The sequence below is a fragment of the Crotalus tigris genome, unplaced genomic scaffold, assembly GCF_016545835.1.
Source record: "Crotalus tigris isolate CLP2741 ecotype Arizona unplaced genomic scaffold, ASM1654583v1 scf7180000020342.816771, whole genome shotgun sequence".
NCBI lineage: Eukaryota > Metazoa > Chordata > Lepidosauria > Squamata > Viperidae > Crotalus > Crotalus tigris.
In genome coordinates, this window is record NW_024097975.1 from 356,019 (window position 1) to 644,376 (window position 288,358).

Below are 288,358 nucleotides of genomic sequence, written 5' to 3' on the forward strand. Positions count from 1 at the left end.
CTCATATTCATAAGAACTGGTTATATGGAGAATAGGCCTAGTTTTAAATTCTTTTTGTAACAGAAAGGGAGATGAGAAATTAAAATTTGTATGGCCTGAAAAGATCTAAATCTCAATTCCAATTCTATGCAAGTTTTTTTTTTATTTACAATGTAATTATAAAATATACAATCTAAATCTAAATTAAGTCAATATTTTATCTTTTTGGAACAGTTATAACCAAAAATCAATTTAACAGAAACTTGAGTCATGACTGCCACCCATGTATAACCTTGTCACTATTAAGAGCTTTATACTTTCTCCGTGTGTATTTCATCACAGCAGAGTTGTGCTAAAAGGACTTCGTATTCTCCCTTGTCCCCATTATACCAGCCGCCTCCTGATCCCACTTCATAAGTGAAATAACTTTAAATAATTGTTAGTTGTAGAATATACAAGTGATATTTTACCCTTATTCCAACATCATCCAATGACAACTTCAAAGTATTTCAAATCTGTGGGACGTTGTCACTCCTTTTTCTTAAGGGGGGAGATTGACAATAGGGAAAGGATACAGATAGTCCTTGACTTATGGCCATAATTGGGACTAGAATTTCAGTTGTTAAATAAGTTGCATCCAATTTTAGGACTTCTTTTTGCCGCAGTTGTTAATTGAATCATGCAGATGTTAAGCAAATACGACTTCCCCCCTTGGTTTTGCTTGGCAGAAGCCAACTGGGAAGGTCACAAATGCAGTGACATGACACTCGATGCAGCAACTCTCTTAAATACATGCCAGTTTCCAAGTGCCCAAATTTTGATCACATGACTGTGGAGAGTCTACAACACTTGTAAGTGCAAGGATTGGTCAGAAGTCATTTTTTTCAGTACCATTATAACTTTGAATGGTAGTTAAATGAATAGTTGTAAATCAAGGAATACCTATTCAAACTGACAATGAGGACAAGTTTCTTTTGTATCAGGTTAGGTGGGTACCCCTTTAACTCTCTAGTAAGGAGATGTCCTGTAAAAAAAATTTTTTTTGTGGAGAATTACAAGGATCCCTGGGCTATATGAAAGAGGAAAACATTGTTAAAAGAATTGGGGAGTGAACAGTTCTTTACAGTACAGCATCTTTTTAAGTGTTCAAATACCACTGTGCAGTCTCAGATTTTTCCACAGTACTAATACTCTGTAATTTTCAGTATTGCCGACTTGTTTAAAATTTGAATTCCAGAAAGCTGAAGCTCAAACCACTAGACCAGACCAGACCCAGAGTAGCTTTGGTCTTTGTAAAATCCATGTGTCAACTGGAAAAATGCTGACCAGTAGATCCTGCCAGGTTATTTAAATTCACAAGACCACTGCTTTTATTTACAGATCCTTATAATCCAGACCAGAAGGCAAAGAGGAAGACCTTCTAGTTATAGGTAAAACATACATGGAAGTATCAGCAGAACACTTCAAATCTAGCATGTTACTACTTACATCCATTGTAGTTCAAGGTGCAGACATCATAACTGTCTTCCCCTGCCTGGTGCCGTCCAGATGTTAGAGCTATATTTCCAGAAAAGCATGGAATAATCTATATGGACATAATAGATTTCTTTTTCTTTATCTTTAGTCTTATGAAATATACATTAGAAATGAGTAAGGCATAAGCCATTCCTTCTGCATTTGACTCCAACATGGGTTTTATCCTTATCCTGAAAATTGAAGGAAGCTTTTATATCATAGATTTGTATTACTCCATTAAAGAGAAATACTGTCAATGCTGCTAACATTAGATGTTCTTGCTTTGACAACAGATGGAGATGCAGCCTTTTTTTTTCTGTTACTTTACTCTTAGAATTCAATGATAATGGGGGAGGGGGAGGAATGTGATGGGAGTTAGTTAGACATACAATATTGTAATAAGAGCTGATAAAGCATGGCAGGATAACGAACTGGGCAGAAAGCCAGCATTTCAAACTAATTGGAGAATGTAATTTATGACTGTTAGTTGTAGGAGGGAATTGTGCTTTGATATATGTCCTTAAGGGAGGGGAAGTCAGATTTTGGCTTCGCCTATGTACCTGCCGAAGCTATGCTACTCTATTAAAGATTCTTTAAGGTAAACAATGCCTCAAAGTTCTTTGAAGAGTTTCATCTTTCGGAACCATGACAAATACACTCCTTTGATATCAGTTGCTTCCTGATGAACTTTCTTGCAACTATTTTTTTAAAAAATAAAGTTATAGAAATGATATTAAACACTAAAGCCAGTATTCAAGAACAAAACTGTCGATATAAATTTTAAATAAATACTGTAAAATATAAACAGTTTAATTACATGCTAATGTAAAAAGGACTTAAATATGGTAGTTAGTGGTACTTAATGAACCGAGTTTTGTAATACTATCTTTAAAAAATGTAAAAGACCATTCAAGCAATATTAAAAGACTTGAGAAATAGAAAATAATTTTCTATTTTGCATGGAATAATAATGAAAAACTCATTCTCTTTAGATATCAATATTAGATACTAATGAAAAAGGCATTTTCTAAATTTCAGCATAAGAAAGATTTGATCAAGGCACAATGGACTTGAATTGGTACTGGAAATCAGAAATTAATCTGAAATTAGGCAAGACAAAAAAAGAATAATGTAACACAGTTATTGTATCTGATTCTCACAACTCATTCTGCATTAGCAGAAGTTTTAGAATTGTCTTCAGAAATAATAAATGGATTCTCTTAATCCAGCGTATTAATGTAGCATAGATTGCAGTTGGTTTATTCCCAGGGTATATGAAATGTGTAGTATTCTGTTTTACTAAAAAAAACCCAGCTCCTTGATATTGACCTTTATTTGAAAGGCCATTTGTATAATTTAATTAAGAGGGAAGTTGCCCATTAATAGTCCATGGAAAGCAGAATGAGCATATCTGGTTACTCTCATATCCATTATGATAAGTTACATTGTGTTGTATTTCTCCTAAATTATAACTATTACACTTAAATTTATTTGCATATATGAGCAGATTAAAATGGTGATCAGGGTACTGACTTATTTTACCTTCCTATTGTATTGTATTTTATTTTTTATTGGACTCCTCTTCTATTTTACTTTCAGCAAAGTCCTTAACTGGGATTGTCATTACTCAGTTATTAGCTCAAAGTGGTAAAAGGCATAGTGCCAATAGTGCCTTTTGGGAAATAGCTCTTCTGGAATAAAACATGTGGAAAATGTTAGATCAGAATTGGTTATTGCTTTGAGTTTAAAAAATATCCAACAGGGGTTTCTGCAGTTGCCAGCAGAACCACTAAACATTTCTTACATAAATTGAATGAGAAAAAAATTCAAAACTCGTCTACAGAAATGTACGCAATATTGGAAGCACTCCTAAGTACAGATTATACAAAGAAGAAATGTTTTTAGAGCATGATTAGAAGTTATTATAATATGCATGTTTCAGAACTCCTGTAACCCTTCATTGTTAAACTCAGACCTGAATGTGGGTAAAAACGGTTTCGATGGAATTCAGAATGTTTCAGTAATGCAGTATACTTTATGGTTCTTCTGCTGAAAGTTGCAATTTTAACTTTTTAATTCTTTGCAGACATAACTGAGATGGGCACAAGATTGGTGATCAGACTTGAGCAGAAAATGTACATGATGTTAATGTTAACCTGCTTTTCCCAGTGAAATCCTGTTAGCATCAGTAAGCTACTGTTATTAGATAGAAACCTGTGCTATGACTCATTATCTCATTAAGAATGTTAGGTTTATACTCTAGGTTCTATAATTTCATAATAACATATCCAAAGCTAAAAAAAAGTGCCATGTGAATTGTTTTGCAAAAATCGTGGTTGAACAATGTTCCTGTGTTAATCATCCCATCACATGGAACATTTTTTTTAGTTATCTACACTAAATAGCACTAGTAAATAAACAATAAATTAATTTGTGCCACCTGTTAATAGAAATACATAAAAAGTTAATCTGTGAAGCTTTTTCCTGGCACCAAATAATAGCTTGTTTATTCTTATTTCTTTGGGGAGACGGTGAAAGGGTAATAGCAATCATCTTGAAGTTAGAACAAGATGAAGCTGTATCTTCATGTTTCCAAGTATCTAACATGAACTCCTGTGATCCCTTGAAATAAATGAAAATGTTCTCAGATTGGATTATTTTGATATCTTTATACTATTTTAACTGTTTGTAAGTCTCCCAGAGTCATATATTTGAGATATGTAGCTACTGCGTTTTCCCGAAAATAAGACCTGATCTTATATTTTTTTTCCTTCAAAAGAGGCACTAGGTCTTATTTTCAGGGGATGTCTTATTTTTTCCCCTACACCTGTCTTGCCCTGAGGTGGGCAGCCAACATGGCTGCTGCCCCACTTCTTTTGTGGCTGCTTTTGCCTGCTTGCGGCAAGATGGTACTGCTACTATGAAGCTTGGCAGGTGAGGGGGAATCTGCCCCATGCACCCCGCTTACTATGCTGCAGGGTCCCATAGTCAGGCCTCCCACTCTCCCCAACTTGTCACGCAGCTGCTTTCAGCCACTAGTGGCAGGATGCCATGTCTCACACACACCAATGCTGCTGCCATGAGGCTTGGGGGATCCCCCTCGATCTGCTCCATACGCCACCTGCTTTCCAGCTTTGTCACATTTCCCCGCTGCCATGGAGCTGGAGAGCTTGCCGTACCACTGCCCAGATGCCCTTGCTCTCCCCAAGCATTTGCAGCTGTGTCACATTTCTCCGTCGCATTTTTTCATCGTGTTTCTCTGCCACCGCGTGCAGGGAAACAAAAGTTTAAGGGGCTAAAAAAAAAGTTCAGTCAGACCTTCCAACTTCACAAGATCTTTTTTTTTCATGAGAAGTTGGAAGGTCTGATTGAACTTTTTTCTTTTTTAGTCCCTCAAACTTCTTTTGTTTCCCTGCACGCAGTGGCAGAGAAACGCAATGGAGAAACACGACAGAAACACGATGGAGAAACGCGACAGAGCTGGAAATCAAGTTAACGAAGAAATGCTTGGGGGAAGTGAGGGCATCTGGGCAGTGATGCGACAAGCTCTCCAACTCTGCGGCAGTGGAGAAATGCGACAGAGCTGGAAAGCAGGTGGCAAGGCAAACCCCCCCAAGGGTACCAGGCACTGAAACTGGCCCTCTCTCTCAAGCAGCTGCCCAGGCCCACCGAAGGGAAGGCTGGCATCTACTGAAACACAGCGGCATTCCAGCTCTGGTGCGGAAGGAGTAGCCGGCATGGGCACTGCAGGCAGGACGCCCACTTGCTTCAGCACCCTCCCCGACCCTCCAGGGCTCCGCCTGCTGCTTCGGTGGCTGTGTGGGCAGAGCTGCGAAGGGGGCCAGGGGGTCGAAAGTGCCAACAGTTTGGCTCGGAAGGGGAATGAAAAGGAAAAGGTAGACTGGTGGGCAGGGTCTTAATTAGGATTTATTTTGTGGGTAGGGCTTATATTAGGCTCACCCCCAAAAAATCAAGCTAGGGCTTATTTTGGGGTATGTCTTATTTCCAGAGAAACATGGTATATAAATTGGAAAAAGATAGACCAATTTATGTATTGAATGATTATAAAATATTTACAATATTAGTCAAACAAGTGAACACAAGGAAGTGCATTTATGAAATTACGCATACGAATCAAACAGGTTGATGAACCTGTTGATCAACAGAACAAGAGCAGCTTTATAATAAGTGCATGTGAATAAATTGATAACAAGAAAAAGAAGGCAATACAAATATTCTTAGACATGAAAAAAGGCTTTGACATTTTGGAATGGGCTTTCCTGCTAGAACTTTCCTGAACCCAGGAGAAGAATTCAAAACTTGGAGGGAAGCAAATTCAGAAAATGTTAAATATAAATTTTTATCTAAAACCACACATACTTTTATTAGGGAAAATTCTAGACAGCATAAATGAAAGGTATCACCATCCATTAAGTTAGATGCTGTAAGAACTTGTTTGGCACAATGTTGGAAAAGTGAAACCTTGCTGACAATTAAAAAATGGGAGCCAAAATCAGGGAGCACTAAGTAATGGCAACACCGATTGTGTATATTTGTAACAAAAATTTAACTACATTCAAGCAGGAATGGCTTCCTTATGTACAATACATCACACAGCAAGGTGGGTTTAGATATTTGGAATACAATTTTTTTTAAAAAAGGAATTAAGAGATCAGTTTTAAAATATCAGATGAAAGCAATATTCTCCAATATCTCAAGAAATAAAGCTTTGTATTTTAAAAAAAGAAAAGGACACTTGGCTGGTTTAATTAAAACAGAAGAGCTAAACCAAAAGCAGCTCTATCAGAGTGCATTTCAATAGTCAAACCTGAAGACAGCAGCATATTTCTCCATATCTAAGTCAATAAAAATGGAATTCACGCAGCTCTCCCCAGCTGTGCAGATTGAGATGGGGAGAGTTGCAGACTACAGGCTACTATGATTAGGGAGAGTAGATTAAAGGAATTCAATTGCCCCTGAGTTTCAATAGTTTGGGAATAACAATTACCAGATTTAAAATTATATCACTGGGGTTGCGATTTCTCGCCCTCTTTTGTCCTACATAAGAACTTACAAAATGTCTTTTGGTTCTTGCATTGTAGGGATTGAATGGGATCCTTTCCTCCCTAGGTAAAATAGTCTTGCTCTTTCTCAACTCTGCTGTGGAAAAGGCAACCCTCACTGAATCCAGATCTTGTTTCATTGCAGTTATTAGTGACGCCATGCTCCAAATATTAAATTAAAGCTTTGTTTAGTACAGTAGTTCCCAACTTTTTCTATCTCCCACACCCCTAGAGCGCTTCTTATATATTCTCACACCCCTTACAAAAGTTTTAAATAACGGCAACGAATTATGCATATACACTATAATTTTGAAAACCCAAGTTTTTGCATCCCCTGGAATATTGTCTTGCACCTCTGGTTGGGAACCCCGGGTTTAGTAGAACAAGTTGCCTTAGTCATTATAGTTGTTCCCTTTCCTTCAGAAAACATGTTTTAAAATGTTTTATTTTATTTTATGGAAGCATTATAGAGTATCAAACGACTGAAGGACAATAGCAAAAATAATCCTTTGTATTGATGAATCTCTGATGAGTCACAGGCTTAACCCTACAGCATAATTTTTGGATTCTAAACCAAGCTGCACATGTTTCCTAGCTGCAGAAAATACTTAGGCTTCCATATTAATTTATCGTTGGTGATACTTTGAGCACTCTGGCTCAGCAGTAGCATACCGGCAATGAGATCAAACACTGGTTTCATTGTTTGTCAGGAAAAGGAATGATAGTGGATAAAGTGTCTGTTTAATGGACGTTCTGCTAACTTCTCTATGACATTGTCGTAGTTTATCTTTTGCTAGAGAGTGATGGATTCAAGAATATAAAACGTTGTTTTGCATACTCCTGCATGCCTTTGTATGGGTTCATAAGCTTATCTATGCATAGTATTCAAGGTGGAATGTCACCAAGGCTGATGCAATAATTAATTATTATATTACATTATAGTTAATATAATATAATTAAATGATTAATTACACATGATTTCCTCTTCCAGATTCATGCTGATCTACTTGTTGCCTAAATGCATAGGACTTTTCCACATTAAGTCTCCTAGTGCAGTGGTTCTCAACCTGTGGGTCGGGACCCCATTTGGGGTCGAATGACCATTTCACGGGGGTCGCCAAACAACGCAGTCCGCCATTTTTTTCCCCTTTTCCCTAGCTGTCCTACTCCCTCTTATTGGTGCCACACCCACTTGGGGGTCACCACAACATGGGGAACTGTATTATGGGGTCACGGCATTAGAAGGGTTGAGAACCACTGTCCTAGTGTGTTAGAATATACATGTTTGGCAAGATAAAACTAAAGTAATTCCATCCACCCTACTTACTTAAATATAGCTAAAATATTCCTTTTAAAAGTAAGAGTTATGTCTCATGTTGATAGCATGTTTAACTAGAAATATGGTGCAATTTATGGGCATCCATCTGAATACCCTTAAGGAACCTTCTCTTTAAATTAGAGAGGTATTCATCATAGGTACTGCAGTTAAATGAGACAAGTAGTGCATTTCACAGAGACTATTAGATGGAATATTTCATCCGTGAGTTTTTGAAGTTAAGTGTCTTGATATACTTAGAAAAGATAATGGTCCAAAGACAATGCTTTGCTTCAGCTCCTTGTCATGCCTTCCTAATATATATTATTCATAGAAAAAATAGCTATCGGAACTCACTGGTGCTCAGTATCGCCCTGCCAACCAGAAATTAGAGATGGTTCTCTTGAATATGATTGCTCTACACTTCATTTATTACAATAAATTGGCATATTTATAATCACTTTATTGCCACTTTCATCTTTTGGGGTCTGTTGTTAAAACAGGAGGGGGAAAAAGCATATTTTAAAAGAAAGATGTGCATTAAAACCATTGGCAATAAACAAGAAGATCTGATAAAAATATGCCTTTCTCACTGCCAAGTTGAAGTGCTGTTTCCAGTCCTCAAGCCAGCAAAAAAGTACATGTATAAAATTGTCTCCCCCACTGGCAATCTCTTTGTAGCTGTTCTTGGTTGCTCCAAACAATGGCATCTTTACTTAGATAATTATGGTAAGTTAAGGGAAGGGATTGGTCTATTTCCCCAGATTTTTTTTTTACCCCTCAGCTCCCCTAAAATATCAGCTGATGAGTCTTATGTAACATGGGATGTGAACGGGCTACAATTTGACATTAAGTTTAGCCATCTGTAAAACTTGTTCTGCCCATCTTTGCATGGGGACATTCCAATGAGCTTAACAAATAGTTGTCTAATGAGCTATGAGAATACTTTGGGAAGAGGAGGAAGAGTTGCAGCCAGGGCAATGGTCAAATAATAGATCTCAGCCCAAAGGAGGAGAAGAATGGAATTTGAGGAAGCACCTCAGACTTGACCCTTCCTAGTTCCCTTTAGGATAAAGGCAATGGAGTGGGTGAGGCACATTCAGAGCTGCAAGTTTCTGTTATCATAATCCTCTAATAAAAGTGGTTTTAGCATTCATGACTTTGGTGTCCAGATCCAGTCTACCTCAAAGGGCTGACAGTTGAGTGGTAGTCTGAGGAAGTGTGCAGTGAAATAGAAGAGAGCACCACAGAGCTCTCTTCCATACCACATACTCCACCTATCAGCTGTTGCTTGTTATTTAACAGTAGCAGGGTGTGTATGCAGGACAACAAGAGGGAGAGCTGACTCCATCTGCTGCATCATACAACTCAAAACTCAACTTAGGCATTATAATCATGTCCGCTTGAACAAAACTCTTGGCACCTCTTAAAAGTAAAGGTTTCCCTGACCAGTCATGTCCAACTCTAGAGGATGTTGGTCATCTCTGTTTCTTAGCCAAGGGAGCCAGTATTGTTCAAAGATATTTCCATGGTCATGTGGCCAATATGACTATATGATGTGCATGGAATGCTGGTACCATCCCACCAAAGTGATACCTATTTATCTACTCACATTTGTATGCTTTTGAACTGCTAGGTGGGCAGGAGCTGGGTCAAGGATAGGAGCTCATGCAGCGTTTGGAACTTGAACCTGGGTTGTCAGCTTTCCAGTTCCAATCTTTAACCGGTGAGCCATCACACACCCATGATGATGATGGCACCTCTTACTTGCATCTAATTGTGGGATATTCATGCAATGGCATCCTTTTTCTTCAGCCAGATTCCCAGGATATTGCCTTAATCTTTTCCTTGCTTCATGTCTGAAACAGGTTTAAACTATTCTCAGCTGTTCCTATTTGTTTATCATGAATTTTCAGATGACCCCAGGAGTGGTTTAAACCATCAGCTATTGGCCATATGGGTCAGTTGTTAGTTGGGATCATTTTTACATATAGGTTTAGTAATGTTCTGATAGAAGCTCAATTAATAGACCAACGAAATCCTGTGGACACAGTACAGTTGGATTTTAGTAAGGCATTTGAGAAAGTAAATCACAACCTACTTGGTAAAATGGAAAAATGTGGGATAGGCAGCATCACCATCAGATGGATTCATAATTGGCTGATCAATTGCATTCAACGGGTAGTCCTCAATGGAACTACATCTACATAGAGGAAGCATGCAGTGGGTACCCCAAGGTTTTGTCTTAGGCCCAGGATTCTTCAACATTTTCTTAAACAATTTAGATGAGGAGATAGGAGAGCTCATCAAATTTCAGATGACACCAAGCTAGAAGGAATAGTCAACACTGTAGAAGATAGGTTCAAAATTCAGAATGATCTTAACAGACTTTGGGCCCTATCCAACAAAATGCAATTCAGTTGTGAGGAAAGTAAGGTTTTACACTTACAATATATCAGCCCCAAACAAAATAGTTTTGGAAAACAGAGATGAGACTGAAGAAATGCGCCTTCAACAGTCTAAGATGGTCAATAGCTGGTGGTTTATCTCCTTCCTAATGTGATGTGAAAGATCAGATTTTGGAATAGTTATGATCTCTTGTTATTAAAAATCAATTCTTGCATCCTGAGTGCATGACTATACTTGAACTTTTCTGATAATGTCTAAAATTATTTTTATAGAGATTATTAAACGTTTTCATTCAAAAGGTCATTTAAATTTTTCATTCGTTCAAAAGAAAATCATTCAAAAATCATGTTTCCCCTTGCAATGGTACAGTCCATTCTACTATATCAGGATTTTACTAAGGAGAGATAATGTGTTGCCACCCGGGAACCATCAAGGAAATAAGCTCTTTAAGATTCTCAGCTCATTTCAGTGTGAAATGCCAAAAAGGATTTTATTGAATAAATGTTAAGAGAATTATAGAGAAAGATATATCAGTCTATATTTCTGCAACTTACCAAGAATTCTTATAGTAGTAGCAGTGTATGAGCCAGCAGCTGTATTTCATCTCTTTCTGGTACTTCATGCTGAGGTTCAAACTATTTGGGGGCTTTGCTATTTTTACTTTACTTAAAAAATACAAATAGTAGCATATGGAGATGACTGATAGCAAGTCTTAGCAGTGATTTGGTCATAATTTCAGATAGTGGACCCCTAAAAAAATATTTTATTTAAGACAGCATCTCTACAAATTGCTTCTGGGGTGTAATGATACAGTATATCTTGTGAATAACTCAGGAAACTGATTAATTGACTCTCTGCCAAATATATGTTGAATAAAGCATTGTTTGTAGTAGATCACACCTGGTGAGTGGTCATATGATATCTCTGACCAATAACTTGGGAACAATGATAACTGATCCTTTGCTAAGAAAAAAAAATATGGGAACATATGTAAAGCTACCATCCTTTCTCTCTTAGAAGGTGTTAGATCAGGAACCTATGTTGTTCTCTTTATCTTAATTGTTACAAGTGGAAATACAGCTAAAGACTTATAGATAAGAGTGATTTACAATACATCGATGCAATCAGCAAAGCTTGCTTAGGAATATTTTCTAAATACACATATGGAGAAAGTAATAATGCAAGTTTGTTAACTAACAGATACATGCCTCAGCTGGCTAAATCTTTTATGATAAAAAGGAAATCCTCACCACTATCCCCTCACCAATTGTCTATAGTTCCATTTCAGAAACATCAGAATTCCTTCCAGTAACAGATGACAGCTGATTGTGTTGACCAGAATGTTCCTTGAAAATGCTGTCTGATGTGAGGGAAATACTAGGGAGGTATCATTTCAGGATTTTGTACATGTTTTCAAACAGTTGCTTGTAAGCTAGTTCAGCCTGCCACAAAAAGACCCACATTGGAGGCACTTGGCTCATCAGTTCCAAAGAAATCAGAGCTGCTTCCAGGAATAGAACTTACTGAATCACTTTTGACAAATTGAGTTCTATGAGTTCTCCAAGATGAGTGGGTAAAATCTTAGGACTATTTAGAAGCTTTTCCAGAAAAATGAAAAGGAGGCAAAGGGATAGGTGGCAGGCTGGGTTTAAATAGAAGGTTGGATGGGAAAGTCTGTCTGGCTGTGTTTGATCTGCATTTGATTCTTCATCTCAAAAACAAGGTGATATGAGATGCTTTCAAGTTTAAAACCTCTCTTGTAATACAGCCAACATCCACGGGATTTCTAAGAGGACTTGCATTGAAAGAGTAACCAGGTCTGACCCAATATCACCAAAATGAGTTTGAAGCTTTCAAAAATTATTATTCTTTAAATTATAAAGGTATCAAATTTGTTGTTGAGTGAATTACTCTAAACTGGCTGGCTAGCCTTCCATTTTTGAATCGGGCTCAAAAACAGTACAGTAGCTGTGAGACAGACTTTGGAGTCTTAGTGGATGATCACTTAAACATGAGTCAGCAATGTGCGGCAGCAGCCAAAAAAGCTAATACAATCCTTGGTTGTATACACAGGGGCATCGAATCAAAATCATGTGAAGTATTAGTATACCTAATATTAACCTTAGTAAGATCACACCTGGAATACTGCATCCAGTTTTGGTCACCACATTACAAAAAAAAATGTTGACACTTTGGGGAAAGTGCAGAGAAGAGCAATTAAGATGATTGAAGGCCTGGAGACTAAAACATATGAAGAACGGTTGCAGGATTTGGGTTTGGCTAGTCTAGAGCAAAGAAGGATGGGGGGGGGACATGATAGCAGTATTCTAGTATTTGAGGGACTGCCACAAAGAAGAGGGAGTCAAATTATTCTCCAAAGGACCAGAGGGCAGGACAAGAAACAATGCGTGGAAACTAATCAAGGAGAGAAGCAACCTGGAATTAAGGAGAAACTTCCTAACAGGGAGAACAATTAACTAATGGAACAGCTTGCCTTAAGAAATTGTGGGTGGTTCATCACTGGAGGTTTTTAAGAAGAGATTGGACAGCCACTTGTCTGGAATGATATAGGATCTCCTGCTTGAGCAGGGGGCTGGACTAGAAGACCTCCAAGGTTTTGTTCCATTCATTTCCCGTCCCTTTTATTTGCCCAATTTTTGTAGCTGCTTTATAGCTCTATTATGGGTTACTTGCTTTTTCTAATATGAAGCTCTATTTCACAATATTAATGCAGCACAGCTAGTTTAATAACTTCTTTTAAACTATAGCCCCCATCATTACTAGTTAGTATACCTATTGGCCAGGCTACAGCACAGAGTAAGAGGACTCTGCATTAAAGTCTCACATCAAGTGATCTTCTGAAGAGGTTGCTCTTTATATCAAGAAACTGAATTGCTGGGGTATCTGCTAACAGAATGGTTTCTTTTACAACAGATGGCAATTTAATTTTGCATTTAAATTCTGCATATTTTAGTTTGAGCTTTTGCAATTGCTGTAATTGCCACATTTCATAAAAAGCTACACAACTATCTTAATCAAGAACTTGTTTTTTTTTTAAAAAAAATTCATAACAGCTAATGCAATATTTAAGTGGGAGGGGTTTAGTCCAGTTCAGATTAGTCAGAACTTGGCTTTAGTTTCACTTGACGTTCCTAGATTTACCTTAAACCATTCATTGCATTCTTCTTGTTGTTGTTGTTGTGCCATATCCGTTATCGGACGTTGGAGATCATGTTGGCGATCCTGTTTTTATCAGCAGCCCAGGAAAAAGTGCTGCTGGGTACTCATTGCATACCAGTTGTAAACCAAAATTTACAAATCTGCGTTTTACAGTATGCACAGGGTCTGAGGTATAACTCCAGATTCAGGAGTTGGATGTTGAAGTAATGGCTCCCTCTAGTGATGCATTTAATAAGGTGTCAGTTTGGAAGCAAAATATCCAAAATAGTAAAAGACAAAAGGAGTTACATTGCTATTGAAGCTCTTCCAATGCTCCTAAATTTCTGTTAAAAGGTTATTATAAACTGAAACATGAAAAAGTGATATCATGATGATTAGTTGTTTGATAACCAAAATATGCTCAGTTCTATCTCCTGTGGCATTTTATTGCATTTCAATTATTAATTCATTGCCAACATGTTTTCCAACAATATCTATTTGGTCTCTGTAATTATTTCATATGGATCTACACTTTAATGTGATTGTAAAGTCTGAACTTCTTGTATTTCATTTCGACCAACATTTTTCTTCTACTTTTCTCTATACCCATCCGTACATACTATATATAATCTGCCCCTGAGAATGACATCCATGCCTGTAATGACATGGTTTCTGGCCCTGTTAATTTGTAAAAAGCCACAGGTCTCTTGATTGTATTTGCATTAAGAACTGTTTACACAAACCCTCCTCAACATGGTACTCTCCAGATGTGCTAGGATTAACAAATTCCAGAATTTCCAGTCAGTCAGCCAGAGACTGAGATCCAAGAACTTCCAGATCAAATTTTTAACTCTGTAATTCTCCTGACTCACTCACGGAATTTTACCCGGTACGGATGATGATGTCTTCCACTTCCCTTATATGTTTTCACAGCTCTTTATGCAGTATCTTTTCTCTCAGGAAAGGAGACAAAAAGATGCTAAGTGAATAGAAATCAGTATCTTCTGTCTCCATCTAGCTGCATTTTATTCTTGTGACTTTCACAACCTCACTGGGTGAGAATAGAATGCAAAGGAATAGAGAATCACGAATGAAGGCAAATATATATGTCCCAGGATAGTGATGTGAAATTGAATTTGGGTCGGTCACTGGGACCATTTACACTTCCAAGGTTTTGGACTCATGCTGGAGCCCATCAGGGAATTTCTCTACTGGAATACGTGCTTTGGGCTGTTCTGTGAGTCATGTTTATGTGGTGCCTTCCTTTTAGCTGATTGATGTGTTGATTGGCTGTTGTTTCCTACGGCTGCACTCCTGTTAACTGACAAGGGTCCCGTTTCCTGGCTTCAATCATTTTCCTGGCTATATTTGTACCTGGCTATATTTGGCCTGCATGGCCAACGATCTTAATAGCTGCAAAATTAAATGTATGTTCTTGTTCATTGCAATGTGAGGCTACCAATGAGTTCAGATAAAATAGAGAATCAATCACCCTTCTTTTTCTTCTGGAAAGAAAATGGAATGTAAGCAAAGACATTGAGCTGTGTACTTCTATATTTTGTACAGTGGAGGACACTTTGCAAGGAGAATGAAATCTAAGCTCTAAGGAGCTGCTTGGTGTTGTTATTAATGACCTCATAGGTATGTACAAGTAGTCTTTGATTTACAATCATTTCATTCTGCTTGAAGTTATGAAAGTGCTGAAAAAATGGATTAAGCAATAATACTTAGACTTATATACTGCTTCGTAGTGCTTTATAGCACTAAGTTGTTTACAGAATTGGCATATTGCCCCCAACAATCTGGGTCCTCATTTTACCAACCTAAGAAGGTTGGAAGGCTGAGTCACATTTACAATTATGCTTGAAGGTTTGGCTGTTGCAGCATCTCCATGCTCACATGATCAAAATTCATGCACTTGCCATCCCAGCCATACCGTATTTATGATTACAGGAGTAGTTAAGCTCTTCTCACCTGCCTATCTTCTTCCCATCTATGGCCTTCTGGCCCCCTGCTGCCCTATCTTGCCGGGTGACAAGCAGCTCCAGAAGTGTGCAGCTCTGGAGCTGCTTGTTACACCCCAACAGCCTGCCCCAGCAAGCATTCATTTGCTCAGTTGCCTTCTCTTCACAGCTCCATGTGGCTCCCCATCCCAACTCAGCAAGTGCCAGCAAGTATTCGTTTCCTCCCCAGCCCAGCCCAGCCCAGCAAACAAGCCATCAAGCATTCATTCATTCCCCAGACTGCTGCAGATAACAAATAAAGATTTAGAATTCTTGACGAACCAGTGGAGCTCATTCTCGGAAGTGGATCTAGCATATATCAGAGGCTTCAGAAGAAACGGAAACAGAAAAAAAGAGAAAACACTGCTTATCAAAGAGAGTGATTGTTGAGTCCGTGGCGGGAAAGCAGACACGAGAAGCAGCTGGAGTTCTCAGTTTCCTTTATTCAGCATTCAGCTTACAGGTAGATGGCTTCTGGCACGCCCAAACGCCTCGTAGCCTCTTATATAGGCAATTCCCGGGTAATTGTGTTACTTTTCCCGCGCCAGCACCCGCGCATGCGCACGGCGCTGGCGACAGCCTGTCTGGTCCCGGGCAGCTTTGCACCTGCCCGGGACTGCCTGCAAACGCCCGAGCCGTTTGCAAGGCTCGGGACATAACACCCCTTTCCCCCGGGCTAAAACTACTACCAACATACAACATTTATTCTATACAACGTTCTGCTCCCCAGTGCTCCCACTGTTCACTGGCCTTTGCCTGGCCAGCAATGTTATGTAATCCTCTAGGTACTTAGGAGATTTCTTTGCCCTCTGTGACCTTCTCAGCTCTGGGTTACTAGCAGAAGTTCCCTGACTGAAGGGAGATGTGAGCCTGTTCTCCTTATTTTGCCTTGGTGCCTTCCAAGGACTGTGCCCCGATGCCTGGCCTGCTTGCTTGCCCACCGGGCTCGGCAGGCCAGGGCTTCTGTTACTATGCGACCTGGTTGACCTACCTAGCTGTAGACCCTCGGGTCCCTTGAAGTGATAGCCACTGCTGGGCGTCTCTGTAGAACCTCCTAGGTCAGTCCAAGACCTGTCAGGAGGCTGTCCATTCCCTGAACCCCGTTCTGTGTCCGGGCGTGTGTGGGTTTCTATACTTTCCCAAAACTCAGTTACTCCCTGATTTGGGCTAGAGGTGTTGTAGTCGGGACTTGGTTCCTCGACTCCCTCCCTGTATGTTTGACCTTCTGTAGGATTTGGGGTAAGGTCAGGCCAACCTTGGGGATTGTGTGCCAGCTCTCTTGCAGGGAATGATTTGTTGGGATGCTCCCGGGTTTCCTCCGTGACTGGAGTGCTGTGTGATGTGTATGGAAAGTGAGTATGCCCCCGGGGTGACTCCCTGGCTGGAGTAGGCGTGGATGCCTGGTAATTAGGTAGGCTCGTAGAATTCTTGTTCGGAGCTCTCGCGGAACCCTGGGATGGGCCGTTTGTAGCTCCATCAGTGGAGATGGGCAGCAACTCGTGCCCTTCCCTTTGCTCCAAAGAGTCCCCCTCCCCCCCTGGAAAAGACCCAGGAGTCTCATCTGAAAAGTCCCGCCGAGGGCGGAGTTGGTCGATGTGCCGACGCAGGACACGACCGTTGTCCAGGGCTACCTCGTAGGAGAGAGGACCTGTGACCCTGGAAATAGAAGCGGGGACCCATGTATGACCAGGCCCGTAATTGCGAGCCCAAACCGGGGCACCCACAAGTAGTTGTCTAGGTGCCCTAGGATGTGAGGTAGATAAGGCAGTCTGTCCGGATGCAACCGGTCAAGTTTAGTAGTAAGTTGACGCCCCCAACGAAGTTCAGCTGGGCTTCTCCCTGTAGAAGTGGACGGTGTGGTGCGATAAGAAAGGAGAAAGTCAGCCAACCTGTGATGCCAGTCCCCGTAGGTGAGTCTCTTCAAGGCGTCCTTTGGGATGCGCACCATACGTTCAGCCATACCGTTGGTGGACGGGTGAAAAGGCGCAGATGTGGCATGACGAATCAGGTTTGCCTGTAAGAAAGCTTGGAATTCTGAGGAAGTGAATTGAGGGCCGTTGTCGGACACAATGACATCTGGCAGCCCGTGTGCAGCAAAAATCCCCCTCAGTACCTGAATACTCTTTGCAGTGGTGGTGGATGAGACAGGCACAACCTCAAGCCATTTTGAATGGCTGTCAACAAGGACCAAGAAGAACTGGCCCTGAAAGGGCCCAGCGTAGTCAATGTGCACCCTAGACCATGGGGACTGTGTTTCCTCCCATCTATGCACAGGAGCTTGGGGCATCTCTGGGCGAGACGTTGGCACAGGTGGCATGCATGCACCTTAGCCTCAATATCTTATCTAAACAGGCCACCACAAGTGGCTGCGTGCAAGAGCCTTCATACGAACAATGCCAGGATGACCCTCGTGGAGGGATTCTAAGACCCTAGTCCTCATTGAGGTGGGAATGACAACTCTGTTCCCCCAAAGCAGACAACCCTGAGAAAGGGACAGCTCGTTCCTTTTGGACCAGAAACTCTGAAACTCAGGACTAGGGCAGTGCTCAGGCCAACCAGACAAAACCCAGGAACGGACACGTGAAAGTGTGTGATCTGTACCTGTTTCAGCGGCAACATCCCTGGCACTAAGAGGGAGCTCGGGCAAGGCTTGGATTGATAGAATGTTGACAGCTGGCGCGGGGTCAGCTTCTACTACTGGCAGAGGCAGCCTACTGAGGCCATCAGCATGGCCCATGTCTTTCCCAGGCTTGTGGAGTAATGAAAAATCATATGCAGACAAAAAAATAGACCACCTAAGCATTCTAGGGGAAATGATGTGGGGAGTCTGCTTACGTGTGGTAAACAGTCCCAGCAGAGGCTTATGGTCAGTGAAGACCGTGAAATGCCTGCCATATAGAAAGTCGTGGAATTTTTTAATTCCAGCAACAACGGCCAGAGCCTCCCTGTCTATCTGAGCGTAGTTGCGCTCAGCAGAAGACAATGTTCTGGAGTAGTATGCAACAGGAACCTGAGTTCCATCAGACCTGAGGTGGCTCAGGACAGCTCCAACCCCGTAGGGGACGCATCACAAGCGATGCACACAGGAAGAGACTCGTTGAAATGTGCAAGAACACTGTTAGAAGTGAGCAATGCCTTGACTTCTTTAAAGCAAGCCTCATGTGCTTGTGACCACTGCCACACAGCTTGTTTGTCTAGTAGCCTGTGAAGAGGCTCAGCTACACTAGCTTTATGTGGAAGAAAAGAATTGTAGAAATTCAGGAGGCCTAGGAAGGCCTGAAGTTCTGCCTTGGACTTAGGCCTGGGGGCTTCTAAAATAGCAGTTAGTTTGGATTCAGCAGGGTGAATCCCAGCAGCATCAATTTTGAACCCCAGAAATTCAGTAGAAGGCACCCCAATCTTGCATTTGTCTTTTTTGAGCTTGAGGCCTGATTTCCTGAATCTTAACAGGACAGCCCTAAGCTTTTCTGCTAGAATGTGTGTGGAGTCTCCTGCAATCAAGACATCATCAAAGTAGGGGCAAACCCCTGGTATACCTCGTAGTGTGTTTTCCATTACGCTTTGAAAAATCCCAGGAGCGACATTCACTCCAAACTGTAGCCTTTTTACCTTGAAGGCTCCTCTGTGGGTCACAATGGTCTGAGCTATGGCAGCATCATCATCAACAGGCAGCTGTTGATATGCTTGAGCAAGGTCAAGCTTTGCAAAAACTCGCCCCCCCTTGAGAGAGGCCAGGATGTGACTGACCACAGGAACAGGATAGGCATGTTGCTGCAATGCCTTATTGAGTGTGCATTTGTAATCAGCACAAATGCGAATTTCCCCATTTGCCTTTAGAGGCGTGACAATGGGGGTCTCCCACGGGCTGGAATCAACAGGTTCTAGGATTCCCTGTTGGATTAGTTTGTCTAGTTCAGTGTCAATCTTACTTTTTAAAGCAAAAGGGACCCTTCTTGCTTTAATCCTAATGGGAGTGACAGTGGGGTCTAGCTTTAAGGACACAGGTGTTCCTTTGAATGTGCCCAGCTGGGGGCTGAAAACATCTGCAAATTCTTTGCAGACTTCCTGTAGGTCGAGTGTTTGTAAACTGTTGAGTCCTGTGACGTGTATCCCCCGGGCCTCAAACCAATCGAGTCCTATGAGACTCGTTCGTTCACCCCCTACTACTAATAAGTCTAGTGGACCTTCAAAACTCTTGTATTGCACGTTAAGGGTGGCCTTCCCCTTAACACACACTCTTGAGTTCTGAAAATCTGTTAATACAATATCAGAAGGCCTTAACTTGGCCTTAGTCCCACTACTGGAACAAATCTTCCTAAATGTATGCAATGAAATGATGGAAATGGCAGACCCTGTGTCTAGTTCCATAGATAATGGAACCCCTTGTAGCTTCACCTTGAGTGACAACTTTTTCTTAATGGGCTTGTGTGTGCCTGTCCTAAAGATGCTTCTTTGCGAAGCACAAAACCCTACCCTATTCTGGCTGGGGAATCTGGTACCTTTCAGGCGCAGTTCTTCCTGAGGTTGTACCTTTCGTCGGCCCAGACACACAGCTGCAATGTGTCCTTGTTTGCCGCATGCCCGGCAGGTAGCGGAGTGGAACTTGCAGTCGGTTCTCCTGTGGCGACCTCCACAGCCGATGCACTTGAGCGGAGCTGGAGAGCTTCCCTTCTGATTTTCTTCCTTCGTGGGGTGTAGACAGTCGACTTCCTCGTCCGGATCCTCCTCGGAGTTCCGTCTTCCTGGTGCACGCATGCACCCTCTGGACTGTTTCTGATCGGCTGCATGTTCTTGACAGCGCCGCCTGCTGCTTCTTCTGCGGTGACTTCCCTTAAGGCATCTTGGAAGGATAATTCTTCCTTAGCGAAAAGTCTCTGTTGTAGCTCTCGATGCCTTAACCCGCACACGAATCAGTCCCTCAGTCGTTCTTCGAGGTCCTTGAACTCGCAGTGCTTGGCGGCCTTCCGTAATGCGGCGATGTATTCTTTGGCTGACTCACCGGGCCGTTGATCCCTCTGCTCGAAGGTGTGGCGCCATGCGATGACGGACACCTTGGGGTGGACGTGCTCCTTCAGCAGCTTCTTCAGATCTGCGTAGCTTACAGACTCTACTGGAGCAGGTGCTGCAAGGTTTTCTGCGATTTCGAAGGCGTCTTGACCGCAAACGCAAAGCAGGGTGACAGCCTTCAAGCTCTCTTCCCTCACTTGGTTTGCCTTGAAGTAATTCTCCATCCTGGATACGTAGGACTCCCACTGCTCTGGATGTGAGACGTCGAATTCCGAAAGCCTTCCGATTTTCGCCATCTTCAGATCTTCAGGAGACGGGTCTATCAGCCAACCTACCCCCGAATGCGCACCGGATTGGCGGGCAGCTGCCGAGTCGACGCCGTTCCTTTCCGCCGCTCAGGACTCCTTGGGTAAGCTTACACTTCTTCCTTTCTAGGTAGTGCAAGGCATCCCACCTTCGTCGCCAGTGTTGAGTCCGTGGCGGGAAAGCAGACACGAGAAGCAGCTGGAATTCTCAGTTTCCTTTATTCAGCGTTCAGCTTACAGGTAGATGGCTTCTGGCATGCCCAAACGCCTTGTAGCCTCTTATATAGGCAACTCCCAGGTAATTGTGTTACTTTTCCCGCGCCAGCACCCGCGCATGCGCACGGCGCTGGCGACAGCCTGTCTGGTCCCGGGCAGCTTTGCACCTGCCCGGGACTGCCTGCAAACGCCCGAGCCGTTTGCAAGGCTCGGGACATAACACCGATCTTAGTCTACTGTTCTCTAGCAAAGCCAGAACAAAATCAGGCAGCCTATTTCTCAGCTCATAAAATAAAAAAGAATATGTACCACAATTGGCTTGCTATCTGAATTCTCTAAATTTCCCTCTAGTTGCTCTTGGCTGGGGTTTTGCCATCACCTCACAACCAGACTTGAAGAAAAAACACTAATAAATACAAGATACGCTGTCCTGTGGAAATCCACTTGAGAGAAGAAAATAGTTCTCCTGACTGGCTCATCAGTGTTTGGTTTCCCCGTGTGTTATTTATTTTTTTTTAATTATATTTATTGGGTTTATATGCTACTCTAAATGCCATCAATATAAGGGACCCTGCATCTCTATAAATCAGCGTAAAAAAATAACTTAACCAGAAAAATACATGTGGGTGCGCACACGCACGCACTCACACTCACACACACACAGAATATCAGTTATGATATAATTGCTTCGAAGCCATAAGGGATCAACTTTTTAAAAAATCCCAACTCGCAAGGTCCTATTGAAGTAGCCTAGTTTTAATAGCCTCCCAAAAACCCAATAGGACAGGATCATTTTGATTTCCAGAGGAATACTGATAGAAGGGTAATTGATAGGGCTTGATGCCATCTCTGTGGATGACCCCTGAGAATGGGAGCTTATACTACCAGATTGGATAGGCAGATTAACAGGAAATAGGTTCCCCCACAGATACCCAGGTCCTGAGCCATATAAGGGTTTGAAAGCCAACAGCTTGAATTTCCCCTAAAAGCAAGTCAACAATCAGCTCTCAAAGAAGCAATATTATATAGGCTCATTGAGATGCATCCATAACTATTCAAGTTGTGGTTTTCTGGACCAGCTGTAGCTTCTAAATCTTTTCAAGGACGGCTTCATGTTGTAGAAGGTATTAGAGTATTCCAGGTGATAAATAATTGAGACACAAATGCCCATGTTTTCTCTGTTTGTTAACTGGAAGGTCAGCTACTTTAACTCTGTATCTGAATCTCTTGAAGTGCTCCCAAATTCGCTACATGACCTATTTTCTATTCCTGTTTATAAACATGTTGCTTCCAGCAATGATAGCTTCTGGTCCTAGTGAAGAGGTGTTATTCTGCTTTAAATCATAAGAAGAATTGCAATTTATCTTCCATGCTATCAGGAAATAGTATACATTTTTGTCCATTCTGAAGTCTTAAAAGTTTTTAAGGAATGTAATTTAAACATGCAAAGTGACGTATGAGACAGCTGAGCTTAATACCAATGAGCACCTGTCACCATGTCCCTTGCACTGGGCACCACTTTATCAACTTTGAACATATTCTCTTGTTAAAGATGTATTAAAATGTATACACAAAATACCTTTAAATGATAGAGATGGGTAGAGTATTAGAATTTCACAGGGATATAATGAAGTATGTATTTTTAACAATACTCCAGACTTAATTTTTGATAAGAAAGTAAAGTCTGTGGAATGGAATGGAATGGAACGGAATGGAACGGAACAGAATAGAATAGAATTCTTTATGGGCCAAATGTGATTGGATATACACTGAATTTGTCTTTGATGCATAAGTACATACAAGTAACAAGTGATAAATCATGATCAGAATCACTGAAGTAGAAATAGAATGACTATGACAAAAGATAGCAATAGCTCTTTGGGTGCAAACTCAAGATATCTGTAGCATCACTTGAAGACTGTTGGTATTGACAAAATCACCACCAGTCAGTTGCAAAAAGCAGCTTTACTTTTTGAGAACATGTTGGAGATATGGCAAATTATCTGCTGAGAGGAGACCTTTCCTTTATTTAAACTGGTTACAAAACATCAATATATCTGAGTGCTATCTGCTGTTATCTTTAATTCTACTGTGCACTTTATTCTTCTAAAAATAAGTTGAACTCTCTCCAGTAAGAAGATAGAAGCAGGACTTGGAAACCACAGGAAGACTGCAGTTGGATATTAACATTATTTGGATCCCATGCTGAACTGTTCCAGACAAGGCATGTGTAACACAATCATTCTTTTTACTTCATATAATTTTAGTATTGATAGTTATTGTAATTGTCTACTTTTAATTCTCCTGTGTTTTTCTTGGCAGATGTTCTTGAATAAAATTCGAATATTACAGTTTAATATCCAAGCCTGGATGTATATAGCTTGGATGCAAAATATTCTATCTGTCTATCACTGTTATGCATTATTTATTTTTAAACACGTTGAGTATTTTCAGTATACATTTGCTCTCTGTGTAATATATTGATGGCTCTGCTACATCAGATAGGATGGGAAATGCTTCAAAGGTGAAGCTTTACATTTATTTTCAATGCCATTGTCTTTACTGAAAAATCATCTAACAATGAAGAAAAATCTTGCCAGAAAACTTTGAGATTATTACAAAACACTGTGGAAGATGAAGACCCACCTTCATCTATGGAACATTATCAAAAAGAAGAAAAAATGCTACAACCTACTGAAATAAATGTTCATCCTTTGTATAACCTTTGGACACCAACATAACCTTTGGAGATGAAGAGTGATCCAGTTTTTTCCTTCTGTCTGGAAGCAGGCTAACTCCTGTGTTTAGAAAAAAAGCACTGGTTTTTCTAGGAGGAAAATGAGCTAATCTGGCAAAAAATATCCTCAGATAAATGGTTAGGCCTCCTCTTGTAGTCATCTAGGCACATCTGTTATCCAGACTTCAGTGGAAGAAAATGGGAAGCATGATATGCAAGAGAAAGAGATGGAAAAGGCTTAGTGAATCATTTTTTGCCACTTTTCACCTCTCAAATCACAAATCATTAATATAATCCCATATTGGTGGTACAAATTTTCTTGATTAGACAGAAGTTAACTGATAGCTAGAATAGAAGCAAAGGAAGGAATAGAAGACAGGTCGTTTATCATGAGTGATATTTTGAGGTGTGTTGTTAAAACCCAAAGATGTTTATATGTAACAAATGAAGGTAAATATACCGTATATGCCGGTGTATTAGGCGAGCCGGCGTATAAGACGACCCCCATATTTATCGCCGAGCCGCATTCCTAGAATGTTGCCTTATACGCTGGAAACTACCAGTATTTCCGGCGTATAAGATGACTCGGCGTATAAGACAACCCCTGTCTTTGACGCCGAGTTTAGCACTTCCGGAAGTTGTCTTATACGCCAGCATATACGGGTAAGTGTTCCAGGATAATGTTGCAGGATCCCATCTGAGTCGGTCACCAGGATCTGAGATTTAGTTGTTCAAGCTTTTGGACTTGTGCTGGAGCCCATCCTCAGGGAACTTCTCTCTATGTGTTCATTGCACTGTTCTTTGAATAGTATTTATGTGGTGCTTGGTTGTATGTGGCGTTTTAGTTGTCAGTTGGAGTTTTGATGGCCGGCTATTAAGTTATTGGTTGTTGTTTCCTTGTGTTGCTGCACTCTTGGCTCCCATGTACCTGGTAAGCTGCTGGTAAATTAGCACTCCTGTCAACAATATTTATATGTTATTTTGAGCAATACACACTTACACCATGTGTATGTTGGAGTTAACCTGTAGATGACTAAACTGAGCCCAAGGGAGAGGCATCATCAGTCTGAGTCCCTTCATGCCCACAAGAGATCTAAGTACAGCCCCCTAGAATTCCTTATCTACTGCCTAATTGCTTTGACCCTTAGTAGTTCAGATTCTTGTAGAGAGCTTAAACTTGCAGTAAATCTTTATATCTATTTGAACTGCCTGGATCTCCTGATTTCTCTGGCTCTTGACATTACCTTAAATGAAGAAATGTTAACATGTGATTTATGAACCCAGAGGTCTCAAACTATAGGCAACAACCACCCACCCACCACCATAGCTTTTGTTCATAAGCAATTTGGAAGTCTCTAACAACCTTTATTTAGAGATAATCAGACTCACAAAAAGTGAGACTATTGTCAAAACTTGCCTACAGTGGAGTTAAAAGTGCAGGACAGATTTTAAGAGATGGATAAACTTGCGGTCTTTATAGAGCCTCCATCTCATGAGGAAACTCTGTTGTCACATCAGGTTTTATCTGATGTATCTGTTATTAGGCCACAGAGATAGAACAGAGATTCGGTAAATTGAATGGGAAGAAGAATCCAGGTTTGTGGTCCTGGAAAAACTTCAATATTCATGTTGGTGTCTACCTAATAAGGTCAGTTCAAGACTTATAGCTGTCCTATTACATATTTCAAACACACACACACACAAACACACACACACATAGAGTTGCTAGATAATAGTAAGCAATTTACTCCAGTCTGAGCAGGCAAGCAAAGGAACATAAATCATAGTAGTCATTATTCAATCTGGGGTTCAGAAAGCCAAGCAAAGTTCACTAGTTGGTGCAAGAGTCAGAGTTTTAGATGTCTTACATAAGCAGAAATCAATGACACAGAAAATCAAACAGTTATTTCCAACAAGGAAACGGGGCTCTCTGTGGATCTTCAACATATCTTTCTATAATGATAGCAATAATATTTATTTGTTATACACTTTAACTAAGATGTGATATAAAATGAAGCAAAACCACCAACAGTATAATAATTTCAAATCAATCCAGTTATATTTGCTCAGAAACCAGTAAAGAACCAATAACGCTAAAACAACCAACAAAATAATACATTTAAAATGGTGCCCGTGTGTATCTACACTGATGACAGTTTAAATCGACTTAACCTGAAAATGACAGCTAAATAATAAGATGAACAACCAGATCTTATACTTACTCGTAAATAAAATATTTAAATTCTTTTAAAAGGCCATCAAAGTTCTATAGAGCTGACAGGAAGAAGCCAGCTGACTCTTAGAGTCATGCGGCCAGTTCCAAAAAAGCCTGCAGAATGAGATTCTGAAATGAGGAACCAAAAGAAGGCTTTTGTCAGAGGAGTGGAACGAACAGGATTGTGGGGAAATAAGGGCTGACAACTACTACAGCGTTTGTGCCAAGTCCCAAGCATCGATAGTTTAAATTGTGTGTCCTCTTGAACAGAGGAATAAGCAGTGAGATTAGAATGACATTATTCATACCTAAAGACAAGTACAATTCAGCAAAAAGTTGTTGTTGTTGTTAATTGCGAAGTCGTGTCCGACCCATCGCGACCCCATGGACAACATTCCTCCAGGTCTTCCTGTCCTCTACCATCTTCTGGAGTCCATTTAAATTCACACCTACTGCTTCAGTGACTCCATCCAGCCATCTCATTCTCTGTCGTCCCTTTCTTCTATTGCCCTCAATCTTTCCCAGCATTAGGCTCTTCTCCAGTGAATCCTTCCTTCTCATTAGGTGGCCAAAGTACTTGAGTTTCAACTTCAGGATCTGGCCTTCTAAAGAGCAGTCGGGGTTGATCTCTTCTAGGACCGACCGGTTTGAACGCCTTGCAGTCCAAGTGGGAATGCCTATTATGTGGCAGTGAAGACGGAAAAATGGCTTATTTTATATATTTAAGTGCCATCTAGTGGAATTCCTTTGAATGGTGAAGGCAATGGCCCAGTAGTGATAATAGTTAGGACTGGTAATTTAAAAAGAATTTGAAAGGTGTTTTGAGTAAAATTGCTTTCCCTTTGTAGGAATGTGGAGCCATAAGAGATCCCGCCTTGAACAGATTCATCTCCCTATTTGCCTTCATTCATGATAACTATCTCTGTCATTTGAGGCCCAGAGTGCATTTGATCAGCAATGTGTAGCCTGGCAACTGTCTTCTTAGACAGGCTGATATGTCAATTTCAGTGCAGCAAGAAAAACATTGCCAATCACTCTCTAATGTGTTGGTATGGTGTTGCCTGGAATAGAGGGTTTAACCACCTTTTGAGCTGTGTGGCTGACAAATTGTTATTATGAAGGTGTTCCCTCCTACTTTTCCCTATGCCTCTCCTCTGTCCCCCTAAGCTGCCAGTTAAGATAGCAAGTATTGAGGAGAGATGAGCAAACTAGTGTTACAAGAGCATGGCAATGGTCTTTGTGGGTGGCCATGGTCAGCAGTATACCCAATGTAGTATACCAAGTAGCCCAATGATTAGGCAAATTTTTGTGCAAATAAGCAAAAATGTATCCCCGCTCCCAAATAAAATAATAAAAACAGCAGGGCCATGCACAGTTCCTTATCAGTAGTGTAGGTTCTATAATTTGTGGTGGAATCAGTGCACAACCTGGCTCTTTCTTGGTCTAAATTAGTCTTTGTGCATTGCAGAACTAGCACTTGTTCAACAACAACAAAAATTCAGTCCATAGATCTAGAATTTTTCAGGTTTAATACCTTTAAAGTAAGCCCTGTCGTATACTTGTGAAAGCACTGCTTAGGCATTATATATATAGGCAGCTGTTTCAGTAGAAGCTAGGTGGTCTTGTCTCTCTTGCAGCTTCATCTGAAATCCTTGTGGTGGGCAGTGCCTAATGGCTGCAGTAGCCTAAAAGGCTAATAGAAGGTGGGCAAATCGTAGTGCTTGAAATCCTCATCCACTGATGAAATATCCCGAATCATGTCCATAGCAAAAATTGTGCAGTAAGATGAGGAAAAACACTACTTTAAAACTGGAATAGCCTAATTATAGGTTTAAGCTGCTCAGCTATATATAGGCAGTTCTCAATTTACAGCCATTTGTTTAGTGACCGTTTGAAGTTACAGCAGACTGAAAAAAATGACTTAAGACCATTTTTCACACTTACAACCATTGTGGCATCCCCATGGTCATCAACTGACTTATATTTATTATGGTTGAGGAGTCCCGGGGTCATCTGCTCACCTTTTGCAAGCTTCTGATAAATGAAGTCAAAGAGGAAGCCAGATTCACTTAACAACTATGTTACTAACAACTGCAGTGATTCACTTAACAGCTATGGCAAGGAAGGTCTTAAAATGGGACAAAACTCACTTAACAATTGTCTTACCAATGGAAATTTTTGGTTCAGTTGTGGTCATAAGTTGAGGACTGCGTGTGCTAGCTTTTTGACTTGCAGCATTTCCTGCCAGCAAAATATTTTGTAAATCTCCTCATGAAAAAAGTACGAAAAAATCCAGTCCTATTCCTGTAGTGATAACACAGCATCATTAAACAGATAAGACTATGTCTTAGAATTTTAGTCATGTTGCTTATTTTGAGCAACCTTTTAATGATAGCCAATTTTAACATCCTTAAGTGCTGAACTGCCTCCATAATGTAAAAGAAGGAAGGTCCATCTATCTTAATCAACTGGAACAAAGGCAGCAGAGTATTTTGATTACTTTTGTGTACACTTAATTTTATTCAGCATCATGAAGTTCTAATTCATTAATTTTAACTCTAGTTTTTTTCAATTGATTTATCATACAGAAGTTTAAGAAAGATTCATAGAAGATGAGATTTGTTTGACTAAGAATCTAATCAATAGCATTCTATGAGCTGTTTTGGAATATAACTCCCTTTGTAGCTAAGTACTTTTATCAGATCTGCAAAGTGTAGCTAAGTACTTTTATCAGACCTGCCACCCCTACTTAGATCCTATTTAAATGGATCTGCAAAGATACAGTGCTCCCTCTATTTCTGTGCCAGGTGAGAGACACAGCTTTACCCAGGTTTCCTTTGCTTTAGAATAAAGCTCAGTAAAGTCTTATCCATGTTTTGTGTTATTTCTGTTGATTCACAGACATCTGTGATTCAGAATAGATGGAAAGACCACCGAAAACATCCATCTAATCTTTTATTTTCTACATGGATACTAAGTTAACTTAAACCCCAAAAGAAAGGATGCCATGTTGCTCTAATTCTCATTTTTTTTTCTCCCCAAAAGATTTGGGTGAAAAAGAGGCTATATAAATACAAATCTAGAAATACTGACTGAAGGAGCTATGGCTACATTGTTCCAATGCAATTGTGAGAAATTATGAGTTCTTTATTCGTCATGTAGGGAAAAATAATAGAATATGCACAAGAGAATCTATGCCTGAAAGTTGCTTCCTTTAGGTGGATAGTTTTCAGCCATGCTCAAGCTAGATTCAACATTTGCAAATCTGCCTTCTACAGGTAATCCTTGACTTACAACAGTTCATTTAATAACCATTTGAAGTTACAACGGCACTGAAAAAAAGTGAGTTATGACCATTTTTCACCCTTACAACCATTGTGGCATCCCCATGGTCACACAATCAAAATTCAGATGCTTGGCAACTGACTCATGTATGATGGTTGCAGTGTCCCAGGGTTATGTGATCACTTTTTGTGACCTTCTGACAGGCATAATCAATGGGGAAGCCAGATTTACTGAACAACCATGTTACTAATTTAACAACTCCAGTGATTCACTGTAGCAAGAAAGGTTGAAAATGGGGCAAAATTCACTTAACAAATGTCTTGCTTAGCAACAGAAATGTTGGGCTCAATTGTGGTCATACATCAAGGACTACCTGTAGTAAATTTTGGCAGAAGCTCACAGAGCTCTAGATTTGTCAAAGCTGTTTGGTTTATGTCGTGTGCATCAAAAACAAAGGGTATATTTTACTATTAAACGTTTGTTGCTATCAGTTTCCATTAGTTCACTGAGCATTTTATGCTTTGTGTAACATGTTAAAAGCTGCGCCCCAAATATGTTTAGAATGCAAGTACCATATATTCCGGCATATAAGGCGACCCGGCATATAAGATGACCCCCGTTTTCGGCGCCGAGTCACATGCCTAGAAAGTCGTCTTATATGCCAGAAACTACTGTAATTTCCAGCGTATAAGACGACTCAGCGTATAAGATGACCCCCAACTTTGGCGCCGATTTTACCGCTTGCGAAAGTCGTCTTATATGCCAGAAAGTACGGTATTTCAGGCTAACTCTGCTCAATGCCATGAGTTCGACCTTGACCGACTCATGGTTTATTCAGGACCCAGATTGTTGGGGACAGTATGCTGACTCTGTAAGCTGCTCCAAAATGCTATAAAGCATGATGGAGTGGTACAAAAGTCTAGGTGCTAGTGCTATCGTGCTATTATTATTCATGGCCAGAACCTAAAGTGGGGGATAGTTTAGGGGACACTAAGGAATTTAAATGGGTGGAGCCTAAAAATTTGGCAATGAATAAGACCCTTATGCTATCCTTTATGTACAGAAAATACAAACCAGCTGGCCATTAATTTTTGCTTCTATCATTTGGTGGGCTGTATGCATTTCCTTGTCCCAAATTAATTCTTGAATGCAGAACTTCAAACTAAATCATGCTAATGCAGTGCAGGGACTGAACATTTTACTTGCTTATGCTTATTGCTAAATTAGAAAGCTATAGTACCCTATTCATGATTGATCTTACTTTGCTTAATCATCTGTTGTTTTGCAGTTGTGTATTAGGGACATGTTGATATATTTTGTGCTCTTTTCTTTCTGCATTTTTGATGTGGGCTTGTAAGTAAACTCAAGCAAGGGAAAAGAGGGATAGTTTTTTTAAATGTGCATAGTGCAATATAAATTGTACATGTGAAACCAATGCTTGTAATTATCTTCTTCATGATATACCACACTATATCAAACAAGAAATTATCCTAATTAAAGTCTACCCCAAAAATCAACAATTTTGTATATAATTAAGCTGAAATTTTTAATGTTAGGTTTTCTCAGAGTACACAGTATTCAATGTCTCCTTCATTTTCGGGCTGCTAACCTAAAAGGGGAAATAACATTTCCTTAACTAACTATAAATTGGCTGTGGTGGTTGGGTACCAAGAACTGTTCTTTGCTAGAAGAAAAGGATGTACCTTGGCATAAAGGTATACTTGAAGAAAGACAATTTAGAGACAATCAGTCTGGGCTGAAATTGGTGATGAGAACTTCCACAAACAGGCTGGGACAAGATTGTAAGGAAGAACTACTTTTGAGTTGGGTCTTTTGGCTGCATGCAAGGAAATAAGTTTGCACTCATTAATATTTAGTTTCAGAATCCTTTGATACTTCAGGTTATTATTCCCCACACTATTAATTAAAGTGTTCTTTCAACTGGTAAAAAAATCAAAGTCATGCTGTGCATATGCTAGTTTCTAACATACTATAATAAATGATTCATAATTCATTCTTCATATTCACAGCCTTTAAAGTAAAGATACACAATTGCTTTTTTTTTTACTGATTGCTTCCATGTAGGAAAAGGATTTGTAGATTCATAGATTTGTGGCATTCTGATGCATTTACAGTATAAGTTTATAAGTATGAATGCAATTTTTATTAATTAAAGCAAGGGGTAAAAGTGTTATCATAAATGCTAAATTACAATGAGGAAAAACTAAGATAGATATATCTTACATCATGCCAAACTACAAAATTATCAAAATATATTGCAACATTGTAATTTTATTTAATCAGTAGTGAAGAACATGAAATAAGAAATAATTTAATTAAAGTATAGGCCAGTTGAAGTACAGATAATGTTTGGATATAACATGAACAAATTGCAGACTTCTGGCATTCCTCATTCCCCTTTTATCTTTCATTGTTTAAACAGGTAATCAATCAGCATCTTATTCAATTATCAATTAAGAATACATTGGCTGGGTTTATGCAAAGCTATAATGTAGTTTGCTTTCAGCTTAGTATGAATATAAGGCTTATTGTTGTACAGTATGTGTATCAGACCTTTATTATTATAGCCAGCCAAAACAAAAACTGGCTTATTTTGAATGAGAATATTCAGGCTGTAACATGGTTTCTACTACTGATTTGTTGGAAAGTTCATAGATAAAATGATTCATATTGCTGATCCAGTCAAACAAAAAAACTACAATTAGTAAAAAAAAGTGTAAAAGATGAATTTTCATAATGTAAAGGACAATTTAACATCTATAATATGATCCTGTAATATTTTGGTGTAAGAATATTTTGATTAAATCAATCAAATTAATTAAATTATGTTCCAGAATTTAACAAAGATAAAATAAATTAGGCAGTTTTAGAATATAGTGATATAATGGCATAGCTGAGCCATGGGGTAAAAGTAGGTTTTAAATTTCCTTTCCCATACCTGCTATGGCCTCCTGCATTGGTACATGCAGACATGAACAACATACAGTCCATGGGACAAATGCAGCCCATCAAATACCTTTGTATGCCCCCCCTGTGCATTTTAAACAGCAACAAATTCACCATTGCCGGCACTGTTGCCAGCTTTAAAAATATGCTCCAAGTGTCTCTAATGCCATGGCCAGCACTACTGCCACTCTGCATAAACCATTAAACTGCTAATGGGTATGCTAGGTCTGCCTGTCAGCTAATGGGACATGCCTTGTGGTCTGTTATGATTTTTAATTTCCTAATGTGGCCCTTTCACCTCTATAAGTTGTGCAAGCCTTGTAGAAGTGCCTTGGCATTTATTGCTACTATAATCTATTTTTCCAAAGGGCTACTTCATCTGGTGTACTTCCTCTAATCCTAGGATGTGACAGAGATAAGAATTATACAACTTGTCTTGCTTTTTTGGCAAATTAAAGAGAAAAAAGTGAGAAAAAAAATAAATGAAATTCTGCAGCATGACCATCAAGGTGCAGCTATGATTCCTTCCTGTCTCCTTTGAAAATAGACTAATTTCACAGGAGATAAACAAAACAAATCTTTATTAAAAGAAAGTAAGTAGAAAGAAAGATCAAGTGTAAAAGCTACATTTGTTTTTAAAAATCAAAATGCAGGTACTTCTTAAAAAAGAAAACTGCCTAATTCATGGAAAAACAGCAACTGATAACCTTGTTAAAAAGAATAAAGGAAAATGTAAAGAGTAATGTAATAAACCACTTAGATCAGTAGATAGTGCTATTCCACTGTAATTTGCTTGTTTTACTGATTACATACTTTAGGTTTTATAGAGCTTCAACTTATCAAGGAAAAATGATGTCTTAATACTTGTATAGCCAAATTCATAAACATAATCCAAAATATGTAACTGTGGAAATTATGTGCTATTCAACAGTTTTATCCAGAGTTATGATATAACTAGCAAACAAACACATCAAAATATATCAGAAAGTCTTAATAGTCCTAGCTAAATGGTTCACCATTAGATATAAACACAGTTCTTGAAGTGATATTTCCCTGCTTCCCCTTTCCTGGAAAATTCTAATCCATCAATGGTGAAGAGATGTTAAATCTCACTTTTTGCCATCTTCAACCCTTTGAGAATGCTGACCAAGTTTACTGGAGCCGAACCAGAAGAATACCAAGTTAAAGACATTATGTTTGTGTGACTTGCTGTTTATTGTATTGATAGTTCTAGATTTGTTTGTAAAATGCAGTACAAACATATTTGATAAGCTAAATAGTTAGGAAACCTATTGATGGTCAGTCTTGGAAACAGGTTATTGGACTAAATAATGGATCTCTGATCTAAGTAGCAAGTTTATATATATATTCATAAACTTGCAATATCCATAACTTATGAATTATGAAGCCAACCTACATTCACTGCACTCCAAACTGCCAAATTCATGCTAGACAGAATGCAAATTTTCTGACTATTGATTTACTCACCTCAACGTACCTTTTCATGCTCTGAATCACTTTTAGTTCATCTGAGCTGCTTCCTTGTTTGATAAACATACTATTGGAACTTCTTTCAAACAAGAAGTAAAGTATAACCACTGTTAATTCAATACAAGGTATTCTTAGTTTCTCAAATTTAGGAGTTTAGTAGATTTCACTTTGTTGATGAACTATGCCAGAATAGTGCAGTTTCAAAGAAAGCCTTGCCCTGTTGTAGCTTCTGTTGAAAGAAAAATCTTCAGGTCCAGTCCAAGCCGGGAATAAATAAAATGGAGGCTGTTTGGAAAGAAGGTTCTTATTTATTTAGTTGCCAGAAACTTCAGTGACACAGCATGTTTCTGGAGTGGCTGACAAAATGGAGCTCGGAGTGGGTGGGGTTTTTTTATACCTTTTTGGGATTTTGTGTTTGGAGTTGTTCCTGTTCCTGTGTCATGTACTTTGACCTGAGCTTGAGTGTGCCCTTTTGGTATTCTAATGGTGGTGGGTTAATCCTATTATGTCCTAAAGGTCATGTTCCTGTCCTAGAGTCTTTGTTTTTCTAATTCCACCAGCTCAAACCTTCTCTGGGGCTGTGGCTGAAGGCATTTTGTTTATGAATAGGTGATCGCAAATCACCTGGGACTGGGTTCTGCCTAAGATTTTTCTCCGTTAATCCTTTGAGGAAATATAATATTCTGCCTTTTTTAATATCTCCAAAATATTTCCTTTCCTAGGAGGGTGGGTGGGTGCTGACTTCCAACAATTTCATTCTAGGATAGTAATGTGCCAGTGACCCATAAATCACTCAGCTAGGGTTACTATATCTTTGCTGCAAAAATAAGGTTAACCACAAGATAATATGAATCAATTTGGCAAGTATTCTCACCAAATGTAATTATATAATGCTTGTTATTATCATTTACAAATCTACATCAAATACAGTACTGTTACTTTTGAGCTAGAAATTCCACTGAGATTTAATCTCTATTTAAAACATGGATGTGTAAGTCTAGGCTTTTGATCTATTTATACATTGAAGAGAAGGTGAATATCTATGACCCAAATGAGTAGTTTCACAAGATAACTCACTAGTTATTTGTAGTGAAATATTTTGTTATCTGATCTACACTATCCTTTATCTACAAGTGTTGGTCAGAAACTTAACAGATAATTTGTGACTAGCCAAACTTTATAGCAGTGCTATCACAGGTTTACATTTGGAAGCCAGAAGAAGTATGCAGAGGTCAGAAAGTCGAAAGGACTTATGGAAACATTACTGAATTGTTTCAGATCTTCTGTCCTCAGATCACAGGAAGCATTTAGCTTTTAGAAGTTTATTATGGCTTTGACTGTAAACAAATCTAGGATCCTGGAGGCTGAAAACAATTTCATTTGAAATTGGTAGCATCCTGATGTTTTGGTGTCTCATCTTGTTTTCTCCCGGTCCCTCTTTGGCATTTATAAGATTCTTTCTTTTAGAATTATGTTTTATTCTCTTTTTAAATGAGTACTAAACACATTCACTAGGCACCCAAGACGTTCATGATAGATGTGATACTGCAGGAGCTATAACTTGTGGAAGACTTACATGATCTGTCATCCAACAAAGTTAAGTCAAGACACCATAATAATAAAAAAGGGTGGGAGAGCTGAAGGGAAACATTTTTTTAAAAAAAACACTAATGTTTATTTTATTCCATATTTATTAATTCTGCCTTTAAGCAGAGAGCCCAGGCCATATACAAGGGAACCCCCTCATACTAAACATTATTAAAATTCAGATATTTTCAATATTTTCTAAACATGGGCTTGATGGGCTTCCTAACAAAAACAATAGTTTAGCATCCTAGTTTTTTGCAATGCCAAGAAATAGCTATGGTTTAGTTTAGGCTTAGTTTATCATGCCAGATGGAGGTATTCGATTCCTCACTGCCCGCTACAGAAATTTTAACATCTCAGAGCTTGGATATGAAATAGTGCTGGATATCACTGTCTCACTACAGCATAACCAAAATTTGCAATACTCTATTACATTATATGTAACATTCTGCACAGGTCTTGATTTCAGTAGCTTTATTTTGTATTTTAAGATTTGGTATTTTGATTTTGTTACAGTGCTAGTTAGAGAGGGTTCCCTCTGATCTGATTCAGATACAAAGCTTCAGGCAGCACAAAACAATCAGAGTTTTAAATGAATAAGGAGTCACTCGGATTCCATTTCCTGTGCCAAATTCCATACTAGCTTCTGCTCCTCAGGCTAACTTGCCTCTTAAATCATCTGCCAGAATTGTATATGTCTTGCAGGTTAAAAGATAAGGGAGAGGGGAAGGAAGAAGTGTACTGTATATATGTGTATATGTGAAGGTGTGAAGCGTTATAAACATCTCTTCCACTGATCCCAAGGACCTGATTTTCTAGAAAGATTCCTGCCTTCCTCAAGTATTCCTAGTTTATTATATAATCAATATCACTATACATCAGGGGTGTCAAACTGCTGGCCCGCGGGCCAGATTCGTTACCCACCCATTGCTGGCAATGGGAAAAAAAGTTGCGATACATCGCGATACATCACGTGACATTGTGAGTTTGACACCCCTGCTATACATATAAATAAGGCTTTATTTTGTATTTATTTTGTAAGTTAACAAAAGGAGGCAAATCTAGTTTCCTTCATTTGTTTCCTATTCTAATAATGAAAATACTTTTCTACTCTTCTGCCATATATATCTGGTTATATTATATTATTTATTTATCCACTGATGGATTTTAAAGCTATTCAAATTATAAAAATAGCAAGAATAAAATATAACAATAAGAAGCAGAACAGAAAAGCCACTGTTAAGATATACATATAAAGCTGAGCCCTCAAGAAAATCAAAATAACAAGCTGGCTTGCTATATAATTGTGAAGTAAAAATTCAGTAGTTCATTTATTATTTGATTAAAACCACCACCACCAAATCTGATGCTTTCTCATATTATTTGACTTCAGCTTCCAGAATTTTTCAAAATATTTATGGATTAATTTGGGAATGCTGACTAAGTTTACTGGAGCCCAACCAGAAGAATACCAAGTTAAAAACATTATGTTTGTATGACTTGCTGTTTGTTGTATTGATGGTTCTAGATTTGTTTGTACAATGCAGTACAAACATATTTGAAATTCATGGGAGTTTTTTTATTACTAGCATAAATAAGGTTATTGGAACAAATTAGAAGTTATTTTATTCTTTAAAATATTCTGAGGCAACATATTTGCTGCCTCAGAAAAAAAAAATGTACTGTTTTACTTCAGTAGTCATTAATTGGTTCCAGGAGATGGAATGAGTACCAAAAATGATGTTTTTCAAAAATTTTCCCATAAGAAATAATATAGTGAGTAACAGGATAGCTGACATTGGCAAGTTCTAGCTTGTGCACTGAGTACCAAACAAACAATGAATTTTGGGACAAATTTTCATATCAAAATGCGTTGAGTACCAAATTCAATGAGTTTCAAAGCAGTTGAGTACATTGCGTCTAATAAAAAGGTATGGAATGGCTGTTTTCTTTTTATGGTAAAATATGATACAAATCAAAAGACAACCCAAACGAACTAATATTCCCAGAAATTGGTTCACCTCATATTTTATCATTTCTAGAAGAAATGAAGCTTCTTCACATGCATGCGCGCACACACACTGCCCCAATCATCCTTATCTTTTTCTGCTGTTGTTATTAAATAGTAGTAGAATTTATTCTAAATTTGTTGAAAATTACTCAACTTCTTGTTTAATCTCCAAAGAGATGTATGGGAACAAATAATTAATAAAAATCATATGCATTCAAAAGTCAAGGTAATATGTCATTGTATTTGCATGTAATAAGACAGGATTTATTTTAATCATGGTTTGATGACAATGCCACTCTTGTAAAAAAGAATGATCCTAGCTTATTCAGCCAATTCCTGGTTAATTTTACTTTCATTTCTTCTACCAGTACTCCAGTGTAGAATATGCAAAATATTCTGTGATGGAACGTTCCAGTATTGGAACAGACTGTTCTGGAACTTGTAGACTACCAGCTGTGCTGGAGCTCTTAGAACAGGCCATTTAGAAGTTTAAATACTTTCAAAACACCCAAACCAATTTAGATGGTGTTAACCTTTTTGTGGATTAAGGAATGGGATAAGTGCCTGATACATTTTGAATTTCTTACCACATTTCTTATAAAAAGAATACCCCCCAAGCTGTGGAATATTTCCAGAAAACCCTGGCAAACAATCTTGGGAGACTTTAGCAAAAAGCAACCTTTGCATAAGTTCATCAATCTATATGCTTGAGACAAACAAAGCAAGAAACTAAATAGTAATTAGGGCAAAGACTGTATAATTAGCATTCTTTTGAATGCTATAATTGTATGAAGCATGGTAAAAAGTGAAATAAAAAGGTAGGATGATTGAATGAAAATCTTCCTCTGGTTGAATATAAGGTGAAATGGCTTGCTCTCTCTGATCCTCCTAAAAGTGAAAAATAAAATACTTTACTAGCAAAGTTTATCTGTTCAGGTCATCCCTCAGGAACATGAGCATCCACAGGATCTTGTTGCTTTTGCCAAATGCCAAAAGCCATATCAACTGCAAGCTCTGCTTCTTTATTGTATGCGATGTCACAACACACATATAAAAATTGATGCTTGTGTTGCAATACTGCTTTTGTAATTCTGTCCCTTTCCACCACCACCCCTGCCTCCGCTGCAGATGTTACTGGGATTGCCTTATGTGACTTTTCTTTAGTAGGCAATTGTGCACAATGGAACAGGCTGAACAATGGCAAAGGCATAATTGATAAAATCTTGCTACAAAAATAACCAAATGGCTACTGGAAATAATGGCTATGCTTAGCAGTGAACTTTATGGTAGTGCAAGTGGATATCTAATGAAACATTTTCTGTGATTTGGGTTTACTGATATCTGACTGGATAATTGAGGTCCAGAATCCTCAATAATCCACTGTGGATGTGCGTTGACCAGTTCAACAATAAGTTGGTTATTATAATGCAGATTCAGATAGAGTTCAATACACCATCTGGCCTTTTAAACAGGATCTGAATACAGATAATATCTGAAGCACTAAGAGGTAAGGCTAACTAGATGTTCTTTTGAACCTCTCTCCAATTAGAAATAGCCCAAAGGGCTGACCCTATTGTGTGGATATATCAGTGTGTGAAGATCTTAGTATCTTAAAAGGAAACTAGGCAAATTATCTGGAAGTAACATTTGGGAAGATATAAGAAGGATCACAGCAGAGACTCTTAGAGAAAAGGTATTTATTAATTAATTAAGTCTATTTTAGAATAAACATGAGTTTGGAGCTGACTCAGCCTTGACTGAACTGAGGGATGACATCATAGGCTGCTGCCTTTCTGGAGAGTTACCGGAGTCTGATTAGTGATGCTGTGTTATCACTACAGGAATAGGACTGAATTTTTTTGTACTTTTTTCATGAGATTTACAGAATATTATGCTGGCAGGAAATGCTGCAAGTGAAAAAGCTAGCACGTGTAGTCCTCAACTTATGATCATAATTGAGCCCAAAATTTCCATTGGTAAGATAGTTGTTAAGTGAGTTTTGTCCCATTTTAAGGCCTTTCTTGCCACAGTTGTTAAGTGAATCACTGCAATTGTTAAGTTAGTAACACAGTAAGTGAATGTGGCTTCCTCAGTAACTTTGCTTATCAGAAAACGTGATCATGTGACCCCAGGACACTGCAACTGTCATAAATACATGCTGGTTGCCAAACATCCAAATTTAGATCACCTGACCACAGGAATGTTGCAATAGTCATTAAGTGTGAAAAATGGTCACTTGTTTCAGTGCTATTGTAATTTCAGTCGCTAAACAAATGGTTTTAAGCTGAGGACTACCAGTGAAGACCCTTGGATGTACAGAAAATACTTACAAATAGTATTCTTCTATTATTCAGCCTGGGAAACAAATCACCAAAGCATAGAACACACCTAGTGCAATATAATGATCATATTCAGTAACAGCTTTTGTGAGAAAGCTTCCCCAGGTATGGGCTGCAACATGCATTAAGTCTACTGGATGTCATCTTTCTGTTGTGTAGAGATTTACCAATACTAACTGCCATCAGGAATTTTTTAAGGTTAGTTCAACTTGAGTACGGATTGGAAAAAGCTACTATAGATCAAGTTGAAGTTGGCTCTACTATTTGTAATGTGAAAATGAATAATAATTTGTCAAATAGTTTTAGTATGCAAAAGATTAAGAGTGGAAATCACTCACTATGCCTAAACAAGTAGGCTTCTATAAGACTAAGCATATAAATTCATAGTTACATTGTAATCCTACTGTCTTAATAAAGAAATGAGATGTGGTAAAATATAGGAATTAAAGGATAGTTGTTTCATGTAACATTTCTTGACCTTTTATTGAGAACTACAGTTTCCAAATCAGAACCAACTATATTAAGTTATAATGTATTTTATTAAAGGGCTGAATTCTGAAATGCATTTGTTCAGGCACAAATTCAGTAGAACTATAAATTCAATACATTGAATTTAGCAAAACAGTAGTAAGAGTGAAGGACTGTTTTACCATAAATGCTTAAAACAAATGGCTTTTTAACAACTTTGATCTGGTTGAATGAAATAATGAAAAACAAACTTGAGTCCTAATTTGGGGGGGGGGAGTATATTTTTACTGTTAGGTTTTACTTCTCCCACATTCTTTATGGCTAAGCTCATTTGCATTAAAAGGGATCCGGTATTTTAAGTTCATTAGTTCCCACTACTTATTCTGTATAATCCCTTGCGGATAGTATGCTGATGCCATTCAACTTGAAAGGATTAGAGTAACCTCAGGTGGAAAATACATTGGCATTGAACTTTTGAGAAAAATCTCCCCCTCTCTTGCTTTTCAAGCTCAAAGCCTTCACAGGGGATTAAAGTAAAAAAAAAAAAAAAGGGGGGGGGTTGTTAGAAACAGATAACACAGCATGTCAGCAGAAATTAGTGTGGGTTTTTTTTCTAAAAAAGAAATTTTCTCATTAATACAAGAAAAAGACAGCTGTGAAATTCAGATTAACATTAAAGAATCAATGTTTTAATAAAGCCTGTGCTTTTTAAATTATTGTGGCTCCTGTCAATCCTAGTAAAATATACAGGTTTCCTATATTTTCTTCTTCATCACACCAGTCTATAACATTTATGGTTCTGCTGGGAGCACTGCCTCTCCCAAGACTTCAGCACTATTATTAGCTCAGAATTAAAAATTTCAAGAGCTCCTCACAGCCTAACCTGTCAGTCTTTATGAACAAATTCCGGTATATACACTTTTGTTAAGAATATTGATGAGTAACTCATGTTGGAATGCTAATTTCTAACTTGTGTCATTGCTAATTCTGCTGATATTTATCATCTCTGCATGAAAATCTAGCTGGTGGGACTTTGGACCAGTCTTTGTCAACCCAACTCACCTCACAGAATTGTGATGGAGAAATTAGGAGGAAGGTTTATTCGTATATTTGCTGCCTTGAGTGGTATATGAAAAAAAATCAGCGCAGTAATGTTTTTTTTAAAAAAGGACTCCCTACTTAATAAGTTCACAACAAGCTTAGATAGTTGATCTGTGATTTTTTTTTTTTTTAAAACCGCTGAGAGCATCTCAATTCAATTCAGTTCCTTAAGTGCCCTATATGGGGTATTCTTGCCCCGGGCCGGGTGTGGAACGGCACCCCTATCCTTAAACAAGGCTTACCGAACACGTGCCTATTTCTCTTAATTAATTGGCTGATTGATTCTTTAATTATCACTGCATATTCAAAAGACTTAAAGCTTGGTTATTTCCCAGAGACACCTGATTGTAGCTTCTGAAAGCCTCGTCTGGGAATTAAAAAAAAAAAAAAGGTGATCTGGCTGGGATTGCTCTTTCATTCATTTCCAAAGAGGCGAGAGCAGCCTTGCACTCCTTCAACAATTCCGCCCTTCCCCCGCCGCCTTTCCTCTTTTTCTGTCTGCGCGCCTTCCCGCCATTCTTTGGCTCTCCCCCCGGCTCCTTTCTGTCGCTAACCGTTTCCTTTCCTCTATCCCTTGCTTTTCCCTGCTTTTCTCCTGGCTTCTCCTCTGCTGCCGATTCCCTTCCTCCGCAGCTCGGTTCTTTGCAGCTGCCCGTTGCTCTCCCTGAACGCCAGCCTTTGTTCCCCGCCGGTCCCTCGGCGCGGGATCGACCACACACCCTCAACTCATTCTACTATACAATTCTCCCTGGGGTGGATGGAAGGAAAGAGAATAAATGATGCGGGTGGGGGGTCAATATTAGCTCTCATAGAAAAGGTGGGATGTAAATACAACAATAAATAATTATTAGCCGCCACTTATACAGCTTATATAGGAAGATGGAGAACACTGGCTTAGATCCTGCAGGACCAAAGCATGTCCTCAAATTCTAAGAGGTTGTAAATATGTTCCAAAAGAACTACCCAAGGCATCTCTGGGCTGCACAAGTAAAGTTATTTGTCTGATGGTACTTTACAGGAGATGTCACAAGTAGGTCAAAATTCATGAAAAGTAGGCCAGAAATATGCATGTGTTTGCTGTGAACTCAAGCAGAGAGGCTCCCACTGTTACACTGGAATGAAACAGCACAATTTTGTTTTGCACTAAACAGTTGTTATCAGCACATATAAATGCTCCTTATCAGCACATCTTAAAAAGAGACTGCCAGATATATGGTACTAACATTTCTGTGTTTTGTTTTGATAATGTATCCTTTGGAACATCTGCTCTAATTATAAGTACTGATTAATATATGTTATTTCTAATCAACACATTTTTACCTTGCAGCATAATTTTCATTTATATATCATAGAAGCCACTGTAATATTATGCATGTATCTTAGTTTGTATAATACCTTTCCCCCATTCTAAGGTTGGAGCTCTTATTCACTGACCTTGAATACTTCCTATTAAATATACTAGAGTATCTTAAATTCTGAGTACAGGTATATAATATGTACACTGTACAAAACAGATAGTAAAACTAAACTTGATCAGTTACTCTCTGGTCTAATGTTAGTACACTGTTCAAGCTTTATTAGCTCTTTTGAGGCATACTTAAACTCAGCCACTTCAAGATACCAACACAGTGAGAAGTCCCATGCAAGCATCAGTCTAGCAGGCTGGCTTTTGTTTCCAAGGTCCCTGATCTTGGGGAAACTTTTGTATGTCTAGACCAGTGTTTCCCAAACTTGACAATTTTAAGGCATGTGGACTTCAACTCCCAGAATTCCACAGCCAGCTGCTGGCTGTGGAATTCTGGGAGTTGAAGTCCACATGCCTTAAAATTGTCAAGTTTGGGAAACACTGGTCTAGACCAAATGTATAGAGGCTTCCTTATTACAACTGTTTTTCTGAACATGTTACCTTTTGTGAAGTAAATTACAAGCATCACATCTAGGGGCTGGATTTTTGGCTGAAACTTCCATTCTCTCTCTCTCTCTCTCTCTCTCTCTCTCTCTCTCTCTCTCTCTCTCCACACACACACACACACACACACACACACACACACACACACAGCATAGTCATGTTTTAAGCATGATTGATGAATAAGCCATAGATGCTAAACCATAAGCAATCGTTTATAAGCCATCGTATCTGAATTCACATCCAAACTAATAAGTACATTGTGATTTATAGTGAGTTGTACATCTCATTGCTGAGCTTAGTGAGATCTGAATATAGTTGTTATTTTTTGAGCATCCAGTTTGTGACTTTTAATAGCATGTGGAAGACTGATGAGTAAAAATAGCAGATTTTAGAGGCTGTCTTCATTGTTCCATTAATCTTTGGAAGCAATAGTTTTTATTCCCAGGACTGGTGATAATGATAACAAATTCTTTATTTTAGAGAATCACAAATTGTGAAAATTTTCCAAAAAATTAATCACTGCTTCTGAAAAAAAATTAACCTAACAATTGGAGGAAAAAGTTTCACCAAGATATGGTCAGGCTAAGAATCAGTTTTCTTTGAAAATATACTGTATAAAGTTGAGCTAGCTAAAGAACACTCTTGAGCATGGGTGTTAAACTTGCCGTGTCAGGTGCCGTGTCACAACGTATCATGACTCTTTTCCCCTTGCTGGAGCTGGGGTGGGCACAGCTTCTGTGTAATGCATCCGGCCCATGGGCCAGCAGTTTGACACCCCTGCTCTTGAGTTTCAAATTATTTTAGGGCTAGACTAGCAACAGAAAAATGAAAGTTGCTCTCTTAGGTGGATAATTCCCCAAAGAAAAGGATGCTAGATTGTAGACTGTGAGACTGCTGAAATAAGACAAATAGGCCTCTGCAAATTGGCATTAATGCAAACATTCCCAAAAGTCTGTTTATTTTACATCTTAAGATGTTTATCTCAAGATGTGTACATGATTCTAACAAACATCATCCTAGTCAGTTTATAGATATGCTTGAAAACAAGATATTCGATTGAACTGAAATCCTCCTGTGCTGACATTGACAGCTGTCAGTTATTTTAATGCTAGTAAAGCAGCCTTATCAGCTCTTTGTGAATTAACAACACTTTCCAAAAAGAAATTAGGAAAACCCCTTGAATAGAAGGATTTTGCTGAAAGCAGGAGGATGTTATCTCTCTACCTCCTTCTTGCTTGCCTAAACTGTTTATCTCCCTATTTTTAAAAAATAAACTTCTCTATTTTTATTGGTATAGTTACTGTTTTTATTATTTTACTGTTTTGTTTTTATCATTTTAACCTGTTTATTGCAATTATTACAATGACATTTAAATTATAATGTGCTTCATTTTTTGAATGAAAAGTGATATAAAAATATTATAAAGCACTAAGTAAAATGATTGAAACAAGAACAGGAGATTTATCTATTTTTAGAAATACCTGTTTTGCAGTAAGAGCTCTGTTCCCACATGTGATTTATATTTCTTACAGAATACAGTAATTATTACCTAGACTTGTTATCAATACATATACTTGTTGGCCACATTAGCAACAAAATACTTCTTGAACAGCTTTGATAACTGGAGACAGATAATATACTGTATGTAAGGTTAATCAAATCAACAGGATATTTATTATTATTCATTTGCACCGAAGGGAATTGTTTTTAATTTTTTCTTCCTCTTCCTTTTTTCCATTATCATTTGCTTTAGTGAACTGTAATTAAAAACCAACATTTGCTACATTAAAATATGTTATAGATTTTGTTAGAAACTATCATGAGATTTGAGGAATTGAAATTTTTCTAAATAATACACAACAGTAATAATATTTATGGATTTTCTGAAGACAAGCTATTCAAATAATTTAATGTATTTAATATATTGAATACTATACAGTTCATTCATATCGCAGCTATGCAACAAGTCTACATTTCATTTTAAAGCAAGCCTTTGCACATTGGAGAAAAGGCAGAAGAAGCTGAATATAATGTAGAAGTTTGCATAGTGTGTTTATTATTTTTTCACAAACAAATTTCTGGAAATCCATGGGAGTCATTTTCAAGTAAAGACTGAAGTAAAAAATTGTGTCTTTGAAATGTATGGTGCTTCAACTTGATTTTATTTGGAAACAAAAATCCTACAGATATTAACTGTAAGACCACTTCCAGTGATAGGGAAATTCTAATATTTCCTGTATAGTCTGAAAAAGGCTTGGGGCGTTCAAGGAGGCCTGGTCTTCAAACGTCTCTTACTTAATGAGCTAATTTTAACATATGTTAATTTTCTGTTGCATTTAGGCCAAAGTCTTTGATATTTTTATAGCAAGAAGTAGCATATAAATATTTACTGGATTTGATATAGAAAAAGCAGGATGAGAATTTATGTTCAAGAAACTAACTGCTGTTTATTGAACTTCCTAACCAGGATCCCTTAAAAAATGTGTGCCATGTGCCATGTCCGTGTATGTGAAAAGAGAACACCTACTTCCCAATATAGTTCTCTCACCTTTACCATACCATCAGCTGAGAAAAATCTGAAACAATGATATTGTTTTTCAGATCTCTTTATCCAAGCAAATAGGTACTGATTATGGTAAAGAAATAGGAAAACCAGTAACTGAAAGAAAACATTTATTGAATCAAAGGTCAATATTTTCCTTTTAATATCTACAAGACAACATTGAACTTACATTATTTAAGAATGAACATAATGTACAAAAATGTATGTTTGTTATAAAAATATGTCTCTCTTTTCTGGCGGCTGAGCTGAAGATGATGACTTTTTTTTTTGATCAAAAATTCTTCCCAGAATTCTTTTCTATCAGTTCAAAATAAAGTGAAATTTAATCTGAAACCCCAGGACAGTCTTCCCCAACCTGATGCTCTCTTTTGAACTACAGTTCCCTTGACTTGTAGCTAATGTTCATGATTTCAGGGACAATGTGCAGTCCAATATATTTAGACAGCTATCATATGGAAAGATATCATGGAGTACTTTGAAGAGCACTTTTGAAAACGTATGCATTTGACATCCTGATCTTGGCAACTACTAAGCTGCCTGTGTATTTGGCCCCAACAGTAAAAGGCATCTCCCTGGACTCCCTGAAATGAAAACTTTCCCCAACAAAATTATATTTTCACCTGTATTATTTGGCTGCCTGTACCAGGAATGTATTCTGGACTCAGCCCATAAATAGGGATTTTTGTGCAGCAACAGTCTTCACATATTTGTTCAACTACCACTTTGACTCAGATATATTTACATAGTTTACTTCCTCAGTGGGTTTGGGCCCAAAAGTGGTTGTAGATAAGGATATTCTTCGATTTCCATTGAACAATCGTTAATGATTTCACAACTGTTAGGGATTTTTTTTTTAAAAAAATAAAAGCTGTATGGTATTCCCTCATTCTCTAGTCTCCCCTTACAAATTATAAATGGCAGTGGAGAAAGTAGCAATAAGTGTTAATTACAAAGCAATGCTACTATATAATCTTCCATTTCAGTGACACCTGCGCAAAGTTCTTGCATGGTCTTGTTTCCCCAGATATGCAGCAAATACTTGTAACATTAAGAATTTCTCCAGTTAGGCTCAGTTATTCTTATTTGCCAGTTAAGATATTAAAAAATGATGCATGAGGAAGATTCTAGATGTGTCTTAAAATTATGTTGTTAATATTCAATCAACTGTTTTAATTTAATATGTCAAAGGAGGCATGAGTATGGGAAGACAAAAATAGACCACTTAACAAAATATAAAATAACAACATAAAAAAAACCCCACAGTGCAATATTAAAACACAGTTTTCACACTCTGTGAAAGAAACATGCTTTGGAACCTGAGCAAAAGGCTTCTTCACCGATACAGCAAAAAGCCACCCTGTATGTTGTTTTCAGTGATATCCATTCCTGCTAGGTTACTATGTTGCTCTTAGCAACTTACATGGGCCCCTAAATATTTAGTATGTGGAAACTGCCAACTATTTAGAGAGTTCAACTAAATTCCAGCTATAATATTGCAGGCAGTTCATCATGCTGCTACTGGTAATGCTGGAACAGCCTAAAATTAAGCATTGAAAAAGAAGAAAGAAAAAAGCAGCCAACATAACAATGCCTCTTAACTAGACAAAAGCGCCACCACAATATTTACTTTGTACGTTACCACACTGGTTTACAATCTTGAGGTCAGCTCTTCCAAAATAAATATATTGAACATTTACAACAAAATGTCTTCTGAATGCAGACTCTCTCTTTATTATTTCAAGATGAAATAGATTAAAAATCTAAGATGTATTTCCAAAGCAGCTAAAAGTTACAAGTCCATTTTTCTCTAGAGAGATTGGCATATTCTGGTACCACTGCATTTTTTCCCCACCAACTTTAGCATCATCCATCTCCAAGAACAAGCATTAAAAATAAAAATAATGTTTTTGGCATCCAACAGGCCACCATACCAAGCAAATTCACATAGCATGCGGTCATACACTCATATACTCCTGATTTCTGACTGTGTGAAATGTTTGTTGTGCTTGCAGGTCCCAGACCTTTAAAAAAAAAAATAGATCTCTATCAACAATGACAAAATCAAGATATTAACAGAAACTTGCTTGCTTCTAATTTCAAAGAAAGAAGTCATAACAACAATGAAAGGATGAGAATGCTATAATCAAGGTTTTGCAGAGAAAGTACAAAAATGAGGGTCAACCCAACACCAAACCTGTCTGTTCAGAATTTAGATTGCTCAAAATATTGTTTCAAAATACTGAGAGTAAAAGTTTTAGAAGCTCAAAATAACAAGTTAACCAGTACAATGTCCACAGATGTTTTGGTAGTGAAATGTAAGCTTGCCACTTTAAAGGCACAACCAGTCTGATAAATGTCAGCCACACAGCAGAACAGGAACGACTGAATGGCATAATAATCACGAAGGGTGGATGATGGGCCATAACTTGTTTTATCATGAGCACAGGAAGCAGTCACCAAGGCATAAAGGAGAGGGACACAGGAACAAAGTATAGAAATTTGCAGGGACCTGTGAAAAACAGAACAAAGAATGAATAAAACATTTTTAAGTAGGGCAGAAGTATAGTTGTTGTTCTGTCGCTAGGTCATGCCCGACTCTTCATGACCCCATGGTTCACAACACACTAGGCCCGCCTGTTCTCCACTGTCTCCTGGAGCCTGCCCAAACTCATGTTCATTGCGCCAATGACACTGTCTAACAGTCCTCAAGTTCATCAAGGATAACTTAAGTTTCCCCTCGTTGTACCATTTGTGACCTATCCCACATTGCAATGATTTTACAATTTCTATTTCTCCGCTCTCAGTAGGTAACTCATCAATATGTTGAGAATGGGTTGGGCAAATGGTTTGCTAAAATGGTTTTGATGGCATCCAGAAAGATCATCAGTGGCCAAGGATTAGCAGCAGACGGAGCTAGAGTCCAATATCATTGGTTTTCTATGATACACATACAATATTGATGGATATTGTATTTATATGTGCATAACATGGTAGTCCTTTTCTCCAAACAGGGATGTACGTAGAGAAGCAAATTAAAGAGAGAGAAAGACAAGGTGAGGACCTGTGTCTTTTTCTTTGTATCCATGAAGAAACAGTCCTTTTCTCTATACACAGAGAAGAAACGCAACAGATTTTTCTGAGAAGGGGAGAAGGAGACCTGCATCTTGGCTTAATTGAACTAGACAGGAATAATCTATAGGCCAGACATCTTCCATCCCCAATATAAAGGAGAAAGAAAGTGTATAGCATTTTGTCATGGTACCATGTGACTGTATTATCTGAAAGTATAAATATCCTTGCGTTCTCTTTATGCTACCATGGAAAGTAGCAATGGACAGTATTGAGTAGTTAGGGACTACAACTTCATCTCCTGACTTGCTAGAGCAGGCATGTCAAACTCGCGATATCATGTGACGTTGCGCAATGTATCGGGACTTTTCCCCATTGCCGGCAATGGGGTGGGTGCAGTTTCAGTGTGACGCATCTGGCCCACGGGCCGGCAGTTTGATGTGCCTGTGCTAGAGGCTACAGAAACTCATCTGGTGATAATATGTCATTACTGGAAATAGCAGCAGTGAATTTTTGGGTCTTCTTTGCTGCATTGGGGGGGGGGAGGGGGAATAAGATAGAATGGGAAGAGAAGCAAGAAGCTTCTAGGAAGCAACTATTCCTATGCACAGTCTTAAGCACTTCCTGAAAGCCATCATCAAAACAAGTAACTGAAAGTTTGCTACTATGATGTAGAAGCGATGGGGGTCTGCAACATGATTCTGTTTTACTACAATGCCTCCTCCAACCTCCTCCATTGTTAATTCTGATCAGGTGATTTTGGTATGAGAGAAATATTGAAGAGAAAATAAAATGATCAAATAGCTAATGCTGGTTTTTGATAAAAGTATGTGTGAAATCAGTATTAAATACATCAGAATGTATATTACATATAATTTTGAGATGACAATTATGAATGACTTTGCTGTCCCATATTTTGTATCTCTGGAAGTCAGAAAAGAAAGATGTTAAATTGTGGAAAGTTTGTAATACTTACTGGAAAGATGTCCCAGTTATCCTGCCTTTGTATCTACAAGCTGCATTTGAACATTTGCATTCATGCCTCCTCCATAGCCTCCTTTGGACTGCATTTGGTTTTGAATTGAACTCACCTAAAGAAAGAAAACCATGATGGTTTTGTTTGTTATAGAAAGTATGGTCAACTATAATATGATACTTCTTGAATCTTTAGATCAATGCAAAACTTGTACAAAGTCAAACCATATTACTCATTAATATATACAGCCAAACATGTAAGAAAAGGATACTTTAGAATTCTATGCCTATTTTCTTAATATTTTTGCTGCCCTAAAATTTAATTAGCTCCAAAGTATCTCTTACTATTGCAATTTCTCTTCTACAACTTGATCCAAGAGATGCATGGACATTATTTTATGACTAAAGCTCATCTGCATGCTATTTGTTTGATTGTTTTGTTCAGAGGTCAAGGGACAGACTGGTGGCTCAACATTCAAGATCATGTGCGTTTTCCTTGTTCCTTTCTTAAATGTCTATCTGTTGGGCACATGCAATGGCGAGGAAAAGCTCAAGAACTCAAAAACAACTTTACTGTACATACATTTTCTTATAGCTTCTGTGGGCTAGGATACTGCACAAAAACCTATTGATAGCCACACTGGACATATTTATTTATTTTGTTAATTTTTTATATGCCACCAATCTCACTCAGAGGCGACATAGGGAGTTCTAAGTCAGGAAGCTGCATAACTTTAGAAGGTGACACCAGAAGAATGGCTAGATGTGCTTTTTCATGACATTTGAATTCATGTATATAAGTACTGTAATCAAGGAGGGATGATTTAGTATATATGCTTATTGGATATGACCTATCACCAACACAAGCAACTTATTCCCTGATATTGAAACCGGAGACTATATAAATAACAGCTATAGGGCTGTAAAACACTTTTTCTGTTACATCAGACAGATAACATGCTACAGATTTTAAGTATTTCTTGAATCCCTAGCATGTTTAGTGCATTGTCCAAAATGTAAACTATGATTAATGTAATGATATTTTGCTTAAATATGCTAGGTTCACAACAACATTCCTTTTACTTTATTTTACAAATCCCAATTGACATTAATCATACTTTTTAAAAAAAATAATAAAAAAATTAAACATTTTTAGGCAAGGAAGCAGTTAACTTTTCAAATTCTTCCTTGTGGAAATATTAGACGAAAGAAGGTGAGGAAAAGAACTCACTTGCTCTGGCTTGTTTTCAACATACTTATAATGCCATTAAAAATGATGATTGAAATTTACTTTTTTAAGAGTTTGATGTATGTAACGGCTGGTCTATATAGTACCATACCCTAATTTTGGCATATATATTTATTATCAAATGTTTTTACAACCATTTTAATACATTACACATAGATGCAGAGTTCCTTAGGATAAACTCCACTGAACTCAATGATGTCTATAGAGGAACAAAAGGAACAAACTGAAATTCAATTACATCATGGATTTATTATTTAGTTGCCCATGGAGAAGCATTTCTTGATTAGAAACATCCCTTAATAAATGGATTCCTATGAGGTGCTGAAAATTCCTCTCTTTTTTCTTACTAATAATTCCTGTCCCATTTGCAAATGATTTCATTTTTTTCCCTTTTATATAGTTATAAATCTAAAAGGTATAATATTCTAAAACATCCTTTTCCATCATGAAACCATCTGGATGTAGGAATTTAATACTGATGATTTCCAGAAAGTATGACCAAAGCTATCTGGGAATTATGGAGATTGAAATCTAACATATCTGCATGGCAGCAGGACAGAAATATTATTTCCAAATATAACGCTCAAGAATAAGGTCTCCAACCCTGTTGGATTCCTGGCAAATGCACTTACCGAATTCATTCCACTAAAGAGATCTCCTGAACCAACATGAGCAGTATGAACGAAGTTTGTTGGCTCACCGATCATACTCCGATCGATCCGCCGCCGCCTTTTCTGAAAAGGGAGGAAAACACAACTCATTGATGCCACTCAGAAGGAAACAATATTTAAACTTAAGAGGCCTTGGGTTTATTGTATGCAATTTTTATTAAAAGAATATTTTATCTAAGATTGAAAAAACTACAGAAACATAAAAAGTAAAAAAAAATTAGAAAAATAAAAGAAAAAGTGAAAGACAACAACAGGAAAGGAAAAAGACATCTATAGAAGCAAACTCTGATCTTTTTTGCAGCAGTTATAAATATTTTCACCCTCCCCAATTACATTTTATGGTTCTTTTCTTCCCATAAATGCTTTTAAATTAATGAATTTCAAAAGCATAAATTCATTTTAATCCATTTTCAGCAAAAACTCCACAAATGGTTTCCAGTCTTTTATATTTTAATTGTTTCTTCTTTAATCAAACATGCCATTGTGCCATTTCTGCAAGCTCTAATATTTTTATGATGCATTCTTCCATTATGGGTATTCTGTGTACTAACTTTCTGAATATCATAGCTTTACTGCAGTTGCCATATATAAAATCAATCATCCATGAGTCTTTTCTAATTAACTATCCATAAGTTCTAGTAAAAAAAGAATCAGGTTTCAAGGCTTTGGGTTTGTTTGCAGCACCACTATATTCTTTGTTACCATACTGATGTAATTGTCAATGCTGCTAATATCGGGTGTTATTGCTTTGACAACAGATGGAAATGCATTCATTTTTCTCTTTGCTTTTAGAGCTGATTGATGCTGGGAGGGGGCATGTGGATTAGAGTCCAGTTAGTCATAACAACAATAACTAAGCCCAGAGTTGATAATGATTTGGTGGACTCCCATTTCAAGCTAATTGTGGAATGTGATTTATGACTGTTAATTGGAGGAAGGACTTGTGCTTTGCTACTTTGTGCCAAGGGGAGGGGAATTCAATTTTTGGCTTCAACTATGTAGTGCCGATATTATGCTTCTCGAATAAAAGATTCTTTAAGGTAAACAATGCCTCGAAGTTCTTTTGAAGAGTTTCATCTGTCGGAACCATGACAGTAATTCTTAAGCAGCCAAGCTATTTTTTCCCCAGTTTGGTTGTTACATTTAGGAAGGGAATTCAATAGTAAGATTTCAAAAGGATGTGTTATTTCATTTGTCTAAGATAAAGCTGATAGCAACCCTAAAGATCAACTTCCTTGTACAGAAAGCAGCTTTCTGATTTAAAAGACAGAAGAGAACTAGACATTTTTTTTTTAAATTAAGTTTCTCTCCTTTATAGTTTTGGTCCCCCAAGAAGTAATTGGTCCCCCAACATTTCTTCCTAATATATAATAAAGATTGTTCCCTTATCTACCAATGAAGCAGAAACTACAGTCTTAAATAACAAGACTGACTTTTTTTTTAAAAAAGTGATTATTAAAAGAAGTTTAAATGTTATTCCATTACCCTGAAAAGGTTTCTTGACCCTCTATCCCTATAAGCATTTTTCTCCATCACATATTTTAAGGAATCAGCATCCTCCTACATATGGTATGCAAGGAGATGGTAAGACCACCTAGAGTTTTGGGTGGAGGTTTACTCATCTCATCAGCAGGATTTCTGCTGTCCAAACACTGATCTAGTTGAGTCATTGCAAATCAAAGCCACAGCTGAGAATACATCATGGTCTGTAGCCCATAAAAGCAAGATCTGTTTAGAATGATTTCAAGCCCACAACAGACATGCCCGTGCTATAGACTCCCCACTTTTTCTGAATAACAAACACACCAGGATAGTTGAATCTTTTTCACAAATAGTAAGCATCTTAAAAATTATGCCAAATCTGCAGAAGAAAGCGCTAGGACAAAATCCTGAACAAATAAATGTGAATTCCTTTGATTCCAACAGAATGCAATTCTCACATGCTGAAAGGTTCCTAGCCAATACTGTTAACTATTTTGGACTTTGTAATAAAATGTTATCAAGAAATTGCTGTTGTCTATGAATGATCAACTATGATTATCTACCAACCAACCGCGTATTGTATATGTTAGACCATTAAACCCAGTGTACTGAGTTCAATTGACAAAGACAAACATAATAAGCTGACTGGTGAGATTTTTCAGACATCTTTGTTTGCTTCAAATATGTGTCTATCAACATCATAATATTAGATGGTTGAAAATAAATACAAAGGCTATATTGTGCTAAATGATCATGTACTTTATACATGATTGGGGTTTATAAATGATAAGATTATGGCTTGTACTATGTGTGATCCAGACTTAGCTGCAACCACAACTGAGCTCCAAATTTCTGATGCTAAATAAGATAATTGTTGAGTTTTGCCACATTTTACAACCTTTCTTGCCAGTTGTTGAGTGGATCACTGCAGCTGTTAAGTTAATAACATGGTTGTTAAGCAGATACAGTATAGCTTCCCCATTGACTTTCCTTGTCAGAAGATTACAAAATATTGGGTTACTGCAACTGTCATAAATATATACCAGTTGCCAAGTGTCTGAAGTTTGATCACATGACCACCGAGATGCTGCGATGGTCGTTAAGTGTGAAAAATTATATCATAAGTCACTTTTTTCAGTGCCATTGTTATTTAACACAACCAATAATCAAGAAGTTTACCATAATCAAGGAACTACCAACTCAGACAAACAACCCAACAACTGTCCTAGTGGACAATCACTTAGATATGAGCCAGCAGTGTACTTCAGCTGCCAAAAAAGCCAACATAGTGCTTAGGCTGCATTAACAGAGGGATAGAATCAAGATCACGTGAAGTATTAATACCACTTTACAATGCCTTGGTAAGGCCACACTTACTGCATCCAGTTTTGGTCACCACAATGTAAAAAAGATGTTGAGACTCTAAAAAGAGTACAGAGAAGAGCAACAAAGATGATTAGAGGTCTGGAGGCTAAAACATAAGGAACGGTTGCTGGAATTGGGTATGTCTAGTCTAATGAAGAGAAGGATGAGGGATGATATAATAGCAGTGTTTCAATATCTCAGGGGCTGCCACAAAGAAGAGGGAGTCAAGCAGTTCTCCAAAGCGCTGGAAGGCAGGACAAGAAGCAACGGATGGAAACTAATCAAGGCGAGAAACAACCTAGAACTAAGGAGAAACTTCTTGACAATTGGAACAATTAACCAGTGGAACAACCTGCCTCCAGAGGCGGTGAATGCTCCAACACTGGAAGTTTTTAAGAAGAGACTGGACAGCCATTTGTCTGAAATGGTATAGAGTTTCCTGCCTGAGCAGGGGGTTGGACTAGATGACCTCCAAGGTCACTTCCAACTTTATTATTTTATTTATTTATTTATTTATTTAAACAACAGCCAGATCAAGGAACTACCAAGACCATACCCATCAACACTGACAGGGCAACCCATTAGTATATAAAATGAGAGCAAACTCCATACCCTTCCAGTACTACTACTACTACTAATAATAATAATAATAATAATAAAGTTGGAAGGGACATTGGAGGTCATCTAGTCCAACTCCCTGCTCAGGCAGAAACCCTGGGGTGTAATCCATCTGGTCCTGGTGATTTGAACTCGTCTAAGCTGGACAGATGCTCAGTTACCGTTTTCTTGCCTATCTTAACTTGCATTTCTATTCTGTTTTTTATAGCACTATTTTTGGTAGGTGGGTCTGTTTTTTCCCTTTGTGTAAAGACAGATGCAAAAAACAAGTTACATAGTTCTGCTTTATCCCTGTTGCTTGTCACCTTCTTGCCACTGTCACCCACTAATGGGCCAATAATTCCCTTCACTTTTTTCTTGTTTTTTACATGTTGAAAGAAGCTTTTTTTGTTATTTTTGACTTTGGTCGCAAGCCTTAGTTCATTTTGAGTCTTAGCTTTCCTCACTTCATCTTTGCAGGCTCGGGCTATTTGTTGATATTCTGACTTAGTTATGTGCCCCTCTTTCCACTTTGATGTTACTTTGTTTGATAGTGAAACATTTGCAAGAAAACACTAAGCTCAGAAAGCACCAAGGACTCCACAGTTCAACCCCGAGCTACAAATATTCTCTTCCATCTGTATATGAAATGCCTATCAGGGGAAGCCAGGTGTACAGAGCACTTGCTCTTTGTCACTCAGACTCAACTTTCTGCATATTCTGAATATTAAGGCTTTGAAAGTATTTTCAACTTTTCTTTGCTTGAAAATAAATAGACATGTCTATTCAATGAGGGTGTAGTGTTATTTTCCGAGTGTGAAGTCATCTTGGTTGATTCTGAGATGTCTTCCTTCCTTTCTTCCTCAGGCTTACTAGTGGCAACCAATGCCAGCAGTCTTCCAATCCACAGAGAAGACAGGAGAAGGCTGGAAGAATAGAGAGCTAGACTCTCCCGGCAGTCTTATCTATTGTACTTCGTTGGATCTGGCAATTATGAGTAATATCATCTTCCAGTAAAAAAAATTAAAATGTGCTATTTTCATTGTATTTCTGGTGTAAAATGTGAATGTGTTTAAAACATTAATAGCCTGAACATGTTTACTACAAACAAACTAGGCTAAATTTCCAGTTTCTTGCTTTGGCAATGTTGGTTCGGAGTTTCAGTCACAGCACATCTGATAGGGAACAGCTGAGAAAGGCTACCATGTTCAATAACCATTTTGGTTTCATTCTTTGTGAACAAACTGGAAACTTATTTAGGAAGCTTCTGGTGACAATTTTGGAAATTTGCCTTTGGTCTACCTGGAGCAATTTTGTAGAGAGATACCAGTCAGGTTTGGTCTCCTTTTAACTCTTGTCCTCTGAGAGCAGTTGGAAGATTAATTCAGTCAGTTATAAGGGACAAAAATGGAAAATAACTTAAGTCTTCCATTTTGATTTTTTATAATTCTCCCTGTTTACAATTCCCCTAAACGGTAAAATAAAGTGAACCTTTGAAACTGGATGCTCTAGTTTCTATGACAACAGAAAAAATAGCAGAAGTTTCAACACTGCTAAATACAAAACTTTACACCTACACAGAGCATTGCCAGAATATGTACAGGTCCTCATTTGGTTTGATCTTTTCCTAGTAAATATTTGTATCCTCTTCTGCTTCCACACATTTTCCCTATCTTTTCCATGGTTGCCTTCACATAAAGATTTTTTTTTCAATCCTTTAAAAATTATTTGCGTCCTTATTTTATCATTTCTTTAAAAACTATGTGCATATTCCTAAAAGACAAGGTTAGACTATTTTTTTCCATTAATACAGATAGTCCTCAACTTACAACAGTTCATTTAGTGACGTTAAAAATTCAGGAGCTTGGCAACTGACTCATACTTATGACCACTGTTGTGTCCTAAGGTGATGTGATCACTTTTTGCAACCTCCTTTCTGACAAGTAAAGTCAATGGGGAAGCCAGATTCACTTAGAAACAGGGTTACTAACTTATCAACTGCAGTGATTCGCTTAACAATTGTGGCAAGAAAAGTTATAAAATGGAGCAAAACTCACTTCACAAATGTCTCACCTAACAACAGAAATTTTGGATTCAGTTGTGTTCGTAAATCAAGGACTACCTGTACAGATCCTATCACCACTTTTCCCTGCTTAGATCTGTGAATCCATTCTCTATTTTCCAGTTAAACCTTCAGCTTTGATCAGTGACCATTCATAGTACGCTATCATTACTTATATTTATTTATTTATTTATTTATGAGACTTATATACCGCTTTAAGTGCAAGCACTCTCTAAGCGGTGTACACCAGTAAGCAATGTATATATATATTTACAGCATTAACTCCATCCACAAGAACTGCTGCCAATGCGACACCCTCACTGGAATATTCAAGTAGGAATCAAAATTGGTGGAAATGTGTTGTACAGCAATCCTCTTTTCTGCACTAGGTTTACAATGGATCTAACTCTATAGATTTCTAATTTTCTATTTAGGCATGTAATACTGACGACTTAGGGACTGACAAAGTCCTCTCACAACTCTTTCTAGGATATTTTGGTGGAAGCCATAATAGTTAATGATTGAACTCAAGAAACTGAGCATGATCAAGATCACTAGGAGATCCCAAGAGATGTAGATTAGAATAGATTTTTTTAAAAAAAACTTAGAAGGATGCAATGGTAAACCACTTCTATACTATAATAATAATTAGTAATAGTAATAATAATAATAATGATGATGATGATGATGTTGGAAGAGACCTTGGAGGTCATCTAGGCTAACCCCTTGCTCGGATAGGAAACCCTATACCATTTCAGACAAATGGCTGTCCAGTCACTTCTTAAAAACTTCCAGTGTTGGAGCATTCACCGCTTCTGGAGGCAGGTTGTTCCACTGATTAATTGTTCCAACTGTCAGGAAGTTTCTCCTTAGTTCTAGGTTGCTTCTCTCATAGATTAGTTTCCATCCGTTGCTTCTTGTTCTGACTTCCAGTGCTTTGGAGAATAGCTTGACTCCCTCTTCTTTGTGGCAGCCTGAGATATTGGAATACTGCTATCATGTCCCACCTCATCCTTCTCTTCATTAAACTACACATACCCAATTCCAGCAACCGTTCCTTATAGGTTTTAGCCTCCAATTCCCTAATCATCTCTGTTGCTCTTCTCTGTACTCTTTCTAGAGTCTCAACATCTTGTATTACTATACAATATAGAACTATTGTAGAACTATACATTGCTGCTGAATTTTCAGTTTCTCTTTCTTACCCAATTGTCATATTTTTCTGAATGGACTGCTTTCTATTTACTGACAAGTATTTTGAAGGTCATCTCTTGTTAGGCTTCTTTTGTAAATTTTTAAAAAATGTACCTCAAGGAGACTTTCCCTTTTTGTATTGAAACACTCAGTGATGGTAAATATAGAAAGAATATTCATTACAAATCTATTTCAAGTTATATCCTGCTGACCTTGGTAAATGATGCTGAACAACTGGACTTCAGAAATGGATATTGTTTAAGCCACAACTCCTTTCTTTTCAGCTAGCTCAGCAGACCATCATCTTAGCTATTTTTTAAAGTAAACAATGCAGTCTGTAAACTATGTTCCTCATGTGCCATTACATTATATGATATTTTACTCATCACATAATATTGCTAATAATTTCAAGCCAAAACACTGCAGTTTTTGATAACTGTAAAATCTATGCTATGAGGCACCAGTAGGTAGCCTGGTGGTTGATAGATATTTTGGACTGTAATTCATGTAAACTGTGACAACTATCCATGTTGGTTGGTGTTCCTCGAATTGTAATTTAAATCTGAAGGTCATTACCCTTGCTATAGCAAACCTTCCCATCCAAATTGATGTTTGTAAAATGGGTCCCCAACTCCTGGGCTGCAGCCCACTACTGGACCTTGAGCTGTTTGGAACCAGGCTGCAGAAGAGGTGGGTGAGCATGCACTTGCATCCATACCTGCGTGAGTAGCATGTGCTACATTTGCACTAGCAGCTGGCGCGGATGCCCGCTGCTCGCGCAAATGGAGCTGCACACAGGCGGAGCCATCCCCCCTCCCCCCTGCCGGTCCACAAAGCCAGAAAGGTGGGGGAACTCTGTTGTAAAAGATACAGATTGGGAAACTGCTTAGCATGGAGTTATAGTCACGTCTCACCACATCTAGGCTGCTTGTTACAAAATCCTTAAGTGCTTGCATGATATTATTCTTCAAAATGATGTAAAAATAATAGAATTGAGGGAAACCAATGTTGAAGGATATAATTTTAAAGACTGCAACTCAGGTTGTTGGAAAACAATCTCAGGGACCAAGCGACAAATGCTCCAATGTTGCTCTTAGAAAAACGGCCTTAAGTGTCTAAATAATTAGAAATGTTGCTTTTAAGTAAAATATGGTAATTTATAAAAAAATTGGCTGTTGTTCAATGGTAGCTGTCTCTGAACATGAAATAAGTAGAGGACAGATAGCAGGCCCTGTTTTTCTCTTGCTGTGCTTCTTGAAAGTAACACAGGAAATATTTGGAGAGAGGTCAACTAACATGATGAAATGTTACAACTCCATGACAGGATATGTGTCAGTACTTACAATGTGAAGCCCTTCCTATTCAGCTAAATAAATGTCACTTCCAATTGTGAAGGGAAAAAAGAAGCAGAGAGCTGGTCTTGCTTTCACAGGAAACGTATGGCTAAAATTTAATCTAACCCAGAAACTGCATCTCCATGCTTCTTCTCCATGTATGCAATAAGCTTATAAAGTGAATCCCTTCGCTGGTTATAAAAAAGTAGTTTCTAGATGCACAAATAGAGAGCTGTGGAATGTTATTTCTTGCTCATTTTTAGGTTGACAATATGCCACAAATTTAGATGAAGGTAAATTATAGTGTTGTACAAATCCTTGAAGGACCACTTTGCATCCTTGGTTACCTTCTGAAATGCCTCCACAAAGAAATAATCTTGCTGAAACACATTATGTATGATCTACACAATTCAAGCAGATATACCATATCAGGGATTCTTAACTCCTTCGATCAGTGTTCACAGTTAGGATTTGAAAGCATAATGTGGCTATGCTCACAAAATGGATACTATACCGGATATTCCAAGGTATCTGGGATAGCGTTAGTCAATATTTAACCAGTTTGTCTTCAAATGCCTAGAGATGCATTGAGTATCAGATTCAGAAAGCCTCACCTAAAGCCCTTTGCTTTGAACCTCTTTAAATAACTGATCATTTAATCTTCTCATTTGATAACATAATAGTAGCATTGCACAGTAGTCACGTTTAACAGGTAAAGCACCAAGTAATATTAATTAGCAAATACACATAGTGTAGATGCCTAATGGTCTCAGATAATACCTATGAAACTCAGATGCCTACGGAGATTTTCAGTCATGCAGGTCATAGTTATCCCAAAGATGCTTTTTCCTTAGCGGTGGAGTTCCCAGTTCCAATTACCATCGATATTGGACTACCTGCATCTGACACTACCTGTATACGTATGCTTCATGAAGGAATTGTTTCCATAAAAATTATGCATAGAAAGTAGTCCTTTTGAGCCTTAATATATTTTAAGATCCCTTCTGAACATTTCTTTCAGTTGCCTACTTTTAAAATGGTTTTAAATGAAATGTGAATAGAAATGCATTTACTTTTCAACAGTTCTCTAAAAGACTTTTGAAATTAAAAGTCTTTCTGCATAAAGAAAAGTCTTTCTACATAAATAAAAAAAGAGAAGGTTATGCGATTTCTGAGGCAAAGATCATAAATGTGTGCCAAGAGGCCATCTAATTATTATTGTAATTAAGTATATCTATGACTATCAAATAACACAGACATTTACTTGCCATTTATGAGTAAATACTGTTTTGCTTTGTAAATGTCCTCCTTGAACTAATAAAGTTCTGGGCACTGATCCACAGCCTAGCACACTAATTCTCCATTTGACTGCAGCTCATCTCCACATATATGTTCTTCATGTGTACAAGAAATCCATTGATTTCATAGTTCAGCCTTCTCCCCATTTTTGAGCAGATATACAGTACAAAAAAATAAGCAAGTTGGCTACTACATTGGCAGATGGTTTAGATTTAGATTTTGGATAGTACAAACATTATATTTAGTTGCAAACCAAAATTTTCAATGTTAGAGCAGCCAGACGGGGCTCGTTAGGAGCTATAAAACACAAAGCTTTATGTAATTATTTAAAATAAGTTTGTGTATGTGATTTAAATTATGTATTATAATTTTCCTAATCTCAATCTAAGTCAGATTGTAGATGTAAAACTGTTGAAAGTTATAGACAGGATAAAGGGAAGTTAGAGCACCAGATCTGGACTGCAACAGTCCATATTACCATGAGATAGCAGCAAAGACATACAGGGTATTCACTCCCTTTGCAATGATCTTGTGGTCACCCAGATTTTTGCTGCCCTAAGGCAAATCATGACAGAGATGGCATTGTCTCTTTTACTTTTATCAGCCTGGCTTTTCCATGGATAGTTCTCTGTTATTTCAGATCTGTTTGCCAGATTTTCCTTGTATAACGGACCGAACGTCTTCTCTCTTTATGTTCTATTTCTCCATTTGTCCAGGCAAGAAATCTTAACAAAGTCCTCACTGTTTTCTATAAATGGTTAAACATCTGGCTTCTTTAAACTCCTGTTCTAATAGAAGTTAACTAATATCTAACTTGTCATGAATCTGAAATGCTTCTCCTCTAAGGGCCAGCAAATTATAGGAACTGGAAACTGTAGTTAATCTATTTTTTAGCCCTTGAATCTTCAGATGCAATTGCTTTTAGGATTTTCAGCCTGGTGGAAAAAAATTAAGTCTGGGACAAAAATGGTCCCAAAGTTGTCTAATGCTTCAAACTTAAGCAATAACACTTACTGAAACACTTTTCCCTCTCAGCTGATAGAAAGTTTACCATACAAACTGTTGTGGTTTACCATCCTTACTTAGCATGTTTCTCACACAACTTTCAATTCCTAAGATTCCTAGCATAATATTGCAAGAAGTGTGAAAAGAATAAATAAAATCTTACATGTATAATTCTCTTGAATGTGGCCTTCTAACATCAAAGCACTACCTTAACCAACATCACTTAATACTCTGATATGCTAGTCTGCTAAACTGATATATAATTCAATTATAAACAGAGTTCTTGCTGTATTCAGATGAAGTCCCCCAACAATTCAATTCAAGCACAGCACAAAAAGATAAACTAATACAATATATTAATAACTACTGATATATAGTGAATATCTAATATTTATTGTGTCCCATAATTGGTGTCAACAGATGAATACAACTCAACAACCGCAGCATATCTAGGCCATTTTCAAACATTTCTTTGCTCTAGAGGGAATTTGATGTTTCAATTATCAGCTTGACAGACAAGGAATTCAATTGGTTTAATTCATCAGCTAGAAAAAGAGTGCAACAGAATAAGATTTGCTCAAAGTGACTAGATAGATGGTATAGACATATAATTTTAATTGGACATCAGGGAGATAAAAAAGGAGCTGTTATCTGTCTAAAAATCCACCTCATCCTCCTACACTGGCTATGGAATATCTGTATTGTGGGATAAAAAGGACAATTCAACTGTTTAACACCTACATAATAATTGCATCTGCTGACATATTACTTTTGGTCCCTGTGCCAATGATGTTAGTTTGTTTGGATTTTCCTTTTGAACATGGAAGGAGAAAATCAGCTAGATGTTGTACTGCATAGACTGGAGCAGAATTGGAGGACTTTGACTTCTATAGTCATTTGAAGAAAGGTGAGATATGTCAGGGATTAGTAAGAAAATATGTCAAGTACCAAACAATGGGAAATGCCCACACATTTTTGTAATGATTTCTCTGGAGAGAGAGTTGAGCCAAGAGTTAATTGGCTCAACTTCTCCAAATCAACAAAAGCCCCATGACAACATGAAGATATAAGGAGGCAATACCAATAGGTTGCCTTAGTTTCTAGCCTGCAACACGCTGTTTGCTGTTGTATTTTCCATTTTTTTGCAACTCCTTCATGATGCCATGAACTGGATGCAATACTCAGTGGATTCTAATCAACACGAAGAAAAATAATAATGATAATAAAATAATAAAAGGGAATATAAATATTCTTATCAAAAATGCTTATCTAGAATAATTGTAAACTTACTACATCGGAAGAAATGGCATTTTCCACAAACTCTTCCAGAAGCTTTTTCAATAAAACACCAAGGGAAAGTTGTTGTTTTTTTCTAACACACTACAATCAAGCTTTTTATAGAATACAAAAGAATAAAAAGATCACATTTCTAGGCTTTTCTATGCTGAGTAGCACTTGCCCCCCCTCCTGTTATCTAGGTTTCTCCTCTTTCCCAGGATTTCTCAAAGATAAGGACCAGGTGTTTGCCAAGTCTATCATCATGTTCTCGCAATACCCTAAAATGCAACTGGCAACCCTGGCAGTTATACAGTAGTTGTAAATTGTAACATTCATAAAATGAATCACAATTGAAAAGAGATGTGGCTATATATACAAATTCTAATTCCCTGATTATAATATTCCCTGATCTGAAAAAAATTGTTTAAATAATCAACCCACATCCTTCTTTTTCAGTGTAATTTGAGTATGCATATTTACAAGGGACTTCGTGAAATGAGCCAGGTTCAAAGGCTTAAATATAATGAGAGTAAAACAAACAAACAAACAAAAATCAAGATGTTTGCAAATTATATTTAAAAAGATATTTGCAAGTTTGCATGCATTGCTTTAAGTTTTTTTTTAACTAGGTGTTAGGAGTAAATTGAGGCTAAACAAGAGGCATTACCAATGGAAGCTTTTCTCCAATGCTCTCACTGAGACTAAAGAGAAAAAAGACTTTTCAACGTTGTCTAATTTAAAAAAAAATATGCCTCAAACAAACTTTTTTTTTTTACTACTGGAAATATTGGGATATTATGTTAAAAACTTGTAAACTTTAGGGGAAAACACTTGGATAATAAAATTGTCCTTTCTATTTGTGTGAATTGGAAAAATATTTCATTTGAGAATATATGTATGTATGTGTATATATATATATATTTGTTTTCTGAGGTTTTCATGGGTGTTTGTATGTAGATCTTTGGTTATTCAGGTTTTCGCCCGCGTAAAATTGGAAGTATCTTGGCGATGTTTCAATGAAGTCCCATTTGTCATCTTCAGGCTGGTGTTTTCGGCTTCGTGCTTCTAGGAGCAATGTGTGATCGTAGCTGTTTCTTCCTTTTAACCCCCACTGGGCAGTTAAACGTCGCCAAGACACTTCAAATTTTACACAGGAGAAAACCCGAATAACCAAAGACACACACACACACACACGCACACACACACACACACACACACACACACACACACATATATATCCTTGATAGCTGCATTATATATATCTCAAACTAAAAGCTGTTTAATATAAATGTTGAGCTTTCGTCGGCCAGCACTTCCAACACCATCAGAGCATAAAAGCAAGTTAATTCTGATGATGTCGGCAGTGCTGGCCGGCGAAAGTTCAGCATTTATATTAAACAGCTTTTAGTTTGATATTATCCTGGTGTTCAAATTTATTTATTTTTATTGCATGGCTTTACCCAGGATTCACATTTTTAACATAATTAGATAGATAGATAGATAGATAGATAGATAGATAGATAGATAGATAGATAGATAGATAAAACTAGCATCCAATGTAAAGTATATTTAACTAAAGATTATTTAGAATACTGGAGAAAGATGCTTTTTACTATATATATATGTATATATATATTACTATATATATACATATGTATATGTGTGTATGTATGTATGTGTATATATATATATATATATATATATATATATATATATATATATATATATATATATATATTTGTTTTCTGAGGTTTGTTTTCACCTGTCATTGCCAACCTCTACATGGAACACTTTGAAACCCAAGCTCTAGAAAAATCGGATCACAAACCCAAACTCTGGCTCAGATACGTAGACGACACCTTCATAATCTGGCCACATGGGAAAGAAAAACTGGACAACTTCCTCACACACCTCAACAGCCTACACCCCAAAATACAGTTCACCATGGAAACAGAAGCTAACAACCAACTTCCCTTCCTGGATGTCTTAGTCTACAAGAAATCCAATGGCTCCCTAGGACACACCATCTACCAGAAGAAAACACACACAAACCGCTATCTGCACGCTCTCTCACACCACCACCCAGCACAGATCAACTCTGTAGCCAAGACACTCATCTCCAGAACAAAACGCTTAGCTGACGAACAACACCTAAAACCCGAACTACACACTCTCACCAATGTACTAACATCCAATGGATTCCATAGAAATAAGATTACAAACCTAATCCAAAAAGAAACCCCCACTAAAATCCAAGACAAAGAACAAGAAAACGGCAAAGCCCTCCTCCCATACATAAAAGGCACCACAGACAGAATCAGTAAGATCCTCCATAAACACAACATCAAAACAGCATTCTGCACAAACAGAAAAATATCCACCATCCTTAGAAACCCCAAAGATAAAATTGAATTAGAAAATCAAGGAGTATACGAAATCCCATGCACCACTTGTCCCACCATATACATCGGACAAACCAACAGAAGAATAAGTGCACGCATTGAAGAACATAAGAACTCAGTCAAAAAAGAGGAACCAACATCTTCCCTGGTCCAACACCTTAAAGCCACAGGACATGAAATTGACTTTAAAAATACCAGAACCATTGCCAAAAGTGAACATTTTAATAACAGAATAATCAGAGAAGCCATCGAGATAGAAAAACGCCCACACAGCATGAACAAGCGAGATGATACCTCCCGCCTACCAGCCATTTGGAAACCTGCCCTTATTGACAAACGACTCCCTAACCCCAAAATCTTAAACCCCTCTGCAACTCAGACTAACCTGAGCACAACCAAACAGAACACTCCCCCAGCCAATCAGAGCACAGCCAAGCCCCTAACCATTCAGAACACACCTCCACCCAATCAGAACACAGCCAAGCTCCCACCCAATCAGTTCATACCCTCACTGGCAGTTAAAAGGAAGAAACAGCTAAAACCACACATTGCTGCTCAAAGCAAGAAGCTAAAAACACCAGCCTGAAGATGACGAATGTGACTTCGTCGAAACGTTGCCAAGACACTTCCAATTTTACGCGGGAGAAAACCCGAACAACCAAAGACATATATATATATATATATGTTTTCTGAGGTTTTCGCGGGTATTTGTATGTAGGTCTTTGGTTATTCGGATTTTCTCCCGCGTAAAATTGGAAGTGTCTTGGCGACGTTTCGACGAAGTCCCATTCGTCATCTTCAGGCTGGTGTTTTCAGCTTCGTGCTTTGAGCAGCAATGTGTGGTCTTAGCTGTTTCTTCCTTTTAACTGCCAGTGGGGGTATGAACTGATTGGGTGGGAGCTTGGCTGTGTTCTGATTGGGTGGAGGTGTGTTTCTGAATGGTTAGGGGCTTGGCTGTGCTCTGATTGGCTGGGGGAGTGTTCTGTTTGGTTGTGCTCAGGTTAGTCTGAGTTGCAGAGGGGTTTAAGATTTTGGGCTGCCTTGCTATTTTCTGGCTTCGTGTTCGTGGTCGTGTCTCCTCTTCATGGAGAGTGTCAGTTTGCTTCATGTATGGATTGGAGGGGTTTAAAGTAGCTAATGATGCAGCTGTGGTCTGGCTTCTGGTTTGTGGTCGTGTCTCGTCATCGGTGTGGCTTTGGGTTTGTTTTTTGCGTGGATGTGTGGTGGTGACATCCTGTGTGGTTTTTGTGAGTGTGGGTCTGGTATCATTTTTTGTGTTAGGGAGTCGTTTGTCAATAAGGGCGGGTTTCCAAATGGCTGGTAGGCGGGAGGTATCATCTCGCTTGTTCATGCTGTGTGGGCGTTTTTCTATCTCGATGGCTTCTCTGATTATTCTGTTATTAAAATGTTCACTTTTGGCAATGGTTCTGGTATTTTTAAAGTCAATTTCATGTCCTGTGGCTTTAAGGTGTTGGACCAGGGAAGATGTTGGTTCCTCTTTTTTGACTGAGTTCTTATGTTCTTCAATGCGTGCACTTATTCTTCTGTTGGTTTGTCCATGTATGTGGTGGGACAAGTGGTGCATGGGATTTCGTATACTCCTTGATTTTCTAATTCAATTTTATCTTTGGGGTTTCTAAGGATGGTGGATATTTTTCTGTTTGTGCAGAATGCTGTTTTGATGTTGTGTTTATGGAGGATCTTACTGATTCTGTCTGTGGTGCCTTTTATGTATGGGAGGAGGGCTTTGCCGTTTTCTTGTTCTTTGTCTTGGATTTTAGTGGGGGTTTCTTTTTGGATTAGGTTTGTAATCTTATTTCTATGGAATCCATTGGATGTTAGTACATTGGTGAGAGTGTGTAGTTCGGGTTTTAGGTGTTGTTCGTCAGCTAAGCGTTTTGTTCTGGAGATGAGTGTCTTGGCTACAGAGTTGATCTGTGCTGGGTGGTGGTGTGAGAGAGCGTGCAGATAGCGGTTTGTGTGTGTTTTCTTCTGGTAGATGGTGTGTCCTAGGGAGCCATTGGATTTCTTGTAGACTAAGACATCCAGGAAGGGAAGTTGGTTGTTAGCTTCTGTTTCCATGGTGAACTGTATTTTGGGGTGTAGGCTGTTGAGGTGTGTGAGGAAGTTGTCCAGTTTTTCTTTCCCATGTGGCCAGATTATGAAGGTGTCGTCTACGTATCTGAGCCAGAGTTTGGGTTTGTGATCCGATTTTTCTAGAGCTTGGGTTTCAAAGTGTTCCATGTAGAGGTTGGCAATGACAGGTGAGAGGGGTGATCCCATGGGTGCTCCTTCTGTTTGTTTGTATTTTTGTCCATTATAGATGAAGTATGTGTTGGATAGGCAGTGGTTGGTCAGATCTAAGATGTGTTTGGGGGGGTTATATTTGTTTTGAATAGCTGTCAAGGCTTCTTTGATAGGCACTTGGGTGAAGAGGGATATGACATCGAAGCTCACTACACATCCACGCAAAAAACAAACCCAAAGCCACACCGATGACGAGACATGACCACAAACCAGAAGCCAGACCACAGCTGCATCATTAGCCACTTTAAACCCCTCCAATCCATACATGAAGCAAACTGACACCCTCCATGAAGAGGAGACACGACCACGAACACGAAGCCAGAAAATAGCAAGGCAGCCCAAAATCTTAAACCCCTCTGCAACTCAGACTAACCTGAGCACAACCGAACAGAACACTCCCCCAGCCAATCAGAGCACAGCCAAGCCCCTAACCATTCAGAACACACTTCCACCCAATCAGAACACAGCCAAGCTCCCACCCAATCAGTTCATACCCCCACTGGCAGTTAAAAGGAATAAACAGCTAAGACCACACATTGCTGCTCAAAGCACGAAGCTGAAAGCACCAGCCTGAAGATGACGAATGGGACTTCGTCGAAACGTCGCCAAGACACTTCCAATTTTACGTGGGAGAAAACCCGAACAACCAAAGACCTATATATATATTTATATAAATACTCAAAAATTTATTTTTTAAATATTAAAATCTCAATCTTAAAATCTCATGGAGAGAGATAGTCTAAAATATAGTTCTATGAGTTTCTTGTTATTCTAAAATTACTGCTGGTTACTTATTATCATTCTGTATTATTACATCTTGTGTTGCTAAGCTTTGCCTCATTGCTCAGACTTTACGTTCTAATTTGGTTTTGGTAGATCTCAATAAGTCTGCATGAATTACATATAACTTTTTATTATTTTAAAAACATTCCTAATATTTTGCTTGAAGAATGTGCAAACACCTGTCTTCATGAGAAAATGCTTTGTAATAACAAATTGTAAATTTGTTACAAATTCTTTACAAATGCTTTAAATAATTGAATATCTAAATTAAAAAAATGAAACTTAGAAGATTAACACAATCAAAGACACTAAACACTTGTTTTATACTTTCAATAATAAGTGAATGTGGAATTTGGCCAGTCCCAGGGGATTATTTAATGTTGCAAAAGTTTATGTTGTGCATGTCTCTATGAAATTCTCACCTGAAATATGAAACAGCACAGTTCTAAGAAGACTGCAGAATTTTTTTTGGTATATAGATCAGCCCTAACATTTCGAAACCTTCACTTGACTTTTAAGAGGGCATTTACTCCCTAGTCAGGCATCCAAAATATGAAATCCTCCCAAAGTTTGCTTATTAAAGTGAGCATCTGGTCACATTTTCAGTTTAAAGAGTGGAGGAGCAGCCTGCCCAGTAATTAATAAAAATTATTCACATTTTTAGAAAATATGTTGGCATTCCTGAAATTACTTTCTTTGCCAATCACAGCAGTGCATCTAAACTTTAATTTCCACAAATATTTGATAAATTATTAAATTAATGCAAAGCTATTTTTCCTAGATATTTACTGTGTGATTACTTCTAGAACAATTATCTTACCAGATCTCATTTCACCTTTGCCAGATCCATTCCACCTTCAGGAGCAGAAAGGACCCAATATGCAGTTCAAAGTTTCAGTCAACCTATTTAATATATCCCCTGACAATCTGTCTTCCTTTGTTATAGGCCAAATATTCCAACCCAGTTCAGGCTTTCTTTAGATCAGACAGGTTATATAGATTGGGAAATGCTTTTGCAGAGGTTGACATTAACTATTTCCTGCTTCTTTCTGACACAATGCGAGTGCCTTTTTAGGGAAATAGATGAATGTTTACTGCTTCATATATTTTTGTTTTCATTCTATCGTATTTCAAGAAAATAAATATATTGCTAACTTTTACTACCCATGGAATCGCCAAGAGTTGGATTTGACTGACCGAATAACATCATGATTAACTTTTTGAAAAAATTAAAATTACGATTACTTCTTGAGAATGTTGGTTTAATCTTATATATCTTGAAGCTTATAATTAAGTATATATTTTTATTTTGGTTATGAATTCAAGCAGTCTCAGAATTTAGTTCCCTTTTCTATTCAGCTTGAAAGTTAGTCATTTATTTTGTGGAAATTTTCAGAGAATATTGGAGCCTCTGTTTTACTATACTGGTGAATCTTACAAAATGTGTTTGTAACTGAGTGACAGGCATTATTTTGACCTTTTCACTCATGAACATGAGAAGAACTTAATTTTAAAATAGCTTCAAAATGTTTCCGAGGGTTCCTCGTAGTATTCTGACTTTAAAAGTAGTTTTACAGCTTGGGTGTAACTTGAGTCTGATTACCTCAGACTTTTTTGCCTGTTTATTTAACTTAAGTGCTTCTCATCTTTGCTCCTGACAGAGTTCAATCATTTCAACCACACTAAAAAGATTATTTCAAGGATTATTATCAGGAGACAATAATCTCTTGATTATTTAATCTGACTTTTCCAGAATGAATAATAGAATAACAGAATTGGAAGGGACCTTGGAGATCTTCTAATCCAACCTCCCTGGCTCCAGCAGGAAATCCAACCTCCCTGGCTCCAGCAGGAAACCTATATCATTCAGACAAATGGTTGTCCCATCTCTTCTTAAAACCTCCAATGTCGGAACACCTACAACTTCTGGAGGCAAGTACTTCCACTGACTAAGTATTCTAACTGTCAGGAAATGTCTTCTTAGTTCTAGGTTGGTTCTCTCCTTGATTAGTTTCAATCGCTGCTTTTTGTCCTGCTTTCAGGTGCTTTGGAGAATAGATCAACCCCCTCTTCTTTGTGACAGCCCCTTAGATATTGGAACACTGCTAATCCTTCTTTTCATTAAACTAGACATATCGAAATCCTGCAACCGTTCATATGTTTTGGCCTCCAGTCCCCTAATCAAGTGAATGATACCATTCACCAGTGTTTTCACCAGATTTGAGGTCTGTTCCTCCAGTGTGCTGAGAGATTTCCTTCCAAACACATCATTCTCGTAATTTTTCTCCCCAATGGGATAGGGAGAGGGCCTGGGCCTTCCAGGTATGGTGGGACCCCATACGTTCTGTCTGACCATGCCTGGGAAGCCTGAACCCTCTCCCCAGTGTTTGCTTAGGGACTTGTGCAGTCATTTAATGACTGTAACTGAGAGAGCCAGGATTGAATGAGGTGGTCACATAGCATCTTGTTTAATGACTGCTTCACTCAACTGTGGTTCTAAGAGAACACCTCTAACCACATTTACTATTTTTTCAAATTTAAACAATACCCCAGATAGAAAATGATCTTATGAGGTGAAGTGTCAGACACCCCAAATTTAGAAATGATTAATTAAAGGCATATACCACAAAATGGCTCCAAACTAATTCTTCTTATAACTAGTAATATTTTTATCATTAAAATGATTAAAAACAAAGAAATAAAATAAAATAAAATGTAAAGGACATTATTCAACCATGGAAAAGTAATCTAAAATCCATACTTACAGGCTGAGGCTGTTCTGCAATACAGCAGTTGAAACACAACCAGAACTCACTCATTTTTTTTAACAGTTCAAAGTGCAAATCTTAAAAGTTAGAAGCGAGACACAATACTTCAAATCTGAAAGGTATCTTCCCCTAATAATCACTGTGCACGAGGTCCCACAGTAACTAAATAAAATTCGTCCTTTAAGCTTCTTTGTCTACAAAATGAATCAAGTTGGCATCCACGTAGCTCTCTTCTTTATCTTTCAAGGTATTGATTGCAGCATCACCAAACCAATAGTTTCTTCATTTATTAACGTTTTAGTAAAATCCTGGAAGAAAAGCAAAAAAAAGAAAATTAAAGAAATGTGATATAATGCTTGTTACACAATGAGAATCTGTTATTTCATAGTTTGTGGGTTTTAATTGCCAAACATTCCATATTCTACAAGTTATATGCTATATGGAAATGAATATAAAATTGCTTTTTCTACAGTAAGATCTGTAAGGAATAAATCTCAAATATGCAGAGACTCAGAGAATGTACTTTATCTTGCCTTCCCTCCTCTTCCATACTTCTCAGAGAATGCCAAAAAAGGCCACATTAAATATTCCATGTGAACATTTTCTGCATGATATCATAAGATGACACAGTAATAGTCCTTCTGATTCTTTACCAGCAACCTTATTTATTATTGCAATTAAGTTTCGGTTACAATACCCCTTATCTCTGTAGTATCTGTTTATGTCAGCAGCCTGTTCAACAATCTAAGTTCATTTAAGTCTGTTTATGCAGTCTAGTTGTGTTCAAGCTGACATGCTGTCAGACGAACATAAATTGACTACTGTACCTTATTGTTGAAAGAAAGGGAGTTTTCAAAATATAGACTATTTTTGAACTGCTACCTTAAAAGGTTTTAAGCTCCTATAGTGGAAAAATTGAAACACACAAGTTTGCTTCCATACTTTTGTGAGACTGAAGGGGTAGTTAATTTCTAACCTAGATTTTTTTTGAAGAGTTAATGAGGCATTCCACTGCTTTTATTTAATTGTTTGGCATATTCTCCCATATTATTTTATGCTATGGTCAAAATATATTATAGAACAGTGGTTCTCAACCTTTTTAATGCCGCGACCCCCAACCGGTCGTAAGTCAAGGACTACTCAACCGGTCGGTAAGTCGAGGACTACTCAACGGGTGCAGCCCCGTTTGCAGACTGGGACTTTTGGCGGGCTCAGCAGGGCAGAGACAGCCTGGACAATTCCTATTGGCTTTGGAAAGCCAATAGAATTAGACTCTATTCAAGAGAGCCTATTCTATTGGCTTTCAAAAGCCAATAGAATAAAAGGGAATAGCACAGCTAAGGAAAAGGGGGGGAAAATGGCGGACTGCGTTGTTTGGCGACCCCCGTGAAATGGTCGTTTGACCCCAAATGGGGTCCCGACCCACAGGTTGAGAACCACTGTTATAGAAAGATACACGGTATCAGGATGCATGATTAAAAGTCCTTTAAACTGTTGTGTGTGGCCAATTTACAATCTTTTGAGGTTTAAATTAGGAAAGTTTATACCCACCCTGAGGATGTGCAGGAAACTAATAAAGACTTGGTTATTCTCCTAGGTTTTGGGGTAAAGTGAATAATGAGTCCCTTTTGGATGAAGGCTTTGGGTTGGATTGTGTGTATGTGGGTTGCTTACACTGTATGTTGTTTTGGGGCATTCATTATTTCTTTTTGTCATTTCCATTTTTTTTAAATTTAAGTATAAGCTGCCCGAAGTTGTTGTGAGTTAGCAGCCTAAAATTATAGAAATGAAAATTATCATTAAACCCTCAGTACTGTTGTGTAGAAAAGATATGGATTATGCAATCAAAACAAATCCATCTATATACACTGTGAATGTTACAGTGTGATTTTTTTTAAAAAAAGAGAAATCCTGTGTTTACTGATAACATTCACTTTTTTTCATGTTGAAAAAATATCCTCATAAAATTCTCGATATATATATTTGTGTGTGTGTATTCTCTCTCTGTGTGTGTATGTGTGTGTATATATTCATTCTGTATATATATATATATATATATATATATATATATATATATATATATATATATATATATATATATATACATACACACGCACATATAAATAAACACACACACAGAATTTTCAAACCTAAGGGATACCTATGTCAAAGTTATCTTCTTCCTTTTCTTTCCTCCAAGCTATGGTGATACAAAGGCTGTACGTCAAAACGTAATATATTGCAGTGATAACATAATCAAGGTAGGTGGTGGTTTGCAGCATCTACTTCTGAAATGAGAAATGATATCTAACATTCCATTTGACAGGTATCCAGATAAACCTATTCACACTGATGGGCACTATTCCACTCTCCCATCCCAATATTTTTCTGATATGTGAAAAACGAAATATATGATGCAGACACGATTTGGTTCACAAATAAAAGTCTTCTTTGATAAAGGAAAACCAAAGACAAATGTCTGATAATATTATTTAGTTTAGTTTCCCATAAAAATGAAGGCAATAGAGCAACATAATTTCATAATAAATTTTTTTTTAGAAGTATCGTACTTCAGTTATAACATTAAACCAAGATGTTTGTACTTGTACTGGCCAGATTCACACATGCTAATCTATAGTAGGTTAGATTACACATCATGCTAAAACAAAAACAAAGCCATATTACAACTTTTATCTTTTATTTGTGTGTTGTTGTCATTACACATACATATACTTTGGACATACTATGGAAGGGTGAATGCAGAAAATTCCTGTGAATGATGGGAAGAATATTGAACCTTGTTCTGCCAAGTTTTCTGACAAGAATTTCTTGATAGTGAGAATGATCAGTCAATAGAACAGCTTGCCTTCCGGAATTGTGGGTGCTCCATCGCTGGAGGTTTTCAAGAAAAGACTGGATAACAATTGGTCCGGAATGGTATAAAGACTCCTGCCTTGGACAAATGGTTGGATTAGAAGACCTCCAAGGTTCCTTCCAGCCCTGTGATTCTGTGACTTGCACCTATGATTGCAGCATCCCACTTTCTGTGACCTTCCCTGACAGTTTCCTACGAGCAAAGTCAATGGGGAAACCAGCAGGGAAGGTTGCAAGTCACTCTGCTAAGTTGCTTGCACTCTCCCCCATTTGGAAGCAGCCACCCCCCGGCCCCACTGCACTTGCTCCTCACGGGCTACGAACACATCTTTCCCCAACCAGGAGCAGCTACTCTTAGGCCTATTGTGCCTGCTGGCCATCTTCCCTTCCTGGTCTCTTACCTGTCTGCCAGTCTACTTGCAAGCCACCTAGGTCTCGCTTAACAAACTGCAATCCTCACTAATCATAGCAGAAGGGAGTGCTGGGATTGCATTGCTAAGCAACACAGTCATGTGATATTGCTCTTTACAATCACATTGCTTAGAGACAGAAATTCCAGTCCCAATTACTGAGGAGTACCTATAACAAGAGCAGCCATTTAGCAACCACAACTGAGACAAAAAACAAGCTTAAGTGAAGCAGTGCCTAAGTGAAACCGTGACTAGGCTTATGATTTTACCTCAGCTTTCCTTTGCTTCACAGACCTGAGAAGGTCATAAATGTGAGAATTGCAAAGGTACTTTTTCATCACTGTCGTAACTGTAAATGATTGTTAAATGAAGCAGTCACTAAATGAGGGCTAGGAGATAATTGGAAACATCTACTATTTAAAAAAAATAAAAGTGGCAGTCTCTCTACAACTTAATTGTCTTGAAATATGGTATTTTTAGCATTATCAGAAACTGTAGCCTAGAGAAGTAGAGACTGTAGCTCAAAGAAGCTACAGAATTCCTGAGTTAAGGAAGCCTTAATCATTTGAAATCTTTAATTCAAATGGTTCATTTGGTACACACATTTCTCTTTCAGTAATTCCTCATAGAAAAATATGGTGTGCAGGTTCTTGTATTTGGAGGGGTATTCTTATATCAGGATTTAATGGTCTCTTGAGATGACATCAGTATCTACACTTGTTTTCTTTTCTTTGCAGTGTTATCAACACATGTTGCAATGCTAAAAAAATCTGAAGCAAACAACTCTTCCCTAAAAAGTTTTGATTCAGCTTGAAAAAGCTCTTTGTAAACTCATAAAACATACTAACAGGTATCCTTACTACAATTCTGCCATTTCCTCTCCCATTTAGGTAGTTGCTTTAACAAGTATCATAATAAAATTGATTACATGTAAATGCACACATTGTCTTTTGTTATCACACGAGAGCTTGAAAACATCCTGCAGTCCATATATAAAAAAGATAAGAGTGGGAAACTGAGTATGTGAATATGAACATGTGTTTTAAATTCTTGTATTTCTTAGAGAAAGTTTATAGAGCATCTGAAAATGATGAATACTTTAAGAAATGCTAATACCATCTTAATGTCTTGATAATTTTTTAAGCCATCTGCTCTACATATAGGAAATCTACTTTCCGATTGATATATAACAGCTGCATTGAAGTGATGTAAAACCAGCATTATATGAGGACTGGCAAGATGCTAGTAAGAACAGATAATAGATAACTTAGTTTATTTGTTTTGTTGAAGTTCTGGCATATAATAAAATTACGTTTTTCCATTGTAATATCAAGCAGTATCTTTTCCCCTGGAGTCAGATGGAATTAGTGTTAATGGGTCATGCAATTTATTTTAACTATCATAGATGAATTGCCCTTATGTAAACATACCCTTATTTCCACTCCTGCTCCCTGTTAGGATGACATAATTTGTAAAATTTGATATCCATTAAATACTTGGCATAACTGATGCATCATAAAGCATCAGACAGCAAGTTTTTTGTTCTGTGGCAGAAACATGCTGCTTAATAAACCACTACAAAATACAGCATTCTTGAGCTGCTATATCACATAAAGCTCGCTATAAATAGATCTTTGTACCACTAGAGTATAAAGCAAGGTTGAATCACTGTTTTTTCATTATTACTAGATAAGTGCAGCTCCTCCTTATGCATAATAAATGCAATATTTCCCATTAAAGTCATTTAGCAGTTAATATATTTTAAAGTTACAAATTAAAGCTATCTCTCCTTCAGAAAACACATCATGCTCAGTTACTCCCACGCAATTTCTTTTACAGTTAACAAGCCTATGACATTTAAGGCCTTGTAAGGCATGTGGTTATTTTTGGATTTCTGTTGCTTTGTGAACATTTTCAACTTTCAGCCTGACTATAAAGAGATTTTGTGATATGCACAAAATTAAAAAAAGGGTTTCCCCTCTCTTCTTTATCTTCGTTTTAGAGTGAGGCAAAGTATTTGGGCCAGAATACAGTTTATGATACCGATCCAGTAATTAAATTAAAATGTTTAACACACAAACATTTCCAATTAAATGAATGCTTTGAAGATCAAAGCATTTCTGAGTTGGATTTTTAACCCCCAACTATTATACCATATTATCTTCTTAAAATATTTCCCTTTACTTCTTTATTTGGATTGGAAAAAATGTGAAACATAGAGGTGTTACCAATAAAGCATGAAAAAGCATGGGTCGGAAATCTATGATCCTCAGATGTTACTATCAAACTAAAACACCCAAACTAAAACACCTAGTCACATCTAAGCTGGGACTTGCAGTTCAGTACATCCAGGGTTGAGATCTTAGAACATAGTGTAATTAGAACACTCACTACTGAAAGGAAGATTATAGCAAATATTCCCACAAAATATTCTGATTTAGCAAATATTCCTACAAAATATCTGCGTAAATGAAATTAACATTGGGGTAAGAAGAAAGTATATTCAATTAAAGGGACAAAGTTATAAAAGAATATCTTTATTGTCATTGTGTTATCTCACAACGAAATTAAGTGCTGTCCACAGTGCACACTACACACAAGTTAGAACCACAAATAAAAACATACATTATACACACATCCTTCACATTCTATTCACCATTGCACTGCCCCTAATATTGCACTTCAATGTTGCACTATAGCAGTGTTTCCCAAACTTGACAATTTTAAGGCATGAGGAGTTGAAGTCCACATGCCTTAAAATTGTCAAGTTTGGGAAACACTGCACTATACAATAATATTTAATATGGTTACATCTGTGGGATAAAAACTATTTTTAGCCTATTTGCAATAATAGAACTAAAATGAACAACAGAAGAAAATATTACTTCCAATTTAATATATTGAGATACACATAACTTCAAGTACAGATATTGGCCTTTTAGTGCTAATTTAGCACAAGAGAGTAGAAGTTCATTTTCTATTGCATATTAAGTATTACTTTATTCAAAATAATACAGTCTATATACAGGGAAAGCTCAATTTTTGCTGCTGGAGGTATCTGTTGCTCTCTTACAGCACTACAGGAATCAAAAAAATGATTCCTGATTATCTTGGAAAACAAGGAGGTTGGGTTTTTTTTTGTTTTTTGTTTGGTCTTTCTATCAGTGCAAATGTGGTGCATTTTATCCTGTTTGCCTGCCATGCTCCTTCCTATTTCTGGGCTACATAAAGGAAAATGCAAATAGCCTGACCATGCAAGAACAACCTTTCCCTCCCTTCCCATAGGTACACAGGTACAGTAGTTTCTTACCTAGAGCTCACTAATGGGCGCAACCTCATCAGCAAGAGATTATGCTGTTATGCTGAGCAAGTATGTTTTTAGTCATTTCTGTGATTAAATACTGTATGGTTTCAAATAATGATAGGCACAGTGTTATAGTTCAGACTTTCTGTATGCTGAAGACTAATTGTAGGTAGATTTACAGTATTATAGGAGAAACTGCACAATAATTAAAAGTAGCCTTATTATAAGAGAAAGAAGCAGCCGACAAAAGTATCTTATTGACTTACAGGAATCTGTCATTTAAACTCTGTAATTACAAGCAGGTTCTGACTTCATTACTTATTTTGAGAATGTAAAAGAGATCACACCAAATGACTATCGCATATACAACAGGCAACATTTAGAGACTATCCTTTATATTCTTTAATATTAATTTTTCAACAAATAATTATTTTACACTATCCATTTGAAACAAACTAGTATAGTCGAAAATTACAGCCCTCATCTCCACCCTTTGGAGTAATTGCCTCAGTTTTTTTCCCCTTGTAACCACACTGATTCTGAACTTCTGAACTTCTGTCAAGAACTAAATATATCATTGAACATCCATCATGCTACTCACGAATTCCTGAAAATGATACAATTTTTTTCTACAGTATTATTTAGAATACCTTAACTATGAATCTACAGTCCATTTTCTTAATGGAAGTTATTCCAGTTTTGGGCTGCAGTACAGAAATGTACAGTAAAAGTCATCTGTCAGAAATACTGGTAATGATTTCACTAAAAAGGCAGCTAAATACAGTACATCTAATCCAAAATTGCTTTGAATTCCCAAATCTTAGAACCTGACCTAAAGTAATAGCTTAAGACTAATGTTCTAATTATATTCGGGAGGGGGAGGGTGCCAGCCTCATTAAAATGAAATGTTTTAATAATAGTCAAATAAGACGTGTAAGTAAGGGAAAGTGTACAATTTACAGTAATGATTTGTACAAGCTGCTCTGTGTCTGAAGATTAAACATGAGTGAATGTTTAATAAAGTTCACATGTTGCTCCAATACCCCCAAAGTTATAGAAATGCCTCCCAATTTTTTTAGTCCCAAAGGTCTTGGAAAGAACTCTTATTGCTGCCTCCTCTACCAATATTCACAGCATTAAGCTATTCTGCATAAGAAATTTTTACCATCAAGACAAAGAATGTGAATATTATGGTAATGGCAGTTGTTATTTTGAGCAGATGCTTTGAAAAATGACCCAAAGAATAATGATAATTTATCTAAGTTCCAAAGAACTATTTTACAAAGTCTAAGTATATATTTAGATAATAGCATATAGCCTATGAACCCAGGCTTGTACACACCTTTTCAGCCTAATTTCAAAGTCACCCGACAAAAGTAATTGGTCCTGGGAAGAGGACCAATCCACCATTAGGATATGACTAGAACTCTCCACAATTACTTTATGTGGTCTATGATGGAGTTTGGTTATCTGTGCTATTATATTCACAACTTCCTGCTCGTTAGAAGAAAGGACAGCATAAGGAATTATTTTGGGGGGCATATCACATACTACTTCATATACATTACTCCCTTCCCACCGACCACCCAGAAATCTCCCTGTGTGTCAATCGATCACAAAAATTTTGACACACATTACTAAATATGTAACCCTAGCTAGGAAAAAACCTGTATTCTTATTCACTTTCTTCTCCCCCCCCCCTTCCCCAGCAACACTGTGGTAGAGCTAGTTGAATCACTCTACACAGCTGGATGATTAATGAAGTCTATTGTATTCACATCAGCACCATTATTCTGATTAAATCAGAGCTTATGCAAACAGAAAATCACATGGGTGAAGACACACATCTTGTTACCACTGAAATATTTTTAGTAAATTTCTTCAAATGACTATGGCCCTAAATGCTGCTGAAAACTTAAAGCAAAAAGCAAAATAAAATGCCTGAAATCAACCAAGGATTTTCCAACTTTTATACGAATATAAATCCAATTCCTGCTGTTGCAAACTCCCCAGCTCCATGTCAGCCTTACAAATTGATAAACGTTTTTAAAGGCGCTACCGGTAATAGTTGTCACCAGAAATGGTTTCATTTGTCTAAAACAGATTTTAAAAATGATCCTCTTCAGAAAACGGTGGTCTTGTTTATCTATAAAGCTCAACATCTCAAATTGTGACCACGTTGTCTGCCTAGCACTTTGGAAGACTGCTCTGATTCTTTTCTGTTAGGTCTTGTTGCTAAGGTGCCAGCTGCTCAGCCAATTCCAGCTGAAATGCAGATCTTTCAAGGGGGTACAAAGGGCTTCATTATCTTTTCTCAGAGCACTCACATGGAGAGAATGAAGCTCTTGCTGGCCCCCTCTCCCTTGAATAATTCCAGCCACTCAATCATGCCTATTTACATATGAAGAGCCATGGAAGGGAAAGAATCCAACCTGTGCAAGTTTCAAAGTTATACTATCTTCTAGGAGTTGTTCTCAGAAATCAAAGCACTCTTCAGGTCCATTCATTCAGAACCCAATAACTTAACATTCCCAACTTTGAAGCATAGTTAAATAATTTCTAAAAGGTTACAATAAGAACATGTAGTTATCAATAATGCTACCCTTAAAGCCAGACACATAATGATGGCATGAAGTTTTTCACCCATAATATGGCACTTGAAATAGTTTGCAGAAATACTTGAAAACAATTTGCCAGGCAAACTCACACATTATGTTTTAAAAAAAAAAACCTGAAGCAGAACAATAGAGAAATTATGCTATAGTGTCAAAAATGGACTTTTACAGAATGTTTAATTGGTTTCAAAGAGTACCACTGAAAAACTGTGTTAAAAATAAAAAAACCCCATAAATTAATAGAAGAGATAACTGCATCAGAGATACTAACCACTTACAGTACCAGTTAATTTTAAGTGTACAATACAAAGGGAAAGGATAATTTTTCAAAAGAAATAAAGAGTAGAAAGTATACAATTTGGAGGAAAAATAACAAAATTAGGATCAATGAAATAGAAATATATACATTTTTCTTCATTGACACAGCTGATTGGAAAATACAATCTTAACAACTTAAAATTATCATTAATACTGTAACTTGTTTCACTAGTTGGTTCAAAGCAAGAATATTAGTATGTGGCAGGCTTAAAATGTATTTTTAAAACACTATTTGAGTTTTCTTAATCATAACTTGGGAAGACTACTTAAAATGTGAGTAAATTATCCTTAAAGACCAGCCTGAACTCCCTTTTAACTATTAAAATATTTATGGGTGTTTTTTCTATGGATTTTCTCAGTCATCCAAGGTCATGTTGTCTCAAAGATGCTTTTTTTTTTTTTTTTTTTAAAAAAAAGGCAATTTTCCTTGAAGAAGTTTTTTGGATGAGAAGCTAAATGTCTTCAAGGAAAAAAACAAAGTCCACTGCCTTTTGAGAAAAAAAAAGGCTTCTATGGGACATTATGGGTATTTTCTTCTAACTTAATACTAAAATTCTGAAATCATCATAACTTAAAAACACACAAATTAGTATCTATTACAATGTATGTATCTTTATCTTCGGAAGCATTTTCCATTTCTTTTTTGTCACTATTTTAAAAACACTAAAATAATAAATTAAAACACACAAGTGAATGCCTACCAGATTAAAGAATGTCCAAATTAATGTTAAGTTAAATGCCATGTAAGTTCTAATTTGGACAGCACAAGAATAAGTTTGGAGAATCTTCTTAGATATTTGTCTTTAGGAAGTCTTATTTTAGCCTTTCCCTAACCCTTATGGATTGTAAAATTCTTGAAGCTTGGTTTATCCTTATCTCTATTCAATAATATCAAAATTGACAAATATTATTAGGTTCCAGGTTTGTTTAACTGTTAACAAAACTAAACTTTAGTTGAAATAAATGCTTAAGAGGCTATTGAAAAATATAAGGCAGTCCATTAAGCTCAGAATATATCCGAGAAATTGTTTATTATGCAAATCACAAATGTACAAGCCTGATTGAATGCCACTTCACCACAGGAGTTACGCTTTTTGTTACAGGAAGGTATAACTTAAGTGTTGTTTCTAAGATTTCCATTAATGGTAGCAAAAAATGTTTACAATTTGAATTTGGGAGTCTCTCTTCCTACACTAAGGTTCCTAGGGAAAGAAAGATAAAGGAATTTACTTCTACTAAAAGCAATTAACATGTGTCTAAATCTCTATCTGATCCAATTTGTTATCATAGTTCTGCTTTGTTTTTTAATAATTCACCAAATTATAGATGGGTTAAAATCTAAATATTTTTACAATAATTTATCATTCATATTTTTTAATTTTAACGTATACTGATATACACATCTACAGGTAATCTATTGGATTTATAAATAACTAATGATTGATTGGTAGATCCAACAGTCCTGTTAAAGCACAAGTACAGATGGCTGTGAACATCCCTGCAGATTATGTTGTTACAGATGTGTGTATCTTATTAGCACTCTAATGGGCCTCTAATAGCAAAAAAAAATCAATTAATCTATAAAGCAGACTTTAAATAAATGACCATTCCATTCTCCACAAATATATTTGCACTTATTGTATCTCTAATTCATTATTTTCCTTAAATATTTTCTCTTAAGAGATTTTGTGCTTTAATTTTGTTATCTCCTTGGGAATGATATTGCATGAGTTGTCTTGTGATAAAATCTAACAGATGTTTGAATTAGGGTTCTTTAAATTCATCCTATATCCAATGCACATTATATCCAAGCTGTAACCGATAAGGAATTTAAATAGTTATAGTTCTGTGCTACACATTCTGATTAGTGCATATTTACCTCATGTTAAACAAATGTACAGATATCTAGGAATTTGGACCAAGCCCCTTTTCTGGACAAAGAAAATCTTAAAGATGTGTACACAACGAATTTTATTTCATTATTTTAGGGATATGCAGGCCTATCTGCATTCTGTGTATGATGGTTTCTTAGCATTTGTAAAATTAGTCTAAAATAGAATTTAAGCTTTTCTTCACAGTCGAATGGCCCCTGTCATTGGTAAGTGGAAACGCTCTGCCCATGCGATTTCCTCCTCAGAGCAGCAAATCTGATTAAATTCCAGCTCTGCTAATGTACAAAAAATTGCTACAAATATAACTTTGCAATTGAACATTGGAAGCAAGTTCCTATTGAAAAGAAATTCTGCTTCATTTCACCTTCCAGCTACATCCTGATTTCTTTTCTTTTTTTATTAGATACTAAGACACTATTTTCTCTTTGTGCCTTCTTTTAACACTGAGCAGCCAAAGTGTTTGTACCTCAGCCTTAGGAACTAGTGTTTTTTTATCTTAATTTGGCCAAAATTAAATTAAACTTTAAATTGGCCAAGAAGAAAAATAACACAAACTAAGGATGAGGATCCGATACTGTTGGGATGCTCAGATTTTTTTTTGGGGGGGGAGCATATACCACCTCCCCTTTAATTGGGTAACCAGTGGGAGTGCTGACCTCTCACCCGGTATTTTTGGTATTATGAGACTAGGGAAAGTAAAAGAAAAATGGAAATTCATCAGTGTGCCACAGTTTTTCAAATGAACAAATGCTTTTGATGTAAAATGAGAATAATGATAAATGATTTAATTTCTGCAACAAAAAATGAATATTTTAGAACATTAGTTTTGCTCACAGGACACTCACAGATTATTTTTTTTAGTACCAAGATTTTATGAAGAAACAGCACTGAATAAACAATCACAGCTTTAAAAAAGGAGTTATTCTTTACAGTTAGCATTAAGGCTACAGTTATACATGAGGCAAAATATGCATTGTTAACCGATCTGCCTATTCATAGCTGGAAGGCAAGATTGTCCATGAAGCATGTTCAAACAGGAGGATCTGGACAGATTTGAACACTGGGCGCTATCTAACAAAATGAAATTCAATGGTGAAAAAAGTAAGGTTCTACATTTAGGCAAGAAAAACCAAATGTATAGGTATAGTATAGGGGGTACCTTGCTCAATAGTAGTAACTGTGAGAGGGATCTCAGAGTCCTAGTGGACAATCATTTAAATATGAGCCAGCAGTGTGCTATAGCTGCCAAAAAAACCAACACAGTGCTAGGCTGCATTAACAGAGGGATAGAATCAAGATCACGTGAAGTATTAATATCACTTTACAATGCTTTGCTAAGACCATACTTGGAATACTGCATCCAGTTTTGGTCACCACGATGTAAAAAAGATGTTGAGACTCTAGAAAGAGTTCAGAGAAGAGCAACAAAGATGATTAGGGGACTGGAGGCTAAAACATATAAGGAACGGTTGCTGGAATTGGGTATGGTCTAGTTTAACAAAAAGAAGGATGAGGGGGGACATGATAGCAGTGTTCCAATATCTCAGGGGCTGCCACAAAGAAGAGGGAGTCAAGCTATTTTCCAAAGCGCTGAAGGCAGGACAAGAAGCAACGGGTGGAAACTAGCCAAAGAGAGAAGCAACCTAAAACTAAGGAGAAACTTCCTGACATTTAGAGCAATTAACCAGTGGAACAACCTGCCTCCAGAAGCGGTGAATGCGCCAACACTGGAAGTTTTTAAAAGAAACTGGATAGCCATTTGTCCGAAATGGTATAGGGTTTTCTGCCTGAGCAGGGGATTGGACTAGATGATCTCCAAGGTCCCTTCCAATTTTATCATTATTATTATTATTATTATTATTATTATTATTATTATTATTATTATTAATAACTGATTCTAAAGTCAAACACATCAGAGCAAGATGCCAGAGTGAATAATTTTGACGACTGTTTGGAAGCCTCATTTTGGTTATGATTACCAGTTCAGATCTCATGATCTAGTTTTTCTACAACTCTGTCAAACTAACAAAGCTATTATTTGTTTCGTCCTAGACAGTCATTTTTAGGCACTGATTGGGACAATGACTTTCATTTAGTAGCTGGATGTTAAGGCAGGAGTAGACCTGTTTTTTATTCAATATTTTGACAAAACAGTCCTTTTCTCTTTTTGTATTTTCTAAAAAATACAAATTGATAATTAAAAAGTAAAAAAATGGCACTTTTATATTAAATGTCATAATTCTTTAGTCCCTTATTCCTGATATTCAGCTAAATTACACTTGTTGTGACACAACATAAGTTTTCTACATTTTAGGTCAGTATACTATAAATAATTCTAGTGGGGAAACAGAAGATTTAATTACTGTCAAAAGTAATTCATTCAATTAACTGAAGGTCATGAAGCACCTGGACCTTTTGTCAATTTTGGTTTGTATTATATATGAATATTAATAAGGATGTTCTTATTGTAGAAACAGAAGATATTTTGCATATCATAATTCTAACATACTGCTTTTGAGAGGTTCATTACCTGAGGGATACTTGAAGCACTATTTAGAAATTCATGAAAGAATGCCATGGAACCAGATCCAATTTATTTAAGGTTAAATTCCTTGCCATGCCTTAATGAGCACAGTACCATGATAAATGTACTTTCCCATCTGTTCTTGCTATTTAATTGAATAATTTGCAGAATTAAAAGTAAATAGTTCTTCTTTAACCAACAAATACATATTGTAGAGTTTAGTAATAATCAGGCCCTCTTCTCTTTTACTGAAAAGCCTACACTGAGGAAGCACTGCAGAAAAAGAATTGCATTAAATACATCAATACACAAAGTACTGCTTTGAAAGGCTACAAAAATACAAAAGTGTGAAATTGTTTTGTGTGAAAAAGATGGCTAAAGAATAAATCTATCAAGTGCAGGTACTAAGCTAGAAATAACATCACATAGACAGAAAATGATGAAGTTTATTCTTTGTCTGGGAACATGAATTCAAGATTTAAATGATTTCAATCCTGCATATTTGTATTTCCCACCAGTAAATCAAGAGGAAACAAAGGTCCAAGAGAACTTAACTAGACCCAAGTAGCTTTCTAGGACATGCTTCAGGTTTAGATGAGGAAATTTATGATACTCTGATCCTTTCCCACAGAAGACCCAATGACTTCAATATTTTGTGAAGAAAAATATTTCAATATTTAAATAAACAATTTTACAGACAAAAGAAAGACCAAAAATAAAGGACTTTCGTGCTTTTAAGTGGAGTATTACCATAAATGCTATTAACATTTACATTCAAAGGGACATACAATGATTATTTTTATTTTATTTATTTAAGATATATTATACAAAAGTAGTTATCAAGGTCTCTTAAGATATGGGTTATGAGATGGGCTGCCCACACAAGTCTTTTAAATAAATAAATGAATAATAAAAAAATTCCCCAACAATGTAATAATCTGCTTTATCTTCAGGTGCTTTTAAAGCTCAGTTGATTCCTGCTTAGATATATGTCACACTGTCTTCTAGACAGGTCTTTAGTCTTCTATAGACTAAAAAGTACATAGCCTAGATTCTTCCATTTTTTTATTCATTTATCAAACACTAAATTGTTCATGTAATTTAAAATATAGTAAAAATATTTATATTTTTTTAAATATTTCATTTAAAATGATTTAAAAGTACATTTTAAAATATACAAATATATTTATGTACAAATATTTATATTTAAATATAATGAAAATGAGAGAGTGAAAAAGAATGGATTAGCCAAATATACATAAAAAGAATAAAGCACTCAAAGTAGCTGTAAAGTACATTCACTGTGGGAAAGAAGCAAGTTGCATTTAAGTAACATGGTGTTATAAGCTCTCAGTTAACTTTTCCAGCTGTTGGCATAATCGCATTGCTCTTTATGTGTAGAAGAGCAAACAGTTTGTTCTCTTTAAATCTCTTTCTCCTCAATCTCTCTGCTCTGTTGGTGGGGAAAAGGTTTGGCAAAGGAGAGATGTCTACAGAAATTGCTTGCTTCCCTTTCCCCTCCCCCCACACACAAGAGGGGAGAGATTGAAGAGGATGAGATTTCAAGAGAATACTGTCAGCAAGTTGCCCCAAGTTGCCAGCATGATCTCACTTCTCTCAAGAATAGCAAATAGCTTACTTTTTTGCAATCCCTCTCTTCAATATCTTTGCCCTGCAAGAAGGAAAATAAAGAAAAATACTACAGATCAGGCACAGGAGGTGTACTGAGGACAATGACGAGCATGTGACTAAGGGATGCTGCAAACATTGCAATTGGTTGTAAAGGGGCCATAATGTTATTTTAAAGCACTGTAATAACTCTGAAGACTTGCTAAATGAATGGTCAGTAAGTGAGGACTACCTGTAATAACTTCAGAACAAACGACATTGATCATGCCTGCTTAGAAAGGACAGGAATATAAAACCCTTAGCAGCATCCAAAGAAGCACTTAGAACAGTGGTGGCGAACCTATGGCACGGGTACCAGAGGCGGCACTCGGAGCCCTCTCTGTGGGCACCCCAGCCTTGCCTCCGCCTGCGACCCCCTCCTCACCAGCAGCCTCCCTGGAGGAGAATCGCCCCTGAGCATGGCCTACACGGAACAGTGCAGCCGAAAACATGGCAGCCAGGCAGTGTAGACAAGACTCTGCCCTCACGCCCCAATGCGCACAGTTGATGCTGCGGGGCGTGGACAGAGGGTGTGGCCGCCATGGTGCTGCTGGGCTGCCTGGGCGATCGGCAGGCCCTGGAGGCGGTGAGTGGCCCTGCGGGCAGGCAGGCTGGGCGGGGCAGGGGCGGGACCAGTTTCTGGGCACTCGGTCTCTAAAAGGTTTGCCATCACTGACTTAGAAAGTTACTAAAGGGTGCTGAGAATGACAGACTTGCTTAATAAGTTGAATTCAGGGATCAAACAGGAAAATATTAAACACAGATTGTTAACAGATTGTTAACCTCCTTAAATCTGCTGAAAAAGCAATAAGGTGCTAATGGTTGTATATCAACAAAGATGCAGCAAGACTGTGGTTGGAAAAGATGGGTGAATATATCTATATTAAAAAGAGTGTGTGCAAATACTCAACCTAATTCCTCACATAAAGTTATGTTTAATATGCTACATAGAAGAATAGAACCATATTTAAAAAGAGAAATGCCAAATGTAGAGACAGATGTCAAAATAATCAAGAAACTTGAGATAATGTCAACCAGCATGTTTATGGAAAACAAAAAACTGAAGGCAGGGTGTAATTTTATCTTCTTAGGTTCAAAAACAGATAATGAGAATAATAAGATGTTTTGTTAAAAGACTAACATCACAACAAGCCACTGAATAAATACCTAATTTACATCGCTCACGATTCATTTTCCGTGAAGGAATGTAATATGGCAAGTTTTTATATACAGGGGACAACTGACTTCAGTAAGATCCTTGCACTCCAGTATTCATAGAAAATCCAGAGTGGGATTTTTAGCATCTTGGAAAGAAAAAAAATGAGTGAATAATCCACAGTGATTTTTACAAAACAAACTGCATTCATGTTTTCTTTCTAGCAGTCCTGTTTAAAGGCTTCAATATCTTATTCCATTCCAGGGTGCCCTTGTACCCATATTGAGTTCCCTTACAGGTAGTCTTCAACTTATGACTGGTTGCTTAGTGACTCTTTGAAGATATGACAAACTTTTTAAAAGCTACTTATGGCCCCTCCTCCAAGTTATGACTGCTGTCCCACCTCCCCAGTCACTGGATTTTGGGAGATCACATTTATGACCATTTGCAGTATTCTGCAGTCATGTGACCACAATTTGCAATTTTTTATTTTTATTTTGCTGTTTTCCAGCAGAATGGCAAAAAAAATTCCCATTGGATATGCTGGACCATATGGTTCATTTAATGGCCACAATGACCGGCTTTGCAATCATAAAATCAAGTCCAATCACACTGGTACCATGACTGCAACAATTTATAACCAAGATTCCAGGATCCATTGTGGTCATAAATTGAGGACTACCTATATTAGGATTAATACTCTCTCAGACTAGCATCTTGCAAGAGTAACTGAAACTGTTTGTTAGTTGCTGAATCAGACTCGGATGTCTGCAGTGGACTTTTCCTATTTCTTACTCATACATTTCATTTTACCTTCATTACACAAAGACATTCAAAAGCACAAAATATTCTCAACAGAGCAAATTACAGAACAGAGTAAAAACTTAATAATTACTATAAACAGTAAGACTGAATCTGAAAAAAAAACTAAAAATTTAAAACGTGATACAAAACTAATTAACTCTGGGGCATACTTCTGTGAACCTGTGTATCTAAACAAAAATATTTGCCAGCTCTAAGAATTACGTTTTTCTTAACATTGACTATGAAAGTCAGATCCCAATCTAAATATTTCATGGAGAATTGATTAAAACCAATAATCTAATTACATTATAGAAATTGCAAAAGAATCCTACACGATTTAGTAATTTTGGTGTTTCATAAATTACTTCAGATTAAGCATCTTTCAATTCAATAACAGAGATCGAAGTGGTGAAAAGATGGGCTTTTACACGTTCTCTCTATGTTTACTTACTGATAATGATTCACTTTATGAAATAAAATTAATAAAGCTATGATATAAGAGTGATAGTTTACTAAGTTACTTGGAAAGAAAGTTCAGCAGACTGCACCAGAGTCTGTAGTTATGTTAGGTGTGTGTCATGTATGTGTTTACTTTGAGAGTGGACAACTAAATTTCATTTTTGATGTGTGCTGTTGTGCCCACAGTAAAAAAAAAAAATGACAATAAAGGTTATCTTATCTTATCTGAAGCTATATGTTTAGCCTTTCCAGATAAAACACAGGATAGAAATACTGGAAACAAATGGATAAAATGAAATCATTAATAAAAAGGGCACCTTCTGTTAATTACATCTGAAGTATTAGCCAGTAATATTTGCCGTATTTTCCGGCATATAAGACGACTTTCTAAAGCGCGGAAATTGGCGCCGAAGTCAGGGGTCGTCTTATACGCTGAGTCGTCTTATACGCCGGAAATTACGGTAGTTTCTGGTGGATAAGATGACTTTCTAGGCATGGAAATCGGCGCCAAAGTCAAGGGTCGTCTTATATGCCAGAAAATACGGTAAGTAAATTTTATTTAAATAAACCATATAATTTACTTAAATTATCTAGTTTATTTTTAGCGTTAATAGAACCATAGCAGTTAATTACTGGCCTTATACCTAAAGAAACATCATGCTCAGTCATTAATGTGATTATATAATTAATATCAATCATGTTATATTTAATGCTAACTGTTATTAACTACTGTGATTAACTATTAATAATTTATGTTCTGTCACTTTACCATAATTTGAATCATTTGATATTAATATTTAAATATGAAGGAAAGGAGATTACAGTATGTATTGCGAGCAGCTTCCCTCTCAGGGTTTTGTCTTTAGCAGACAGAGAATATTAGAAATTGTATTTGTGAGAAAAAAGGCTGTATCAGTCTTTATATGTCATATATGACTGAGGCCTCCTATGGAAACTACTTAAATACACATATTCTTATAAACAGACACACACATATAATGCAAGCTGTATTATCTTTAGGTATTTTTTTTTTCTGTCCAGCTATCAAACCTGTTTGTAGCCACTCTCCTAATCTTTAATACCTTCTGACCACACAGCCTATGCTATCATGTCCGAATGAGATCTACCTTCTAGAACAGAGGGTATGTGAACCAGCACCAGTCCACAGCATGCCAGCAACCAGGCCACACAAACAAACAAAGCCCCATCTGAAGAATGCAGGCAGCACACAAAACCACGCCCCCTCCGGTCTGTGGAAAAACCTTTCTCTACGGAATAAGTCCATGGTGCCCAAAAGGTTGGGGACTTGCTGTTCTAGAACACTGGTCAAACTGTAACACTGACTTATTCTTTCAAAAGCTAAAGTACAATAAACTACCAAGAAGAAGACACATTCTGGGCCTCATAGCACTTCTGCATTATGCAAAAGTTAGCTACGTTCACATTATTTCACTCAAAGTAATGTGAATGAAAAAGATAACTATAATATATGGACAATTCAATGTGTTATTAAGGATGTTATGCTCCAGGATTAGCAAAAAGACACAAACTTCCTAACTTTCAGTGTTTGAATTGTTAGATAAACTGTAAGAATCTGAATGTTATTTTAAGATTATTTAAACCGCATAAATAAAGAATACAGTGCCTATGCAGAATGTCAAACAATTCCTCAAAAAGTTGTGGTAATATGCTAGTATCATAATTTGTTACACAGAAAGATTTTAAAGAACTGGAAAAAGGAACTTACAATGAGACATAGTAGTCTAAACTAATTATTACAAATCTGATTTAGCCTCATAATAAATATTATAAACAAATGATAATGTAAATAAAGGGAGCAATTTAAGAAAAATCAAGAAAAAATATCAAATACTTATAACACATTTCCATTCTGGTTTCCAAAACCTGCAAAAACCAAGGTTAGGTCAGCATTGTTGTGCAATAGTGTGAATAACCAATGGTTCACATATCAAGTTTACATATCCATGATTTACAACTACCATGGTTGCTTCCCTCTACACCAGTGGTGGTGAACCTATGGCACGTGTGCCAGAGGCGGCACTCAGAGCCCTCTCTGTGGGCACGCACGCCATTGCCCCAGCTCCGCCACTTCCTGTGGCCCCCTTCTCACCAGTAGCCCCCCTGGAGGAGAGTCATCCCTGAGCGCAGCCTGCGTAGAGCAGCACAGCCAAGGATATGGCAGCCGGGTAGCAGGGACAAGACTCCGCCCTTATGCCCTGTCACGCGCAGTTGATCTGCGGGGCACAGGCAGAGGGTGTGGCCACCATGGTGCTGCTGGGCCGCCTGGTCAATCTGTGGTGGGCCGGGAGGCGGTGAGTGGCCCTGCGGGTGGGCAGGATGGGGCGAAGCAGGCAGGATGCGGCGGTTTTTGGACACTCGGTCTCTAAAAGGTTCGCCATCACTGCTCTATACATTGCCAAATAAAATCAACCTCATAGTGATTTAGTACAATAGATGAACAAAGCACACAGATATTAGAATCCAGGGTTAGAATATATTAGAGCAACCAATGAGATCCAAACTAAGTTCTGGAATATTGTCTCAATGATCATGTCTTTCTAGTAATAAAAATATAATCTGCATCTCACCCAGTGCCCACAGAATATTGTATAGCATGCCTTGCTACACAATTGGTGGGTCCAACTGTGCAAAAATAATAATAATTGTTTGCATGACAATTAATTTAGGACTCTAAGGTACACCTGAGAAGACTTGCTATAATACTAAATAGAACTGGAATCTCAAAATGTGTGCTCATACATGACATGGGATTTCTATTCAAGCATCTCCTGTAACACTACGAGGGACTAGGATGCAGTTCAGGCAGAACATATAGCAAAAAATATTTGACTGGCCTTGGACATAAGCACCAAATTATTGTACAGGGATTATCAAGAAAGACCATAACCAGTAAAAGAATAGTCTGATACTATTCATGTGAAACACCATATCTGAATAAATTAAATACTGCTGGCCAAAATAATCTTTCGTGCAGTCTGTATCGCAGATTCTGTACATGTTCAGACTGGAAGACTAGCTGGGGCAAACATTTTATGGATATTCAGTAAAAACTGGGAGTTCTCCTAGAGAAGCTGACACCATAAAAGCTTCTAACTTTTAAATGTCAGCTTGAAAAAGTTTTGGCAAACACTGCAAATGTTAGCTGAGCAGTCTCATCACTCAGCAAGAGGATTGTGTGGTATTTAATAAATCAAGCACTTACACATGCTTTCATTGCCCAAACAGAGCACTTACCCCTAGAACCTATAATCTGCAAAGCCTGAGATAAGGCTGCCCACAGTGACTTGTATACATTAATTCTTGGGGGGGGGAGGGGGAAGAACAGGAGCTCAGATAATGGGTTATATGCTTTTGGAATGGGGATTTACTAAAGGAGACATGCTGCAGACAAGAACCAACATATGTTTTTGACACAGGTACCTAATTAAGAAAGCTTTTCAGATAGAGATCCAAATGATTCTGAAAATAACAGTGTTAAGAAAATGATTACAAAATATTTTGAATTTCATCTGCCTATTGCAGAAAATGAAACTAGGGAAATTCAGAATCTTGGATTATGATCAGAAAGGCGTAGGGCCAATTTCATGCTAAATCACAGAAACTCAACAAATGGTAATTTGACGGATCCTCTTTCTCAATCTCAACTAACACATAGGACTGTTGAGTAGAGAATATGTTATCTTAAATGTCTGGGTGTAGAGTAGGTATGAATTTAACAAGTACAAATAAAAAGGGCCTGGAAATAAGTAAGATCTTCTTTGAGATTCTACAATAACAATAAAAATAAGTTTATATATTCCAATTAAGCTACTGGGGACTTATTTTAAAGACTAAACATAGTTCCCAGTTAACATGTGACGTTATAAATCTGCAAAAATAGGACTCAGTTTTGTTTGTTTCTCTCCCCAAGAAAGATCAGAAAACACAAGCATGAGTTTTTGTGGAAGTTACACACTTTCACATTTAGTAATTCAAACTCAGCCATGAAAGCATGATAGAATCTACTATTTTAAAAATGACAAAACACTACAAAATCAGATTATTTTAGTTATCCATTAAATATACTTAAGTTACTTCAGTCTTATTTAGCTCAGCCTCCTCAAACAGAAAGGTATGGGTTCAATCAAGCCATTATGAAATTTCTTTTGTTGTTTATGTATGGTTTTTTTTTTAGAAAAAGTGATAAATTTAGATTATAAAACTGATTTTTTAAAATTAAGATTAAAATACATATGTTAATATTTGGAGGTAGTTCTTAGTGAACTTTAGATGACTAAGTCTGAATGATGTGTTGGATTATTGCTAAGGGATGAAATATGGGAAGAAGCAATTTTTAAATTGAAGTTTTAGTGAAAGTGTTATCTAAATTGTTCATACTTCTCTGGGGGAAGGAAAAAGTCATCTCTTATATATCTTTTCTTTTTTTCTTTTTTTCTACCTTTCACTTTTCTTTTTCTTTTCTATTTATATTTTAATTTGTACTCATTTTTATCTTTGTATTTGTAAGCTTTAATAAAATTACTGTTAAAAAAAGCCATTATGAAGACCAGAATAAAAAGGAAGTCTTGAAATTTAAGATTGACAAAAATATGATAAATAAATATCTATTTCCTTTGGACAAGTTTAAATATCTGGTTCTAGATGAAGTGCACCCTAATGAATTTGATGGTGGCCTGGCTGGATTTACATTCATTATTTTTTAAAAATCTGAGAGCTGGTGAACAGGAAACAAAGGTCCCTAATTTCCAATCATAGGGAGAAAAGGATCTTGGGAAATTCAGACAAGTCATTTTGATACTGATCTCTAGGAAGTATACTGTAGAGAGATTAAATAAATTGGGAACAGTTATCAGAAATCAGCAGGCATTTTTCAATCTTGTCAGACTTATCTCATACTTCTTTAGATTATGTAAATGCAATAAATATGTCTTGATTTAAGCAAAGCATCTGGCAAAGTAGTCCATGACGTTCTGGCTATTAAGAAATTTAATTATGGGTTGAATGAAATGACAAATTGGTAGGTACTTAGTAGAGGTATACACATTTCAGATTCAAAAACAAAAACAAAACAAGTGTTTCAGAGTACACATGGATGTGAAACTAGCACCTGCCTGCACTTCTAACTAAATGCATTTTTCCCAAACTGTGTGGTGGCTGAGGATAATCTGCTTACAGCTAGCTTGCAAATAATATTCAACAAATGTTTATCAATGATTTCTCATCAAACACAAGTGGGGTAACAGTGAGAATACCATAAGGTTCAGGTTTGATCCTGGAGTTCTATTCATCAACATTTTTATCAATTATATATGAGTTGGAGACAATGCTTAGGAAATCTGAGGATGATAATAATTGGATGAGACATCTAACACTCTGCCTGAAATAAAAAAAATAAAAATAATCTTGACAGATTAGAGAAACATGTTGAAAACAATAGCATAGAATTTAACAGGTACAAATGCACTCAGGATATAAAAATCAAATTAGGGGACAAGACTAATATTCTGCTAAATAGGACTGTCTTCTTATCAGTAGAAAATGAAGGCTTATGGGTCAAATGCTTTCTTCTTTGTCACAAATACAGATAGTCCTCGACTTACAACAGTTTGTTTAGTGAACATACAAACTTACAACAGCACTGAAAAAGGTGATGTATGACCGTTTTTCACACTCACGACTGTTGTAGCATCCCCATGGTCACAGGATCAAAATTCAGACGCTTGGCAATTGGCTTATATTTATGATGGTTGTAGTGTCCCAGGGTTAGTGATTCCCTTTTGTGACCTTCTGACAAGCAAAGCCAATGGGGAAGCCAGATTCACTTAACAACCTTGTTACTAACTTGATTGCAGTGATTCACTTAACAACTTTGGGAAGAAAGGTCATAAAATGGGGCAAAAGTCAATGAATCTTCCACTTAGTGACATAAATTTTGGGCTCAACTGTGGTGTAACTTGAGGATTACCTGTACAACAGAAAGTTCTACAATAAATTGATACTCTAGTTGTTGATCATCAATGACATTATGAACAAAATAGCTTTTATCAGAGTAAATATTAAGGACAATATTAAGGAGAGATGTGCAAAACATCTGATGGGTTGTCCTGTGAAGAGTTCCTGTTCAAAGCCATGGGGCAACGATGTCCTTCAGAAAGCTAAATGTTGGTGTTTAAGGAGCCTTCTTGGGTCCTTCGTAGAGAGTTCTTTTACTGGGACTGCCAGTGAAGCAAAGAGCCTATGGATGCACATGGGCAACATTCTGAAAGGCATAACCGCCTTAAAACTCTCAGGAGGAGCACTAGACTCCTCGGAATACTTGGTACAACTCTACTAAATAGTTACAAACACAGCACTAGATCAAACTTTTAAAACTCAAAGGCCCCATTACAACATTTTTTTAATACAACACTATCTAAAATATCAATGGACACCTGAATATGCTTTATTATCTCATTTAATATATGCCTAAATCATCATATTACATTAAAATGGATGCAATAGAATGTTAACGTATGTCACATGCATATTACTGTCTACTTTCTTTCTGGAGATTTTAGCTTTAATGATTTGGTTTGCTACAAAAACTGAATCTGGGGGGAAGCATGAGAGAAAATAAATTTATCTCCAAGAAAAAATATTTTTAAATAGTAAGCATATAATGCTTTAGTATATTTAGAATCCATGTGTGACCTTCAGTTATTCAGCAAACAAATGACTTGCTGTCTTTGGATCCTGTTTTAAACAAGTAAGTTATTGTCCTGCTATAAAATAGCTGCAGAGAATTGAATATTTTGCCCCTACTTGTGTCTTAAAGTACTATTATAATTACTCTATTGTGAAGATACATATCATAACATTCAGAACAAGCACTAAGTGGTAATTCTGAGCGAGATATCCCTCCAGAAAAATAATATTAGTTCATGGAAATTAGTGGTCAACAACAGAGCTATAAATATCAGTGTACCATAGAGGCTACTCAGTTTAGTGCGGCCAGAGTTTCTGTAGAACAAGAGTGTGCTTCATTAGATGCACAGAGAGATAGAAAAAGTATTGAATCAAATCAGCAGAGAAAGGGTCCAAAAATGACCTATTTCTAGAACACTAAATGTAAAATGTATACAGAACTTGTACAAAAAAAAACAACAAAAAAACAACCAGCCCATGTGCCCAAAATTAATAAGGAGCAAAGCCATCCCATATCAATTCCCTTTTAATATATAATTATTCTGTATTATATTTCACCACTGTTCCCACATTTGAAACATGGAACATCTATATAGCAACTGCTGTTCTGAAATTTCTGTAGTTAAGTTGGTACCAATCCATATACAGGTTATTAGGGTTATTGTAGCTGAAGGCAAAGAAGTGCTTTGGGTGTGAAAACAAGCATGCTAGCTCATTTAGTTTTGACAAGTAGTGGAAAAAGACTCAAAGACCATTCCACAGTTATCCTCCAGAGGAACAATGAATTTCTTGGTCACATAAATTGTTGCTTTTCTCAATGAGTTGAAATGTTGAAGAAATTGACCAGGTCTTGAACTGCTAGCTAAATACCCACTTTCCAATGCCAGTATATCAGGGTTCTATGTTTGCCTTTCCCATTGACTTTGCTTGTCAGAAGGTTGTAAAAGGTGGATACATGACCTGGAACACTGCAATCGTCATAAATATGAACCAGTTGCCAAGCATCTGAATTTTGCTCATGTGACCATGGGGATGCTGCAACTGTCATAAGTGTGGAAAATGGTCATTGGTTTTCATTTAGTGAAGGTCAGTGCCACTGAACCTTCACTAAATGAACTGTTGTAAGTCAAGGATTACCTGTACACCTAGCAGGTAGGCATGCACAGGGGTGCCTTGAATGATAGTCTAGCTCAGGGGTGTCAAACTCATAACGTCATGTGACGTGTTGTGACGTATCGCAACTTTTTTTCCATTGCCGGCAATGGGGTGGGCGCAGTTTCACCATGACGCAGCCGGCCTGCAGGCCAGCAGTTTGACACCCCTGGTCTAGCTTATTAACAAGTTGAAGCAGAATCATACGACAGCCTGGAAAATTAATTCAAGGTCCCAGAAGATGGCTCGTGCAATACTAAAAGAAGCAATAAGAAATCCTGCACCCTTACTAACAAATGTACTAAATTTCACTCAGTGTACCTACTACCAGTATAAAGTGCAACCGTCTTTTCAAGAGATTAATTGCTAGATTCAACTTGAGCTCTGATCAGTGGAAAAGAAACAGGCCACTGGAGAAATTATCTTTAATACAACTAATGTTAAAAGACAATTTGTTGTAATGGTTAAAGGGGGCCAGGTTAGAAACCAGGGCCATGACTTCTAGTCCTACCTTAGGAACAAAGAAGGAATGACTGACTTGGGTCAGTCATCCCTTCTCAGATAATGGCAATCCACTATTGAAAATGCCCCAAAGCTGCCTATCAAGGCAGCTGTCAGGAGTTAAAACTGATTTGAAGGCATTCATACATATATACACAAGAGTTGATGTTATTATGCTAAATCCAGATCATCTGGGCTTTTCACTTAATAAGACTGGGTTGTGGGTGTAAGAACAGATGTCTGACATACATTGAAGGTCAGAAATAAACAGATAGCACTCTGTATCAAAAAGCAACAGGCAAACACCATACTTCTCCTTAAGGGAAAGCCAAAGGATGTAGGAGTTTCTTCTTATAGAGGGCAGAACTTAGCAGCCTTCTCCATTAGCTGTTGCCTTTTCAAGAAAAGTATTAACTCTTTGTTTTTTCATTGGTTAGTAGGAAGATGAAGAGTTGTAGGCAGAAACCATAACCTTTAACAAACCAAGTGGACAGTTATTTTAAGCTATATAGATGGGGAAAGCTATCCAACCACATGCCAGTCATGTGAATATGGTATAGTTCTCTTTCAAAATGCATTTTGCAACTTTTTGTGATCACAGTTTCTGTACTCTATTGAATTTTCATGCTCCACTGTAGCCATTTAACATGCAAGTTAAATAACCTCTTAAGCTATAAGACTAGTTTTGTAACATTTTTTCCTCAGTTTTCATCTTTGACCTCGGACAGGAGAAGGTATTTGAAGACTAGAAATTCATAACTACCCTGTTTTAATATTAACATGTTAAGCACAATTTTCAAGATATACAACAACAAAGTCCTTTTAACATTTAAAGTCCTATATAATTCGTGAATTTATCAACTTATTTTTGTTTTAAAGTAAACAAACAACCTGAAAGTCCCCACTTCTCCCTCAATCAAACCATTATATTTATATCTTGACCTATAAACAGAAATGGATCATATACACATCATCCTTCAACTCCTGCAATTATAAGACAATGCACAACAAATGCTGTTTCATCATGTTGGAAACACAGTAGATTATCAAGAACTTCCAAAGCAGCAACTGCCTTAAAAATGATAATTATCCAGCCATGCCTTGAAGACAAAAGGAGTCTCCTTTCTAAATACACCTTAGTTACAGTTCATTTGAACATACCAGCCATTTGTAAATGACACCAAATTTCTCAGCAAATTTCCAAGCAAGTACTTAGCTAACTCTTAGAAAAAACTAAGCAAGTTGTACCTGTGTAAATACTTGGATGGGACAGCACTGGAAAATCCAAGAGCAGTAGGTTAGTTTTGAAAGCTGGGGAGGAAAAAAAACAGAAGATGCCAATGAAAACATGGTCACCAAGAACGAGGCTCAGTTTGAAGACTTTATATTTGCAAAAGTAGCCACTAGAGAGAGGATAGTTGCAGTTGCTTTCTACTGCTAATCACCCTACAATGCTACAGATAAAAGCAACACGTCCATTCATTTCTCAGAGAAGCTATCAGAACCAAAAGCCATCTTTTGAGAAAGAGAAGCAGCAGACAATGAAATGTTATTATCTTGCTTACTGCAGGTGTTGTGTTTGTCTTAGCATCTTTGTCTCTTCACAATCAACTACTGTGATGAAAAACAGGAGCCCTGTCTGCTCCTGGGGATGACAGTATCTCTGAAGTCTTCCTGTGCACCACCATTTCCGTCATACCTTTCTAGTAAAGAACCATGAAGTATTCAGAATTAGTTTCCTTTTTATTCTTCTTGCTTTGGTTGCCCCTTCCCATTCTTTAGATTTTTCCTTCTCTACAATTACAAATTCTTTTACTGGCCGTTCAAAGTCCCAACAACATTGAAAAAAGTGACTTATGATCATTTTTCACACTTACAATCATTGCAGCATCTCCATGGTCACATCATCAAAATTCGGATGCTTGGCAACTGATTCATACTTATGAAAGTTGCAATGTCCTGGGGTCATGTTATCACTTTTGCAACCTTCAGACAAGCAAAGTCAATGGGGAAGCCAGATTCACTTAACCACCATGTTACTAGCTTAACAACTGTAATGATTCACTTAACAACTGTGGCTAGAAAGGTCACAAAATGGGGCAAATTCACTTAATAAATGTCTCACTTAACAATATAAATTTGGGGTTCAATTGTGGTCATACGTTGAGGACTACCTGTATTGTATGTTTTAGATTACAAAGCCCTGTAGGCAGGGACCATCTGGTTTTATTCTTCTGGTAGACTGTTAAGCTAAAGAACAAGGAAAAAGGCACTAGATACAGATTAGCATGCACCTATCTCTCAGAATGGCTGTGAAAGTTGGACCATAAGAAAGGCTGAGCGCAAAAGAATTGAGGCCTTTGAACTATGGTGCTGGAGAAGACTCCTGCGAGTCCCTTGGACTGCAAGGCGTTCAAACCGGTCAGTCCTAGAAGAGTTCAACCCCGACTGCTCTTTAGAAGGCCAGATCCTGAAGTTGAAACTCAAATACTTTGGCCACCTGATGAGAAGGAAGAACTCACTGGAGAAGGGCCTAATGCTGGGAAAGATTGAGGGCAATAGAAGAAGGGGACGACAGAGAATGAGATGGCCGGATGGAGTCACTGAAGCAGTAGGTGTGAACTTAAATGGACTCCAGAAGATGGTAGAGGACAGGAAGACCTGGAGGAACATTGTCCATGGGGTCGCGACGGGTTGGACATGACTTCGCAATTAACAACAACAATCTCTCAGTATCTATTCATTCAGGATTATTTCACACTTTGTCTAGCTAGGCAAATCTGGTGAAGAGTCAAATAGAATTTAGAAATTTTTAAAGGTTTTGTTAGATAGCATGACCTTTGGCAATAATCCTGAAAACTAACTGACATACTAGATCAAACAAGAAACTACTTTGCTTTACTGTCACATGATTAGTTGAAACAAATTCAGAATAGGTACTGTATCGTGGAAAGAAAACAAACGATAACTAAAAATGATCAGGCTGTCAAAAATAATTACTGAGAATACTTATACAGAAGTGAATCAATATTTCTTTCTTAATGACCTCTCAACTTTATACTTCATTTCCAATCATAAGTCATTTTATTAAAAAGCAAGCCATAATAACTTGAAACATTATTACAGATCTTGTTTAAAATTCAAATATAAATAGATGAAGATGTTATATTACTGATCTAGTTTCCAAATGATTGGGAATGCATTCTGATAACAAGCCAAGATGGGAAATAATGAAATGGGACAGGAAGCAAAACTCACATGTTAAAAAAAAAAATCTAAATGCTATAAATAATTAGTAACGCTATCACAACCGGACTTTCATGTACAAGACAGAGGTTAATTGACTGGGCTTCATGATCCATTTTCATTATATAATTACTGGATCTTACAGGGCATTTATTTTAAAAAAATGTTTAAGTAACTGTAACACTTCTCTATACTGTTTTCTGTTACCAAATAATTTATCTATAAAGGCATAACACTTTGCAAACACTAAAAAATATATAATTTTGAATCTACTCCCTGTTTTTCTATTATTTAGTCCACTTTTCTCTCTTTACTGAGATCAAAGAGCCATTCTTCTCCTATTACCAGGTAAAATATTATCATGCCAAAATGCTAAAAATTCTCTTTTGCTGCCTTTCTGTCATGACAAGACACCATCTTTGCTTACGTATGTCCTAATGAAACAGATTGCTATCTTTTCAAAATTTCATATCCAACCACAGGTTTGGTAAATCTCACTGCTCTCTAGGGCAGGGGTAGGCAACCTTGGCTCTTTTATGACTCGTGGACTTCATCTCCCAGAATTCCTGAGCTGGGAAAGAGCCATAAAAGAGCCAAGGTTGCCTACCTCTGCTCTAGGGTTACAGGGTTTCAACCTGAAAATGAAAATCTGAAAAATCCCAGGATTTTTGTTAGTTACAGCAGTATGTTTGGAAAGTATAATATAGGGATAAGCAATTGTTCTTTAGCTTTAAGGTCCACACAGTAATTTTGCTTTCATTCCTCACAAAACAATTAGTTGGGGGGAGGGGCATTTGAGTAATTCTGACCCTTATACTGCTTGTAGTCCCTGTAAAGCACAACTACAAACATTAGAATTTAATTCCGAATAAAACTGAAAGATTTGTAAAGATACTTTAAAAACATAAAATGTTTTGCATGTATTTATGCGTGCATGTGTGTCTGTATATGCATATAAGCTTCACTTTAAAACTGAGAAATTAATATGCTTAAACAGGTGTGTATATTGTATCAACCCAGTCTTGTAATGATTTATTCAAATGTTTTCAAGAGTAAAATATTTCTATTGAACTGACTATTAATGGAACAGTTCAAATGCAAGTATTTCACAACCTGAGATTTATAACGCTTCAACTTTGCATGTTCTAGCAAAGAGGAAGTGGCGATATAATTTTTTTAAAAAGACAGACACAGACTAAAGGGGGAAAAAAGTAGAAGAAATACTGCAAGTTCTGAAAAATATCAACCCTATCAGAAATGTTCAAACCTAATAAATCATGGAAATTAAGTGGAAGCTAGCAAAAATATCTTACTTTATAATTGAAAAATGTAAACAAAACGTAAGTTTGCAGAGGCATTTATAAAGAAATGGCCATTAACATAATCAATTGTTATTACATAGATAAAAACTATACTAGAAAAACAAATCTTTGATCAAATTCTAGTATTGGCTATTAATATGTAGTACCCATTAAGGCACTTTGCAGAGAAACAATGGTGAAAAGTCAGTTAAAATCTAAAATCTGTGAGAGAAGAGGAAGTAAAAACAGACATGATTTTTACTGTGTAGTAGCTGGCATAAGTAAAGACTTTATGATGGTTATATTAGAAGCAGAAAGCTCAGATAGAGATTAAATATTATTGAGATTAATGGTTTCAATGGAACAGATCATAATAGAGGTGAGAAGGCTCAAAAGTGAAAACATAAGGGTAGTGTCATGTCCTTTGAGTTGAAATTAAACCAAGATTAAGTTTAAGGTTAATGTTTACATTTCTAATATACTAGCTGAGCTAACTGGAGGAGCATGCTAATAAAGCTACCAAGTTGGGCATAAATGTGTGGGACCTTGTGCCGGGCTTAGAAAAACAGCATGAGTTACTTTTATACTGCCAACAATGGTGTATTTTAGGCCTAACATAGGGCCAAAAGGTAAAATGAGGGCGCAATGAGAAATGACTCAACAACAGAAAAAGCTGAGGATATCCCTACCTCCATTTACCAAAATGTATAACGCATCGTTAACATTTAAAGGCAACTTTGTTGGGCTGCAATTAACAGAGAAGGCTTTTATGTCTACAGTGTTCTTCCTGAAGACTTAGACCCATATTAAGAATTTATCTAGCATTCTCTCTCTCCTGGAAAGATTAATTTGAACAATCATCATTTACTCTTATTCAGGGCTTTTTTTCCTCATAGAACGCCCAGAACGGAGTTCCGGCACCTTTTTGGGATGGAACCTTGTAGGGTAGGCAAGGTGGGTTGTATGACATGTGTGAGTTCCGGCACCTTTTATTTATTTTTTTTTAGAAAAAAAGCACTGCTCTTATTACAGGAAGATTAGGTCCTGTTACCATGTAAAAATTGTAAAGTCACAAGCACATGTTGATTTCACAGAAACATCCATGTTTTGAGGGGAAGGGAGCAATATGAAAATGCCACTGCCTTCTTCCATTATGTTTTATTCCAACATAAAACAAGTGTAATCTACCAAAAACCATGGCTCCATATCAAAGAACCACTTTTTGCCTGGGTGTATGCATATCTCATAATATGATAAATGCAGTACATTTCTCCAATCTCTAAGCAAGCACTGGGGAATAAAATATCCCAATCAATATAATGGACAGAATAATAAGCATGTGCCATACTGTGATATAGTCAACATTTCTTCCCAACTATGGCTCATAACTATTTAATCAGTATATAATCAGTACTCAATAAACTCTGAAATCAATCATCCACATTTTTTCGTAAAAAAGCCTTCATTAAAATATGCATTCACTATTTAGAAATGAGTGCATGTTATTTCACTATTTTTAATATGACTACATTTATTTATTGGACTTATAATTCACTTTATTTCCAGAAACTCAAGACAATTCTTCCAATGTTTCCATACAACAATCCTGGAAGGTAGGTCGAACTGACAGAGAGTAACAAGCCCATAGTCACTCAACATACTTTCATAGCTAAGGGTGGTCTTGCAGCAGAGTCTTTCTAATCATGACTTAAATACATTTTTAAAGCAGGACACTGATTTCAAACTATATAAATCTCAAAACCTTCTAGCAAACGGACCACTGTCAAACTAAAACCTACTATATCACAATGAAATCCACAATATCAGGCAAAAATTATCATAGAAAGGCAGTGTACAGTAAAACTAAAGTTTATTAGTTTTAAGAAATTTCATTATCAATGAAGGTACTTAAGACTAGGGTACTACAAATATGAAAGGCTGAAGAGGATTAAAGTTGATCAGAAAAACATATTTTTTTAAAAAATACATTTGAACATAAACAACATCTTGCACATTGTTATCAATTATGGCCTAATTCAGTATTGAATTTTTTGCAGAGGTTTGTAAAAAAAAAATTTCTTAAGAAATTTAAAGTATTATGCCCAAAGCAACATTTCTCTGTTCTTCTGGTAACACTTTGAAAGAGGGCAGAAATATTATTCCGTACATGCATAGAAGCCCTGGTTGCTATCTGCTGCTAGCAGTGCGGCATTACAGAGCAGGTACCGCACCCTCTCTTATAACAGAAAAAAAAAGTAAAACTATCATTGGTTCTTGAGGCCAAAAAAATACTACTGTAGTGCTGAACAACCTGTTAAAGCACTAGCTAACTAGCTTTTCCGCTGTGCTAGTATTACACTCAGGCAAAAGAAGCAGTTTTTAAAATATCCTCCTAAAAGTATCCAGAAGGATTGAGATACCTTTCCACCAAATATAAACATCATAGTATCCAAAGATTCTCACTTTCTTCCAATTTATCAGACTGAAATTCCTATTAAGGGCATCAATGCCATTACACCGTACCCATATGTAAAGGGGAGAAGCATATCATGTGCTCTCACATGCTTTAAATCCATAAGAAAATGCCAAAATACTAATTTAGTTCTTATACACCATCTATGTAGGAGAGCAATAAGAAAAGCTCTCAGTCCTTTAACTCATCATTGGGAAACCACACAGGGCACTGTTCACCCTTACTTAACTTTCAAAGACTTACATTTTTAATGAGGCTTTGCTTTCTGCAAAAATGGCAGAGAGGGAAATATTTCCTCTTCTTTACCACTGCGAGAGCCCTTCTTGCTTCCATCCCTAAGACTGCCTAGTTTAGCAGCAGTGCAGCCCACCCACCCCCATCAACCAAACCCTTAAAAAAAAAAAATCTAGTGTTTTCCCTGCGGTGGTTCAATGCTTTTTCGCGACTTCTCGCCAGGCTACCGTATGTCTCTTTCAGCGCCAGAGGGGATAAAAACCCGCATTTATTAAATCAATTGAAACACAGGGGAAAACATAAATCGGCCCCAGCGTGGATTCTAAAGGCGTAGGTCTCTCACACACTGGTGCAGTTACATACAGACATGCAGGAAGGCCTTTGGCACTTTTTATCACCCAGGGCTGGTTTTCTTCCTCCTCGGAAGAGCACTTTCTGTTTTCACGTGCCCGAGTCTCGCAGCCACGCCGCCGCCGCCCCCACCCCCTTCGTTAACCCGGCGTGTCCCCGATCGCCTTCAACTGGAAGGACCGCGAGTGCGCCCGTCCACCAGTGCCTCGGCTGCAAGCTGAGACTGGAGGATCGGGCATGGGATGTTGGGGAGAGAACACGTCTACCTGGCCTCGCCCGCCCCCTGGAGCAGTGAAGCCCGAGCCGCAGGAAAGCCGAGCTTCGAGCCTCCTCTCCGTCTGCCACTCACCTCCTCGCTCTCGCCCTCTTTTGTCTCGCTTTCTCTTTCGCTGCTTTCGGCACCGGCGCCGCCTCACAGTTTCTCGCCTCTGCGGCTCGAAGAGCGAGTCCCCTCCTGCTCGGTGGATGGCGAAGAGGCGGCTGCTCCGAAGAGTCTACGCGGGCTTGGAAGGCAGGCGCGGGGAGTAAGGGGAGGCGACTCCGCCGCCGCACCGCCCTCCGCTTCTTCCTGTCGCTTGGCGGTGCAGCGCCGTTTCCCGCTCCGCTGCTCGCCACCGGCTCGGCTCGAGCTGCTCGTGTGAAGCAGGCGAATCCCGGACAATGAATGGCGAGCAGATGGATGCAATAGCGCCGGCTGACTGGCTGGCTCTCCCTGGAGCGCCCAGCCCGGGCAGGAGAGCGGACAAACCTCCTTAGTCCGACCGGTGCCACAGAGCGAGTGCCCCGGGATGCGGTAGGAAAGGACGGCTTCAGAGTTGTGCGAATAAAGGGTTAACTTTAGATTTCCTTATGAGGTAGGCGGGTCAAAAAGCGAAGAGAACAAGCAAATTGGTTGCAAGGAGAAAGCCAGTTAACAAACGGTATGAAAGAGAGAGTCACATACACACACAACGTTATCTTTTAGATGACGTGGGGGAGATACCTTGCTTGATAAAGCTAAGCCAATAAACAAGATCTGAATGTTTGAAAAGAAACAACGTATATCTGTTTATAGTATACAATGGTTGTTTGGATGTTTAAAGAGAAACTAGGTATAACTATATCCGTTAATACAATGTTAAAAAGTTTTAATCTCTTTTAAACGACTGGTCCTTTCGGCAAATGAGAAGCCGACGGTCCTAAACCCATTTTCCCCACGCTTCATCTACTGGGCTTCAATGGAAGAGACTCTGTACAGGGGTGGTCATTTCAACCGACGGCAGTGAAATTGTATAGACTACTCTTTCCACCCACTTCCAAGAAACGCAGGCGTCACTTGCGATCAAATGAAGCCGATTTTGCCACAGTTGCTGTATTACAAAGCACGCGAGAAGGCTACAGAAGAACCTGGGCGCACCGACAAAACGGCGCGCACGATCAACCGCGGAGGTCTCGGGAGGCGGAGGCAGACGGGGAAAATCAGCCGGAATGCCGTTAAATGACAGCGAGCTTAGAGGAAGTTAGATGACGTCTGCCTGACAAATTTAAATGGGTTTATGGTTGTCATAGCTGTCCCTCTCCCAAAAGAATTCTGGGAATTGTAGTTCGAAGAAGGAATCCTGGCAAGGAATACTAATCAAAACTTACAAGGGCAGACCTTGTATGGCCAAGGTTTTGCTACGGAAAGTAGCTACTCTTTAATTACGATTAAATATAAGGTTTTCAATGGCGCAAATCTAACATTATCAGTCCCTTCTCTGAAACTGCTGCCAAATAACTAGTTGCTAATTTCAAATATATATTGTCAAGTAGTCCAATCCTGTTCTTCTTAGGTGTTTGGGGGACTTTAGGTAGATCCTAGTGCTTATAAAAGTACAGGTATAAAAGTGACAGTATATTGAGCGTAGTCTGGGAATGTGCAATTATTCTTAAACTCCACTGTTTTCTCTACTTTTAGGCTGGCTCTTTTTTACTTCCCCTTCCTGAGCTCTCTTTCCAGTACATAGTCAACCCACCTTAGGCCTCTGTGGAGGAGTTTGGAGAGGGGGCCAATTATGTAGCATGCATGATCTCATGCAAATGGCGTTACATATGCATTTCCAGCACCTGACTGTGGAGTCTGACCTGAACAACAATTAGGTAAGCAGGTTTTGTAATTAAAACTGAGGGATTTTTTTATTTACAGAAAATATGAGACTGGAATAGGTAAAGCCAGCAGTAGCTAATTACATCTTGCCAGGGGAGTTAGCATATAGTTTCGATGTGTGTGTGTGTGCCTTGAAGGAAAAACAAAAGGAAGTGACAGCTAAGAAATCTTTCAGACAAGGAGTGGATGGACTACTAGAAGAGACGACAGAATAGAACATAGAATCATAGAGCTGGAAGGGACATTAGAGGTCTTCTAATCCAACTCTATATTCAAGACAGGAGACTTTATACCATCCCAGTGAAATGGTTGCTCAGTTTATTTTTGAAAACTTCCAGTGATGGAACACTCACAATTGCAGGAGGCATGCTATTCCATTGATTAATCGTTCCTACTCTCAGGAAATTTCTTCATACTTCTAGGTTACATCTCTCGTTAACAAGCTTCCGCACAGTACTTCTTGTCCCCTGATGCTTTGGAGAATAAGACAATCTGTGTCTCTGACAGTTCCTCAAGTATTGAAAGACAGTTATCATGTCCCTCCAATCCTTCTGCCAAGATGCCTCAACCATTCATCATACGATTTAGCCTCTAGATCCCTTATCATCTTTGTTGTTCTTCGCTATACTTTCTAGAGCAGTGTTTCTCAACCTTGACAATTTTAAGGCATGTGGACTTCAACTCCCAGAATTCCACAGCCAGCTGGCTGTGGAATTCTGGGAGGTGACGTCTACATGCCTTAAAATTGTCAAGGTTGAGAAACACTGTTCTAGAGTCTCAGCATCTTTCTTGTATCATAGTGACCAGAACTGCACATAGTATTCCAAGTGTGGACTCACTAGTGCAGTATAAATCTTATGATCTTGATGCTATCCCTCTGTTGATGCAGCCCAGGGCTGGGTTGGCTTTTTTGGCAATTGTAGCACACTGCTGACTCATACTTAAGTGGGGGTCCAACAGGACACCTAGAACTCCCTCAGTTACTGCTGCTGAGCTAGGTACCACCTATTTGGTACCTATGCATCTTTCACGCTAGAGTTGTGCCATTGGATTCAGATCTTCCTCAAGATCTGCAGAGTTTTCTGCAGACACTATTGCAGCCTTTGCACAAACCAATTAGACATATACAAATGAGTACAAACTCCTCTTGAGCAACTGAACTCTACTGCCAGGATGAAGCAATCATGATGAGAGGAAATTCCAAAGTCTACAGAAAGGATCTTTTTGTAGAAAAAAAAGTGCACAATGGCAGTGCACAATGTGATTGTAAATAATAGTTTTTAGCCTAAAATGTATTATTCTAGCTAATTGATATGTATGCAAAAAACAATGGTTGAAACACCACAGTCAGAATGAAGCTATTTCTTTCATATACCTAAACATGACATCGCTCTTTTCTGAAACAAAAGGAGGCAAAATTTTGAAGAAGTGGGTCTCACAGAAGTAAATAGAGTAAAATAGCTTATATATACACATTATGGACCAATATAAAAGAATTGTTTTGTTTTCCTTTCCCTATTTCACTAACATATTTTCACACCGAAGCTGGTTTACATATAACACAAAACCTTAATTGCTGTGTTCACATGTTTAAACCTATCCCCAGTAACTTTCACATAACATACCATGCCCAAATAAATACTATATCTAAAAGTGAATGGCCTATTTCATACATGCTAAGATATGTGGTGTTCCACACACTATCCTATCTCATTTTAGCAGGCCTAAAATGTAAAGCTAGGCAACATCATGTTTAATTCTAGTATTATTTTTGTGAATTACTTGTCCAATTTGCTTCTCCATGCATTGTTTGAATTCTGTGTGGTTGGTTAAGTTTATTGTTCAGTGTACTGTATTGTGCAAATGAAGTCAGCTGTATTAATTCACTAAAGCACAGCATTTTCTGAAAACATGGCTTCTGAAGTTTACAAACTATGATGCATAATTTACTCTTGGTGTACTGAATGGAAAAGAACTGTAGTTTGTTCAACAGTTTAGCAAACCATGACTTACCACAAAATGCCAACCCCCAAAATGGGAAGTCTTTTAAAATTACAACCCCATACCTACGTTTTGAGTGTCAGTTTTACGGTTGCCTGACTCTCTCTTTAGGAGGAAAATAAAAATTGCTGAATCAACACATGTGAAAAATATAAACAATATATGTGGACAAGGACGTTTTTTCAAACACCCAGAAAGCATTTTTGATCCAAACTCATTTGAACAGATACGTGCAAAGCACAAATGTTTAAAGTAGGTGGGTTCATGTTTCGGTTGCCAATCTGAATTCTCTAGGTCCGCTTGCAACGCAATTCACTTGAAGCTCCTATTTACCCAAGTACCTTTGGCTATGCTTCCTACCTGGCCCACTGAAATTTCAAACCGCCTTAATGATTCCAAGCATGCGCTGCTGCATCGAGGATAATGAAGTGCCGCTTAGTGCCCATATGGAGGCATAAACGGGTCGTGGTCCGATCTCGACCCTTTTAATACGACCCACAGGGGCGCTAACATCTCCTGGTGGATTGGAGCAAATATGACTCCTATCCGCCCGTCCATCATGTGAATGGAAACTTTGGCTTCGTTCCTAAGCTTGAATTAAAAGGCTCAGTAGAGCTATGCATTAGAATCAGGAGAAATAACCATGTACTTTATATCTATATTTCTAAAATAAATTAAAAACTAGTCCTTTAGTTGATTTTCCCTCTTCCTCCAGAAACTACTTTTGTGTGCATGCGAACACCAATATTGCATTATCCTGAAATTAGGAATTAAGTGATATTTGTAAGCTACTTTAATTAAAGAACAGGGTATGCAGTGGTGGGATTCAAATATGTGAACAACCGGTTCTCTGTGTGGATGCTGCTTCCAGGTAGTCCATTCTGGGCCTGGGCAACAAAAAATTACCTACCTGTTCTGCCGAAGTGGTGCGAACTAGCTGAATCCCATCACTGAGGGTAAGTATTCTGAAAATAAATATGTGGACAGCCTATCCCCAGGATTATCTATCATCACTGTTTGAGTCACAATGTCAATTTTATTTTTTAGTATTAGTTTAATTAAATTTATTATAGCCACCCAATCCAGTGGATTCTGGGTGCATTACAAAATGTAATACTAAAAAGCTAAAAATATAGACAAAACAGCCCATACTAAAACACTGCTTAAAACAAAGCATTAGAATCCTTCCCCAACCCCTCAAAACATTAACCTCAGGCCTGGGAAGAAAGGCAGATTTTAAGGGATTTTTGGAACCCCAAGAGAGAGGGTACTATTGTGTGTGTGTGTGTGAGAGAGAGAGAAAGAGAGAGAGAGAGAGAGTGGGGGGGAGGAAGGGAGGGAGGGAGGGAGGGAGGGAAAGATATATGCATTTTAGGGCAGGGGTCCTCAGCCTTGGCCACTTTAAGACTTGTGGACTTCAACTCCCAGAATTCCTCAATCAGCAAAGCTGGCTGAGGAATTCTGGGAGTTGAAGTCCACAAGTCTTAAAGTGTCAAGGTTGAGAACCCCTGCTTTAGGGCATCACTCAATGTACCTTCCTGATGCACTCCCTCTATAGAAATATAGAATATCAATGAACTTCTATAGGATTACAAAGTATGATGACTCTTTACCATTTGTCCTGGCAAAGAGGTGAGTCCCAATAGGCTTGCAAAAGGACCATGCAGAAAGGATATTCCATTTCCTCACCCACAGCTATAGCGCAACACACTGCAAGAAGAACGGGATACAAATCAAATGGCTTGAAACACTATCATAATAAAAGAGAACTTAATTGGTATTACTAAGCATAATAAACTAACCCAGACAACACATTGTTCATTAAGCACTAAGGAATTGTAATAACAGAAAATTAATAAAATATATTGAACTGTTTTAATCTTTAAGTACTTGATGCTCCAGAGAGCATTGTGACAATCTAAGGTTGTACGCAGCCTCTACACCCTTTTTAGAATCTCCCAAAACCCATTATATCCACAGTTCCCCCCCAAAATCAGCCTGGTTTCTGTCATTTTGAGGATAGCACATCCAAAAATGCAAATTCTAAAGTCACAGCTACAGGGATGCTTGTGTAAACATTAGCCAGTCAAGGCTGCCCACATTTTTTTTTTATTCTTAGAGCTCTACTTTAATCTAGTTAATTTATCAAAGTTATATTTAGCTGATGGATATATAGTGCTAGAAGTTGACTGGCAAATAAATATTGGCCCTAATGCAGCTATTATGTTATTCAATTCTTTAATGGTTTGGCTGCCACTTACTTTTTTATTACTCAAGTCTGAAACACTGCTGTCATTTTTGATCTACGGTTAGTTCTCTAATTTGGTAATTCCCACTTAGTAAAATGCATGGGTCCCTTTCTGTATAAGCAAATTGACCAGCAATGCACAAAACCCTACTTTAGACTGCTGTACACAGGATAGCGGGGGACTGCAGATGAGAAATATCTGTGATTTTGAAACACTGAGTTGAGGGAGGTAATTTTGAGAGACAGCATATTTGGATTAGTAATTTCCTGTTTTTCTTTTCTTTAGAACTTGGAGAGTTTGCTCTTTTCTTTATTTATAATGATCTTCTGAGGTAGTGCATGATGGGAACAATTTGCCTCAACTGAAGCTACTTACTTCTCTGAGTCAATGCAAAGCACTTTCCCCCCCCCCCATCTCCCTTAGCCAGAAACTACCTTTGCAGAAACTGCTATTTAAAAGGGAAAGAGGGGGAGAGCCCTGTCAGTTTTGGAAAGCTGCTTTAAAGGATGTTTCACATAATCCTTCAAACATTTTGCGCAGCCCCTACTCTCTGGATAATAGTTTAGGATAATAAGTTTTATTTGTTTCCCACTTCTATAAAGCAGCAAATCATGCCATCGATTTTCAGAACTGTGAGAAAAAAGGGAAAAATTATTTCTGCAAACTACAGATAGTCCTTGACTTAAAGCAGTTTGTTTAGTGACCACTCAAAGTTACAACAGCACTGAAAAAAAGTGACTTATAACTGTTTTTCACACTTATGACCATTGCAGCATCCCCATGGTCATGGTTTCAAAATTCAAATGCTTGGCAACTGACTCATATTTATGATGATTTCAGTATCCCGATGGTCATGTGATCATCTTTTGTGACCTTCAGGCAAGCAAAGTCAATGGGGAAGCCAGACTCAACAGTGATGATACTAATTTAACATTTGCAATGATTCACTTAACAACTTTGGCAAGAAAGGTTGTAAAATAGGACAAAATTAACAACTATCTCACTTAACAACAGAGATTTGGGGTTCAGTTGTGGTCATAAGTTGAGGACTGCCAGTATAAACATAAAAAAGCAACCCACAAAAAGATGACTGGAACTACATGTGTCTAATCCTTTCTGTATCACTACCATAAACCCTGATTATTCCTCTCCTCTGTTTTTTTCAACTCCATCTTTAAATAACCCATATACAAAAAGGAGAAATTATGAAAAGCAAATAGATAAAGCCTTATTTTTGCACCCACACAATAGTTTCAAGGCCCGTTGCACTAGCACAGTGTTTCCCAAACTTGACAATTTTAAGGCATGAGGACTTCAACTCCCAGAATTGGAATTCTGGGAGTTGAAGTCCTCATGCCTTAAAATTGTCAAGTTTGGGAAACACTGCACTAGTATGACACAAATAGTCTCTCAGATACTTTTTCTACATTCTTCATTTCCATTACTGAATCTCTCATAAAGTCCTTCAAAGCTGATTTGCCTTTACTTTTGCTTCTGCAGACTTCAAAATTCTGCAGACTTCAAAAAACACGCACAGGGGATGCTGAAAGCTAATCAGTGCTCACTACCAGTTGATCATTAGGAAAGTTTTGAGGAAATCACCCATTCATTGCTCTGCTCTGTGAGCTACAACGGATCTTGGTGCAACAACAATCTCCTCGACAGTAACTTCACACCACAAGGAACAAAAATGATTGCTAGTGTTTTTCACTGTTATTTTGGGTTCACTTGATCCATATAGTTTGTTAAGAATTTTGAGCAGTTTGTATGACAAGCTTTTCACCTGAATTTACAGTTCTCTTGCAAGCTACAGAGATGAAAGGATAGCATGTTTTACAACAGATATTTTCTAATGCTTTTATCTAGATCAGACATGTCAATTTTGCGACATTGTGTGACATCGCAATGTATCAGAGCTTTTTCGCCATTGCTGGCAATGGGGTGGGCGTGGTTTCCCGATGACGCGTCCAGCCTGTGGGCCGGCAGTGACACCCCTGATCTAGATCATTCTGGAGAACAATTTGACAATTTGCAGCAATATGTTTTCTAAATCAGAAACAATTCAAGGTTTTTTAGGGTTTGAATGGATAGTGCAATTCAATGTGTGTCTTCTCAGAGGTCCTACTGAGCTCAGTGAGGCCTACTTCCAACTAAGTAGATATAAAGTTATAGCCTTATTCACATTCATTTCATGCCTGTTTATGAACAGAATTATTTAATATATATCTTTCACATGCAACTAGCTTTGAATGTAGCCAAAAGGAAAAAAAAATAATTACTTTTATATAAATTTGAAATAAATTAACAAACCGAATGACATTTGATTACGTGACCATAGCAACACATTTAATTTTAAAAGATTCTTTTACTTTGTACAGTGTTCCTTTTACTTCATCACCAAGCAACCAGCAAATCCTGATATAAATTTGATTTACTGCCAGTTTTGTTATCAGGAAATAAAAAAAAAAATAAATGGGAAAATACTGATTCTTCATGTTCCATGAATATGAAAATAAAATTATAGAACTTTTTCTTAGCAGGACAAAAGCTAAAGTGTGTACATGCCTATAATAGCATGTGCCACTATATAGTATAGTTGAGGCATCTTGCTGAAATCAATTAGAATGGAAGAAGGGACTTAAGCCATGATTCAATTAACCACATAAAGTCTTGCGCTTCAATTGCACACATTATAATAAAGGTGGGCTGCATTTTGTTCCTTCAGTTAATAAATGCAGATAGGATCAGACCTATCACTGGACACAGGAAGGTGACTGCACCAGCCGTCTTGAATCCCTGGCTATTCCCTTTCATTGGAAAAACAGTGTTGTAAATGCCAATTGTATGTTTGTAGTAGCAGTTGTTCTTAAGTTTCTGTAAGAGACTGAAGGGTCAATGTAAGATTCAATTGCCAGGGTAGTTGATCTTTGTATGCAGATTAAAAGAAATATATAGTCATCACTGTGGATTCACAGACTTCGAGCAGGCAAAAATTGGAGCCTGGGAGTTGTAATATTTCATCCAGCTAGACTGCAAAACCAATAGAAATTCATTTAAGCAGAAAAATATTCTTCTTCCTTCTTGTACTTGTGATAACTTGTCCCTTTAGAATAGAGCTCAGGTTGCCTGTTCTAGCAGTATTTCAGTTCTCTGTTCTCCTACTTCTCCTGATGTCTTTTGATACTTGGATGAACATGCTTTTGGATTCATTCCATGTACTTCCTGCTTAACTCACACCTGGCAATCAAGTGATACAAAGAGTATCTCTATCCTGTTCAATGTAAAGACTATCATATCTAAAATTTAAGATAGTTATCTTCCGTTTGCAAAACATTTGGACCCATAATTAACTTTAAGATGCTGTGTTTTCACTGAAGAGCTTATGCATGCATCGACTGTGTTGTAAGGAAAGAGAAGAGATTGTTTTTCATAATTTCTGAAGCGCAATAACACCAGGAAGTCAATATTCCATCATTTTTGCCCAATGACCCTTGAGTTTTCCCACTTTCCTTGCTGCAATATTGCAAAATAGGAGGTTCAGTAAGGAACTGAAGTATAATCTTGGAGTAAGTGTGGATTGCTTTTAGCTATCATGTGTAACTAATCAAAATGTTGAAACAGGTGTTTTTTTTCTTCTTCACTGCAACAAAAACAATTGAATAAAACGGAACTGGCAGAAAGTTTTCTTTGCATGAAATTTTTCCAGATGAATTTAATTCCACAAAATATAGAAAGTTCTTATATACTGAATTTACAAAAAAGAAAGCAGCAACAACAAACATGTTGATTTGCTAAAATAACATAGTAATTAAGTACACATGACCTACACTGCATAAATGTACTCATATGTCTGTGTTTTCATCCATGATCTAAACACCAATGTAATAGGCCTGGGGGAAGTGATTTAAACTGAAAAATGTGTGGAGCAAAGATGTTTGGAGCAATTCCATCTCCATTTTACTTCATAGTTCTACTCAAATTAAAGACTACTACACTTGTATATACTATTTAAAAAAAAATTGAAACAGCAGAAGCCTGTGATGTTTCTTCTACCCATTCAGTCTGTCTTTTACCAAAATTGTCACTGCAAATGCTGCTGTTTGATAGCTCTCTGCCCTGTATAGGAAGAGCTAAAACTGGTTTCTGTGGCATTCTATCATTTTCATTTATCTAACCAAAAAGCATTCTGAGTCACTGATTATATTCCATCAGTTTTAATCTCTTTAGTTCTCTTGTTTTCCAATCCTTTTTTAAAAAATAAGACTCCAGATATTCAATATAATCAGTTGGAACAGCCAACTCTTTGCTTGTTTTAATATATATTGGAGACCAAAGGAAGTAGGTAAGATTTATCCAAATAAATACTGTACTATTTTTATAAAATTAGGATGCTTAATAGGATGCTGATCTAGAATGGTAAAAATATCAGCTTACAAAAGTAATTTATACTCACATTCTGCCAATGTAATACTCTTAATGTCCACCCTACCGTGGACATTAAGGCTCAAGGATGAAATTAAATAGCCAGGATGAAAGTGGGGAGCCCTGCTGAGTGCCACATTGTAATCCCAGAGTCAGAAATCACCCAGTTTGTTACAATTCTGGCACAGAGTTGCAAGTAATAAATCTCAATATATTGAAAAAAGTCCCATGGAAAGCCCTATCTATTAATCACTTGCTCTAGGAATTTGATCCAAATCAGATCAAAAGTGCTTTCTTCATCTAAAGATACTTGTACTGCAAAATCCATTATGTGCTTGGCTATATCGAATATATTAGTTAATAACTGTAAATAGTCTGATGCGTAATGATTTTGAATGAACCCCAACTGGGAAGAATAAATTATGTTTGATAGGACCGCTTGCAAGTATCTAGCCAGTATGGAGTAAAGATCCTAGTATCCACATTAATTAATAATGTATGTCTATAACTAGCACAAAAGTTTGGATCTTTATCTGGTTTTAAAATCAGTCTTATATGTGCCTCATAAAATGATGATGGCAATTTACCACTCTTAAAAGATTCATTGTATGCCTCCAAAAATATAAAACCCAACAAACCTGCAAATGTCTTATATTGTTCTACTGAAAAACCATCTGGGACATGAGCGTTACCATTTTGCAACAATTGTGTAGAGGCTAAGAAAAGACAGAGGAGCTTTTAGTAAGCCAATGTAATCCTTTTGCATTCCTAAAATAACAAAGGGCACTTCCTTATGGGATCTTTGTACCATTCCAAAAGGAATTCCACATTTGCATGATTTCACACAGTCTCTGTTTGGCAGCTGATCCAATTTATTTCTGGCTCATCTGCTGAGTACTTCAAATTTCAGAAAAGGTTTATTTGTCATGTTGAAGCTCTGCAGAATTTATGGATAGACATTTTCCCATTTGTGGTGATCATCACCTCCCATACCTCCTAGCCATCAATACTCTTTTTCTCTTCTGTTAAAAGTCACGAGCCCTACCTGCAGGCTTTCTAAATTGTTTATCTTTTATCCAGCACCAAAACAGTATGCAACTAAGGTTTAGAAGTGTGAGAAAAATGCCTTTTGCAAAATGATAAAGCAAACACATTCACATGTAAACTGAAACCATAAGTACTGGGGCATTAGGAATTTATTTTATTATCTTATAATTTGAAGGGAGAGTGATAGATCTTACTACACAGGGATCCATGTTAACCAGCAAGACATTTCTGAAATTTCTTATGAGCTAGCTGAGAATAAGCCTGATTAATTCAATGGAATTGTCAGCACGTTTTTAGTGTTCCAAGGACAGCAAGGATAAAAATGATTATAGGCTAGGTTTAACTGCTTTGGAGGACCAGTTTGACTTCCAAGCATACATGGTTATAGAAATTAAAGAAGTGGGATTTTCATAAAGAAAGTAATAGTGTGGATTCTCACCTTTCCAAATATAATTTCTAATGGTAGATACACAGAAAGCTGCCAGGGTTATTACATTGTCACAGTTATTAATGTTGAAAGGATCTAACCAATAAAATATCATTTTAATCATCATAAGAATAAGATTTCACCTAGAGGAATCAGTCTAGGAATGGTTGTGATTCAGCTGAAGGTAAATATATCTAGGAAAACAGTATACAATGTCAGATTCCAAATCATAGGGAGTCATTTTACTTTAGGCTCCACTACCTGATCTGAATCTTGGGTCACTCATAGCCAGAACCTTTGGATTGTGTTCTCATCCCCTTCTGAGAGGAAAAACCCACCATGGACATGTCAGTGCTTATTTCAACAAAAGTTTTCTTATCATAGAATTGTGAGGAACATCTGTACAATAATGTGACCAACTTTTTTACAATGAAAAGGAGGACACAAATAAATTGAAGAAAAAAAATATTGTACATAAAAGAAACATTTTATTCATTGCAATAATAATACAGAATACACTATAATATGATAAATGCAGAGTGGGCCCTGCGGCTCCCAAAACACCAGTCGTGCTGGCTCCGGCCCCGGGGGGGCAGTCCGCCGTCAACACACCCCGCCTGCAGCTGCCCCGCCAGCACCACCGCCCACCCTGCGCAGCCCCATATAGAGTGGGCCCCGTGGCTCCCACAGCATGGGGGGCAGCCAGCCTCCACTGCCCCTCACACCCCCGCCCACAGCAGCCCCGCCACCCCTGCCTCTTGCGCCCACAGCCATTATTGCCCTAGCATGGCTGAAGATCAAGAGAAACTTACCGTGATGTTGCCGCTCCAGTCACCTCCAGATATCTTCGGGACTAACTAGGAGATGGTGTAGTTGGGTAGCAGGGAGGGGTGCAAAGTTCCTGCCAATTCGCCTTCTCTGCAGAAAACTTGCATGTGCAAAGTTTGCCAGCTGTGCTCAGCAGAAATTTGGCATGCTCAGCAGCAATTCCTATTGGCTTTTGAAAGCCAATAGGGGGAGTAGCACAGCTCATGCAAAAGTTGAAAAAAAAATATCAAAAAAAGGTGCCGGAACGCCATTCTGAGCGTTCTATGAGAAAATAAAAGCCCTGCAGATTAGTCTTCAAATATCGAAAAGGAGGACATGTAGGAGGACACTTTTCGAGGGAGGACAGAACTTACAAAAGGAGGACTATCCTCCCTAAAGGAGGATGGTTGGTCACCTTATGTACAATGAAGCCTTTTAAAAGAGAAGTTATGTCTGATCACACAAAGGACACTGACTCAAGGACTGTGACTTGCTGGTTCTGTTTGCAAGCAGCAAAATTATTCAATATTAATTTAATAATATTAACATTTATTTAATTAAAAATTAAAAATCTTAAAAAGGAAGCTTCCTTCACATGTCTCTATTTTTGAAGTGGTACAGCTTCACATGCTTTGGCCCTATTCTTTGCCTTTTGGTTGAAAAACCTGATTCCTTACCATATGCTTTTTCTGCCATAGAGAGTAGAAAAATGGAATGGGATTACTCTCAATATTACTATTAGATTTTTATCCCACCTTTTTATATATCTCAAGGCAGCAAACATACTTCATACTCGTGCCTCCTGTCTCCCCACAGCAATAACCCTCTGAGATGGGTTGGGCTGAGAAAGAGTGACTGTCTCAAAGTCACCCAGCTAACTTTCATGGCGAGGGGAGGCCTAGAACTCATAGATTCTTCCTTACTAGCTCAGCACGTCCACTACAGTACACTAAACTGGCTCTCTGGTTAGACAGACCAGACAGTTAGTGTCAGTTTATAAACATAAGTTATGTGTGGGAGGGCTCTGTATTTTAATTCCAACCTCAGTTTGGAAATCATAAAAACAGAAGGAAAAAGGGAGGGAAAATCAGATTCAGTAGACAGATCTCACCATCACCATCACCTCACTTTCAATTACTGTTCTCTCCCCCCCCCCCCGTTAAGTCCAAATGGAGACATGCAAGAAATAATCAGTGGACTGAAAGACTTACTGACCCTCACCAATAAAGATGCCCCTAAATCCATGTCAGCAAAAGGGAGTTGTATGTTTCCTTCATCATGTTTTGTTTGAATATAAAAATGAAAAGAAAAAAAAGTTTCAGAGCTCAGACCCTGAGTCAGACAATTTTTCTCCAGAAAGTACTTCCCAGATATATTAGAAGTAATGACTGGGATTTCTTGGAGTAAGGCATCAGGATGATGCCAACCTGGGGAAAGCCAAACTAGGAACTTAGAAGAGAGTAGCCCTTTACGTTATGCCTTATTCTTCAGTACAATTTTTCATTATGTAAAAATACCTTCTCCACCACATATAGTGTGACAAAGCCACTTTAACAGCATATTCATATGTTTTAGTAATATGCATGCATTCAGAATTACTTTAGGAAAAATAAATCCACATCTTGAAACTTAGAGGTTAAATTATTTCTGCCAATTGCTGACCAAGCACTGTTGGTTTCAAGGAATCAAAACTAATCAGCTAATTGGATACGTGTCTGAAGCTTTCCAGCATTTGTCTCTCAGTACTGAAGTATATATTCTTCCTTACCATTATAATAAAGGGTGGAGATTAATTGTGGCCCTTCTCTAGCAATATCCTTTGCTGTTCAGAAAAAATATTGTTGATGTCCAGCTTCAATATAAATGGGCTCTTCCAGTATGCTATACAGTCCAGTACTTAATTTGGGCATAGGCAATCTGTAATCTTCTCAATATTTTTGGATTTCAATTCCCATTCTTCTGAATGATGTTGGCTATTTTTAATTGGAGTTGGAGTATGCAGCATTTAGAAAGATATATCAGTTTTATCCCATTGATACTGTATTTTAAGACCAAGAAAGACTATAGCTATCATGCTGGGTCTTTGAAAGCAGGTGGCTGGGATAATTTTGGACGAAGAATGGACAACATTTTAGTCAGAGGCTAATGCAAATAAAGCACTTTGCTGGCTTAGAGCCTCCAACTACATATAATCATTCCCTGATTGCAAAAGTGCCTGAAGTCAGGACAAGAAGCAACGGATGGAAACTAATCAAGGAGAGAAGCAACCTAGAACTAAGGAGAAACTTCCTGACAGTTAGAACAATTAACCAGTGGAACAACCTGCCTCCAGAAGTGGTGAATGCTCCAACACTGGAAGTTTTTAAGAAGAGACTGGACAGCCATTTGTCTGAAATGGTATAGGGTTTCCTGCCTGAGCAGGGGGTTGGACTAGATGACCTCCAAGGTCCTTTCCAACTTTATCATCATCATCATCTACTATATCACCTTTCTGGGTAACTCAGTAGGCAAAAAGGAAGTGGAAGAGGGAGAAAAAAGCTCATACACCTGGTAGTACAGATGTTTAGGCCACCCATCTCCATTGTAAGATGACTCTGGGCAGAGTCTAACAATTACTGTGGTCCAAAAAAGTTTTTGACTTACAGGTGCATACAAAAGAACTACCTCTTGCCAAATGTTGTATTTCATTCAGTCTATAAGGGAAGAGAAGCTGATATAACCTTCACATATTTCTGGAAATTTGAAAGCATATTTACTAATCGTGTGCAGTTTTTTGTTATAAATTAAGAATAAGAAACAATGGATATAGCAAATATATAAATTTGGATTTCCTTTTAGCACTTTATTGTTGTCCTTTCCAAAATAACTTCCAATTTTTTGCTTTTAGAACTTCCCCCAGTGTTCCTTCTTCCAGGTGAATAAAAATATACTTCTATCTGCCTGCATGCATTACATGCTTGAGATTTCCTCACAGATTTCCAATAATATTCAGACTGGAGTACTGAGCAGCTATTCTAGAACCTTTATCTTTCTTTTCTTTTATGGCTGATTGAAAGTATCTTTTAGAATGTCATCTTGCTGAAATAGACAACCTCTTTTCAGTTTCAGTTTCTTCATACATTAACTACTAGGATGTGTTAATAATTAATGTATTTCTGTATCATTTGCTGCCACACAGATCCAAACTGTCATAGATTTCTCCTGTACTTAACAGTTGGCAAGCTTTCCTTTTTTCAAATGCTTCACCTCCCCCGCCCATATATTTTTTAAAGAAGATGGCCAAATTGTTCAGTTTTTGTTTCAAAAGTATAAAGTGCTGTTACAAAGTGTTTTCCATAATTTAAGCCATGATTATTCTGACTAGAGGTAATATTTTTTGACAATTCTCTCATGAACATTGTTGTTTTATAAACTACACTGTACTATAAAATTGTGGGCAATCACTCCAATGTAAGTTTAATAAATTTATCACCTGGTCATTTGTAATGATTTGTTATTTCTATATTGCAGAGAATTTTCTTGGTCCTTGAGATATTGCCTCAACCATTCCATTTCTTAATAGTGCTTTTCACAGTTGAAGCTGCTAGTTGGAAGTGTTTAAAGATTTTTTTAAATCTTCCTGTGTTTTGTAAGTGTGAATTATCTTCATCTATGAATGGTCAGATAGTTTTTGGGAGAAAGAACACATGATTGTTGATTGTAAAGAGAAGAAGAATCACTATCAGAGATGTTAGAAAGGTCAGCAAATCTATTCACTTGTGGAATAGTCTTCTTGTTGGTTGTAAGCTAAATTTTGGGGGCCTAACAATTTGAGAGTAAAAAATAAACTAATACTGAATATATTGCAAAAATATCCAAATTTCTGTATCTTCCATATTCACAGTTTTATTATTTTACTATACGTGAACTCAAATTTGCACAATAATATCATGATTAACTTTGTACTGGATAGAAGAGTCAGTTAGTCCCTCTGTATTGCTTGAAATATATAGTTTGACTAATTTCGGTATAACTTTTTTATATTTACTCTCATTTAATTCAGGGTTCCAATGACATTTCATCAAAAATGTGTGTTTTTTGTGGTAACATGCCTTTTTTTTACACATTTCCCTTCTTCTAACTTCTTTCTTCCCACCATGTTTCCTTTCTACTGTTACCTCACAACTTTAAATTATGCACATAGTAACATAGCAGGATATAATGGTTGCCTAGAGATCAGATACCATAATCTTTAATTTTTCCCTTCACTTATTCCTTACTTTATGATTACAGTAATAATAGAAATGAAATATATATTTAGATACATGGGAATTAAAGCAACAGTGAAGTAAAATTTGCTTAAAAACCTTTGCCACTTTAAAACAAAAACAACACTAAGCTTTTTAAATTTCTATTAATATTCTCAGTTTAATTAAAGAAAATATTTCTGATTTTATTGATTCATTTGACTCATAACAGATTGGGCATTGTACCTTGCTTTCAACCAGCACTCAGAATTACTGAAAATTTAATAATTGGCTCTCTCAGAAGCTGGTATGAGCTGTTCTAGCACACCACTGTCCAAGCTAGAGTTTATACCAGGCAGGCCATATATAGTCATTTAATTAATTACCTTCTTAATAGTTCCTTAGGGATACACATGTGCATATGCAGTATATATCTAATTTTATTGAAAACTTTAAACAGAAGAATAAGACTAATACAGTACAAACTAAAATAGAGAAAAAGAAAAAAAGGAAAGATGAAAGAAAAAAACTAAAAGTACCAAAAGGAAAATAATAGCAGGAAAATATAAAAGAAAAGAAAAAGTTATAAAGAGGTGGCTTCCAATACAAGTACAATTATAAATTGACCTTTCTCTCCACAGTTACATTATGTCTCTCTTCTTTCTATAATCTATCCTATCTAATAATTAAAACCATGAATCATAAGGCCATTTCTTTCTATTTTATGCAGAATCCATACTGGATTTCCAATCATCAGTAAACATAGGTATTGTCTTTTCTCTAATCAAACAAGTCAATGACTTGTTGATTTCAGCAACTTTATGGTAGAAAGCTATGGAGAACTTTATTAGGTATGCACACACACCAAACATTAAATTGAAGAAACTGCTATTTTACAAACCATTATTTCCCAGAAGCTTGTTTTGTTCTTTCTAGCTTCATCCATTTTAGTCCAGCCTAAGAGCAAGCCAACTATTCTTCCAACCTGATTCACTGAGAATCAAAAGGTGGATGCATTCTCTAGATACAGGGAGCAATTATAACCTCTTCCATTTCCTTTAGTTGTTTTTCTCTACAAGCTGGTTTTTCATCAGTCTCAATATCAGCCAACTTGGCTGGAATTCAGCTTCACCTCATACAAACCTTGGGAAAAGTGAGGAAAGGTCAGCTGGCAGAAAAGATTATACAAACCTGGGTTATGTAGTTTATATCCTGAAGGCATGATAGAAAGCTCTCTGTCAAAAGAAAAAAAAAATACTTATCCAGAAAACAAAAATTTGGCTTGCCCATGTTATCTAACTGAAGACAGACCAGTGTGATTAGAATATTTTGACTAAATGTTTGTTCCTCTTTATAGAAAGATCTCTATCACATCTGATGAAACCGAGAAGCCAGTCTCATTTACAAAAGAAAAAATCTGGAGTTGCTCAGCATGCAGAAAGTAAATATACTGCTCAAAAAAATAAAGGGAACACAAAGGTATAGGATCCTATATGTTTGTGTTCCCTTTATTTTTGTGAGCAGTATACTTAAACATATTTATCTCTCTGAATGCTCTGGGTAGTCTGTCAAACTAGACATTGGCTAGTTTTGTATCAGAACAGCAAACTTATCCTCTGAACTTGTATGATACTTAAGTATCATACAGCTCACCCACAAGAAAATTGCACGAACGGGCTTGAGAAGGTCTTCATCTGTAGAAAAGCTCCTGGGGGCGGGGAAGATTCTCCATTTATCAATATTAGAAAAAAAAATGAGCATGCTCAGTGGGAATCAGGTGGAAACTGGTTGGAAGAAAAGAGAAAACAGAATATTTGGTCAGAATGGAGTATTTGGGTAGAAAATACGGCAAGCTACAACCCTGCTCCCAAACACTCAATATCTGCAACATATTTTTCTTGGCCACACTTTTGTATTTAATAGACCATAGATCTCAAAAGTTTTGAGGCCTAGGGATACATTTAAATTTGAGGAAATAATTGCTAGGAAAACAAAGAAAAGCTTAAAAACAGATCCCAATGTAAATGCCACATGAGATATTTGATGTTAATTTAAAAAAATCCAAGAAGAATGGCAACAGCTAAAGCTCCTCTCAGACACAAATTGAAACACAGAGATACCCATTTCCCATCTTAAAGCTGCACTTTCTGTTTATCTCAGGAAACTTCCTACTACTTTTTTTTAGAACAGAACTGAACATTATGGCTGGAAGGTCTTCTAGTCCAACCCCCTTGCCCATGGCAGAAGGCCTTATTTCATCCCAGACAAATGGTTGTCCAATCTTTTCTTGAACATCTCCAGTGATGGAGTACTCACAACCAGGTGGCAGGCTGTTCCATTGGTTAATTGTTCTCACTGTCAGGAAATGTCTTATTTCCAGGTTGGATCTCTCTTAATAAGCTTCCACCCATTGCTTCTTGTCCTACCCTCAAAAACTTTGGAGAATAAGTTGACCCCTCCTCTCTCTGGCAGCCCCTCATGTACTGGAAGTTAGCTATCATATCACCCCCTAGTCCTTTTCGTTAGACATACCTAACTCCCTCAACCGCTCATACGATTTAACTTCCAAGATCCTTTATCACTTTGTTGCTCTTCCCTGCACTCATTCTAGGGTCTCAGTATCTTTTTTATATTATGGTGACCAGAACTGGACACAATATTTCAAGGGTGGCCTCACTAATATAGTATAAAGCAGTACTATTATTTCTTATGAGCTTGCTGTTATTCTTTTATCAATGCAGTCTAGGACTGTATTAGCTTTTTTGCAGCTGCAGCACATTGCAGGCTGATACTTAAGATAGGCAGTAAATTTAATAACAAACAAATAATGCCTTTCAGAGGATTAGCAGATACATATCCAGTTGTACACTGTTGTTTCCATGCTACAAAAATTGCTGGAAACTGCCACTGTTGCAAAAAAAAAAAAAATGTAGCGCCACATTTTCAGGTTGCTTTGATGGGCTATAAATAAATTGCTGCTACCCTCACTATAAGCTGTCGGTCTACCAACCTCTACAATACTTCTTGCTTTTAAAAGGAGGTTTATCTACTTCACTGTGGCTTCCAGCATCTTGAAAAAAATACAGTTTGGTATTTTTTGTACTGTGCATATATATACATAGTATGCATACATATGTAGAGATAGGTGTAGATATGATATACCACACACACTAGTGAATATGCCCAATGCATTGGGTTTGAACAACACACCTTGATACACTCTGTAAAAAAAACATAGACCATCCATAGTTTTTGTAGCATGTAGCCTTAATCAGGTTTCATTATCAATGCTGATTCTGTGATATTATGGCATGGATAAGTACTTATTTCAATAGTGTAAAATCTGAATCAGGTTGGCTTCTCTTGCTAACTCTCAATGCTGGCCATAAAAACATTTTTTTGATATTGTTGGAGTAGCTAGGCATGTATATATCACTTTCTGCTGGAGGTAAAGGTATAATGGCAGATGGTTTCACGTTCTATTGCTGATTAACTGATGTAATAGAAAGTTTATCCTAATTATATATTTTGATAATAGTCAGACAACTTTTACCTGCTCATACTCTCCCAGCCCAACTTACATCATAGGGTTGTTCTTCTGGAAAATTTGGAGAAGGAAGCATTAAGTTTACCATCTTGAATTGTGCAAAATAAAGGCAGGACATAAATAAAAAATAAATCACTGTCCACTGTAGCAAAGGAAATATAATGGTTTTTCTAATTCCAATCTTACATTATGTAGCCTTGAAGTCCTTTCAATATTCTTTAGAATGGATGGAAGCAGTTTTGTCATAAGTATTGGTATGAACAAAACTTAAAATATTGCCATGATACACATGAAACATTGCAGATCTGTGACAAATTCTTATACATCTGTACCTCACCAGCTTTGGGGCAACCTGATTTGGGGCAGCCTCACTGGTACCTGCTGAAAGGAGAACTATATAGTTGTGTGATGGGGAGAGCAATCCTATGTCTAATAAGGGCAAAGGGAGAAAACAGAATGTGGAGCAGGAAAAACAAGTGAGAAGGAAGAAACTGTTGGACAAAAGAGGAGTCAGGTATATGGGGGCACCGAGAACATCTTGCCCAGAATACCTTAAAACAGGGGTAGTCAACCTTTTTATACCTACCGCCCACTTTTGTATCTTTGTTAGTAGTAAAATTTTCTAACCGCCCACCGGTTCCACAGTAATGGTGATTTATAAAGTAGGGAAATAACTTTACTTTATAAAATTTATAAAGCAGAGTTATAGCAAGTTAAAGCATATAATAATAATTACTTACCAAACACGACGAGTTGTGTTTCTACCAAACAGTTCTACTTTGGTTTCATCTGACCATATGACATTCTCCCAATCCTCTTCTGGATCATCCAAATGCTCTCTAGCAAACTTCAGACGGGCCCGGACATGTACTGGCTTAAGCAGGGGGACACTTCTGGCACTGCAGGATCTGAGTCCCTGGCAGCGTAGTGTGTTACTGATGGTTGCCTTTGTTACGTTGGTCCCAGCTCTCTGCAGGTCATTCACTAGGTCCCCCTGTGTGATTCTGGGATTTTTGCTCACCGTTCTTGTGATCATGTTGACCCCACGGGGTGAGATCTTGCGTGGAGCCTCAGATCGAGGGAGATTATCAGTGGTTTTGTATGTCTTCCATTTTCTAATTATTGCTCCCACAGTTGATTTCTTCACACCAAGCTGCTTGCCTATTGCAGATTCAGTCTTCCCAGCCTGGTGCAGGTCTACAATTTTGTTTCTGGTGTCCTTTGACAGCTCTTTGGTCTTCTTCACCATAGTGGAGTTTGGAGTGTGACTGAGGTGGTGGACAGGTGTCTTTTATACTGATAACAAGTTCAAACAGGTGCCATTAATACAGGTAATGAGTGGAGGACAGAGGAGCCTCTTAAAGAAGAAGTTACAGGTCTGTGAGAGCCAGAAATCTTGCTTGTTTGCAGGTGACCACATACTTATTTTCCACCATAATTTGCAAATAAATTCTTTCCAAATCAGAGAATGTGATTGTCTGGATTTGTTTTCTCATTTTGTCTCTCATAGTTGAAGTCTACCTATGATGACAATTACAGGCCTCTCTCATCTTTTTAAGTGGGAGAACTTGCACAATTGGTAGCTGACTAAATACTTTTTTGCCCCACTGTAGAAACAGGAAGTCTGATGAAATTACATTTAATTAATTAAATTATTAATGAGATCCCTGAGGCTGATGCTGCGAAACTAAATACTGGATATCTGGCTCAATTTTTGTAAGGAACAAACGAAGGTCTCCTCTTTCGGAAATATTCAGGCGGTTTCTTTCTTTGGTCATAATATGATTAACAGCACTAAAGCCTGATTCCACAAGATATGAGGTAGGGAAAGGTATCAATAAACTGAATATCATTTTCCACATATTTGGATATAAGGCAGGCATTTTTTTTACTTTGCCATAGGTTTTCATATCCACCACTTTCAAATTTATGTTTACTTTCTTCATCATATCTAATTTCTAACAGTTCTTCTTGGCAAGTTATATCAGCCTCTTCAATATTTGCGGTAAAAGGATTTTTCATCCAGTCATACACCTTCAATTTCAAAATATCTTCAAATCGTTTTTCCATGTCCAATTTAAGTTCGTTGAGGTGGCTACTAAATCTGTCAATATCCTCTGGAGTTACATCATCTTTTATAGATGATAATTCAGGAAACTGATGAAATTCTCTCTTCAATAGATTATAACGAAGTAGTTCAAGTTTGTCAATAAATAATGACACAATAGTTTGGCAACCTATAAGAGTCTTATTAGCTCCCTGAAGCTGCAAATTGACATCATGAAATCTCTTGAAAATATCTGCCAAATAAAAGGCATCATTCTTTACTGTTTTTAACTGTTGACACAAATTGGTCTCATTATTACTTTCAAAAAATTGTATGACACTATCATATAATGCTACAAAACGAGCCAAAGATGTACCCTTTGACAGCCACCGAACTTCTGTGTGCAAAAGTAACGTAATAAAATCTTCATTATTGTCCTGGCAAAGCTGTCGAAACATTCTATCATTTTTTGGTTTGGATTTGATCTTGTTTATGGCTCGAATTATTATATTTAATGATGAATGGAGAGTTGTACTTAGATGTTTTCCTACAAGATGTTGTCTGTGCACCACACAATGAATACATAAAACATTTGACACTTCTTCCTTCAAATAAGCAACAAATCCACGATAGCAACCTACCATTGATGGTGCTCCATCAGTAGCACATGCAACAATATTATTCAAAGGAATATTATTTTTTGTAAAGTATGATTTCACAGTATTAAATATAGATAATCCTCTTGTATCTGTAATGAGATTTATTGCAAATAGCATTTCTTCTTGTAATGTATTGTTTTCATCAAAATAACGTACATATGCCATCAATAAAGCATTATTATCTGCAGTGGTAGACTCGTCCAGTTGCATAGAAAATGAAGTGTTTTGGAGAATACTTATCAGTTTTTTTTCAACATTAACTGCCATTTCATCAATTCGTCGCTTTACTGTGCTATCGCTTAGGGGCAACGTTTTTAAATTTTCAGGTATATCCTGATGCATTACTGTTGAAATAAATTCTTTTATAGAGGGTATTATTACTGTTTCTCCAATATTATAGCTTTTACCACTTTTTGCAATTAATTGTGAAATGCGATAAGCGCAAATTAATCCATCTTCGTTCGCTGCATGTTGTTTCTTAAATGATGCAACGATTGTTGAACGATTTTGAAATTTTTTATATATTTCCTGAAAATATTCAATGGGCTTGTCCTTATCATTTGGATGCTTTGTAGAAAGATGTTCTCGCAATCGACTTGGCTTCATTGCCTCATTGGATAATGTTTTATGACACAATAAACACATTGGGTGTTGTTTATTTACAACAGATTCTATGAAACCCATCTTCAGATACTCTGGCAAATAGCCACGAGCGTATTTCTTTTTTTGAGACATGGCCTCTACCTTGGTATTGAGGGAATGCCCAGTGGAGTCTGGTTTGCCCCCGATCTGTGCCTGTCACAGCAGGATGAAGAGAGAGCCTGGTTTTTGTCAGAGATGTCTGAAACCTCTATGACTGAGGGCTCTGTGCGGTCTCAAAATGGCAGCCGCACCAAAATTAGCGGCCGCTTGTATTTCGGCTGGGCCTTCCCAGCCATGAGGGGCTCTAAGAGGAAGCTTGTTGTTGGTTGTGCCTTAATTTCCACCCCCCAAAGCCGAAAATGAGGCACTTGCAGTTTTATCTCGTTGCGCAGCCTCTGCTGCGATCCGGATCGTCGAGAAAGTTGACGGGAGCCTCGCAATGATGGCGCGCTTCAGCGAGGCTCTCTGGCCTCCGAGAGCTCCGTGGGGGGTCGCACAGCTGAGGCTAACACCCCGCGCCTGCTGGAAAGCTCTGTGAGCCGATCGGAGGGCTCAATGGATCCAAAAATTTAAACGGCTCGATTGAACCCCTACCGCCCACCAAAAGAGGAAGCTTGTTGTTGGTTGGGCCTTTAATTTCCACCCCCCAAAGCCGAAAATGAGGCACTTGCAGTTTTATCTCGTTGCGCAGCCTCTGCTGCGATCCGGATCGTCGAGAAAGTTGACGGGAGCCTCGCGATGATGGCGCGCTTCAGCGAGGCTCTCTGGCCTCCGAGAGCTCCGTGGGGGGTCGCACAGCTGAGGCTAACACCCCGCGCCTGCTGGAAAGCTCTGTGAGCCGATCGGAGGGCTCAATAGATCCAAAAATTTAAACGGCTCGATTGAACCCCTACCGCCCACCAAAAAAGCTGGAACGCCCACTAGTGGGCGGTAGGGACCAGGTTGACTACCACTGCCTTAAAATGTTGCTGTGGGGAAGAAACACATTAAGAAAAAATGTTCTGAGTAATTATGAGCGATACTTCATTTCTGGTGAAATTGTTCTTGTCAAGTCTGCTGTTAAGGAATAGACAACTGAACAATACAAGAAAGTATTGTGTGTGTGAAAGGAAGTTTACCTCAAATTACTCACAGTGTAGGAGGAAAGGGGAGGAGAGGGGCAACCATCCTTTGGAAGAAAAAAAAGAGGAACATGATGACCATGCTTTATTTCGTATCCGTTGTTTTGGTCTTGCTTTCCTGTTCTCTCCAACACTTAGTGTTCTCATTCTCATTCATGTCATTTGTTTTACTTTCATGCCAGAGCACTGTTTTATTTGGTTAACCGCCTGTTTTGAAGCAACACCTCCAGAACACATGTACTGTTGCAGACAAGAGATCATTGGTTGCAGAGATAACCTTCCTTTACATTTCCAACATCTTGAGAGTTTGACAGACTCATGTTCATGTGTTTTCAAGTAGCTCTCTGCGTGAGTTAGGGACAATTATAATTCCCAGTTCAGACTACCTCACAGGATTGTTACGAGGATGAAACTGAAGCAGGAATATAGATTACCATACTGACAGCCTTGCCTAGTACATAATTGCAAATTAAATAAATATCAAATATATTTTTATTGGCTAACTGTTAGGACAATAAAAGAAAAACCCTTAGAGCAGGGATCCCCAACCTCCTTGTGCAAGTGGCGTTCATCTGCTGCTTGTGCCAAATCATCCCCTTTTTTCCCCTGCTGCCTTATAGAATTGAGGACCACTGCCTTATAGGGTCCTTTCTAGAAATACAATCTCCATTATTTCTTTTCAGATATTCTCAGTTCAGACATAACTTTTTCCTGCTGTTTTTAATTGTATGAGAGCTAATCATAGCAAACAGCCAACATGGGACAAGTCAGAGACTGACAGCAGTTACTTGCCCCAGGCAATCTCTGGCAAGTGGAGGACTACTTCCTTTTATCTGTTTCATCAGATTTGATGTACTACATCTGAATCTTGTGAATTGACTTGAGGCTACATGTAGCCTAGAAAGGGGGAAAATGTACTGTTTTATTAAATCTGCTCTATGTCCTAAAAAAATATTAAATTATAGAATGACTTTTTGACTACTTTATTATACTTAGCATTTCTAACTGGAGTGATTATTCCCCTCTAGTGTAGGCTTTGTAGGAGGAGATAATGTAAATAAAGCTACCATTAAGTTACAGCAATAAAGCAACCCTGAGAAGTATCATACCTGGATAAAGTATCACGATATGCGAACACAGCTTCTGAGAGAAAACAGTCCTACAGACAGTATTGAATCAGATAGATTAAAAGTCTGAACAGTAAAATGTCCTAAGAATTAAATTCCTAAGCATAAAAAAGGGCAAGGCCACTTTAGCATGATTCCTGCCTTGCAGAGATATAGAGTGACTTCCTAGCATGAACCAATCTGAGCATACTTTTAAGAATTTTCTCCAATTTACTATTGGGTTTATCTTTTCCTTATATTTATCAAGTTCCCAGATTTCCTTAGTTTAAATTGGTGTTTAAAATTTAAATTCTCAAAGTACACTCAAGCATGATATAATAATACCATCATTGCTAACATAAATGTTCTTGAAAAGGCAGGAACTAGAATAGTCTTCCCCTTCCAATTCAGTAATGGATGCTGAATTATATACATTCAATACTTTAAACACAACATGCCACATTATACCATAATACCTGAGATGTAATAATAATAATAATAATAATAATAATAGTAATAATAATAATAATAATAATAGTAATAATAAAGTTGGAAGGGACCTTGGAGATCATCTAGTCCAACCCCCTGCTCAGGCAGGAAACCCTATACCATTTCGGACAAATGGCTGTCCAGTCTCTTCTTAAAAACTTCTAGAGTTGGAGCATTTACCGCTTCTGGAGGCAGGTTGTTCCACTGATTAATTGTTCTCACTGTCAGGAAGTTTCTCCTTAGTTCTAGGTTGCTTCTCTCCTTGATTAGTTTCCACCCGTTGTTTCTTGTCCTGCCTTCAGGCACTTTGGAAAATAGCTTGATTCCCTCTTCTTTGTGGCAGCCCCTGAGATATTGGAACACTGCTATCATGTCCCCCCTCGTCCTTCTCTTCATTAAACTAGACATACCCAATTCCAGCAACCGTTCCTTATATGCTTTTAGCCTCCAGTCCCCTAATCATCTTTGTTGCTCTTCTCTGTACTCTTTCTAGAGTCTCAACATCTTTTTTACATCGTGGTGACCAAAACTGGATGCAGTATTTCAAGTGTGGCCTTATCAAGGCATTGTAAAGTGGTATTAATACTTCACGTGATCTTGATTCTATCCCTCTGTTAATGCAGCCTAGCACTGTGTTGGTCTTTTTGGCAGCTGCAGCACACTGCTGGCTCATATTTAAATGATTGTCTACTAGGACTCCGAGGTCCCTCTCACAGTTACTACTATTGAGCAAGGTGCCACCTATGCTGTACTTGTGCATTTGGTTTTTCTTGCCTAAATGTAGAACCTTGCTTTTTTTCACTATTGAATTTCATTTTGTTAGATAGTGCCCAGTGGTCAAGTCTGTTCAGATCCTTCTGTATCTTAAGCCTGTCTTCTGGAGTGTTGGCTATTCCTGCCAGCTTGGTGTCGTCTGCAAGTTTGATGAGTTCCCCATCTATCCCCTCGTCCAAATCGTTGATGAAGATGTTGAAGAGCACTGGGCCCAGAACAGAGCCCTGGGGCACCCCACTACACACTTCTCTCCATGTAGATGCGGTTCTATTGAGGACCACTCGCTGAGTACGGCCAGTCAGCCAGCTACGGATCCATCTGGTGGTGATTCTGTCTTCCTCACATTTTTCTATCTTATCAAGTAGTAGATTGTGATCTACTTTATCAAATGCCTTACTGAAGTCCAAGTAAATTATGTCCACAGCATTCCTCTGATCCACTAATTTTGTCACTTGGTCAAAGAATACGATAAGATTTGTCTGGCATGATCTATTTTTGACAAACCCATGTTGGCTTTTAGTAATGACTTTGTTTACCTCTAGGTGTTCGTTGATTTGTTGTTTGATTATCTTTTCCAGGATCTTCCCAGGTATTGAGGTCAGGCTGATAGGTCTGTAATTTTCTGGGTCCATTTTTTCCCTTTTTTGAGGATGGGAACTACATCAGCTCTTTTCCAGTCCTCTGGTAATTCAGTGGTTCCGAGATCACATCTGCCAGTTCCTTGAGAACCTTGGGGTGTAATCCATCTGGTCCTGGTGATTTGAACTCATCTAGGCTGGACAGGTGCTCACTTACCATTTTCTTGCCTATCTTAACTTGTGTTTCTATTCTGTTTTTTATGGCACTATTTTTGATAGGTTGGTCTGTTTTTTCCCTTTGTGTAAAGACAGATGCAAAAAATGAGTTAAATAGTTCTGCTTTCTTCCTGTTGCTTGCCACCTTCTTGCCATTTTCACCCACTAATGGACCAATCATTTCCTTCACTTTTTTCTTGTTTTTTACATGTTGAAAGAAGCTTTTTTGTTATTTTTGATTTTGGTCGCAAGCCTTAGTTCATTTTGAGCCTTGGCTTTCCTCACTTCATCTTTGCAGGCTTAGGCTATTTGCTGATATTCTGACTTAGTTATGTGCCCCTCTTTTCACTTTCTATCCTTGTCCTTTTTATCTTTCAATTTGTCAGAGAGTTCTTTATGCAGCCATGCTGGTTTCTTTTGAGAGCTGTTGTGCTAGACTGTGCTTTTATTATCTCATTTTTCAAAATTTCCCAAGCTTCTTGAGTTGTTTTCCCCTTGAGGATTCTCATCCATGGAATCCTTCCCAAGCCCTCTCTAAGTTTATTAAAATTAGCTCTCTTAAAGTCCAAGACTCTAGTTTGACTGTGTTCTATTGCTTGTGCTTCCATAATGTTGAATTCTAATATTGCATGATCACTTCCTCCCAGGGTTCCTATGGCTTCAACACCTTCTATCATTTCATCTCTGTTAGTGAGAATTAGATCCAAAATGGCTAATCCCCTAGTTCCCTTCTCTACTTTTTTGGAGACAAAGTTGTCTGCTAGGTTTGCCAGGAACCTGTTTGATCTTCCACTTGGTGCAGAGTTTGTCTCCCAGTTGATGTCAGGGTAGTTAAAGTCCCTCATTACTATTGTGATGTGCTTCCTACATACCTTAGTTAGCTGACTAGCAAAAAGTTCATCTATTTGGTTGGTGGGTGGTCTGTAGTATACACCTATGGCAATGTCATTTCCCCCCCTTTTATATTGACCCAAATGCATTCAAGACAGTTTTATCATTGTTGTGCTCTATTTCTGTAGAGATGTAGTTATTTCTTATATATAGAGCAACTCCACCTCCTCTTTTATTTGGTCTGTTTCTTTTAAATAATTTAAGTCCCTCTAGCTGTGTGTTCCATGTGTGGGTTTCATCCCACCATGTTTCCGTAATAGCAACAATATCATATCTGCCCTCATTAACCTGAATTTCTAGTTAACCCTGTTTGCTGTTCATATGCTATGTATTGGTGTATAAACATTTGAGTACTTTGTGACTGGCCCTGTGTTTACTTTCTACATAACCTGTGTGGTGCCTGAGTTCCCCTATTGTCTTACCACCTATTTGGTTAGTGCACTTTGTGTGCACTCGCTATTCGAGGCTTCATTTTGCTTAACAGCAAGGTTGGTATTCTTGTCCACACACACATCTATGCTACATGCACTGGTAGCCCTATAATTTTTAGATTGCCGGGGACAGGGTTGTTCTGTATCAATTAACTCACTATCCCTGCTGTTTAGTTTAAATTTTCCTCCAGAAAATCTGTGAATTTATAGCCGAGTAACTCAGTCCCTTTTTTTGATGGATGCAAACCATCTCTTTTGTACATCTTTTGATTGGACCAGCTACAGACATCGTGACTAATATATCCAAAGCATTCCCCTTTACACCACTCCTTTAGCCACATATTGAATTGTGCTATGCACTGGCCTTTTCCATTTTGCTCCTTATACACTGGTAAAACCTCTGAGAAAGTAAGCCTACAGCCTATTCTGCTAAGTTCCTTCCTTAAGCTCTGGAAATCGTTCTGCACAGAGAGTACATCTTTTTGGGACAGATCGTTAGTGCCGAGATGTACAATAGCCTCCATATCACAGTGGATGCGGATGTTGTTAATCTAAAACTTTCCTGTAATAGAGTAGAAAACATAATGTCTGAGAAGATTACAGTATATACCAAAATTGTACCCAGGAGTCAGTTGAACCGAACACTTCCTACTGTAAGAAACTAGTTTTGTAAAAAAATTTTTTTTAACACAAACGGTATGTACAATTCAAGTTTATAATAGGTATTTACTGTAGTCATAACTATAGAAAAGATTGTGTATTTAATAGCATTCATGATTATGCATTTCTCATTCATTCTAACAGAGTGTTTCCAAGCTAAACCTGAGGAAACATTTGGAAAAGCTGTCTCATGCAAGGAAAGTCTGTTTTCCTGCAAAGGTTAGTTGGCCTTATTTTTAGTTTTCCAGTGTTAATATTTTTCCATTTTTGCAAAGGAAGTGCAAAAAGAACTGCCAGTACTAGAAATTAAATTCCTTATGTACAGATCTAATGATACACAGCCAATAATTACAGTTACATCATTAAAGCTAACACCAATCTGGCATTTTCAGGAGCAATAGCACAAATGAAACGAATCCCTGCAGAACTGAAAAAGTTGGATGTAAAATCTAGTTAAGGTTATAATTTAGCTATAATTTAGCTAAGATAAATACACTTACTTGGATATTTCCTTGAATTTAATCAAACCCACATCTAAGAGGGTTTCACTATTATAGCTATAAGCTGTTATTGTTCATTGAATCATAATTTATGATTTAGTTTTATTCTAAACGGTATGCATTTTTTTCGTATGTATGTAATATATCTAATATATATTTCAAGAAAAACTCATGCTTGTTTAAACAGACTGTTGAAAACCAACCTTTTTGTTTTTATATTTCTTTTTAAAACAAAGAGGTTTAATTATTTACTTCCAATAATTCAACCAATTAATTATAAAATGTACCTTTGAAATACTGCTTACCTCTCAAATTAAAATGTACACTGGGCATGAGTCTGAATTCTCTCCCAAGCTTGCTTCCTTATAGATATGCAAGAGCACCATCTGCTGAACACATCACTATATTTTTGACTAAATATTGTCTAACCTTTCTTAGGAGTAGATATAAAAAATAAGCTATCCCTACCAATAATTTCATTTGATAAGGTTGGACCAAAACAACAGTAATGACTATTATGTCACTTTACAGTAGTAATGGCTGGATAATGCTATGAGAATAATTTAAATCAGTATTGAAGAGATGGTCTGAGACAGGATGCAAGTTAGTAACTCTGTGGTTCCAAATGGAAAACATAAAGTCAATTCAGTGTAATTATCCAATGAGAATTATTCTACAAATACAAAATACATAATTTTAATAATTTGGGAATGAAAGCCACCATACTAAATCAGGAAGGGAGAAAATTCTTTCTTCATAAAAAACTTCATAATAATCTTTCCATGACGATGTTCTTCAGCCCTTTTGCCATATTTCCCGTTCAATACTCCACTATTTATATTTTTTTAAAAAAGCAAAAAAACAACAACAACCCACTGTAAAAGTCTGTCCTCCTTCATTAAACCTTACTGTTTTCCTGTAACAGTGTTAAAACCAAGGGAACAAGCTATTCCTATAATTCCTGTAAAAATATCCAATATACAGGCTACAACTCAGATTTAAAATTCTACTGACAACATATAGTGGAAACAACTGACAGGTAGCACAATTTCAAGACTACACAGAAGTCAGCACTATTATTAAGTTCACTAAAATTTAGGAAAAGGTAAGCGTAGGCCATTTGATGCCTATTGGCATATAAATAATATAAATTGTAGATAGCATCAAAGCTTAAGGCTGCAATCTACAAATCTAGGATTAAGCCCAATGAATTCAATGTGAACTACTTCTGAGTGGAATGGAATGACTGGAATTATACCTTTATAAACCAACACTTCTTTCCTCAAGTGTAAAGGTTTAAAATAATCTCCTTAAATTTGAATAAAACAATATGTATGCTGTATAATATTCACTGAAAATTAAAAAGTTTATAATTTACATTAATTGCATGAAACTCTGCACCTTGTTTTTCTGGAATCTTTAGAATTATGTTTTAAAATTTGAAAACATTTTCTTTTTTTAATTCTAAAATAGGTTATTACATATTTGGGGATTGAAAGGAAAATATAAACTTGAAGTACATAGAAAGAATGAATCATATCCATTGGAGGGATTAAAATTTATGAAAGTCTTACACTAATTTGGCTACCGTATATGTAAAGACATTCTCTTAAACCAGAAAATAAATCTGAATATGTTTCCTGAATTAACAAAAAGTATTTTTTTTGCTTTTCATTTGAATACAATAATTCATAATGAGAATTTTATTTAGGCCGATATTATAGGAAAAATATTTTATTTTAAAAGAAATTACATGGCACAGTTAATTAATCAAAACTTTTGTTCTATTAAATTCATGTGTTTTGCTTTGGGGTGTCACAGTATGGAGCATTGTCTCTCAGCACATCCTTTCTTGGTAAAAGCCCTGGAAGAAAAAGACATTAATATTAGATTTTCCACACTATTTTTTAAACAAAGGCAACTGTCTTTCTAGGAGTTTATAATGGAGATTGTAGAATTAGAAGCATTATTTTCTACAAATAGGAATCTGTGAAATTATAAACTAATTACAAACACACATATTTAAATGTTCTGCCTACTGCAAAGGCCATATACTTTATCTGTTTGCCATAGTCAGATCATGGCAAAAAAATCCATATTTAGTTAAAACATTGATTCATGTATTAACCCAAATGTTATTTGTTTCAATTGGTGATGGGTTTCCTGAGTTTGAGGCAGGAATTTTTCCAGTCATTTCTGGAGATACCATCTTAGCACGTGACCGCATCTTCCTGGGCTTGGAAATTAAGCAGAATTGGGCCATACTTGGTTCTTGGATGGGAGAGAAGATGTGAAAACCACAGCTGTAGGGGAGTCTAAGAAGTTAAATAAGTAAATAAATCTAGGAAGAAAGAAATGGCAGACCATTTCTATGCCATTGTATATTTATGTTATATGATAAAGAGCTGAACTCTAAGATCATCCTTATCCTCCTTGAGTGTGCAGATATTGAATCTGTGACTTCTTGCCCAGAAACCAAAAGCTTTATTACTGAGACACAAAACCCTGTAAGTACTGTAGCTAATAATGACTTGATGAATGCAGTACTCAATTACTTCTTACTCTTCAGTCAAAAAAAAAAAAGTCAAATATGATTATTCAGTATAATGGAGAACAAATGTGGCATGTTGGTTAAGGTGTCAAACTAAATCTGTGGACATCTCAGTTTCTGTCCAGTCTCAGCTAAGGGGTGACTAAGGGATTGACATGTTACCATTGGTGTCAATAATTAAGTGGATAAATAAAAAAAAGATGTTCATGCAATGTATAGCAGCTTTTAAAAAAGGCAAATTTCCATGCCAACAGAAAGTTATGGTGCCTTCACGTCTGGAATTCTAGTTAAGGTTTTGATGCAAACTGAATCTGTACCTATTTGGAATTAAAAGTGGTTTAATCTGTTTGATATTAATCATAACATTTTGTATTTTATGTTGCAAAGATCTCACATTCCACAGGAAGTACCATAGGATAGAAAAATAGACAAACCATATACATTTTATTGGAGGGGGGCTTTTCAGGTATGCATTATTTAATAATTCATTAGATACAATATTACAAAAATATATTATTGGAAACATTAATATGTTAAGATATTTAATTATTCAAGGTAGAAAGTTTCTATTAAAACAGATCTTGTTGGAATTAGGAAAACAGAAAAAAATTGATAGATTATAAGGCTTTCATAACTATATACTGATATTTCTTCAATATTCCACTATTCATTAAAGAACTACTTGAAACTAATATCAACCTGCCATAAACAGAATATATTGAAATCTACAGAATTTCTGTTTACTATATTAATATATTAATTAAATCTAATTAAATTCTAAAAGATGATACTATATAATTATCACATGTACCCCCTCTATCTATGGTATATATATTTATACCTAATAAATCAAATACACTGTACCAGGTTTAGCTTCGTATATGTAGTACTCAATATTAAACTGATTAATAAAAGTTGCAAGGCAGAGAACCTTTACTTACTTATTTTGTCGGCATCCACATAAACACCTTGTAGGACACATGTTCTAAGTATAACTTCCACATCTGAAGCTAATTTTATAAACTGGGTGGAGTTGGGAAACAGAATTAATAATTATTCACTAATATATTTTGCTTCCTAATCATCCATGAAATGAACAATAAACCTTACAAGTTCATTGTACATTTCGTAACTGAGATTTTCAAAGGATGTTTATCTTTGATATTGACATTACTATATTTATATTACCTATGCTTTAATAGAATATGGATAAAGAAATATTCATCACGGGGTGGAGATTTAATCACAAAAACCCTGTATTTCCTTTCAAAACAGTGCAAAAGTGAACTTTTCAATATATTTCCTTTATGATCACTAAAGAGTGCCTGAAACTATCAGTTTGTTTAATGATATTTTTATATTCTTTTAATATTAAATTTTCATGTTTGACATCTTGCTTTAATTTATATTGCACCTACTACTAGAAATCATTACAATGCTATCATACTGCTCCAAAGAAGTACTCAGAGAGCTATCAGCTGGATAGCATTAAAAAGATCTCACACTTTATTAAAATTCAAAGCCACAAAGCAGGAATATGCTACTTGATATACAGATAGTAATTACAGTTTATTATGATTTCAAAAGTTATAATTTTATCATTCCATCAAATTCATGAATAATTTGACAGTCTATTCCTCCAAATCTAAATAATTATCTCCATGAGTCAACTTGTAAAAATATCTGAGTTACTGACTGAAAGAATAATAACCCATGAAAAATATGCATTTGTTTAATTTAGCTATCAGTGTTCAATCAGCTAAGATTTTGTGAAAGCTTCATAAATTCATTTTTTTACGGCTGAGATTTTAATGCTGTTGAACACATGAACACTTGCTGAATTTGACAGAAGTTTTTTTTTCTTCAGGCAAAAGAAACTAAATATCAGGAATTAAAGGAATTAGAGCTGTTCCAATTTTGAGAGAGAGAAAATTACAGAATAATGGACTCTATTATGCCGATTTCTGCAAGAAGACTCTGTGTCAAAGATTGGTTCATTTAAAGGTGTCCATATACATATCCTGCATCCACATAAAAGAGCTTGTTCCTGTTTTACAGGCAATTTATTATTCTTTTAAACAGGTTTTGCAGAGATGCTATTCTCCCTATTCTCCCTCTTTTTCACCTGTCAGATAACTAGCATTCATTTATAAATGGTGGCATTTTAGGAAAAAAAATTAGTGAGCGAGGGAAATGTTTCTGAAATGGAACAACAAAGATAGCTTATTCACTAGTTTGGCACTGGTGACAAAATATAATACTTATTAGCTCATGAGCTAATAAATTTCAAAGTAACAGTTTGTCAGGCAGGGATTGATAGTATAATATTCTGCTAAATAGAAAGGCGGCAAAATTGATCCTGTTTCAGGATCTTATTGATTAATGGTCAGATTAAAAAGCCTCTAAATCTATTTAGCCATGCTTTAATAAGAAAGAAGAAATTGGGTATCATTAAAAACCTACATAGCTCCTACAGAATTCCAAAAGTTTAAGGTTTAGCTCTCCCAATATGGTTTCTTGAAGTGCCAGCAGGAACTTCTCAGAGTGCCCTCTAAGCTCTATATCCTATTCTATGTTTCTTTTTTTAATATACATATATAATATACATATTCATTAAATAAAATAAAAAATTATTTTCCAGAACATTTCTATAGAGGCATTCTTTAAAAATAAAAGTGATGAGGATTTTGGTTCAATGCTCTTCTGCCTAAAGACAGTGTGAGTGTGTAAACTGGAAAGTTTGGGGGGAGGCAAGAAAGGGTAATAGGAATCATCGAATCTGTTGTCTTTTAGTAAATTGTATGACTGGCCATGACCATATCACCAGAGTGGTCATTTTGTGGGAACGTACATAGCATATGTTTAAAATTCAAAAATACCTACAAGTAGTTCTCACTTACTGATTGCCTTGTTCAGCATCCCTCAGTCATGTAATTATGATTTGTAAGCATTATCCTGGGCCTGACCTGTGTGCTCCCTGTAGCTGGAACAGCAGTGAGATTGCAGAGGAAGGCTTTAGAAGAGACTAAGGAGGCACACAATGGGGAATAAACGAGGTTATTTGTGTATGGCTGCCACCGCCACCACATTCCAATGCACATTCCTTCCAATGCATATTCCCCATTGTGTGTCTGCATAGTCTTTTATAATCCCTTCCTCTCCAATGAATGTAAATACAAATATTAATCTCCTTTTTGCTAATTATCATAGCACTGGAGTGAGCATTCAAGGGGCAGGAAAATGTGAAATGGAAAGCACAATCTTAGTCATTTGATTTCCTATTTGCGACCAATTTGCTTAGCAACAGTTATCAGTCCTGTGATACTAAATAAGGATTATCTGTATTAGCTTTAAAGGTTAGGAGGCTCCAGACTATTCTATTTCAAGCTGCAATAAAAATGTTGCAAAGTATAGAATTCTAAGAAGAAAAATAAAGTAACTGTTATCTCTGCTCAACAGATGCTTGTTCCTAATCCATCTTTGATTATTGCTTTGCACTATCTTTCCCTTTGAATATGAACATAGAAAACTATCACTATAAAACAGAGATTTAGCCACTGACTTTCAAGCTGTGGTTTCCAATATACATTTGTATTCTGACAGTTTCACTGTCATTTCTTTTTTAGAAAAAAACATTAAGAATGGTAATTTTACAGAAACATTTGCAATTGTTTGCTAGTAATATCCGTCCTCATTCTGTTCCTAATCTGCTTCATATAGTTAATACAAAATTAAACATAGTATATTTTATAAAAGTTAAGCTAGCTTAAGTTGCAATGCAGAATTGTATTCAATAGCAGAAACATTTTATGTGCAAATACCTCAGCTATTTTTTCAGGAGAAGTCTCATTTTTATTATTTTTGAATTCTTCATTTATCTTAAGTCTTGCAGCTACATTAAAAAAGAGAGAATAGGCATTTAAAAAAATGTATTTATTCAGCTTTTTGTTACAGATAAAATAGATTCTTCTATAAAATTTATTCCCACAGTATGTTATCAGAACCTTATGTGCTAATCTGAAAATATTTTAAAAGATATAGTCTGTTTTCCCAATATTTAAGTTACAATATATATTACAAAATGTCACTAAAAGTCCCAAATGCAAGTTAAAAACTATTCCTTTGCAGTACTTTGAGGAAATTGAACATGAAACAGTTAATAGAAATCAGTATTTAAAGAAAGTTTACCTGACATATCACAAAGCAGCATAATTATTATCTTGGATAAGATAAGGCTCCAACAAGGAGATATTTAAATGTATATAAGCTCCCATTTTTCAAATGTGGCATAACGTGAACAAATAAGAGGGTCCCTGGTGCTCTCTCAGCTTGATTGTTTTCTTGCAGATGTTTCATTACTCAAACTAGGTAACATTATCAGTGCTACAGGGAGTGAAGTTTGCTCTCATTTTATATTCTGGCCCATGTGCCGGATGTGTCACGTGGAAGCTATGCCCACCCCAGCTCAGGCAAGGGGAAAAAAGTCACAATATGTTGCGACACATCACGTGACGTGCGAGTTTGACACCCCTGTTCTAGTGGCTTGCTTTGTCAGTGTTGACGGGAGTGGTCTTGGTGGTTCTTTGGTTGTGTTTTGTGTGGTTCTTTGTTGCTGTGTATTTGTGCGTATCTAAACAGTCCATTTGTTGGGATCCCTTTTAATACTACCAGCTGTACGAAATGCTATAGTTCTTTTTGAGACAGGACAAAATTCATTGGAAGCCAGGGCATTTTGTGCTGCAGTTATACTAACTGTCTTTTATTCCAGTTCAGGATTATTTTCTTATCTTGATGACCGATTTATTAGTTCCTAGCTTAAAATTATAACCCATAAAATTAGCCCAATTGGCCTCTCTCCAGATTGCCTATTTTTAATGGGGTATATTTCAGTTTTTTGTTTATTAGACAAGGGGTCTAGAATATAAGCTCATAGGATTTGAGTAATAAAGCTAATTTATCCTGTTTTCCAGTTCATTTAGAAATGTATTATCAAAACAATTAGTGTATGGACTCATAGCTAACCCACATAAATCATAGTTCTTAATCAGGACATTTTTTGTATAGGAAGATTCCAAAGAATACCTCTTGTACAAAGATTTTACCTGTATTTTAGGCTTGTGTGAACTGTATACTGTATGATCTGAGGCAAACCTTTATTTCTCCTTCGTTTTTTTCAACCAGGCTTTTCAAACCATGTATATGTAATTTTCTCTTATCTAAATTTAGGCCTAATGCAGCCAAAATTTCAGCTGCCAGGATTAGATGCATGAAAAAACTTGTTTCTGGATGATTTGTTTCCCATGTGTTGTTTTCTTTTTTATTAAGCTTGTTCTTGGGTCCTTTGAGTGTAATAAATTTTTATCCAAATTGATTTTTTTCTTATTTGCATTCAGTTTATTTATTCCAATGCATTTATTTAGAAAGCAGAATAACTTAATGTTGTACGTTGAATCAAGAGCAAAATATGATATTGAACTCATGAAGCAGAAGACCTTGATGAAAGGTCCAGAGAGTTTTCCTTTTTTAAAAAATTTCAGGAGAAATTTTAAAGTGTTCATAGCAAGGATGAGAAATCAAGATTTAGAACATATAAATACATTGAGTGATGAAACAAGTTCTCATCTAGAAGTATACATATGGATGAAAAAAGTGAGCAACTTTGTTTTTCCCACTTCTTAATATGGAACACCTGCAAATGTCTGATTTTTTTTCAGTCCCCTTTTAGGTTGCAGTGAAGAGAAAAATTAAATTCTTGTTCCAGCAGCCCTGCTGCAACTTTAAAGTTTAGAAAGGTCTAGTGCTCAACACCTTCTCCAACAGCTTCTGGGTGGTGAAGCTAGTAAGTCATCTTCTTCTTACACATATTTGATCTGAATGCATGTATGCCAGTTTGAGGTTAGCCAGGCAGACTTTGCCTCTCTTCTGACTGAAGAAAACTTTTTTAGATCATAAAGTAAGAATTGTAAATACATTTAGGCTTTGTATCTTTTAAGATAAAACATAGAAAGAAAGACTGAATAAACAGTGAAGCAACTACAATTCAACACTGGTGAGATTTTATAATGAAATAACAGGTTCAATGCATATATAGAATGTATACCATTCCAGAAAAAAGCATAGATGCTCAAATACAACTACATGTTAGAATTAATAATCATACCGTAAAACTTTATTTTTTAAAAATTACGTTTTTAAATAGCCCCCGACTGGGAAAAGGATTGAACATTTGTTTTTTTCAGTTCCTTTACCAAAAAAACACAAGAATTCTTACCGTCTAAGCTTCTGGTGTCACCTTTGAACACATTTTGCCTTGTCCTATGTAAAACCTTGAAAAGTTTCAAGACCTGTAAATACAATAGAATGTTAAAAGTTTTACACCATTTGCTCAGTTAAATTTGAAGTAAGAATACCAGGGAAACAAAATATAGAAAATCTCCAAGAAAAAGCATTTCAACATAGGAGAATGAAATGAAAATGATTCCTAGAAATGAGAGCTGATGTAAATGCTGATATAACTAGCAAACTACATTCTTCCCTCTAATGTGGACACTGGTATGTGATACTGGTATGTCTCAGCACAAAAGACCACAATATGATACGTATTATAATCATAAATTCCTTGCCTGATTCTTACAGTAGATAGGCAAGCCTCCAGAAAGTGACAGGAAAGTGTTAAAGAAGACATTTTATAGGTATTTCAGAAATAATATCTGACATAATAAATATTTTTAAGTTTAAGTTTAAAAAGGTTAGATTAGCCTTGGCTTTTATTGGTCTTATGGAAGAGTCTGAAGATTTTACTTTTCCCTTTTTTCTGGAATCTGGTAATGGAAGTGTGGAGCTTGCTAGATAGTTACATTGTTAGCACTTGAACTGCATGCTTGCAGATTATGAAAAACCATAAAAGACATGGTTTTTACTCTTTTAATGTAAGTAATGTGTTTTTATGATTTTGGTTATTTTTTGTAACAGTTTTCTATTTTAACTTTAAGAGCTGCCACGTATTTGAGTTAGGCAACATGTAAATAAATAAAATTTGAAAGAGAATGTGTTATCTAATCTTTTTATCCTAGAACTGTGAGAGAAAGGTATTATTGGAAGGTAAACACTGCTTAATTAATATATAAACAAATTAAACTAAGAGAAATTTGACACTGTACTTTGAAAATGCTTAAATGTGTTTGGTAGGCTGTTACACTACTGGCTTAATTAAAATAGAGAGAGACATCAGTAATTGTTTTTAATACAGAGAATTAGCAATAAGAATTCTTATAACACTTATTTTTGCAAACCCATTTTTAATTTATAGAGAAATAGGTGGAAGATGAATTTTTAGAAAAGTAAAGTTACTGTTTCATTCTGACAGAGGAAAGAAATATATAAACATTCTGTAACTGGTAATACAGAATACCAGCCTTTTTGACTAGTGGAATGGGAAAATTTCCCATAAGCATACTAAGAGGTTGGCAGAAAGACCAAAATACACTAATGCTACTCAAAATACCCTCGTATCAATTTAAATGGAATGAATACTGTTTTATAGGAAGAAATAAAAATATCCTTATGAACTGAATTATCATCAAGGAAAAACAGTAAACAGCAGAGTAAAAAGACAGATTTACGGCTTTTTTTTTTCAAAACTTAACATTTTTTAAACATGTACAGTTAATAGGAATTCCATAGATGTATCTTTCCTGTTCAAAAGAGGTATCGCCTGCACAGAGATGGTTTCCAAGGAGGCAATACAGGAATACCTAAGAAAAGCAAACCTTCCAAAGATACCAGAGAACATTCAACATATGTTGAACGAGAAAATAACAATGATGGAAATTATTGAGGCTATAAAAAGACAAAAAAAGAGAGATAAAACTCAGGGACCTGATGGTTTACCAGCGGAATTTTATGTAGCTTTACAAGATATAATAAGTCCGATACTGAAAGATCTTTGTAATGAAACTTTTTTGGGGATGAAAATACCAAAATCCTGGATAGAAGCTAACATTTCTCTGATTCCCAAAGATGATACGGATCTCACACAAATTAAAAACTATAGGCCACTATCACTATTAAATGTGGACCTCAAAATATTTACAGCAATAATAGCGGAAAGAATGAAGAAATTTTTGAATGAATTTATTCATTCAGATCAAAATGGCTTTTTGCCTAAAAGACAGATAAAGTATAACTTAAGAATTATTTTGAATGTGTTAGAATACTATGAAAAACATCCGGGGAAACAAATGGCATTGATATTTTGGGATGCACAAAAAGCTTTTGATAATCTTAACTGACAATTTATGTTTCATCAATTGTGAGTGATGGACTTTGGTGAAAATTTTATAAATGCAATTCAAGCAATCTACAATGAACAATCAGCAAAGATACTTATAAATAGAGACTATACAGATAATTTTGAGATCAGGAAGGGTACAAGACAGGGATGTCCACTGTCTCCCTTGTTATTTATTCTTACACTGGAAGTGTTGGCCAGGAATATTAGACAAGATGGGGAGATCAAAGGACTGGAGATAAAAGATCAGAAATATAAATTACAAGCTTTTGCAAATGATTTGGTTTTTATCTTGGAGGAACCTTTGGAAACAGCCACTAAATTATTGCAAAAAATAGAGGAATTTGGAGAAGTGGCTGGGTTGAAAATAAATAGGGAAAAGACTAAAGTACTTACAATTTAACAGAAAAACAGAAAGCTCAATTTGTGGAAAAAACAAATCTCCAGATAGTTAAAGAAGTTACCGTATATGCCGGCGTATTAGGCGACCCGGCGTATAAGACGACCCCCGAGTTCGACGCCGGGTCGCAAGACGATCGAGTCGCATATAAGACGACTTTCTAGGCATGCGACTCGGCGTCGATCATCTTATACGCCGGAAATGACGTCATTTCCGGCGTATAAGATGACTTTCTAGACATGCGACTCGGTGTCGATCATCTTATACGCCGGAAATAACGTCATTTCCGGCGTATAAGATGATCGACACCGAGTCGCATGCCTAGAAAGTCATCTTATACGCCGGAAATAATAAATAAATAAATAAACGTTATGACTTGGCGTATAAGACGACCCCCGAGTTCGGAGGCTGTTTCATCGCTCTCAAAAGTCGTCTTATACGCCGGAATATACGGTAAATACTTAGCTATTTATTTAACATCAAAATGTATAACAATAAAAGAAGATAACTATGGAAGATTATTGAATCAAATAGAAATGGATTTGGAGAAGTGGAAAAACTTTCAATTATCATTACTAGGAAGGATAGAGACTATTAAGATGAATATCCTACCTAAATTGTTATTTTTATTTCAGACGGTTCCTGTTAAACTAAGCCAGAATTTTTTTGATGACTTAAATGCAACAATATTGAGATTTATATGGCAAGGGAAAAAAGCAAGAATAAAAATTAAACTGTTACAAGAATCAAAAGACAGAGGGGACTTTGGGCTCCCAGACTGGAGACTTTATTACCAAGCCACTATTTTGTTGTGGCTTAAAGAATGGATCACACTGAGAAATAAATGACTTCTTTACTTAGAGGGACATGATTTGCAACTGGGTTGGCATGCTTTCCTTTGGTACGAGAAAAACAAAGTACATAAATACTTCCAAACCCATGCCATAAGGCAGGGCTTTTTAACCAGTGGTACGGGTACCAGCTGTGGTACATTGGCACCTAGCAGGTGGTATGTGACCATCTTAGAAAAGTGGTAGTGGGGGAGGGGAATGAGCTGAACTGGTGGCAGCACCGCATAAGCCTGAGTGAGAGATGGCTGGAGCTGCAGGGCTGTCAGGGCTCAGCGGGAGCGCCAGGATCAGCGCCAGGCTCCAGCTGGAACTCAGCACTTATCCTGGTGCTTCTGCTAAGCCCTGAAGAAGCACCAATCAGCTGGAAAACAGCACTGATCCTGGCGCTTCTGCTGAGCCCAGAAAAAGTGCCGATCACCTGGAATGTTGCAGCCTCTCCAGGGTCTTGTGATTTACATTCAGATGCCTGGCAACTGATTCATATTTATGACGTGTCCCAAGGTCATGTGAAGTGACCAAAACCACCCGATGGGGGGAATAAAAACCAAACATCCCCCCACCCCACCCCCACTGCCAATCCTCAACAGAAATGCTCACAGCAATGAAAACCTCGGACAGGAGGAAGAGTACCACCGGGTGGGCAGGCAGGTGTCTTGCTCGTCTGTGGCTTGGGGGCACTTTTTTCAGTGCCATTGTAACTTCGAACAGTCACTAAGCGAACTGTTGTAAGTCGAGGACTACCTGTACTTTATCACTTTTTTCCTTTTTTTTTTTTTTTTTTGGTCATCAAGTTTTTGACATCTTGCTAGGCAACTGGTGCTACTCGGATATTGCCATATCCTAAAAGTGGTACAATGGGTGAAAAGGTTGAAAAGCCCTGCCATAAGGAATGTATTACTTTCAGAGTGGGAGATAGTTAAAAATAAAATTTATATGAAAATACCTGAGTGGCTTTCCACAATGAAAGCATTTGCGTATCCGAATTTAATTAACTATAACAAACTTGTGGCCTATAAAGACATTTTAGATAAAGAAGGAAAACTTAAAGATAGGCAAGAACTTCAACAAACTGGCATTGATTTAACATGGTGGTCATACTTGCAAATTCTAACAAGATATGAAAAAGATACAAAAGTAATGGAATTTTACAAAGAACAGACAACACTAGATAAAATACTTTTGAAAACAGATGAAAATCTGATTAAGAAACTCTATAAATTCCTGCTAAACTGGAAGATGGAAGAACAAGTGAAAGAAACAATGATAGTGTGGGGAAAGAATTTTGGTTATTCTATAGATTTAGAAGATTGGCAAAAACTATGGGACCGAAATATTAAATTCACTAAAGCAGCTGCATATAAGGAAAACGTATATAAAATGTTTTATAAATGGCACATGACACCAATTAGATTAGAGAAAATGTTTAAAAATGTATCAAATATGTGTTGGAAATGTAAACAACAACCAGGCACTTATTATCATCTCTGGTGGATATGTCCTAATGTTAAAAAGTTTTGGTTTAAGATCCATATGTGGCTAGAAGAGATGATTAAAATACAGATAGAATTTAAACCAGAACTCTGTTTGTTAGGAATATTAGGTTTGAATTATGGAAAAGAGAATGAGTACTTAATATTGCATGTGCTGACAGCCGCCAGAATAATATTTGCCCAATTTTGGAAAAATTAAAATTTACCATCTGACCAGGCTATAATAACAAAAATACTCGAATGTGCAGAAATGGATAGATTGACTTTAGAAATGAAAGAGAAAGAAGACACAATTTACTTTAAAACATGGGTGAAATTTTATTATTGGTTAGAAACACGCTAGAATGAGAAAAGGTTATGAAATTTAAAGAGATAATTGATAATTTGTATTTATATTCCATGATTATTTGTATGAACTTGTTCTTATTTCTTCTTCTTCCTCTTTGTATATTTGTGATCTTAAATATGGTAAACTATAATTAATATGTAATATATTATTATTTTAAAGTGATTATAATTAATTAATATTAAGCATTGTTAAGTAGTGAAATGAATGAGATTTATTGACTAATTTTTTATTTACATGATTATAATAGAGTAATTATTATGATTTAATATGTAAACCTGGAGTGGTAGACTTACTGAAGCGATGTTATTTTGTGGGATTAATCCCACTTTTGTGTTACCCCTTTCCCCTGGTCTAACCTTTTTGTATGTTTCCCCGTTGTCTTATCCTTTTTGACCCTATCCCTGTATTACCTTTATAAAACTCAATAAAAATATTTATATATATTAAAAAAGAGGTATTGCCTGCTGTATTTCTGCTGGTTGAATAACTATTACGAATACATGAGTTTAGGAGACAAAACAAAAGGGGTGACAGCAGCTTTTATGCGAGTGAAGCAATAGACATTTCATCCCATTCAATGCATAATCTATCCATCCATTTAAATAAGAACTAATTTGGTGCAGTGTTTTAGCCATTAGGCTAAAAATCAGGAAAATGAATTTTAGTTCAACTTACGCATGAAACCAGCTGGTGACCTTGAGCCAGTCTCTCTCAGCCTTAGGGAGACATAACAAACCATCTGTGTAAATCATGCCAAGAAGACTACAGGGACTCCAGGCAGTTGCCAGGAATTAATCCTGAAGCACACATGCCATTTAAAGAGGAAAAAACGGACTAAGAGAATGGCTTACCAATGACCGTGTGAGAAATTTAGGACTAATACATTACACTGAACTGTAACATGGTGTACTAGATGTGTTGTGTGAACCCAGATGTAAAGTGGTATACAATAGGGCTCTACAGCATTTTGGATGATGGGAAATTGTAATCTAATACAGTAGAAGATCCAAAGCAAATCATAAGAAAGCAAAAAGTAATTCTAAAAGAAATAAACAACTTACTATCATTTGAACAGCACAGCATAATCACTGGCTTTATCACACTCTCACTTTCAGGACCAGATTATCTGGCAGATTAAAAAAATCAAGGAAGTTTTCAATGATTCATATACTGTATGCATAATTTGAAAATCAATCGGTCATAATAACAATGTCACAAGAGAACGCAACTAATGTTGCTAGATTCCGGGCAAGATCTGTTTAATTTGTACATATTTTAATCTTGTATATTTTAAATTTTAGGTCATATAGTATGCCTTATTTTAATTGTGATGCTTCCGACACGAATAAACAAATATAATAACCATATGGGTCAGGCAGCTTAGTAAGAAAATCAAGAAAAAGTGGGATACATGTCTTACACGTTCATGTGTACTATATTCTGCATGTACTCCAACTATAATACATTCCCATATGGCTCAAATAATGTTCTCAGCCCAACAGCAACACCGCATCTTCGCCCCAAAACAGTATCTTGCCTGCGAAGGTACATCGGATCATCAACTAACCTCTGCCCTTCGCATTGCTGAAACCGCTGCTCTTGGAGGAATCCCTATTATAGAGGTTTCCGGGAAGAATAGAGCCACGCCCATCAGTGCACGTTATTGGTTCTATGAGAATATTGTCTCACGACAACGACAAATCAGCGAATGGGAGGAGGAGGAGGAGGAGGAGATAAAAGATGACTCGAGAGCTATACATATAGAATAACATTATAAAAGGGAAAGCGGGAACTATTTTTTCAGGAAAGGAATAAATAGCATCAGCGTTCCTCTAATGTTGCTCAACCTCAACAGCTTTTAAGATGCATGGACTTCAAATCCTAGAATTCCCTAGCCAAGCCGGCAGTTGGTGACCTTTTGGGAATTTTTGGGAGTTGAAGTTTTCACATTTTAAAAGTTTCTGAGGTTGAGAAACATTGTGCCAGGCATACACACAAAAAAATGTGTTAACAGAGAAAAAAAAATAATGTTTTCCTTTGCTTCCAATTCACATGTCACGGAAACAGTAGCATTGTCCGATGCGATGCTACTTAGAGAAACATTAAAATAATAACATTGATTACTATAGAGGCTGAACAAATGAAATGAAAAAGCGACATTTATAAAGCCTTGTAATAATTTATGAGAAACGCTGAACTCATTCAGTGCATTTTTCCCAGTTTTTTTTTAAAAAACTTTTTAAAATTTTTAAAAAAACTTTATTGCCGCATCGTACGATTGCGCCTCTGCATTTGCTATTCCTCGGGAAAAGACGCGAAGGCGGAATAAAATGACGAGCAGGGAAATCGATCGGTAAAACGGGTGGCTCTATCAGCATATTGCTTTGATAGGGCAGTTTTGCCGCTTGTTTCCCATCCTACGCTTGCTATTGGTCAGTTCAAGGGGTTGGGCCGGGTATAGAAGGCCCGACGGAGAGGGTGCCGGGCGCCGGGCGTTTCTGCAGAGATGGCAGATGAGGTTTGCAGGGCTCAGGCGGCTCAGCCGGGCGGGGACACCATATTCGGAAAAATCATCCGTAAAGAGATCCCCGCCAAGATCATTTTCGAGGACGAGAAGGTGGGGAAACCGGGGCGACTTTGGAGCCGCTTCCTCCTCCTCCGTTCAATGGGCGAGCACGCGCTTGCATGGCTGCGGCCATAAATCAATTTGCCAGATCTATTTGCCTTTTTTGGCCGCAATGCCACGCTGAATCGGCATTTGCATGATTTCGAGCCATGCTCAGTGGCCGCGTTGGCTCGGGACTGTTATCTCGTGGCCTGTGGGTGGAGTGCCTCCCTCTCTTCCCTCCTCAAGGTAGACTCTTTGCACCTGGAGGTTCTATTTTTCCTGCCTCCTTTTCCCCTCATCTTCCCCCTCCTCCCCAAAAAAAACGATCAAGGAGGATATGTTACCTGCAATTAATGGTCCACCCTGAATCTTAGATTTTCTATTATGAAGATTAAGCTTCTTAACATTATTTAGCATAATCCTAACCAGGCAGACATCAGGGCACTTCCTCCCCCACCATTATAGTCTGTTCTCAATTATTTAGATAATTTTCAACCATTGGGCCCTTGTGTCTGAAAGGTGTTTGTATAATTTAACATACAACTAGCGTTGCAGGAATATTTTTCCCCCATATCCTCATTTGTTTCACCCCAGATGAATAATGAAAAGAACAGGGCACGCTATTTACTACTATGCACTTCAGAAGGAAAGTTGCAATATAAATAAGCAAATAATTTGACCTTTTTCCCAAACTAACGACTGATAACAGGTTTTGTACACCTTTAGTGTACTCTTGGACTAGGTCTGACCAAGGGAGAAAACAGTGATATATTTAAAGACAAAGTAAAATGGTTTCATTGCTGTGCTGAGGGCAAGCTAAAAAAAGATATGCCAGAGCATATTCCTGCCATGGCTAGATGCAAATGAAGAATTGTCTATTATTACCAAATCCAGTTATCAAATCATTTGTTATTTATATTGCACCTTTCCCCCTGAAATGCAAAGTAGTAAATAACATTCCCTGTTCTATTCATTATGCATCTGGGATGAAACAAAAATATGAGGACATGGGGAAAAAAATCTTCCCTGCAAGGCTAGCTGTATGTTAAATTATACAAACACCATGCAAAGACAAGGAGTCAATGGTTCAAAAATACCTAAGTAATTGAGAACAGATTAATGGTGGGGGAGTAAGTATCTGATTTGTCATTTCCCTTTAAATCCAGGAATTAAATAAAATAAAATTGGTTTACACCCATTTTATTTAGGATTTCCTTAGTGCTTCTGAAGACATTCTGATACTTTCTTCTTTGTGGCTCTATTTTGCCTACAATCTTGTCTGTATTCACAGTTTATGATTGGAAAAAGTATTTTTGTTGTGAGCAGGACTATTTTTAAGGATCCCAGTAGAGCTACATTTTTAAAAAGTTGTGACTAACAAATCCGTCTTACAGTCTATTTCTCACAGTCTTCATGTCCATAACTTCTAATCAAGTTTTGCTTGAATTGTTAATTGTATTTTAAAATACTATTGTTATTGAGAGAGCAGGCCAGCATAGGGTAATATTTCATACAAAGTAGTCCAGCTAAAAACTTGTTTTCAGTTCATATGCTTACTTAAATTTATATTCATTTTATAAAAGCTATTACTAAAGTAGTGCCTTTTTCTATTCAGTGCCTTGCGTTCCATGACATTTCTCCACAAGCTCCAACTCATTTCCTAGTGATCCCTAAGAAACATATTGCTCAGATATCTCAGGCAGAAGATACCGATGCAGCTGTAAGTATTGCAAAAAAACCTTTTTATTAAATAACGGCCAGCTTTTCAATAAGAAGAATTAACTTAAATTAAAATTTGAGAGATCTGAAGGATGGTATGTTTTGTTTTGTTTTCTAAATCAGCAAAAGCTCAAGAACTTTAGTTCAATGATGTAAGGCAGTGGTAGTGAACCTATGGCACAGGTGCCAGAGGTGGCACTCAGAGCCCTCTCTGTGGGCACGCGCGCTGTCGCCCCAGTCCTAGGCCTTCAGCTGGGGTTTATAAAACATTTTTGCCGCCATGTGCAAAAAAAAAAAAAAGGTTCAATCAGTCAATTTCAACTTCTCGTAGGAAAAAAAAAAGATCTTGCAAAGTTGGATTTGATTGTTTGAACTTTTTAGCCCCACCCAGTCTGCCATTACCACCACAGCTGTGCCTACTCAATGGGCCACACCCACCCAATGGGCCACACCCACCCGGCACCCGACGATGCATAAGTGGGTTTTGGGTTGCAGTTTGGGCACTCGGTCTCTAAAAGGTTCGCCACCACTGATATAAGGTGATTATATTACACGTGTAATACTAACGGACATTTCAGTTTTCAAGTGTCTTTTTTTTTAAAGCTTTAACAAACGTTATGGTTTTATTTGAAAAGAATAAAAGACTGCCCCAGATTAGTTCCATGTTTGTCAACAAAAAACTATTTTCTTAGCTTATAGGGGTGGGGTGGGAGCAGGAATCTATTATTAAAAGCATGAGGAGAGGTGAGTTTCTTGGAGAAGTCAGGCAATTTTTTTTTTCATTTTCATTTTTAAATCTCTGAGTTTCTGAGATAACATGTAAGTTAAGCATGAGAACCCAAAACTTGAATAGCAATTCTTGTTACAAGAACATTAATCAATTTCAACATGGTGTCCAAACAAATTGGAATACAGTAAAATCTGGATCGTTCTTATGGGTATAGAAATTGTGGCAAGTCAAACTTCATTGCCTTGTAGTAACTGTCTGTAAAGACCAGTGCTATCATTGTTAAGTTTCTACACAAGGTTTATTTAGATTGCATACTATAATTATAAACATTTAGAATTTCTGTAAATAATACTTACAGTGCAATCAGATTTAACTTTCTATTGTTATATTTTCAATATAGGCTTAGGATGATTGTACTGTACTGTATTCCTATAAAGTAGCAGCAATGGCTAATAACAGATTTCTTAATAGCCTCTATTAATAATTAATAGCCCTAAGCTAAGAGAACAAACCCATCAGGACACGATTTCAAGAGTCCATCTGCATTTAAATGACAAAGGCCACTCTTTTGAAGACAGCAATTCCACATTTTGTACAAAGATGACCCACTGGTTTGAAAGAGGGGTCAAAGAGGCCATCTATGTCAAAATTGAACAGTCCTCTCTCAACAGAGGAAGAGGGATATGACATCATCTGTCTTCAGTCTACAGCAAGGGTGTCAAACTGCCAGCCCATGGGCCGGATGCGTCATGCCGAAACCGCACCCACTCCATTGCCAGCAATGGAAAAAAGTCACGATACGTCACATGATGTTGCGAGTTTGACACCCTTGGTCTATAGCACAGTCCTTTCAACTGTTCCAAGAGGGCTCCACACCCATTCACACTACTCAGGTGATCCTAATGACACAGATAAACCTCCAGGTGGCCTCAACAACTCTCTAAAAGAATGCAACTGTCCGGCTGTCTCTTACTTTTTCCAAGCCTCTTACTTTTCCCAAAGTTTTTTCTTGAATGGTTTTTAAAAGTTAGTTATAAAACCTCCAATAGAATATGAGGGAATGTTGCTCTGAGAGTATAGATTGCATCTTCTCTAAACATTTTTTTACCAGTCTAAAAAAAGGAAAAACTAGTTTTTACCTTCTCCCCTTTTTTTGCTGTCATTTTTCTGAGCTAATCTTCAGTGTAACAGTAAGTAAATCTGCTCTAAAGAACATTTGAGAAATGGCTGAATACGCAAGCTGCTTTGGCCCTTTTATACTGTATGTTCCACACTTTTGGTGAGTTTCCCACTTTTGGTGAATTAACTTATTGGTGCTGAAACTGTACTGTATACATATACTCTTGATACCTAATTTGATTTTAGTTTGGCTATTCTATAGAGTCTGTTTTTCCTTTTTTGTCTTAAAATGCTGTGTTTTCCTTTTCTTTTTCAGCTTCTTGGCCATTTAATCATTGTGGGCAAGAAATGTGCAGCTGAATTAGGCCTGAGCAGAGGATACCGAATGGTTGTGAATGAAGGTCCAGATGGTGCTCAGTCAGTCTATCATGTGCATCTCCATGTACTTGGGGGACGCCAGATGGGCTGGCCTCCAGGCTAAGAATGGGAAGAAAAATGTTGTCCTCAAGTCTGTTGAATAAGTCCACACTTGTCCTGTCAATAATACCAAAACATTAATCTTTCTTGTGGAACACAGTTATAAATTTTGGGCATAAATCAATAAAGGTTAAGCTTAATGGTTCTTTTTTTCCCCCACTTTCATATTATCTAACATAAATTTGTACAGTCTGAGACTGCTGTATTCGGCTGTTAAAAGCTGTGTATGCAGCCACTAGAAACTTTCCAAAAGCTGTTTCTAAGTTGTAATGTTACTACTGGTATGTTAGAAAAGAAAGTGTGAGTTGTACTGGGAGTAATCACATGTGTTTAAATTTTAATCTTTTTTCATGGTATTTGTTAAAGCAGAAATGTACAGGAGTTACTTTGAAATAGCATTTTATATGCCTGGATGTTTTCCTTTTGCTTCTCAAAATACTGTTTTGTTTGCTGAGACTAATGTAATACCCCCCCCCCACACACACACAGTGAAGAAAAACAGAATATATTCTAAAAAAGTGTAACCAAATAATTTTTACATATTGACTTAACAGTGCAAGGGGGTGTTACTAGGACAAAAGGAAGCAGCCTTTTTTTTTTTAACTCAACCTCTGTTAATGAGCATTTAGAGGCTTGCCAGGCTTCCAGTGGTGGCCATTTTGTAATTAGACAAACTCCCTCTCAGGGCATCCAATTCTGAATGCCCCCAACATGCTCAGCATTCAAAATATCCACCCACCCATTAGGATTTAACTATTAAGGATGTTCAGGTAAATCAAAATACCATTTCAGATTAAAAGAAAGATGTAACCGTATGCCAAAGATTATATGTTGAACTGAAATTGGATCCTTTGATCTGCATCTAGAATAATTTGGGGGCTGTTTTGTTCTGTGCATATATCAAAATTCTTAGGGGCACAAGGGATGTAAGAACGAAAACAAAACCCAAATATGTTGATGGCAGCTGAGCATAGAGTCATAGACCTGAGATGGGTGGCCACAGAAATTGACATTAATTTAAAATAGGGAGGTGGAAGTGCTGAGAAGAATAGGGGGATGGGACAGCTGGTGGGAAAAGGGTTCGAGTGATACCATTGTAATAAGGAATAAGCAGATAAGCTAGTTCATCAACAGTGAGAGAAAATGGCACTGGCAAAGTTAGAGGTAGATGGGCCAATGGAATCTTGAGAGAAGGAGAACTTGCAACAGTTTTGCCTTATTCCATTAAATCACTCCATTATTTTTCCATCATTTAAAATTAAATGTTCATTTTATTAGTGCTATGATCTGCTATATTTGTGCCATTTCTGCTATATTTGAAATAATTCAAGATTACATTTATACAAGATTCAGTCAGACTATAGTAGGGAAGCTTAAAACAGAGCTACTTATTTTTTGAGGTGAAAATCAAAAGGATGATAAACAGATGTTACTTCTGCAGAGTTTTAGTTTTAACAGTTCATTATGAATGGTTTATTAGATTGATGTCCCATTTTAGGAGCTTTCTCTCCAGTTTTTTTCTCAACAACAGCTAATTTAGTTTGGGCTGAAAAAGATTCATTCACCCAAAGTCACCCAGTGCACGATGAACACGTTCAGATTTGCGGAAAGATTATGCATTTAACTCTATACATGGAAAGGTTGTGGCAGCTTCTCTTTAATGATTGAAATATACAAATTGACCAGGTATCTAAATTTCTGTGTGTAACTATGCTGCTTGTGCAGCAGTTAAAAAACACATGAGAAGTCTGTCCGTGTGCGTTGTTACTGAATAACCTATTTTTGTAAGTCTGCACTTTATGTGATAGTATATTAGTGTGCATGATCATTAATTCAATTGCAAAGGCTTAGTACATAGACAAGTAGAACAGGATTATTTTTTCACAATGGGGAGAAAGAAATGGATTGAAAATACCATTTGCAGATGGCAAACAGAAAATAATGGACTTCAAGTCAGGCATGGAGATGAAGAGTAAATGAAGAGATCCCTTAAACCCACTAATTATACTTAGAAGCCTGAGCTAGTAATAAAAATATTTCACTCCTCATCCCTGCCCACCCTGGACTTTTCCTTATCTAGAGAGTTTGGGAAGAAATGTGTACAATTTTTGCAGATTTGTTCTTTTATTTGTGAATTACTAAACAAGGTGTCAGAGATGGCCTGCCTTGGACATTGCTTAAATTTGTCCAAATTTGTCTAATTCAGGATACCGTGAATGAAATACACAGTATGCACTGCTTGTTTGATCATAAATTATTGAAGTCATGGCAGATAATTTATACAAATATTAAAGGACACTAAACAAGGAAGCCCAAACAGAAAACTCTCTTTATGGCTATGGAAAGCAACACAAATGAGACAATAGCGGTTGCATCAAAATGATGAAACAAGGATCACAATGTCACATTGCAAATTTTTCCCCTGACACAGATATGTACAATGGCATCACATACAAAAAGAGCAAACCTTATGCCATAGCACTTATTTCATCATTTGCCTGTTCCCCACAAATTCCTAGGCTATGTTCAGTAGAAGAAAAGGAAAATTCTGTTCTTAGATATTTAGGCTTATTTAATTATGAGAACCAGTTTGGTGGTTAAAAGCATTGATCTGGAAACTAAGAGAATGTTAGTTCTTATCCTAGCTTAAGCATGAAGACAGCTGATGAATTTAGATGAATGGCTCTCTCTCAGTCCTAAGATGAAGGCAATCGCAAGCTATTTCCAAAAATTTTGTCAAGAAAATTGCAGGGATTTCTCCAGACAGTTGCCAAGCCTGTCTTGAAGGCAGAAAAAAAAATTGGCCAAGAAAAAATCAGTTGTGTCTTAAGTTTATTTGGAGGAGGAAGGAAACTTTGTTAATAGTGTACTGTAATAATAAGATGTTAGACCAGCATGTGGAAAATGCATATCAAGTTCCCATGTTCACTAGTTTTATTCATTACCACATGCTTAACCCAGCCACCTGAAGATCTAGCAGATTCTAAATGTGGTTAAATATTTTTGAGGCTTCTGGTGTGCGAATCTAACTCTATTTGGCTAGTTTATAGCTCGCAAACCTAGAAATAAGCTTAATTTTGGAAAACAAAAAATAATTGTGACTAAATCTGCAGGACTTTAAGTCTGTCTCAAAAAAAATAGTGAAAATGAAAATTTTGGACAAAACCATAAGACAAGTTGCCAGTAATTTTGAACAAAAATAAATGTTATAATGGTATTATTATTCAAGTTACTTTGAAGGGAAAAGAAAATGTTTATTTTTTAAAAAGCTATATTAAACAACAAAGACTGGATAGAATCAGTGATATTTTTTCCCCAAAAACAGATCAGTTAGGGGTGAAGAAGATGCATAAATTACAGTTTTAGGTTTCCATTTTGGAAGCCATAATGCAAAGAAGAAATTGTATTAAAATGACATTTTAATGCTAATCATGTGAGGGAACCATATTTCCATTAACCATATTAACTTTTTTTAAATTAAGAATGTTTTAATTTGCTTGTTCCCATATAGGAGTTATGCTAAAACATCAGAATAGCTTTTTAAATTTATCCAATTTTATATATGATATGTTTATAAAACGACAAAGCTTAATTTCCTTCTTGTAGTGGCAGAATTTATCAGCATGTCTAAGGCACTGTTATTTCAGATTGACCACACGAGGGCAGAATAAGATTAATTTTTGTGGTTCTCTAATGGAATTTCCTTATCGAAGTTGGAATTTGCTCAGAGACTGAAACTGGAATGAAAAGTCTTGAACAGAGGTTCCCAACCTTTTCAGCCCCAGGGACCAGTTTCATGAAAAAAGGTTTTTCTGCAGATTGGAGGGTGTGTGGTTTCATGTACTGCCTGCATCCCATGGATGAGGCTTTGTTTGTGCAGACCAGTTGCTGGGATGCCACTGACTGGTGCCGGTCCATGGACCAGGGGTTGGGGACCCCTGGTCTTGAAAATAGGAGCATAGCTGAAGAAACAGACCACACATTCCAGCAAATCACACAGAAATTCCACTGGAGAGTGAATGCAAAAGACTATGAGTAATCTATACTAGATAGAATCTTATTATTAATGTCCTTATATAAACAAAAATGTGAAATGGCAGTTGCTAGTTCTTTTTTTAAACATATTTATTCTTTTATCACCAAAGATAAAATACAAAACAAAGAAAAAAAAACACCAGATCAACAAATACCCAATGCTCAAAAAGAGAAAAAAATCATGTGTACAAAAGAAGAAAAAAGCCACTGATACCCATCATACAATTCTGAAAAACCTGGCCAAGAAAATTGCAGGAATTTGTTCAGGTAGTCTCAAAGAAATAGACATGATTGAACACACATACAAAAACTAAAATAAAAGGTAGGTGAAATGCAGTTATTTTATCTAACATGATTGGTAAACATGCTAGATAAACAAAGGAACAAAGGAAATCATATAGAATATGTACTGCAGATAAGGTTTTATTTGTTTATAACATAATCTATTACGGCAATTAATAACTCAGTATTCACAAAGGTGGCATTTTGCTGTTTAATGGTATCAGCCAGACTTTGCTGCAAGTATAAAAGATAAATTTATTAGCAATCACTTTCAATTGGAATTGAGATGGCCAAAAGTGTAATATGGTTGCAAAAAGGGCAAATGTAATTTTAGGTTGCATTAATATAAGTTTCCCAAAAATGTAGAGGAATGGGATTTGTATGATGAAAACTAATCCAAGAAATGAATGCTTGTTTGAACTGAAGAAAGGCTTAATGGGCTTCAGAATCTCATTGGAATTCTAAATTGGAATTATTTTCAATTGTGTGGTCACAACAGCAAAATTAGGGCAAATTCTATAGTAAAAATAGTCAACCCCCTTCCAAATCTGCACATGACTGAAAATATAGTTAAGATCTCAGAAACTTAAGATGCTGGGTTCATATGAATTCCAAATAGTTCAACACAGAGTGTTCAACAATACATTTTTAGAAATTAGCTTAAAGATTGTGATCTTGAGGTATGGAGAGTAGAGAGGATGACCTTGACAGAGATACACCCGGGGCAAAGGGGACTGAAGTATTTTTAAAGTCCAGAATAGCCAGATAACCTTCAGAAGTAGCTTAGGTAGACATATCTAATTACTGAACCAGGAAGAGGAGGAAGAGAAACGGCACACTCAGACTTGCAGGTTTCTGTTATTACAGCCAATATCAATAAAGATACTTTTATCTTCCTGTGAAGTTGATTTTTGGTCTGCTCTCGAGTGGGGCTGACAGGAAAGTATTGAAGAACTATTTGAACTTGATTGGCATGAAGGTCAGGAGCTTCAGAGAAAAAGCAAATTGTTTAAATAGCTAATCAAAGTATTGTCCAGAAAATAATGGATAATTTGTGAATCTTTAGAAGTTACTTTTGCCAGCAGGTGATCAAAAGATGCAGATATTTATACTAGCTTCCAATATTTACAATCAAAAGCATTTTATTGCACCTCCACTCCCTTCAGATTGTAGGTAAAATGAGTGCTTTCCCCAACTGTTCTAAGAGTTCAGAAATAAGGTTCTGAAGGTAGTAATCCCTGATGGTTACAGAATTCAGGAGCTGGTACTCATGGACTATATATAAAGCTATTCTTCTTGAAAAATAGTAGGAATATTGGCATAAGGGCAGTGGTGGGATTCAAATATGTGAACAACCGGTTCTCTGTGTGGATGCCGTTTCTGGAAGTCCATTCTGGACCTGGGCAACAAAAAATTAGCTACCGGTTCTGCCAAACTGGTGTGAACTAACTAACCACTGCATAATAGGATTCAAACTTTTCTATAGGTTCTTATCATTATATTTCTTTAAACAGGCCAAGTTGTATTTGACATTAGGTAGTAATATTTTGTGTGAATCAATAAGGTTGATTTTGCAGTCATAGAACTGATAGGGAGGACAGTTCTGTGATTCCGAGGTGGCGCAGCAGTTAGAGTGCAGTACTGCAGGCCACTTTAGCTGACTGTGTTCAGCAGGTCAGCGGTTCAAATCTCACCGGCTCAAGGTTGACTCAGCCTTCCATCCTTCCGAGGTAGGTAAAATGAGGACCCAGATTGTTGGGGGCAATGTAAATATATATATATACATTGTTTACTGGTGTACACCGCTTAGAGAGTGCTTGCACTTAAAGCGGTATATAAATCTCATAAATAAATAAATTCTTCCTTGCAAACACCTCAAGGTAAAGGATTCCCTATCCAGCTGTGTCCAACTCTAGGACACACTGTTCATCTCTGTTTCTAGACTGAGGGTCCCAGCATGAGGACAATTTCCATGGTCATGTGGCCAGCAAGTTATCCTTCCCATTGAAGTGGTACCTGTTTATCTACTTGCATTTGTATGTTTTCAAACTACTAGAAGCTCATTCTGTTGTGCAGCGCTCGGGTCTTGAACCCTGGCTGTCAGCTTTCCAGTTGACAAGTTCAGCATCTTTACCTGCTGAGCCATCTTGCTGCCGCAAATATATCAGAATTATCCATATAGTCAACCGGGTAAGTTGGAGAGTGCACTTGCTGAATGAACAGGAAGTCCTTGTAATCTATAAGCATTGCATTCTGGGAAGTCAAAGATGATGTCATCATGGATCCAAAGAATATGTGGATTGTAGCTAATCAATTACCAGGACTTTTAAATACAGTGTGGAGTCTAATAAAATTGTAGGTCATCTGATACTGGTTAATGCTGAATTGTACAATGTCTGAGCACTCTGGGATGGGTCCTGAACATAAGTGTAAATTGTCAATAATTTTAACATGAATAGGAAGTTGAGTGGCAAAGCCTACTTTTGTGAGTCATCTGAATCGATGCCAAATCTACTATGGCCTACAGTTGTATCCTATGCCATATTGGCTTTCTAGGGTAATAGGGACAATTGAACATTGTTGTATAACCTCACATGTCTGGGCCATCATGCAGATTGTTCCAGTTTCTGAGTCTCGAAGGCTAGGACAGTTTCATTACCTAACAAGTCATACATCTGCTCATGAAAAATGCCTTTTTGCTCACAATGACATTTTGTTATTCCTTGGTAATGATTTTAGTAGGGTATTTATGTGTGAAGTCAGGTTCTCCATATGTGTATTGGTATAACTTTCATCAGGTTCTGCTACTTTATAACTTATTCAGTTAGGTTATAAAGTCCATCTTGTATGGGCAGAGGATGAAAGAAAGAATGAAAAAATTGTGGCATCTTTGCTTTCTTCCTATACTCAATTCTTCAAGTCTTCCATCAATGCTCAGACTGTTCTTGATTAATGCTGTCACCTTTTTTGGATGCCTTGATGGATGAGCTCATCATCTGATAGTCTGTCTTTAAACTGGTCAGTTAAGCTTCTTTCATTCTTGCCCATAGCCTCATTTTTGCCCCCAACACTAACCCTCTCATAAGTGATGGATTTGTTGGCTGGCAGTCACTTGCTTGATCAGCTCCTGAAAGGTAGCTCTTAGATGTACTACAAAAATTCATGTAGTTATTTAAACCCAAGCTATTCTAAATCAGAAAGGGGTTAATCAAGCTGTCAGACTTCTTCAACAGGATTTGGCAATAAATTACAGTAAACTACACTTCACAGTTTTAGGTCAATTTTTCAGCCTGACTTGGTAGCAGGCTAATAGTCATGCTTCAGCTAGATTAAGATCTTTGTTGCAGACAAGAATTCAGTCATATACAACAGTTGATTGCCTACTTAGTGGAATGATATAAGGATTCTTCAATGTATTTTCAAGGATTTAAAGCCAAGCATTCTTCCTCTCATCCTTTCATATATATGCACTAAAAATACTTCTCACTTTGACTAAGTTAAAGCTGAAAAAAATCTAGAAAATTCTATAAGCTCACCACTGATTTGGCACATTGTATTAATATTTATGATTTTCCTATAACTCCAAGTAATTGTGAAAGGCTATGTAACTATATCTGTCTGAAATTGGACTTGAAGATACCAAGTCAAGACTGAATTTCACTTTGGTTTTCTTACTTTTAAAATATCTTTTATTAAAAGAAGATTTTACAAAGATGTTTAAGAAAAACTAGAAAAACACAGAGAAATAGAAAAAGAAAAAAGATGATAAAAGAGTAAATGAAAAAGTGAAGAATATCTAAAAAGCAACTCTTTTGGAATATTTGATAGAAACAAAGGGAAGCAATAGACACAGTTTGATGTAGTGGTTAAAGCATGAGGCTAGAAACAGGAGAGATTATGAGTTCTAGTCTTGCCTTGGGCATAAAGCAACTTATGTAAAACCTTGACTATAACATCAATATATGTAAAGAGAAAAACTTGGAAATAATAGATACACCTTTTAATATGGTGGGAAAGTCTGAAAAGTAACCTTTCAGTTAGTCCCCAGTATGAATTATTCAGAGAAAACTAAGCACTACTCTATCCCATACTTTATCTTTAAACTGAACTTGACTTAGGCAGTTTTTCAAATGGAGAACTGATGGACCTATACATCAATAGCATTGCTACTTCAAAAGTAGTTTTCTGAAAAGGAAAGCAAGAATCAGGAGTTCCAAAACTAGAGATAAGTGTTATATAATCAATTCATGTCTATCTGATTCAAGATACCCTTGAGAATATAAACTTTCCTGCCGAATATTTAACTGCTGTGTGTGAATAGCTTTCTTCTTATCTACAATAAATAACTGAGCCATGTTGGTGAGTCTTCTGCCAAAACAGGCTGAGAACTTGAGCTAAGTGTCAGGAGATTTTACTGCCCAGCTTGTCTGTAAAGGCTGACACTTCACATTTCCTTTGCACTAACTTTTTTGTTCTAATATAAATAAAGAGAAAGGATTTCAGTATAAGAAAATATATGTAAATCAAGGTTAAACTTTGGAGCTCTGTTGTTTGCTTGCAGACATTTCATTGCCTAAAAATAGAGAACATTATGTTACCTAGCCAGGTAATGAAGTGTAACAGTCTCAGGGAAAAGACTGACAGAAGAGTTTTCAAATGGAATCAAGTTGTTGGCTGAAGCTGTGAAGGGAATCCAGTCATTCTGGAACGCTTCACAAAATTGCCATGATTAAATGCTAGCACGGTATGTGTAGGATATTCACAGAATATTCATTCTGTGCTTAAGGGCCTCTGTTGGGTTGACTGTTGAAAATAAAGTTCTTTTAATAAGGAATGTAACTTTGGATTACACTGACAGGTTTTTTCTCTGACAGCAAAATGAGCAGAAAGAAATTCCTCCTGAGATCCAGATGTGAGACAGGTACTGTAATTATCTCAGATGAGTGCATACTGTTCCTAGAGTGGGAGTTAAAGCACTTGTGGTAAAAGGGAATTGCTGAAAGTCTGCATTTACATTTTGCTACTCAGTTGTCACTGTATACTCTATAGAGCAACTTGTAGATATTGCCTTGATAGCCTTGTTGTATCAATGCAAGCTTGAGCCTGACAAACATTAAAGCTGATGTGCTTAATAAAGATAACAACAGGAGATTATTCTGGTTCAGAGAAGATTCTAACTACAGTGCAAAGACCTCACCTACTAGAACCCTGATTATATTTGGATTTACCTGGTGAAACCTAAGGAAAAAAAAAATTAGGAATATATGCATACAGTATTCATCTATTTGTTCATCTTTTTGTATCTCTCTGATTGGTGATCCTGAAGCAGCCAAACTATAGCAAATGAGGCAATTCTGGAGTACATTGTTAAGGAACGCATTCTGTAGATAGTCTCTTATTATACTGTATGGCTGGAACATTACTGGTAAGTAATAGGCATTTGGAGACAGTTGACTAAAGGACATAAATTCTGATCAATCTATACTGGAACATGTTCTCCATAAATATACTGTCCACTTATCTTTAAGTTCAGTATCAAGGGAGTGGGAATGGAATTTAAATCTTGTTTAGGAGAACCAGAAAAGGATACTGTACTATTGATTTAAGTAGTCTTTATCAATCATAAAATATGCCCCTATATTTACAGAGGAACTGTGCATAGCATTTATTGCCTGAATGCTATATGTCAGTCAGGAAACTCTTTCCTACTAAAATTAATACTGAAATGCAAAAAAGACCTAGTGGCAGTAATAACTGTTTTACATTTCAAGATACATTTTATGCCTTCTATCAGGTGCAAGGAACCAGAACAATTTCTTGAACAGGCCAGCGCAGTTTCTTTATTGTTGGTCACTTATTTTACAAGAATCTTGCCAGACTGGCTGCATTCCCTTGGGAATCAGTAGATAAGGCTTGACTAGTCTGGTCTATGACTTTCCTTCCTTGCAGCAACTCCCTGCTGGCATGCCTCTTTATATTTCTCCTCATCTTTAGCTGGTGGATCCACCACACCTTCTCTGTGAAGGGTCCTTTATCTTGGCATACCTGATTGCTGGATTGGAACAGTGCTGACAGATAGCTTCTACTAGCCCCTCTCTACACCTCAGTTCCTCAAAAGAGTTTTGAAGAAGCCCTATTAACAACTGTATTTCCACTAATCTTGAATTGTTCAGCATTCCCCCCAACTGACTAATATGAGAGTACAAACTATCATTCAGTCAGTATTGGATTTTCCATTGGCACTTTGGTGATTTACAAAGAAATCCTAGTGGTTGTTATGAGGGACAGCTACCAAGCCATATTTACTCCATTTTTTTTTAAATTGTAAAAAGAAAATAGTGTCTCAACATGGTGCTATGGCAGCTGAACTCTAGAGGAAACTGGAAGCAGCTTTCTTAAGAATGGCTTAAGTGAACAACTAGGGTAATGAGACAATCCTAGCAATGGTAAAATGACCCATTTAAGAAGCTCTGCTTAAGCATTTTAGGTGGACGTATTATATAAAGTCATGGAGCTGACCTTGGGGAAATTAAAAAAATAACAATGACTACCTAAACAAAAACAAATTTTAAGCCTGGGAAACAGCAAACCTGGAGAAAGATGTTTAGATTGACTCTTTCCTAATTCATTATAGTATAAGAGGAAAAAGGGAGGGAAAAACTTAGTCAGGCTTTCAAGATTGTTATCACCAATAGAATCAATATAATTGGAATTATGAAGGGTGGCAAATATTGCTTGAACTGTGATTTCAGATACCCTGATGGTGGAGATCAATTAGCTCAGCGGTTCTCAACCTATGGGTCGTGACCCCATTTGGGGTCGATCGACCATTTCATGGGGGTTGCCAATCAAGGCTGTCTGCCATTTTCCTCCCTTTTCCGGCAGGTGCCTTACCTACCTTGGGCTGGGCCAGCTGGTGGCCCAGCCGGTGGTCGGCCTGCTCCGTCTCTGCCGCTTGCCAGCTATGCCTCGGCCGGCGCAGGGGGCAGCACCACGCATGCGTGGCACTCCCGGGCAGGGAAAGTCCTTGACTTAGGACCGGTTGGATAGTCCTTGACTTACGACTGGTTTAGTCCTTGACTTATGACCAGTTGGGGGTCGCAGCATTAAAAAGGTTGAGAACCACTGAATTAGCTGATGTGCTTAATAAAGATAACAACAGGAGATTATTTTGGTTCAGAAAAGATTCTGACTACAGTGCAAAGACCTCACCTACTAGAACCCTGATTATATTTGGATTTACCTGGTGAAACCTAAGGAAAAAAAACATTAGGAATATATGCATACAGTATTCATCTATTTGTTCTAAAAGCACCTTTTTGTATAAACGAAGCCTTCACTATAGTTTTCCATCCATCATCCCAATGCCTCCTCCCAGAGTACTTATCATGAAAGCAGACAGATACAGTCTCAGTTGAAGTATCTGATCATCCGTGTCAAGGACTTTCTGTGTAAGGTTTACATATTGCTGCTGCTGTAGTTATTAGGTGCTATTCCACCCCCCCCATTTACTTACATTATGCTCCCACATATTGGCATGTAATAGATGGCCTTTGATGAGCTATGCCTTTTTTGAAAAAAAGAAGTGGAAGATATTTTCCCCATTTTCAATAGTATAAACTCAAAGACATAGGATGGTGCTACTCAATTTTTATTCTGCTGCATGCTTCAGCAGCTGAGCGATGTGATGGTATATCCTAAATCCAGATCCTGGAGTAATGCTTTTGCCAAATCCTAAATCTGTATCTCTCAAGTATAGGATTGCACTTGGAATGACTGCTAATACTCTATGTAGCCTGGTTTTTACAAACTTGGAAATAGAACTGCATATTAGGTTGCCATGCCAAAGGTACAAATCAGTCTGCTTAAACAAGGAACAGTTCAACTTGTGTTGATGTTGCTATAGCTACTATGGAGCATAAAACATCTAGTACAACAAATAGTCTTAAAATACACAGATTCCCTCTTTATTTTAATTCTGAATACATCTAACAGCAAGTTTTAACACCCTGCTGAAAATTTTATCACCCAAACTAAAATTTGAAACGATGCCTCTTGCATGTAGTCCTGAGACTCAAAGCCAAGGTCAGGTCAAGGTCACCTGTTCTTCAGACAATTCTACATTTCTCTTAAAATAGTACTTTAAAGCATTATTTTATTTTTTCCCACCTTGCTCTCTTACTGTTACTACGTACAGCTTCCAGTTTGGCAACCAGTAGGAAATATTTTCTTGTTAAAAGAAAAACAGAGCATGTCAAGGAATCACTGGAGATGTTTTTGGGGAAAGCATTATTGGTTCTTCTGACTCAGTCATTTCTTCCTTTTGAAAATAATTAGCAAATGATTCTTTAATATAGTCAGCTGGGTTATCAGTTTTGCTAATGATATTGGATGAAATGAATTCTTTGAAATATAGAGAACTTTTCTGTCTTTTCTGGGGATGAATTTTTGAACGTGCTGACAACACTTTAGCAGTCAATCCTGCTTCCTTTTTCTTATAAGTCTATTGTTTTATCATAGAGAATAAAATTCAGAATGGTAAAACAAACAAACAAAACGTAACAAAACAGAAACATACATTCAACCTTAACCACAACAAATTTTTGAGCTTGCTGAAAAGACTTTAGAAGTCAATCCTGCTTCCATTCAGAAATAAGTGGAAATGAAGTGAATTGAGGATTATTTATATACCCTTGGACAAATCTACATTTCAACTACTTTATCCAACTCTATACCTCTTGAATGTGTTGGACTATAACTCGCAAAGGTACGTCTGGTGGGAAATGATTGTTTAGTTATATCTGGAAGATATTAGGACAAGAAAGACTGAATTTCATATCAAAGTTGGGAGATGCCATTTATTTAGTTTAGATACCTAAGAAATTCAGTTCTCTGCCTGAGCTTGATTAGGGAAAAGAAAGAAGAGAATAGAATATTCTTCCCAGAGCAAAATCATTTAAAAAGGGATTTATGGCATCTCTGGACTTTCAAAGTAATATAGTATCCGCAGTATGATAGTACTGCAGTATAATAGTTTTGGAGATATCTGTGTTTATAAAATACAAGCTGGCACAATGAAAACATACATTTTTATTAAGATAAGTGAACCTCAGTATGCCAGGTAATAGATTATCATAGCTCATCTATCATAGCTATTGTACTTTCATTTACCATGTTAACATTTACAGATATTGTAAATATCTCCTCCCACATCTCACTTTTCAAACCCTCTGTAGCTTCAGATGAATCACACATTCCTCCCCAACTAGACTTGGTACTAAAAATGAGAGTTTTGGTGCAGTGTTGGCATCACATTATTGCTTTCTGAGCAACAGTCAAAACTTCTAAAATATTAATTCATTTTCTATATAGCAAGTTTTTTAAATGAAAAGAATATTAAAATTCCCTGTCAAATATAATTGGATCCAAGGAAAAATGCCAATAAAGGATTTTCATCTGAAGGATTAGTTTTACATTTAATTAGTAACTTCCAAGCCAATCCTGAGACTTGGTATGCCAGCAAACAAAGAGAGAGTGTTGGCGATTGGATTCCTGAACCCTCACACTGTGTAGACACATTCAAACACAAGCCATCCAGTGGCAGTGATGAATGACAATGTCATCGATGGTGGATGAATGTATATATGTATGTATATGAAAATATCTGCAGAAATCTTCAATTTATGTTTGTGTGTGTATGTGTGTATGAAATTTAAATGTACTTTTGGATTGAGAATTTTTTTTATTAAGTAAAGCAATATTTACTAATACAAAAATAAAAAACTTTTTTGGAAAGTGCTTGTTTTATTTCAGAACAATATGTGTCTAACACAAAAAACTAACTATACAGAACAACATTACAATCAAAGGGGATTTTTCCTCCTTATTTTCTTCCTTATTCTCCATAAAAGCAAGCTAGCCCGACATCTAAAGGTGGGGAGGAACACGCCTGATTGTTTTCATGTCTTATTTTAAAGTCAGCATGAAATTAATTAAAGAAAAATATACAGCAAACTGAGTATTCTTTTTAAACGCACTCTTCACCTCCCTGCTAATGAAAAGCCTGCTGAAAGCCTGCTCTGGAAGATGTCAGATGTTTTCAAGTAAGAGACTGTAGCTGAATTTGTAAATACTTGGCAAATATCCTACCAGACACAGACTTCAATAGCTAGCACAGACAAATACATAATGGTGGTATACGGCTTCTGGCCAGATATAAATTCATTTATATTTTAATGAATTAATGCAACTGCACATGGTTAATTTTTATTATTTAAAGTAATATTAATATCTATAAAGCAGAATTTTTATGGATTTAGATAATCGATAAAGTACAGAAATGTATATGCATGTATATATATATATATATTCAATAATGATGGTGAAAATGCGACTCCTGGGCATAATTATAAATGGAATAATAATAATAAGCCCTGAAGATGTTGGGGAGTTTTCCCAACGAAAGCTTGGCAACCTTTTAATATAGTAAAATACTTTAATTAAAGTATTTTAACTTTAAACTCTCCTGGTGAACGCGCTTTATTCATTCCATTTATATATATATATATATATATATATATATATATATATATATATATGTATATATATATATATATATATGTGTGTGTGTGTGTGTGTGTGTGTGTGTGTGTGTGTGTGTGTGTGTGTATACATACACACATATATATGTATGTATATACATACATACACACATGTACATTTAGAGTTATTTGCCACTATTGCATATATGTATGTATATGGGTAAAGAAGAAAAGAGAAGACAAAAGATACAATTAGGTAAAGGGTAAAGGTTTCCCTGTCTGTGTCCGTATCCGACTCTAGGGGGCAGTGCTCATCTCTGTTTCTTGGCCAAGGAAGACAGCATTGTCTAAAGTAGAAGTGTCAAACTGCCGGCCCATGGACCGGTCACGAGGAAACTGTGCCCACCCCATTGCTAACAATGGGGAAAAAAATCCGATGTGTCATGTGACATCACGTGATATTGTGAGTTTGACATGTCTGGTCTAAAGACATTTTCTGTGATCATGTGGCCAGCATGGCTATACGCCAAAGGTGCACAAAATTCTGTTACCTTCCCACCAAAGTGGTACCTATTAATCTACTCGTATTTTGCATGCTTTTGAACTGCTAACATGTTTATTTAATAGATCAGAGAAAAAAGCATGAGAGAAGAAGAGAAAAGAAGAGACAAGGTAAAATTACAAGAGGATAATTTGTATATAGAAAGGCATCTCCATATATATGGGGGTATGTACGCATATATGTGTATATATGTCTGCCTGTATGTTTACACTTAACTGTTATAATAAAAATAGTTATATTTCACTGTCATTATCCATGTATCATCTACAATATCTTTAAAGGTGATGATAATAATCTTGTGTTACCTCATGCAAGTAACAACAGGTCATCATGCCACTGTATAATTGGGACCATAAATCTGTTTTTAATATGTGGAAAAACTAATCCCTTGGTATTAATCAAAGCACAGAAAATCCATTTTGAGTTCATTTGTCAATTTCCATGTAATGAGTATGTAGTTCAAAAGGTGGGCGCCACAAAATACTCAACTTTGTTTCAGAATCAAATAAATATATGTAATTATTTTTTCTCAGAACATAACAACTTTTGGATATGGCAAAAAAATGTGTTTAATTGAAATATCATCATGGTTCCAACAACACACTTATATGCAATTATGTTTGCATTTCCAACATGTATCTGACATGTTTTTAAACATTTTTGCTAGTCTTGCTGGTGGCAAGTGCCATCTATAAAACATTTTATATAAGTTTTCTTTATAAGAAGTTGACATTGTTGTTTATAATTTCTTTCCCACAAAATTTGCCATTTTTCTAATTCTATATTGTATCCAAAATTTTTTGCCCATCTTATCATTGTTTCTTTAACTTGTTCACTTTCCATTTTCAAATTTAATAGAAAATTATAAATTTTCTTAATTAGTTTCTTTTCAGAATTTAATAATATATTACCAAACAAAGTTTGCTCCTTGTAAAATCCATATAGTTTAACATCTTTACCACATCTAACTTGCATTCGTAAATGTGCCCACCATGATAGATTGATATCCTGATTTTCCATTTCTTGTTTAGATTTTAAATTTCCTTCAGCATTTAGATTTTAGAATATCTCTGTATGTACGGATTTTTTTCAAAATTAACTAAATTTGGGTGTACAAATGGTTCCATTGTTGAAAGCCACCCTGGAATTTTCAGATATATTTTACATTTTATTTTTTCCCATGTTGTTAATAATGCATTTCTTATATAGTGATTTTGAAAGTACTTATGAATTGTATTTTTCCTGTACCATAAGAAGGCATACCCTCATTCCAACCCTTATTCTACTCTTTCATTTTCCATAACCCCTTTCCTTTATTTTTTATTCTTCTTTTGTTTAAATCAAATATAAACCTTTATACTATTGTAAAAAAAGAGAAATAATTTAGTACATCTATTAACTATCAAGGAAGAAGGAAAACAATAAGACAATAAAATAACATCTAATTAAAGGTTTTGCAAATTGTATGACTTGATAAAGATGTATGTTCCTCTGGTATATGAATGTATGGTTAGTATTACTTAAAAAGTAATAAATTTAAAATTTATCAGTATGACCCTCAAATTTAGAGATGATTGGGGAAGATTAAAGCACATCTTAGTATATCATAAAAAGGACAAATCTTTATGAGGCAACGGGAAAATGTTTCTACTTTCCTGGAGCCACAAGGGCAGGTTCTGTAAATAAGGAACCTCATGAAATCTTCCATAGTTCATTAGTGCTGAAGGGAAGCAAACTCTGGAAAAAGCCGATTTACCTAAGGTAGATTGTATAGATACTCTGTAGAGGAGGGCTTGCAGCTATTTAATATCTGGCAATAGAATTCAGGAGCATTGGTGATATCATTGGTGATCAATGTCCCTAATTCTTTCTTTTACTATTGACTTGGCTTTTTGAAGAACTAATTGGCCTAAATAGTCAGAAGAGAAGCCAAGGCTGAAGAGTTCTATTCAGGTGCAGGGCCAATGAAATTACAAACACAGAGGCATTGGGCAGGTAAGATGAGACATGATTCTGAGATTAGAATTCCAGTCCAAGGCTGAGTCTTAATACTTGGCATGTTAACTTCAAAACTCAAGACTGCTTTAGGGGTTGAATAGATTCATAAGCCCTTAGGTTTTTATATATGCCAACTTGTATCAAAAAAGCTCAAAATCATAACTAAATTTTATAAGCAATGGAGGCAAATTACATCTCAGCAGCAGTTCAGCTGTTTTTGGTTGAAAACAGTTGCCCAACTCTTATATTTGGGCAACTGTTTTCAACCAAAAACAGTTGAACTGCTGCTGAGATGTAATTTGCCTCCATTGCTTATAAAATTTAGTTATGATTGTGAGCTTTTTTGACATAGAAGTGGCATAAGTTACCTGGGCTGCTTAATTTCCTAGAGGTCTGTAATACTATGCCCAAATATTTAAAACATTTAACTTGCTCTAATTCATATGGGAACCAATGTCCACTTGTGCCTTTGTCTTTTGTTGAAACACCCCCACTAAACTTTAGATTTATCATAATTGCTTATTAATTGTTTCTCATTATAGTAGTATGCCAGGATTCCTAGTACCCACTTCATGCCTCACTGAAGACAAGAAAGAAAAGAGCTACATCATCAGTGTATAGTAGTACTGGGATATGTTTATTGGCTAATTTAGGAATATGGACATCAACTGTCTGAAGGGTTTTAATTGGAGAGTTGATATATACAGTATGTTAAAAGGCAACAGTGCTAAAATACATCTTTGTTTCACCCACTTGACAGTCTGGATAAAGTCAGAAAGGTCCCCTTCCCAATTAAATCTTACTCTAAGGTTGTTTTTATCATAAAGCTTATGAATTGGGAGCAAGAGACTTTTGCCTATAGAGGACCTGCTTAGAATGTCCCAGAGTCTAATCCTTGATATTATCCAAAACTGTGTTGCATTAATGAATTTGCATATAGATTCAAGTCAGAGTGGTATATTTTTCCATCAGATATTGAAGCACTAAGCAAAATCCTATACTGGGTTGTCCTGGTTGAAATTCTGCAGTGGCACAAGCTTTTATGACCTACATCTACTGATGATACAGCTGCAACTCATGAAAGCTTTTGAATAAAAACTGGAAAAATTGCTTCTAGACACCTTCTGATATAGAGAATTATAGTGTTTCTCCTAAACATGCATGCTTTTTGACTATGCCAAATCACTACTCCCACTAATCTGCCTACAGCTTCTGTATCTATTCTTACAAGCTTGAAATATAAATGTGAAACATGTATCAAATGTTCATATGCAAACATGAACATTTGAGCTCTATTGTTGTTGGTGTCTTTGCTTATATTGTTAGCAGTGTGTCAGTGCATATAACATACTCATTTTTCTCCAGTGAGAGTCAGCTTTTAAAAAAATAAATGACATATTTTAAATTATGAAGTTTTTTATTCCCCTCACACAATGGACAGAAAAATTTATTGTTAATGTATGCTGGTGACATGGCTATTATTTTCTTTAGTGAGATTGGCCTTAGAAGATTAATGGCCAGACTATCCCTTTACTATGAGAAGGGAAAAACTGAAGATAAATTATAATAAAACAAAGGCAGTAATTTTGGGCAAAAGTAATATTAGACACAGGTGGACAATTAATGTCCAACAAAAAGAGCCCTTTTTAGAATGCCTGGGCATCACTTTTCATAAGTCCCTTTTATGGAAAACATGCTTGGAAAACATCTTGGCAACTGACTTGGCAACTCCCCAGCATACAGGGGTGTTAGTCTGATATTTTTTTTATTCTAAAGGAGGGCAATTGATAGTCCTGCACTTAAAATATTCCAAGATAAAGTAACAGTCTAGATGCTGTATGGGGCTGAGATTTGGGAGTGGGACAAGAAGGTCATTGCCCAATTGGAAGCAGTCCAAAACAAGTTCATAAGGAAAGTCTTGGTCTTCCCCTGGCCTAGGCCACCCTCACTGCCTACTTAAGGATGCAGGCAGGGATACTTTCCATTGCAGTTAAAATACATCTTACATTGTTGGGGCACTATAAGAAACTAGAAGGCCTTCAAGGTTCCCATCTTGCCAACTCTGCTTTCTCCATTACACAGCTGGAAACTAATGGACTAAACCCATTCTACATGTGTATTCCCTACCATCTTTGGGAGAATTTAAATCTTAGAACAGATCTAAGGAATAGGGAAAATATTAGAGATCGACTTTTTGAAAGGGATGCTTATAAAGATGCCACAATCATCCACATTTTCATCTTGGTATCAGTATTATAAAAATTATAGAAGCCTTTCCTTCTGCTGTACTTGGTTAACATATCTAGTGCTACAATGAGAAGGGCTTTAGCATCCCTTTGCTTACACCACTCTGTACATATTAAAGAAGCTTTTATAAGCTCCTTGTTGAACAACACTCAGTGCTTGTGGTGTTGATAAATGTAGGACGTTCTCCATTATGTCCTCCACTTCCCCATTTGCTATGAGATCAGAGGCAAGTTATTAATGGTAGGTGAATTCAATGGTTCTGACTCTGAAAAATTGAACTGTCCTCTTGCAGATCTTTTTTTCCAACTGCCAGCAACCCAAGTTCCTACTTTTGCTCTGCTGTTTTAGTTGTAACTTTGCTTTTGCTTTGTGATAACCATTTTACATAAAATATTTCCATTCCATTCCATAATTTCATGGTTCTGTTATTTTACTATATTTTATGGCATTCCTATGTTATGACCTGTGGTTACAACAATAAATTTATTTACTTACTGATTACAGATAGTCCTCGATTTACCAAAGTTCATTTAGTGACTATTCGAAGTTACAATGGCACTGAAAAAAGTGACATGATCATTTTTCACATTTACATCCATTGCTCATTCTCATGGTCACGTGATCAGAATTCAGATGTTTGGGAACGGACTCATATTTATGGCAGTTGCAATGTCCCAGGGCCACATGGTCACTTTTTGCAAACTCCTGACAAGCAAAATCAACGGGGAAGCCAGATTCACTTAACGACCATGTTATTAACTTAACAACTTCATTGATTCACTTAACAACTGTGTCAAGAAAGGTTGTAAAATAGAGCAAAATTCACTTAACAACTCTCTTACTTGGCAACAGAAATTTGGGGTTCAATTGTAGTCATAAGTCCAGGACTACCTGTATACCTCAAATTATATTTGTATGGCAGAACCATCCTCCAAAGGAATATCACACTGTTTGATTCAATTTGAATATCAGAAGCATAATTTGCTGCCTAAAAAAAGAAATCTTTACACTGAACATTGAAATTTCTTTGAATGTTACCATTAAATCCTAGTTCAGACACAACTGGCATCCCATCACTGCTTATGATAGCATTTCTTGCACCTAAATTTATAGACACACATATATATGCTAGCAAATACAATAGAAAACTTGTTGATTTATCTAGCACTTACACTTTCATCTGTCCAGCTGACAGTGGTATATTTCAGGCAAGGATTACATTTATTACTTATCTGAGCTATCAGTAATAATATGACAGTTCTTCCAGACATAGATTTTATTAGGTAGCCACTTTGTCACAATCATGGATTTTTATGGGGATATCCTGACAATGTTATCTTCTAATTTTAAAGGCCTCTGTTATTCCATCATTTTTCTCTCAGCAGAATATCCATTCCAAAGAACAAAAAATGTGTTTTTTTTTTATCAATAGCACGAGGTGATGAGAGTCTCCGTAAACATCCTTACTTAAGTTTCAGTTCAAGGAATATTATTTTTGTTTATTAAAAGAACATAATACAGATTTTAAACTAGTCTTAGTCAATTATTAGACACTATATTTTGACAGGGTTCCAGCAAGCCAACATTATGTTTATTAACAAAAGGCATCCATAAACATTTGCTATTATGAGGTGATAGAGGTTTTTTGTTTGTTTTTTGTCTCTCCCTTGACATCCAAATTGGCAGTGGAAGAAGAAGAAGAAGAAGAAGAAGAAGAAGAAGAAGAAGAAGAGGAGGAGGAGGAGGAGGAGGAGGAGGAGGAGGAGGAGGAGGAGGAGGAGGAGGAAGAAGAGAACGTTTTTTAGACCAACTTATTGTTACTTATTTGTATGTATACCCTGTTAGTTCTAAGTTTAATATTTATTTTAGTAAATATTGAACTTGGAACTAACAGGATATACATACAAACATATAACATCTCACTATAGGCAAGTGATAATATATTGGGGTGGGTGGAGAATTAGCATATCAGCTGACTGGTGTGGTTTATTTTATGTATGGATTAGCAGAGGAAAAGGTTTGTCAGGCATGCTACATCATAACCAGGTAATAACCAAAACAAAAACAAGAAACATCACACTGAGTCCCACATATCCACAGGTAGTCTTGGGAAAAATCTATAAGAGATGACATGCCACCTTCACGCTCATTCCTGCTGCTGATTCCCATTTTGCAGCCCCTCAAAAAGAGTTTGAAGCCAATCCATAGACGTCTTCACTTCCACCTATCTTGAAATACTGAGGAAAATATCATGGCAAATAGACAAAAGAGAGGCAAAAGAGAGAAGCTAGGAGTTGGGGTGAAACTTGTGTTCCTGCCAAGTGAGAGATTGGATCATCCCCAAGCTCTGCTGAGCCACAGGGCTTCCAACAAAAAGGACAGGATTGCTATATTTCCAGATAGGCCACAGCTGAACCCACAATAAACTGTCTTAGGTCACATAGAAAATAATGAATTAGACAAGTCTAGGCAACTGGAATATACTGAATGGAATGAATCAGAGATAATTGTGTGGTACTGGACCAATGGCACACTGATTTCTATCCTCCTCAGTCATTTTTCCCTTCAAGTAAATCAATAATTCAAGTTAAATGGTAAAATGAGTAGACAAATATATGCCAATTTTCCAAAACCCAGCAGAATTATTGTCACATTGCCATTAACGCAAGCAATATTAATTGGCATAACAAAAATGGCTGCCAGTTTTCCTTCACTAAACAGTACACAGCTCTGTTTCAATTTCTGCACAAGACAATAAAAGCCATGAAATTACAGCAGGCAATAAATTATGGCTAAATATAACAGGTAACTCAACTAAAAGGCTTGAATGCCAGATGCTAACTGCATAACTAATAAAGTACCTGACACACAAAGCTAAGAGGACTAGAAGACAACAAATTCAGAAGCCTGAGAAAAAAAGCTGAAAGTTATATTCTTCCCATTCTATATTTTATTCAGACTGGATGTGGCTATAATGGGCTGATCCGGTCATCCTAAATAAAGTGTATGACTGGGTGCTCCATCATGCGACAAGCCTGCATGGAGGACTAGAAACAAATGTTTCCCACGCCATAACTCTCCTCCTCCAAATTGCTTTTAAAACTGCGGTTACTTCTTAATAAGCCAATGTGACTAGAAGTTACTGAACTGGCAGAAAAAGAAAGAGGTGCCAAATTGGTTTGAAAGGAAAGGGTGGTGACTGAAACTCTCCACTTTGAGTCAGATTCCTTATGCTGTCAGAATGAAAGAACTCCTGTACTAGGTTGCAATTTTCTCCCCTATGTTGGCTTATTGTAGCAGCACTGCAGTAACATTCAAAAAAGATCCACAAGTGGAATGTTCTGGCTCATCTGTGTGAGCATGAGAGAGAGTGCAACACTTGATACTATAAGAAGAGTAGAACATCCGCCAACTGGCCAACATCAGAGGAATGGTAAGTGAAGTAGGCCTGCAGTTTGCTTGCCCCCCCCTCCTAGCCTCCCCCCAAAATCACTTATAATCTGGCTTTCCCCTCAAGTGCTGGGATAGGCTGAGATCAATGAGAATTTTTGTGGTGGACTGCTTGTTAAAATGTATTATGGTGCCAGATTTCATTACTGTCTGTTGTTTTAATAGACATATGCATATATCAATGGTACAACGATGCTGTTTTAGCTGTTGGTTGGGAGCTGCACAGAGTTTGGTATAAGATCGGCAGCTATATAAATGTTTTAAATAAATACAGGTAGTTCTTGACTTAGGATCACCATTCAGACTAAACTTTCTATGGGTAAATGAGACAGTTGTTAAGTGAATTTTGCCCCATTTTATGACCACAGTTGTTAAGTGAATCACAGCAGTTGTTAAGTTAGTAACATGGTTGTCAGTGAATCTGGCTTCCCCATTGTCTTTGCTTGTCAGAAGGTTGCAAAAGGTGACTCTGGGACACTGCAATGGTCATAAATATGAATCAGATGTCAAGGATCTGAATTTTGATCACATGACCATGGGAATGCTACAATGGTCGTAAGTGTGAAAGATGGTCCTAAGTCATTTTTTTCAGTTCTGTTGTAACTTCAAACGGTCACTAAATGAACTATTGTAAATTGAGGACTACCTGTAAAGTGCAGAGTCTACTTACACTGCTGTGTCTAAACATGTACAGCTGGACGTGGATCCCCTTTCTTGGAACAGTATTGCCATTCCTCAGATCAGTTTTCATATAGTGAATGGGAAGCTTTCGTTCTAATAACACTTTGTAGGGAATCAGTCTCATTTTATATACGATGAGATCACAGTGCAATGTACACAGTGCTCTTCAATTAAAAGGGTGAAGAAAAAGTAGAAGGAAAACATTTTTTTCCTCGGCTGAGTGCCTGGAAAACTGCACCTCAGTCAGGTTAGAATATACTGAAGTTGATGGACAAATTATCTTTTTCGAGTATAGAGCAGCTTTCTGTGTGCCACTGAAATAATATCCACTGGGTTTTTATATGATGGAAAATATCAGCCCTTTCCCAACTTGGTCCACTCCATCTGTTGGCTCTGAATTCTGAGAAACTTGAGTTCTATCATATATGGAGGGGTTGCAGTTTGCAATGCAAAACAGGGTAACTGTCAAAGCTCATCTCTATTCTTCTTGGACAAGCCGGTTGTCAGCTTATCTGAAAAAATGGACAGGAAAGACATAGGCACGATCTGAGGAGTTTCGGCTATGCCTGTGGAAACCTAATGGACTGAACACTCAAACCAGGATTGCTGTCGGAATTTGTTCCCCAGATAAGCCGGCTATTGGTTTGTCTAAGCAAAGTGGAGAGGAAAGCTCAGAATTTGATCCAACAGGGCTATAACTTTGCCCTGTAGCAATCAGAACTCACCCTCACTCTTTCTGTACAAGTTCTACTAGGGCAGGGGTAGTCAACCTTGGCTCTTTTATGACTCGTGGACTTCAATTCCCAGAATTCCTGAGCCATTCTGGGAGTTGAACTCCACGAGTCATAAAAGAGCCAAGGTTGATTACCCCTGTACTAGGGTAACCCGCTTGCCTGGGCACAGCAGGAAAGAACTCTGATAGGAAACTTGCCTTTTGTGAATTCTTACCTCTTTCTAGGGAGCAGTGGCAGAAGCAGCAGCAGAGTAGGAGAAAAAAGAGCTGAGAGTTGAGCAGAGAAGAAGGTCAAAGGAAAATTGTCATTGCAAAAGAAGAAGGATGAGATACTAGAGCCCTTTGTGCCTCTAACCTGGGCACTGTTCACAAGCATATTAAGAGCTCTTTTCTCTCATCCCAGCTCTTAGTTATAATGCCACAACTCTGGCATCTTCAGCTGTAACTTTAGAACGTGACTTAGCTTGTATATTACAACATTTAGGCACACTAAATGCACCATTAATTAAATAAACAAAAAATAAAAACAAAAAAAAATAAAATCAAGGCCATGAACAGCAGCCCACCTAGAGAATCAGATAAGTGGCCATTCCCACACTAGCCTACTCTTCCTCCTTCCTCCTTCGCTCTCTAGTCTGAGCATTCTGGTAATTTGTGAACCTTGATAGTATACTTTGTTTGGCTATCCGTGATCATATGCTTTCTGCCATCCATCAATAAAATTATTTTTAAAAAACAGAAATCTACTTTGGGAAGGAAGAGGTGGAAAAGGGAGCTTATTCAGCTTGTTCTGCAGTTCCAATAGACCCCTAAAGATGTTTGCCTTGAGGCAGCAGTCATTAAATCAAATAACCAATATTAGAAATCAGTATACAAAGGAAGTATGCTTGTTTCTGTTAGACACAAAAATAGTCACAAATTGAAATCCACTCTGAGTTACAAATAGAAAAGAAGTTTATTAGACTTCACAACAAAATCTAAAAAAATAATGGTTTGCAAAGCGTGGTGGATTCAGGAAGGCAATGCAATGTAGCCAAGCACTGAACCACACCCCAAATTCCCAAATCACATATTATTATACATCCTATCGTGACGCCCCATTCCCTCCCTCATGGCCCCATTGGCTTAGGGTTTGGAGGTTACAATCTATCAGAAGCGCCTAAACAGAATACATTATACTAATAAGATCCCTCCCCTACTATCCTATATCAATTCTAAAGGACAGATGTCTCCCATCTTCTACACCTGTTAGATCCAATAGGGGTACCAGGTACCAGAAGGTACTTAAAAACAGTTCCTAGATGGTGACTCACACTGGGCTCCATGGTAACTCCTGTTCTCCCCCCTTCCTCCACCTGAGGCTTGTATGTTCCCTATATACTCAAAGCATCTACTCAGGCAATTGATTATACAATGATAATTATAAAATATAAAATATGGTTACATGATAATACTAAAAGCATATATATTTTTATTTTTAAATTTCCCCCACATTTCTATCAACATAAACTGTAATATTATCCCATATTGCCACAAATGTTAGAGTCTGGTGTTTGAAATGACATAATATTACATCAAAAGAACAGATACAGTTTTTATGCAAGTTTTGAAGCACAATTGTTTAGAGTAGACCCTTTTTTTATAGGATATAGCCTAGCATTCCTATTGAAAGTGTGGGTTTGTTTGTTTGTTTCTTTCTTTGTTTATTTATTTATCAAATGCTGTCCAACTTACACACAGTGACAATATATAATCTTACTAAACATTTTTGCGCTCCTGTTCTTTTTTCCAAATGATTAATCACTTGGGATTATCATAATAGTAAAATAATAGCAACAGAAAATGTGATGGTACGAGTACTAGCTGTACTTAGTTTGTACCCTGCCTTTTATAAAAAATAATCATAGCAGTTTATAGAAAAGAAATATAGTATAAAATGTGATTAAAATGCACAAAATAAAATTGTACCCGTTAAAATCAATTTCAATTTAAACCGTTAGCAGAAAGTAAAATGGAGTCAGGATTATAAGTGGTGTCTGGATGAGCCTTTCTCTCTCTTGGGAATATTGTTCTGTATTGCAACTGCTGCAACAGAGAAGATGAGCTTCAAAAGAAGAGCAAAGGTGATCTGATGCTAGTTGATAGAATATGATTCTATCAGGCCTTTAGGCTTTCTTTTAGAAACAAATATGAATAAGATTAAGACATTGAAGGTTAGAAACAGCACAAGGATTTGAATTTGGAAGCAGACTGAAATAGTAATGGAAAGTCTCTCTCCTAAGAACTCTCGTAGCTGCTTTCTGGCTGTACTCACATAACATATTTAATTTGCTATTGAATTGACCCCATTTTCTGGGCTTACAACATAATATTGAACTATAAATTAGGGGCATTTGTACAATATATTAAACTGTGAGCCAACTAGTCAGTACTAACATGAACCAAGCTTGACGTATTGTGCAAATGTATCTATTAAGGCTTTATTGGCCCGTTCAAACATGTTTTATAAACATGTTCATTGTTTCTGCACTGTCTTCAAAAACAGTCCAACACAAAGACCAAAACATTCATTTATGAAAAAAAACCATCAGATGGAAAGCATGGCATCCTACTGGGTAACAGCATAATTGGCATGTTATCAGAGGTGATTCCAATAGTGAAGATACATATTTATATTTTGTGAGATAAGAATTCACACCAAGATCATGTCAATATATGAACTGAAAAAAATGGCTGTGTTGGTTGTAAGAAGACATCCCTCCATTAAGATGGTACAGTTGATGTGCTTTTGGTAAAAAGATGGAAATGTCCCCTTTGGGGGAGGGTCTGAAAAATGGGGGTATGACAAGGCAATTGCTTCTTTTAATGGACTCTGCACAGATTGCACATGTGAAAAAAGACCAGGATTTTAATCAAGCAATTGCATCTTTTATTTTGATACCATTGACTACCTCTGGGTATACTCCTGCTGGATCATGTGAGAGTTTTTTTTGTCAGTTTCAGTGGTACTTTACTGAGGCAATTTTATGCTAGTTTCACTGCTTCCTGCTGCTGATTGGTATATGCATTTCTATGTTCGACATAATGGAAGGGGTAGCTGCCATAAAGCTGTTAAATGTTGAAATGGCCTTGACAAGACTCCCTTGCACTGTGAAGACACTGAGATTCTCCTCAATGAGGTGAAGTTGCTTTGATGAGGTGCACTGCATTGTCTTATAGCCTAATTCCAAACTTCTAAAAGCCATAAGAATTTTCTATAGTTTTTAGTAGCTGTTGGAGCAAATAAAGTAAAGCAATTCAACCACTTTATTTTACCGTTAGAAGTGATGAAGTCACACTGATATGAAGGGCAACTTTAAAATAAAGGATTCCTTTGAAGATCTGTACTATCACAATACCACATTTTACCAGGTATGTGGTAAATATTGCTACAGGTGACTAGTTACCATTTCTCAAGCAAAAATGGTATCTAATTAATATTCTGCCTTTTTGTTTTGTCTCAAAAAGACTTGGTATTAATCATTTTTAATGAGCAATGAATAAATAGTAATTTGGCCAGACTCTGTCTGTAAATCATTAGCTTGGAATCCCCATCATTAACAGGAGATTATACTAACTTATCAAGTCAAAACATTTTTCTCCTTCCTTCTTTTTGTTGTCCCATAAAAGGAACAGAATAATTATCAATTTTAATTTGTACATCTTAGATTTTCACTACTAAAATTTCTGTTCTTCCGTATTCTCCATGTCTTGCTTTTAAAAATAATCTTAGGCCCATGAGTTCTGTTTGCTAAAGAGGAAAGATAATTTTTCTCCTTGATATTCCTATCCCTCTACTCTTTTCCCAGAGTGCTTTCATGGACCAGGACATAAAACATTGGAAGACAATGAGGACTTTTATAATTTTTAAAAACATGGTCAAACACTTTTTTCCAGATGTACACCAATTTGCATTTGCATTGTAATGACTCTGCTAAATGTAATTTCAAAGTGGTCTGGCAAAATGAATTATATCCTGTCTTTTCTATAACAACCTTGAAATTCTTACTACACAATGAGCCAAACTCCTCTGTGTAGCACAGACAATGCTTCTCATTCTAGCCCTGCTATTTTCATGTCTACTTTCTACACAAATGGATGAGCAGCAACTATGTGCTTCACATTTTCTTTAGATTGTATTCATTTGTTTAAAAAAATTCCATAGCTGCCCATATTATAGTACAACTCTGGGCGTACTCAAAAAGTAAAGATTTGTTTTATGGATGGAAACTTATGGAACATCCCTGAAATTGGCTTTAGCAAATCTGTTGCTAGTGATGTACTGTGGAATGTCTTCTGGAAACTACAATAGAGATTGCCCTCCCAGTTCTATTGTATACCAATATAACCGGAAACCTTCAAGTTCCAGGTTCACATTGTGAACTGTACCATATATATTCAGATGCTTCATGTAGTGAAGTAAGTGGTGCAGCCTTTTGAAGCATGGTGAAATGTTCATGAATCCCAGTCCAGTTAATTCTGTCAGGAGCCAATCAATTGTCAGATTCCATATCAATACAGAATTTAATTACATTCCCATTCAAATCTGCACCTTGCACAATGGAATATATACTGTATGCTAACACACCTAAGCTTCTGTTCATCTCTCTTACAAAGGAAAACAAAGCATAAAAAGTAATGGTCCTCCACAGCCTGAATATTGATGGGTAACAGAATGAAGGAACATTGCAAGTTCCACTAATTATCTGCTTTAAATTTTTTGCTGAACCTTACCTCTTTGAAAGCAAGTAGCTGAGCCACTTTCCAATATTAAAACACAGCTTTCAATTCCATATTTCAGCTCCAAATCCTTTTTAAATCTACATTGCTTAAGAAAGTAGTGGCCAGAGGCCACACAAGATGCTGGGTGTCTAATTAAAAATGATATTACTGACAGTGCAGTCAGTAAGAAACATAGGAACTGAGAATGTCTGATTTGGCCTTTGGGTCCACAATTTTCCAGACCAATGATTTGGCTGGAAGATCTCACAATCTGTGAAAAGCAGCTGGATGTTCGCTAACTTCCAATTTTTTTTCCAAATTCCACCCATTATATGACAAGCCTAGTAACAACACCATGTTGCCAGAAGTTGGCTCTTTCCAAAGGGGATTCAGTTATAACTGATGTCCTCTCCACTGCGTAAAACCTGCTGATCCATCGTCATTCATCCTGGAAAAAGTAACAGGCCAGAAGCTAGATGAATTGAGTTTATTAGCCTCGTTAAGATTTCTGAGTCACTGCATGAGGCTCACAGTCTAGAAGAGGTTTTTGTTTTTCCTTCCTAGGCTAAATGCATACCTCTCATGGGAAAAAAAGTATATGACTCAATTCATATAAAACAGAACACTGGTTTTGAAACAGCCCAAGTTCAGTTCTGTTTTGGTATGTGGTCCTTCATAGTCTGAACGTTTTTTGGTGGGTACATGTGCTAAAATAATGCGATCTGCCTGGTACTCTGCATTTTGATACAAACATAATGATATATAAATGAGTGGTGACTAGTATTTATTTGTTAAATAAATTTTATTAACAGTTTCACAAAAACACAAACTATTAAAGGAGGAAGGAAGGAAGGAAGGAAGGAAGGAAGGAAGGAAGGAAGGAAGGAAGGAAGGAAGGAAGGAAAGAAGGAAAAAATTGCAGAAAAAGAGAACAAAAAAATAGAAGCTTCTGTTTTTTTCTGCAGCAAATACAGGTACAATTACAATACTGTCAGTGGTGACTAACATTTTATAAGCAATATTGATGCGCCCTTATTCAGCAGCCTTAAACTAGATCACTAAAAGTGTGTGCCCACTAAAATAAGCTAAAAACCTGTAAAGAAAATTAGAATTAGGAAGAAACAACTTCCCAATCTATGATGCCAAACTGAATTCTAAACATCTGTTTCAAACTCAAAGATTTCATGATTGAGAAAAAATGATCATGTAAAATGGCAGATGATCAAAATAAGAGAACCCGAAATTAAGGGGATACACAATAGTGCTGATTTTAAGTACATGATGACAATCTTATAAGGATGAAGAACCTGCTAAGCTTAAGCAATTGGATTAATTAAACCGGAGCACTTTTTTCTTCTAAGGACAGAGAAAGGAGTACAAAATGTATTATGACTGGGTCATGGAAAATATAATTGTCCATTAGACTGATTAAGGGAATAATTTAAAAAAATAGATTAGTAGAACTATCTGATTAGAAGTTTGAATCAAAGATGATGCTGCAAAAGTATCTCACCCAACAAAATAAAAGTATAAAATTACATATTTTACATTGAATATTACCAAAATATGTGTTTAAGTAACATTTCTGTAGCTGAGTGTATGATTGTGTCTATGTAAAGGCAACCTGAATCTAATGGATATAAACAATGGAGTGGGATGGAGCTCCAAAATATTCAGTGCAAAATCCAATTTTTCTCCTATACTTTCATTCACAGGTTCTAAAGCCAAATTTCAGTAAAGACCACAAAATGCAAGATGGGAGAATAATGCAACTTACATATAAGATGTCAAATGACCTTATGATAAGACTATGAAAGTGTGAAGCAGGAGCTCCTGTTGCAACAATGAAAATAAATCGTGCAGATAGCAGGATGTCACCTATGATTTATGAGTTTGTTTGGGAAGATACTTTACTTGGTATGCTTATTAGTGTTTAAATTCTTTTTGATTCAAAAATCTGTCACTTCATTTACACGTTCTTCTTCACAGATAAGGAAACCAAAACCAAACTCAGAGAACATCTAGTGCCCCACAGTTCAGTCCTGAGCTATAAATATTGTCTTCTGTTGGTAACTCCAATATGGGAGGGTAGATTCCTTTATATCATAGAAAAATGAATTTTATTTTCTCTTGTCCCATGAATAAGGAGCCAATTCAATCTATACTATAAGCTTTTCTAATTTTAGCCTTGTTTGTTATGTATAATGAGTTTCCTGGGTAATGAATTTGCTAAGGGATTCTCACTCCTCATTTCTGTAGGACAACACTTTTGTCTAATCAATCCAACCTTGTGAAATAAATATAATGACCATAAAATGTGTATGTGTGATACACCAGCAGAGTCAAGTTAATCATTTTCCAAATTTTTGATATACCAAGCCCAAAAGGTTCACCATCACTATATTTGTTGATTTTAATCCCACCCAGTAGATTTTTTTAAAAAATATAGACATGAAGATCCTTTGCCATAGATTTCTTTATCTTTCTATCCCTATAGGGATAATAGCTATTCTCAGTTTTAGCGAAGAGGTTATATACAGTTGTAAGTATGCAGATTGCCTGCGATTGCTAGACCATATGTATTCCTAGGTAAATATGTTTCCCTAATCAAGTTGATCTCACCACCATGTAGCTGGCTGACAAACCGTACTCAATGAGTAATCCTCAATGGCACTACATCCATATGGAGAGAAGTAAGCAGTGGGGTCCCACAAGGTTCCACTTAGCCCCAGTACTCTTCAACATCTTGATAAATGACTTAGATGAGGGAATTGAAGGGGAACTCATCAAATTTGCAGATAACAGCAAACTGTCAGGAGTAGGCAACACCCCAGAAACTCAGGATCCAAAAAGATCTTGAAAACTTGAACAATGGGCCCTATCCAAAAAAATGAGTTTCAGTGTGGAGAAAAGCAAAGTCTTACACTTAGGCAGGAAAAAACAAAGGAACAAATACAGATTGGGTGAGACCTGGCTTAAAAACAGTAACTGTGAGAGGGACCTCAGAGTCCTAGTGGATGATCACTTAACTATGAGCCAGTAGTGTGCAGCAGCAAACAAAAAAGCTAATACAATCCTGGGTTGTATAAACAGAGGGCTAAAATCAAGATCATGCAAGGTATTAGTATAAAGCCCTAGTAAGACCACACCTCGAATACTGCAGCTAATTTTGGTCATCATATCACAAAAAAAGATGTTTGAGAGTTTGGGAAAAATTCAGAGAAGAGCAACTAACCTGATCAAAGGCCTGGAGACCAAAACATATGAAAAACGGCTGCGGAACTTGGGTTTGGCTAGTCTAAAGAGAAGAAATAGGGGAGACATGATAGCAGTATTCCAGTATCTGAGGGGCTGCTCACCAGAGTACCAGAGGGAAGGTTAAAAAACAATGGTTGTAAACTGATCAAAGAGAGAAGCAACCTGGAATTAAGGAGAAACTTCCTGACAGTGAGGACAATTAACCAGTGGAATAGCTTGCCCCCAGAAATCATGGGCGCTCCATCACTGAAGATTTTTAAAAAGATGCTAGCCGAGGTTGCCTACCCCTGCGTTAGACAGTCACTTGTATGAGATGATATAGGTTCTTCTTTTTGAGCAGGGGGGTTGGACTAGAAGACCTCCAAGGTACCTTCCAGCTCTATTCTATTCTATTCTATTCTATTCTATTCTATTCTATTCTATTCTATTCTATTCTATTCTGTTCTGTTCTGTTCTGTTCTGTTCTGTTCTGTTCTATTCTATTTCACCTAGCACAATGGCAGGGAGGAAAAAAATGGCTTCATTATATGTCACTGTGGAGGCTCAGCAGAGTGAACATGTTTTTGATATCAAGAAGAAAATTGATATATGTCTTTAAGAAGTGGATCCTACTCAAATAACTGATTTTTATTGGAATATATCCTCTTACATATACACTCTTTATCACCATCGCACACCATCTAAGGATACTTAATTCAGTATTCAACAATATTTTTATTTGAAACTGTAGAAACCAAAACTAGCCTGTAGGTGGCACTGTGAACCCACAGACATTAGAAATGAGTGTTAGGAAAGTTCAAAGAATTTAGTAATTTTACTAACTTAGTAATTTTAGAGGCTTCTTAGCATGGTGAGTAGATGCAGATGAAGTCTGGAGTCAATCATCATAATTTAAAGACAATTCAAAAAGCTACTTTAAAGTTTCAGACATTAAACATCTGGAACTTTGATGTGTCTAGAACCTAGTAATCAATCAATCAGAATTAATCCATATGGAAAGTAAGGATATCAGCCTGGCAACTAAATGCAGATTAATCTGCAATTTTGTGTTTCCCATAGCTACTTAGGCTTGCAAAAGTTGGACCATGAAAAAACTAGACAGGAGGAAAATCAACTCGTTCAAGCATTGATGTTGGAGAAGGCTTCTGTGCGTGGCTTAGACAGCAAAGGTGACAAACAAGCAAGTACTGGAGCACATAAAACCAAACATATCTCTGGAAGGAAAAATCACAAAATTCTGCCTTACTTAGTTAGGCTATATGTTATACAATCTAACTCAGTGGAAAATGCAGTTATACTTGTAATAGTTAGTGGTAAAAAGAAATGAAAACACCAAAAGCATGGTGGTTAGACACTATGAAAGCTGACACTAGCCAGAACATAAAACTGAAAGAAGCCATACAAGAATAGAAAATGTGGAGACACCTAGTCCATACAATTTCCAAGAAATGGACATGATGGAATGGATATCATCATCATCATCCTCCTCCTCCTCCTCATCATCTATGCTATATGGCATATATCTCTAGCCTGTGTGTGTGTGTGTGTGTGTGTGTGTGAGAGAGAGAGAGAGAGAGAGAGAGGGAGAAGGAAAGAGGGAGGGAGGGAGGGAGGGAGGGAGGGAGAATTAGTCAGTCGGCTTTGATCTCTGGCAATTGCCTGGATTAGTCCCTACAAGTGTTTGCAACATATTTGGAAATGGCCTGCCATTTCCTTCTTCCTAGGCTGCAAGAGTGTGACTGGCCCAAATTCATCCAGCTGGCTTGTGCCATAGACAAGATTAAGGAACTCTTAGTTTTTAGCCTTGTGCCATAACTGTTGCACAGCACTGGCTTTCTCTAACTAAATAATTGTATCCATATTAAAAATGCAGTATATTGTAATTTACACATGCATTAAATCTGTGGTCTCTAATTCCAGGAGTCCTGGAATCCCATAATGCAAATACATTATAGCAGGGGTGTTAAACTCAATTTCATTGAGGGTCACATCATTGTCATTGCCCTTGGGGGGGCGGGTGGGTGTGGCCAGAGTAGATGCGGCCTACTGGGTGGGTGTGAATGGAGTGGGTGTGGCCAGCGCTACATCGTTTGCGGCAAGGGTGCCTGTGAGAGTCTGGGCAGGAGTGGGACAGATATGAGGGTCTCTGGCAGAAGGGGGTGGGACCAGGGCAAGTGCCAAGGCATGGTCCACTGGAGGAGCCTCACCGTTCCTCTCAGGCCATGTGGGGGGGGGCTGGATGGTGGTACGGGCTGCCTGGAGCCCTGGGCAGCAGAGGTCAAATCCTCAGCCTGGCCCTCGAGCACCCGCGACACTAAGCCCAGCCCTACTTCCCCAAGGGGGCACCCAGCTGCACTTATCTCCTCCTCAAGGCTGCTGCTGCTGTGCTTGCTCTCCTTAGTCAGGTTGCTCATGATGGGTACGAGGCAAAGTCAGAGGGAGGCCCATTCCCTCTCCATGGGAGGAGACCCAGCTTTGTATCCAAAGCTTCCTTAGAAATAGGATGAGAGAACCCCAGGATAGGCCAGGAGGAGGGGGCAAGGGGATGGTGAAAGGGCAGCAGGGCAGGACTAAAGCAGGAGTTCCCCCAAACCCTCCCTCTCTTTCTTTCCTTCTTTCCTTCCTAAATACAGAGTAGTGGGAAAATATTTGAGATGAGGGAGGGAGAAAAACAGGCAAGAAACGTAGCTGGGGAAGTGTCACCCTCGTGAGGAATGAAGAAATGCACCATCACCTGGAAGTAACCAGCACATGGCTTTCACCTATTTCACATATCTGGCTTGGTGGGCTCTGGGAGAGGGGATGCCATGAGCAGCGTGAGAGTCAACATTATCTGTGCAATGCCACCTAGCCCCCAACCTCCCCGGTCTCGGCAGGCAGGGGGGCGCTCTTCTCACAGCGCCGAGAGGTTGAGCCGGGTGGTGAGAAGCTCGTCAGCTTTGCACCTTGCTGCCTGCTGAAACTGGGCAGCCTGGGGGCTGGGCAGCCTCGTGCTTCTTTTTGGATTTGCGCCGCCCGGCTCAGCCTCTTGGTGCTGTGAGGAGAGTGCCCCGCTGCCTGCCAAAACCCCTCCCCCAGAGCCCATCAAGCCGGATAGGTGAAGTAGGCAAGGGCCATTTGCTGGCCATTTCCAGGCGATGGTGCATTTCTTCATTCCTCACAAAGGGTGACACCTCCCCAGCATGCACCCAGGGGGCAGGGCCGATGTGGCAGGGGCTGGTTCTTCGCTGTTTTCAGACGGCCTTGTGGAGTTAACACTGAATGCGTTTCAGCATAGATGGCCACCACAAAATTGTACATTGGCTCCCAGCTGGCCTGGGCCAGGACCAAGGCAGAGGGGGCCATTTCCTCACTGTTTCCAGGATGGTTTTGTGGGCACATGAAACCACTTCACGGGCCTTGTGTTTGACATGTCTGCTTTAAAGTAAGCTTTAAAAGGAGCCCAAAATTTCTCATGCTTAACAGACATCAGACGTTTAAGGAATAGGAGTTAAGGATTTCTATGCTTAGCTCCCACTATACTTTTTCGGCATTCCATTTGGTTAGACTACCTCAGGAGCCTGTTAAGGGAATTTATTGAGACAATTTGCATGTGGACCACAGTATGAAATGAAATTTGTATTAAATGAATTCATCAGAGGGCTTTCTATAATTTTTATATTAGTATTTCTTTAAATTAAGTTAAACAACTTTAATTTTTAATTTGGCTTTTTCTGAGTTTGTAGTGTTGGAGCTTAGGACTGATCATTTAATAAAATATCTTCTTAGAAAATAATTTAGGGAGTAAAAAACTATTTGTATAGCAAATACATGTACTCCTTTGAATATTTTAAAGATAATTCTTAATTACAGTATTGTAGTTAACTTGATTTTGAATTATAACACATGGAACATCTTGAACCACCCTCTGTTTGAATCTAATTGTCTTCTGTCCTTTTCCTTCTCTGTTTAGTATGCCACATACAACACAGGTCATCCAAACATCAAAGATCTAATGAAGATCAACAAACATATAGGTAATATTTGTTTAGCAACTACCTCATTTAGTGACTGTTCACAGTTACGATGCTGATTAAAAAGTAACTTTACAACCAATCTTCACATTTGCAACCTTCATAGCTCTGTAAAGCAAAGGACAGCTGAAGTAACTTCATAAGCCTGTGGGGGTTCCACTTGGCAACCGCTACACTTAACACTGAGTTGCTGATCCCGATTCTGGGGATGATCCTATAGTCCATTCAACACTGGCAAAATTCAGCAACAGAACTGTACTTTGGGTCAGTACAAAAAGAGAGCTTTCACCAAACAAGAGTTCTATAAACAGTCAATTACCCAGGAATTATATGAAAACAAGAAGAATCACCAAATCTGAATGCACTTTGTTTCATTAGATTTCAAGAAATCTAATTTATGATGACTAAGAGTATATATAAAATCCTTGTAACTAGTTAAATTTTTGGAAACTCTTTCTTCCTGGACTGATAGATACTTTATAAGGCTTCTTAAAAATAACATTCTGCATCTGATGCTCTCTAGATGTATGTTTATCTACATCTCTCATCATTTTTAGCCAACATGTTTAACATGCTGATTATAGATTATGAAGGTTGCAACCTTACATATCTGAAAAGTGGTAGATTTGGAAGACTGTTGTAAACATACTAATGATCTTGGTACTACCTTAAACTATTACTGTATATTCCGGCGTATAGGGCGACCCGATGTATAAGACGACCCCCTAGTTCGACGCCGGGTCACAAGACAATCGACACCGAGTCGCAAGACAATCGACGCCAAGTTGCATGCCTAGAAAGTCGTGTTATACGTGAAAACTACGTTATTTCCGGCGTATAAGACGACTCAACGTATAAGACGATCCCCGAGTTCGGAGGCTGTTTCGACACTCTCAAAAGTCGTCTTATACGCCGGAATATAAGGTATGTTTTTCTCTTTATTGGAAGGGAACAGACTATCTTGAAGATATTTTGTAACAGGAGAAACTATGCTATGTTTCAGCCTGAGATGAGTTGTATGATTAGAATGGAGTTTGGCTGATTGTAACCAAGGCAGGAGAGGGGACATCCAGTCTGTTTTAAAAGAAGCTTGGCAGATCAGAGGGCTGCTCTGAGAAGCTCTCACATCTTTTGAAAAAACTGACCCAGAGTTCTTATGGACCAAGTGGCACCTCAAGTACAATGTGAAAGTATTCTGTTTGCCATTCCATCCATCATCCCCATGCTAGATGTTCTTCTAGGATATTCTGTTCCATTCCTTTTCCCTATATGTTCTGATCTATCCCAACAGAGATACACTATTCTGTATCAATCTATAGAGCCTCTCATGGATGTTGAGGGTTCCAAGGAACATAATGTGAAAAACCCTCTTTTTAGAGTTTCTGGGATTTTGCCCCTTAGTGGATTCTTTTCCTCTTAAAAGTATTATGTACTTTTGAAATGTTGATGTTCCCTTGAAATGCAGATGCTTACTGAGATGCACCTTAGTTTGTTATGGGTATCCATGTGTTTTGTTTTATGCCTATGTCTTATTCATTCATTTCAACAATTTTTATAGCTGTTACTACAGTGATCCTAGGAAGCTTACAGGAGGTTAAAACTCCAAAAAGAACCCCAACAGCATAATTTACAAAGTGAACACCTACAACAATAGTATAACACATCCAGAATCAATGAAGACAAGAACAAGATAAGGTTTAGCCTTCAGGCCAAAATGCCTAATGGAAGATCCTGGACTTTGGTATGTTATGAAAGACTAACAGGGTTATGGCTATCTGGCTTGCTGATTATTTAACTACTGGCTTGTCTCTTTGTTGTTCAGCCATTTAATAGGCTCTGATTAGTGCCTTGCAATTTTCTAAAAATAGTATTAAACTGGATGTTCTACTCCACAATTAATATTGCATTGAGTAAGTTTCTTATGAAAATGTATGAATTAAATATGTTCCATTTAAGACACATATTTTCCAGTATGCTGTGTGTGTGGGTGACTTATATTACAAATTGAACAGAAAACATCTAAAAGAAAAAAAAAAGGGCGATTAAATATTCTCTCTTTTTCTTGCAGAAACTGAGATCAACTCTGGGGAAATTAAAAGAGGCAATTCAAGAAGCAATTAATAGGTTATTCCTCAGTAGCCTCTTGCCATCATCAATATGAAACAATAAAATTGACTGAAAATATGAAGAAAAAAACACAGAATGCAGAAATACATGAGTCCTATAAAGCTTTGCTGGCTGTTTGCCTCTACTGTATATACCAGACAGGCATGTTATTGAAAAACCCACTGTAAACCAAGGTTTATAAATAGCTAAGGGCACTTAGGTTCTAAGCAGATCTAAATTACCAATAATCTCCAGATAACAAGTTTATTTGGAATAACATAAGAAGCCACTCATTAACACTTGCCATACTTAATTTTGCTTACCAAAATGGTGTGGCAGCAAAAATGATAGTTTTCTATTTCTCTTTGCTGCCATCTAACAGCTATCTGGATTTTTGCAACCAAGATCTATTGGGCCAACAAGTACTGTATAAGATACATAGAGTAACTAAAGAGTAACTTTAGTGGTACATTAGGAATAGACAAATTTCAGTCTCTTTTTATCAATCAACCCTTATTACCATATTTTTGTTTCCTCTTTTCCTCATTATTCTCTTCACCGCCCTGCCTTCTTTATTCACACGGGTTCCCATTAGTGTATTTATAATTAAAATTGGTCATTAGCTCTTCTTTTAAAAGGAATCTTAATGACTCCATTATGGCTATTGTCCTGCAAGCATCCAAGAATATTTGCTTAAAACTAAATGATGGGCTATATTATTTGCAACTGTCATTTGGGTTACACAGTAGAGAAAGCAATTCCAATACATTTTAGAACAAGTAAATTCAATACAGAACATCTGCTTGATGAGAATTTAAAAATCTAACAATTAAAAAAAAGGGATGACATTTTTTCCCACACTTCAGATTGAGACAGAGCTTCAAATAATGTATAAAATAAGACTGAAATTCAAGATATATGATTTTCAGTGCTATGGATCACTGCTGTTGTCAGCAAATTGCAAAGATGCCAAAAGATGACATACTTGAGAGACCATCATGCAAATGTACTTGTGAGCTGATAGCTAACTTAAATAAATATACTGCAACACTGTCACATTGCTTTTTTCCCTTGTTTCCCTTACTTCCTCTGCGGACAACCATGCTGTGGATACAATGAAGAACCATCTGCTTCTCCTAGATTATTTCTGAAGCATGCACTGTTCTCTAGGAAAAAGCAACACTTTAAAGTATTGGTAATTTAAATGAGAATAGCAATGCCTAACCTTGGAAAATCATGCCTAATCCCAAATTTCAATCCAGTAAAATTATGGAGATAGTTTCTGCTGCCATTTTATAAGAAAATATGTTATGTCTTCAGAGTCTCCATTTACTATAATATACTGTATTTTGCTATTTTCCATAAGTTACACGCAAATAACTATCCATTGATGTCTGACCTATAATAATCTTTCTTAAAAATTAGTAAGGAAGCAAACAACAGAAATGGTGAAAATGAAGATACTAGTAATAATATTGATGGATGATGATGGTGGCGACAATGACAATGAGGATGAAGATAGGACTGTTAATAAGTTTCACAACACTTACGTGTCCAAGAGTCATATATTTGAGATAGGCAGTATATAAATTGAAATAAGATATAAATTTAAATAAATGTAAATATTCTCCTATATTATGTCCTAGACAATACTGTAAAGCGGTGTCTTTGCTTATACTATTGAACAATATAGTTTAAAGGATTATGGACATTGTGAACATTGTGGAGACCAACTAAGAGAATTATTATACAAAAATGGAAAGATAAATGCAAACCTAACTTGCAGTTTTTATACATGCTCACTGTCAACAGTTTATTTCAGTTTTATCTCCCTTTTAAGAGGCTGAGATTGGCCTGTGAAGTCAGTGGAAAACCCATGTATACCCCATTATAAACATCCTTCATTTATAGAAATGTCTGGCCTGTTAGAAAGTGACTCCCATTTGTAAAAGATTTGTTCAAAATTTTCTTGGGTATACAACACTGAGCATCATCATCATCATCATCATCATCATCATCATCTTCTTCTTCTTCTTCTTCTTCTTCTTCTTCTTCTTCTTCTTCTTCTTCTTCTTCTTCTTCTTCTTCTTTTTCTTCAGCATCATCATCATCAATATCTATCTATCTATCTATCTATCTATCTATCTATCCATCCATCCATCCATCCATCCATCCATCCATCCATCTATCTATCTATCTATCTATCTATCTATCTATCTATCTATCTATCTGATAGATTGCCTTCCTTCTGCTATTTATCATCTATCGATCCTGAAGTTGAATATATGTTTTATAACAATAAAGTCTTTTGTCTGTCTTAGATATACAAATGGACAAAAAAGGCTCTTCTACCTTTTTTAAACAGGCTAAATTACCTAAAGCCTTTTTTGACATGAAAGAAGATTGGGAATTGAGAGACTATTGGCGTGAACGTAATCAAGAAGAAAAGGATTTTACGTTTTTCTCAGATAGACACCAATCTTTCTCAAGAATTGATTTCTTTTTGATCACAACAGATTTATACAACAGGGTGAAGAATGTAAAAATTTTTTCTAGGACATTGTCCGATCATAGTCCAGTTTGGATGGAACTGTTTGTAGAGAAGGAAGATAGGAGATCCTGGAGGGTGAATGAGAATTTATTTAAACAAGAAAAAAATGTTCATAAATTAAAGGAATGTTTAAAGGAATATTTTACTTTAAATATGAACAAGGGAACATCAATGTCAATGGTCTGGGATGCAAGTAAAGCTTTTATGCGTGGTATTTTGATAAAAATGAATAATTTGCATAGACAGAAACAGATTCAGAAACGGAAAGACTTGGAAGAGGAGATTAAATTAAAAGAGAAACTTTTAATTTCAAATCCCTTAGATGAAAAGATTAAAGGAGCTTTAAAATTGTTAAAAACACAATTTAACATGCTGATGGCTGATCAAGCTGCAACTAATTTGCTATTTATGAAACAAAATACATTTTGTAATGCTAATAAACCAGGGAGATGGTTGGCTTATCAGTTAAGAAAAAAACAGAAACAGAGGAATATAGATAAAATAAATTATAATGGTAAATTGGTTTATCAGAAAGAATTGATTAAGAAATCTTTTTTAGAATACTATCAAAAATTATATAAGGGTACCAATATTCAAATTACAGATATAAATAATTATTTAGGCAAAGTCAACTTTCCTAAATTAACAGAAGATCAGGAAAAAAAGATTAACGGTTTAATTACTAAGGAAGAAATTGTTACAGCTATTAAACAATTGAAATTGGGCAAAGCGCCGGGTACGGATGGGTTGACATCTATTTATTATAAAGCTTTAGTAGAAGAGATGATCCAACCGTTGTGTGAACTGTTTAATAATTTATTACAGGGGTTAGAGATCCCTCCATCCTGGCGTAATGCATTTATATCATTGATTCCAAAAGATAGTCAAGATCTTACTTTGCCTAAAAATTATAGGCCTATATCTCTTTTAAATGTGGATTATAAAATTTTTGCAAAAATTTTAGCTAACAGGCTTATGGGGATCTTGCAGCAGTTTATACATAGGGATCAATCGGGTTTTATAACTGGAAGGTATATGAAGAATAACGTTAGACAAATTATTAATTTATTAGAGTATTTAGAAAAGAATAACCAAGTCTCTGCAGGCTTGATATTTTTGGATGCTGAAAAAGCCTTTGATCAAGTGAATTGGCAGTTTATGCTGTGTTTAATCAAGGAGATGAATTTTGGACAAAATATATTACAAGTATTATCCAATATATATCAAAAACAGACTGCTCAAATTATTGTAAATGGGGGTTTGTCAGAGGCTTTTGTAATAGAAAAAGGAACAAGACAGGGATGCCCGTTGTCTCCGTTATTGTTTGTTTTAACACTGGAAATTTTGTTGATTAAAATTCGGGAGTCTCAAGAAATAAAAGGAATAGAAATTAATAAAAAAGAATATAAATTAAGAGCCTTTGCAGATGACTTGGTTGTTACTTTGTCTCAACCTGTTTCTTCGGTGGTGAAATTATTACAATTGATTCAACAATATGGACGTGTTTCTGGCTTTAAAATTAATAATAATAAGACCAAAATATTAGCTAAAAACATGACTAATGGTGATAAACAGGCTCTAGTTAACTTAACAGACTTTGAAATTGTTGATAAGGTAAAATATTTGGGGGTTACATTATCTGCTTCTAATGTAAAATTGTATAAAAATAATTATGAAAAGCTGTGGATGGAGGTACAGAAGGATTTAAAAAACTGGAATAATTTACAGTTATCCCTTATGGGCAGAATTGCAGTTATTAAAATGAATGTCCTGCCAAAGTTTATTTTTTTGTTCCAAATGTTACCTATCTTAAAGAACGAACGTAATTTAGATGAATGGCAAAAAGGTATTAATAAATTTGTTTGGGCAGGGAAAAAACCAAGGGTGAAACTTAAAATAATGCAAGATTTTCGTGAGAGAGGTGGACTCAAGGTACCAAATATGAAATTGTATTATGATGCTGTAGTATTGACATTGATTAGCGATTGGGTGAATTTAACAAATACAGAAATACTTCATTTGGAAGGCTGGGACCTATTTTTTGGATGGCATGCCTATTTAATATTTAATAAAAAAGTGGATTGGGTTTTTAAGTCTCATATTATAAGAAACTCTTTGCTAAGAGTGTGGAGAAAGTATTATAAAAGTGACTTCAAAATACCCTTATGGGCTATACCTCGGCATGCCATAGAAGGTATAAGGAAAGGGGTAAATATGGACAAGGTCTCTTACGTACAGTTATTAAGTTGGGATGGCCAAGACTGGCAGTTAAAATCTTTGGAAGAATTAACACATGAAAACTTAACTTATTCATGGTTCCAATATAGACAAATAGTGGATAGATGGAAGATGGATTGTAAAATGGGCTGGCTTAGAGAAGATGGAATTTTTTTAAAACAAGTAAGAGATCAAAGGCCAACCCATATTAAGAGAGTTTATGGGGTTTTAGTGGAATTAGATTCAGAACTTGAACTAGTTAAAGATTGTATGATTAAATGGGCACAGAATATTGGTGAAACGATTTCAATGGATACTTGGGAACTTATTTGGATAAGAAATGTTAAATTCACACAAGCGCAAAATTTAAGAGAGAATTTTTATAAGATGTTTTATAGATGGCACCTTGACCCAAAGAAAATGTCCATTATGTACCCTAATCTACAGCCGAAATGCTGGAGATGTGGATATTTGGATGCTACCTATTACCATATTTGGTGGACGTGTAAGCATATAAAAGCTTTTTGGATTAAGATATGGTGGAATATTCAAAGAATTTTTAAAAGGAGGGTAAAATTTACTCCGCAATTATTTTTACTAGGTATTGTTATTGACTGTGATGCTAAGGAGGTTATATTGATGTTAAATTTGATTACAGCCGCTAGGTTGTTAATAGGACAATATTGGAAGAAGGAATCTTTGCCTACTTTACAAGAATGGTTTCATAAAGTTTCGTATTTGGCAGAAATGGCAAAGATTTCGGCTTTCTTAAAGGAGCAATCTCAAGAAAAATTTTTTGCGGTATGGGAAAAATGGATAAATTTTATACAACATAATTTGGATATGGAAAAATATTATTTAGCCTTTTTATAATTTGTAATGATTGTTTTTTCTTTCTTTCTTTCTTCTTTTTCTTTTTTATATATATACATTTTTAATGTATTATTATTCATATATTTTTTTTTTTATATATATATATATGCTTTATTTTTCGTCTACTTTCTTCTTTCTTCTTTCTCTCTCTCTCTTCTCTTTTTATTTTTTATTTTTTTTCTTTTTTAGTATATATTATTCATTTTAAAGTTTATGTTATGTATATTATTTCTATATATATTATTACTGTGATTTTTATTATTATTATTAATTATTTTATAAATTGCAAATGTTATTTTTAAAATATTTGTTAAATAATCCTATATTCAGTTCTGGGAAGTCGGGGGGGGAGTGGGGTGGTTGGGGAGGGGGGGGTGGATTTTTATTTGTAAAACTTTTGAAAAATTTCAATAAAAAAAAAAAAAAAATAAAGTCTTTTGTCTGATACGTTTTTCCAATAGTATAATAGAACAATAAACACATTAATGAACATTGCTGACAACTTAACTAAAGCAATAAAAATTGAGGTCTTTTAAAAATACTAATATAATAGTTCATTTATGGCTTAACCCCATGCAGAGCTGTTCAGAACTAAATCCAACTGCGTTCAGTGTGGCTGACTTCTTGCTAAGTATTTTAGCAAAGGTAAAGGTAAGGCTTTCCAATTTCCAGTCAGGTCCGACTCTAGGGGGCAGTGCTCATCTCCGTTTCTTAGCTGAGGGAGCCAGCATTGTCCAGAGACACTTTCATGATTATGTGGCATGATTATACAGCAAGGCATAAGAAATGCTTCCCACTGACGTGGTACCTATTTATCTACTTGCATTTGCATGCTTTTGAATTGCTAAGTGGGCAGGAGCTGTGGCAATTAATGGGAGCTCACCCTGTTGCATGGTGCTCAGGTCCCAAACCCGGGCTGGCTTTCCAGTCGACATATTCAGTGTCTTTAACTGCTGAGCCATCAAACTCCCAATCAAGTATTTTAGCAATGCAGTCTTATTTCACATTCCATTTCTATCTGGACAAGATGTATTGTAATTTCATAGCAATTTTTATTTTGTCTGAGCTTAGAGTATAGTCCCGGGGGAGCCACTGCCTGTCTGGTAAGCTTTTGTAGCGAAGAAGATGGACTGTGCTTCAGATTTCATACTTAGAGAAATTATAGTATAGGAATCCTTTAATTTTAAAATAAAGCACAACATTGAACTGCAATACATGTAGCAAAAGGAAATGTTTGTGCTATTAATATTTATGAGGAAACAGTGTTCCATGAATTTGGCCTGTTGCTAAAGATTAGACTAAAGCTCCAGGGTTTTCTATTCATTTGTCCTTAATGAGAGCTCTCAGAGGATATTGAAGAGAAGGTCATGTTCAACCATGATTTCCTGGATTAGAATAAACTACACTGATGCTAAGGCCACCCAACCCAGCAGAAGTTATAGAAGTTATAGGTGAAGTTACAGATTTCATAAAAAAAGGAAAGAGGGACATACAACACAAGCAGAATATCAGGGGGCAATTCCAGATTCTCCAAAGCGCCTGAGGGCAGGACAAGAAGCAACGGATGGAAACTAATCAAGGAGAAAAGCAACCGAGAACTAAGGAGAAACTTCCTGACAGTTAGAACAATTAGCCAGTGGAACATCCTGCCTCCAGAAGCAGTGAATGTTAATATAGGATAGTATTGCTTTGACAGCTCCAACACTGGATGTTTTTAAGAAGAGACTGGACAGCCATCTGTCCGAAATGGTGTAGGGTTTCCTGCCTGAGCAGGGGGTTGGACTCGATGACCTCCAAGGTCCCTTCCAACTTTATTATTATTACTATTATTACTATTATTACTATTATTATTATTATTATTATTATTATTATTATTATTATTATATTGATCATCGCACAGTCAGCCAGATGTTCAGACTGGATTTGGCATTTTGTCTACCTATCGAGTTCTTACCCAGGACCTGGGATAGGCAGATGTGGATGTTTGATGGTATTACAGATATCGTCGCAGGATGGAAGCAATTCCTAGTAAGGCCGCCTTTTGCAATTGACTAATAGCGAATTTGTCAATGCCAATGGTGTTCAAGTGGTGCTCCAGTTGTTTTGGGATTGCACCCAAGGCGCCTATGACTATTGGTACTACCCTTGCTTGCTTTTGCCACAGTCTTTCTATTTCTATTTGTAGGACTTTTTATTTTGTTGTCTTCTCCAGTTCTTCCTCGTCTATTATTATTATTATTATTATTATTGTTGTTGTTGTTGTTGTTATTGTTATTATTATTATTATTATTATTATTATTATTATTATTATTAAGGTTAACATTCAGAATGGGGCCAGAATGGGGCCAGGAAGAATGAGGTGAGGCTCCAGAAATAACAAAAAGAGATGAAAATCAAGGAAGTGGTCAATCTACAGAATAGAGAATATGATAAGATGGTGACTGGTCACAGGTTGAACTGCTTAATTCCTATTTTGCACCAGCATTTCTATTCTGCCCCATGGTGGAACTGATGAAAGGTTGACCTACCTTTTTGTTTTGCAAACAGCCAAACCTTGAAGTGTCTATTCATACTATTTAATCTGAGATAGCTGGTATGCTTTGGGTCCCATCTATTAAGAATGCCACAAGACAGGACCCAGGAAATGAGTTTTCACCATCACAGGGTCTGGAACAGCATCTCCAAACTGAATTGTATGGACTCATCCTTGGCTTTTTTCAAATGAGCTCTTAAAACTTGATGTTTTCCATAAGCCTTGGTTAGAATGGGTAGTGGGCCCTTAGTGGGAAATGCTATATGTTGATATCTGATCATATGTCTCACTATTTTCATTGTTGCTAATTTAAGATTATGACTAGAATCACCATGGAACTGGGTGGTCTTACAAATTTAATAATAAACAAACAAAGAAACAAACAAATAATCTTTGAGATCTCCTAGATCAGGGCTTTTCAACCAGTGATATGTGTACCACCGGAAGTACTTTGGCACCTGGCAGGTGGTACATGACCATCCTAGAGAAGTGGTAGTGGGAGGGGGGAGAAGAATGAGCAGAAGTGGAAGTAGTGCTGCACAAGCCTGATGGAGAGACAGCTGGAGCTTCAGGGCTGTCGGGTCTTGGCAGAGGCCCCAGGATCAGTGCTGAGCTCCAGCAGATCAGCACTTCCAGAAGCTGGAGGTGCCCTGAAGAGAAAAGGAGGAGGAGGGGGGAGAGAGGAGAGGATATAAAATGAAGTGGTTTTGGTGGGAAAGGGCCAGTGAGCGGGTGCCCCTGCCCCACCCCCTGGGCATGTGTAGAGGAGGCAGCGAGTGCCCGGCATCCCTGCTGATTGTTCCTGCTGATCACTCAGAAAGAAAAAAGGCAAGAGATGCTTCCCTTTCCTCAGGACATCAACGCTCACCCGCTTGCTGCCTTCTCTGTGCACCCCCAAGGCTCCAGAGCTGCCGTGTGGATCTAAGGCTGAGCACATTCCAGCTTTGATAGTTGTCATACCCGCTTGCTGACCTAGCCTCACAGCCACCAGGCTTCCCTTTCACCGGGACCGTCCCTGCCTGCATGGGATAGCTATGGCCAGTGGCAGCATGGCCACCAGCAGTGTGGCAATCTCTTCCCCTCCCATCATCCCTTCCTGAGTGCAGAGGAAGGAAAGAAAAGCAGGGGAGGAAGGAAGGAAGGAAGGAAGGAAGGAAAGAAGGAAGGAAGGAAGGAAGGAACGAAGGAAGGAAGGAGTGAGCTGGGAAAGGGACTGCCTTCTGAGTGCTTCTCAGATTTATTTTTTTTAGCTGCCAGAGGCTCTGGGAAGGAGGCTTCACATTTTGACCCCTCCCCCTGTCATTGCCTCTGTGTGGCTCTCAGCCTGCCTTTCCCAGACTCAGGCACGTGTTTGCTTATGTGTGTGTGTGTGTGTGTGTGTGTGTGTGTGTGTGTGTGTGCGCACATAGGGGAGGGTTTCACTCCTTGCAGCCCCATGCCGTGACATTGGGGAGGAAAAGAACAGAAGAGATAAGAGAAGCTGCCATGCGAGCTTCTTGCAGCCTTCCATGGGGCTGGGGGTGGGAGCTGAGGGGCGCAGAGTGCGATGCGATCAGCAGCACATTGAGAAAAAGAAACAAGTACTCCCAAAAAAGAGCTTTCATTAGTTTGCAGCCTGCCATTGCAGAAGGTGTCTGTTGAGGGCATAAGGCTGCAAGAGGTGAGACCCCCCCGCCTAAGCACACACACACACACACACACACACACACGCATGCACACACACACAAACAAACAAAGTGTGCAGGTTTGGGAGAGGTGAGCTGAGAGCCACGCAGAGGTAATGAGAGGGGGAGGGATCAAAATGTGAAGCCTCTGCCCACTGCTGCCTGCCTGTTGCTATCTCTGCCTGGAGCCTCTGGCAGTTTAAAAAAAAAGCAGGTGAGGAAGGAAGGAAGGAAGGAAGGGAAGGAGGAGATTATAATGAGAGGGAGGGAGGGTGTGAGGGAAGTCCTGCCATAGTACTGCTGCCCTTTTGCCATTCCCTTGTCCCCTTCTCCTGACTCTCCTGGTGGTCTCCCATCCTGGTTACAAAGCCAGGTCTCCTCACATGGAGAGGAAGTGGACCTCCCTCTGACACACACATTTTGCCCTCCCGCACACATCATGAGCAATCCAGCCAAGGAGAGCGAGCCAAGCAGCAGCAGCTTCAAGGAGAAGGTAAGCCCAGCCGGGCACCCCCTTGGGGAAGGCTGGGTTGAGCTGGGCACTTTCTCTCCACTGCCCAGGGCTCTGGGCAGCCTGCACCACTGGGGGTCCTCTGCGTCGCCTGAGAACAAAGGAACCGTCACCGAAGAAATTAAAACCGGTACTTCCCCCCCCTTTTACGGTTTGTAACATTTTATTAGATACAAATACAAAAATACAAACATTTTATTAGATAAAATACAAAAATACAACAGCAAATAGTAAGACACAGTGGGGAGGAAGAAGGGGAAAAAAGTGAGGGAGAGAAGGGGAAAAGAAAAGACATTGACTTCTGACTTCCCCTGTTGCAGTAGAATGAAGCATTAACATCGAACCTCAACTTTTTACTTTTCCATAATAGTATAAACTAGCCATTTCTATAACAACAAATGAATCTAACCAGTGAAACCCACACCCCTTTTTTTTTAGACATCAGGTTTTTGACATCTTGCTAAGCACTGGTGGTACTCGAATATTGTCATGTCCTAAAAGTGATACAATCTGTGAAAAGGTTGAAAAGCCCTGTCCTAGATGACAGGGGAAGTGCCAAAATGTTGCTGAAGAGGTAATATTGTTCTAATCTTTTTTTTAAATGGAAAACTATGAAGTTTTAAGTAAGTATGTATTTGTACATGGTATGAACATCTTTGGCAATCTGTGATGTGCAATTACTGATTAATATATTTTACTTAATATATTGGATATAGGAAAAAATCCAGAAGACACGAGTAATTGGTATATTGGTATATGTCATAATTGATATATCTCCTTTCTTGGCCTGAAAAGCCCTTTCAGCCTGAAAAAATTCTAGCTATTCAGTTTGTGTCATTCACAGACTGGCTCTGAATGTATATGTTCTTCTGATATTGGCTTGGTTTGAGTGAGATCATGTCTTGTTGCTGTAAGAACTATAGCACATCAGAGCAGGGTACTGTTTGAATCCTATTTTTGAATTGTCCTTTTGGTTAACTGGAGGGAGACCTATTGTTCATGGAACTCCTGCCTGTTCTTAGCATTCTGACAGCAGCAGAAATAAAAACAATCACAGGTCAGTATCAGACTGGGTTATGAGAGATGGGGCAAGAAGTGTTAGATGGAAATGACTATACTTGATGTGGACCATTCTTCCCATAGTAACTTTTCCTTGTACCCATAGAACAGACTAAGAGAGTATGCTTATTTAATAAAAAAGGCAAATGTGGTCCTCAATATCTTAAATTTCTGCTATACTGAGGTCAGACATAATTGGCCTGGAGGGTCAAGAGAACAGCAGAAGTATAAAACAAAACAAATCAAAACAAAAAAACCCCACTGAGTTGGAATGAACTAGAAAGTGCACTTGCTGAGTCTCTGACACTCAGTTCTTTTGTTAAATGGAAGAATTAACACATTTGTTATTTTGAGTTACAAGCTTACCTGAGTATTTTATATAAAGAGAACAGAGCTTCTTCCACATGATCCTCAAGGCCTAGATTCTCTTCCAAAAAGATTTCATTTTGGTAGGTAAGGAGATATAATTTTCTATGGTATATTTTTAGATGCACTATCTCTGAGAATGTGAGTGGGATGACACACTTGTTCTTTTTTCTTTACAGATCCTTTACAAGCAATCTTCAGTGTCTTTCAGAAGAGATCTGAGGGGAGTACTTGCTAAGGCACCCAAATGAACACTTTGAAAACATCCTAGGGCAAAATGCTAAAGAGAAGATACATGTGATTGCCGATCTATGATTAAGAAGCCAGACAGAAAAAAAATCTAAAAGGCAAGAGATGAAGGACTGAAAAACAAAACACCTAAATGTACTTCAATTTTATTTCAGCATTTTTGATGTAACACAAATAACAGAACTCTCATGTCTAAATTTCAGAGACAGCTATGAATGAACTGTTCAGTTGATGATGATATAGTTACGAATCTATACATAGAAATTACCTCATCCCTAAACCAATTTGTATTTTTTTCTTTTTTGTAAATTACCATGTATTTTAAACATCTCTAATATGATATAAGTATTAAACTAGTAGATTCAGTGGCTTATGAAAAATCACTAGAATGTACATAAAAAAAATCCTTTGTGGAAGGATATCCTAGCTATTCCAAATTCTCAGCTCCATCCAATTTTTATATTTTATGAGATTAAATTTCAGCATTTTAAATTATTTTATTGATAATATATTGTTTGCAATTTTACATATCTTAATTTTTCTAATTGAAATAAAAGTGCCTTGCTCTAATATAATTGCAATTCCAAAAATAGGATACAGGCCTCAGAGTCTTTTTAGAACAGGCAAATGAAAGGCAGTTATGAAATGTACTTCCAATGATTGTTTAGTTGCCCTATGTTTCTTTCTGCTATTGTAGCCATGTTGTGAATGGGGTTGCTGAACATGTTCCACAACATGTTCCAAATTTAAAATATGCCGGGTTAATCAGAATGTGGAACAGTACAGATGTCTTTTAAAATAATCACCATTTTTTTCAAATATACATCTTGCATATACCAATGATTCTCAACCTCAGCAGGCTAGCTAAAGTATTCTGGGAGTTGAGTCTATAAATCTTAAAGTTGTTGAGGTTAAAAAACACTGGTATATGAAATCAGCATTTTTACACTATGTTAGTGCTCTTCATTTAACATTTTAAAACTAAACATATTTAAAAGCAATTTTATTCAGTAGCTTTTCTAACAAGTCAATAACTGTCTTCCAATCTATGATATTTTAAAAATTCTGACTAAGCTTGAGACAGAGATGCTCTCTTGTATAAGGGTGGATTCAAAAGGTTCTGCTCTTTGAACCAGAAAGAGTGGTTAATTTCCACTTTCATTTTCTCCCTCTTGTATGCTCCTTTGTGATAGCAGTACTGCACTTCACCCTTCAGCTAGTCTCCCACCTGGATGTCAATCCATAAATGTCACACCAAGGTGTCAAAGAAAGGCATCATAAATGGTGATAGCAGTTGCCTGGGTTAGTAGGCACCAAAGTCATTTTTATGATATCTTAAGGTGATGAATACAAAGTGCCCCCAACTCTGAGTTTGCAACCACCCCCAGTGAGCTGTTTATCTTGAATACAGTGAATCTGTGAGTGGCAATCCCCATTTGAGCTTTTGCTTGAAGTCCTAATGATAGGGCTGTCTCTGATGTTACATACATATTGATTGATTGAGTTTATATAGCTTCCCAACTCACCTCCATATTAATCTTGGCAATATACACAATTGAAGTAAACACTAAACAATAACAATTCACCCATTAAGGCCAATTAAACCAGTTTTTAATAAAAAACTATAATAACAAAAACTGGAAAAAAATGAAGTCTAAACTTATACCAGTCATTTAATGGGCTCCACACTTCCAGGTTTTGCCAGGCCTGATGGCAAAACCAAATTATGAGGGCCTTCTGGAAGGCTGACAGGGTTGGGGCCAGTTTTACCCTGGAGGGAATGATTCACCAGGAGGGTACCAGCTAGCAGCATTGATGACATTTCTCTGTGGTACTTGCATAACAGGTGGGATTGAGGTTTATACAGGCAGAGATGCCACTTTTATCTGCACTGCTTGATAAAGCAAGATACGGGCTGGAACCAATAGATGGTAAGCTACAGGCTATTATTACCAGTACTGGAATATTAAACTTTCACACATGGTATTTTCTGTCAGTGTGAATACAAACTCCTCCTTACTGTGGGAGTCTCAGCTCAATCAGAAATGTATATAGAGCAGCTCCCCATCTGCTGATGACTACATTCCTTTGTTCTTTCACAACTATGGGTGATTCATAATCAAACATTATCATTTAATGGTTTTACTTTGTTTGTCAGACTTTTCAAAAGTAGCAGACTAAAAATTAATCATCTGTGAGCTATATTAAATTGAATGTGTATGACGACAACTCAACAGACAAACATAAAAATAGAATTTAATGGCAAAGAAAAATAAACTACTAAACCAACATAATATGAAAAATACTTGTGCTTGAAATACAGAAAAAATTCAGAAATGATTTTCTGCTGTCCAGGTTGCATCACCTGAAGACTTTGATATGTACAACAACGAACTAAGTCAAAATGTAACAGACAATGTTAATCAGATATTTATCATATTTGCAAATGGCAAAACTGGGAGGGATACATAGCTTAATATCACAGAAGCAGAAACAAAATTTAAACAATCAAAAGAAAACAATAGAGAAGTTGAATAAAAATATAATTTAAATGAAGTCCAGTCAACATCTTTCTTTTATTGTGGTGACCAAAACAGGATGCAGTATTCCCAGTGTGGTTTTTACCAAGACCTTATACAGCGGTACTAACACTTCAAATGAGCAGTGACAGAGTTCCATGGCTAATGATACAGGATTTTGTTTCCTTTTTGAAAGAAATACACCGAAGATTTATTACTGACATATCAAGCTCCTCAGAAGTTCCTTCCTTCAGCACTTCTGCTTAATGTGTTAAAACACTGCATTTCATTGTCACCTCTTCTAGCCTATGTATGAATCTAAGAAGATCGGCAATCTAGTATGGCAACATGACCTTTCCCCCATTGTACAATGCTCTTCACTGGGACTTGATGATTGAAACCTATGGTGCCATGCCAGTTTATCCTTGAATGAGGAAATCCTTCTTCAGTCCAACGAATTGTACTTCAGGAATCCCATTGGTGGGGATTCTTGCCTCATTCCAGTTCCCTGCTTCTAGGCTTCTTTATGGTGGCTTGGTTAAAAACAGCATGTTGGCATGGTTAGGAAAAAAGGGTCCAAAAGCCAAATTATTAGTAATTTATACAGCATTACAAATTATAAAAAATTGGGAAACAAAAGAAATTGCTGTCATGACTTTGGAGAAAGCATTCTAGAGCTCGCAATGCATTTGTTTGAATTAACCTCCCATTTGAACATCTTGCCCCTAAATTACTTCTGAATCATTTTTGCAAAATAATAAATGGATTTTCACATATGCATTTACAAGCAACCCAGGAGAGAGAACATTGGTAATTCTTTTCTAGGTCAGAAGATAGTGAAAAGAAATTTGATCAGGCACAGATCTAATGAAGGGTGGAGTGCAACACTCAGATATTACTCAATACATGATGATAAAAATGCCCTAATTGTTTGACATGTCTCTATGGTCAGCTATATAGGGCAATAAGATTAAGTACTAGTTAGTGAGTATAGGATTTCCTCCCCCTACTTTTAAGCCTATAGGTTTGTGGTGGCGAACCTATGGCACACAGAGCCCTCTCTGTGGGCACGGATGCCGTCGCCCCAGTCCTAGGCCTTCAGCTGGGTTTTATAAAACCTTTTCACTTTAGGCCTCCGCCGCCATGTGCAAAAAAAAAAAAAAAGGTTCAATCAATCAATTTCAACTTCTTGTGGGGAAAAAAAAAGAACTCGCAAAGTTGGAATTGATAGATTGAACTTTTTAGTCCCACCCAGTTCTGCCGTTACCACTGCAGCCACTCCCACCCAATGGACCATGCCCACCCAATTGGCCACACCAACCCAACTGGCCATGCCCACCTGGCACCCGACAATACATAAGTTGAAATTAGGTTGCAGTTTGGGCACTCGGTCTCTAAAAGGTTCGCCATCACTGCTATAGGCAAATAGATATAACAATGATGATAATGCCCTTGATATTTAATAATGTGAGAATAGTTAAAATGCTTGATCTATTTGCAGTTAATTCTAAACTGGGTGGAGGATAGCAATTTAGGAAGACCTGAACATCTTACTGATAATATATGTAATGCAATAATCTTAAAAGGATTCATAACAAATAAGTTATTAGTTTAATTTTATAAGTTTGGAATCGCTAATTATATCAGAGGTGAAAAAGTAAGTAGAAATAGAATTCCAAAAATCTTGTCTTCATGCTGTAGGCTTAGTTACCTAGGATACATTTTCTTAAAAAAAAATAAACAACTTGTTTTCTTTGAAGTCACAGGTTTTAGAAGGGAGTTAAAAGCCTAAAAGACAGAAATGCTCTGGAGAAAATAACTGAAATACTAAAAACTGGCCAACTGAGATGGGGCAAGAGAGAGAGATGAACAGAAATGATGATGGGTCGGAATACTTGCCATTGCTTTGCAATTTACTTCTGTGCTTTGATTACACTGAATTATTGTGGTGCTGACTGTACAAATACAATTCTTTGGCACTGACTGCAAATTTTTAGATAACCGTGAGCACAATGCAGCATAGATTAGGCAGTACCCTCTGAATGTTAAAACTGAAGCTTAGAACATTAAGCATCTTGTTAGCATTTCAGAATGGAAATGCTGTTAAATGCATTGACAAATACATGTACTGAGGCAAAACACAGCTAAAATTAGATGCTTTCCCCTGCATTTTTATGAAAAGAAAAACTGTAAGCCCAGTCATAGTCCAACATGCATTTGATATTTACTGGGAAGGAGACAAAGGATGAAGAAGAGACAATGTCTTGTTGTCTGCAACAGATCTGAGCATCTTTTCTAATTCAAATGCTACTTTATTCTACCCAGTTTATGTATCTGATGAAATGAGTGGCAGGACCTTTAATATAATGTTGTTTTATTTTTGAAAAAGGTACTACCAACTCCTTCGGATTTTTTGTCACCATACACTAAGACATCTTCCTTCTTTAGTAGCACCCATCCTATAATCTCAGAATTGTTGTTTGAGCCAAAAGTATGGCTTGGCCTTTGTGTTGTGGGCTAAGATAGTTTCATGCTTTGTAGTACCCATGTTTTTTTTAAATAATTCATTGGATAATTATTTTTTATTCTTTGCACTTTTCTCCTCGTTATTTCTTTTCTTTATTTCTTTTTTTTTTCATTCTTCATATTTTATTTTTGGTCCAAATTTAATGAGATATATTTGAAAAAGACCAAGGAACTGTTATGACTAAATTGGATATCCATATTAAGCCTGAAAGAACAGGAAAGCAAATAAAATATGAATTGAGCCAAATTATATGTTTGCTGACTTTGAACCTCATTATTTCCTTCACACTTGGAGGTTTGGAGCAATTACATTTAGATGTTTCCTAGTAAAACTAGGAATCACTTAGTTTTTTTTAAAAAAAAATCTCTACTGCAGTTCAAGCATCTCATCTCCTGTTGATGGGAAGATACCTAATTCTACAGGGGCTCAATGTTTCCAGTTTTATTCTAACTTTAATTTAGAACTTAACTTGGAATTATCCAACAATTTTTTGGAAACCCATACAAAAGCATGAGTACTACAAATCATGAAAATTTCATCATATACTTAAACTGGCTAGCTGGATGTAGGATTTAAACTAGAATAGATGCTGAAATCTGTTGCAAACAAGCCCTTGTCTCTTCTTTCTCCTTTGTGTCTTTCTCTCAGTAGTACCAAATACATGCTGGATTCTGACTGTGCTTAGAGTTTTCTTTATTTTAAAAAATGGACAGAAAAGCATCCAATTTTAGATGTGTTTTGCCTCAATACAAGTATTTCTTGATGCATTTTAACCCATTTTTACCGAATAAATACATTTCAAGAAATATGAATTTATCAGTATATGTGTTCCTATCTGTGTATTAGCATGAAGGCATGGATAAGTTGAATAAATATTGTGAAATGCAAAAATCAAATTCCTTTGTGTATCCTGTTGTGTGAGTACTCACTGCGCATTATAGCTGACAGAATGAGAGAAAGAAGCAGCAGCTGTAGGACTGCAGTTTTGATTGCATCCAAGTGTCTCTTCTAATATCTATTTCTGATCATTGTGCTGCCACTATATGCCAACCTTTCTGTTAATATTGTGTAGAAAACATATTTGCTTGTTTTCAGGCCATTACCCTTAGATATATTATTTTGATACTGCTGTGGGTGCATTCGTACTCTGCTATTTGAAAGCTTTCTTTCTAAATTCTTCCCATCTGAATTGGAAAAGTGGCAGATGGCCGGGACTACAATTTTCATAATCCCAGCACATTTGTCAGAGATCATGAACAAATATGGATAAACCAACTCTCTAGTTGTTGTCATGAGCTTCGTAACATGGCATCATTATCAACAGGTAACAAATTACTAATGGGTGTGGTGACTGAAGAGTGTGAAGTAATAACATATCAACTAAAATTACTTAGTAAGACATTAATACTGGGAGATTGTTTAGTTGTATTGGCTTGGTGTTTTGCAGGGAAGGAATACTTTAATAGCAAAAATATTTCTTAACAGCAAAAAAGTAATTCAAGGGGTGAATGGTTCTGTGAAGGCTGGAGATATTAGAAATCTCACCATCTGGGTACACCTATGAGCCCTTTCAATCATTTGGAGAAATGGCAAAAGGTTTGTGATGGAAGGTTTTTCAAACCCTGTCCCTGTGTCCCCCGGCCTATTTTTAGTTAATTTCCTTTCTGCAATTTAAGAGAAGGAACTTATTGTTCCCCTCCATGGGCATCTCTACAAGCTTCCTGCTTTCATCATTTTGATAAAGCAGTGTTGCTAGGGAATCTCTCCTTCTTTTGGGTGTGTGGTGTCATGAGGACACACAAACAAAGAAGTGGGGCTTCTGTTTTGACAATACAACATTGTTTTGGCATTTTTCCTCTCCTTGACCTCCTCCCACTAAATCACTGTTTCTCTTTCTTGGTGATCTCCTTTCTTCAAGGTAGTGTGTACTAGAACCAAGGATTTTTTTTCTTGATATATTTCTTAATATAACTTGCTTTTATCACATGTGCAGAGATTGTTGGATAATAATCATTCATCTATACTCTATATACAAAATATTATGAACATTTAAAGGAGATTCTACTATTTAATTAGTCAGTATTTGTTCAGCATCTACTTAGATTCAGGAGCATTTTTTCTAATTAGATTTCCGCTACATTTATTTTTCCAGCAGAAGACACTCAGCATTGTACAGAGTCTACAGCCATGACTAGGGAGACTCATTTTTTTTTCTGTTTGGCCATGGTTGTCTTTGGCTGAATTGAGAATTTCTCAGCCGACGTTACCTCACAGGGTTGTTGTGAAGTGTAGCCTTCAAATGGAAAGTCACAAGATAATACGTGCATTTTAGAAAGCTGAGATAATATTTATAAAAAGAGAGTTTGGGGAGCTGCTGCAAATTTATATAACTGTTTGCAATGTGTACTTTGTTAACATAATCACCCAGATAAATAAGTTTCTGATGTTTTTAGAGATGTAGTTTACAATGAGTAATAGTGAAAATAATGTTCTATATCAGTGGTCTCTAACCTTTCCACTTTGGCTGCCTGGTGTCCGGAGGGGGCATGTAATGGCAGGTGCAAGTGCTTGTGCACAGCTCCATTGGTACAAGCAGTGGGCCCGAGCACCTTCCACTCATGCAAGTGAAGCTTTGGGCCCATCGTTTGCACAAGTGGGTTTCACACACATGCTTGCCCATCACTCACACAGCCTGGGTTCAAATACGCCATGGCCCTGTATAGTGGAGATTTGGGACCCCGTTCTGTATTATTCATTTAGCTTTATATTTGGTCCCCATCTTTTACTTTTAAACAGTTTGTTAATTGTTTCATTCTATACTGGTCTTTGACTGAAATAAAGTTTGACTGACTGAGTGATATAATCATTCATGAATTTACTTTGTAATTCACTTAGAAAGATTGGATGAGGCAGGATTCTTCTTCACAAAAGCCACAGTGATTTGTCTTCATCCAGGAGATCAAAATTGGGCTACCAGGCCTATAATTTCTTGATCTGTTTCTCCCTCTGGCTCTCATTGGAAAACCTAATGTTCCTTAGGTCTTAACCCCATCATTTATTAAAAAGCCTAATATTAATGAGAGGAATATTTGAATGGTGCTGAAGCAAAAGTTAGGAAGCAGCCTTATTCTAATTATGACAGTGGCAGTGGAACTCATTTTTCTAAAGGCTTGTGCCAGCAGTTATAGGGTAACTCACTGAGTGGCTTCTGAAATGCTTAAGCATGGCATTTATGCTAAATCAGGTTGATGGCTTAGTGGTCATCGCCAAGGTCAACTAAGCTTATTATGCTTAACCTTCTAAATGCAGTGGGATATAGGCCAAGGATATTATTACATAGCAACTATTGCTCTTCTCTGTATCCCACCTCAACTTGGCTGAATCACAGAAGGACAGAAAATGTACTGCAAAGAGAGCCCATTAGATGACACATTAGATGGACATGCATGGTCCATTGCTGCCTCCCCCTCACACAAAGACTTTGGTACAGTGCTGCAACCTGAATTGCAGACAGAAATCAATATTTATTTGTTTATTTAGTTGCCTTACTCAGTAGACATTCCAGATAGCATACCATTAAAAGAAAAACTTAACACAAACATGACATAGAATGTAATGGAGGTACCACAGGTCCTTCAGGTGCAGTGATTGTAACAGGACTACATCTGGAAAATGGTTTGGAGTGAGCTTTGCTCTTTACTTCCCAACAATCTTAGCAGCACCAATATTGTTAGGTGGAAGTAATTCAGTCTCTCTTCCCAGGCAATGTTGAGGCATCAATAATCACCGCAGGAGATACTAGTGTATTTTTGTATGTGTGTATTTCCACGGGTGTCCATGTGACTATGTTTGTGTGCTTTTACTTGTATTAGGCACAGTCCAATTATAAACTGTTCACATTCCTAAAGAAGGAAATAATAGTGCAAACATGTTACTGGGCGGTGGTGGGATTCAAATATGTGAACAACCTGTTCTCTGTGTGGATGCTGCTTCTGGAAGTCCATTCTGGGCCTGGGCAACAAAAAATTAGCTACCAGTTCTGCCGAAGTGGTGCGAACCGGCTGAATCCCACCACTGTTACTGGGGCAGGGGCAAGACAAGTATTTCCAAATATTGAGTTTTTTTTCTTTTGTTGCAAAAATTTTTGAGGAATGTGTACTATTGTGCAAAATAAAAATGCCTGGTCTCTTGTGTGTGTGTTTGTGAGTGTGTATGTGTATATGTGTGTACATGTATGTGTATCTACACATTCTTCTGCAATGGTTTCATTTATGCAAATGGTTAAGATCAAACATCTTAACCATTTATGTTGGGCTTGGTTTTCTATATGGCTTAAAAATGATTCTATGACCTAGAATTCTTTTTTTTTTTTAAGTAGTGAAGATTAGTATTATAAAGTTCTATATGACATTTTCTTTGACCTCCTGCAAAATGAGTTCATGAATTAAGTTAAATCAAATGGAAGACAAATTCAACTGTAATATACACTAATTTCAACCCAAGGTTAAAGAAATGCTGTTCTTGACCTATTCTGTTTCAGGATTTCAGCTATTTATGTTGCTTGCTGTTGGGAAGATTGTGTTTCTTCTGTGAGCCTAAAATTATTATGTCTTTATTCTTCACAGGTTTTATGATGTTAGTGAATTTATTTCTCTCATTTTGGGACTAGAATAAGTGTAGAACGGTTGACAGGAAAACCTAAAAAATATTGTGTATACATATACTCATTCCAACATAAGCCTGACATATACTACAGTCCAAATCAGCCATATATCTGAAAGCTTTTGAGAAACAGCTGATATTTACTTTAAATTCCCTCAGTTGCAAGATCTTGGGAGAAGCATGGTATGCTTGTAATAACTGTTAAATTTATAAATGTTCTGAGGAAAAATGTTGAAGGCATAGAGCTCTTTGGGGCTGGCAGCATAGCAATCCATTTTAGCTCAGATTATCAAAAAGCCATTGTTTCACATTGCAGGCTGTTAAATTTATATCGCTGCTTACTTGCTTTGGACTTCAGACTGCAAAATTGTATTCAAACTGGTTAGCTTTCATTCTGACTAGTGAAAAGAAATCACCTGTCCCATTTATGAAGGTTATTGCATTCCAAAAGCCAGAAGGAAAATCCCAGCTGTGGAAGAAAATTTGGTCATTTAAGCTCCTCGAACCTCAGAAAAGAACAGCCAATCCCCTCTGTCTGATTATCTACAAGTAATCCCTAACAATAGATAGTACTCCAGGATCAGTGATGCCATATTGTTTTTAGATTTGGAGGAGGGAGAAACTGACGATTCATTAGCCAGAACCAGTATAAACATTCTTTATTAATAGAGACAACATTGTAAGTCCCAGCTTTCATTAAGAATTGGCTATGGAATATTGGTAAGGACTAAGAATGACTGGAAATTTCAAAAAGGAGAGGATATCACTGTTTCCCATAACATAATTGATGATGAGCTGTGGTGGTGCAGTGGTTAAAATGCAGTATTGAAGGCTAATTCTGCCAATTGCCAGCAGTTTGATTCTGAGTGGCTCAAGGTTGACTCAACCTTCCATCCTTCCGAGGTCAGTAAAATGAGGACCCAGATTGTTGGGGGCAATATGCTGACTCTGTAAACTGCTTAGAGAGGGCTGTAAAGCACTATAAAGCAGCATATAAGTCTAAGTGCTATTGCTATTATTATATAATCAAGATGTTTACATGAAACAAAATAATTGTAACTGCAGTCTAGAGTCTTTGAAGAGGACAGCTAGACATGCACATAGACAATTGACTGTAAACATGTTGGAGTTATAACTCTGAAAAACTGTCACAAAAATCTGGCTGAATTTGAAGGTATGAAGTATTTAATCCATAACAAATTAAGCTCAGAAATAATTGCAATCTTTAACTTTCTCACCACTCAAAGAATTGGTATAACACTATATTATAGAAGAAAGTAATAAATGCTTGTTGTTGTTTTTTTTAAAAAAATAGCAATGGAAAATTTGACAAATTCTAAATTCCTGCAGTGTTTCCTCAAAGGCAAATTTCTAATGGCTTCAATTTTTTTACTGGAATAATATTTTTGATATCAAGATCCCCTCACCAGGATTTGACAATAAATCATAGACCGCCTGATTTGACACAGCTCAAGTTACCTAGTCAGCATGGACTTTACAAAAGTGTCTCAGACATGGCTTGGATAAGTAAGAAACTTTATTATAGGAATGAAGTCAGATGAAATATTTGATTGCTTACTGTCAAGAGGAAGGCAATATTTATTTCTGATACCTTCAGAGGTTTAAATCCAGTGCTTACCCTTTCCATCAATTAGCAGACGTCTTGTTCAACACTTGTTGATCTTGAAACTAAGCAGCTGTTGAATGTTTCTATCTTTTTCTGGCCCGCTGTCTCTTCTCTTAACTCTTGCTGTAGAAGCCCTATGGAAGCCAAACATTTTTGTATACAGTGTATCACTGAAGGACCAGTGACATTAGAAATTACACGTGGTATCACTGAAGAAGCAGGGTGAAAGAAGAAAGATGCACAAGTTGGAATGCTTGATAGAGCAGGATAGACTTGAACACAATTTTGGAAGGAAACTCTTTGCATGTGCAGCTTTACATCCAAAGATTTTTTTTTTCTACAGACATTAATGCTGATTGCATGGATGTCTCAGAAGCTAACCTTAGAACAACATCAGCAAATGATCAATATAATGTTTAGATGATATATGTATGTATAAAATATATAAGTCTTAAGTATAAATATCATAGTCTCTCATCCTTTGTCCCTTTAGTTGCCTCAAAAGTTTATCTCTTTGTCTTTCCGCTTCATGCCTGAAAATTACAACTCTTTGAAAAGTATAAAAACTGTGATCAACCCAACTCATTCTTTTCAGGATACACTACAATATTATCCTTCAGAAATTTAGAGCCATGTTTCCTTCAAATCAATTGCTGCTCAGTAGTGTATTATACTAAAGAATACAATGAGTGTTGTCCTAAAATATGAGGAACTTACTAACATATACGGTAGCATAGTAAGCTTAAGAGAAAGGTGTTAGAAAGTTTCATTAATAACAGGCAGTATTTGCTACTTACAAAAACTATTAATTATCTCCAGTTTGGCAGAACTCCAAAGAAACAATGCTTAAAACAAACTTGATCACAGGTTTATGATTTATATATATTTAATGTAACTTTTAAAAAAGTAACAATTTTCCACCATTTTCCACTCATCCACTAATCCCAAAAATCTGGAGATCAAGCAGCACATCTTAGTAAGAATTGCTTATAAAATATCCTGTTGCCGATTCTTACATGCAGTAAATGAATAAATCATCAGGGGCCATTAGAAACACTTCTAGAATTTGACGTAGTACAATTATGTTTGAGTGTGCATAAAAACTGTGATGACCCCCCCCCCAAATCCATAATAAAAGCAAGAAGGAAAAAGAAATTGAAGGAAAAGATCAATAGGAGGATGGGATGTGCATTATGTGTTTCCATAGTGAGGCACTTGTCACACTGGTTGATATAATACTTATATAATTCTACCTGTTATCCTTCTGTCAAACAGAATCAGCTATGAGGAACCAAAGAGAGAGAGACAAATCTTCTTTTGGGGTGCTTTCTTTCTACAGTTTTTAAAGTTATAGACATTTCTCCAAGGCAGTCTTTTAAAATGCAAATTCCTGAGATGTAAGCTCTTTTTATAAATGGAAAGATCTGTCAGTAGTAGTTTGAGTAGTGAATTTTCTCCTTTTTTTTCTTTGTGAAGGAGATGTATTTTTTTTTTTAAGGAGGGGAAAATGAATGATAGTTGGATTTTATTTGATGCTTTTATTCATGCTCCTGTAAGTCTGGTAGAATCAGGATGCTTAAATATATTTCTGTGTATTGTATGCCTGACTTCTTGTATATTTTTCTGTGTAGTTTCTGATGTAGATTTGGCCAAGTCAATTATAAGTATCCAACTTGATGAATGCAATCAAAAAAGCCTGTTGAAATTGCTCCCTTCTGCACTCTTCCATGCTGTGTGGAAAACAACTCATAAATGTTAGGGATCTTGCAGAATGCTGTCTGATATAACAAAAAAGCTTTAGGTGCAACTACAGTATTCCATAAATCATGAGGATGTATGAACAAAATATTGGAGCCTAGCCAGTGTAAAGTGGCTCCACATTGTATCCTAGAAGCAAAGCAACCCCATTGCTATTATTATATGATTGTGTAAAATTTGGAGAGTTCTCTTGGGGTGTCATTGGCCTAATGAGTTAGTTGATCAAAATTAAACTGGAGCCTAAATATGTCCTAATGCAGTGTCATCATGATGCCAAATGTTATTGTTTTACCTCTTCAAATTCAAACACTTGTCCCTTTTTTCATGGACTAAAAAGAGACCGAATAAAGAATATAGCATCAAATTTAATGTTTTAGGAAAATATCATTTCTGTTCCCTTATAAATAAAAGGAACCATTTTTCTTTTTAAAATTGTTGTTCACTTGACACATGAAATTCATGCTGTACTTTAACCAACATGTGTGCAGTCTCCAGTCTTCTCTGCGTGTTTATTTAAAAAGATTAGCAGCCATTTGTTGATTGAAAACAATGCAAAATGATCTTGAGTATGTTGATTTTTAAATATTCTTTGAAGATTGCAAGCAGGGCCTTTGGCAAAGGTGCAGAGACCTTTAAATAAAGACATTCTCTGATAGTTTGAGATATTTATTCCTTGATAGGACTTCTGAGAAAGAAATAGTGAACTGAAGGCAGCTCCGTCAAAAGCAGAACTGATAACCACAATGGAATGAAGAGCTGGTAAGTACACCAGCTCTTTATAATTCTTCTCTGGACCACGTTATTTCTAAGCATTGTTCTAGTGGTCTCCTAGTAGAGTCCTAAGTCGATGTTTTTATTTTAAAATCCACCTAACAGTTATAGGCATGGAAAAAGGATGTTAGAACAAATTACTGGTAATAAACAAGCTTCATCCTCAATTAATGATACAAAGAATGTCATTGCTGGGTGTGAGTAACCAAGAAATCCAGTTCTGGCTCTTAGCTGGTAGCAGCTGGAAATATTTATTGTATTTTTATTTATTTATTAAACTTATATGCTGCCCATCTCTCCTAGAGGTGACCCGAGGTGGCTTATAGTCATAGCTCATAGATGGTCAAAAAGAGAACATACAGTTGTGATTGGTCCACACATAATAACATCAATTACCATTGTGGCATCTACTACTACCAAAGCTGGAATAAAGTAGACAAAATGTCGCACACATACTGGACATATCTGTTGACAAAAGTAACCATGAAGCACTCTTCAAAATAGCCATAGGAACTGAAGGTGCATAAGAGTAGAACAGTTCACAGTCACAGTCATAGTCACAGTCACAGTTGTACCATGTAAAAAATAAAATAGTAACAAATTTGCTACACTAAAACTTTTGTGTAGCTGTAGAAGCAACAGAAGACCAGAAATGCATCCAATGGTGACAGAATGAGCCACAGAGAGAGAGAGAGAAAGAGAGGGAGAGAGAGAGAGAGAGAGAGAGAGAGCTGGAAATAGCTGGGTTTCTTTCTCAGATTAAATTGACCTTCTGTATACTTGAGACTAACATCTAAAATCTAAAATCTAGGTTGATAAAACTTGACAAGTGCTTTGGAAAGCAGTAGTTACACATCAGATGGCCAGATGCCTCTGGAGAAGCCAGGTGCCCAGTCTCTTCTGCAGTTCAAACCAAAAAAGTCATGAAGGGCAATTCCCAGTGACAGGAGAGGAGATGACATGCTTGGAATAACCCAAAGCAGAACCAAACCCTCAACTGTTTCAGCAGCCAGATCAGCAGTGAAATATGTCACACTATATCTGTTGTGTCCTGAGCCTGCCAAAAGCTGCCTGGGACCAGACTGAGCGGCGCCAGCATTGTGCGCATGTGCAAGGCATTGGCTGCCTGGGACCAGACAGAGAGATGCTAGCCTTGTGCGCATGCGCAGGGCGCGAAAACGCTCTGCTACTTTGTTTGCCATTGTCCGGGTCTCTGGACACATAAAAGAGGCCTGCATGCCGCTTGATCTTGTTGGGGTGTTGTTGTGAGAAGAATAAAGAGCTGTTCAACTGAACCATGTGTATTCATCATTCACCCGCGAATGAAGGACTTAACAATATCCATGTTGAAAATTACATTGGGGGAGGAGAGAAGACACTACTTTAAAACTGGAAGAGCTAGGGATGAGCTTAAGGCATCTCAGGAGTAGTCTGGGATGAGACAAAGGCAAGAACATGAAGATTCGACAGAAAAAGAATGCTGTACTTGGAGTTAATTGAAGAAGAGTACTCAGTCTCCATCTCTCAATGAAAGAAGCAATCACTTTAATTGTAAATACTTAGGGACATCAGAGAGCCAGTAATCCCCTAGGTCCAAGTTCCCCAAAACCTGATTTTTTAAAAATTAAAGTTTAATATTTACTTGCAAAATATTAGTTTTCTGAAGTCATTAAAAATGAATCCTAATTTTCCTATTCTGTCTCCTCTCCCCTCCCCTTCTTTACAGAGAAACTCTTAATAGAGGAAGATATCCTTCCATAAAGACTATATTAAATGAGCGTAATGGAGGTAAGTCACTTAATTCTCAAAATCTATTTATTGGTTTGGTTTGGTTTATAACCTATTTGTCTAGGCAGCTAATAATGTTTAGACAGAAAAATAGAAGAGAAAAGATTTTAAAAAATCACATCAGAAATATTTAACACTTAAAATTTTGGTCAAGAGCTTTATCTTTACAGATTCCCTGATTTCCTGAGGAAAAAAATGTATTATGATATATAGCCTGCGAGCAATGCAAGTGAAGATCTTTTCATGGGCCCTTGAAAGACAGGTCTCTGATAGCAGGGGAATCCTCAAAAAGTCTTCTCTTGCAGCTCAAATATTTGAAACAGGAGATAGGATGCTTTAAATACTCATACCCTAAGCCATATAGGGATGTAAGACTCAATACCAATAGCTTAATCTGTTCTCAGTTAGCAACTGGGAATTAAAACAGTTTTTTGAATCCAGTCATTGAACAATCCCTGACTGTTTACTAGATAGCAGCCTAACTGCTGCATTTTGTACCAGCTGCAGCTTCCCAAAAGCACATTGCAACAGTCAAGACAAAGCTTGAATAACTGTTCACTAATTTATGAAGGGAGATAGCTAGTGTACTACAGTACAGCTAACTGTACAGAGGAACTATTATAGATATGTTACAGTACCTGCAATGCCACTATTAGCTGAGAATCAAGGATCATTCTGGATTGTAAACTTGTTTTTTTAACCTACTGGTTAAACTAAGCAAGTCTAGAAATAGGATATCATCTTTAGATGATATAAACATAGTTTTCTTCCATAGAAGGTCCAACTGTTGGTTTTGTGATTCCTGTTGGTGTGTTCTATTTCTAAAGTCACCTACTTTCAATTTCAGATTTAATCTTTCCCATTAGTTTCATTTAGATGTGATATAATATAAATAATTAGAAAAAACAAACCAAAACATCTTTGCTGAATTATATTATCCAAGTGTACCAACAACGTATTATATGTTTTTTATTGTTTATTAGTGATAAATTTCACTCTCTCTCTCTTTCTCTCTTTCTCTCTCCCTCCCTCCCTCCCTCCCTCCCTCCCTCCCCCCCCTCTCTCTCAGACTTAAGTGCAGAAAAATTTGCAGCAAGAAAAATTTAGCCTAATGTCATGACTGGGAAGAGAGAAATCAAAAAACACCAAACCAAGAATCATTTTAAGGAGATAAATACAGACAAAGCTGGGGTAACCTTTTCTTTCTTTGAACAAGGGAAAAAAAGGAGATCTTTATATATAAATAATAAAGCAGGTTTTGCTGTCTCCAGCATTTTGCCTGCAGGGTTTTTTCACACCCTAACCATAATAACAAGGGAAAAGGAGCCTGGGAATGCAAAGGAATCAGAAATATGTGTGTCCTCTATATGCAAGGCCCATAAAGAAACAACCAGATCTTCAATTGCACCTTTTTGGCTATTATCTTGACCTATTAGACTATTCCCTATGAATATCCATGGGAATATCCATTGGCAGGGCTTGACAATGGCAGAGAAAGACCATCGTTAGAGAAGGAATTGCTTAGTGATTTCCCTGGGAAGATCAAATCTTGAAGAGACAAGACATGATGTGGGCTGGGTTAGGGAAGCCAAGAAAGAGAAGATTCAACCTTGGAGAAAGCTTTGAGAAGCTGAATAGAGGATAGAGAGAAAATTGTATACTGCTTGCAGCTCTTGCCTTGGATATTTGCAACACAAAAGGGAAAAGAGGTTTGTTTGAATATGTGCTATATATTTAGATGCAAGGCATCTTTGAGTGGAAGGGCTGCTAATTTCTCACAGGCCCTCTCTCCACACAATAAATCCCACTGATTTTGCTCACTTTGTAATGTTATTTAATATTCTTACATCCATGCAATACCACCTGAATGGCTATAGAGTTGTTTCTTTATTATAGGAAATATACTGCAACTGATCTTATTTGCACACAATTAGATGTTGTTGTTTTTTAAAATGTTTGCAAAGAATGGAAGAAAGAAAATCATTCTTAGAGCCATCTCACCGTAATTAGAAATTTAGGGTCAAGCTTAGTTTAAAGTGAATTGTAAAGGAGTTTGGGTAATTTAAGGTGTCTTGAATTTAGGCTTGTCTCTATACTAAAAAAGTTCCAGTTTTTTGGAAAAGCAACATCCTTTTCTATTCCTCCTGGCACAGAGCTAAAAGCAATTGAGCAAGGGTGCTCTGATTGATTTAATGACCTTTGCTTTCTCAACTTGTTGCAAAAAAGCTAAATTTGTCAGCTGCAACGCCTCTTTGCCCCTTTTAAATGGTGATTTTTTTAAAAAAACCAAATCCTTAAATCTGACATAGAATGAACATTGCTTGTCCATTTCCACATTGCCTGTGGAATGCTCACCATAAGAAAGTTTGGGAACATTTAAATTATGTTTCTATGTAAGTTATTGTCCTTCTGGAAGGTCAAAGGCTTTTCAGTACTGTGTGGGAGAAAAGACATTTTATGGAAATGTAGTCTCTGTGTTCATTTATCACTTTGAAAGAAGGCCAACACAGAGGTAATTATGGCTGACATGGTACAGGGAAGAAACATTCGCTGACTGGGTAGGCAGTGTATGTGGCTTCCTTCTGTTGCTCCAAGTTTGTTTTAAACTCTGTCTGCCCCTGATAGTCACAAAACTGGGTGTTCTGAAAATGGAAAGACAGACATTTGCTGATTCTGAAACTGTCACCTTAACAAGCCATATTCTAGGTACCTTTGACTAATAAATATGGCCAGATGTGGCCATATATTTGAAGAGGTCACTGCACAGTGTAGGAAGGGTTCTATTCTGATAAGGTAGCAGGGCTCAGATATCAAATGCTTTCTGTTATCAGTCCATATATGGGAAATTCAGAACAATCCTGAGGGGGTGAAAAACCTGAAAAACTAAAAAGAATATTGGTCTATTGATCTCATGAGTGAGCTATTATATTCTTGAATGCTCTTTTGGGGCTTAAAATCTAATGCACAGTCTTTAGCTTTGGGCTTTAATCTTTCGGAAATGTTATCTTGGTTCATGCAGAAGGAATTCTTCTAGTTTGTTCCATAATTTCTCAGAACAGCAATATTCAACACTGCTTTTACTGTACTATAATAAAATAAGAGCTCTATGCTTAGCGAAATAAACTAGAAACATGCTTTTAAATGCATCTGAACTCTAAATAGGAAATGTAAATTACTCCTATTTATGTTAAAAGGGGATAATGCAAAAAACAAAACAAAAACCCCCAAACAAAAATCCAATCACAGAATATTATCTGTTCTATTAAACTAGAATTAATTTTAAAATGAAAAGTGAATGGTTTGTTTTTTGTACCATCCATATATCTTTGGGACTACACATAAAATATACACAAGATTGAGATAGGACAATGGGGACAAAGTTGTAGCAGAATTGAGATTTGTATTAGTTTAAAGAAATATAGATAAAATTTTTGGATATATTCTGGATATGGCATTTCTTACTGGGAAAACTAGAGGAACTTTCTTCTTTGCTTGTTTAGATAGTTTAGCTTTCTGGTAAATGTTTCAGTGATGAAAATGCAGGGAAAGTGCTTGATGTTGAATGGTATATGGACATTGGAAGCTTTTTATTTATTTCAAGGACCATTAATGTTGAATTATTTAAAAACAAAATTTCATAGACGTTTAACCAATGACACTTCCTTATAAACCACACACTGGCACAAATTGAATGGCTTTAGAATAAAATATAATTTACTGGTTTGTAGTTCTTTGTGATAACATTGACTTAAAAATTCAGCTTGGCACCATTCATTTTGCTTCCAAGTTCCTAAATCAAGTGGCTAAAATGTATCTTTTTTTTTTTTTTAAAAAAACTTGTAATAAGAAATATATAACTTTATAGGTTGTGTATTCTTTTCTTGGAATTTCTGGTTTATTCCAGCCTGACTGAGTCTAGAACTAAGCTATTGAAATGATTCCTTTGCTAAAAAACAAAAGTGAGTGGAATTAGAAATGATAAATTAACAGAGATTTTAAATAATAATAATGATGATGATGATGGAACGGATCTTGGAGGTCATCTAGTCCAACCCCTTACTCAGGCAGGAAACCCTATTACCATTTCAGACAAATGGCTGTCCAGTCGCTTCTTAAAAACTTCCAGTATTGGAGCATTCACCGCTTCTGGAGGCAGGTTGTTCCACTAGTTAATTGTTCTAAATGTTAGGAAATTTCTCCTTAGTTCTAGGTTGCTTCTCTCCTTGATTAGTTTCCATCCATTGTTTCTTGTCTTGCCTTTGAATCATGCCCAATAAGTAAGGTAGATCACTCCGCTTCTGTGGACTGCAATACAATATTATACATTTATAGTAATATTGTTTGATTTGTTGAGGGATTGCAAATGTAGAAAAGGGAAAGGTTATAATGGAAGAATAGAAATAGGTCTTGCCCAATATATGATCCTCACGCAGAGTTTCATTCTGCTTTTTACAATGAAGAAGCATTACACTTGTGAAAGAGGCATAATCTGTAACATAATAATAATATTATAAATTCTAATATTACAGATCTCATGTAGACAATAATGTAGGGCTATATTGATCTCACCCAAGCCAACATCCTTCAGCTTGTTTTGTTGCATGATCTTCATTTCTTATAGCCAATGAGCAGGGCTGTAGGAGCTGACTTCTTAGAACTAGAGGTGAGATAGTCTCAAAGATGCTTTTTAAAAGGCTACTGGATTTTGTTTTTCCTTTGAGGAAGACATTTCGCTTCTCATTCAAGAAGCTATAGTCAGGACTGAAGAAGCTCCTTGGATGAGAAACAAAATGTCTTCCTCAAAGAAAAGTCAAAGTCCATTTGCCTTTTGAAAAAGCACCTTTGAAACAACCATGACCTGGATGATTGAGAATCGCCATAGACATAGAGGTGAGGTAGTTTCCCTGGTACATCTCAGTTATAGCTTCACCATTCCAATGTTTCTTGGGTGCATTTTGGAATGTGCACCATTGTCAACAAGATCCCACAATTTGACTAAAATTATAGTTTATTGAGACAAGCTATTATAAAAGAACCTTGAAAATTGTCATTTTGCCTTCCCTCCTTCTTATGATCTAGTAGTGACTCAGGGCAGAAAGGGTCTGTGTCTGTTCCTAATTTTTACCTGTTTCCTGACCTTATATGTTTTTATAATTATGTCTGCAGTTTTTCTTCAGGGTTATCTCGGTGTCTCCCTACATTAGTAGGTTGCATGCATGTGATATTACACTATAAAATAACTATCTAAAATGGTAAAATTTCTGGACACATTTTTGAAAGTCTCTGAATAGTTTTTCAGGCAGACATCTTTTCACATGGAAAAAAAACATAATTAAAAATAGAAATCATGCACTTCCAACTGAAAACATACATTTTGTACTGACTTTTTAATTGCTGTACACTGCAGAGGTATATAATTGCCAGAAGGAAAATAAACTGGTAACTGTATATTAGATTTTAATAGTGCAACTGCGTAAATAAAAAATGGAAAAATGCCAATGTAGGATTGTATAGCTGTTGTCCAGAATATTCACATATTATAATATTACTCAAATAATTTGTTGGTGGAAGGATTTGAGAAATCTTCATTATAATCATTGTCATTAAAAATAATGGCAGTCACTATTTGTTGCATCCCACATTGTGTATCCAAATCAAGACCAATATAGAGGTAGTAAGATGCTTTTATTCATTTTTATTTTATCTTGTTTTTCTTTTACAATAAATGCATGCATAAATATGAATTTGGAAATGGAGGAGAGGAGAGGAGAGGAGAGGAGAGGAGAGGAGAGGAGAGGAGAGGAGAGAAGAGAAGCGTTTGGCTGGACAATTAACATCCCATAGTAGCCTGAAGAATGAAAACAGTAATTTTTGAACTTGTAATTTTAACAGTGGAGAACTGCATGTCTCTCTTCATTTCATATGGACCCCAAGACTAGTAATTATTTAGTTTATGTTGGCATAAGAAGGAATATCAAAGAATGGAGCAAAGAATTAGTACTTATAGGGAGAAAAAGAATATACTGCAATCCTGGATTAGAAGGAGTCCTAAATGGATTTATATGCCTCAAAGTATTAATGAATTGCAGAGCCATCTTTGTTATTGTTTCATGAAGATCCAAAGATGGATATATCACCTCATGAAACAATCCCTGACTTCTGGAGTCAGAACTTTCTTTTTACATATTGAGTCTGAATAGAAAAGAAGATTAAGAAATCTATAGAAGCAAAACTAATAGCTAAAATGACAGGAGTTACTCAGAAGAACTGCTGAAATGAATGGGAAACATTTTCTCTTAACTGCCAGTTACCAGCTATGTTATCTTTTTTTTCTTGAAAAAAAGTAATTAAGAGAATGAAGATATATATAAATACAAGAGATCTTTCTGTCAAAGATTATGTGATTTTCCTCATTAGCAGAGTTTCAAAGTCAATTAAATAATATTAATTTTTTAAAAAAGTATAAGTATGACCTTTGCTTCTCATTATGGACAAACATTGACCAAAGTTTAAAGTGTCTATAAGATACATATTTGTATCTGCAATGACATTCATGTCTTAATCAAGTCATGTCTTCTTTTTAGCAGAATGAATCTTAATCAGCACATCTTAGTGTTAGGCTAATCTAAATTGGGTAGGTAGGCCTATTTAATTAGGCTTGTCTTCTCACTTTCAAAACTGAACAGGAACATTTTTCTTCATGCATAATAATTCATTAAATGGTTTAGTCACTGAAAGATATTCTCATTATTGTTCACCAATCAAGTTTTCATTGGCTTCTTCTCCTTTCAGTCTGAAGGCTAGGCCAAGCAGCTGGATTAGCCCATGTGATTGTCATGTGCACTCAACATTCTTCTTCTTCATTCATATGGGGCATTTTAACAAGAAGTTATCTGTAATGTATATTTTGGGTACTGCATTTTGAGGACATTAAATGGTGTCTTAATAATTTCATCAATGTGGACCTTGTTGTATAGTTGACTTACTGCCGAGCTAATTCTTTCCAGCCAAAATTGTGAGCTTGCAAGAGGGCACCTCTCTCCATTAAAAAAAAAAAACTTCTCCTCTACTGAATATCTTAAAGTATACACAGGTTCATTCATATGTCCAGGAAGTATTTGAATTGCTACATCAAATCTAGAAGTACAAAACCGAGCCTATCAATTGGTGCAGATTTTTTAAGCAAGCCTGATGGGCTTACCATGTCCTACTGAAATAAACAGATGAACTCTGCATCTTATGCCAATTAAAGTTTCCAAATGCACTGTAAGGAGAACCTCATGTAGAGCACATTGTAATCATCTGCTCATAGTATAAGTAAGGGATGGTTGACTGTTGCCAGGTCAGACCAATTGAGAAATGGTCACATGTAAATCATTAAGTGTAATTGCACAAATGCCACAGCCATCTGGCGATTCAAGGACAGCGCAAGATCAAGGAGACGTCCCAAATTATGAACCTGATCTTTGATAAGAGTATAAATCTCTCTTCTGTTTTATCTGGATTTAATCTCACTTTAATACTTATTGAATCCAGGTAATGTTTCAGTAATGAGTAATGAGTGTTAATTGTCTTGAAGTTAAGTACAATGAACCATAAAACACCTGCCTCCTAACATTTCTATTATATTTATTTAATATGAATGAACAAAGCAACAACAATAATATCTGTATTTTCAAGCTGTCTTAGTTATGTTATGCTCCAGACATATTAGTGTTATCTGTACTGGGATGAATTCTGTTTGTAATTTCATACATTTTTACATTGATTGTATTATGTTCTATCTTCTGCTTTACTCCCTTTGATAATATATTATTATACAATGACAACTGTCAGAGTAGAAAAGAGTAGTGCTGCGCAAAATCACATTGCATATACTTTACATTTCATTGTTAGATTCTTCTTATTGACAGTCTACTCTTGGGTAATGCCGACATAATGAATCATTTTTTGAAATACAGCATTCAACCTAGCAAAGAACAAACATCAACCTTATTCTGACCCATTTCCCAAAGATGCACATTGTTCATTCTCTCTCTCTCTCTCTCTCTCTCTCTCTCTGTCTCATTATTCTAATTATAATTGTTGTTGTTGTTATTATTATCTCTATCATCTTCTATCATCTATTTATCATGTATCTATCTGTCTGTCTATCTATCTATTTATCTAATCATCATCATCATCATCATCATCATCATAGTCATCCTCATCCTCATCCTCATCATCAATATCTCATTTCTTCAAGTGCTGTAAACAAAGCTTTTTTTTTAAATATTTGCCACAACCTTCTGATGTGGGGAGATTGTTCAGAGATTTATGAAACTATTTTATTATGAGGGTGCTATCAAAGGCACTTCTATTTAGTTGTTTGTTTCTGTAAATTGACTAATTATATAAGCTTGAAACAAATGACCCTCAGCCCCTCCCCACCTTCACTTGATTGTTGGTGCTAAATTGCATGGCAGACTCAAAATAACTGAACAAGAAGAACGGTTCCTCCTCAATGACTGAAGGTCTTTCTGATCCCATTCAATGTGCTGGTGCTCTCTCAGGGTGTGTCCCCCACCATTTCTGGTCTTGTGCAAAATTAGCCGTATAATATTTATGGTATTAATATTGATGATACAATGAACACACAACAGAATGAATTCTAACTTTTGTATCATTAATACTGCCTAGTCCTACAACTTTCTTATCTAATTCCTATGCTCCAGTTACAAATGAGGACATAAGGCGATTATGGGACTGTGGAAATCCCATGATGGTTGATAATGTGAGGACCAGTTATAGATTTTTTTCAGTGGTATTATATCTTTGAACAGTTGCTAAATGAATGATCTACAGTATTACCTTTACATCTCCAAATCAGCTCTATATTTGGATAATCATCTGTGATTAAAAAAAATATTAAAGGTTCACACATTAAATGATAGTGCTAAAACATAGATTTTTCACAACACTGATTCAGCCAGAATGAGTACAGCTGAGTAGCAGCTTATTTCACTAGTTGCTGGAGTTCGTAACAAATGAATCTTCTTCAAACTTAGTGTAGTTGGTTTAGGTGACAGTTATATCCAGTTTAAGCTGGCATACCATTCCTGTTAAATTCAAACTTGACTCTATAGACATTACCTAAATTATAACTGGATTATTATAATTGGTCTACACAGGCCTATCTTTGAAAAGTCTTCAGAAATGGCAACTGATCCAGAATGTGGTTATGACAATATCAGTGAATTAAGAGAGGGATAGAATCAAGCTCACGTGAAGTGTTAATACCACTTTATAATCCCTTGGTAGACCATACTTGGAATACTGCATCCAGTTTTAGTGGCCACAATGTAAAAAAGATGTTGAGACTCTAGAAAGAGTACAGAGAAAAACAACAAAGATGATTAGGGGACTGGAGGCTAAAACATATAAAGAATGGTTGCTGGAATAAATGCAAATAAATATAAAGGATATTTGTCCAATAGGGACTATATTGTTCTGGGACACATCACAAGGAATTGATGGGGGTTATTTAAAGTCCTAAATAACTTATTTCCTTATGGACTTCTTCACCCTGTATTATCCTGCTTATATTTTAAAACCAGATAACAAGGACTTTCTCTGTTCTGCAACCACAATAGTAGTGGAAATTCTAGCCTAGGAAAACTTGATTGGCATCTTCTCTGATATTCTTTCAACACTTGGTTAGGAAAGCACTTTTCCCCTCATGAAATGTACATTCTGACTGATATTTTAATTCCTGTAACTTATATATATTAAATATATTCTAAACTATTGATTTATTCCTGTTTGATAATTGTTATAACATGCTTAGAGGGTTTGTAAGCACTAGAATGGCAGGAAATCAATAACCCAGAGTGAAAAACAACCTTGATGCAGCAATGTTTTATGTACACTGCAAGAAATACCAGAGAATTCAAATATATAGCTAATTGATTACTTGTCTCTTAAAGCAAAAGTTGTCTAAAATGGAAGAATTTAGCACTAGTTATGCCACAGTATATGTCTGAAAAATGAAGTAGTGAATTACCTTTTGGTGTTAATATACTGTTTTGAAATACTACACCTATAGGAATTTTACATATGCCCAATCTTAAGTAATTATTTGTTGCAAGAAGAAACCAGAAAATAAAAATCTAACACCCAGAATAAATACATGATTTTTAGAGGAGAAATGTATGCTAATGTTAAGGGAAGATAGCTCTAAGCTTGAGTCAGTTTGGTCTAGACCAGCGGTTCTCAACCTATGGGTCATGACCCCATTTGGGGTCGATCGACCATTTTAGGGGGGTCGCCAAACAAGGCGATTCACCATTTTCCCCCCTTGGGGGGCGCCGCCGCGCATGCGCGCTGCGCATGGGGCCACCACCGCGCATGCGTGCTGCGCATGGGGCCACCACCGCGCATGCGCGCTGCGCATGGGGCCGCCACTGCACATGCGCGCTGCGCATGGGGCACCACCGTGCATGCGCGCTGCGCATGGGGCGACGGCCACGGATGTGTGCGGCACCGCACCGCGCATGGGGCGGTGCCGCATCGCGCATGGGGGCAGCGCCATGCATGGGGGCACCGCCGCGCATGCGCGGCACGTTTGTGTGACAGGGGCGCCATCACACAAACGTTGAGAAGCACTGGTCTAGACTCTAGTGGTTAAGACATCAGGCTAGAAATCAGGAAACTGAGTTTTAGTACTGCCTTAACACAAAGCCATCTGCGTGACCTTAAGCCAACCACCCTCTCTCAGCCCCAGGAAGGATGCATTGGCAAACCATTTCTGAAATCTTGCCAGCAAAACTGCATGGAGTGGTCCAGGCAGTTGTCAGGAATCAAAACTGTTTCAAAGGGACACACACACACCTGAATTCACCTGGTCATATTTCTTTCTAAACCATATTGCCAACCTAAATTAGGACATCTATAAAGTTCTTCATCCCAATTTTATTGAAACATTTTCTAATGCATGGAATAAATTTGTACCTAGCCAACTTTGGTGGATTTCCAAAAGCCAAACAGGGTTAGGCTTAGTTAAAATCTTGATGGGAGAACACCTGGGACTGTATCCCAAAGATGCTTTTTCATGAGGAAACTGGACTTTCTTGTTTTTCTTTGAAGATGTTTCGCTTCTTATCCAAGAAGCTTCTTCAGAGAGCTGGATGACTGAGAATCTCCATAGACACCTGAGACTGTACACTGCATGTGGTCCTTGACTTACAATAATTTATTCAATGACTAAAGTTACTTACAGGACCGCATTCTGCTGCACAGCTCCCAGAGACCGGTGAGGTCCCATAGATTGGGCCTCCTTCAGGTCCTGTCGGCCAGACAATGTCGGCTGGTGGGCCCTCGGGGAAGGGCCTTTTCTGTGGTGGCTCCGACCTGGTGGAATCAACTTCCCCCCGACGTTCGAACTACTCCCACCCTGCCGGCCTTTAAGAAAGCCGTTAAAACTCTCCTGTTCCGGCAGGCCTGGGGCTGATGTCCCCGGGGGGCCGGGATATGATCGGACTCGCGGTATGACTGGATTAGTTTATTGTTTTACGACTGTTTTTAACTTTGTACGCCACCCTGAGTCCTTTGGGATTGGGCGGCATATAAATATTTGTAAATAAATAAATAAATAAATAAATACTTGACAACCTACCCACCCTTACAATTACAGGGGTGCTTCAACTTCCCTCATCCACCCATTTCCTTCCACCTATGCCCTTTCAGTCCCCTGCTGCCCTGCACTCCACCACCTCAGTTGATCTTCACTGTGTTCTTGCTTCTGCTGTTGAGGAGGCAACCCTAGCCTGGTTGTGAACTGGGCTGGGTTTTCTGCTGAGAAAAATATAGCAAAAAGTGGCTTGGATTGAGGTGGATAATTGCTTAATGACCCACAATTCTCAGTTAACAATGGCAACAGGGATTGCTGGGATTGCCATGACTAAGCAATGATGGCTGGGACTGCCATGACTAAGCAATGCTATGATGTCTCACTTTCTCTACCTATAATCATACCATTTTGGTTTACTGTTGCAATGAAATCAAAACAGCATTGCTGAAGAAGGTAATGGTCAACTAATTTTATGAAATTTTCAAGAAAACAGCAGATAGATAGATAGATATATGACAGACAGACATACAGACAGACAGATGGTAGATTTGGAATCAGGAATTAAGTCTAGTTCAAGAGCCATTTGTATTTTTCATGTCTATGCATATTTTATTTATTTTTAAAATCCTCAGAAATTTTTTTTTTTGCTATTCTTGTCACTATAAATTTCCTTTCTCCAGACATCACTGTAGAATAATATGCAAATTTAGATCCAAATAGATGCTCTAGCCAGGTAGTATTCTGTAAATACTAGGAGCTGGGACCTGCAATAGAAGTCTGTTGGCTTTGTATCATAATTATGTTTCCTGAGCACAATACATCAGGGGTCCCCAACCCCTGGGCCAAGGACATAGCCTGTTTGGAAGTGGGCCTCAGGAGTAGTGTGTGAGTGTGTGTGTGAACCTGCATTTGTGAAAGCAGTGTGTGCAAGTATTCCCTCTCCCTCCCCCACCTCTGCCATTGCCTCCGTCAGACAGCTGAACTGGAAGGGTTGGGGACTATACTATATATTCTGACCCATATAGCTCTATGGCCCATATAGCTCTATGGACCAGCTTTATGTTGGAGTGTCTGGCAGTTATTGGGTTAAATGCTAGGTATGTGGATGGGTCAGTGGGAGGAGTTCTAAAGGTCATTGGGAGACTTCCTGGACACAAGCCACTTGGGGAATCTCTTTGTCTGTAAGAAGCATGGGCCATGGAAGGTCATACAATAGCCTGAGTCATTATAAAGGTGGGTATAAAGAGTAATACCTTCTTACTTAAAGGAAGGATCTAAAAGGTGAACAAAGATGTATTTCCAGCAACACCAATCACAACGTGAACGCAAGTAATCTTTCTCATTAAAATATATTTTGTTTATTATAAGATCGTTTCTTTTGAGTTAACTATCTGACTGGATTTAAAACAGAACACTTTAAGTTTGGGTCAGAATAGTAAGAAGGTATACTCATAATTTGTGCCATCTTTTGAAAGCAAATAGTAAATTGGCAAAGATTAATTCTTCTCTCAAAGCTGCAACAGTTTGAAGAAAGAGAATCAAATCGGTTAGTCTTTTCTCTACATTAACCTTCAAGGAAGTAAAGATTCTCTTGATGCCTTTAAAAGCCTGCAAAGCAAAGTCAGCGTGTCTGTGTAAAAGACAGCTTTCAAGGAGTGATTCAGAGGTTTTGTTATGCTAATTCGCTTGCTAGCTAACCTTCAAAGTTAAAAGTGCCTTGTATCTGATTCAAAATTACTTTGGACCTGTTCTCAAATTATTGGGTCAGAATACTATACATGACACCAAATACTAGAGCAGAGAGACTGTACTTACAATAGAGTTCTGTTATGCTCCGAATCTCATTTGATTATTAATTTTTTATTGTATTATTAAACTACATTGTATTGTATTAGTGTTACAATAATTACAATTATTACTGTAATTAAAAACAAAATTGAATGTCAAGCTGAGAAATTAAAAACCAGCTTCTCACATCCTATTTGTTTACAAGAATGCCACTGTCTCCAGAGGTAACATTCTTGTAAACCCCAAAATAGTAAGTAATAAGAGACTCTGGTTGGAAATATTTGTATGTCCAGAAAAAAAAGATAAAAACTAAACTGATGTGTTGCAGAGCAGTCCAGGGGCAAAAGGGAAAGATGTAAAGCACCATTTCAATTTGCCTTCTGATAACCCTAGCAGCCATATTTGTGAGAATTATAACATCCTTGTAACATTCCAGGTGTGCATTCCATCCTAAAATGGTTTTTTATATGTCACTATATTTTTAAGAAACAAGAACTATAAAGATTAAAGATTGGGTTTTTTTTTCTGTTAACAAACTATAGTTACTTTTCCAGTACTATGTTGGTGGATAGTTACTAGGTATACAACATTATATTCCAAGCCTTAGTTTTTAGCTTTGCATTCTTTAGCAAACATTAATATCATGGCATATAGTTATGCTGGCCACATAATCACAGAAGTGTCTTCACACAATGCTGGTTCCCTCAGCTAGGAAATGGAGATGAACGCACCAACTCGTAGAGTCAGATACAACTGGACACAACTGAAACCTTTTATTTTTACCTTTTTTTAAAAGAGGATGTGGCATGGATGTCTATCTTTTTAAATCTGGCATAGTTCCATAAAAAATTGTGTCTCCAAAGTTGTTACTTACATATCAAAAGAGTCTCTTTGTTGTTAACTGAAGCTCTCCTTAAAAAACAAATAGCAATTCCTGAGAAGCGGTTTTTGAGAAATTATAGTTCAAAGTGAAACAAACTCCATTATAATTCTGAGACATCTCAAAGTTCCTAGTGTTTACTAATTTACAAAACCTGTGTATCAATTGTGTTAATATACTTTACATTACACTTAGTTTGATCTTGATTTATGACTACTGCTTCATTTATAATTATAGCAGTTCTGCAGGGACAATGGTATTTTCATTTTATAGACAGAATCTGGAAAATAAGTTTTATTATTTGTTGTTGTTATTGCACAACCACATCTGAATCCTGTCCAGTTGATATTGATCAAGTGGACCTCAAGGTGTGCTGAATTACAACTTCTGGTATTCTCAGCTATTAATAATTTCAGTCGATACAGTGGGATACCTAGTTGGGGAAAGCTGTCCTCGAGAGAGAGTTAGTCTAGGCTGCCTGTTGTCCCTCTAATCATCTTTTTTTTTCAAAGCTGACAACATGGACTATCTCTGCCTATGCAGCTTTGTGCACAAAGCATTATTAGGCCCATAGGAATCTGTAGCTCAAGGCGCTCATATATCTGATCCAAATCTGACAATCATTTATATCTCTCTGGCTTCAACATGAGGATATTTATTTATTAAATATACTATTTTGTTATTTCTTCATGTAGCTGTCAGCAGTTTTTGATCAACAAAAAGATTTTCTACCATCTTCCTTTTCTAGACATTTATAATTGTTAAAGATACCTTTAAAACAGACATTAATGTCTAAAAGATGCTCAGTTGTATTTGACAGCTGGTGCCTAGTAACTTCAAATTTTGGTCTGAATGAAGCTCAAACCACTCTCCCTCTCTTTGTGCACATCTCTCTGTGTGTAAAACAAAAAAGAAAGAGAACAAAAGGCAAAATTTTGGATGCTATGGGGAAAACAGAAAGCGTGACTATTTGATTCTCAATTTAAGCAGCATTTTCTGTTGACTGTAATTCCAGCCTTTTATATCAAAGGAAGCAATTTATACAATGGCACTACCTTCTGTGTAAAAAGTTGTGATGTTACTCAATGCATTATCCATAAAAAAGATGAACAAGATAATTGAAAGTCTCTTTGGGAGGGTTATGGGTTTTTTTTTTTGCCACAAAGGCTACAATATGCTATCGTGTACAAAATGATGCATTAAATCTAGATTATTTCCTTTAATCACTGTACTTACCTCCTATATGTTTTCAGTGTGAGATATGGAAGTATTCCATGTTTCAACCTAATTAGATTTCATTCTGGCCTATTGCCTGGAATATTGATATGCACATTAAATAACAATTATTTCCAGATACAAGGTTCATTTAAAAAATCTTATCAAATAGATGTAGGAGGCCTCAAGCCTTACTTGGTTTAATTGTCATTTTTATTCTGCAGTACATTATGGAAACCCTCCAAAAGGAAATTTAGGGTCTGTAGCAAAATTCTCAAACCATGAATCCTTTAGATAAATTATTTCCTAGCTCTCCTAGTATACTTCCCAGATACAGAAGGATGAAAGAAGCAATGTAATCTACAAAGTCAACTGTAACCATTGCAACCAATTTTACATGGTACAAACATCACATCAATTAAAAACCAGGATCCATGAACACTGGCTGGCAGTCAAACGCCATGATCCCAAAACCTTAATCTCTACCCACATTGATACCAAAGAGCACCAGTTTGATTGGGGCAACACAAAAATCATCAGCCATGCTATCACCCACCATTCTTGTGAGTTCATTGAAGCCTGTCACTCCACAAAAAGTTCCATCAACAGATACATTGACCTACAAACCCCTCAGAATCCAAATCAACTTCATAGCCAATCAGAGACAGCACCGAACCTCAACCAACTCACGAAAGCTTCCCAACCAACACTTTGCCTCCCAATGATCCTCACCTGATGTAACCTCTCCATCATAAGACACATCACAAGACTCACTGATGACTCACACTTGACCCATCATAAGACCCTCACTTGACACACCCACACCTGAAGCCCTTTAAACAGAAGGACATTGACACTGATATCCCCTAAACTCTGCTGAAGATGTTACCTAGCCTGGTTACAAAATGTTCAGAAACCAACCCACAAGCTTGGGGAATGAACCTTCACCCTCATACTTCCATCTACTTGTTCTGCTAACACTACTAACTTGTCAACTGCCATTGCTGCTGACAGGAAAGAAATTTGAGAGCTGTTTCAAATTCCAAAGCTTCGGGCCTGCAATGCACAGTTTGCCTTTGAAGAAACCATATCATTCCTCTCCCCTCAACTACAGTCCCCAAGAATTTTGGGGATTAGCCATGCATGGGAAATGTAATTTACCTTATTCGAAGGTCAATTGTTATTGAATGAAGTTCTACTCAGAAGCTAATCCTGATAATGCTTTTGCTCTCTTCATGCATGTTAAACTTTCAGATAAACCCAGGTAGTCCTTGGCTTACAACAGTGTATTTAGTGACCGTTCAAAGTTACAATGGCACTGAAAAAAGTTATTTATGACTTTTTTTCACACTAATGACTGCTGCAACAACCCCGTGGTCATGTGATCAAAATTCAGATCCTTGGCAACTGGTTCATATTTATGACAGTTGCAGTATCCTGGGGTAATATGATCAGCTTTTGAAACTTTGTGACAAGCAAAGTCAATGGGGAAGCCAGATTCACTTAACAACTGTATTACTAACTTAAGAACTGCAATGATTCACTTAACAGTTGTAACAAGGTCATAAAATGGGGCAAAATTCACTTAACAAATGCTTCACATAAATTTTGGGCTCAGTTGTGGTCATAAGGTCAGGAATACCTGTACTGAAAAAAGTTACGTCTTCATTTAACAGGCATGGGGAATTGGAAAAAAGAAAAGGTGAGAAACAAAAAAGGTCACTGGGATGTATAAATCTTTAGTCCTAAATTCTCAAGAAAAAGAAGACAATCCAGAATGGATTTATTGAGCTACAAAGATACATTTAGTTCTGAATAACTATGAGTACAAACATACCATACATAAATATTATTCTTGGTTTTTCTGTACTCTTCGATTCTTGTGTTGCTGTATTTATAGGAACCAGGACTGTAGCAAATTACTTTTGGGAAAAGAGAGAAAGGTTAAATAAAGCAACAACTCAATTCAGCACAGGATCTCTTATATCGAGGGGATCCATAGTGAAAATCCAAGTATATAATATGTGCTATTATCATATAGCAGGATTTAGGGATACAAGAGTAACCAAAAGCTCATGAAGATATGCTATACAATAAAGCATTGTGTCATTGGGAACATGACATTTGGACAGAGATAAAATGGTGAGGAAGTGTTTTCCATCTACAGAGAAGTTTAAAGGTCAATGATTAATGAATTAAGAATGACACAAATCTATGTTTTTGATAATTAGTCTATACCCATTTAATGTTAGTTTTCAGTGTAAAAAAATTGGTGAGATGCCTATTTAGTCATTCTAAGCAGTCTTTTGGGTTTCTCTGGCAAAACTCCCTAAATTGAATAATTCACATGAGACTCTCCTTCTGAAATTCAGTGAAATTGATCAGGTGTACCACTGAATTGATTTGGCTTATCTCTAGCTGTAAACCAATCGACTGATTTCTCATTCGATGTAAGCCATGAGGGTGAGGTTAAATAGACTTCATTTTTTTTTCTAAATAATTAAAAATTGAAAGATGTGGTTGTTTATCCAAGGTTCAGGCTCCTTTTAATGGGATTATTGACTGACCAAGTACAGCAGTTTTGTTTATGTTCCAACAGATCCCAGTTGCCCATCAAATTTCTAGGGGAACAAATACTGTTATAGGATTACTGCAACTAGACACATCAACTGTCCCTCATTTCTAGTCCCACTTTAAGCAAAGATAGCTTTCTTTCCTCATACATAGCTTCTTTATTCATCCTTTCTCTTATACAAGGGGAGAAGAATAATAAGAGTTATTTTTCCACAACAGCTATGTTATTTTGGATCATTGTAGAATCTTCTGAAAATTTATTGTCTATTTGTTGATTTTAATAAGTTATATGGTGAAGTAATAGAATATCATTATGGAATTCCTTTTCTGCACTCTGTCTAACCTTGCTTATCCTGAAACAAAATAACAGGATGGGTCTCTACTATATGCATGCATATAGGCTGGCAGAAATAGCCTGATCCATAAATAATATTCAGACCATTTTCAGAATTCAGGCAAGTTTCAGAACTCCTACATTAAAGGATAAATATCATTTGTATGTTGTCATAGATTAGCAGTAATTTCAGTTAGAACATTTATTTATATCTCAGTTTGGATCTGTAGTATTTTCAGCTTTAAAGACATCTATGGTAAATTATTAGAAGTGATAATTAAATTGTACAAGTCAAAGAAGCCCACGATTAGTCTTTATAAATATTTGTTATTGCTAAACCAATTTCATATGCAAATTTTAAAGACAAACTGGGACTAGGAATTTGAGATTGCTATTTTGATTGAACAGTACAAAGCTATCTTAATATCTGAATCCAAATTTCAGCAGAATTTAATTTATAGTTTATTAAACAACAGCAACATATCTTGAATTGACTAGACTCCACTGCATTTGTACAGAAAAGAAATGAATAAAATCATCATACTGAAAAATTATACTTCATCAAAACACAAGTTGTCTTGTTCAAAGTATTTACACATTATATATTTATTTGACTTTAAAAGAAGATTTAATACTTTCAGACATCTATGTTAGTTTGAAGTGCATACTTATTACACAGAAATTGGAGTTTAAATTCTGGAAAGGTTTTCTCTGTGCCTTATTGCTAACATATTTTATTGGAAATATAAATTTATGGTACCAATTACTCACTGGCCTGAAGACTTGATGTCACTTGAAACTCGTGACTGAATTCCTCAAGATGGAACAAGATGAATCTACAAAGATTTAGAGTTGTATGGACAATAAGAATAAAATATGATTTTTTTATTAAACCTCTAAACCCTAGCATGCATGCATACATGCATGAGAAACTTACATATTTTCTTTTTTTCTTTTGTTTAATTATGTATTTAATTTAGATTCAGTGGAATTTATTTCAGTGTTAACATGTGCCATTTTGCCTTGCAAAATACAAACAAGTTATGAAAATATAGAAAACAGAGCTTTCATTGTCAACAACCAACCTGACATTAAAAGACAATTATTCTCAAGAGATGAATACATTTTTTGGTAAATACTTTATTTACTTTATTCTGATGAGACTCAGTTTTAAAAGTGCCTTAATGGTTTCTGAGCCATGCGTCAGAGAACAGTGTGCTTACATTTGCATTATTATGGACAATAATATGATTACATTATATAACATATAATTAAGTATACAGTCCTATTACCTGTATTATTACCTATTGATCTAACACAAGAGGATCAACATTCTTTTCCCCCTCTAATAATTTAGGAGGTCCATCAGAAGTATTGATTTCCTTATGTTTTTATTCCTGGACCCACTCTGGCATTAAAAAATGGAGTTGCAAGCCATGTGTACATTTCAATGCAAAATTACTATATGTTGCAGTGATACCATATGAACGGTTAGAGATGATTAGTTATCATCTCTCCTAGTTGGAGATGCCTTAATAACTGCTCTTGCCTCTAACTAGTAAACTAGCCATTGTTAAGTCATCAAGAACAATGATACTTTACTATTCAAAGAAAATGATCATATATGAAGCAGTTATACAAACATATGATAAGCCCCGAAGGTTATCTTTCTAATCCTGCTTGCTGTTGTCTTGAGGGCTAGTCAGATGCTTTGGGGAACTATTAAAGGAGAATATGAGTACAGCATCGTTCTCTGATCTATGGTCTCCAAAAGCTGATATTCTGTGCCAAAGTACTACTGATTTTGAATATTATTTACTTGAACAGCTGATATAAATCTTTACTGATGAAGATAGATAGATAGATAGATGATAAATAGATAGTGATAGCAATAGCACTTAGACATATATACCATTCCACAGTGCTTTACAGCACTCTCTGAATAGTTTACAGAGTCAGCATATTGCCCCCAACAATCTGGGTCCTCATTCATTGGAAGGATGGAAGGATGAGTCAACCTTGAGCCCTGTCAGGACTGAACTCCTGGCTATGGGCTGAGTGAGCCTCCAATACTGCATACTGACCAATATGCCACCATGATAGATAGATAGATAGATAGATAGATAGATAGATAGATAGATAGATAGATAGATAGATAGACAGACAGGCAGGCAGACAGACAGATATTGTTCAGAGGTAAGCAAATCTCATAAAGAATTTTATAACTTCTATTCATCTTTGATTGGAAACCTGATAAAGCTTTGTGTGCTTGAGGTACTGAAAGCCTTTAGTGTTACAACAGAAAATTTATAATGGTCTATTGCAATTTAACTCTCCCTTCAACAAAAACACAACTCCCTGACATCTCTTTTAAATTATTGTAATAAGTTTAGGTTTCCATGACGTGCTGTAGCCCACCAGTCTGAAATGATTGGTAATAAATCCCCAAAAATCCATCTCTCCTATTAAAACATGACAAGCACTAAGTTTTTAGAAAGATAGGAAGTGGCACAAGAAATCTCCTGAGTGCTGCTCCAATGTAATATACAAGGCTGTTTTTTAAGTGATATCACAAGTTTTTCCATGGCTTCATGCCAGGAAATAGGAAACAGTTTGCCTTTCACCTTGAAAAGCCATTTAGTCAGGATAAAGGACCACTGTCATATTGAGCATAAAAGTTAAAAATAGTGCTTTAGTTAAATGTCTTGAGGATAGAGAAAACTTTAAAACAGATTCGTCTCTTTGATCTTCTACATTCCACCTGGACTGCCTTCAGAGGTGCACAAGAATGGTCCTAAGATTGCACGAATTCTTCAAAGCTGAATGCCTTCAAAGTATTGGCTATATTAACTTGCATTTACTTTTAATAAAAATAAATGAAAATGAATTTAGTTTTTTGCCTTCCCCTGTCCACTTTGTTTCAACCAAAGAAAGTTATAGGAAAAACTACAGGAACACCTGAACTCTTAATGCACACATTTTCCCCCTCTTCTGTGGAGTGAATAATGTAGAATAATGCTCTTTTGTCTATGTGCAGAGGGAAAAAATGGAGAAGCTCCTGTAGAGAGAGCTCTTGGCTTGGAACAAGGATGTTCACAGAAAGTGGTCAAAAAAGTCAAGATGATGGTTGCATTGGTACACTCAAAACCTGATCTGTTTTTTTTAAAATGTGTGTTGACTACACATGCCAACACCCTTGTTTGACCTCCAGGAAAGAGTTAATTCTACTGAGAGAGGCTGTTGCATTAAAGCAGACATGTCAAACACAAGGCCTGGAGGCCGGATGCGGCCCGCGAAGTGGTTTCATGTGGCCCGCAAAGCCATCCTGCAAATAGTGAGGGAATGGCCCCCGCTGCCTTGGCCCTGGCCCAGGCCAGCTGGGAGCCAATGTACAATTTTCTGGTGGCCATCTTGGCACTTGTCCCGGTGGACCATGCCTTGGCACTTGCCCCGCTCCCACCCCCTTCTGCCAGAGACCCTCAGATCTGTCCCACTCCTACCCAGCCTCCCATAGGCACTCTTGACGTGAATGATGTAGAACTGGCCATGCCCACCCAGTAGGCTGCACCCACTCTAGCCACACACCCCCGCCCCCCCCAGGGCAACTGCAATGCTGATGTGGCCCTCAGTGAAATTGAGTTTGACACCCCTGCATTAAAGGCATCCAGCCAGCCTGTAATATCCTGGCAAAAGACTTTTTAAAGCCAGTCTTTAATACAGAATCTATTTTTTCATATTCTCTAAATACCCAAAGATTGGTTCTGACATTATATATCTCAGTTTTATGCATTCAGTGGAAAAGTTCTGCACCACTTACTTTGTTTGTTAATATTTTTATAAGATATTGCTGGCTGGTTTTGCTAATAATTGGCAGTTGTTTGTACATTACTTTTTGCAAGACCTGTACCTTAATATCCATATGGAAAGCACTTGGAACAGTAATATGCACACAGTTTTCACATAAATTAGGTGTAATCCCACTAAGTGGATATTTTGGATTGTTTGTCTCTTGAGGCAAAGAATGAAAGTGATGTTGAAACTGGTTGAAGTTTAGATTAGCAGAAAGAAAGAATGAAGATATAAAGGAATGCAGACTGCTTAAGGTCACTTAATAAATTTGATAGAGTCTCAGAAATATCAAACTTCATAGAACATCACCCAAAATATCTTTCTCACGTATGTGAGCCAGCTTGATCTAGTGGTTAGGGCACCAAGCTAGAAATTGGGAGGCTGTGATCTCTAGTTTCATTTGAAGTATGAAAGGTGGCTGTGTTGGGCCAGCATCCGGCCCCCAGGCCTTGTGTTTGACATGTCTGCTTTAATACTCTGCATTAGCCTAATCTATTACACAGGTGGGTTATTGTTATCGGTAAAATAGGAAGCAGGATGTTAAGGTGTCCTTGTGCCTTGAGTTGATCACATATACTACATATTTGTGGTATTAACAACAACAACAGTTCTCACAAAAAGACTTCAGCAGGAGGTTGCAGTTTACACTCAAGAATCAACAGCCAAAGTAAAGAACTTGTTATCCACTATTCCCTCAGCTTCTACTGTTGGTTATACTTAAAAATAAAAATGGAATAAGGGTGAATACATTATTAATTATGTTTGCCCATAACTCTCTTTAGAACACTTTATGACATTAATAAGTATTTATAGAATGTACCATATAAAGCAATTTGGAGTTTTCTGACAGAAGCTAAAAAATGAATTTCTATGAAATGAAGTGATGATGTGCAAGTCACTACGATGTGGTACTTAACATATGGCATATTAAACATTACAGAACATTTCTATTTAAGGGATAGAAGGAAGTAATACAATATAAAACTGTAGGTACAAAATATCTAAATATCATGTTTCAGTTATAGAAATAAATCAATAATTTAATTATTGTAATGAGACAACAGACATGAGAGAAAATAAATGGTTTTCAATTATATCTTCTGGCATTATTCTATTTAGTTTACTGAATTAGATTTCTATAACATTTGGAGCTCCATTTCCTAACTTGTTTAACCTCAACCATGTGACTTCAGATCCAGTTTTTGTCATGTTGTGTTGATCTAGAAAACAAGCAAATCCAAAATTCAGGGTGAAGGAACTGTAATTTAGAAACCGGAGGTAGAAAAAGTTACATGATCATATCTCATTTTGTTTTATTCTAATTCACCAATTTATCTTTTGCATCAGTAAAAATCCCTTTAAGAATTATAATATCTACCCTGAAAGATCCTGTCTGCCTTTATATGGACTTTTCCCATCAATGAGCCTCTTCCCCCACATATTGACTATAATTCTATTCATCCCAGTACTGTCAGTGTAGTCAATGAGAATGATAGGTGTTGTAATCCAATCTCGGCTCTAAGCAAGATCCAACATATAATTTTGTTTAATTAGGTTGCGGTATATGTGACACAAATGGTTAGAACTGAAGTGATGCAATTTTCATTAACAGATCTCCTGAAGAGTGAATGAAAAGAAAGAAAATGAACTCATTATCTACTCACTGTTGACTCAGCTAGGATTCAGAATATTACATTATCTTTAACACATCATCAGAATAGAATCAGAGCAAATATTTATTCAAATAGAGAGCTAAGCTGGTAAAAGTATAGTGGCAAAAATACGTATATACAAATACCAAAGCTTTTTCCAATTCCCATAGGAAAAATATAAGACCCTTTATCATCTTCTCCTATATGTGACATGAATATGGTCTAACATATGCATGAAGATATGGCAGAAAGAAGCAAGTGAGACTTTGTCTCATCTCCAGCCCACAGCTGAAAGAGTTTAATGTTATCTTTAGTTTTCTAGATTCAAAATAGTGTGTCCTCTTTCCCCCAGATATGATTTTCATTGTGGATATAGTCCAGCCTGTCTCACTGCCTATATGATTATTGACATGGTCAGGACTTGGCATCAGCAACCCCCTCTCCTGTCACTGGGATATGTTCCCATGGCTAGATTAGACATTTGACTTCCACAAAAGACATGAAATTTCTGATAGGATTCCAATACTTGTGAGGAGTTTTGCAGCTCCTTAAAAGCACACATTTAGCAATCTTTTCAAAAATGGATGTATTAATAGTAGTACTAATATATATTAGTGTGTATTCATATGTACTATGAATTCTAATACCAGTGGAAGACCTGAACAGTCAGATTGGGGCAGGTCCAGGTATGTGCTACCTAAGTTTGAGTCAACATCAACTTGATGAAACGTGACCAATCAACCAACTAATCAAATGACTTGTAATGCACCTACATTACAACTACATTGCCATATTACCATGTCAAAGTGCATTTCATAGTAGATCTAGAAATGGCTGTCTTATTTAGAATGTTTCACTTCTTAAGAAAATTTTAAAATGGAAGATTTCACATGATTATCACTTGTACAACAACAGGAACAATGACAACAAAGTATTTGCTGACCATTTTTAAGATTTCAAAAAAAAAATCCCTTTGTTTCATGCTCCCATCACTTTTTGTATTAATTTATAATACAATAATTTCTAGGGGAGGGGGTAGCCTCCGGTCAATAATATACTTTGGGGCACATCTCCTGAATCTCTGGATTTTCTTATAATATACTTTATAAGAAAAATAAAATAGAGGAGGAGAAAAAGAACAATCATTTCAATTAGTCCTATTTTTATATTAATTTGCTGCAATTCATTTGTTTCTCATTAGGCTGACAGGAAGTATAAGTATTTTTACCCTGTGAAGAAGACTTATTTGGCTCCTACTCCTAACCTTCTCAATTGGTGGTAGATTTGTGCATAAATGTATTTGTGCAGTCACATCCAAATATCCTGAATTTCTAAGGAACAAAAAAAAGTTCTATTTCATTTTCTTACCCAGCATTAATTTAAAAAATGTGTGTTTGTGTGTATTGTGTGTATATATGAGAGAGAGGGGGGGGAACAGTCTTCTAAGTTCTTTACTAAATTAGCATATGGCTTTAATGGCCATCTATACTCAGTTTATTTTCATTTTTGGCAAGGTTTTTCAGAAGCGGTTTGCCTCCTTCCTAGGGCTGAGAGAGAGCAACTGGTCCAAACTCACTCAGTTCAATTTGAGCCTAAGGCAAGACTAAAACTGTCTCCCAGTTACTAGCCTGGTGTCTTAATCACTACACAAAACTGGCTTCAGTAAAAGTAGTGTTAGTCTTCCTGTGGAGTTGAGTTCCTGGTCTGGTCCATGAGGGGAGGCTAACAAGGACTTGGTGGTAAATAGAATCTAGGAAGTGACACCCTATATATTCCAATCAGAATTTGATTTCTGTTAGTGCTAACAAAATGTATAAGTCTTATGAGGGTAGCAGTGGAATAAAACAGGGTTCACCTTTGTGCCAGGTTCTATTCATTGGTATGCATCTATAATTTAACTTGTGTAATCAGGCATAATGGAAATTTGACATTAAGGGACAGTCAAACGTAACCTCTTAAAAGTATCTCTGTTGGCTATTTACACAAGAATAATAATGAGAACTTATAACAGTATTCAAAATTCATTTGATTTTAAATGGAACAATTTGTACCAGATAAAATAATGAGAGTGAATATCTATATTTAGGTGGCACTGCCTGAATAGATTGTTTTATCTTCAGAACACTGTTCTATTTTCTCACCTACACATGCAGTACCTTGCTAAACAGGCAGCTTATACTGAATCAATCCATTGACTTATAGAACTCACTGGTTCATAGGGCATTATGAGTGAAGAAAATAAAGTTTAATTGAGGTAAAAATCCTTTTCTGTTTACAGAGTGTAAAGGCAATTATCCACCATATTATGTAAACTCAACTGAGATACCTATATATCTGTGGCAAGAAGAAAAGGTAACACCTATTTTATCCTTAATTCACCCATGGCACTCTAGACTGTAGAACTGTGTTTTGAATTATTTCCAGTTTATTTAGTCAGTTGCCATAGTTTACTCTTATTAATACAATACATGTGCCACGTTTTGAAAGTCTGAAAGGCTCTCAAGATCAATCCTCTTTTACTATAATAATAATTTCCCAAATTTGATACAACCTCTTGTTAAATAGGAATGCAATGCTCTTTCTGATTTTGATATGTGAAAAAAAAATATGGTTCTATATCTGACCTCTGTAATTTAGGAAATGCTGCAGTCTTTTTAAAAAGTATAAAAGCGAACATTTCCCTAAGCTTCCACATGTGAAGGAAGAGACCTCATCCAAAGTATGTTTCAATATTTGAAGTCATAAAATGAATAAGGATTTTTTATTGTTCTACCAAATATATACAATTAATTAAAATAGAATGCCAAGAGCTAGTTCAATGTTTTGGTTTTCTTCAGATTTCTGTTTGCTCGGCTGTTGATTTCAATGGGCTACTTAATTAGAAAAAAATATATATTGACATAGAATGCAGAGAGAAGAAAATAGTTTATATTCTTTTTTTTTAAAAAAAATCTACTTCAAAAATTTACAGAAGACTTGATATTATTACTTCCAAGGGACTTAGTTAATGAGAACTTCCATAAATCTGATGAGCAAAGACTGTGGTAATCAGGAACTTTGAGGATGCGGTTTGGTGAAGAAAAAAAAACTTATTTAGTGAAGTCAGACATTGAAACCTCAACACAGTCTGAATAACGATAATAATTTCTTATTCCACTGTCATAGAGTAAAGAATATCAGTCTGGTTACTGTGGTTATACTCGTTGCTCATATGAAAATGTGATTACAATGAAAGGTTGTACACATGCCATCTTATACTAAGTTTAAGAAGAAATAAAATGTTGAGATTCTAGATGCTGAGACTCTACAAAGAGTACAGAGAAGAGCAACAAAGATGATTAGGGGACTGGAGGCTAAAACATATAAGGAACGGTTGCTGGAATTGGGTATGTCTAGTTTAATGAAAAGAAGGACTAGGGGTGACATGATAGCAGTATTCTAATATCTCAGGGGTTGCCACAAAGAGGAGGAAGTCAAGCTATTCTCCAAAGCGCCTGAAGGCAAGAAAAGAAGTAACGGATGGAAACTAGTCAAGGAGAGAAGCAACCTAGAACTAAGGAGAAACTTCCTGACAATTAGAACAATTAACCAGTGGAACAGCCTGCCTCCAGAAGTGGTGAATGCTCCAACACTGGAGGTTTTAAAGAAGAGACTGGACAGCCATTTGTCCGAAATGGTGTAGGGTTTCCTGCCTGAGTAGGGGGTTGGACTCGATGACCTCCAAGGTCTCTTCCAACTTTATTATTATTATTATTATTATTATTATTATTATTATTATTATTATTATTATTATCATCATCATCATCATCATCATTATTATTATTACTACTACTACTACTACTACTACTACTACTATTATATATATATATATTATATATTATATATATATATTATAAAATTGGGATTGCTAACAAAGAATTAAGGGAGAATGGGATAGCTATTTCGAGTTTCTTAACTCTCTTCAGCCACACTTACCCTTCTGAGATTCGAGCCTGGGCTGTGTGCATGTTAGGCAGCTGTATTAACCTCTAGGCCACAGGCTCCTTCTCACTTTGTCAGCTGTATCAGGGAGGGAAGAGACAGGGGGGGGGGGATATTTACCTTGAGTGTTTCTTGATGCACCCTGTCGGCCCAAATATGGGAGAAAGAAATCTTCTTTCTTTTTCTTTTTCTTTTTTTCTTTTTTTGTCTATCTATCTATCTATCTATCTATCTATCTATCTATCTATCTATCTATCTATCTATCTATCTATCTCCGGAACATAATTTTTGTACATAATGAATTTTTAAAGGAATGTTATTTATGTGAATTCTATAATGAACCTATCTAACCTATATGTCTCTGACTAATGGAGAATTGGAGTTTAACAATCCACTAGTTACAGCAGTCCTGGCCCTGAATCACAGAAATATATTTTAAAACAAATTTAAAAGGAAGCATATCTAAAAAGACATACTTCAACTAACATTTAAATGCCACAAAAAACTTTGTGTAAAAATAAGACAGTACAACATTTTTGCAAAAATGGTGTGGCCTGGAAAAGTAGGCAATAGAATTTTCATATTCCTATTTCACATGACATTCTCCAGTTAAAGATTCCTAAATAAAGAAAAATGATACTTTTCAATTGAGCTCAAATGAATGTAATGGACAATATCTGATCATAATCTGTGATTGGGTTGGGGACATAATTATCAGCGAGGTCACAGAAATGTTAATGGAAGAGAAGTCTTTCAAGTGGAATGAATGGCTAAGGGCTATCTTGTCTCATAAATTGGAATGACGTGCTTCCTTAGTTGAGGTAATTTTGAATGCTATTAAAAGATGGAAAATTGATTTGGACTTTCCAGGTCAGACGTCGGGTGATATATACCTGTACTTGCACTTGGCTGACATGATGTTTTAAAGGAATTAGTTAGTTATGGCCCCATTGACATATGTAGCTACAATAAAATCCTTTTTCATTCACATCAACCTTTGATCTGTTTCCATACTTATAAGATGAACAGGAGATGGATGAGTGAAGAGGGAGCAATCAGAGCTTTTAACAATATTAGGTTTTCTTTCATGCTGAATCAATCTTCTAACCAAAGACAATAGTCGTATTGCTATCTTTCACATTTTCATAAGAAAAATACAAAATGAAACAATATGTTGTTGAAATACATACATACATAATACAGGTTTCCTTCAGACATATTGGGACTGCAGTTTCCATAATTTTCAAAATACATATGGTTTTTCCATAATTTTCAAAATACATATGGTTCGGAATTCATAAAAATGTCTCTTCCAGAATCCGAAGAATGCCTCATTGCAAAAGGCTATATGTTCTATGATTTTGTTGTTGCTCTTACAGAGATCAATTGTGTGGCAGTTCTTGATGTCTACATTGGAAATGAACTTAATTGATGTTTAAGAAAATGCAAATTTTCAAGCACCACCTTCTCCAATCCTTTCACAGTTCATTTCAAATCCCAATTTAGAAAATAACTTTGTCATCACCTGCTTGTTCTTTTTTTTTTTTAAGCAAAGGTAGGGAACTATGGCCCCTTTATGTGGACTTCAACTCCCATGCTAACTCAGGAATTCTGGGAATTGAAGTCCATAAGTCATAAAAGGGCCATAGTTCCCCACCCCCGTTCTAAGGCATTTTCTATCTTAACATAGAATACCCCTAAACTTCATTTCTTGACTATGAAGCAAGTCTAACGATAGTACTTCTTCCTTCTAAATAGGTTTGTTGTTGTTTTATCTCAGCCACTACAAGCCCCACAAGGTTCCCCTAATGACAAGGAATGGCATGATAGAGGCAGCAGAGGTAATGGCCTGTAAGAAGAGACAGTCTTCATTTTTGGCACTTCTTGGATTGCTCAGGAAATGAACTGATTTGATTTCAGTTCAATTTAAGGAGACTTGGGGGTATTTATTCAAGCTGGAATACAACAAGGTCCAGTTATATAAATAAGCCTTCTCTGTGAGATACTAAACAGAAATTAAATTGTTTTCTGTGATTATTTCTTTTCTCTAGCTTAATCCCTTAGTTGTTCTTTCTTTAACGTTATGGAACAACAATATGCAGTAAGCCTAGGTGGATGAGCCATTCCTGACCTGAATTTTAGCTTTCATTGAAACAATTATAATGTAACTTGTGAAAATACACAGATAAAAATAGAAATAATATTTTACTCTGGAAGCAATAAACCTGATTTTCTGATGTTTTGCTCAAAGAATACAAAGTCACTGAAATGATTGACAAGCACCAGGCATTTATTTTTATTTTTACAGCTCCCATTCTCAAACAGGTGCCTTTGTAATATGTTGGATAATCCACAACTAGCAACCAATGACTATAGCCATAAAATCAAGCAGAATCATAAATGCTTCTTAAGGAACCAAAAATATTCTGATGGTAAATGTCTTGGCCTTCCTAATACGTTGCCTTTGTCAGATAAATGTGCTTGCCAAATTTCTTTAAACGCCCCAAAGACCAATTTCACACACCAGTTCTGTGAAGATTGCAATTTTTTAAGAGGAGAGATGAAAGTTATTTTTTTAGCCTTTATAATTTTAAAAATATTTGGCCTTTAGTTGATGCCAAGTATTCCATATTGGTAGGGCAAAAATTGGAATAGGGGATTTTTGGTAAGCAGGAGATAAGATCCAGCTGGTTCTGCCTTATCTCCCAGTCACCCAGTGTTTGAACAGCCATGTGGTAAGTGTATCAATAAAAATTCTTTATTCCTGGAACAGTGAGAAAACATTGCAGCAATGTGACTGCCATACTAGTATGGATTAATAATGTTAGAATTCAGATTTGTGTGTACTGGTTTTGTCATTATATGTCAACTGAACGCTAGGGCCAATAGACATTTACCTTTAGATAGGCATAAGTAACACAGATTTTCTTATTACTTTAATATTCTTAATAAACCTTATCTTTATTTTTCTTTCATGTTAGCCTCAACTTCAAGAATACTGTCTTTAAAATGTTATACTATTAACTTTTGGGTTTCTCGTACTACATATTATTTCCACTGTATACAGTTATCCACTATTCAACAAATATGATGGAGATATATGCCAGGAGAAAGTAATTAGTACCAGGAAAAGTTAGAGGTTTTGGAATAATCCTCAGCAGATGGTTGTTGATCCCACATGCTAGATTAGAGAGTGGATAAAAGAAGAGACAAAGAATTAAATCTTCCTGTTCATATTGTATAAGTGGCAATAGCAGAGGGATCCTAGGCTTGCTCCTTTAAGACAAGGTTTTCTCTCTTACCTTTATGATGATTTTTAGTTTAAATATGATACTTACCAAAAATATAATTGTTTCTTCATTGCATGGAGTTCAGTTACTGGTTATTTTTTTACCAGTCAATCACTCCTTGTTAGAAAATGGCTGAGAAGACGCTGATTCTGTTGTGAAAACATAAGGAAAGCAGACAGAGCGTCTTCATAAGACTTCAGCAAATGGTGTATGCAAAAATAGATTTTTAAAGTTGGGCTGGTCATGCTTCAATAGTTATCAAAAGGGGACATGTGATGCTTGGCGTCTGTCGATGGATAAGATTCTAACATACTTTTGAGAAATCCTTTTAAATTGCCAATGTAGATACCGTATATCAGGGCTTGTCAAACTTGACCCTTTTATGACTTGTGGACTTCAACTCCCAGAAATCCTCAGCAAGCATGCCTGGCTGAGGAATTCTGGGAGTTGAAGTCCACAAGTCATAAAAGGGCCAAGTTTGAAAAGCCCTGCTGCTTATGCTCAGTTTTATTTATCTTAGCAACTGCTAATAGGATTGTTGAAGAAATGTCACACTGTAAAGCGCTTTAAAGCACTTCAGTGCCCATTATAGTTACAGGATTTTACACAATTTGTCTCTATGTGCGTATGTATGTTTGTATGTTTGTACGTGTACATGCAAAGATTATACCTTTCTATTTTTTCCATAGCATCTGTTACTGGAGCATGTATCTTCCCACTATTAAATGAGTACAGCTGCTCAGAGTTGCCTGAACCGTGAAATGGGTGGCAAATAAATTTGATAAACAAACAAACAAATAAATTGCACTATAGTTGCCATAAAAGAAATGTGTTTTTCTCTTCTAAAGGCTACATAGTTTAAGATGATGCCTAGTTTGATATTGATTGCCACGTTATTAGTGTCTGTTAGAAACCTGTCAAAAAAAGCTTCTATGTGATAGTACATTCATCCTGGAGAGGGTATATGTATGTGGTCACTAAGACTCAATAACAAGTTGATAGCAGTTAATCAAAAGGCTATTTTATTACATAATTGGTGTAATTTATGATTTATATAATGGTTATTCAGAAATATAAATATGGTGCTTTTTTAGTTATTGGTTGACCCATCGGGATGTTCTGGAATATTTTTCACCAGTGTAAAATTAACACCTGTAACTCTTCTGGATCTTCTAACACCATTTCAACATGTTGTAATAGTTTAAACATTTGCTAAGTTTTCTTTTCAAAAATGATACAAATTGATATTTATAATAAGCAGTGCCATCAGTACTAATGAACATTTTGATCTTACAGTGGCCAACAAGTTATAAATAGAAGATATGAAGTATAACATTTTTTTATTTTTCTTATCCAGGAATTCAACTTGACATGTCTTTAGCTCAGTTACTGGAGATAATATATAAACTTTATGACTAATCATGTTCTTATTCTAACTTGTCTATTTTTTAAATGTTATTCACAATAATAGTGAAATTACTATATTGTTATATTTTATCAGAGCAGTTTTCACTGTAAAAAGGAATATTGAATCTCTCACTGTTAGATGACTTTGACTTTTGACATTATGAAAAAGGGGTAAAAATATACATTGTTTACTTAATTTTATACACACATAAATATATCGGTTTGAATTTTTTTCTAAGCTAAAAAGCTGCAAATATTCTTTCTTCTTGATCATTATTATGTTCTTTTTGGATATTTCTCCTCTGCAGTACTGCTTTAAAATACAACATAGGCACTATTCCCAGCGTTGTCATGCAACAGATTTGAAAAAAAATTATTATAATGATTTATTCTTTATGCATTATTAATATTTTATATTGCTTTACTAAAACAATCAAAGCAATGGACAGTACAACAAATTAAAATAAAAGCTTAAAAGGGAAAGCATTAAAACACTAGAACTCAATATTGGCAGCTTTTAAATATTTATTTACTTGATTGTTTAGATTTTTGTCTGATTCACTTCCAGCATGGATTTGTCTGTTAAACCTCCCATTAGTCCAGCTAAATGGAAGCAACCGGTTGATCTGGAAAACTGAAACAGACCCAACCTGACTAAAACTACCAAAGGAAACTAGTAGGAAATTCCAAAAATACAGTGGTATCTTGGTACTCAAGTGCTTCAAAATTCATCAAATTTGGTATTCAATGCATTTTGATGTGAAAATGTTATCTGTTTGGTACTCACCCTGTTGAAATAGGAAGATGGAAGAGGAGGATGGAGAAAGGACAGGAAGTCAGCCATGCTGGAATGTCGCTGCAAAAGAAATAGGGGATGGCCTTAGAAGGCAGACAGGAAGTCAGCCATGCTGGGTAGGTCACTAACACAGGAAAAGAGACAAATGGAAGTCCTTCCTGGCTGAAAGAAAAGGCTTTGTTTTGTACTCATCATACCTCCCAGAACCAATTAGTGATGCATATTGAGTTACCACTGTATAAGGAATTATGGGAAGTTGAAAAAATAGGCCAGAAGGAGGCAATGGCAAAACACTCACCTGGGTTGCCAAGAAAACCAAACAGAAGTGTCTAAAAAGTGATTCCAAAGGTGCTTTTTCAAACGGCAAATTGGACTTTGTTTTTCCTTGAAGATGTTTTGCTTCTCATCCAAGAAGCTTCTTCAGAACATATCAATAGTCTATGTGAAAATATTGTGTCAAACCCTCTATCACATAATTGCTAGGACTTGTTCAAGAACAAATTGTTTCCTTTGCCTGGAAGGAGAATGATTAAGAAATCAATAATTAACACATACATAAGCAAATGGGATTTCCAAGTCTCAAATAATCTATATTTTGTGCTATGAAGTTACTACAACCTTCAGAAAGTGCAGAATATTCAATTTATAGAGCTGACTGAATCACATAATTTCCAATTAATATGCATTTAAATGAGAATGTCCTATTAAACAATGAAGAGATTTTGATTTGGTAGTGCCATTGTTTGGGCTAGCAGGTCTGTACTGCCAAGATGGCAACAAAGACCTAAAGTTTTGAATTTCACTTTATTTCCATCTAGTGATCATTCAGAGCTTTGCAATCCAGATATGGTAGCTGTAGTCATTATATCTAACTGTGCATTGGTTGTCATTCAATTTATTTATTTATTTATACATGCATCTTCTAGAAATTTTAGCTATTAATGGCATTATGAGATAAAATGTCAAATAACCCAGCAAGATTATCTTATTGCCTATAATAAATATGATATAAAGTATTAAGAATTTTCTTCAATTGTTCCCATGATGTGTTTTAGGAGCAGCAGTGCTTTCTTGGAATGTTTATTCATTACTTCAAAGGAACTTTAATATTGGTTAAAAGAATGCACACATTTAAACATTTTTCATTATCCTTTTTTCCCTGACAAAAATATAGGAAAACTAGTCATCCCTTTCCAACACCAAGAAAGCTCCCCAATTCATTTGAAAGACAGCACACAGAGAAAGATTATAAGCTTTGGAGCAGGAGTGCCATATTAGTTTATAGTAGCCAAAAATAAATGATATCCATCTGATGAAATTAACTGCCTTTTAATAAAATCTGCTAGTATGAAAGATGCTACCAGACACTTTCTGATTAAAATTTTTGAAATTCCAGATGTTAAAGGTCTGGAGGCAGACATTAGTACTGCTTTCATTTCAGCACCAAATAAAGGCTTGATTGGTCCCCTTTCAAATGCTGAATGTTAATAATTTGGCCAGCATTCTCTTTCCAGTTAAGCAGTATAATTAATCCAAATATAAGTGATCCATTTAGATCACTTATATTTGGATTAATTATACTGCTTAACTGATTGCATTTTGCAGTTCCAACCATTTTGCTGAGGAAACTGTGGAAGGAGATTCTGGAATATGGAACCAAAAAACTTACAAACGAAATGAAAGCAAAGAAAATTTATTGAATAAACTCAGATGAATTAGAGAAATATTTTAAATGAATCTGAACAAAAGATGGAATCTATTCCTTTGCTCAAAGAATAACAGCTTATAGAAACCTATAAAATCCCTTGATGTCAGCACTAGGATCTAGTCCACACTGAGGCTCTTCTCCGAGAACTATAATATAGTAAAGTTTATTAATTACATTCAATTTTTCTGCACATATCTCATCTGTCTGTCTGTTTGTCTGCAGTATCTCTACCCAAACAACCTTCCAATCTATTTATTCTACCCAAGTAGGACGTTTTGTAGAATTCAACAATTAAAGCCATAAATGGATATTCAAAGGAAACTATCTCTTTTGTTTACCATAAATAACACTGATGTAGAAGCTGTTGATGCAAGATTATGGTCTGTAGTGTGGACACATTGATTCCAGACAAATTATATAGCCAATGTATCAGAAGAAATATGAGGTGGAAAGTAGGACCAAACACTGTGTTTTTTGGTACAAAGATGTACCATAAATACATATCCATCAGAAAGCTAAAAGAATCTTACTGTCATTATGACTGCTGATGGACTTACTGACTTCTAGCTTTCTGGAAAAAGATCTTACTATAATATAAATCCATGTCCATTCCAGTGGTAGGAATCTTGGCCTTTGGCATGTATGGGTCTGCTTTTGCACGTAGACGATCTTTTTCATCTTATTATTTTTGAGCATCAAATTATTTAACACTGCTCAGATTGGTATGCATTGTCCTTAAAGAAGCAATAATTAGTGATAATGGCATTGGGAAACAACATAAATTGAGAGCTGTTTAGTGTATATTTTATCTGATGGAGGAAAGTTTTACAAATGTCTGTATTGCTTCTGTTTCTCTATGCATTGACCGGTTATTGTCACTGTAGAAGCTGCCACCTTAATAATATTTCTCAGTAGGGGACCAGCTTGAAAAAATGCAAATCCAAAGTAGTATGTCTTATTTCTTCAAAAACAACCATAACACAAATATTTCAAACTAGCATGCAAAATATTCTTGGACAAGCATGCAGGAATAATCTAAAAAGATTTAAAGAGATCTCAACTTTTCTTTTTCTTAATTTCAGCATCCAACAGTAAAATATATATCAGTTGTATTTCTTATATGTCTTGGATATATAAACAAACAATCAGAACTATAACATGAGCAAATAAATAAATAAATGCTTAAGAACAATTAGCAATATATATCCTTTCTACTTGGTAGCAATTTACAGGATTGTTTTAGCCTCATTCCGGCTTCATTTTACACATTTTTAAAAAGGTTATATAACAGAGATTGACATCCCTTCATTTATATTATTCTTACATAATGACAAAATCCACAGGCAAGATTATTAAAATCTCATGTGATCCATCATAAAATCTCACACAAACCAATAAAATCTTGCGAGGTTACAGTTGTATTGCTAAAACCTTCTGATAGTTGTCTGCTTTATTTGTGAAGGACTGAGGTTAATTTTGGGATGTCTTGAATCCACAGGCACTATATTGTTCACTATGCTGTACAGCTAGGAAGTTTCACATATACTTTAAAATGGCAAATTTGACTGTCAACCATCTCACGGTTGAGACAGCAAAGGAGACTCCTAGCATATCTTTTTGCCAAGAATATAACTTTATTTAAAATTTCATTTGGGTACAGAAGTGGAAAAGCCAATTATAAGAATTTCACATGTAAGCAGCATAGGAAACCTTTCTCTTTCCCCCTGGTCCTCCCATTATGCATTTGTCTAGCCAATCAGTCACATTTGTGTTGTTTTGGGAACAGTCTCTCCACCTTCCCAGACGATGACCTTGGGATGTATGGAATCTGTCTTGGGCTTCAAGCTGGCAAGCTTGCATTCCTTTACTCTCCCCATACCCCCTTGCATTCCAATGCCTTCCCTCTCTCTCCAGTTGCTAATGTCTGGTTGCGAATGGGGTTTGTGTAGCAAGCCAACCATGACAAACAGAGAAATATATACAGAGGTGCATATGATAATTGCAAATAGCACTGAATCTCTTCTGTTCACCATTAACTGTCTACAGGTGTCCCAGCAACTTTGTTTAGCCCCTACATCACATTTTCTAACAGTTTGGATATGATCAGACTTCAAGGTCACAACCCACCCATGCAAAGGCATCAAGCCCCACATTATTCACATTATACATACACACCATCCTGTTGTGTTTGGAAAGGGAAAAAATAGTTTTGGCTTTCCTATCAGTTTAGTAGCTGTACAATCAATCTCATTTCTAGCTGAACTTTCCTCAAAATGTTGGAGCCCAATGTTTAAAGGTTTATTAATGAGATCTTTCAAAATGCCTTAAGAAGAAGGGGATCGCTATGAAAAATCCATGATTACCAGACCTTAAATTTTGTCACCTTTGGGGCACCATTCTACTTCTGAGCTCTTGGAATGACAACAAAAGGCACACAGAGATCCTCAGAGAAAACTATAATCTTATTTGGAGCATCAAGAGAGCCAACAATATTTAACCCCCTCTAATATTTCTTATAAGACATTTGGGCATACTGTATTATTCCTCAGTTTTCACATGATTTATGGATCTTATTTGTCATGACCTTTTGAATTCTTTTTTGTGAGATTTACTGGATCTCTAGCAGCACCCAAAAACAGAAGTAGAAATATTATTTTCTCCAACAAACAATAAGGTCTTATGACAGAAAGTGCTTTTAAATGTGTGATTTGAAAAGCAAGGGAACAGAAAAAGGTAGGGCAACCTTCCTGTATCCATCTAACCATCTGTTCTAATACCCTGCTTTAAAACTGAAATCTAAAAAGAAAAAAAGGAAAGAAAATTTCAACTGGAATGAAAAACGAGCAGAGCGGTAAGAGATTTCACGTAGATTATTACATCACTGTACAAATGAAATGAATTTCTTGCAGCACGGGTGCATAGCATCTCAATGTGACTAATTATAAATTACATAATTCTTATCACTAATACAGTAATGGCATGATATGTATGGTATTACTGAACCTTCAAAGAGACACTTCTGGCTGGGAAGAAGTTATTATTATTTTACATTGTTATTATTTATAATACTAATGAAATAATAAATAAATATTTACTATATTAATAAATTATTTATTATTATTTATTAAATGTATATGCTACAGAGGCAAGCAACTAGAGATGTTTAACAACTTAGCAGAGTGTTCAGTCCAATCATAGGTCTCTTGTACCAGTTCTGGGTCTTTCTTTGTACGTTTTTGCAGTCAGTTACAAGGTGGCATTCTCTATGCCTCATGTGCTCTTTAAATGCCTGCTGCTTCATGCCAACACTCCACTCCTCAGATCAACCCATTCAGCCTAAGCCAACAGAATCTGGGAATGACCAATCCCTTTATGGTATCAGTCCAAATAAGAAACTGAAAGTTGTAAGAGGAAGGCAATCCTTGATTCACAACATTCGGAATAGTCTGGAAGACTCAAATAGTGCTATAGGTTTTTGTAAATATTAGACCTCCCTCCCCAAATGTATGTTGTTCCATATTTGAAACAAAACACTTAAGCATACATGTTCCAACCATGGGACACTAAAAACTTTCTTTGGAATCAGGCTGCATGCAGACATCTATGGCAAAAATCAAGCTTAGGGCTCTCCCTGCCAACCAGATTAGCACTGTTGACACAACAGCATCTTTCTCCACATCACAGGACATTAAGCTAGCCTACTTCAGGCAAGGCAAAGGCTGTGTACCACTACCAGTGCTGCCATTCCACATTCTCTCCAGGATTTACTGACCAAGATAGAGGCTTTATTCTGTTGACTCTAAGCTAATATTTTGAACACAGAAAGATTGCAGACCAAGGGTTACCATCTACAAAGTACAGAACCCTGCTTTATATACAGGTAGTCATCAGGTTACAACCATAATGGAGCCTGTCCATCAAAGTTATGACTCATGACAGTGGTAAATCAGGTCACTTATCCAATTTTATGACCTTTTTTGTAGTGACTGTTAAGTGAACACCATGATCATTAAGCAATAGCAATAGCATTTAGGTTTATATATCGCTTCACAGTGCTTTATAGCGCTCTCTAAGCAGTTTACAGAGCCAGCATATTGCTCCCAAACAGTCTAGGTCCTCATTTTACCAACCTCGGAAAGATGGAAGGCTGAGTCAACCTTGAGCCATTCAGAATCGAACTCCTGGAGTGAGCAGTGAGTTAGCCTGCAGTACTGCAGTCTAACCACTGCGCCACCATGGCTCAGTAACAATGATTTGCTGGGTGGGGGAGAGAGCATTTTCCCCAAACTGGAAGTAAATCCAGTTTTTGGCAAAACCATCATGTGACTGTGAGATGCTGAAAATGGCCTTAAATGTAACTCAGTTGTCAAATGCTTGAAGTGTGGAAGTATGTGGTCATATGACTGCAGGGGAAGGGGGCAACCCATTGGAACTTTGAATCTAGGTCATAAGTATCTCCCAGGAGATCCATAGTATCTTCAAAGTGTTCAGTCACTAAATGTTCAGTCGCAAATTGAAGACTACCTGTATAATGTTTGTTACATTTTCTCCAAATAAGATCACAGCTGAGCATGTCAACAGGTACTTGTATCTCACATGTGACAGTTTCATAATGTGCATAGTTATGAACAGCAAAATCTATCATATCCTTGAGAATATGGAAGATTGAAATATAGGTAGGTTAGATTTTTGGTTGAGCTACTGGAACGTTTTCTATTCTTATGGCAGTAGCTTTGAAAATCTGACTAATATTGTTTTCTTGCTAATACATATGATTTTTAACTTCATTGAAATAAATTAATATCCACTGAACATATGCTATCATAACTGTGGCTGTTTTATTCTACAGTATATTCTAAATTAAAACAATAAACAAACATTTCTTGTTTTTAGCCTGTATAGTTTAGTCATATATCTACATCCCTGTAGTTTAATTGGTGATAGAATAGAGGACATATTTCTCTTTGAAGATTCAAAGTCTAGACTCTAGGCAATTTAGTTATGAAGTGAAACAAAGTCACCCAAAAGAGAATGGGTGACTTTGGTCTTTGGTCAGGAGACTAAGTGGTCACATACAAGTCAGTTTTCTCCATATGGTAGGAAATATTGTGTTTCTATTTAAGTTAGATGCCCAAAGGGAAACAATTACTCCATGCTTATAAATTAACCTATGCAAATATTATGCAAATATGTGTTATCTTTTCTTCTTTTTTAATGAAGCATATTTGTTTCTGAAATAATACGTACAGTAAATTGTAGTGGAAAACTCACCTGAAGAAATACAACTGGAGAAAATAAAAACAACCAATTTATTATTTCCAAAGCTAGCAGGTGACCACGAGTCACTGGTTTGTTGCATCCAGACAAGTCAAAAGCAAGTGTTACATAGCCTTTTATAAAATGTAGATCAAAGAAAATTTGAGCATGCATATATATTAAAAGTGAGAGACCATTTAGTGTCATAGTTAAGGCTAGAAACCAAAAGACTGTGAGTTCTAGTCCTGTCTTGGGAACAAAGCCAGGTGGGTGACCTTGGGCCAGTCACTCTCTCTCTCTCAGTCCAAAGAAAGAAACCAAAGAAGCCACTTGAGCAATGGCAAACCACTTCTGAAAAATCTTGCCAAGAAAACTGCAGGGACCTGTTCAAGCAGACTCTGAGATGCTGATATGATTGAACAGAAGAAAAAAGAATATTTATAGCGGATCTCAATACAGTAGAGAGAATTACTTTACAACAGATATTGAAATAAGATAACTCTAAAGGAAATTCTGGTAACATTCATGGTATGAACACATTACAGACACATCCTCTGGAATGCAGCCTAGCAGCTTTGATGTATGAGAGATGTCAACTGTTATTCTTACACGCTGATCCAGTACTTTATTGTGGAAGGAGGGAGAGATAAAGAAGCACAGTACTATACACCATTGAATCTACTGCCTTCATGTTAAGCATAAATTCTACAGGTATTTAACAACAGAGTGGCATCATAACAAAAATCCCTACAGTACTTAAAGGAGCCAGTGTGATTATATAATAATATCAATAATTGAAACTACTGACCCACCCCGTTCTTGTCATATTTCCAGAGTTGTAACTTCCATGTACCTACTCTCTGTCAATTGCCTTTTGGAACAAAGGGCTTTAGAGATAATAAAGAAACCTGAAAACATGCTACCTTATCCACAGTTTAACTTGTGTGGCTTACACAACACCAACCCAATATAATACAACAGAAATATTCATTAACCTGAGCTAATAAGCAATTAATGAAATTTATGTAAAAATACAAGAAGAGTTGTTAGTCAGGAGACTTATGCAGATTAGTTGTAGAGCTGCATTTTGGTTGAGCAATGAGCATTCATTATAAGATTATGTGACCATTATAAAGTTATCCACCATTACTGTGAATGTCATGTATTCCCCATAGGACCTTCAGTGAAATCAATTGATGATGCATCATTACAGTGAACGATTCCTTTGTTTTCAAGTCTCAGCTTACAAACAAAAAAATACTAAGCAATTTCACATTTCCTGCCCAGTTAAATGTTATTCTAACCAAAAGACCTATTTATACTTTTTTTATTTAACCTAATCTGCTGTTTCTCTTAACATTTGTCTTTATGTGTACAGGAAAAAATGCACAAAAACATTGAAGCAGCTGAAGGTTATGAAGGATAACCTAGCAAAATAATCTAAGAACTGTAGGATGCAATGTGCATTAAAAAAAATGTATGTTATTTTAAGGGCTCTAGAATAAGATGGAAGTCTTGTATCACGACCGAATGTAAGATAGATTTTTATTCAGCGGCAGAATGAGAGAGATGCCACTGCAGTAAACAATGCTAGTAACAACTCTTCAGATAATCCTCCTTCCCTTACAGCAAGAGAGTCAAACTCACAACATCACATGACATGTCGTGACATATCGTGAATTTTCCCCCATTGCCGGAGCTGGGGTGGGCGCAGTTTTGGCATGATGCATCCGGCCCGTAGGCCGCAGTTTGACACCCTTGCCTTACAGCCTTAATAAGAAATCTTGAGTAAATGATTGGTTGGTATTGTCTATTTGTGTATAGAGCCAATGCTGTTCAATAAAAGCTGTATCATTGCCAAATTTGTTTATTGTTAATGTTTGGAATTTAGACATCCATTCTTTCTCTTATTGTACTGATTTTGCAATAAAAGTATAAATTTATTTATTTATTTGATTTTTATCCCATCTTTATTTTATAAATAAAGATGGGGTAATATTCTTTAATCCTATTTTTCCCACAACAATTACCCATGAATTGAGTTGGGCTAAGGGACTAGAACTCACAGTCTCCTGGTTGTTAAGCCATCATCTTAACCACTTAACCACTTATAAATTGCACAGACATTCATAAAATTAATTTTAGATGTTTCTTTTAAATGTCAATTAGGCCGATGGTCTTTTTGTGGTTCTAATCATAGAATGTGATACAAACTTCACCTGGCCATTAGCCATTGTGTCAATCATTCTCTCCTCCTCAATAAAGCTAGATTAACTTCTTATATATCTGGAGCTGAGGGCCATGAAACAAATGGAGTGAAGTCTGGAATGTAAGTGAAAAAAAAAAAAGCTCAGATTGACTCCAATCAGACTCAGGGTAAGTTTATTACACAATCCATTCTGTAGAAGTGACAATGGCAAAAAGATTTATAGTATATCTCTACTGAACAACATTTTCAAACAGAGCTGTTTCAAATAGTGAAAGATTCATTATCTGATATTGAAATGGAATTCCATGATGCCAAAGCTTCTATATATACATTCTCTGACCAGGCCCTTCAATCATCTTTGGAGGTTCTCCATAGAGTGTCCTCATCAAATGAAGTCAAGAAAGTAGATGTGTGCCTTCCGGTTATAGGAAGAATGGTGTATGAGATGTCCAGCAATTTTATTGTAATTTTCATACATAATAAGATAGTACTCTTCTTTCAAATATGTTAGTTTTTAATACTTCAATTTTTATTGTGATTGCTGCCATAATATTGTGGGTAACAGCTGTTATAATTAAGTAGGAGCAGGCCTGGTGAGGATAGGAGGTCATCAATCTAATTGTAAGCTAGGCTTGAAAAAAACAACAGGCTAGATGACAATGACAAACCACTTCTGTATTGTCCCAAGAAAATTATTTGGACATGACTATGAGATCATCAAAAGTTGAGTTTGATTTGAAAAAGGCTTTAGCCTTAGCAGCTTTTGTAAACATATAGATACTTTTGTGTTCCTGTAAAATTTTTAATATATTGAAGTATTTTATTGATTAACTTCTAAATAATCAATTTTACAAGTTTGTAATCTGTGCAAAGTATTCTAATTATTAGGCAGACTAAAAATAAAATAATAAATGTATTCTGTAATAGTAAGAAAAGCTATTGAATCACAGAACTAAAAAAAACCTGCAACTTTTGAGGCTGGATCTAGTAATCATAGCATACTGATGGATAATGTACCAAAGTTGGTGTTAACTCTTAGTGATTATGTAGCTAGACCTTCTCCAGAATGATCTGACTCTTCAGATCTTCCAATGATGAACCCATTATTGTAGCAAGTGAGACCATCCACCTTATGATTGATTGCCTTCTTGTCCTCTTTCCTTCTACCATTTCCAGCATTTTGTAATTTTAATTTGTTTTTCTATTTATAATTGTTTTGATAGTTGTGTATCTTATCATATTGTAATCCACTCAGAGCTACCTGGAACTGTGCAATAGGTGGCAAATAAATTTAACAATAAATAAAATAAGCTATAGACTTCTCAGGTGTCCGTAATATACTGTAACTATTTGAATTTTTTCATTTGAGCTTCAAGTGACAACACTGGATATGATACATTTGTTTGTGTTCTTATATTTTTATTTAACTATAATAATTTTATTTGGTTGCCTAAGTATTTTAACTGATTTTATTGTATCTGATTCTTTCACTGCTGCCAATCAGGTAAACTCTCCTTAAATTGTTACTATGGGTAGTTATCATAACTCAACAGTCATTTCATGCTGTACTTGTTCACTGCACTGATGGTGAATTTATTAGAAGAGGGACATTTATCTGAGCAAATGGGATTTCTAAGGTTTTTTTTAAAAAAATAACATTAAACTACCCACAGGGACAGCATAAGCATTTACGGTTAAAGTAAATGGTCAATGAAATCCAGATATTGAATGAGTTTAATGAAACTCATGGTGGCTATGTGCCAGATAGCAATATCTATTCTTATCTGAAACAAATCTTTGATAAAAATGTAGGAATGTTGTATTTATTTAACATTTTTATTTAACATAGGTATTTATTTATTTATTTATTTATTTATTTATTTATGAGACTTATATAGAGCTTTAAGTGCAAGCACTCTCTAAGCGGTGTATACCAGTAAGCAATGTATGTATGTATGTGTGTGTATATATATATATATATATATATATATATATATATATATATATATATTCGCGATTAAAAAGGTTAAAAATATGAACCCTGGGAATATTCATGGTGAAAATATAAACTGAACACCAGGGTAATAAAAACTGTAAAAGTTTTTAATAAATTAAAACTATAAAAGTTTTAAAAAGCGCCAAGCTTTCGCCGTCACCTGCCAGCATCCTCAGGGCTGGCGCGCCAGAGAATGAGAAGGTCTTTTATAGGCGTGTCAAGGTTTGCGCCCGGCTCCTTGATCTTGTTATCGGACCTAATTGGTTCAGCCGTGTGCAATTAACTTGTACTTCTTTTCTCTTTTTGGTTGCATCTTTATCCTCATCCATCTCCAATTCTCCCAACTCCGGATTAGCCAGATGGCAATTCCAGTTATTTCGGTTGCCTTTATGTTCTGACCTCCCCTCAGGCTCAGGTAGTGCACATTCCACGTTCCTTTCTCCACCGTATCTTGTCCGGTTGTTACTTTTAGAATCGCATTCATTTCCGGTCTCAATACTTTCGTTTTTAATGTGTCCGTCATCCTGATGATCTCGTAAGTTGCTATGGGTCCGGTGCAGCATGGGGGGGTATTCCGCAAGATGGAGGGGTCGTCTCTTATTCGTTGTCATGCCCAGCTGTCTTGCGCGTGTCCTACTCCGAGTACTCAGTCCAGGGGGTGTGTGTACAGCAATCAAGCCACGCCCCTCCTGGTTGCAGTGCTCTTCCTCAGTTCTGAAGATGCCGGCAGGTGACGGCGAAAGCTTGGCGCTTTTTAAAACTTTTATAGTTTTAATTTATTAAAAACTTTTACAGTTTTTATTACCCTGGTGTTCAGTTTATATTTTCACCATATATATATATATATATATATATATATATATATATATATATATATATATATATATATATATATATATATATATATTTACATTGCCCCCAACAATCTAGGTCCTCATTTTACCTACCCCGGAAGGATGGAAGGCTGAGTCAACCTTGAGCCGGTGAGATTTGAACCGCTGACCTGCTGAACACAGTCAGCTAAAGTGGCCTGCAGTACTGCACTCTAACTGCTGCGCCACCTCGGCTCTTTTGATATTGATATTCACTGCTCACACAATGCAGTTCTAAAGCTCAAATGCAATTTCCAATGAGCTCAAAAAATTAATGTCCTTGTGTATATGTGTTTTTTTTAAACTGATCTTATACATTAACATCCCATGTATGAACTTATGCTCAGGCAGTTTAGTGTCAATACCGCTAACATTGGATGTTCTTGCTTTGACAACTTATGAAGATGCAACCTTTTTCTTTCTTATGCTTTACTCATAGAATTAGATGATGCTGGGGGAAAAGGCAGAATGTGGTGGGAGTTAGTTAGACATAACAATATTGTACTAGTGTGTGAATTCAGAGCTTGAAATAAGAGATGATAAGAATTGGCGGGTTGGAGAACAGGAGGGAAAGCCTGCATTTCAAACTAATTGGAGAATGTATTTATGACAGTTAATTGGAGGAGGGAATTGTGCTTTGATACTATGTGCTCAAGGGAGGGGAATCCAATTTTTGTCTTCAACTATGTTAGTGCCAAAGCTATGCTACTCCAATAAAGATTCTTTAAGGTAAACAATGCCTCAAAGTTCTTTGAAGAGTTTCATCTGTCGGAACCAAGACAGCTGAAGTTGGCAATGTCAAAAACACATGATATTACAAGTTTCAGTGCAGCATTTCAAATAATCTTGTGATAAGATTTGGACAATCTTGTAATATCATGTCACACCATTTTTAAATTTGTGTTTCTTTGAATTACACTACAATTTACATTTGTTTTGCTTGATGGTTAAGCAATTAGGGGTCACAAAAATGTTGCTGTCTCTGATTTCTGACAAATTAAAATTACAGAATTATTTTTCTGTTAGATATTACTAGACTTTATATTCCTGCAAAGTATACTTACATTAAAGCCACTCAAAATGAGGCTTTCATATATTACCTTTCATTTGAATCATTGAATGATAGCATTTTAAAATTTGATAGAAACTTTTTAAATTGCCCATTCTAAATTATATTTCATATGACTGTATACTGAATTCTTTAATTTACTAATGAACATTGATTTAATAATGGTTTTGAATTTTTAAATCATTCAAGAAACTTTAATATACAGCATTGAATTAATGTTAAATTGAAATTTAAATTAAATTTTATATAGCTTGTAAATCTTTTTTCTATTTTCTTTCTGGTTTTTATTCTTTGCTTTATTTTTTTCTCAGTAGTGGTTTTTAAGTATCTACTAAAATAAATAAATAAGTAACAGCATCAACAAAAAATGGCAGCAATGCTAATGCCAAATGCAAGTAGGAAAAAACTAAGGGAGCAATTTTTTTTTCTACCAATGATCATATTACCTCAGTGGTAATTTGTTAGAAAGTTCATGCTAACCCTTGGATGCTAATGAAATAAGGTCATGGAAAGACCCAGTATCAAAAATAAGTAAGACGTCCTATAATCTTTCTGTTTTTTTTTTCTTTTTCTCCTTTTGAATTTCCCATTTTTTCCCCTGATATTCTCATCTTTCTCTGCATTTCTTTCTCTGAAACTTTCCTCTCAGATAACAGTCTGATGGGATGCAGATACCAAAGTCTGAACTGATCTTTTCTAGAACAGTAGTTTTTAACCATTGTGCCATGGCACATTTGCATATCACAAAAGGTCTGCAGTGTGTTGCATCAGGAAGCTAAAATAAATGTGAGGAAGCACTATGTAGATGCACAGTCAGAATCACATCTCCATGACACCACCAGGGGCAGATTGCCTCCATTTTCTCTGCTGGGTCCCCAACAACTTGTGACTTCATAACCCAGAAGTCCTGCATGTGAAATGTGTATGCTGTGAAATAAAAAAGGTTGAAAAGGTTCTCCAAGATGATCCATCCCTAACCTATTCTTTCATAACTTCCATTGTCACACTCATTGCCACTATAATTTAGTCTATCCACTATGCTGGCATTTGACCATGAACCACCAGTGACCTCTTTGCATTAAAGCAATGCCTTCTCAAAGAGTAACACAAAAGTACTGGCAGAAATACGACCACATAAAAGTAATCAGCAAAATATATTTAAAACTCGATAAACTAAGATCTTGATCAAGGCTGAAAAGCAGGAGTCGGGCTTACTTCAAAATGATGCTGCCATATGAACACTACTGAAAAGGCTTATTTCTGCTTGTCATTTGACAGGATATCAGTGCTGAACATACTCAAAAAACAGCCTTTTTTGCAGATCTCAGTTTAGGATAAGAATAGATTTACAGCTATAGAAATCAGCAGTAAAATAAATTTCTGATTTCTCTTCTTTTTGTCTTTTTTGTCCTTTTCTTACTAAGTCAGTCTATGGTTGCCACTTGTGGTGGTGTTAAAGAATGGGTCACCATCACACACACAAGAACAATGGCCAGGGACCATTACCTTATGTGGTGTTTACTGCCTCACAAATAGGGGAATAAGACCATGCAGGTTGCAGGTGAGGGTCCAGATGGTGTAAACAGCAGATGCTGTGCATTTCCTAGCTCATCAAGTGCCAAGCAGCGAATTGGGCTGGGAAAAGCAAGAAAGAGGAAGCAAGAAAGAGAAGTTTGAAAGAAAATAATGAGAATTTTAAATAGGAGAATTATGAATGTAGGACAGGAGATAAGCAAGAGTTTGCCTCTGGGATTGAAAGGCAGCATACATCCAAAGATAAGGTCGAAGAAGAGAAGATCCTAATTCAGTTCCCCTTATGAAGTTCTAGAGTTCTTGAACAAGAGAAGAGGAAATGCAGCTTACACTTCCTTAAGGCTTTGTACATATAAGGCAGTGGTTCTCAACCTTTTTAATGCCGCGACCCCCCAACCAGTCGTAAGTCGAGGACTATTCAACCGGTCGTAAGTCGAGGACTACTCAACTGGTGCAGCACCGTTTGCAGAATGGGACTTTTGGCGGGCTCAGCAGGGCAGAGACAGCCTGGACAATTCCTATTGGCTTTTGAAACCCAATAGAATTAGACTCTATTCACGAGAGTCTATTCTATTGGCTTTCAAAAGCTAATAGAATAAAAGGGAGTAGCACAGCTAAGGAAAAGGGGAAAAAAATGGCAGACTGCGTTGTTTGGCGACCCCCGTGAAATGGTCGTTCGACCCCAAATGGGGTCCCAACCCACAGGTTGAGAACCACTGATATAAGGGGTCTGGATGGTTTGCCTGTCAAACAGACTCAGCAGAGGAAAGGCTAGTTTAGTGAGCCCTTTATTTTCCTATCAGCTATATTATCAGATACCTTGAATGTCACAGTCCCCTATTTATTTATCATCCTCAGAGCATCCCAAAAGCATGAATAAAAAGGTACTAAAAAGTAACCTTCACTATCCTTAGATAATTTTCTCCTGATTAGATTTTTTCCTAGATAAGTTCAGGACAATGATGGTCTGACATTCCAGTGGGCATATAATGCAGCTTGTAGCTCTTTGATATCAAGTATTGCTGAACTATGCATTCCCCCTTTTCATTCTAAAATGGGGAAAGGAAAACTGATGTGCTCCTCCCTATGGTTTGTTTTTCAAATGTCATGTAATCTAATCTTATGCAAGTTTATTCAATGCTAATTTCCACTTAGTCTCAAAAGTGGGATAGTCGCTCCAGATTTGCTTATAACTATTAGCACACTGCAGACACGAGTTATTTCAATAAACTTAGAGGCTATGTTTGAGGAACATGTTTAACTTTGTCATTTATAGTTGCATTCAGGCAACATGAACAGCTGGTTTGTGTTAACCATGGTTAGGATTTTTTGTGTGGTGGAATGTAGTCCAGATTCGCAAGAAGTTTGGTTAGGAGGAAGAGGGTCAAGTCAGTTCTTCCTATGTCAGGCTCCTCAAATCAAGGAAGATATGCAGAGTTACTTTTTAACAGTTTTGTTTATTGACCCTCACCTATTGACAAAATCTTGCCATACCAAGGTAAACAAGTTGCATTATTAAAGAAATACTCTGTGAACTTCTAGGATGGAGCTGACTTGACCATCTTCTTCCCAACCAAGCTATCTAAACTTCACTGTATCTCATTCCTCTGGAATGCACATCCTCCCTCCAAGGAATCCAGACTACATTCCACCATTTCGTGACTCAATGTATTTTGCATATATAACTTATTGGATTAATTACAGTGCAAACATGTTATATGTCTATTGAAGGCTCCCTGGTCTCTGTATGTTTTATTTTTTAAAAATCCTGTTCTATGCATTCCATTGTTTATGGCAGAATCCATAAGGCATACAATAGTCTATAAGTCTTTAGTTTTGAACGGGGGCATGAGCTGACATTTAAATGGATCCATATGCATAGGATTCTTGGAAATCCTAGAAAAAGCTCTGATTCTCTCCAAATTCAGCAGCAACTGTATAATTTTTTTTTAAAAAATCTACTGACAGACTTTAAGTTCCTCATTCATGACCTATAAGGGTTACACAAAATTATAGAAAACTTTTGGTCAGCATTTTCTAAAGGCTGATGGAGGCAGTTCCATTTGACTGACATATTGCACATTCAGTCTTTCTACTATTAAACAGTCTGATTTCTGGATTAAACTAATTTTTACTGTTTATGCATGTTGTGTGTTGAAATAATAATGCTAAATCAAGAAAACAGCTACATGCATAAAAAAGCCTTTAGAATATCAACCAAAGCTTTCTTGAATCTGTAGTATAATTTTTAAAAGCTTAATTTTGCTGCTGAGAATCTGTTTTTCTAAGGAAGAAATGACATTTTCTTTCTTACAGATGTTGCATCTTTTCCAAATGAATAATTGTGCTTTGCAGTTTCCAAAGTATTAGTCAAATATCTGATAGATGCATTTATTATCTTTTTTATGATTGAGATAAAGACTTTTCATGGCAATGCATCATAAGGTTTTGATTAATTCTGAGAACAAAATAGCAAAGGCCGAAGAACAGATATAGCACATTGTAGCAAGCACGTCTACTGCTTTTTGGTAGTTTATGTCATCTTATCCAATGGGGTGCCCTCCAGAAATGCTGATATTCCAATGCTCTCACATTCAGCCTTGAACAAGGTACCACAAGAATGGAAAAAACTGAATTAGACTTCAGATAAACTTTAAGATGTCCTTAAAGATAAGGCACTACTCCTGTACACATTTATTCTACCATATGTCAGAAGAATAATTTGAGGTTCCGACTCAAGCTGGGGTTGTGCAAGAATAAATAAAAATGAAATCCAAATAACTGTGAGGAGAGGAGAATTATTTAAGCAAAGAGGTTTGTCTATTGGGCAGCTGAAGAGAAATAGGGTACAGAGAGATGCTTTTGTAGGGGTGCTTGTCCTAGGTATGAAAGTGTATACATACTGATTCTAGGTGACATTTGAGGGCCATGGGCATGTGTATGAGTTGACCTCAGAGAAAGGGTTGATTAAATCAAGTGATGTGGACTGGGTCTTTTCGTTTGAACTGTGAGCATTATAATTATGTTTACATTGTGTTAATTGAGTTTTATGTGTTTGCTTGCGTATGTTTACAATTTGAAATAAGTGTTTAATTAATTTTTAAGTTTCCTGTGAGTTTAAAGGATTTTGGAGACCGTTAACCAATAACCTTTTTGGAGAATTGGGTCCATTAATATATGATTCCCTATACAATATTTCTAGCACAGTTATAAAATTTATAAATTGTAAATTCTTCCCACATATATAACAATGATTATAATAATGTTTAGAATTGGTATCTGATATTGCTATTTAAAGGTATTCAGCTTTGAAAGATAAGCATCTTGCATCAGGCATAGTAGATACAAGTGCACGATATTTCTTGTTACAAACTAGAAGGTAGTTAGAGAAAGTGATTAATACTTCTATCTTAATCCTTAATTATTTGAATGAACTTGTTCACATCTTTTCTTTCCATGGATGGTATTGCTATTTCAAGGGACACCAGCAACAAGTTACAGTTCAGATACTCTAAGTTCAATTTCAAGTTATCTTTAGGTAAATGTAAAGTCTAATTTAAACTAGACTTTAAACTTAAACTTTCAACATTAATTGTTATTTCTCCAGACCCTCCTATCCACAATCTTCACTCTATGGATTGAGAAGCAAGCCCACACCAGGGATAGAAAAGTTGTCTGCCCTGCTTTTCCTAATGCAGTAACCAACCTATTTCTTTTAATAAAAAATGAACTAGCAAGAGAAGACAGTGACCTAATCTCTTATACCAGCTCCTCATGCAAAAGATTTTGTTTCTTCAGTTATGATAAGTATTTTAAGGGATATCAGAAAGACAAATTATAATAGGTAAGGCTAAAGAAAAAGTCCAACTGCACAGATTTAGGAATGGAATGAAACCATCTCCATCTACCTTACATTAAATTCACCACTGAACTTTTTTGGCAGGGTAGCAAATGGGGTAACATAATGTCTGTCAAGATCCAAATGCTGAACAAAAAATCTGAAGAAGAAACAGGGTTATTAGGGTAGCCTTCTAATTTTAGATTGTGAGCTGGGGTTGAATACAATTGGTTGAGATTGTTGGTTCATACCAACAATTTTGATAACAACTCGCCCACATTTACAATTTTCTCCATAAATGCAACTCATGTAGCTTGAGGATAAAATAAAAATTAATACCGCGAAATCAGTCCTTTTTATGCTTTCTTCTCAAAAGTAAATCATGCATATATAAGGAGACAATGGGACACATGCATTAGTCCCATTTTTTCCATCAACACTGTCATTATCTAACATATAGGAAGATGTCTTGTTGTCCTTACTTCCCTGGAGGCTCTTGCCATAATTTGGGAAGTTAGAAAATCAAAACTCTCTAGTGGTCTAAAGGCAAGTCTGGGTGAAATACAAATATTAAAAACCAATAAAACATTGAAGCAATAAATACTCATAATAATAGTAATAATTTACAATTAAAAAGATCGGAGGTGGAGTTTTATCTTGATCTGTTCAGTTGCCTCCAACGTGAGGCACCCACTGGGACACCAGGCCAACTGGGAAAGCCAGATCTTCAGGCCCTTATGGAAGGTCAGAAGGATGGGCATGGATCTCACCTCAAAGGACACCATGATCCAAGGGCAGGAGCCATGTCAGAGAAGGCTCTTCTCCTGACCCCACTAGTTGAAATTCCTTGACCAATGGGGTCCATGGCATGCCCAGTCTGCCAGCAAGGGTGAAGCATTTCAGTTCCATTGGGGTGAGATGGTTTCTCAGATAGCCTATACTATACTACTGTTTAGTAGTATTACTATTTTATTCTAATAGTATTAAAATTAAAAAAAAATCAAAATTGAATATGAGCGAGTCATACCACCTGGCATGGTTTTGTCAGATATTATTACGGGAAATTGCAATGGACACCTGCAAAAATGTCTTAAAATGCATAATTCTTACTTGAAAAGGCCTGGAACAGTAATAGGGGCATGCTATGCTATTAAAGCTATTTTTACATATGGAGATGGCAGATAGTCATTAGTTTCCCAGACATGTGATTTATTCCATCTCAAAATATCTGTTATAATTCTCAGATACTTTAATTAAACTCTGCTCAATATGAGAGAATGAATGAACTTCTCCCTTCAGTGGTGTCATTGCTATATAGGACTGCAGTTTTAATGGCCTGGCTAGTTTCCTTGCCATGTACACCAGCAGCCCTATACTTGGGAATTATGCCAATTTGAAAGATTTAAGTTCAAAACTGAAGAATGTTCAAACCAAAATTAGGAATAAAAAAGGATCAAAACAGAAACTTTATTTGTGAAGAACATTTTTCAACCCCTTTCAAGCTAATCAGAGACCAATGTTCCACATTCTGAAATTAATTTTCACATTTTAGGGGCTAATAATTATTCAACAAGATCTCTAAGACATTAATTAAATTGAGGATTAATAAGATGCATCTAAATTAGCATCTGTAATAATCTAGAAATAGGACATAAAATGGGCTACTTTCAGGAGAAAACTTTGGCAATGGAAGACTTAATTGGCAGGGGCTAACATTTGTATTCAGTCTGCGTTGCTGTTTAACTATCAATAGTTGAGAATGTCTCCCTATGATCCTTTTAGTGAATTAATTTGGCTATAATCTTGAGGCTGGATGAGAGCTGTGCTTTAGCTACCACTTGATAAAAATCTACTCCTGACCGGAGAACACAAAATTGGGAAAATCCAGTTACAATTGGTTTCATGTCTGGATAACTGCCAATGTTCAAACAATGACTATTCTACACTCCATTTTCTTTTACACTGAAATAGTGTGGCTGTTTCTAATTTTATTCCAAGCAGAGATATGTATATGAGTGCAAATCTAGTCTGTGCCAACGTCCTGCAAATTTAAGAGAAGAAATTCATCTTTCTCCTATAAATCACATTTTATAGGCCACTTTTAAAAAATATGCACTTAATCCCCCACTCTCCATTTCTACCCTACTTTAGATTTTTCTTTTTGGCATGCAATAGATGGATCTCCTCTCCTATTATGAGAATACATAGGAAGATGTGAGTACTTGGGGTGAAAAAGGTCTTTGAATTGCAAGTCGTTTCAAACTGAATACAGGGCAGTGTTGTTGCAAAAAGAGCAAATACAATTTTAGGCTGCAACAACAGTAGACACCAGTATACTTTCTAAAACACAGGAGGTACTTGTCCAAGTTCATACTATTTTGTTAGCACCTTCTTTGAGTAATGTATCCAGTTCTGGGCATCAAAGCTCTGGATTAATCAACATAGGTTTGAAGGAGGGCATAGAATTTAATCAATGGGCTAGAAACGGAATTCTATGAAGGGAGATTATACACACTGTGTATGTATGTATGTATGTATGTATGTATGTGTGTACCAAGATTTTCTTCAAGAGATACATGTAGAGATTTTTTCTCTCTCTACAGTCCATGCCTAATCCAGTCTAGTTTTGAACTTAATTTTTATTTTGTTTGTTTCCTCACTTTATCAAATTTTGTCTCATTCAAAGAGTTGTCCTGCTGATAGACAGAATTCTGACCAGCATAACTTCTGTTCAATACTGTTGGGCTAGATTGAAAATTTTTCAATATATGAGCAATAACGGACATTCATACTGTAACTATATTGTAACTCATATTTCTGTTTCTAAAAAGGCTACAAATTATTTTATATTATTTATTATTCCCAACATAGCACAATGTTTAAAAAAATTGTGAAAAGTGTCTCAAACTTTGTTTATCTGCCTGTCCATCAGCAGGATATCAAAATTGTCTGGGACACTACACATCCTCTTCATGACCTGTTTTCCTTGTTACCTTCTGGGAGGACAACCCAGAACAACCAGATTCATTCACAGCTTTGTCCCACACAGCTTTGTCCCTTGTGAACTCTAAAGCTTCCTCCTTCCATTATGTATTCAAGATGGACTGTGATATTTATATGTTACTTATATGTAAGGGTATAGGTCTATACGTATGTTGAATATAGTATGTTTTAAATATGTGTTATGTATGTGTACACTTTGAGAGGAAGCAACTAAATTTTATTTTTAATGTGTGCCATTGTGTCCACAGGAAAAAATGATGATAAAGGTTATCTAATCTAAAAAAACTAATCATAAATTAAGTTTCAAATGCTCTGATATATCAATCTGATATGTCCAATTGAATTGAAATCTGATTAAAAGACTTGATTTTGTTAAGATAACCAATAGATTCTCTGCATATGTGTAAAATATTATTTTGTATGAAGTGATTTTCAACTTGAATTGGTTTTTTTATACATTCACATCACATTTCAAATATAATACATTTTGGGAGGATTATTTGGTATACTTTGAAAATTATGTTTGATGTGCAGTCATCCAGAATCATGTATCGATGAGATGGGTGGCATATAAATTTAATAAATAAAATGTTTTGAACATTTGACCTGAAATTTAAACCATATTGATTCAAACCTGATTGCTTTCCAAGATCACTGAACATGAGATAAAACGTATTTTCACACAATACTTTAAAAAGCCTACATTTTAATTTCACAAGGAACTATAATTTAGCAATAGTTTTTTGAAAGAACTAATTAGAATGATTCTTTTTGCACATCTTACCACTTTTCAGATATGTAAAACTAGATTCAGTGGCACTGTCTCCATTCTGCAACTTGAAACTGAAGGATAATTACCACTTCATTCTCTTTGAAAAGCCTCCTGTAATTGCTCTAATGTCAGTTTTACTCAATAATCATGGAAGTAAGATAGAAGTTTTAATTACTGGTTTTCTTATTTATTCTGAAATTATCTTATAATGTTTGCAAGGAATTCCTCACTTTGGTCTTTTAACACCGTAGGACCTTGCATAAAAATCAACTCAAAAGCAATTAGAGATATTTGGTTAGGTCTGAGACAGAAGGCAATTTCAGCTGATAGATTCCCTATTCTTGCAAGGTCCTAAATTTGTATGCATACCTACATAAACAAAAGTAAATTTTCAAATGACTAATTATAGCAAGATGTATAGCAACACTATGATGAAGGTACCTTAGTTAATTGTGGGGAATTTATAATATTCCTATCTTTCAGAGGGATTTACTACTACCATGGATTGCTAAATACTGTAGAAATCACTTGATACTTCAATATCATTTCCTTTTAATTTACAACTACTATTAGTATTAGTAATAGTAGTTGTAGTAGCGATGTGATGTTGGAATTCTGTGTTCCACCTGTACTGGTAATACATCCAGATAACTTTTTAAAACAATAACATTAGAAGAGATCTATGAATGCCCATTTAATAAAGTGCATAGAAGTCAGTCTGATATGTATGTCCTAGACCTTCACAACCAAGAAATGAGAATTATAACTTCTTCTATGCCATCCTTAGCAACTCACTTTAAAGCAGTGAGTTAAATAGGTATTACAGCCATTGACATTGCTATCCTTTATCCTTTTAACAACCCACCTAACTTGGTGGTCATTGCCCACATCTGATGGCAGTGAATTTGATGGCTTATCTACAAAAAATGGAGAGAAAAAGAGAGAGAGAGAGAGAGAGAGAGAGAGAGAGAGAGAAGGAGGAGGAGGAGGAGGAGGAGGAGGAAGGGAGGGAGGGAGGGTACTCCTTCCATTGGTCCTGAATTTCCAGCATTTACTTTGCCTTCATTTATTTGATTCATTCAGTTGTAAATGTTACGGTTGATTCACATTCATTAAGATAAGTTTTATTTATGTAGAAAGATATGATTGAACACTTTATATTTTCATTTTTCCAGGCTTTATAAATTCCAGATGGACCAAGCAAATCATTGAACGGTCACAATCCAACACAGAACTAAAACTATTAAAATCAATGGACTTGAGTACATAAATTCTCAATGAGATTTTGGCCAAAGTGTAAATAATATGTCCTTGGTAAAATAACCCTGTCAGATTCAAATGCAGTATTTTCCTAATCAGCACAATCTGCTTTCTCGACAAAACATGACATTGTGGGCCAATTTAAATAGTGTTTTAAAAAAATACAACTCTGTATGTTAGTTTAAATCCATAGATAACAACTGCAAGGAGGAATCTTACTTTAGAAAATGACTCTGTATCTTGGGAAGGACAAATAATAATAAAATAAAACAAATGATCTTCACCGTGGCTTTCAAATGTTCTGCTTATGCCCTATCTCTCCTTGGCATCCCACATTAACAGAAGGAAACAATTAAGCATCCTGCTCCAATTTCATTATTCCTTGTAAATAAGATTATGAGAAAGCGGTTGATTGTTACTCCTCAAGGGCTCTGGAGTGGCATATATGTCAGCAGGATGGAAAAGAGAGTTGGGAACTTTTGGAATTGGCAGAAAATCTGGGCAGGATTAGGTGAGCTCTTTACAACAGGCACGAGATGGAAGCATGTAGTATTTTCATCTTTCATTGTTTTTCATTTACATCAAGGCAAACCTGGTGCCAATCCGGTGCCCTTCATTTCACTTGGGGTTGCAACTCCAAGAATGGACATTGCCTATGCTGACTAAAGAATTCTCAAGTTAGCATTTCTGCAAGGTGTCTGGTTGGCGAAGATTAAGTTAGCAGTTATTTATAATACATTCAAATTGTGTTCCCTGTTGTGTTCTTAATCTGTCTTTTCATTTCCTGAACTGATGTGGAATGAACATTGCTCACATAATATTATTTGGACACTATCTTATGAAAAGATAGTGAGCACAAATATGTTATCAGATTTATCAGAAGGACTCTTGTAATCTACCATTCATAGTCCAGACTGAAAATAAATTATGCGACTCACACACTCTTTGGATTTAAACTATATATTCATCAGTTTTATATGTTATATTGTGAATGTTATAATTAACTTCTTAGGTTAATTTTTATAGTTTTGCTTTTGCTTGATAATACAGTGAATCTTGGGATGCTGAATTTTTGATCAGATAAAAATAATTTTGACAATGAAGAGCTTTTGCCCTTTGAGAAGAGTGAACTGTCTATTTGAATTCATCAAAAATATTTTCCATTGGTCAAAATGAACATAAAATGGTTCTGCTCTGTAGAAATTAGGATGGATGGATTTCTAGACAGGAAAACTTTTCACTTTGTTGGTTCAAACTTTTTGCAATAATCTTTCACTAAACCAGAGATTGTCTTCTCCAATTAGAGAATTGTGTGTGTGTGTGTGTGTGTGTGTGTGTGTGAGTTGCATCATTGCAATCATCTTGTTGAATTTTGCCATGTGTTCCAGACTCTTGCTGGTCATTCCTCTGCATTTAAGTAGTCATGTTGATATTAGTATCATCATTTATATACTTCAATGAACTAAATTTCAACCAATGACCCATTTTTATGAAATGTACCAGACACAGAAGGATGCCGGAATGGAGTGGCAATCAACTTCTGGTCAGCTTCTGATTGCTGAGGAATTTGGGAAGCTGTGATAGGATGAGCAACATTTCTAGTCTCCCATGGTTACGGTCAAACAAGTAATTGCCACGGTTGTGTCACACGTTTACTTATGCATTCCTCACCAGAAATTTCAAACAATAACCTTGCTTTTAAATACCAGGAGGAGAAATAATACTTGCTTCTATTGCCAGAAAAGATAGATTTAATTTTTTAAGAAAAATATGATTCTGCAAAACAGTCCATCAAATCTCTTTATTGCTGTCAGCCTGAATAAGATGTGTTGTCACATACAGCTATAGAAAAGATATTTCTGTAAAAAAGGAAAAAGGGAAAAGCACTTAATTGCAACTATTACCACTTAATTGCAACTATTACCATGGAAGTGTGTATGCATACACACTTCCATGGTAATAGTTGCAATAGAGATCTGGCATTGATGCATGGCAACCATACAAGGGAGCTGTATCCTTTTGATAGATGGGAAAAGAAAGAAAATGCATGGAGATCATTTTATAAATAAGAAGACAAACAAATTTTATTTTGGTTTCTTCAATGTAAAAGATTAGCAAGATTTCCACCCTCAACTATATGATGTCAAAATTGTTAATTGTAGTAATAATATTCTGCTGTACCACAGAATTAATAGAAATGGTGATTAAACATGTTTATTTTTATGTTCTTATTATATAAGTGAACTACAGTATAATCACTTAAGGAATATATTTAGAGCATGGTCTCAGGATTTCCTTCCAGCTCCTTAATAGCTGCTCTATTCTGGGTCAGGTGACTAGGAAAGAAGGGCAGCATAAAAATGATGCAGTCATCAACATTCTAAACTACCCTCAAATGCATATTTTCTGAGATTTTTCTTCTCCAAAATCCCAAGATAAATCCATCCATCCAATATTGCATTTAGTCTTGTTCCTTTCTGATGTTGAAGAATTATGCTGTAGTCCAGGGGTCTCTAAACTTGGCAACTTTAAGACTTATGGACTTCAACTCCCAGAATTCCTCAGCGAGCATGGCACACTCCACATATGGTTCAAGGATGGCTGGCTAAGGAATTCTTCCTCTTTTGCACTGAGCAGCTGCAACTGTACCTTTCCTCCACCCTGCAAGGCCATCCTTTCATCTTGGCACTCCTTTGCAGATTTCCCCGATGTTCCCAGCATGACTTTGCCTTGACCATTCAATTCTACCACAGAGCTGTCCATGTCTCCCTGGTGTTCCCCTTAGTTCCTTTCAGATAACCCAGGAGTTGTCTCTTCTTCATCATCCAAAATAATGCCCAAGAGAGCCATCACACCAAGGTCCATGTTTTGGTCCTTGACTACAATGAGTCACTTGATTGAGTAGTCTTCCTATACAATTGACTTTGTAATTTAAAAAAAAATAACATGAAGTTTTGTAATCCAGGCATATTCATGCTTATTGTTCTTTTCTTTCAAAGTTATATTAACAGTAAATAAATTAAATAAACAGGTTGCCAAACAAAAGCATCTGTAAACATGATGAGACTCAAATTCCTCTCTTAGAATGCTAAGTTTATATTGCACAATTGTACATTCAGTGTAGAATCTTGACATTCTAATTACAATCTAGACAAATGTAATATTATTGTCATATTTTATGGCTAAATTTAAATTCAGTAAAGAAAGAAGTGTTGTACTACCATTTGGTTAATTCTTCCATATTAATTGAAAAGAGGAAGATTGCAGAGATTTTTTTTGTTCAATACTATAGGAAAAGATATGGCAGAACCTGGTGGTGGAGTCAAAAGAGGAATCAGCTAAGAATCCCTACATAGTAATAAACAAATTAAATCCAATTCCTTTTGAATTCTATTGATCCTTATCTAGTGCCAAACTAGTGCTAATCATTAGTTGAGTAGATTCCTGTGCATAAGGATGAGTAATATATCAGTTTAATTGGAACTTCAAGCGTAGTCCTGGTCTTTCACATCTGGCAGTACTGAAAGAATTAAAGATGTTTCCTTTTGTTTTCCCTTCAAATCTGTCTTTTTATGCTTCTATATTCTTTCTCTCACTTGTTTGTTTATGAGAGCTGGAGGGAACTTAATATTTTTTTTCTATACTGGAAAATTTCCATTTTGTGTTATGTTTAATAAAACCAATAGTTTATGCTCATTTTAGTTTCTTCTTCCTTCCTTTTACCATAATGTTCAGAAAACAGTGAAAACTTTCAAGAGTTTTCAAAAACAGAAAGTACAAGGATTGCCTGAATAATATTGCCTTCACCTTCATGTTTGTAGTTTAAATAGGGGCTTTGGAGAAATAACATTTGAAATGCATTGTTTTATTACTATATTTACTTCTCCACATAATCACATAAAACACTATTTGCTACACGTTTTAGCCAACAATGGACAAGTTGCATAAAGCCATCATGAAAGAACTTTGACTCTTAAATCAAGTTCTGACAATCCTTTCCCCTTCTTTATCTGAGGCAGACAAATGTCTGCAAATATATTTGCTTCAATTTCAGGTAGGGATGGAAGTGGCAGAGTGCCAAGCCTGGGCTGTACATCCGATTGGGGTAAACATGGTGATATCCACCTTTGCAATTGCCTTCTGACTGGCTCATGAGTTGTGAGGCTTAACATTGTCATACTGTAGCAAAAATTCTTCTGGTGCTTCTGAATCTGTGTAATCATTGTTTCAAAGGTTTGACATCTGAATTGATCTTTTGTAGAGAAAGGGAATACCTTGAAGTTAATGTTGACTCCTGGTGAATGCCTGGGCTCTCCTTCTTGCTAGTTTGATGCCTAAACCACTACACCAAGCTGACTGACTCTGAACAAATAGTAGTGCCAAATTAAAGAAAAGTAATATGAATAATACTATTTACCACCTAAAAACCTGCAACCATAAGTTTTCCTAACAAAGCCTGGATTTTGATTCCTTCCCTCTCTCCCACCCCCCCACTCCACAACAAATGTGAAGCTTTGTAAAATATTCCATACACTGATGCCCCATTTCTGGGTGATAATGAAGAGGCCAAATTTTGTTGGTGGATGAAATGCTGTGAAGAAATTTCTCATCTTCATTCATGAAAATTACTGTCAGATTTCAACTCCTTAAGCTTTTATCTCTATTGTCAGCATGTAAGGAACCTATCTTGCACAAACCTACCATTAATAAAAAACAGCAATAATGTGAACCACACATTCTTGTGAAATGCCAAGCTTGATTTTCTTAGAGTGATCTGCTGATTGTTCTTAACCAATTCATCAAGGTTTTTTCTGTGAAGCTCATTGGTTACTGTCACAGGTTGCTGATTTGTTCTTGATCACATAAATCAGTTTTATCTACTTAAGTATTTATACTTTATATTCTTTAAGTCATTGCTCTTTTTTGCCCAGTGATGCAAAGTACTCACATCAACAAAGTAATCACCATAAACAACTTGCATTCAGCAGTGAATTTCAGCTGGAGTGACTTCTTTGACAATCAAAAAGTCAATCACAGCACATTGCTTAAAGTTCATAGGTGAACATTTGCTGTAGGAATCTTTTTTATGAACAACAGAGACATAACCTTTTCTCAGAGTTATTTTCTGTCAAAGGTGCTAAAGAACACATCAGAGATTCTATTCTATTCTATTCTATTCTATTCTATTCTATTCTATTCTATTCTATTCTATTCTATTCTGGCAACTGTTAGGAAATTATTGAATATATTACTTTTCATTCAATTCTTATACAGGTAGTCTTTAAGTTACGATCACTCGTAAGACAGCACTGAACGAGGGGACTTAGGACCAGCTCACAAAGCTACAGCTGTCACAGTGGTCATATGATAATGAGCTGGAATCTCAGTGCCCAGTTGGCATTTATGACATTTTAATGAGCCACAGTCAGGTAACCATTTCTAACATTACTTGCCGACTTTTCATAAGCAAAGTCAATGGGGAAACTGGGAGAAAGTTGGATGTTACTCCTGCTTCTGCTGCTTTTTTACCTGCCTGTGCTCCATAGCACCTTCTCATATCTCCCTTCACACTGCCACCCTTCTGTAGGTCCTGCATATCTTTGAGCTCTGGAGTGCCTGACTACAGCACCCCTTACTCTTATGGCAACCACATACCTGCCAGTTTGCTTGTTTGAAATTCTTGCCTTTTCCTACTTAACAACCCATGTGGTCCTGGGGTTACAACAGCAACAAGGATTGTGGGATTTCTATCACCAAGCAATGAGACATGTGATGCCACACTTTACAACCACATCATTTAGTGATGGAAATTCTGATCCCAATTACCATCATTCCCTGTGGACTATCTGTACAAGTGAATATTTTGTAGTTTCACTGCTATAGACCACCTTCTTCTATATGGAGAGAATTGCTATAAAAAGGGAAAGCAATTGGGAAACATGGGCTTTTAAAATAGCCCATGAGGTTTAATATGAGAACTATGGCCATTTGCAACCTGTCAGATGAAAAGGAATTGTGCCTGTAGAAAACAGAATAAAAGACGACAGAAGGGATCTTTATAGATCAGGGTTGGAAGGGTGGTTGGAGGTATCCCCAGAATCTCTGAGTTCTGAGTTTTCTGTCATTTTGAGGTGAAGGTTTTAATGAAACAATAATGAGGCATAAAATACCCTTTACACCATTTTATGAACAAAGAATCTCTATCATGATCCTGCTGAAAAAAAAGACAAGAAATTCTAATGCCATTCATCTGTGTGAAGTGGTTCCATCCAATCCTCAGCCTCATGCCCTCTAGAATCAGTAAATGTGGTTGCCATGCAGAGACAGTATGCCTACTCAGTATGCCTCATAGATGACAATACCCAAACCAGGAATATAAATAAAATGGTAGGAGAAAATGACCAGATGTTGCATGCATTTCCTTAATGTTCTGTCTAATTACAAGCTTTGTTCTCCCCCACTCCTTTTTGCTTTTTGTTCTTTATCAAGTACAGTCTTTCCAACTGAGAATTTCTAGTCAGCTAATATAGACACAGTTTCCCACTGAAGATAATTATACATAGCAAGCAACATTTTGCTGTTGTGGTTCTCTCACAATAGAAGATATAAGCCATGCATTACTATATTGCAGTTTCTCTAAGGATCTACAAGTCACGTTAATCACATCTCTTATAAGATACATTAGGTAGAGAAGACGAGCTACATATCTCATTCCTCCTGGCAGACTGGCAGAACAACATTACATATTCAGCAGTCATTGAGGGTTTGTACTCAAGTTGCATCTGCTATTTAAATATTTAAAACTATTCTGATTACTAATCAGATTTTTGCTGCCAATCTAAGATAATAATAATCTAAGATAATAATAAACAATATTTTGATTGGAGGCTAGGTCCAGAGATAAAAATAATTTGTGCACAAAATAATCTGTGCAGCCCAAATTATTCCCTTCATTCTATATAATAGGGTAATGTTACTTATCTCTCCCCTTTTGGTGATTTAGCAATTGTATGTTCATTTTTTAGTTATTTTATACTCATTTTCAATTTTTAGGGGTTTATTTTGTTGTATTGTGTGTGCTACAAAATCATTGACTGATCAATGATTATAAATAAACTTTACTACTCCTTTAGAAAGCAACAAGGATACATTACTACAAGAAAAGCTCTGGAGAATATGAAAATAAGTTTAGTAGCCATATTGATATACTAAAATGCCTTTCCTAAAAAAGATTGATAAGGAAGGCAATGTTTCTGGGCTGAAATCCTTGAGGTGCAAAGTACTCCCACAAGAGCGGAATGGGATGTTTAGGCCCAAACCTTTGGCCACACCTCCCTAGCCCCCTGCCCCTGGCTCAGCCCATTCACAGCCGGCTTTCCTCCTCCACTGGCTCTCTCCCAGCCATTCTGGATAGTCAATGGTCCCCTGGACCTCTGCCTCTGGCTCTTCAGCCCAGCCCATTCACCCAGACACCATTTGACCCAGACCTTTGGCTGCAAGGGACAAGTAGCCCCCAGCCAATCAGGTAAGAGGCAGAAGCCATGGTGCTGCAGGTCCAGCATGAGATTAGCGATTGCAGGGGCTGGAGTGGGGCAGCATGTGATGCATTATTTTTTAAAAAAGTACTGCGGCTGCTCCTCAAGTTTTGGGGCCTTGCAGATCCATCACCAGGATTGGAAGGAGGGGGAGTAGCAGCGGGAGTAGCAGCTTCCAGGGCCACTTGGGGAGCAGACAGGCAACAGTGTGTTGGGGGGGGACAAGGAAGGGAGGGAGGGGTGCCTCAAGACAGCTTGGCTTGCAACTCAAATGAAACAGGGAGGAAGAGCAAGGCTTCTGCAATTGCAGGAGGTGTGGGGGTATGTGCAGGTGAACAGCAAGGCCAGCACAGCTTCTGCAATTGTGGGTGGTGTGTGTGGGGGCTGTGCAGGTGAACAGCGAGGCCAGTGCAGCTTCTGCAATTGTGGAGAGGGAGGGAGGCATTGCAAGCAAATGGAGATTATAAAGGAACTGCCTGCTGATGTCAGGCCTGAGTCCTGGCACAGAGGCAATGGAGGGGAGGGTGGAAAAAAAGGAAGTTGCTGCTCT

General features: G+C 36.8%; 3 protein-coding genes and 1 long non-coding RNA gene across 8 annotated transcripts; 2 read left to right on the forward strand and 2 right to left on the reverse strand.

Annotated features, from left to right (window-relative positions):
• Positions 1 to 45,737: 45,737 nt before the first annotated feature.
• Positions 45,738 to 106,256, reverse strand: CDC42SE2 (CDC42 small effector 2). Of its 3 annotated transcripts, XM_039366497.1 has the most exons (6): positions 105,842 to 106,256; positions 99,136 to 99,198; positions 71,482 to 71,792; positions 51,570 to 51,671; positions 49,690 to 49,804; positions 45,738 to 48,153 (listed from the first exon to the last, which is right to left on the reverse strand). In XM_039366497.1, the coding sequence occupies exons 3-5, from the start codon at positions 71,533 to 71,535 to the stop codon at positions 49,706 to 49,708; spliced, it is 255 nt and encodes an 84-aa protein (XP_039222431.1). In that variant the 5' UTR covers positions 71,536 to 71,792; positions 99,136 to 99,198; positions 105,842 to 106,256; the 3' UTR covers positions 45,738 to 48,153; positions 49,690 to 49,705. The 3 variants fall into 3 exon arrangements, with proteins under 3 accessions (XP_039222431.1, XP_039222433.1, XP_039222434.1); XM_039366499.1 differs by lacking the exon at positions 99,136 to 99,198; XM_039366500.1 differs by lacking the exons at positions 99,136 to 99,198; positions 105,842 to 106,256 and adding an exon at positions 73,646 to 73,776.
• LOC120318634 lies at positions 106,147 to 145,273 on the forward strand. 2 transcript variants are annotated; one of them, XR_005559551.1, is made up of 4 exons: positions 106,147 to 106,285; positions 107,429 to 107,610; positions 136,102 to 136,176; positions 144,723 to 145,273. It is a non-coding gene; the product is annotated as an uncharacterized LOC120318634 (long non-coding RNA). The 2 variants fall into 2 exon arrangements; XR_005559550.1 differs by having other exon boundaries at positions 106,268 to 106,346.
• Positions 138,176 to 152,028, reverse strand: LYRM7 (LYR motif containing 7). 2 transcript variants are annotated; one of them, XM_039366496.1, is made up of 6 exons: positions 151,956 to 152,023; positions 151,450 to 151,514; positions 145,280 to 145,352; positions 142,830 to 142,900; positions 139,950 to 140,031; positions 138,176 to 138,321 (listed from the first exon to the last, which is right to left on the reverse strand). In XM_039366496.1, the coding sequence occupies exons 2-6, from the start codon at positions 151,453 to 151,455 to the stop codon at positions 138,251 to 138,253; spliced, it is 303 nt and encodes a 100-aa protein (XP_039222430.1). In that variant the 5' UTR covers positions 151,456 to 151,514; positions 151,956 to 152,023; the 3' UTR covers positions 138,176 to 138,250. The 2 variants fall into 2 exon arrangements, with proteins under 2 accessions (XP_039222430.1, XP_039222429.1); XM_039366495.1 differs by lacking the exon at positions 151,450 to 151,514 and having other exon boundaries at positions 151,956 to 152,028.
• Positions 152,029 to 152,832: 804 nt separating this feature from the next.
• HINT1 (histidine triad nucleotide binding protein 1) lies at positions 152,833 to 157,655 on the forward strand. Its single transcript, XM_039366515.1, has 3 exons — positions 152,833 to 153,005; positions 154,612 to 154,716; positions 156,881 to 157,655. Exons 1-3 carry the CDS (start codon positions 152,895 to 152,897, stop codon positions 157,043 to 157,045), a joined length of 381 nt encoding a protein of 126 aa, XP_039222449.1. The 5' UTR covers positions 152,833 to 152,894; the 3' UTR covers positions 157,046 to 157,655.
• Positions 157,656 to 288,358: the final 130,703 nt, after the last annotated feature.

What these genes read in the sequence shown, in the direction of transcription:
- CDC42SE2 (XM_039366499.1), bottom strand. Translation starts at nt 71,535, where the DNA reads ATGAGTGAGTTCTGGTTGTGTTTCAACTGCTGTATTGCAGAACAGCCT. An exon ending in TTGCAGAACAGCCTCAGCCT is followed by an intron (nt 51,672 to 71,481) that starts GTAAGTATGGAT and finishes CTCCCTTTTCAG; the next exon opens with AAAAGGCGGCGGCGGATCGA. An exon ending in TCTTTAGTGGAATGAATTCG is followed by an intron (nt 49,805 to 51,569) that starts GTAAGTGCATTT and finishes TTCTTTCTTTAG; the next exon opens with GTGAGTTCAATTCAAAACCA.
- LYRM7 (XM_039366495.1), bottom strand. An exon ending in TGACACCAGAAGCTTAGACG is followed by an intron (nt 142,901 to 145,279) that starts GTAAGAATTCTT and finishes TTTTTAATGTAG; the next exon opens with CTGCAAGACTTAAGATAAAT. An exon ending in TGTGGATGCCGACAAAATAA is followed by an intron (nt 138,322 to 139,949) that starts GTAAGTAAAGGT and finishes TTTTTCTTCCAG; the next exon opens with GGCTTTTACCAAGAAAGGAT.
- HINT1 (XM_039366515.1), top strand. Translation starts at nt 152,895, where the DNA reads ATGGCAGATGAGGTTTGCAGGGCTCAGGCGGCTCAGCCGGGCGGGGAC. An exon ending in TCATTTTCGAGGACGAGAAG is followed by an intron (nt 153,006 to 154,611) that starts GTGGGGAAACCG and finishes TTTTCTATTCAG; the next exon opens with TGCCTTGCGTTCCATGACAT. An exon ending in CAGAAGATACCGATGCAGCT is followed by an intron (nt 154,717 to 156,880) that starts GTAAGTATTGCA and finishes TTTCTTTTTCAG; the next exon opens with CTTCTTGGCCATTTAATCAT.